This window comes from Aquarana catesbeiana, linkage group LG06 (genome assembly GCF_042186555.1).
Source record: "Aquarana catesbeiana isolate 2022-GZ linkage group LG06, ASM4218655v1, whole genome shotgun sequence".
NCBI lineage: Eukaryota > Metazoa > Chordata > Amphibia > Anura > Ranidae > Aquarana > Aquarana catesbeiana.
Window position 1 is genome coordinate 265255124 of NC_133329.1, and position 207476 is coordinate 265462599.

Consider the following 207476-nt stretch of genomic DNA (forward strand, 5'->3'; position numbering starts at 1 on the left):
TGTGTGTGTGTGTGTGTGTGTGTGTGTGTGTGTGTGTGTATATATATATATATATATTATAGGCGAGTTGAATGGGTGCTGTTCTCCCAGCGATCGCCCCGGGGAAAAGAGCATGGAGGAAGAGAGGAGCCGGCCAGAGTGGAGTACAGAGTGGGGATAACCCACTGTAACAGCTTACATTAGAATTGCCGTCCGCTCGCTGTCGCACACAAACCTGCCTCCTGACCGAGCATCTGTGCCAGGACGTGTTCTGTCTGTCACAGGCACCAGGTCAGGAGGCGGGGCTGTGTATGACCGCGAGTGTATGGCAATTCTAACGTAAGCTGTTACAGCGGACAATTCTCACTCTGATGATCCGGCCACCCTCTCTCTTCCTCTGCACTGGTCACACTGCAATCATGGGCACAGGCGAGGCTGCATTGGTGAGAACTGGTCACTCAGCAAAGATGGGCACAGGTGAGGCTGCAATGATGGGCACAGGTGAGGCTGCACTAAAGGTTGTTGTTAATATTTTTAGAACTTAATTCTGCATAAAACATTTAAGTGTAATTTCATGAGATAATTTATGAGGGTGTGTTTAGGGGTGGGGAAACTGGTGGTGAGTAACCCTTAAGGCCTGGCTAGTGGCTCAGGACTTGAAATTTTGAGCCGTGTGATATAATTTACCAAAACCATGTAGTGCAAGGGCCTGCCTGATTTGCATACAAATTGAAACTCTTAAGGTTTGACCTCATATTATATGATTTTGGTAATTCTGAAGGAGAAAATCTACAGAAAATTGTATAGTGTGTCCAGCTTTACACTGTGTTGGGAGAGTCGGTAAAATCACTTAGCCAGGTAAGTTCCGACCCCAGAGTGAAGCCATGCAGTGGGGAAGGAGCATAGATTAGTGAATGTAGTGGGTTTCTAGCTATTAGTGCCTGATTCAATTAAAGCCTTGCAAAAGTTTCATACACCTTTCCGATATATGTGCCAGATTCAGGTACTTCTTATTATTGCCGGTTTTAGAATCTTTTACCATGGCTGCAACAGATTCATAAAATAATTACTACCAGTTAGCAGATTAGCGGTATTCAAGACCAACTCTGATTTGGTGAACAGAGAGACAGCAGTGTTCAGATGGGGGCATTTTGTGCTGGGAAGTGGTCATGATGCTGTCTGATGTCATTACCCCAAAAAAGCAAATGGCACATTTGGGTAAGGGGTTTACTTTCAGCTGTCACCTTGGGAATCTCTTGGGTGGCAGTGAATGGGGCCAGGAATGATTCATCGATTGCTATGTGTCCCAACTAGCAAGTGGCTGAACACACACACTGGGAATGGAGCATCTGCAGTATGGACACTTCAGCCTCAGTGTTATCCATTCTATGTGATCAATTCAGATACCTGTTTTTGAGATTTGTTGTGTAAAGGAGTGACTGAGTTTTATGACACTCTTCTGAATTACATAGACTTTACATTGTGAGAAAGAACAGCGTAGCTCAACTGTAAAAAAAAAAAAACATATACAGGATTTAGAGCATTGGCTTGTAATGAGGAAACATAGCTACCTCTGTGTATAATACATATCTATGTAAACATTGCAGAGTATGACCAAGTATTCCCATGCAATTGTATTTATATGAAATGTTCATGATCTGTGACTTGGTGCATATTGTGGCTGGGAATTTACAGAGCACAACTTTTTAAAAAAAAACAAAAAAACATTATAGTCCTTGTCCATGTATACATAAATATGTCTATATTTTCTCTTTTCCCAAAATGTTTGTTTGAATGCATTGTCTGTATAAATATATTGGACTTTTAGCAAACCAAAAAAAAAAAAAATGTGGTCACCCACTGCATTTCAATACTCCATATGAAACTGGGATAAAATTATACATCTATTGATTTGAACAACTTAAAGCTCATTTCCATGATGACCTCCAACCTCTCCAGTGCTAGAAAAAAAAGTAAACTGAAAGACCTGATTTCCTACCTAAACTTGCTTCTTGGCGACTTAAGACTCTTATCATTGACTGTAGGAGGAGTCCATCTCAGGGGTCCTCACAAGGTATTGAGATGCATAAATGCATGTATATATAATATATATATATATATATATATATATATATATATATATATATATATATATATATATATACACACATGTATACAGGGAAAAAGTATTGAACACATGAAGAAACGGAAGTGCAAAAAGGCACGGAAAGCCAAGACACCAGCGTAACTATATTGGTAATTAGAAAGCAATCCTGCCCCTTGTCAGTGCAAATTAATATCAGCTGGTTCAGTTTCAACAGATGGCCTATAAAAAGGTGTCTTATTACCAAGGTGTTACAGATGAAACATCTCATGATGGGTAAAAGCAAAGAGCTCTCTCAAGATCTTTGCAACCTTATTGTTGCAAAACATACTGATGGCATTGGTTACAAAAGGATTTTTAAACTTCTGAATGTTCCAGTGAACACTGTTGGGGCCATAATCTGGAAGTGGAAAGAACCTCATTTCCCCATAAACCGGCCATTAGCGGGTGCTCCTCGCAAGATTTCTGCCATGGCCTGTATGCACACTCAGCATGCAAGACTCCATTACTGAAGAAAAAGTATGTTGAAACTCGTTTAAAGTTAGCTGTACAACATTTAGACAAGCCTGTGAAATACTGGGAGAATATAGTCTGGTCAGATGAGACCAAAATTGAACTCTCTGGATGAAATAATACACACCATGTTTGGAGGTCAAATGGCACTGCACATCACTCCAAAAACACCCCCATAATAACAGTGAAGTTTGGAGGTGGGAACTTCATGGTGTGGGGCTGTTTTTCAGCCTACTGTACTGGCAAACGTCATATCATTGAAGGAAGGATGAATGGAAAAACTTACCAAGATATTCTTGATAAAAATCTGCTGCCATCTACCAGGATGATGAAGATGAAACGAGGGTGGACATTTTAGCAACATAATGATCTCAAACACAAAACCAAGGGAACTCTCAATTGGTTTCAAAGAAAGGAAAATAAAGCTGCTAGAATAGCCCAGCCAATCACCTGACTTGAATACAATAGAAAATCTATGGAAAGAACTAAAGATCAGATTTCATAGAAGAGGGCCACGGAACCTTTAAGATTGGAAGAATGGGCCAAAATCACACCCGATCAATGCGTGCGACTAGTTTCTCCATACAGGAGGCATCTTGAAGCGGTCATTACCAACAAAGGATTTTGTACAAAGTTCGCTTGTTCAATACTTTTCCCTGTGTCATTCCATTTTATTACACATAACTTCATTTCTGAACTTATCTGAGGCATAGTTCACATACAATAAAAGCCTAAGGACATAATATCAAATGAATGTATATAACAATACAGTTACAGCTTGTAATTAACTATTTGATGTTATAAACCTGCTTAGTTACTTCAGAAAAAAATGTTTTTGTTCTATTATGCCCCACACATCTACATACAGGGCATTTCCTACAAGGATGAAAGCTTGTCAATCTTTTTATCTGTTCTTGTTTATAACATATAAGAGGCCTATTTGTATGTGATATGTACGCTTCCAGTTTCAAACTACTTTCAGTCGCTGGCCTTGGCGTCTGTTCATTGGTTTGTATGTTTGCCTTTCTTTTACTCAATAAAAACACTGTGAAAGAAAGCCAGTCAACCCTCCAAAAATAAAAACACACTTGGGTTGATCTACCAAGTTGGGATCTGTTCCTCAGAGCTGGAGCCCTTTTGAAAAATAACAGTAGGATTCACCAGTAGGACTGGACCCCAAATTTTGTAATTTTTCAAAATATTTCAGTGTTTTCCAAAAAGTTTTTTCACAACCCGTTGTTGGTCAGAAAGCATGATGGTGATGGACCATTCGGATTTGTTGTCCACTTGAGCTCTATTGTGAGGTCATAATAAAACCTCACAGTCCATACGTTAAATTTCTTGAATATTTTTCTCCAATAGCCAATTCATCAATAGCCATTTCGATCTGAGGAAGAAGCGGATGCTTTAAAACGTTAGCGCCATGTTCTGACGTCACTTCCAATGCGACTCCGAGTGTGTTCGAAGCAGGTTCTGAGACGACAAGACGGATTTCCGGCTGGTTGTTCCTCTTCTCTCGTGTTGACATCTACGTACCACCATCCACCGGGGACCCGCTGATTGACTACAGTATTATACTGTTATATGCCTATTGATCTTTATAAAAGTGTGAGTAGCCATTTGGCTGATTGTAGTTAAATATACCATTCTTTGCATCCCCTGCTGCACGTTTTTGGTGCACCTTGTTTTTCTCCCATAATACTTGGTGAAGGGCCCAAGGTGTTTCATCATCCCACACCAAAGTGCATTTGTTTCCCGGTGGATGGTTGGAGAAGGATTTGGAAGATGCTTAATATATATGATTTTTAATTATTCAATCACTAGACACAATACGTGGGCACTTCATATGGTGTATGTTTTTTTTTTTTTTTCTTTTTTTCCCCACAAGGACATTTGTTTGTACATTTATCTGTTTGGATATCTATAAATTTATAGTCAGAAAAGTTGCAACCTCTTTGCCTGGAACCCTGAAACAGTGCGTAGGAAGTTTATAGCATATTTCTTGTGTTTTGGAGACTATCGAAGTATTGTGGGTCAGCTGGACCATTTGTGGTGCGGATAGGTTAAGTGCCAGGGATCTAGTAAGAAGCTGCTCAAACTGGGACAAGGATGACATGGACCATATTGAGGACTAGAGAGAAAAGTGTTGTAACTGTCCTTCCAGTGATCCATGGGAAAGCTCCCAAATTTCCCCCCCTTAATCTCCCAATTAGAACAGTCATCCCTCCTCAAGAAAATTATATCATCCAGCGTCCCTATCATCTGCCTATGTCCTAAAGAACCCAGGGTGGTTGCCTGAAGGAAGCCAGTAGAACCCTCCAACTGAGGGTGTTTTTTTTTTTTTTTTCCTGTTTTGAAGGATATTCCACTACAGTTTTTCAGTCCTTTCTGCCACAACTTTTTTTGAAATTTAATTTTGTTACTTATCTCTTAATGGATAGATGATATGGGGTTTCATTTTAGAAAAACCATGCCTGATGGAGGGGGGTTTGTTTATACTAGAAAACAGATACTGGAGCCTGCATTTTCCCCATCCTTAAAATGAAAACCAGTGTACTTCACTTTTCTTGAGCTAGTCCAATACCTTTCACAGGTCACATGATCAGGTTCTCCTCCCAACTTTTGTAGAGCATAATGTACATTTATAAAGCTTGTCACTGTGCTTTGTGAATGTGCAGTGATCTTTTTTTTTTAAGTTTTTACAACTATGCTTATTAGTGTTGTGACCAGGATAGAAAGTGGTGACCACTGTAGCCAAAACTGAAAGAGAGTTTTATAGGGAATGGTGTTCAAATACAAAACAATGGAGAGTATCTGAATGCCTATGTCTCATTACTAAAGAGTTAAAGAATTACATAAGATGCCAAAACTGTTGCTCTTTCGCTGGCATAAGCTTAAAATATAGAGGCTGTCACACTGATACAATGATTTCAATACCCTGAGTCACTGACCTGGACTGACCCCACATCAGGAAAGTCAGAACTGATTTGTTTCTTTGTTCAAGGTAAGTGACTAAAACTACTGAAGCCATTAGACCAGTATGCTAGCCAGGCAACTAATTTCAGAAAATGAATTCAATGGCAGCCCCCCGCGCTTCCTCAATACAGAATGTGTACCCTGCTTCAATATATTCCAAAGTTATGTGACCATGCCTTGTAGCTGTTTCGGTTTAACATCCTAAGAGCTATGGTGACTGGATATACAGTGGGGATGGAAAGTATTCAGACCCCCTTAAATTTTTCACTTGTTATATTGCAGCCATTTGCTAAAATAATTTAAGTTCATTTTTTTTTCCTCATTAATGTACACACAGCACCCCATATTGTCAGAAAAACACAGAATTGTTGACATTTTTGCAGAATTATTAAAAAAGAAAAACTGAAATATCACATGGACCTAAGTATTCAGACCCTTTGCTCAGTATTTAGTAGAAGCACCCTTTTGATCTAATACAGCCATGAGTCTTTGGGAAAGATGCAACAAGTTTTTCACACCTGGATTTGGTGATCCTCTGCCATTCCTCCTAGCAGATCCTCTCCAGTTCTGTCAGGTTGGATGGTAAACGTTGGTGGACAGCCATTTTTAGGTCTCTTCAGAGATGCTCAATTGGGTTTAAGTCAGGGCTCCGGCTGGGCCATTCAAGAACAGTCACGGAGTTGTTGTGAAGCCACTCCTTTGTTATTTTAGTTGTGTGCTTAGGGTAATTGTCTTGTTGGAAGGTAAACCTTCGGCCCAGTCTGAGGTCCTGAGCACTCTGGAGAAGGTTTTCGTCCAGGATATCCCTGTACTTGGCCGCATTCATCTTTCCTTTGATTGCAACCAGTCATCCTGTCCCTGCAGCAGAAAAACACCCACACAGCATGATGCTTCCACCACCATGCTTTACTGTTGGGACTGTATTGGACAGGTGATGAGCAGTGCCTGGTTTTCTCCACACATATCGCTTAGAATTAAGAATTAAGGCCAAAAAATTCTATCTTGGTCTCATCAGACCAGAGAATCTTATTTTTCACCATCTTTGGTGTCCCTCAGGTTTTTTTTTTAGAAAACTCCATGCGGGCTTTCATGTGTCTTGCACTGAGGAGAGGCTTCCGTCGGGCCACTTGATGCAGTGATGGTTGACCTTCTACAACTTTCTCCTGACTGCATCTCTGGAGCTCAGTCACAGTGATCTTTGGGTTCTTCTTTACCTCTCTCACCAAGGCTCTTCTCCCCCGATAGCTCAGTTTGGCAAGACGGCCAGCTCTAGGAAGGGTTCTGGTCGTCCCAAACATCTTCCATTTAAGGATTATAGAGGCCACTGTGCTCTTAGGAACCTTAAGTGCAGCAGAATTTTTTTTTGTAACCTTGGCCAGATCTGTGCCTTACCATAATTCTGTCTCTGAGCTCTTCAGGCAGTTCCTTTGACCTCATGATTCTCATTTGCTCTGACATGCACTGTGAGCTGTAAGGTCTTATATAGACAGGTGTGTGGCTTTCCTAATCAAGTCCAATCAGTATAATCAAACACAGCTGGACTCAAATGAAGGTGTAGAACCATCTCAAGGATGATCAGAAGAAATGGACAGCATCCAAGTTAAATATATGAGTGTCACAGCAAAGGATCTGAATACTTAGGACCATGTGATATTTCAATTTTTCTTTTTTAATACATCTGCAAAAATGTAAACAATTCTGTGTTTTTCTGTCAATATGGGGTGCTGGGTGTACATTAATAAGGGAAAAAAATTAACGTAAATGAATTTAGCAAATGGCTGCAATATAACAAATAGTGAAAAATTTAAGGGGGTCTGAATACTTTCTGTTCCCACTGTACCAGTAATAAAATGGCAGCTTTGTTGACATCATTCTTATCCCCACTGTGTCTGATGAATATAAAATATACATTTTTACCCTGCGGGCACAGGAGGCTGTAAGGGCTGCCAGTGGGGCATCAGTTCTTTAGGAAAAGAAGATGAATGTGTAAATGACCTTTTCAGAGAATTACACCTACTACGCTTCTGCCATAAGCTGGCTGGCCTTTTAAAAATGTGGCACTGGGGCTTTAAACAAAGCTGATTAAGTCTTCCCTGCATAGTTCTTGGTAGAAGAGGATGTGATGGGATTAGCCAGGTTGCTGCTGCTGCTAACACGTTTTACAAAGGTCTGTATGAAGATGGAGTGACACGCTGCTTCATCTTGCTGTACATCGAGGTGAGAATATAAACAATGATCAATTATTTACAGCATAGAAGGCCTAAATGTGCTAGTCTGCAATGCCCACAAATACAGTAAATTGCTGTAAGTAGAGACTCATCAGAAGTCACTGAATCTTTAACTTGGTATACACAGACGGCAGTAGCGCAACATATTTCTGTTGTAGGCAGGAGAGCTTAATTAGCACCTATCAAAATGTCATTGACAGCAGTGTGAAACCTCAAAATGTTCTTTTGGAAAACCTATTCGCATGCACAATGGGAAATGTGTGTCTTAACATGAATTTATCATTTATGGCTTATATAATTTGTACAGTTTCATGCATTACTAAGTGTGGACAGCCACAATGGTGACATCTAAACGAACAATATCAGCGAAATAAATTGTAAATATCAAACTGTTCTAAATTTCTATTTTTTTATCTGTTAATGTATAATGTAGTAAATGTCCCAATAAGTCACAGCAATACACAGTTGGTAGATCTAATAGAGATTGTACGATCAGATTATGGATGGCTTTTCATTTACCATCTATGTAGTGCATGGGCTTCCCTGACTGAATATAAATTTAATGGGGTCTAGCATTGTTGTTACATTTAACTGCGACTATAAAGAGACAATACAATCAGACTGTAATGCCAGCTTAATTATTATCTAAAGCATTTTATAAAATTATATATTGTTGTTGTTATTGTTACATAGTAGCTGATGTGAACCAATTATTTGTATTTGGACTGTTCTCATATTCCATACCCATTTTTGTTCCTAATATGGTTAATGGTAACTTAAGGGTCACTTTTTTCTTGGGCCCGATGAAATACTTAATAACTGCCACAATATTTTTTTATTTTCTTGGCAAAAACATAGGAAGTGCTGTGTTTTCAAAGTCAAATAATTGTCTCTCTTTTATAACATAGGTGGACCAAGGACATGTTTGTATCCTTGACCAGGGCGGGGACAAGGGGTGGACGGGAGGGCCTGCTGCCCTGGGTGCAATGGTTTACTGTAGGAATGGGGGCTTCTTTCTTCTGTTGCAAGGCTGAAAGAATTAGTGACAGGGTTATCTTTGCCCTGGGCGCTGGATGACCGTGCCCCATCACTGCACTTGACTTATTAGTAAAGAGCAAATCTCTCCTGGTTCAGTTCCCCCAGAGTTTATCAAATCCTGTTAGAAATTCAGGGAATCTAAATTTTGCCACAAATTGCACAAATCCTGTTCGTACGTTTTGGCGATTTGTAAGGCTAATAGGCAAGTTTTCGTCAAAAAAGCATATGAAGCTGAGCACTGGCGTGAGGGAAGGTTACAAATGCCAAAAATATTTTTAAAAAAGTATTGTACAGCAGGGAGAACATGAAAATACACAAATTCTCTATATTATAAGTGCCCTAAAGCTGTACATGGTTTTACAGAACACCATAATTTTCACAGACCCTCTCAGTGACTGCACTTTGGCAGTGCATATTTGGCTACTTCATTTTTGTTTAAATAAAGGCTTTTTCTTAGGTAGTGTTAGCAGCCAAGCCTGCTTTCCCATAAAGCGGTAATACATCTGCTTTGACCGGTGGATAGAAATAGGCCAGTAGTTTCCGAAGGCTGACCCTGTTCTCCTGATACAAAACTGTCTTGCTGCTAGACAATTTCTTTCAAACTCTCTAATACAGCTGCATAAAAAATGGCCAGTGGCAGGACAGTTTTAATCAGCAAGAATAGACCAAAATGTACAGAAATTAGGTACAGGAAAGTGTTTTCATACACAAATTAAAAGCTTCAGCCCACAGATGTTACAACTGTGTAAAATTGGTCAGGGACAGAACCGTTTAAGAATAGGTAAAAACCAAAGCACACGCAAGTGTTCTCATACCATAATTAAGAGTGTCAGCCCACAGATGACACCACTGTGCAAAATATGGCAAACAGCAGCAACACATACTTTTTTTTATCAAACAGTAATAGGCCTGCTTTTATCAGTGTATAGAAATTGGCCAGCAGTTTGCTCTCCCTTTTCTCTTGATCAGTGCTGCCAACCCCTACCCCCCCCCCCCCCCCCCCCCAGTGAAATTTACTGGCGGGATTCCAACATTTACAAACGGCACCAATGTTTTTCCCCCAGGCAAAAATCATGAAATATACAGACAGAACCACGTTTTTTACTGCTACTGCCAAAAAGTACCTAAAATGAAAGTTTTCAGTGTCAAACCGTGCAAATATCAATATTTAAGCTATAAACATATAGCTAGTGCTATTAGCAATATGTTTAACCACCTCAATACAGGGCACGTACACCCCCTTTCTGCCCAAGCCATTTTTCAGTTTTCAGCGCTGTCGCACTTTGAATGACAATTGCGCGGTCGTGTTACACTGCACCTTAATTAAATTTTTATCATTTTTTTCCCACAAATAGAGCTTTCTTTTGGTGGTATTTGATCACCTCTGCGGTTTTTATTTCTTGCGCTATAAACAAAAGAAGAGGGACAATTTTGAAAAAACACAATATTTTTTACTTTTTGCTATAATAAATATCCAATTTTTTTTTTTTTTTTAACAAATTTTTTCCTCAGTTTAGGCCAATACGTATTCTTCTACATATTTTTGGTAAAAAAAAATTGCGATAAGCGTATATTGATTGGTTTGCGCAAAAGTTATAGCGTCTACAAAATACGGGATAGATTTATAGCATTTTTATTATTTATTTATTTTTTACTAGTAATGGCGGCGATCTGCAATTTTTATTGTGACTGCGATATTGCGGCGGACACATCGGACACTTTTGACACTTTTGGGACCATTCACATTTATACAGCGATCAATGCTATAAAATTGCATTGATTACTGTGTAAATGTGACTGGCAGGGAAGGGGTTAACACTAGGGGGCGCTCGAGGGGTTAATGTATTACCTAAGGAGGTGATTCTAACTGTGGGGGGAGGGGACTGACTGGAGGAGGTGACCGATCGCTGTCCCTATGTACAAGGGACACGCCATCGGTCTCCTCTCCTCTCTGACAGGACGTGGATCTGTGTTTACATGCACAGATCCACGCTCCTGCTGTGTTACCCGGCAATCGCGGGTGCCCGGCGGACATCGCGGCCGCCGGGCACGCGCACCGGGTCCCGAGTGACACGGCGGCGCGCGCGCCCCCTAGTGGCTCGGGAAGGCGAGGACGTCATATGACGTCCTCCCAGAATAACAGAAGCCTCGTCCAGCCGTCATATGACGGTGGGCAGTGGCTTAGTGGTTAAGTGAATCAAAAGTCAAAATTTCTCCATTGACATGCAGTTCAGGTTACTATTGCCGCGTATACATGACCGGCTTAGCCGTCGGAATAAACTCCGAAGGTTACTCCGACGGAATTCCATTCAAACGGTCTTGCCTACACACAGTCAATCCAAAGTCTGACCGTCTAGAACGCGGTGACGTACAGCACGTACAACGGGAATAGAAGAAGGAAGTTCAATAGCCAATAGCTTCCGTCTCGTACTTGCTTCAGAGCAAGCTGCAAGCGTCGTTTTTGGGCCGTTGGAACAGCATACAGACTAGCGGTTTTCCCGATAGGAATTGGTTCCGTCAGAAATATTTAAAGCATGTTCTATTTCTAGGTCCGTCAGAATTTTCAAAAAAAAGAGTCCGATGAGGCACACACACGATCGGAATAGACGATGAAAAGCTTCCGTCTGACTTTTTCTGTCGGACATTCCACTCATGTGTATGCGGCATAAAACCCAGCCAGCACTGAGTTCCCCCTTACATCAGAGTCTGCAGGATCCCCCCCTTACAGTAAAAGGGAACTCTTATATAAAGGGGAATGCTGCAGGTCATGATCTAAGTGGGAACCTTGATGTAGAGGGGGCTCTGGGGCTCTCCACTGCTTTCTCTTTACATTAGAGTTCCCACTTACATCAGGGTCCGCAGACTGAGTTCCCCCTTGCACTGTAGGGGGGAATCCTGCAGACTCTGATGTAAAGGGGAATGCCAGGAACTCTGATGTGGGGGGGCACTCTGACCAGAGACCACCTTCCGTAGAGTAAATACACTCAGTGCCCCACTCATATCAGTGCCCCCTTACATAAGCAACCCCCTCAGACTGGCCTGGCGGCGCTGTCACTGACCTCTCAGGTGCACTGTGCAGGGCTCAGTCAGATAGCTCCAGCTTGGCGGCTCTGGTTTTATCCCATAGTCTCCTCTCCACAGTCAACACATGTCTGACTTCCCCCCTGACCCCCATCCCGGCGGCGCTCCCACTTTTGACTCCTCTCCAGACTCCGCCTCGGTGGCTGTAGACATGATACAGGAGATGGTCAGAGGTTGCGGACAAGATACAGGAGATGGTCAGAGGCTGCGGGCAAGATACAGGAGATGGTCAGAGGCTGCGGACATGATACAGGAGATAGTCAGAGACTGCGAACATGATACAGGAGATGGTCAGAGGCTGCGGACATGATACAGGAGATGGGTGGAGGCTGCGGACATGATACAGGAGATGGTCAGAGGCTGCGGACATGGTAGTTTCCTCCTTTGTGCCTCTTCATGTTACCAGACTTCTCTACATCAGTGTCCTTCCTTCTGTGCCCCTTTCACTGTGCTGCTGCAGTGCACCATCCATACAGTCCACCTCCACCATCAGAGTGCCCTGGGAAGGGATTGTTGGCTGCGGCCTGCCTGACACTCTGTGTCTGTACTGGCCGGTGGCTGGGCAGGTTACAGGCTCACGGCAGCCAGCAGTGCTGCTGTTTGCTCTGTCCACTCCACCACGAGTCACTCTGTTCTGTCCATCTGCCCTCAGCTCCTGCTTTTATAAGTCTGGCGGGCGCTGTGGCTGACATCATCATCGCGCGGCAACGGCAGGCAGAGGCAGCACTCGTGGAGGATCGGAACTTCTCTGCGATTTCCACAAACTGCACATGCGCAGTTCTGACCCGCCGGTCACCACCATTTTTTACTGGCACTTTTCTCCTGCTACAAACATTTACGGGGAGGAGAAAAGTGCCCTGTGTTTTACGGGCTGCCCGTAAATCTACGGGCGGTTGGCAACACTTAACCAACTTCTATCAAACTCCCTAACATAGCTGCTTAAAAATTGGCAAGTGGCAGGACCGCATAAGGCCTCATTCCCATGGACGTACCGATCTGTACACAGTCTGATACATCATATCTGCACAGATGTATGCTCTGAGATGCACATGGAAAATCCATTCAGGTCAGTGCAGCTAGCCACCTGTCATTGATTTGAGCAGGTTGCCTGCATGGGTCTGCACAGAACACCTGTACATCCCACACGGGGGGAGACAGCCCCTCACGCAGGTCAGTGCACCTGAGTGAATAAGGCCTTATTCAGCATGAATAGGCCAAAATGTAGAGACACAAGACAGGTGTTTTCCTACAAGAATTGAGACTGTCAGCCTACAGATGTTTCAGCTGTGTAAAATTGGCCAGAGGCAAGACTGTTTTAATCAGGGAGAACAGGCCTAGCTTGTCCATATTAACTTTTATTTTTACTATGAGGATATAATCTGAGTGGATTTAGGTGCATGCTGTTTTTGCTTGTTACTTATTTCATTCCAAACCATGCAAAGGTGTGCTGTAAACAAAAGGCAGCTCCAAAAACAGATGGTCAGCAGCAAACAAATGCTTAGCTTTGAGCACCTCAAACTTAAATAGGACCTTACAATATAAAATAAAATAAAAATATCCCACAATAAATTAATCTCCAAAATGCCACCCACCTGAAACTAAGCCTACTGTTTTTTTAATGGAGAGTCTTGCTGTTGACAGGGCAGCATCTAAAATAACTGCTGCCCTCAAGCTAACCATAAACTAAAATTGAAGGAAAAAAGCCCCTAATAATAAAGACAATAAAAGCTGCAAAGTGGATGTTTGCCTATGAGCTAGCACTCAAACTTGATGATGACACAGATAGTAAACCTAATAAGGATTTTTGGGGCAAATTTATAACTGTGAACCCAAAGGGGGGGGGGGATTGGCAAACATGACCCACCAATGCAAATCACAAAAGTAAAGCGGAGCTTGCTAACAGACTCTAATTTTTCCCAATGGAGCTTGGCCGCTCTAAATATCCTCTTCCTGCAGCATCTTCAATACACTGGTGCTATGGCTGCTCTGAACCCTCCTTTTATAGTGAGGGTGCTGACTTATCAAAATCCCTTGTCAGTTGGTCCTTCTGAGTCTGCTGCCCATGGTTTAAGGTTTTTAAACTGTCCTGGTGAATTTGGACAATAATTCACTGAGCCCCTCAACCTTGAACCAACTGGACTTGCCAAAAATCCAAGTCTCATTCTCATCCTATTACTCTTTTACGTTATTCTTACATTTAAATGTTTATACATTAATTATAATACATACTGCAGAAGACAGTGATATAACAGAATAAGTATGATAGAATAGAAACACAATCTTTTTAAGTCAAGCCATAAAGGTAATGATAATCACTTGCTACTGGGCCAGGTATTTGTAGCAATATGGTGGAGGGCTTTAATGCCGGGCTGCCACATATGAGTACAGTTAGCAGTGCATGGTTGTGCTGGGGGCATGCTCATCCAGCATCCTCAGCACAGTGACCTCCAACAGCTACCAGTCATTGTTTACGATTGGGAGCTGGGGAAGGGTCCACTCATGTGATCACTGTGACAGCACATGATCATGAAGCCCACTCTACCTCCCAGCATTAAGAGAAACTTAAAGGGTGGGTGGAACCAGCAGCAATGATGTTAAAGTACATCTAAACACAAAAATAAAAGATGTATTATTGCATCCAACACCTCTAAGGCCTCGTACACACGGTACGAAAATCAGAAGGGAAAAGTCTGAAAACGAGCTGTCTGCAGATTTTCGGATCATTAGTACAGTGCATTCGACAGATGATTTGACTTTTACGAAAAAATATAAGAATATGGTGGCAATGGCGCTGCCAAAGGTTAATGTATTTGTTTACAGTGACGTGCTGTCCAATTCTCAATGTGCAAATCCCAAAGCAATAAATAAGTAAACCTGCTGTGTAAATGTGATGCGTGCTATGGATTAGTAATGTCCTCCAATAAAAAAATCAAGTGTTCCTTATAAGGATATACAGTGCCTTCTAAAAGTATTCACCCCCTTGGCTTTTTACCTATTTCATTACATTACAGTCTTTAGTTCAATGTTTTTTTTAATCTGAATTAGATGTGATTGATCAGAACACAATAGTCTAAGTTGGTGAAGTAAAATTAGAAAAATATATACATAAAACTATTTTTCAGAAATAAAAAACTGATAATTGGCATGTGCGTATGTATTCACCCCTTTTGTTATGAAGCCAATAAAAAAGCCTTGGTGCAACCAATTACCTTCAGAAGTCACATAATTAGTGAAATGACACCTAAGCAAGAGGCGCCACTAACCAAAGACCAAGAAACTCTCCAAACAAGTAAGGGACAATGTTGTTGAGAAGTACAAGTCAGGGTTAGGTTATAAAAAAAATATCCAAATCTTTGATGATCCCTAGGAGCACCATCAAATCTATCATAACCAAATGGAAAGAACATGGCACAACAGCAAACCTGCCAAGAGACGGCCACACACCAAAACTCACGGACTGGGCAAGGAGGGCATTAATCAGAGAGGCAGCACAGAGACCTAAGGTAACCCTGGAGGAGCTTCAGAGTTCCACAGCAGAGACTGGAGTATCTGTATCTGTGCAAAAGGTGGCTCTACAAAGTATTGACTTTTGGGGGGGGGGGTGAATAGTTATGCACATTGATTTTTTTTTGTTATTTTGTCCTATATGTTGTCTGCTTCACAAAAAAAAAAAAAAAAAAAATCTTCAAAGTTGTGGGCATGTTCTGTAAATTAAATGATGCAAATTCTCAAACAAGCCATGTTAATTCCAAGGTGGTGAGGCAACAAAACAGGAAAAATGGCAAGGGGGGTTGAATACTTTTGCAAGGCACTGTATATGGTGCAAACTGTCCTATAAATTGCTATTCAAATAATGTAAATATCATACAATCAAGTGTCCACAAACTGAAAAAGTTAATTGATAATAGGGAATAATATATAAAAATACAAATGTAGATGAAAAATTCAAATTAAAAAATAAAAATATATGACGGTGTCTATAGTAAAAATCAAAAACAGTCTTTCACAATAAAACAAGTGACGTGACTTTGTTCTCTCCTTGTGCCTGGTGATTACATATATATAAGTGCAGGTGCTCCAAACCGTGATCTTCTCATATACACTCTTACCAGAGAGTTCACCACTAGGGGTGTTACAGCTTCACTGCTGTATTAGCTGGAACAGACCTTAAATGCTTGTGCCTCCTTGCAGGCCATTCTCCTCGGTTTTTGACTCAGTGTATGTGGGAAGAATTTAGAACCTCCATAGTGCAATAACGTTTTAACTATTTTATTTGTATAAAGTAAAGATATGCACTTACAGTGTGTAAAAATCAATAGCGCAGTTTAAAATAGGAAGTGCTGTCTCCTCTGCGTTCCATACACGTATACCGGAAGTGACGCAATGACGCTGTGGCTCCGCCCTACGCGTTTCATCATCAAGACATCTACTGGAGCAGCGCCATATTGCTACACTTCTTGGTTTAAATAAGACGTGGTAATCTAGCAACCCCATACCACCTGACTTTGTCAGACATATAATATACATTCCAACCTCTATCATGGTGTATGCTTTCAACGGCCATGTTTAGTTAGTTTGTTACGTTCTAATATAACAATTTAAATCCCCAATCGGTATTTCAATTAGGAAAACCAGCTTGGACAGCTCAAACAAAGCTTTAATCAAATTGCCTTGAGGAAAAAACACCTATATATGCGAATTCTTCGGCCGTGTCACCCGTACCTGGGTGCGCGTCGAAATACTGCCTAGGAGACGCCACGTGATATTTGCCCACATAGTACATAATATTATTTAAGATAAATTATAAATTATAATAAACTAAATCCATTAAATGTTTTATTAATAAAACTACTAATAAAAAGAGGAGTCTAAATAATTGAACAATAAGTTGACTTTTAAGTGACCATGGACAATGTTAATAAAGTAAAAAAAAATTAAATTAAGTTTAAACCTAAGAGTGTTAAAAAACGTTATTTAAAAATATTATTTAAAAACTGAGCTAGAGTCAGTCTATGAGGGTTGTCATAAAAATTACCTGAAAGCGCATTTGAATATACATGGGGTTAAAATGTAGAGAAGGGGAGATAATTAGGAGTTGGTTATACATAATCAACCTAAATGTGATTATTAAAGTAAGTTCAAACTAATTGGATGGTCCAGGACCATAACTTATCAAGTTACCTTTAGAAGGTAATATACGGTAAAAAGGACCAAATATGTAACTTTGAAAGTTTCTGCTTACTGTTTGAGAGGTAATAAGTTGTTAACGGAACCGTATGTATGAGGTTAGAAATTGGTGATAAAGCAATTTAAGTCAATGTCAATGTTCATTGCTTTATCACCAATTTCTAACCTCATACATATGGTTCCTTTAACCTCGCAGTAAGTTCGGTCTTGTAAACTTGTTCATGATCTAGAATTAACATTCGTGATGCGGCAATGTCTAAATTCTCATCTTTAATGGGATAATAATGAAGCTGCTTTACATGTAGTTATGCCAAACGTATTTTAAAAGGCATTTGTTTTGTACGATCTGAAAATCGGGAATCAACGCTCACCAAACTTCTACTAACATGAAATTAGCAGAAGGGGCCCAAAGGGTGGCACTTGAGAAATGAACTTCCTCTTTATACTCTCATAGTATGTCACTACGCTCGTGTTTGTCAACGACAATTTGCAGATAGTTAGTATGCTAGACAAAATCCTGCACATGCCCTTTTGACAAAAATCAGACGCTTGGTCGTCCAATAATCAGACTGTGTGTATAAGGCTTTAGAACTAAGAACATTTCTGCAAGTACAGAAAATACCTATCGATCCTGCAAGAAATCTTGTGTCCTTGTAACTTCCAGTACACTAAACCAAAATCGCACACAATGTTATCATCCTGCCCAGCAATATTCTTTGAGCTAAAAAACACCTCCCTCTAAGCAATGAGACGAGGGAAGGGTAAGGGGTTTGTAGTCCAACTCAGGAGAGCAGTCTAAGGTGACAATGTGCTTCATCATAGATACATCTCAGGCAGTGAGCATTGTTATCTTAGGACAAGAAGTGTTGTGCTGGCAGGATCACAAGGTAAGAAAAAATGAAACAAATGCAGCCACCACATCTAAGGACTGTCTTTGCAATTAAATTTTTGAAAGGATAAATGATGACAGAAGGGTTGTTTTGTTACATCTAAGTCCAGCCTGGGGTTGCAAAGGTCAGTAGTGTTCTGGTGTAACTTGTGGATAACATTAAATGTTAAGAAGATTACCCTTTCTTACAGAAGAGAAGGATCAGTGATTAACAGTTCCAGTGTTGAGGGTGGCTGCAGAGTATTCCAAATGTCAAGTTTATGTATCTCCTAACTTCTGTTTATTTCAAAATGTATTTGTCACCCAATGAATTAAACAGGTGGATGATAAGGCCAGCATATTAAATCATTGACCTTTTTTGGCACTTTTGTGTGTTCTTAATTTGAGATATTTTATTTCACGCATGGCTTTTTAGGATTTGTCTGTAAAAAATAAGCTAACATGTTTATGTTTGCAGTGTTCTTTATGGTATTATTTAAATTCCAGCTTACAGTTTTTTTTTAAGTTTAAATAGAGTAAGGAAGAACTTATGTCAGTTTGCATTGCTGTTTGCAGCTCAATTTAAAAGATTTCCCCTCACTTTTTTTATTTCTGTGAAATGAAGACCGTGAGAGGACCAGAATTCACCAGAAGAGATGACCACACTTTCCCAACTCTGCTAAAACCTGTTTTTTGTTGTTGTTTCATTCTCCATTGAAGAGATTTTCCTTAGTCTTACTATACCTTTTTTTATCTTAATGCATTGTTTGTATTAAGGTGAAAAAACATTTTTACTTCCTCTGTGACCCCCCCACCATGTAAATGGGATGAGAGGGCAGAAGAGATCAGCGCTGTGCAGAGCTGCATCTTTTCTCCCCTTCCTCTTTACACAGGAATTCGAGCAGCAGCAGGAGCCATTGGCTCTTGCTGCTATCAATCATATGCAGTGAGTAGGAAGTGGGGATCTTGCCTAAGTCCCACTGTGTAAATCTATGGAGCGCAGCTCCGTAGATACACAGGTCGGGAGTGCGGGGACTATGCTCTCCCCATAGCCAGCGGTTGGCTATGGTGGTCCCTCAAAAGGAGAGGAGGAACCAAGATTGCTGCCGGGGACTCCAGAAGAGGAGGATCGGGGCCATTCTGTGCAATACCACTGCACAGAGCAGGTAAGTATACAATGTTTGTTATTTTAATTTAATAAAAAAAATTTGAGTTTAGTAACACTTTAATTTCCTATTCTTTTAATCTCCTGTAACCATCAGGAGGAATTTCTACAATAGAGACAAGGACAACACTAAAATCTGACAGGATTTAATCCTTTCTCAATTGAACTAAAATAACAAAAAAAAAAAAACAAATTGCACTGTATGTAGTATTGCACTGTGAAAGAGTAATATCTACTTTATACAAGCCTTAGAATGAACCTGAACTGGACAAAAATGTCCTGAAGTGTAGTCATTTTTGGGGCGCCTGCAGGTACTTGTGATGTATTTAAATTTGTCCCTGTGTTCCTATGGATTCTAGGCAAAGGATGTACATGGATCCTTCAACTCTTTCCAAGGTGATAATAAACCTTCCCCCTTCCCCGTGCTAAACTCCAACCCTGCACTTCAATGTCAAATGCCACAACTTTTACTCCTTACTGAGCTTCGCCCTTTCCTCACCTCCTATTGCAAAAGTGAACATTTTATGCAATTTGTGCATTTACACAAACACTAAAATTATTTATTTTTCTGCTACAAAGCACAGTCAATATTTAGAACTTTAAAAAAGTATTTTTTTCATTTTTTAGAATGCAGCTTCATAAAAATGTCCCTTAATAGGCATTAAAGTAAAGTGCTAGTAAAATTAATAAACATATGGGCGCACATACAATATATGTAAATTACATTTTAAATTCACTGTCAAAGGTCGTAACCAAGAAACTGATGCAAGTTTTAGAAAAAGGTAGCATAAAACTGCATTACAGTGCATGTGCATAATTCTTTGAAAATGTAAGCAGTGAGAATAACTCCTTTATTGTATGTGTAAACCCTAATAATGAGCTTCTCTTTTAGTCTGTAAAATGGAGCATAAATATCAAGTACACTTGTAAGCAGGTAGAGGTCACTGCTGCTCCAGCAGGAAGTTAGAGGTTAACTGCACCTCCAGGTTTTTCTTGGCGGGTTTTCTTTGGTCTGACCCCCTGGGCCTGTGTGCTATACGGATGAGGGCCTGGATCCTGAGAGCCCTGGAGGGGGAAATTACACACAGGCAAGGAGAGAAGCTCTGCCTGGTACTGTCGCTGGAATCTGGATGGCCAGTGTCAAGCCCGAGCTAAACTCCAGACATGGACTCAACCAATATTGGATCTTTGCTTGAACAGGGTATGCTGGGGCAGCCCAGGGCCAGATTAAGAGCATCATAGGCCTGGTGCTGAGAATTTCGGTGGGCCTTTTTATGGAAACAAAATGAAAATGCAAACAATTTTTCGCTAAAACGAATTAAATATACTCTCACCAGTAATACCAGCCTTGCAGCCTCTGAGCAGCAGCAACACCACCAATACCACCTGCTATGCGGTCTCTCACCAGCAGCAACATAGGGAGACCACATTTCCAAACTGTCATTTAGGGACATCCCCCTTTTCCCAAAAAAAAGATGAGGGTGGAGGATGTAGTCTCGGGGTTGGCAGGGAAATCGGCAGTGGAGGTGATTTGTCAGGCAAATGGCTGGTGTTAGTACTTAAAATCAATCATCCTGACACCATGCTTGATATGGTGTCAGGATGATCAAATTCCATTATTTCAGTTACTACATTGTAATATATAGTGAAATAGTTCAACTCACCATCGTGCAGAATTAGTGGGACCTGAGCTTGTCACTTGCCACCAGATGCAGCTTGTCACTTGCCACCCATAGCCTGCCACCAGATGTAGTGTATCACTTTCCACAGTTGCCTGCCGCTAGATGCAGCATGTCACTTGCCACCAGCAGCCTGCCACCAGATACAGTGTGCCACTTGCCTCCAGATACAGTGTGCCACTTGCCACCAGATACAGTGTGCCACTTGGTACCCACAGCCTGCCACCAGATACAATGTGCCAATTGCCACCAGCAGCCTGCCACCAGATACAGTGTGCCACTTGCCACTAGCAGCCAGCCACCAGATACAGTGTGCCACTTGCCAACAGCAGCCTTTCACCAGATACACTGCGCCACTTGCCAACCACAGCCTGTCACCAGATACAGTGTACCACTTGCTACCGACAGCCTGTCACCAGATACAGTGTGCCACTTGCCACCAGCAGCCTGCCACTAGATACAGTGTGCCACTTGCCACCAGATACATTGTGCCACTTGCCACCAGATACAGTGTGCCACTTGCCACCAGCAGCCTGCCACCAGATACAGTGTGTCACTTGCCACCAGCAGCCTGTCACCAGATACATTGTGCCACTTGCCACCAGATACATTGTGCCAATTGCCACCAGATACAGTGTGCCACTTGCCACCAGCAGCCTGCCACCAGATACAGTGTGTCACTTGCCACCAGCAGCCTGTCACCAGATACATTGTGCCACTTGCCACCAGATACAGTGTACCACTTGCCACCAGCAGCCTGCCACCAGATACATTGTGCCACTTGCCACCAGATACAGTGTGCCACTTGCCACCAGCTCCCTGCCACCAGATACAGTGTGCCACTTGCCACCAGCAGCCTTCCATCAGATACAGTGTGCCACTTGCCAACCACAGCCTACCACCAGATACAGTGTGTCACTTACCACCAGCAGCCTTCCACCAGATAGTGTGCCACTTGCCACCAGCAGCCTGCCATCAGATACAGTGTGCCACTTGCCACCAGCAGCCTACCACCAGATACATTGTGCCACTTGCCAGCCACAGCCTACCACCAGATACAGTGTGCCACTTGCCACCGGCAGCCTGCCACCAGATACAGTGTGCCACTTGCCACCAGCAGCCTGCCACCAGATACAGTGTGCCACTTGCCAACCACAGCCTACCACCAGATACAGTGTGTCACTTACCACCAGCAGCCTTCCACCAGATAGTGTGCCACTTGCCACCAGCAGCCTGCCACCAGATACAGTGTGCCACTTGCCAACCACAGCCTACCACCAGATACAGTGTGTCACTTACCACCAGCAGCCTTCCACCAGATAGTGTGCCACTTGCCACCAGCAGCTTGCCACCAGATACAGTGTGCCACTTGCCACCAGCAGCCTGCCACCAGATACAGTGTGCCACTTGCCACCAGATACAGTGTGCTACTTGCCACCAGCAGCCTGCCACCAGATAGTGTGCCACTTGCCAACCACAGCCTACCACCAGATACAGTGTGCCACCAGCAGCCTGCCACCAGATACAGTGTGCCACTTGCCACCAGCAGCCTGCCACCAGATACAGTGTGCCACTTGCCACTAGAAGCCTGCCACCAGATACAGTGTGCCACTTGCCACCAGCAGCCTGCCACCAGATACAGTGTGCCACTTGCCAACCACAGCCTACCACCAGATACAGTGTGCCACTTGCCACCAGCAGCCTGCCACCAGATACAGTGTGCCACTTGCCACCAGCAGCCTGCCACCAGATACAGTGTGCCACTTGCCAACCACAGCCTACCACCAGATACAGTGTGTCACTTACCACCAGCAGCCTTCCACCAGATAGTGTGCCACTTGCAACCAGCAGCTTGCCACCAGATACAGTGTGCCACTTGCCACCAGCAGCCTGCCACCAGATACAGTGTGCCACTTGCCACCAGATACAGTGTGCTACTTGCCACCAGCAGCCTGCCACCAGATAGTGTGCCACTTGCCAACCACAGCCTACCACCAGATACAGTGTGCCACCAGCAGCCTGCCACCAGATACAGTGTGCCACTTGCCACCAGCAGCCTGCCACCAGATACAGTGTGCCACTTGCCACTAGAAGCCTGCCACCAGATACAGTGTGCCACTTGCCACCAGCAGCCTGCCACCAGATACAGTGTGCCACTTGCCACCAGCAGCCTGTCACCAGATACAGTGTGCCACTTGCCAACCACAGCCTACCACCAGATACAGTGTGTCACTTACCACCAGCAGCCTTCAACCAGATAGTGTGCCACTTGCCACCAGCAGCTTGCCACCAGATACAGTGTGCCACTTGCCACCAGCAGCCTGCCACCAGATACAGTGTGCCACTTACCACCAGCAGCCTTCCACCAGATAGTGTGCCACTTGCCACCAGCAGCTTGCCACCAGATACAGTGTGCCACTTGCCACCAGCAGCCTGCCACCAGATACAGTGTGCCACTTGCCACCAGCAGCCTGCCACCAGATACAGTGTGCCACTTGCCACCAGCAGCCTGCCACCAGATACAGTGTGCCACTTGCCACCAGATACAGTGTGCCACTTGCCACCAGCAGCCTGCCACCAGATACAGTGTGCCACTTGCCACCAGCAGCCTTTCACCAGATACAGTGTGCCACTTGCCACCAGATACAGTGTGCCACTTGCCACCAGCAGCCTGCCACCAGATACAGTGTGCCACTTGCCACCAGCAGCCTTTCACCAGATACAGTGTGCCACTTGCCACCAGCAGCCTGCCACCAGATACAGTGTGCCACTTGCCACCAGCAGCCTGCCACTTCCTCCAGGACTCTTCCAGGATGGGTAGAAGGGACAGGGCCTGCATAGTCAAACAAATCCCTGAAGCCCCCACCCCTCCTCATCTGGGATGGTATGGTTGTGTGTAAAATGAATGCCAGGAGTATTGATCAGACCAAGTTCTATAGAGGGTTGTGTGTACAGCCTTTGGGCTCACACTGGTTTGCTGCAGTTTGGGCGCACTGCTTGTGTATCTGCAGTTTTAGCTTGCAGTCCTATTGATTTTGGTGCGCTTTCAGAAAAAACATGCAACCTAATAGAAATCAATAGGACTGTGGGTAAAACGCAGGAAAACTGCGGATACACCAGCAATGGGCCAAAACACAGCAAACCAGTGTGAACCCACCTAAAAGCACAAGGAGCCGAGTCTACATATTGACTGCAGTTATAACAGCCATTGCTGAAGATAAAGGTAAAAGAGGGGGAGAGAAGGGAGATAAGAGTCCAGTCACTGAGCTCACACTTGGATGGGAAGCTTATCACTCACATATCTGTTCACCTTCTATCTGCCGGCTGCTCTGTTCATAATTTCCCAGCCCACACGGCTCCTTCACTGCACACAGAGAGAAAGGGGAGAGGGGAGGGGGAAGGCAGAGCCATTTGTGTAGGGGGGGGGAACTGTGCACTTTGACACTGTAATAAACACAGTGAGCCAACACAGATGCAGCCAGACACCCCTCCATTTACACACAGCTTCTCCTGTCCCATAGAAGTTTATGGACAGGAGAAATCAGGCTTATACTGCTGACTGGGAGGGCCGATTTTAAGGCAGGGGCCTGGAGCTGCAGCTCCATCAGCCCCTATGTTAATCCGGCCCTGGGGCAGCCCCAAGCCTGTAATCGGGGATATTGGGTAATGTTTGCACTGTATCTTGGACTATCGTTTGTCTCTGTCATCATGTTACCTTATTCTTCAAGTAAAATGTTTAAAACTTTGCCTTGGCCTGCTCTGAAGTTAGTAAAGGGGTGCAATGTAAGTAACCAGCACATAGTCTAGAGCTTGGGTCACTAAAACATATTGGGTATGAAGACATTAGTATAAGGAGTTCATACAGTGTGAAGACACAAGTAGTTACCAAAGGTAACAAAGGTTTCTCTAGTAGACTGTCGTTAAAGCAAAGTTCCACCCAAAAATGGAACTTCCGCTCATTTTGTCTCCTCTCCCCCTCTGGTGCCACAATTGGCACCTTTCAGGTGTGAGGGGGGACAGGATAGCTGTCTTTGACAGCTATTCTGTTCCCACTTCTGGGAGTCCGGGCCGCGGCCTGTGACATCGCCCGCGGGTCTCCCTCCTCGACCCACCTCCTCTCAATGTCGCCGGGCCAGTAGGAGAGAGGATCGGGGCCTCGCACATGCGCAGTAGGAATCCCGGCGTGAAGCCGTAAGGCTACACTGCCGGGTTCCCTTACCCGCAATGGCGGCGGCAGCACCCGACAGCTGATGGAAACATCAGCTGCGGTGCAGACATCGCTGGGCTCCAGGACAGGTAAGTGTCCTATTGTTAAAAGCCAGCAGCTGCAGTATGCATAGCTGCTGGTTTTTAATTTTTATTTTTTGGGCGGAACACCGCTTTAAGCGTGTAGATATGGCAGGTGAGAGCCTCTTGCAGCAAGGAAGATGTTGTCGGCACTCCTTTGATCCATCTCCCATAGCAACGGGAGCAGATCTGCACCACCGCGGCGCTCAGCCTGTACACAGGTACGGAAGAGAAGAAGTGAAGTGCACGCATAGAGTCAGCACTAGGTGCATGGCTGGACCCCAGAGAGTTTACTAGAGTTCGTTCATGTTGTCATCTGCTGGATTGGGAGTGTGGCTCAAGTAAATGTACCCCATGTGTATGGCAGTGACCTTGTACAAAGTGCCTAGCATAGCCCAGAAGAACCTGCTCGGGTTAGGCCTCCTATCTGACCCACACTTAGCGCCCAATGAGGAAGGAAACATGGAGAAAATGTCACCCTACTGCCCTACACTAATGGGCTAGGTTTGTTCCCAATTCTCTATATAAACTACAGACTCTCCCCATGTTATGGAGATACAGTAAGTAGATGTTTCTTTCCTAGGGTGACAACACTGCTCCTCCATAGATACTGTACAGTGAATGAATGTTGTCATTCTTGCACACTGTTACAGGCAGGATCACCAATTGAAAATAAAGGGGTCTGAAATATTTTTTGTCATTAGATTTATATTTACTTTAAGATTCATTAATTCTCCTTTGTGTTTTAGTACCATTTTTGCTGACTGGTTTGGTTGGATGGTTCATCCACAGAAGGCTGGAGAAACGTCCAGAATGAGGGAGACCATGGAAATGAATCCTGGCTGCCTTCAAGAGAATGGTAAGATGCTGAAAAGCATGCAGAGAGATAAGGAAAAATAGATGCAGATAAAGGCAAAGGAAGCAAAATACTAAGTTATTGGTTGTCATTATAGTATAATTTTTTTAAGGGGTTAAAGTGGATATAAACCCACTCTCATCCTTTGTAAACTACTGCTACTGCCATAGTTTTTATCTATAAGGATATACATGCCTCCTGCATGTATCCTTACCTGTCAAATGTCTCCCCTCTGTTATAAGACCGAAAAACTGCATATTCTGTGGGTGGGTGGAGTGATGTCAGTAGACTCCCTGCCCACCTCTACACTCCCCTTGGCCAGGCATCAATATTTCGTACACTGAACTGGTCTTGTGGATTATGCCCCATGATCACTAACATCCAGTCAAAACCCAGGAAAGTCACCACATGACTTCAGCATGCCCAATCATGCTGAGTTATGGAGCAGCCAATCCTGGCAGACTTGGAGATGAAAGGAGGAGGGGATCTGAAGTACACAGAATGTAAACAGAATGCCTCTCTCACACTAGTGCATGAGATATGTAAATCACCTGTCGCCCACAGCAAGGGGAGAGAAACGGACATCTATTTCTCTGTCTGACCATTTTTATCTCACTGAAAAAAGATAAGAGGACTGCTCAGAGCTGGATTGATTCTTTGTGGCAAGACTGGGCACAGATGACATGAAATCCTATACTGTACAAGGTGTAAGCCTTAATTTAAAAATAAAAAATTGGGTTTACATCCACTTTAACCACTTGCCACCCGCCGTATAGCAAAATGACGGCGGCAAAGTGGTTTAGTTATCCTGATCGGACGTTATATGAGGTGATCAGGATTACAGAGCCGGCACGTGCCCGCAACTTCGATCGTGGTATGTAGCCTCTGACAGATTAGCTGTGCCCAATCACAGCTGATCATCGCATGAACCAGTAAGGGCCGGTAAATGTCTTTCCTTGGTTCACACTGACCGAGAGAGCTGATCAGCGACTCTCCCTGTCGGGGGGGGGGGGGTCTGTGCTGATAATCAGCACATTGATTATCAGCACAGCCCCCATCAAAAGGTGCACATATCAGCTGCCAATGAGTTCCCATTACCTGCCAGCCTGTCCCCCTCTATAAAGCCGGTCAGTGCCCATAAAAGTGCAGATCAGTGCCCAACAAAGTGGCTATCAGTGCCCCATCAGTAATGCCTGTCAGTGCCCCATCAAAGTGACAATCAGTGCCACTCAGTAAAGCCCTCATCAGTGCCACCTATCAGTGCCCACCATCAGTGCTGCCTATCAGTGCCCATCAATTTTTTTCAAAATTGTCGGTCTTTTTTCGTTTATAGCACAAAAATTAAAACCCGCAGAGGTGATCAAATACCACCAAAAGAAAGCTCTATTTGTGGGAAGAAAATTATAAACGTTTAGTTTGGCTACAGTGTTGCATGACCGTGCAATTGTCATTCAAAGTGTGACAGCCCTGAAAGCTAAAAAATTGTCCTGGGCAGGAAGGGGGGGGATTGTGCGCGGTATTGAAGTGGTTAAGTACGGTTTGCTGAGCAAAGATGTTTTGCTGAGTATCACTTTCTTCGCAAACCAAATAAAAATAATTCTGATCATAGCAATGGCTGTATTTATTCTAGGTTGGACTGAGTAGGGTTGCAGTATCATTGGAAACACCCCTTTAGGGAGATGTGACAGTAAATTCAAATGTAGACTGCTTAGTACAGGGACACATTTTTCAATAATAAAACCAGTATACCCATCTACTCCATTTCCTAAAACAGACCACTTCTCTTCTACTAACACTTTTGGTGGAAATTCAGTCAGCCAGCTAAATAAAGTGGAAATACACACATATTAACTATTTTAACTGTCAAAGAATTTCTAATTCTGTGTGACTTGTCTTGTGATCTAAGCAACCATGCTAGACAGAACAGCCCCCTCACTGCAGCAGTTCAGCTTAGTCACGAGCATTGAGGAAAGCACTGTCCTAGCCCATTGTTGTACATTCCCGCAGATCAGTGTGAGGGTGAATGATCTGGTTACTGGAAGGGTGAGTTTTTCAGGGAGGTCTACTATCAAGGGGGCCTTTAGTGTAAGCCACCCATGACTCTTGGTGCCCAGAATCCATCACCAAACCTTGAATCCTGCTGATTGGACAATAACGAGCAGCAGCACTTGATGAGGTAATTCCTGCACTTTTATACACTCTGCTCTTTTCTCATGTCAGCATGTATATTGCCATGCATTGCAGCAGAGCTTGATTGGCTCCTAATGCTGACCTTCCAGTCTGCTGTACAGAGGATAAAGAAAGCTGATAAATTGAAAAAGATCATCAGGTACTTACAGTTAACATATTTAAAATATTAATTTATCAATACATAATTGGATTTATGATGTCTTTATATCTGCCTGGAGTTCAGCTTTAGTATATCAAAGAAGCTTAAAGTGAAACTATATGTAACTAGAGGCTCCAGAGTTCTTGCCAATGAGTTCTTAATGTGCATAACATAATATAACATTACGACAGATTTGCTTTTTTAGTGCAACCTCCTGCAGGGATGCAAAGTCTGTGCCCACCCTCATTGCTCCTTTGATACCAATATAAACTCAATCTTCTTTCTAGTCTAGAGTCTTCTGTCTTCAGCTACTGGTGGGCCATGGATGGTGTAACCCATGCTCAAGGGAGTTGCATCTCTCCTGCAACTGGTTCTTCCTTCCATCATCCTTCAGATGCTAGGATTTTACTCTGAACTATGCAGCCACTGCAGTCAGTGTAGAATTCAAAAACATTGTTAGCATCAAGTGCTAAAAGGTTTGAAGGCAGAAGAGACATGAAAGTCTATAATCTAAACTATACCTGCTAATATTTTTTTTAATCCTATTTTAGTTCTGCTTTAAAGATTTTAAATGTTTCCTTAATAAAACGTACTTTGCCTAAAACCACCAAGGTCCTATCTGTAAAGCATTATTATTAGTTGTAATTCTGCCAATGGAGATTAGAATAACTAGACATATGGTCTAATTTAGCAGCTACAATCAGATAAATACCTGAGAATGAAATTTTACATTTGTAGTTTGAGATCTAGATGTAGGGGTATTATTTAATTGCATAGATACGTGAAATATTAAGATTGTGTTTCTGCAATCGGTAAAATATACTAACCACTTGCATTCTATCCTCAAGGACTGTCACAGATCCTCACGCTTGTCCTTGATGAGTTGGGTCTGTTCTACCACAGAGATGTCAATGGAATTGGAGTACTGTACAGTTTACTACAGGCTCCATGGCTGCAGTCTCTACTAAAGGTATAAGCTCTCTTTTCAACAGATATATACAGATGCATTTAAAATATTAAAAATGTCCAAGCCGTGGACAAGGGTTGCCGTGAAGCATTGTGGTTACTTTCACTAAAAAAAAGGCTGATTTTACATAAAACATTTTGTGTCCACCCATATTTCAACTTAACCTTTTTTGAAGGAAAGAAAACAATTCTCTCCTGCTCTGTTAAATACTCTGCAAGGATTTGGGGTTTCCCATTGCAGCATCCTACCCCTTAACTTTGATGTATAGACACATAAATGGATTCCACTCACAATATACTTCCTGAGTGCAGATTGGATAGGTTTTTAGGCCATAGTCGCATGATCAGTGCCAAGGTAGTAATCAAAAACAGGAATGGGATAAAGAGATGAGCAGGGAATGACATTTCCTATGGAAATTCTAAATGGAAACAATGTACAAAATGCACCCATTATTCTGGCTGCCAAAGCTAGAAGGAAGCCACGTTTACATTTTTAGTAGCTGTATACAGATTGATGTGGAAAGGTCATTGGTATAGCCCATCTCGTAGTGTGTCTTTTTGTCCTAAACCTTCCTCCCTCTAGAGAATCCCCATTATTTTTTATTTTAATTGCGTAGCTCCCGTAGGACAAAATCTTCTTTTAAGTCTAAGTGAAGTCATCTCCCTGCTTCAAGAGTCTTTTTCCTGCAGACCAGAGAGGAGGAGTTGGTAGGGCATTCTACATCACATAGGCACACCTCTGCAGATCGTAGATAGTTGGGGGGGTTGAAGGGACCTTTCACCCAGGACACAGATAGCCAGCTAGGTTGACTGGTCAACCTAGAAGCCATGCAACAGCATGGGACTTAGAAGCTAGTGGAGATCACTGTGGTATCAGTGTGTACTACAGTGATTTCCAGCTTCCAGGGGAATCCCACAGGTATAAATCCCAATAGGTTCCACATTACAAAGCCTGCTGTATAAAATCCAACAGGTTTTATATCTTTTATCCTTTTTTGCTGTGTTTTTACTGTGTTTGCAGTACATAATGTCACTTGTTCTTTCCTGCAGGTTCATGACTGCCTACATCAATACATAAGAAAAAGGCCTATGCCTGTTGTACCCAAAGTCCGAACCCTATCCAGTGAGGTTAGTTGAAAAAAGCTGAACAAACGTCTGTCATCCAAACCAACATTTTTTCAGTGTTATTTGCCTTTTCACTTTATTCAGTTATTCAAGTGCACAAGTAAAACATTATTAGATGTGCCAAAAAAGTACAAAACAGATTTAAGCCATACTTGTCAAGACAGGTTTATTTCAGTTTGTAACCTGGGGCCGAGCTCAGCAGTATTGACTGAAAAGGAGGTATTTTGAAATGTTTATGTATTGTATGTATGCCACTGCTGGTAATCTCTAGTGGGTCTTAGACTTCCTACTGTTAACTAATTTTACAGCACAGTATATTTAGGACTACTGTATTACAGTATCTTCACAAGTCAACAATATACAGTTGCAGGTTCCAGTGTTTGTCATAGCACAAAACCATATTCAGTACATCCTTGCAGTACCTGAACATTTTCCCATGCTTTATCCCTTTAAAGCAAAACTACTGCATCTGATTACCACAAACCAAAAATACTATTTAAAGCAGAGCTCCATCCAAAAGGGGAAGCTCCGCTTGTTTGCTTCCTCCCCCTCTGCTGCCACATTTGGCACCTTTTGGGGGGGGGGGAGCGGGTGGGGAGAGGTCCCCCGGAAGTCTGGCCCCCTCCTCCTCCCTACGCCACCAGGCCATTCACAAAGCGCAGCGCACTTCACACATGCGCAGTAGGGAACTGGCTGTGAAGTCACAAGGCTTCAGTGCCAGTTTCCCTTACAAGGAATGGCGGTGGCAGCACCAGAGAATTGGTTGAAAAATCACAGGATCCCTGGATAGGTAGGTGTTCTAATAATAACCTCACTGGTGGTAATCCAAAGTGTGGCTCTGGGTTAATTTTCAGTACCAAAAGCGGTAACTCCCGAGCCACACTTGGGATTACACTGTAGTATCCCTGTACTGTTACTTACCTTGTCCCTATGATCCCCCGGTGTCCTCCCGCTGTGTCCTCCGGCCGATGCATCCGTCTTCCCTTCTCTGCGAGTGCTGCGACGCAGGGGGGCAGAAAATTCAAAACGTAACATACACACAATACATTGTAATCTGTTAGGATTAGAATTACTGTATCAAACCATTTCACCTCCGTTTTTTTATCCCTAGTACTTTGTCCAGTGCCCTGCCTGCACTTTTACCATTCTTTCTGCTTGAAAACTTGAGAATGTCCATGGCATCCAAAAAGCGTCCCTTTAGGTCAAAAGCGGTTTTAGACCAGCAAGAAAACAGCGATAGTGATTTAGAATCGCTAGCAGAATTCACTGATAGTGATTTGTGGGGAAATTCATCATCAGACACTGAAAGTGACGACAGCAACGATTCTGCGACTGAGCTCAGTGATGTACGAACTTGGTGCTCTATTGACTGTGGTACGGATCAGGCAGCGCCCTCAAGATTCACATTTACTGGAGCATCTGGTATGAAAGTAGACGTTGAACACGACATTCCCTTGGCATACCTAAATTATTTCTGACCGATGAGGTTATTGAAAAGATAGTTACTAAGAGAAACCAATACGAAGAGCAACAATTAGCTACTACGCATCGGAAGTTTCCAAGAAGCAGAAAGTGGGAACCAGTGAACAAAGATGACATTTGGAAATTTCTGGGCCTAATAATACTTCAGGGAGTGGTGGGGACAACCAATAAATTACTTGCGTCTCCATTCTTTGGCATGGTCATTTCAGAGTACAGATTTTCTCTGATCATGAAATATTTACACTTCGAAAACAACAAAGAATTTGATGAAACTACTCATCCTGCACCAAAACTAAAGAAAACTTTGTAAGTATCTCAAATTATTCTAAAGAATTTCCAACAGAGCTATGTGCCAGAAAGAGATATCAGCATAGATGAAAGTCTAATGGCCTACAAGGGATGGCTAAGCTGGGTACAATACATTGCATCAAAGAGAGCAGGATTTGGCATAAAATCCTACATGCTATGCGAATCATCAACTGGCTACATTTAGAATTCAGTCAAATACACTGGAAAAGGAACAAAATTCAATCCAAAATGGAGCAACTATGGAATGGCAACATCTTCCGTTTTTTCACTCATTGAGCCATTGCTAAACCAGGGCTATTGCGTAACAACCGTCAACTTTTATACGTCTCCTGAACTTTGAGTTTCTTCTGTAAAACAAAACAGATGCTGATGCCTATGGAACCGTTAGGGCTAACCGGCGCGACATGCCACCAATGTTTGACAATAAGACGCTGAAGACTGTAGAAATGGTTGCCTGGCAGAAAGGCAAAATGATGGCACTGTGATGGCGTGAGAAGAAAGATGTGTGCCTAATGAGTACAGTTCATAATACCTCCACTATTATTATTATGGATTTACTTCAATTTGCGGCATCCAGGAGTTATTTCTGGTTTGGGGGTCAGTTTTATAGGCAAGATCGTGGGGTTGCTATGGGGGCTAAATATGCCCCTAGTTTGGCAAACCTCTTCATGGCCCTTTGGGAGGAGGATGTCGTCTATGCCCACAATAAGCCTCAGGTGGTGTTGTGGGCTAGATATATAGATGACATCCTCCTCCTGTGGGATGGTAGTCGAGCTGATCTTGATTTGTTTATGGGCAATTTAAATATTAACTCCAGGGGTATCTCCCTTAAATACGAAGCCAGTCAGACCGAGATTAATTTTTTGGACCTCAATATTGGGATATCCCACAATCGTTTTATAACATCCACTCACTTTAAAAGTACTGACCGTGACTCATATATTCCTACTGATAGTTGCCACCATGAAGCGTGGCTAAAATCGGTGCCCAAAAGCCAATACATAAGATTGAGGAGAAACTGCTCCGAATTTGGCGAGTTTCCCCTACAGGCCAATGTTTTAACTAAAAGATTTCTTGAAAAGGGCTATTCTGAGGCCTCCTTAGTTAAAACCTTGGAAGAGTTGTCCTCACTGGATAGGGCTGACCTACTTAGAGAGAGACCACTCATTAGAGACAGGACACCTTCTGTCCCTTTTATCATCACTTATTCCATCCAACACAGGAATGTAGGGAGACTTATTAAAAAACAATGGCGTATTTTAACTAATAATATTGTTTTTAATACGGTTCTTCCCAATAAGCCACAGGTCATTTACAAGGGAGCCTCTTCCCTTAGGGGTAGATTAGCTCCTAATGTTCTTGACCCCTCTCCTATCATAAGGGGTTTCTTTAAAAACCTCACTGGGTTTTATCAATGTAGGAGATGTAGGGTCTGTTCTGTAAGTGGCTGTCCACATAGAAGAACCCAGAGGTTTGTTTCATCCAGCACTCTTAGAGAGTTTGTGATTAAGCCTTTTATTACATGCTCTACTAAGGGTGTTGTATACCAGCTTCAATGCCCATGTGGGCTGCAGTATGTGGGCAGGACCAAGCAAGCACTTTCGGTCAGGCTCAATGAGCACGTAACCAACATTATCTGTGGTTTTCCTAAGCACCCAGTCTCGCGACACTACTTGGAGGTTCACAACGAAAATCCTGCTAAAACTATCTTCCTTGGGATTGATAGGCATATTCCCCATTGGAGAGGTGGTTCCCTGGTACGTGGTGTCTCGAGACTGGAGATGGCCTGGATCCATAAAATTAAATGCTATGCTCCCTTTGGACTCAATGTGGATGTTGACTTGAATGCTTTTATTGACAATTCTTAATTTCCTCTTTTAACTTTATTTGTAAACTTGCTGTGAACCCTCAGTGGCTTATTTTTTACCTATTTGGCTTACTGCCTATGTTTAATGACTCCTATGGATAAATTGTGGTGGGGTTATCTCTATTGACTTATCTGTCCCTATGGCTCTTTACCCCTTAAAGACTATTGCCTTTGAGATTAGTGTGCTCTAGACCAATGTTGGTTGGGAGGTCAACTCCAACCACTTTTTTGGTCTTTTTTCCACACACACCTCAACTTACACCACCATAGAAATTTATTTTTATTTTTATTCCATTTTAATTTTATATACTAAATAATACATAATTTAGTTTGGCCTATACATTTCCTAGTTTCAGTTGTCATATTAATATATTATTTATTATTTTTGACAGATTTTATTTCAGTTTAGTTTATTTTTATTCATTTAATATATTTTGTTGGCCTTTGTGACATTCCGCTGACAGATCACACACACATGGTGTGCTCTTCTCTATGGTGTGTTGCTAGTGTGCACACATTTGCTCCACTAGAGGTCAGTGTTGGACTGTTCTACATACATGACATGTGTCTTTGATTCACATGGAGTGTTTTTTATGCTTTTTATACAAAATTTTTTTTTTTTTGTTCTGTTAGTATTTTTTAATTATTATTAATTGTACCTTAATATACCTTCTTAATATTTGCCATCTTTTTAGGCATTAATATCATTATGTGTCCTCAGGCAATTCAGTTTAGCTGCTTAGGATTCACAGCGAGGCTTGGTTATTTATAGCGATGAGCCAGCGCATCGCCCGTTCCCTATGACTAAGTTAATCTTTGACGAAACGTACGTCGGGTGGTAGGCGTGCTGACGTCATTACGGTGTATTGTGTACTGGTGGACGGGTGTCTGCGAGCCGGCCGGCATTCTCCTATGAGCATTTTATTCTCCTGTTTGATGTAAGTGCAATACTTCCTTTTGTAATAAATGATGTATACAGAGTTACACTAAGGAGAGTTTTTCTTTTTGTCCCTGTAATGCTGATCGTTGGTCCTTTCTGTGAGTTCCAATCCTCATTATCATCAAGCGATCCACTGCTGGTGCTGGTCTGATGTCAGGACATTGATTTCGTTGCTATTGCTTGCCTTTTGGTAAGCGTGCATTTTTTAAGGTGGAGGTTCACTGTCACTGGTGTTTTCAGTTATCATTTGCACTATAGGGATCGTCTATCAAGATTCACTTCACAGAACGTTTTTTTGTACCTAGGGGACCTTTTCACTTTACTTTTTGATGATATCACCTTCCATGTGGGGATTCATTATCTTACTTCACGGCTTATAGACTGTCACATTACTGTCACATGTTTGTTCAATTTTATTATTATTATTATCATTTTATATCCTGCAGTGCAGCTTCCTATTTCTTTTTCCATTAAATATTTACACTTCGAAAACAACGAAGAATTTGATGAAACTACTCATCCTGCTCCAAAACTAAAGAAAACTTTGTAAGTATCTCAAATTATTCCAAATAATTTCCAACGGAGCTATGTGCCAGAAAGAGATATCAGCATAGATGAAAGTCTAATGGCCTACAAGGGATATCTAAGCTGGGTACAATACATTGCATCAAAGAGAGCAGGATTTGGCATAAAATCCTACATGCTATGCGAATCATCAACTGGCTACATTTAGAATTCAGTCAAATACACTGGAAAAGGAACAAAATTCAATCCAAAATGGAGCAACTATTGAATGGCAACATCTTCCGTTCTTTCACTCATTGAGCCATTGCTAAATCAGGACTATTGCGTAACAACCGCCAACTTTTATACGTCTCCTGAACTTTGAGTTTCTTCTGCAAAACAAAACAGATGCCGATGCCTATGGAACCGTTAGGGCTAACCAGCGCGACATGCCGCCAATGTTTGACAATAAGACGCTGAAGACTGTAGAAATGGTTGCCTGGCAGAAAGGCAAAATGATGGCACTGTGATGGCGTGAGAATAAAGATGTGTGCCTAATGAGTACAGTTCATAATACCTCCACTATTATGGTACACATGAAAGGTGGGAAAAAAATCATGAAGCCACAAGTGGTGATAGACTACAATAACACCATGGGAGGTGTCAACAGAGCTGACCAAGCAATGACATTCTACCCAGCAATGAGGAAACAGCAAAAGTACTACAAGAAGAACTTCAGGCATCTTCTTGAGCAATGCTTGTGGAATGCCTACATTATGATCAAAACAAGTGACAAGCCTGTGATTCTTTCTGACTTCATTAAAACACCATCAATGGCTGTGAATAGAGCTGGACTTCGTACTGTTGGCATTGTCAACCCAGAACGCCTGACTGGTCATTACTTCATGGACTACATCCCACCAACCGAGAAAAAGTCAGCACCTACAAGGATATACGTGGTTTGTTGCTCGAAGAGAGATGACAGGTTCCATTGTCCTGATTGTGACATCGGACTTTGTGCAGTCCCATATTTAAAAAATTTTCATACCTGGGATGTTTACGAAATCAATATGCAGTGTCTAGTATTATAGTGACTAGTAATACTGCACCCTTGTTTGGACAAATTTCAGTGTTTTTAGTTTAATTACATTATTTAATAAAATGTATTATTATATTATTATTTTTTTATAATTATTTATTATAATATAATGTATGATTTCGTGTTTCAAACTTTATCATACCTGGGATGTCTACTAGACTCTTGTTTGGACAGATTTAAGTGAGTTATTCCTAAGAATTACAGGCCTACAATATAAAACAACAAATTTCCATGCAAAACAATGTACCACTTTGACATTCAAAAATACTGACATAATCATACCGCCAGGGAGGTTAAAAGTCAGTAGCTACAGTATTTGTAGCTGCTGACTTTGAATTTTTTGGTGGGGGGGGGGGGGGGGCTGGATCTCCTTTTTTCCTTTTTTTTTTTCTTTTATTGAATTGAAAGTTTAACATTACAGCAGGTAGAAATAACTGCAGTGTAATGCCCCGTACACACGGTCGGACATTGATCGGACATTCCGACAACAAAATCCTAGGATTTTTTCCGACGGATGTTGGCTCAAACTTGTTTTGCGTACACACGTCGCACAAAGTTGTCGGAATTTCCGATCGCCAAGAACGCGGTGACGTCAACCATGTACAACGAGACTAGAAAAGACCATTTCAGAACCAAACCTCAGAGTCCGGGGGTGGAACCAAATGTTCAGCTGATCTGAACGGGGGAGGAGGTCTCCTGTGCGTGAACTGTGAGCCACAGCCTGTAGGATACCCCATTCTCCTGATCCTGGGACTGGTAACAACCGTGACACCGACTACCATCTGCTGCCTGACATGTGAAGTGAGCTGGAAAGAAGTGCTCTAAGCCTAGGATCCAGAATCGCCCCTAGCAAGAAGTGGCCAAAGTATCTATCCACCAAGAGCCATCAACCAGTGGACACCACCAGATTACTTCTAAACCATCACCCTACATCTATACTAAGGCTTTATCTTAAGCCCTTTAAGGTAAGGGCAATGGGAGACCTGATATAGAGGGAAGGAGTTTATTTGACCATTATGTTATGTTTGGAAGTCTATCACACAGTTGATTGAATACTCCATTCCCTAACTGGAAGCTATAGGCCTGTTATTTCATCACCATTGGACACTTTTTATTGTTTTTATTAATTGTACACAAGTCACTTTATATATTAGACAACACTTATTAATTGTTATGTGTTTGCGCGAAATCCTACCTACAATATTTGCGCTGGGGGACCATCTTATGCGGCCATTCCCGATGAGGACCCTCACCCTGGAACAGAGGGTTTTTAATTACCGGCTGGCCAGAGCCAGAAGAGTGGTGGAGAACACATTTGGAATCATGGCCAGCCGGTTCCGCCTATTTCTTACACCCATCCATATGGCGGAGTATAAACTGAATCATATAATCCTGGCGTGCTGTGTTCTACATAACTTTTTACGGCAACATTCTGCCAACTTTGCTGGCTCAGTTGGGCCTGAGGCCAGAATTATAAATGAAACAACCATGACGGCGCTTGAAAGTGGCCGTCCTGGCTTGCCCTCCCTGAGTGCCCGTGATGTCCGACTAAGATACCTTGAGTTCTTTGCGGGTAGGGGGGGCCATCAATATGCCAGACAATTTGTGAAACCTTGATCAAATAAAAAAAATTAAGCAAATATTTGGTGACATTTACTGCTTGTGTTTGTTTAGCTGACCCTGACCGAAATGTGGTGAGTCCTGAAATGGCGTGATTGAGTAACCTTATACAAAGCACTGTTGGGTGTTATTTACTAAAGGCAAATACACTTTGCACTACAAGTGCACTTGAAAATGCACTGAAACTGCACTTGTAGTGCAAAGTGGATTTGCACCCCCAAAACGCGTCCATTGATCTCCCGTGATGGCAGATAGCACATGTTGTCACACTGTGTGCATCCTCAAAATTTGGCTTTTCTAAAAATCGCTAAAACATTTTTAACATTGTAGCACACAAAAAACAAAGGGATTTGGAGGGGTTTTAAACTCTCCCCAAAACATCAATGATGTTATTATTTTTTTTAATAACATCATTGATGTTTTTCTTGATGTTTTCCAAAGCTAAATTACACCCCATGATCTCCCCGATCAGGATCTGGGCACTTTCCGAGGTGAAATGCCCTGGATCCACAACATCACGATCACCTAAAAAGAGAGAAAACCAAAAAAAAAACAGGTATTATAAATATGCCGGCATCCATCTCTTACCTGAGCCTGTGGTCGCAGACACTCACCTGTGGTGGTGCCAATTTCCACCACGTCTTCTTCCTCCTCCTGCTCTTCTTGGGTTGGGGGTATTTCCCCTTCTTCCCGAGGTGGGGGGTCTCTGGTCTCCTCGGATGAGGGATGTCCTCCGAGTCTTTTCTCCCCTATGTAAAACAAAAATGGTATAATTAGCACACAGATATTTGATGGCTGAAATATAAAGATGAAACATTGCTTGGAAGTGGTGTACAATTGTCTATTTTTGCAGAGTTCCAAGATGTAGAATTTTTATTGTCCGTTGTCAAGCTTCAAGACTTTACCTGTTTTGTACAAGCTTCACAGATGGAGACCCCCCTATAGTATACACTGGAGCACCTGTGTGGGCCCCCTAATAAAAATGGTGTTCTGGTGTCCCACACTAGTGCTCCAGCGTCCAGATGTGAAAACAGCTGCTGAGTGTCCTCTCCTTACACAGAATTTAGTTTGCATTTCATTCTAGTAACAAACCCATCTACACAACCAAATATTTTTCATACAAGTAGGCCCTAAAAAACGTGGGCATATGGCCTAAACAATGGTGTTTTATAGGCCGAAAGAAAAATGTTTGATACGAACGAATAATGTGCCCATGAACATGAAAGTTGCCATTTTAAACTGTACAACACTTAGGAAAAGCACATGGAGCACCACGAACGTAATAAAGACAAAAAGAATAGGAACACAGCACAACTACTTACTTTTTTGCAGCACTCTCCGGATCTTTCTGTACTGCTCGGGCTCTCTTAATTTCAGGTCCGACCACCGCTTCCTGAGCTGATCTTTCGATCGTCGTACCCCGAAATTCCGGTGCAGACTTTTGACCACTTTCTCGATGATCTTGGCCTTTCTGATATTGGGGTTGGGGTAAGGTCCATACTTTCCATCATAGTCGGCCTTCTTCAGGATATCGACCATCTCCAACATCTCACCAAAGGACATATTTGATGCCTTAAATCGTCTCCTTCTGGATCGGGACGTTTCCGGATCCGGGCTTTCCTCCTCCTCCTCCTCCTTGTTGCTATAATTAGCACCCACCTGCTCTGACTCCGCCTACTGCGCCGAACGAAAAGGGGCGGGGAATAGACTAGAAAGAACGTCAGGGGCGGGCGGAGTTACACGCATGCGCAGTGTGTATAAAGTGTAACACGTGTGCGTAGTACGTACGATCTGTGAGCGGAGGAAGGATTATCGGAGGCGCCGATCGTGATAACGAAGGTAAGAGCCAAACTTGGGCCTATACTGCGTCTAGATTGAGGCCTATATTGTAACTAGATTAGGAGAGTTTTGCCTGACATTAGGGTTTGTCTTGTGTTGTGTCTTGCAGTGAAAATGGATATCTTGAAAGATACCGACTTTATGGCAATCTTTATAGATATGTTCAGGGAGCTGCCTTGTCTTTGGGAGATAAACCACCCATATTATAAGAACCAAACAAAGAGGAAGGCAGCACTGGATCAATTGCTGGAATTTGTGAAGACGGTGATCCCCACGGCAGACATGACCTATTTGAAGATCCTAATTGGTGGCCTGAGGAGCACTTATCTAAGGGAGCACAAGAAGGTCCAGGATTCCCAGAGATCCGGAGCAGCAGATGACATCTATCTCCCCAGGCTGTGGTACTATGACAGACTGCATTTTCTGGCAGGCCAGACTGAACCCAGGTCATCACTCTCCAGTCTTCCTTCCCCCCCAGCTGAGGCTTCTGACGCCCAACCTGGGCCTTCCAGGCAGCAACATGTGGAGGAGCCCAGCTTGAGCCAGGTATAGCATTCCTCTAAATAGTTCAGGTTGTCCAATCAATGATGTTAACTAGATGTTAGTTTGGAGTACTCATTTATGATTGTGATTGATGATGCAGAAACTAAAACCATGTCCCTTTTTCATACACAGGGAAGTCTCAGCCAGGAGGTGGCCGGGCCGAGCAGGCTGCCTGATATCCAGGTCCCTCCCCTACACCCGCAAAGAGAAAGTGGCAGGAAGAGGAGTACCCTGGAAGAGGCTGCCATAGGCCTCTTTTGGAAGGCTACAGAGGCCCTGACAGCCCCCCACACTGTGGATGAGGCATAATTGCCTGTAAAATGCAGCGGATGGAGGAGGGCCAACAACTCATGTGTGAGTCATTAATTTTGGAAGTTCTCAATAAGGGGTTGAGGGGCCAAATAACATCTGCTACCCACATTTGTGACCTCACACATGGTCCTCCTCCTCCTCCTCCAGGTCCTTCTACTTCTCCTCTTCCTCCTCCTCCTCCTCCAGGTCCTACTAGTCCTCCTCCTCCTCCTCCAGGTCCTACTCCTCCTCCTGCCACATCTCCAACAGCAGAGCCACAGCCGGGAAGGAAGCGTGGAAAGAAGACCAAAAAGTGATGACCTGGGTTCAGTCTGGTCTGGCAAAAGATGCAGCCTCTTGTGGTACCACAGCCTGGGGACACAGATGTCATCTGCTGCTTTCCGGATCTCTGGGACTTCTGGACCAGAGTGCACTCCCTTACATATGGACTCCTTAGGCCACCAATTTTGATATTAAAGAATTGATGTCTGTCCTGGGGGTCCAAGGCTTCGCCAATTTCTGCTGTTTCTCCAGCGTTGCCTCCCTCTTTGTTTGGTTCTGAGCCCTTAATAAAGGATTTTTGGTTTCAGTTATACTCTCCTAGGTGTGTTTTCCTTCAAAAAGGACAGTTTGTTTGTGAGGATTCAGGTACATTTCTAAAGTACAATGTGAAATTAACAAGGGACACCAACACCAAACAATCTCCTTGAGATGAAATAATATAAGATATCAATGGTGTTGTGGTAACTTGACACACAAAACACACACAAATATTCTGGAGTAAAACTAAAAATAAAGTAAAACAAAGATCAGCCTTAAAATACAAACCTAAAAAAAAAAAAAAAATCTGCCTTTAAAAAAAAAAAAAAAAAAACAACACAAAAATATTTTTGTCAGATGTGACAAATCAAAATATATTAAGGGAATCCCGATAAATAAAGAAAGAAGTTTGTGAGAAGTCTGTGTGAATATGAGCAGCAAAACTACTTAATTCTTCTCACATTATAAAGAAGAAGAGAGTGCGCTGTATTAAATCATTTTTAACATTGCACCGTGACGAAAGTGTTGTATCCATTGCGAACGCTAAGTTTACCAGACCGAGCTGTTCCGTCTCGGAATTTCTTCTGAGCATGCGTGGCACTTTGTGCGTCGGAACAGGCCACACACGGTCGGAATTGACGCGATCGGATTTTGCTGTCGGAAAATTTTATAGCCTGCTCTCAAACTTTGTGTGTCGGAAAATCCGATGGAAAATGTCCGATGGAGCCCACACACGGTCGGAATTTCCGACAACACGCTCCGATCGGACATTTTCCATCGGAAAATCCGACTGTGTGTACGGGGCATTACAGTCATTAAATTCAAACATAAATGGGGAAAAAAATATATATATATATATATATATATATATATATATATATATATATATATATATATATATATATACAGGGCTTTTTTTCAGGGGGAACTTGGTGGAACTCAGTTCCACCACCTCTGGCTCAGACCCTTTGGTGCCTGCTCACCACAATCACTTGTAAACACAGAAGTGCGGTTTCTGTGTTTACAAGTGACAGCTCTTCACTCTGTATGTAATGCAATCCTGGTACTTAATGCCCCTTTAAGACCCTCCTTCTGTTTTTGTAAAATTTGACTGAACACACCCACTATTTAATGTGATTTGGAGGGTGTTTGTAGGGGGAGGGGTTTTGTGGGGCCTTGGTTAAGTTCCAGCACCTATTGTTTGAGAAAAAAGCCCTGTATCATCATATGCCAGTGTTAGGGTCAACCCACAAGGTGAGAGCCCCGTGACCAGGGAAATGCTGTCTCCCTCATAACAATTATATTTATTTCATTTTTAATTTCTTGATCATACATCACGGGACACAGAGTATTCATTACATAGTGGGTTAGATAGGCATCATCGGTGATTGGACACTGGTTAACCCCAATTAAGGAGAATTCCTTCCCTATATAACCCCTCCCATACGGGGAGGACCTCAGTTTTTTAACCAGTGTCTAAAGTGGTTGGTCATGTTAAACATGTGCTGTGAAGAAAGCTCCAGTCTGGTCCCTGCAGGGGCTTAAGGGGCTATGCTGACCGGATCCATATCTCGGGCCAATATTTTGACTCCCAAGATGGTACGGTACTCGGGCCTCATCATCCGAAGAAGCAAGATTTTGCCTGTAAGTCTCTCCTGGAGGACTGGGCTCTTAGAAAACCAGGCTTGGTGTACTATTAAAACAGTGGCACAAAAGTTTCTGGCAGAGTCTTTTACAGGTCCAGGTAAGAGGTTTCTCTGAGTAGGAACCCAAAAAACCCTGAAGGTTGGCACAACGCTACCCGCCGTGATGGGTGAAGGCTGGAAACTGTCTGTTCTCAGCAGTTCCTGCGGCGGGGACAGGTAAGAGAAGTTAATCCTATATATATATTTATATTACAAATGGATTTTCTTCAATGAGTAGTTGCATGTCTTACCTGATTTCCACCACTAGAGGGAGTAAGGTGCAAACTTACGTGCTTTTCAGATACACACTCAGTGAAGCTGGTGTCCAATCTGCTCACTTCCTTCACTGCAGGTGTGCAGACGCCAGGTGGCTAATTTAAAAGCCCAGAGCATTCAGAGCTCTGTAAACAGATGGACATAGAGTGTGGGCAGTGAGCATTCTAAAGTGGTCGGATCCAGGCTAAACCTAAGACACCTACTCGGCATCAGGTTGTGCAGTATTAAGCATATATATATATATATTGTTAGACTTTTAGCACAACAGTGATTGCATATGTACTAGTACCTCTGCTTTGTAGGTTGGGACTATGTCTCCTTGTAAGAGGGTCTCGGGGGGGAGGTAACAAAGGCACAAGAAAATCACCACCTGTGTCTAGGGGTCCTAAAGATGCCTACAGATTACCATTCCCCCCTGCAAGACTGGAGCCAGCCTCACAGGATGAGTCAGTGCCCCTGTCAGGTTTTGCAGCCTCTCCTAATGTTACAGCCCCAGCGTATGTCACAGAGGATTCCCTTAGGGCTACATTGGAGGGTTTTGAGGGAAGAATTATGAATTTTATTTCAGCTTCCTTAAAAGATAGCAGAAAAAGGGGTAGATCCCCTTCCTCTGCTGCACTTTCTCTTTCAGATGATTCTTCGGACAATGAGGAGAGATCCCTAAAAAATGCCCTCTGCTGAGGCTGCTACATCCTCTGTTTCTTCCCTGGGGGTCAGAAGGATCCCACAGACTGCCTTTTCCTTTCCAATTCATCCTTTTAATGGATAAATTGTTGTATGAGGACTGGGGACATCCCGATAAACTGTTTACTCCTCCTAAAAGGTTTTCTATGCTTTATCCTCTGGAGGAAAGCTTCACCAAGAAGTGGGAGGTCCCATCCGTGGATGCGGCTGGCTCTTGTGTGAATAAAAACCTGACCTGTCCCTTGGACAATGCTCAGGTGTTTAAAGATCCAACTGACAAAAAGCTGGAAAATGTATTAAAAGCCTCCTTCTCCATGGCTGGCGCTGTAGTCCAACCTATAGTCGCAACTGTGGGTTTGTGTCAATTCCTCAAGGAACAGGTTAAGCAGATGCTTGGCCTCCTTCCCAGTGAGGAAGTGGAGAACTATGCAGACCTTCCACAGGTGCTGTGTTTTATGATTGATGCCATTCTGGATTCTGCCCAGCAAGCATCTCGTTTGTCTCTCCTGTTGGTACACATGCGCAGGTCCCTTTGGTTTAAAAGTTGGGCAGCAGAGCTTTCATGCAAAAGATATTTAGCTGGCTTCCCATTCAAAGGGGGAACGCCTATTTGGGGATGACCTAGATAATTTTATCCCAAAAATTACAGGTGGTACATCTACACTCCTACCAGTTAAGAGAAGTAAACTTCCACCATTCAAATGGTCTCTTTCCCCTTCCCCTGGAAATTAAGGCTCTAAGCAGTGGCGACGGCCTTCCCAATATACTTTCAGAGGAAGGGCCCAGGGTCACACCAAAGGGCAGAAAAAGGCTTGGGGACGAAAGACTGCCAAGCAAAGCCACAAAACATCCCTGTGAAGGGGCGCCCCCACTCGGCCTAGTGGGGGGAAGGCTCCTACAGTTTTCAGGAGCCTGGCGGGAAGAGATTCAAGACAAGTGGGTGGTCTCTTCAGTATCTCTAGGTTACAAAATAGAGTTCCTAGAGCTTCCACCAGCTTGTTTCCTAAGGTCAAGAGTTCCCAAAGATCCAGTAAAGCGAGAAAAGATCAGGGTTCTACTCGAATCTCTTCACTGTTCCAAAGCCAAATGGAGATGTCAGACCCGAGGAGGAAGATAGAGGGGGCGTGACCGGATGGGCGGGTGCGTGCTGGGCTGCGGCATGGTGTGAGTGTGAGTGAGGACGCTGTGTGCTCTTTCCCACCTCCGCTCCCTTCTCTCCCTCGGATACATGGGTAACATACCCGGTGGTGTGGGATCTCTGTTGCGGTACCCGCGTGGTGGATGGACGCGGTGGAAGAGCGTGGAGGGGGGCCCGGGAACCTGGTCTCTCACTGCTTCCTCCGTTAATCTCCTTCAATCTATCTGGGCTGAGAATGCCGAAGAAACTCCCCGGAGTGACGTCACTCCCTGCAAGCTATTGAGAGGTACACGGCAAGCGGCTCTCGTCTACATGCACATAGCCAGAGAATCGAAGGCTTCATAAGCAGGTACAGTAAGTGGACATCAGTATGCAAAACCAAATGCTGCTTAGGAAACACAGTTGTCCGCTGGACTAGAAACAACTCCTGGTAATGTGTCATTTAAAAAAAAAAAAAAAAAAAGCATAAGTTTACTATTTATAACAGTGCCCTGCTTTGTTAGCTCTGATCGTTCTATAAAGTCTGGGAACAGAAAGAACCAAGATAGAAAGTAAATATTTCTCTCCCTGTGCAGTGACTGGCTTTGGGACCTGGGGCCGTGGGGAGTATCCCTGGGTGCCCTTAAGTACCTATTAATCCCCCTATCCTTAGGTGGTGTTACCCCCAAATCACTGATCATAAACTTGCCAAAGCCCGGTCACTCTCGGTAGCCGTAAGGACTGCAGGTTTAGGTGAGTGTCGGGACACTTTGTGTATATACCCCACCTGCCATAGACTACCGGTGATTACCTTGTTGGTCTTAATCACTCCTTGTAATTCGGAGGGTACCTCAGTCAGTGGCGCCTTGATAATAGTATGCTATACATTGTGGACCTGTATCCTGAACCATAACCTGGGTTAACGGTGAAGTTCGCTGGGGGGGCAGCACTAACTACTGTATCAGTTGGGGTGCATATGAGTGGAGGGAGCTGACCCACGCCAGGTCATCCTAAAGTGCTGTGGTGCCGCCTCTGCATAGCGTGCGGACAGGTGTTTAGTTTTTTTTTTTTTGTATTGAAACACTGACAGGAACCAATTTACTGCTAAAGAGTACACGATGCAAAATCTACGTTCTTCTAAAGATAAAAATCCGCAGCTCACAGCAGCAGCGGCGAAACTGGAGCAATATGCTCATACCCCCGCTCTGACCCCTCCAAAGAAAGGGTCACAGTTGAAAACACAACAGGGGGGGCACTGGATAGGAAAAGCCAGGGCCAGGGCCAGCCTCACTCAGTTTTCCGGTGCCGCTTCGGCTACTCAGCCAACTAAAACGCATAGTAATAAAGGACCGGGGCCAAGTGATCAAAACATAGATGGAAACATGGAGGTAATAAATGTTTCAAATCTGCCCCCAGAGAAAGAGCCAACTTTAAAGGATGTATTTTTGGCAGTAGGGGTGTGTAACAGCTCGCTTAAAGAACTCTGTGAACAGATGAAGGGAGTTAAAGCAGACCTGCTATTGGTTAGGCAAGACCTACAGAAAACCGCAGAGAGAACAACAGCCCTGGAAGAAAGAGTCAGCGGGCTAGAAGACGGCATGTCCCCACTAATTATAGAAATAAAATGGATGAAGGAACAGATATCCAAGCAAGCCTCCAAACTGGACAAAATGGAAAATAGGAGTCGAAGAGACAATGTGAGGCTGGTGGGGTTACCTGAAAAAAGTGAGGACGCCAACCCGATCGAGTTCCTAGAAAAATGGTTGGAGAAACTGTTTGGGAAAGAATCATTTTCAACCTTGTTCGCTATTATAAGAGCCCACAGGATCCCCTTCAGGGCACCGTCGGCGGGGGGACATCCTGGACCCCTGCTTTTGAGGTTTCTTAACTACAAGGACAAAGTGACGTTGCTTCGGAAGATAAGGGAGGCAGGGGACGTTTTCTTCAAGGGTGCTAAAATATAATTTTACTCCTATTTTTCACCAGACCTGCAGAGGCGCAGGGCGGAGTTTATCCAGGCAAAGCGCAACTTGCAATAATTTAAGTTGTCATATGCCCTTCTCTACCCGGCATGGCTACGTGTAACAGCTTTGGGGGAACCCTGTTTTTTGACTCTCCAGCTGGGGTTGAGAAGTGGCTTGAAGATAATAAAGAGAAATTTTTAAGCTCCACGTAGAGGGATAGGGGAGGTGTAACAGGTTTGGGATATACTAGGTCATTGGGTGGTATATGTGGTTTATGTGTATTCAATTTTTTTTTCTTTCCTTTTTCTTCCCTGCCCCCTATCAGTCCTTTTGCTATTTGGGGTGTGTGTGTGTGGGGGGGGGGTAGGTGCACACAGATGTCTGTATGAGGGGTGGTGAATGGGAAGGGAATTCAGGAGTAAAAGAGTGGTTTTGATAGATGGGTTAATGGTCACGGTAAACCCCCAGGGGGTTCACCTAGTTAGGTGGGGGGGGGGCTGCGAGGAGGGGTGGCAGGGGGGTGGGCAAGGGGAGGGGTTAGAGGGGGGGAGGGAGGGGAGGTATTGTGGGCAAAGTATTTATTGTAAGCATTTACACTATTGGAAATCACCCTGGATGGATCCAGGTTTTCACTTATAGATTTGTTTTTAGGAAACTAGCTCCTAAACTTGCACAGGAAAGCACATTTCTTAGCAAATTTTTACTTAAGGCTGTGTTGACATGGCCATGTTGAGCACGTTGTTTAGAGATTCTAATGTTTATGCAGGTAGAAGAGGCACAGAATTCACTAGGGTAAAATTATTTTTGAGTAGAGGGGTGCAAAAACTTCATTTTGTAAAGAAATTAGTTTCACTTAGTGGTACTAGTCAGGGCAGTTTATGTGTCAGAGAGGTTACCTTAATGGGCGCCGGTGCGCGTCGGGGTGCGTTGGCGCTCGTGTCTCTGTGCGTGCCGGGGCGCGTGTTCCTGGGGGCACCGGAGTGTCTGGCCTGACCAGCCGTGGCGTGCAGGGTGGCGTCCGGGCGTGCGTGCGTACGTACGTGCGTCCGTCTATGGGCGTTACCGCGAGCGTGCCCGGTGGTGTGGGCGTGCACGCCGGTGTCGGGGGTGCGCTCTGGCGAATCGGCGCGTGCACGAGTGCGGCGTTTGGCGCCAATTAGCCTACTTAAGCCTGCCTCTACCCTGATTCGGTGCTGCCTGATCAAACAGCTCTGTACCTTGTTCCGTGATCTTCCTGTGTTCCTGTATCTCCGTAGTTTGACCCGTTGTGACCCGGCTTGCCTTTGGACCTCCCTTGATTGCTGCCTGAACCCGACCCCGGCTTGTTTGACCTTGTTTCTGTCTACTCCCTTGTACCGTTGCCGCCAGCCCGTTGCCAACCTCTGCCTGTGTGTGACCAGCCTGATTAGCTCCTGCTCAGCATCTGCTCCATCAGTCTTGAAGCTCTACCGGTTGCTTGCCAGACCACCTTGCTCCAGGACCCTAACATCAGGCCCTCATACCATTCCGCATTCGTGGGCCTCCTGTCAACTCTACCAGGGGCCCCGAATCGGATACGTAAGGGAGCCTACCCTCTGCCCAAGCGGACTCTCCTGTCTGGTAAGTGTGGGACCTGACAGTATCAGGCAGCCATGACTGAGTCCGGGCAGGGGGCCTCCCCCATGGATGAACTTTGCAGGCACCTAGCGGGCCTTACCCAAGCCGTCAAAAGCCTACAGGAGGGCTATACCAAACTGGAAGGACAGGTCCAGGCCCTCTCAGCCTCCCCTCCGGGAGCAGCATCTGCTAATCCTGCCTCAGCACCCTCTGTAGTTATGCTCCCACCGGAGCCCAGGGTGCCTACACCTGAAAAGTTCTCCGGAGAACGTTGCAAGTTCCGGGCGTTCCGCAACGCATGCGAACTTTACTTTGCCTTACAACCCCTGTACGTTTTCCTTGGAAGCTACCAAAGTGGGGTTCGTCATTTCTTTGTTGACCGGCGAGCCTCAGACCTGGGCCCACCATCTGCTGGAGCAAAAGGCCAGATCTCTGGATTCTTTGAGTGACTTTTTCTTAGCCATGTCTCAGCTGTACGAGGACCCTCAGTTAACAGCCACGGCAGAAGCCGCCTTGCACTCCCTTCAACAAGGCCGCAGAGTGGCCGAAGATTACGCTGTGGAGTTCAGGCGTTGGAGCTCAGATACGGAGTGGAACGACGCGGCCTTGCTTCACCAATATCGGCTGGGGTTGTCGGACCCCTTGAAGGACGAATTAGCACGGGTGGGGGTATCTCAGACACTAGAGGAGCTAATCAACTTATCAATCCAGATTGACCGCCGCCTCAGAGAAAGACGCTCTGAGAGATCTGTTGGCCACCCACGCCTCACCTGGATGTTACCCAGGGCCCCTAGTGCCCCGAACCAAGCTCCACTTGTCTCATCTATTCCAACCCAGGAAGCTCCTGAACCCATGCAGTTGGGTCTGCTCCGTCCCTATCTGACCCCAGAGGAGAAGACACGCAGACGCACACTTAACCTGTGCCTGTACTGTGGAGAGCCTGAACACTTTGCAAGAGCATGCCCAAATAAAAGACGTAAGTGCCTGCCGTCCTCCTTGTTGTGTGCACCTGTCTTACCTAGTTCCAGTAACCACCTAACATTTTCCATTGTATTACAGTTACCTGGAAGGAACATCCCAGTACCGGTCATCATTGACTCGGGAGCATGTAGCGGATTCATTGACCGGACCTTTGTCGAAGACCATCATATCCCTACTCAAACTAAGGCCCAGGGACTGGCAGTTTTCCTAGCGGATGGCTCCACCCTCCGCTCCGGTCCTGTTACCCAGGAAACAGTTCCTCTACTGGCCACCATTGGCCCGGAACATCAGGAACTTTTACGCCTAGATGTCATCTCCTCTCCCCTCTTCCCAATTATCCTAGGAATACCTTGGCTACAGGCTCACAATCCTAGCATCGACTGGTCTACGGGCAAGATCCAGTTTTCTTCGGAATATTGCAAACAACACTGTTTACGGGAGACCCCTTTAACATCCTCCCAATGCCTGTGCCTAGATTCAGAAATTAAGTCTTACCAAAATCTTCCCGAACCTTACCGGGATTTCCTGGACGTGTTCAGTAAAAAGGGAGCAGAAACTCTTCCAGTACATAGACCCTACGATTGCCAATAGAACTCCTACCTGGTACTGAAGTTCCTTTCGGGAGGATTTTCCCTTTAACTGAGCAGGAGCTGGGCACCTTGAAGGTCTATATAGACGAAAACCTGAAAAAAGGGTTCATGGTCCCTCCACATCTCCAGCGGGGGCAGGTATCTTCTTTGTAGAAAAAAAGGATCACTCCTTACGTCCCTGCATTGATTACCGGGAGCTTAATAAAATCACTATAAAGAACAGATACCCACTACCTTTGGTTCCCGAATTATTCCAGAGATTAGGATCTGCCACCGTCTTCACCAAGCTGGACCTCCATGGAGCCTACAATCTGATCCGCATAAGAGAGGGGGACGAATGGAAGACGGCCTTTCGTACTCGATTCGGGCACTACGAGTACCTTGTCATGCCCTTTGGTCTGTGCAACGCACCGGCTACATTCCAGCACTTCGTCAACGATGTTTTTCGTGACTTCTTGGACTTATGTCATCGTTTACTTGGACGATATCCTGGTTTTCTCTGCTTCCCTGACTGAGCACCGCAAACACGTACGAAACGTACTCACCCGGCTTAGACAACATGGGCTTTACGCCAAACTTGAAAAATGCGAGTTTGAGCTCCAATTCATCCAGTTCCTAGGCTTGATCATTTCCCCTGACGGCATCAAAATGGATCCGCAAAAAGTATCTACTATCCTGGATTGGCCTGCACCTTTAGACAAGAAAGGAGTACAGCGTTTTATTGGCTTTGCCAATTTCTATAGGACATTTATTAAGGGATTCTCTTCGATTATAACTCCCATTACGGAACTCATTAAACAAGGAAGCCGGTTCTGCTGGACTCCTAAGGCTCAAGAGGCCTTTGAAATACTCAAAGCGCTGTTCACGTCAGCCACTATTCTCAAGCATCCCAACCCTGCCTTGCCCTTCGTCTTAGAAGTGGATGCTTCCGAAGTCGCGGTTGGAGCCGTGCTCTCACAAAGACAAGGTGCCAAAGCACTCTTGTACCCTGTGGGATTCTTCTCACGCAAACTCTCCCCTTCCGAGAAGAATTACGACGTGGGAGATCGGGAACTTCTAGCCATTAAAGCAGCCCTGGAGGAATGGCGTTATCTCTTGGAAGGTGCAGCTCATCCCATTTTGGTCTACACGGACCACAAGAACTTAGAATACCTAAGAACGGCCAAGAGATTGAACCCCCCGGCAGGCAAGATGGGCACTTTTTTTTTCCCGATTTTATTTTTCACATAACCTACCGACCCGGATCCAAGAATGTCAAATCCGACGCCCTTTGCCGAATGTTTCTGGATTCTGAGAAGGCCCTGTCTCCAGACACCATTCTCCCCTCCGGAAATTTCCTGATCCTACAGGAGGATCTAATCTCCCAAATCAGACGATCCTCTATGGGAATGTCTCCACCCGCTGAAGCTTGTACCAAGGATGGGCTGTTCTGGTTCAAGAATAAAATTGTGGTCCCTGAGGAGCTAAAAGTGCGGGTGTTAAGCTTGTGCCATGATCACAAACTGGCCGGTCATTTCGGCACACGGAAGACAACTGATCTTGTCCAACGCACCTTTTGGTGGCCTCACCTTTCTAAAGACTGCAAGGAATATGTGGAGTCCTGTAACACATGTGCCAGAAACAAGAGTAGCCGGACAAGAGCATGGGGTCTGTTGAGACCATTACCAGTCCCAGAGAGACCATGGGCCATGATTTCAATGGACTTTATCATTGAACTCCCCCCATCAGAAGGTTTTTCGTCCATTTTTGTTGTGGTAGACAGGCTGTCTAAAATGGCCCATTTTCTCCCCATGAAGGGCACCCCTTCGGCCATGGAGACCGCTTCCATCTTTATTAAGGAGATCGTCAGACTGCATGGAGTACCGACCAATATAGTTTCGGACAGAGGCGTCCAGTTCACCTCCAGATTCTGGAGAGCCCTTTGTGGCGCCCTTGAAATCGAATTGTCATTTTCTTTGGCCTACCACCCTCAGTCAAATGGACAAACCGAGAGGACGAACCAAACCTTGGAGCAATACCTCCGCTGTTTCTCTGCATTTTCCCAGGATGACTGGGCCTCCCTGCTTCCCATCGCGGAGTTCTCCTACAACAACCCACTACACTCAGCTACCAATCAGTCACCGTTTTATGCCAACTATGGTTTCCACCCATCCTTCTTGCCTGGACCTATGCCCGAGTGCCCTGTTCCTGCTGTATCCGAAACTTTGGATTTTTTTTCAAACAACAACAAATTGCTGCAGGAAACCATGACCAAGGCTCAGGAAGATTACAAGAGAATCTTTGACAGGAAGAGACGGGGAGAACTTGTTCTGGAACCTGGCAATTCTGTCTGGTTATCTACCGCTAACCTCAAGTTGGCCTGTCCATCCAGGAAACTGGGCCCCAAATACTTGGGTCCTTTCTTGATTAAAAGAAAAATCAATAACGTGGCTTACGAACTTGACCTTCCTAACTCCCTGAGAATACATCCAGTCTTTGATGTGTCCCTCCTGAAGCCGGTCACCCCCAACTTCTTTTCCGGTCATAGCATTGGCCCACCCAAACCTATTGTGGTTGATGGCGAAGAGGAGTTCGAAGTGGAGGCGATTCTAGATTGCAGAAGAAGACGCAATCAGGTTCAATACCTTGTAAAATGGAGGGGCTATGGACCCGAAGATAATTCGTGGGAGCCGGAAAGTAACTTACATGCCAGAGAACTTCTGCAGTCTTTTAAAACCTCTCATGCCGCAAAGATGGCCCAGCTGGGCATCCGGAGTCTGCCCTTGAGGAGGGGGCACTGTCAGAGAGGTTAGCTGATTGGGCGCCGGTGCGCGCCGGGGCGCGTTGGCGCTCGTGTCTCTGTGCGTGCCGGGGCGCGTGTTCCTGGGGGCACCGGAGTGTCTGGCCTGACCAGCCGTGGCGTGCAGGGTGGCGTCCGGGCGTGCGTGCGTTCGCGCTAACGCGCGTCCATCTCTGGGCGTTACCGCGAGCGTGCCCGGTGGTGTGAGCGTGCACGCCGGTGTCGGGGGTGCGCTCGGGCGCGTGCGGGGGCGCCTTGGCGAATCGGCGCATGCACGAGTGCGGCGTTTGGCGCCAATTAGCCTACTTAAGCCTGCCTCTACCCTGATTCGGTGCTGCCTGATCAAACAGCTCTGTACCTTGTTCCGTGATCTTCCTGTGTTCCTGTATCTCCGTAGTTTGACCCGTTGTGACCCGGCTTGCCTTTGGACCTCCCTTGATTGCTGCCTGAACCCGACCCCGGCTTGTTTGACCTTGTTTCTGCCTACTCCCTTGTACCGTTGCCGCCAGCCCGTTGCCGACCTCTGCCTGTGTGTGACCAGCCTGATTAGCTCCTGCTCAGCATCTGCTCCATCAGTCTTGAAGCTCTACCGGTTGCTTGCCAGACCACCTTGCTCCAGGACCCTAACATCAGGCCCTCATACCATTCCGCATTCGTGGGCCTCCTGTCTATTCTACCAGGGGCCCCGAATCGGATACGTAAGGGAGCCTACCCTCTGCCCAAGCGGACTCTCCTGTCTGGTAAGTGTGGGACCTGACATTATGTTTCTTAGTATCCCGATGCAAGCTAAAACTTTGAAAATAGGATCCTGGAATGTTAGGGGTCTGGGGACACCGCTCAAAAAGTTGTCAGTGTTCTCTATGATGGAGAGGTGTGGGGCAGACCTGGTCTGCCTGCAGGAAACTCACCTAACCAAAGATACAATTCAGCATCTACAGATGCGAAAATTTCAATATCAATTCCATGCGGTCCACTCCTCCTTTAGCGGGGGGTGAGCATCTTGGTGAAATCTGGGGTGAAAATTTTCCTGCAGGCAGTCCAGTATAGATGAATCGGGTAGATATATTTTTCTATTCTGCTCTATTGATAGTGTTATGTATGTGGTGGCAAACATATATATTCCTCTGCCTTTCAGTCTGGATGTTATGCTCAAATTGAATGAATTTCTGTTAGATAAAAAAGAGGTGCCGATTATAGCCATAGGGGACTTTAATGAGATCCTAGACAGAAGGCTGGATAGATTCCTGGTTCGAACCTGCTCAGAGGGTACAGAGAAGAGTCGTTTAAGTCTATTCTTGGATGAAGTGGGGTTAGTGGATTTGTGGAGGGTGCGGAACCCGGGTGTGCTACAATATACCTGTCGTTCAGCGTCAAATTCTACTCTTTCAAGGATAGACCTAGTCCTGGGGAATGACAGAGCGCTCCAGATACTAGAAAAAATCTTATATTGGCCAAGAGGTATCTCAGACCACTCCCCCGTGGTGGTTACACTGAATCTAGGAGAGTTTAGACCTCGGAAAGAGTGGAGTATAAGCCCGTACTGGTTCGAAGTAATCAAAAAGTCGGATGGGATTCTCAAAAAAAAAAAAGGAGATGTCAGACCCATCTTAGATCTAAAGGATCTGAATCAGTTTCTACACATTCTATCCTTCCGAATGCAGTCAATTTGTTCGGTGGTCTCCACCCTGCAGGGGGAGAATTTATGGCATCAATAGATATCAAGGATGCATATCTTCATGTGCCGATTTTTCCCGCTCACCAAAGATATCTAAGGTTCGCGGTAGACCAGCGCCATTTCCAGTTTTTGGCCCTTCCTTTCAGTCTTCGCTACAGCTCCTCGAATTTTTACAAAAATTCTAGACCCTCTCTTAGCAAATCTACTTGCTACTCATAGAGCAATCGGTGGCACACCTGAACCGCGCTGTCTTCAAGACAGTAAGACATTTGGAAAGACTAGGCTGGATAATCAACCTAGAAAAGTCTTATTTGCAACCTTCAACAAGTTTGGAGTATCTAGGCATGATCATAGACACCGCTCAAGGCAGGGTGTTTCTACCAGAGCCAAAGGTCAAGGCCGTAAGAGCTCTAGTCCGCTTAGTATTAAGCAAAAAAAGTCCATCCATTCGGCTATGTATGAGACTGTTAGGAAAGATGGTTGCCACTTTCGAGGCTGTTCCATTTGCCCAGTTTCACTCAAGGCCCCTGCAGAGAAGCATTCTTGCAGCTTGGAACAAAAAGACTCATGCCTTGGATCTTCCGATGTGCCTATCCCCAAGGATACGCAAAAGCCTCAATTGGTGGTTACGAACCAAAAATCTTTTGAAAGGCAAAGCCTTTCTTCCACTACAATGGAAGATCGTAACCACAGATGCCAGTCTAACAGGCTGGGGAGCAGTTCTGGAAGAAACATGCACGCAGGGAAGATGGTCTGCAACCGAGAGATGCTTGCCCATCAATATTCTAGAAATTCGGCAATTTACTTGGCCCTCATGGACTGGTCTTACAGGCTACAGGGTCATCCTATTCGGATACAATCCGACAATGCCACGGCTGTGGCTTACATCAATCACCAAGGAGGCACCAGAAGTCTGGATGCCGAAAGGGAGGTGAATCGCATTCTTGCATCGGCTGAAAGCCATGTTCCCTGCCTGTCTGCGGTATTCATCCCAGGAGTGGAAAATTGGCAAGCGGATTTCTTAAGCCGCCGGCAATTTATGCCCAGGAGAATGGTCCCTACACCCCGACATATTCCAAACCATATGTCAAAGGTGGGGAACACCAGATGTGGATCTATTCGCGTCCAGATTCAACAGAAAGCTGGATAAATTTGTGCCCAGAACAAGGGATGTACTTGCTCAGGGGTCAGATGCTCTGACAATCCCGTGGGATCAGTACAATCTAATGTATGCCTTCCCTCCGAACCCACTTCTTCCGCAGGTCCTGGGAAGGGTCAAAAGGGAAGCAAAGTCGGTCCTTTTAGTAGCCCCGGCTTGGCCCAGACGACCTTGGTATGCAGAGATCGTAAAGATGGCAGTGGGCAGGCCGTGAGTCCTCCCATTCCGGCCAGATCTGCTCACACAGGGTCCGATTTGCCACCCTGCTTTACGAAGTCTAAATTTGACGGCTTGGCTGCTGAAACCCACATTTTAAAAGACCGTGGGCTCTCGGAGTCAGTCCTTTCCACTCTGGTCAATGCCAGAAAGCCGGCCTCCAGGCTTATTTACTACAAAATCTGGAAGGCATATGTTTCCTGGTGTGAACCCAGGGGATGGCATCCTAGAAGGTATATGATTAGCAGAATCTTGACCTTTCTTCAGTCAGGCCTAGAAATGAGATTGGCTTTGAGCACTATCAAAGTTCAAATTTCGGCTTTGTTGTATTTTTTCAGAAGCCAATTGCTTCACATTCCCTGGTCCGGGCCTTTATTCAGGGGGCACTGCGGTTGAATCCGCCAGTCAAACCTCCAGTATGCGCATGGGATTTGAATTTGGTGTTGTCGGCTTTACAGGGACAACCCTTTGAGCCACTGCACCTGGCTCCTTTAGCGCTTTTGACTAAAAAATTTGTCTTCTTGATAGCCATATCCTCTGCTAGGAGAGTATCAGAATTGGCAGCTTTTTCTTGTAAAGAGCCATATTTAATTATTCACAAGGACAGGATTGTTATGCGTTCTAATCGTTCCTTCTTACCTAAGGTGGTTTCAGGATTCCATTTGAATCAAGATGTAATCCTACCATCCTTTTTTCCAGATCCGCAGTCCACGGAGGAAGAATCTTTGCACACTCTTGATGTGGTTGGAGCAGTCAGTGTCTATCTGCAGGTAACCGCTCAGATACGGAAAACTGATTGTTTGTTTATTCTGCCAGATGGCCATAAGAAAGGCCAAGCAGCGTCGAAATCCACTCTTTCTAGATGGATTAGACAGGTTATTTTTCAGGCTTATGATATAAAGAGGAAGACTCCTCCTTTTCATGTGAAAGCGCACTCAACTAGGGCTGTTAGTGCTTCTTAGGCAGTGCATCACCAGGCCTCCATGGCTCAGATCTGTAAGGCTGCGACTTGGTCTTCAGTCCATACATTCACCAGATTCTATCAGGTGGTTGTAAGAGGGCAAGAGGATACCGCCTTCGGGCGCAGTGTACTGCAGGCTGCAGTTTAGTCCCTCTGGTCCGTTTGCGGTCTATATTTTCTGATCTGTGTCTCCCTCCCCTCTAATGAACATTGCTTTGGGACATTCCACTATATAATGAATACTCTGTGTCCCGTGATGTATGATCAAGAAAATAGGATTTTTAAATACAGCTTACCTGTAAAATCCTTTTCTTGAGAGTACATCACGGGACACAGAGCTCCCGCCCTTCTATGGGTTTTATGTGGTTACCTATTGCTTTGCTACAAAACTTAGGTCCTCCCCATATGGGAGGGGTTATATAGGGGAGGAATTCTCCTTAATTGGGGTTAACCAGTGTCCAATCACTGATGGTGCCTATCTGACCCACTATGTAATGAATACTCTGTGTCCCGTGATGTACTCTCAAGAAAAAGATTTTACAGGTAAGCTGTATTTAAAAATCCTATTATTTAAAACAACCTCACCTATTCACCCATGTCTCCATGATTAATTTGACTGAGAAATTGCTTTGAAAAATAGAGGACAAGGGGGCACTCTTTACATCTAGAGGAAAAGAGATTTCATCTTCAAATACAGAAATGTTTCTTCACAGTAAGAGCTATGAAAATGTGGAATAGACTCCCTCCAGATGTGGTTCTGGCCAGCTTAGTAGATTGCTTTAAAAAAGGCCTGGATCCTTTCCTAAATGTACATAATATAACTGGGTACTAACATTTATGGGTAAAGTTTTTCTAGGGAATATCCGATTGCCTCACAGGGGATCAGAAAGGAATTTTTTCCCCTGCTGGAGCAAGTTGGATCATGCTTTGCTGGGGTTTTTCGCCTTCCTCTGGATCAACTGTGGGTATAGGATTGTGTTTATGGGATGGTATCATATATATATATATATTTTTTTTTTTAATTGGTTGAACTAGATGGAATTTTTTCAACCTGACTAACTATGTAAAACAACTAAACACAATATATATTTTTTGTTTACTAATGCTAGCACATGTGTCAAACACAAGGCTTGCGGGCCTAATCTGGCCCTCCAGGCCATTTAATTTGGCCCTCACACTCAGGGCTTTTCTTCAGCCAGAATTTAGCTTTCATCGTCCTTTTCTCACTCGCCAACATCACGGTCGTGGTTGGGTTTCTGCACCTATTCTCTGACGTACAAAAAACACTGAATACATTTATATAGTCTTACAGATACAACCGGCCCATTGAGGGCAACCATAATGCTGATGTGGCCCGTGATGAAGTTGAGTTTGACAGCAGCATAAGGATTAAACATGGCCCATGTTGATTTCAGTTCCACTTTAACCACCCTGCATGTACAGTAAAATACTTATTTATCTACCAGAAATGCACTCAGCATTTAAGCCCTGTATTAGGTGACAACACATGGCATTTTTGTGAACTCTGTGGTGTTAGCCCTGCCTGGTATCTTTTGCTAAATTACTTAACCACTCCCACTCTCAGATCTCTAAAATATAAAAGTTAATCCAATTTATAACTAGGAGAGTTAGGCAAAATAGGAGAGCTTTTTAAAATAACACAGGAAGTGTGCAGAGGACACAAGATCAACAGATTACATAACAGCCCATCTAGTTCAAACAACAGAAAAAAATAAATAGAAAACCTCTATATAAAGAATAGTATACCCACAGTTGATCCAGATGAAGGCAAAAAAACGCCCCAAAAACTATAAAGTATGGCCCAATTTGCTCCAGCGGGTAAAATAAATTACCCGAAAGGGAGCAAATAAGATCTGTTCATAGTAAGGCTTTACATACACCTTGTACGAGTACCCTGGGGAAAACACAAATCCTTATAGCTGCCTACCCTGGTCTTTTTTTTAAGGTAAATAATAAACTGGAATGCTCCACAGTTTTTGCCTTGTAGTAGATAAACATTGCAGACAATAATATTGCACACAGTATAACTTTACTTAAAGTGGCCCTTATCCATAGTACACAAAGCTTTGCCTCCAAACCCAATTGTTTCTGTTGGGAACTGAAGTGTAGCCATCAGTAAAAATACCACTGGAACTCAGTCAGAGAGGTATCTCCAAGTATACACGACCTTAAGTTTTACTAATAAATTATCTTAACTGTTCTACTCCTTCAATGATTATTCTTAATACACATCTTTATTTTACACTGATTCTCTTCAAATAGGTAACAATGTATCCTGCTTTCCTGATTTAGGAACATTGGATGCCTATAAGGTCCTTAAAGTGAGGCTTCACTCTTTAAATCAACAATCAACTATTTTTAATCTTTATGCTGCTACCATTAGTATATAGATAGAAAGTTATCTTATATTTACTTGTTTCAAACTTTTTTTTTTTTTTACTTACTTCCTGGTTTCCATGCCTAAGGAGGCAAAGGGGGTCCTCAGCTAAGCACATCCTCCTGCATGCATGCCTGAGTTAAAGCAGAGTTCCAGCCGAAATATGACTTTAAAGATAAATACCCCTAGAATACTCATGCCTCGAGCAATGTAACAAAGGTACGCTGTAAACTATGCCCAGTTTTCTATTTGTGCAGCATCATTTTCTTCCTAAAGGAGGAGGTGAAATTACATATAGGCATAAATCAGGTAAGTGAACAGAAAAAAAAAATTGCTAATTCATTTTAAGGATGCATATTAGTGCTGCAGGGTGAAGAGTGAAAAATATGGGTGGAACTCCGCTTTAAGGGCAGATGGATCCCAGGAAGTAAATGCTACACGAATCATTTGCCCCTACTCAAGATGGCCACAGACACCCCCAGTGCTAGAGGGTGTTTTTAAAGTGATTTCTCAGCAAAATAAAGCATAAAGACATGGGTAAATTGGTGAGTTTGCTTTGAATATTAAAAATGGATTAAATAGCGTTCAATGCTATAAAAACATAATTGTTTTAGGTATTATTTTTTATTATACTTTATATTGATTCCTATACTACATGTACTTTTTATGACTCTACTTAATAGTTAGTAATTTTTATTTGGCAGGTAGTAGATGTATTGCGTGAGGCTCCACATTCTTCTGATTCTCGTGAATTAAGACGTCTTCTGCGAGGCCCGCACTTTAAGGCAAGCCATATTCTAGAGAAAAAAAGTAACATAATGCATATAGCAAAGCAAATATATACTACTGTATATGACATTTTATGTTGCACTGTAGGAACTTGCAATTTACTCCTTTATTACCTCAGGCTCTCTTGTCGGCACATGATATTGTGGCACAGAAAGATTTTGAACCCATTCTTCCCCCACTGCCAGATAACATTCCTGAAAATGAGGAGGCTATGCGGATTGTGTGCCTGGTGAAAAACAAACAACCGTTGGTAAGGTGTTATAGTTATGAATTTTGATGGTCGTTTTGTTTGGTGAGCCTTTAAAACATGTAGTTAAGGTATAGAAAAACACTCATATATCATATTTTATAGAAGATCTTAAACTACAGAAGCTGACATAAAGCACAAGTATCCTTAAATATGTTTCTTGGTAGAGTATCCTTAACAGACCCCAAAGTCTACATGTCATAATTGAAATATATATTTCGAGGTGTAAGTAGAGATCACAGGACCCACTAAGTACCCATTGGCCTATAATGCTGCCCTATTTTGCAACCTCTTAACATATCCCTGTTTATAAACTGATAGTTGGATTGTCCACAGTGCACATGTTACCGTCAGCAAATAGGCTGCAGGTACAGGCAAGACTATTGAGAGATTCCATATCCTCTTCATTAGGCCCTGCTTTGCTGAGCCTGTACTGCATACTTAAAAAGATTGTTTCCTGTGATTAATGAAACACCAGTAATATCCCAATAGCCCCAAAAAAGCTCTGACTTTGGCCACATTCATTGGGGGCCTCCATTCCTGTATGGCCTTTACTTTCTCATGATTCAGAAGTAAGCCTTTTCTAGAAATAAAGTCTTAGGAACTAAATACCGAAACAGATAGCACATACTGGGTTTATCCTCTGGAAGAGGAGCATTGTTCAGCCCAAAAACTGGCACAACCAAATGGGAATATTAAAAGCAGTTTACAGCCAGTCTGTTATGCTGACAGGAATCTGCCAATCCCCACCTTGGCCTGTCCTACAGCAGAAAGGGATTCCTCAGTCTATGGAGGAGGATAGGAGTCCCTCAGGTTTACACATTCAGGTGCCTATGGTCCACAAAAAAGAGAAAGGTATCATCCTTTTTCCTTACCAAGACATCCGTTGTTGCATTATCTGTTCTAGAATCTGCTTCACATGATGGTAGAGGTGTGGAAGTTTGCTCTAATATCTCTCCTGGATAGGAAGGCTCTTTCCTATGGGTATCTCATGTTCAATCCAAATTATACAATCTAGGTCATTGCCCCCATTTACAAACACCTCTGACCACTTATCTGTTAGTTGCTTTACTGCTTCTAACTGAGTGGGTTTCAGTTTTTCAGTGGTCAGTTGTAGGAGTGATAGTATTGGCACTCCTGCCCACTCTCAGTTCATTCCAACCAACCACTGGCTCATATTCACTCTTACCACCTTGGGAACAATCATATCAGTGATTATTGCCAGTTCCGACACTGATGTCCTGGGGATCAAGTGGAGTGGAAAAGTTTAAGTGGTACCAGTTATAAGGTAGAGGACATGTCATAAAATCCAATCTCAAGTTCACATTGGCATCATCCCATTGATGAATATGGTATTTTTGAAAACAAAAGTAGTGGAACTTTAAATATGCCAAATGAGAACAAAGTCAGAATAAAAATCTTTATAACATTTTATTACACATAAAACATTGTCATAAACACAATATTAAAAACATAGATATGCATAAATAAACTTTGCGATAAATACAAAAATATCCAAATCTGATGGATACATGTACTTGTAACTGGTCTACGCTTTATGCGGGATTCCCCGCTTCTTCAGGACCATACATATATCACAAGTGTGTTATATACAGAGTTTATTACGATAACTAGTACCATACCTTGCTGGACCACTGTGAGGGTCCTGGCAACGAAAAAATTGAGCCACTTCTAAGGGAAGGGTTCCTGAATGACAGTGATCCATGACGAGAGCCAGCAATAAATAGGGAGTATAAGCTCTTGATTAGGTGATACCGCAACCTCTGTTCCAAAGGAAACACAGATGAAGCCAGCTTTTTCCCAGATGTTTACAGAGCAAGGGTCAGGGCCCTCAATGCCTCCAGAACATGAAACAGTTGCCTGGCCTCTTGTGGGCCAAAGTGTGCAGGGCACCCCTTCAGTATCTCAGTTTTCAGTCCCTGGATGATATTCTTGCCCAATTTCACTTGCAGCCACCCTTCCCTTGAGGTGCATGTGATCACTATCTCCTCTTGGCCTAGGTCATGCCCCCATACCTCAACTTTCTTTTTTGTCAGATTTGTTTGATAAAAATTTAAAGAATAACATACAAGAATTTGCTCGGGTACAGTACATTATCCGAGGTCCCATTAAACAACATAATCTGTCGCACACACTCTCTTGGCCGTCAAAGCTTCAATGAACAACAAGTCAATTACCACTTCTTTGGTTCTTGAATGGCTGGCTTCCTCTGGGTACAGTTAAGGCAGTCTCTCTGGTGATGGCCCAACTCTTGGCAGCCCCATTGTCCGTAATCAGCAGCAAGAATGGCCAAATCTGCTTAGCTACACTAGGAAACTGGGACCAGACTATATATATATATAAATATATATATATATATATATATATATACACACACAAAATAAGGCAGCGCTACATAAAAATAACCATTACATCAATGCATGTATCGGTGCAAAAATGACAGTGGTAGTGATATTAGTGATATTAAAGTGAAGAGCAGGTGATAAATTCCTCAGTCCATATACAGTGAAAAAGTCCCGTCTGGATAAAGATCCCAATCACTTATGTTCAACGGTAATCTACCACCATCACCTCCACTCGTGAGTAAAGTCGGGGGACAGATCACCCCTTTAGGAAATACTCTTACCAGACTAAGCTGAATAATAGGCATCAATCAATAGTCACAGGTGTCACTTAATGAATGGGTATCTCCCTCCCATACTGCAGCTCAGAAGTTGGATCTTACACTGATACACTCATGCAAATGCAAAAAGAAATATCCATAGCATAATTCCATTTAAAATGCTTTAATCTCAACATCCAAAACCCCTCTTAAGAATTGCACTTACAATGTAGACAATAAATGAATCACACTGACATCATCCTCGTCCGGGAAGGATCAGATACCAGGCGGCGTCTCCTACCTCACTCTGCGATGCTCACTAGTGAGCGCCCGTCCCGATCAGCATGATGACGTCACTATTGGCAGTCGCTGGGCCCAACCCTGATGCGTTTCGTCATCAACGACATCATCTGAGGGTGTGGCCAAATGACGCGACGTACCAGGTAATATACCGCCCTCATCCCAGCCAATTGACTCTGTCTGAGCCTCGTTAGTGGACAGTCGCCATGGTAACTCCCACTCCGCTCACACTTCCTGGCTAGCTGTGAGCGGACATCTCTAAATCTGTCAGTGCCCTAAAAGACACCGACCAAAGTTATCTGTGCTATAGAGTCCGTAAACTACAACATTAAAGGGTGTCATTTGTGTCATTAAAGTGGACGGTTGCCAGATGACTGCCTTGCTGGATTCTGGCAGTCTAGTAACTCTAGTGCATGCCAGTCTCGTGATCCAAAAAGTTGCAGCAACAGCTAATGGGCGTTGTTTGTATTCATGGGGATACCAAGTCCTACCCCACGGCCATTGTGTCTATCGAATCTCCCTGTGGCACCATGGACCATGAGGTTGGAGTAGTCCCAAATCTCATGTATAACACTGTCCTCGGACGAGACTTCCCTTTTATCTGGGACTTATGGGGAAAGGCCCAGGGAGCAGGGCCCCCAGCTGGAATGGATTCCTACTGCCCGGAACCGCTGGAGGGGCAGAATAAAGAGAAGAGTCTGCAAATTTTCCCTTGGAGGTCCTTGCAGGTGACACAGAGGACCCCCCTCTGGAGTTAGACCTACTGGACCTGCCCACGACCCGAGAAAAGTTTGGCATGGCCCAGCTTAGGGACCCCATTTTAGCTAGGGCAAGGGAACATGTAAAAGTGGTAAATGGGGTACCCCAAGACCCTGGGGAGAAAGCTCTATTCCCCTATTTTGTTATGGAACATGACCTGTTATACCGAGTCGATGAAATACGAGGAGAGAGACTGGAACAGTTGCTAGTACCTCCACCTCATAGAAGCATGGTGCTAGACCTGGCACATTCTCATGTTCTTGGGGGACATCTGGGGGTGGATAAAACTAAGAAGAGAATATTGAAATGTTTTTATTGGCCAGGCTTACACAAAGAGGTAAAATTGTACTGTGAATGTTGCCCAGTTTGTCAGCTCACCGCTCCGCTCTCACATTTCCGGAGTCCATTGGTACTTTTATCCATCATTGACAGGATTGCCATGGACATCGTAGGTCCCATGGTTAAGTCCGCCAGGGGGCACCAGTATATCCTGGTTGTCTTGGACTATGCCACCTGGTACCCAGAGACAATCCCGTTAAGGAACCCCTCAGCTAAGAGTATTGCTAAAGAGCTTTTTCTTATGTTTTCACGTGTTGGTATTCCTCGGAAGCTGTTAACTGACCAGGGCACGCCCTTCATTTCGAAGGTTACTAAAGAATTGTGTAAATTGTTTAAAATGAATCATTTACGCACTTCTGTGTACCACCCACAAACAGATGGTCTAGTGGAAAGGTTCAACATAACACTGAAAGGAATGTTAAAACAAGTGGTAGCGGCAGATGGTAGGGACTGGGACTGCCTCTTGCCCTATCTCATGTTTGCTATATGGGAGGTACCCCAAGCCTCCACCGGCTTTTCCCCTTTCGAGTTGCTGTATGGCCGACATCCGAGAGGCCTATTAGATATAGCAAAAGAGACCTGGGAACAAGAGGCAACCCCACTCAAAAGAGTAGTGGAACATATTGCTCAAATGCAATACCGGATTGGAAAAGTCATGCCCATTGTTAAAACCCATTTGCAACAGGCTCAGCAGGCTCAGGCTAGAGTCTATAACCGTTCAGCCAAGATCCGAACCTTTAACCTCGGTGACAGAGTTCTTGTGCTGGTACCTACATTGGAGAACAAATTTCTGGTGAAATGGCAAGGGCCATACGAGGTTGTAGAACAGGTGGGGGAAGTTAACTATAGAGTACATCAGCCTGGCAAAAGGAAGCCCTACCAAATCTATCATGTTAATCTATTGAAGCCCTGGAAAGACAGAGAATCCCTTGTGGTCCACGCACCCTTGGAGATGACTACCGCAGGTCCTTTTACCGTGCCTGGGGTAGAGATCGCGGAGGCCCTGTCTGTAAGCCAGAAACAAGAGACCAAGAAATTTCTACTAAGAAATAGGGAATTCTCTCATCTTCCAGGGGTAACTTCAGTAATAAGGCATGATATTGTGACCGAGCCTGGGGTGAAAGTTAATTTAAAACCTTATCGCATCCCAGAAGCTCGTCGCCAAGTAGTCTCAGAGGAAATAAGGAGGATGTTGGAACTTAATGTAATATAAGAATCTCATAGTGAGTGGTGTAGTCCAATCGTCCTTATTCCCAAGCCGGATGGAAGCATCCAATTTTGTAATGACTTCCGAAAGCTGAATAAGGTGTCAAAATTTGATGCTTATCCAATGCCCAGGGTGGATGAGCTAATTGAGCGTTTAGGACATGCTCAATATATCACCACCCTGGACCTTACGAAGGGGTATTGGCAAATACCACTTACAGAACGTGCGAAAGAGAAGACATCCTTTTCCACTCCTGAAGGGCACTGGCAGTATAAGAGGATGCCATTTGGCCTACATGGGGCCCCGGCCACTTTTCAGCGGATGATGGATCGCATCCTTAAACCCCACCAAGCCTATGCATCTGCATATTTAGATGACGTGGTAATTTTTAGTGCAGACTGGGAGAGCCACTTACCTAAAGTGCAGGCTGTTGTTAATGCCCTCCGTTGTGAGGGTCTGACAGCCAATCCTAAGAAGTGTGCTGTAGGATTAGAGGAGGCCCAGTATTTAGGGTACATTATTGGCAGGTGGGTAGTAAAACCCCAAGTCACAAAAGTCCAGGCAATCCAAAGTTGGCCAAGACCCCTTAATAAAAAACAGGTCAGGGCTTTTTTGGGGTTAGTAGGCTACTACAGAAGGTTTGTCCCCAATTTTGCTACGTTGGCCGCTCCCCTTACAGATCTTACCAAGGGGGGGAAGTCCACAGGGGTAACTTGGTCCCCAGAAGCTGAGAAAGCTTTCCAGAACCTAAAGACATCCCTGTGTAATAGCCCTGTCTTAAACACCCCAAATTTTACACAGGAATTTGTAGTGCAGATGGATACTTCAGAAGTGGGATTAGGTGCAGTGTTGTCCCAAGTGGTGAATGGGGAGGAACACCCCATCGCATTCTTAAGCAGAAAATTGACCTCTGCTGAAAAAAGATATGCCATTGTAGAAAGGGAATGTCTAGCCATCAAATGGGCTCTTGAAAGTTTAAAATATTATCTGTTAGGGCGACAGGTTAAGTTCCTAACTGACCATGCCTCTCACAAATGGATGGCCCAAAATAAGGAGAAAAATGCAAGAGTTACTAGATGGTTCTTGGCTCTACAGAATTTTTAATTTTTAGTAGAACATATACCAGGTAGCCAACAAGCTAATGTGGATGCTCTCTCCAAAGTTTACAGTCTGTTTGCCCAAGTTGCTCAACCCCCCGAGTTTGAGCGGGGGGGGGGGGGGGAGGGGGGTCGGCTATGTAGCCGGGTACCTGTGAAACTGGTTAAAATTTCAAGAAAAATGGTTGATGAGATATATGTTACTCCACGGATTCTTATATTTGCAATCTAAGATAATACCAACAAAGACTTCAGGGTAAAGAAGGATAGTTCTTTACCCTGTATTGGTAAAGTCTGTTCCGGGGCTGGTTTTATTGGGAGTCTGATATAGATCTGGGTGGGACAGACTCCTAAGTCCATGGACCGCAGTTTAATGTCTTCTTTTTAGGTCTTGATTAAGGCAGCTTGTCCTAGCTCTCAGAGAGAGTGTGTGTCTCCATGTGAGGAGGCAACTAGGAGCATGGCTGCTTATTCCCTGACTTTGGATACAAAGTATTTACGTTTGTAAGGACACTTACTAAAAAACCAAGGACTGGTCAGACTACGGGCACAATATGGCTCGGTAGAGCAGAAGTTTATTTTTGTTTGATTAATGGCAAGATGCCCTTTTTCTTCTGTTTGGGAATACCCTGTGGATTAAACATGATGTTTTCCTAAAGAAACTGTGAGTTTGTCCCTGCATTGAGTCTGCTCCCATATATATATATATATATATATATATATATATATATATATATTAGCTCATGGGGATCACCTTTTCTGGAAATTAGGGTCAGCGTGCAGGCAGTTTCTTTAAAATCTGGCTGGTATTTAGAAGAGGTTTGCAAAGTCATGAAAACAAACAAAAAAACAGTAAAGTAAATCCTTGCCATCCGGCGCTAAACTAAACAGTAGACTCCTCTCTATACGGTGTGGGGCTGGTCCCCGTCATCCACAAAACATGTGATAAAGCAAACCTTTTTAAATCCAAGCAGCGCTTCTCTCTCTGATTCCCTTCTGAGTCTCAGGCCAGAGCTCTGCTGTGCTCTCTTCCTGCTCATTTAAAGTCCACCTGAGCGTTGACTCAAGTGGACCACAACAACCGGACCGTAACGAAGCCTGCCACAGAGGCTGGAAAAACCTGGGCCGGATTCCGGTTCAGTCTCTTACATAGAACGCATGCGAGGTGAAATATTCTGATTATCCATTACCTTACCTCTCATACTGTCACATATTCTCCCCCTCTGCTCAAGCCCCTGTGGCTGAGCAATAGTCCCAAGCATACAGTGCATGCAGGAGAGGGCATCCGCATTGTTTTGGAGCTTGCCCGGCCTATGCTCTACTGTAAACTTAAAGGGTTGTGAAGCCAGAAACCATCTTGTCACACAGCCATTTTTCTGAATGTTGTCACACATCCACTTTAGGGGAGCATGGTCGGTGACCAGCTTAAATGACCTACCCAACAAGTAATACTAAAGGAAGTCTAAGGCCCATTTAATAGCGGGACGCTCTTTTTCGACAATGGCCTAGTTTTTTTTCATGCTTGTTCAGTTTCCGGCTCAGGTATACAACCGGGTGCTCCTCACCATCTCTGTTCTGGGATAGTACAGCCCGTAGGCCCACCTCAGAAGCGTTCGTCTGTTCCACAAACCCCTTTGTGAAGTCCAGGGTCATTAGCACCGGTAGTACACAAAGGGCCTGCTTTAATTTCTGAGCCTCCCCGGCTTCAGGATTTCATTTGACCATGACCAACCCTCTACCCTTCGTCGGGTTGGTCAGAGGGGCGGCAATGGTGGCAAAGTTGGGTATAAAATGTCTGTAATACCCTGTAATGCCCAGGAAGGCCGAACTTGTTTTTTGTTTACCAGTTGGGGCCATTTTTGAATTGTCTCAATCTTATTGGTCTGAGGCTTGACCAGTCCCCAGCCAATAAGGTACCCAAGGTATTTGGCCTCCTCCAGGCCTATGGCACACTTTTTTTGGTTGGCCGTGAGACCTGCTTCCCTAAGGGAATCCTACCACTGCTTGTAATTGGGGCAGGTGCGATTCCCAATCTGGGCTGGATGACCACATTGTCCAAATAAGCGGCTGCATACGGGCGATGTGGTCTCAAAGTTTTGTCCATCATTCGCTGGAACGATGCAGAGGCCCCATGCAGACCAAAAGGCACCCGCTTGTACTGAAATGAGCCCTCAGGAGTGGAAAAGGCAGTCTTCTCCTTGGCCGTTTCAGTTAGCGGTATTTGCCGGTAGCTTTTCATTAGGTCTAGGGTTGTTATGTAGCGGGCCTGTCTCAACCTGTCCACATGTTTGTCGACCCAAGGCATCGGGTATGCATCGAACTTGGACACACTGTTGACTTCCCTAAAGTCATTACAAAACCTAATAGTGCCATTGGGTTTTGGGACCAGCACTATGGGGCTGGACCAATCACTGTGGGACTCTACTATCACGTCCAACTCTAACATATTTTTGACTTCTTTCGCGACTGCCTTTCACCTGGCCTCTGGGATTCTATATGGCTTTACATTTACGCAAACCCCAGGTTCCGTCACTATATCATGCTGGATCATCTTGATCAGTCCGGGTAAGGGGGAGAAAAGGTCTCTATTTTCACACACACGCCCTAACGTCACTTTGTTGTGCGATGGACAGGGAATCCGATATGGGGACGTCAGGTGTCACCGGTACCTGGTCTGTTGGAGGCAGGGATGCAGCCAGTAAAGTCTCACTGTCCTTCCATGGCTTTAAGAGATCCACATGAAAACTGTTGTGGTTTCATTTTTCCTGGTTGTAGTTTACTTCCCCTACCCTTTCGACAACCTCAAAGTGACCCTGCCACTTGGCTAGGAACTTACATTCTACCGTGGGCACAAGTACCAACACTCTGTCCCCGGGGCTAAAAGTATGGCCCTTGGCATCCCAATCATAGACCCTCCTCTGGGCCCCCTGGGCTCGCTCCATATGTTCCCGTACCAGGGGCAGGACAACTGCGATTCAATCCTGCATCAAGGAGACATGATCTATGATGCTTCTATATGTGGTGGCCTCTCCTTCCCACATTTCTTTGGCGACATCTAGCAGCCCCCTGGGATGTCTACCATACAAGAGCTCAAAGGGCTCTCCAGCTTCCTCGATCCCCCCCCAACAACGTCCCCTTCCCTTTGGCAAAAAGGGTCTGGTGAGAGTTCCTGTGCTTCCCCAGCAGGGGGAGCTCTATCTACCAGACTCCCTTTGCTCTCCCATAAACTCCAAAAATGGGGAAAATCTCTCCCCACTAAAGCTTCATGAAGAAGTGAAGGTACCACCCCTACTGAATGTGTTACACTGCCCCATGGGGTATCAACCTCAACCACCACTGTCTGGTAGTCCTGAGTGTCCCCATGGATGTAAATGACCCCAATAGTACTGGGGTGTAGTTTTGTGGGGTTTACACAATCATTTCTGATTAAGGTCACCACACTACCAGAGTCTAGCAGCGCTGTGAGTGGCTTTCCATCCACTGAAATAACACACTTTTGTTTTTCAATGCGACTCTGACATGATGCAGTATATGCGACCTGTGCAAACAGAGATATGCTTCTTTTCATATAAGCATAATCGTATTGCATAGGTTCATCATTAATAGGACAGTTTTCAGCAATATGCCCTAATGCATGGCAACGAAAACACTGTATGTGCTCTACCCCCAGTCCTCCTAACGGTCCCAAACACCTTCCTGGATTCTTTGGCCAGTCTCCAAGTCTAGGACCCACAGTCTCATTAGCTGTAACAGTCTAACTTCCCCATGCTCTTGAACCCCAGAACAGTCTTACCAGAACCACTAGGCAATCTTGCACCCCTAGACACACCGAAGTGGGGCGTAGACAGGTTCACCAAGTCCTCAGTAGCAATGTACCTCTCCATTAGGTCCACCAATTGGGTTGCAGTTTTGGGGTCCTCCTGTCTGACCCACTTCCTCAGAGCAGCAGGGAGCGTACGCAGGTAGTGGTTCATTACCACACGCTCCACGATCTGAGGGCCTGTCAGGGTCTCTGGCTGTAACCACTTCCCGGTGAGGTGGACCAGGTCGAACATTTGACAACGGGGTGGCTTGTTGCTGGAGTAGGTCCATGCTGGGCCAGTACTGCCATGGTGACACCCAAGCGTGCAAATATTCCTGTCTTCAGAGTCTCATAGTCCTGGGCCTTATCCAGTTCCAGATCAAAATAGGCCTTTTGAGGTTCTCCTGTCAGAAATGGGGCCAACAGACCCGCCCACTGTTCTTTTGGCCATCCTTCGTGGACAGCGATTCTCTCAAAAGTCGCAAGGTATGCCTCAACATCATCGGCAGGTGTCATCTTCTGTAGGTGGTATGTGGCACGTACCAATTTTGGTTCCACTGGCACAGGAAGTGTGAACCCTTTTTTCAATTCCACCAGAGCCTCTGTGAACTGCCGGTTCATCTCCTGCTGGGCCGCATTGGCCTGTAGCAGGGCCTTTAACATTTCCTTCATCTTTAGAAATTGCCCGCCGAGTCCACCACGCGTGGGAGATAAGCTTGTGGTAAAGCAAACCTTCTTTTTAAATCCAAACAGAGCTCCTTTCTCTCTCAGATTCCCTTCTGAGTCTCAGGCCAGAGCTCTGCTGTGCTCTCTTCCTGCTCATTTAAGTCCACCAGAGCGTGGACTGAAGTGGACCACAAGATCCGGACCGGAACCAAGCCTGCCACAGAAGCTGGAAAAACCCGGGCCGGATTCCGGTTCAGTCTCTTAAAATAGAACGCATGCGAGGTGCAATGTACTGATTATCCATTATCTCACCTTGCATACCGTCACCAAAAAAAAAAAAAATATATATATATATATATATATATATATATATATATATATATATATATATATATATATCGCTTACCCCCGAAGGAGCGGCTGATTATTTGCTATATCTGTAATTCACATTTACTACTCAACCCTCGCAGCCCATAGATTTAAAAGTCACAGTCCTTAATGCTTTTTCTTAATGCTTTATTCATCAACATAAACTGGGATAGGAGAAGGACTTCCTTTGAGATGCTCTTCTATTACATTGTCATCTTTCAGTGAATCATACAGGAAAATCTGAGTACAATTGCGGACAGTCAAGAAATCATTTTTCTCTTCAATCAGGGACGATGGAAGTAAATTTAATAGAGAATGATTTGATAAAGAGTCACTCTGAATAACTTCTTCATCTGGATAACTTTAAAAGAACGATCCACATCTCTACATGTGTGCTTGCAGCTTCACCGTTACCTCTTTACCACTACTTCCCACCGACACGGTACTTCCAAGTTAAGCTAAAGGAGAGCCAACTCTGAATAACTCCTTCCGCTTGACTGATTGGAATCCCGGGGCAATGCTGAACTCAAAGTCATAGGCCGTTACAGCCCATCTCACTGACTTGTGCACCAACAACCCTCAGTCTCTGGCAGTACCTTTACCTTGGGCTTTCACTCACGTGATCAATAGTCCATGTGCCACTCATAAACGATCGATTGCCCAGTTTCCTTCCGCTTTGCTGCTACTTCATCCGCAATGATCCTCAGCTTTCTCTATCTTTTTGTGGCCCGTTCCCCTCCCCGCAGGGGCGGCCTACGACATCCACGACTACACGCAGCAAGATGTCGTCTGTTCCTCCATGAGGACTGGATCTCCACCGTTCTCGCTAAGGTGAAGCTCCGTTGGCTCCCCGGAGGGGAAAACCTCCAACTTCCCCTCCGGGAGCCAGGCTGGCTCTCTTGCTCCTCAGAGCAGGACTGGACTTGGACGCGAGCTCCCGTGGCACCATGTGACTTTTTATATGAGAGTCCCGGGATTACCAAGCAAATTAATGATTGGCCAAGACCAACACATAACCCACCTGTCACTCAAACATGGAAATCAAACAAAACAGGCCTGCTGCAAATAGAATCAGCCTGTCTAAATTTACCTGTAACAGAAGCTAACAATAAAGGTCACCTGCTTAAAAGTAGGTGCCCGCTACATATATATATACAGTGGGGACGGAAAGTATTCAGACCCCTTAAATTTTTCACTCTTTGTTATATTGCAGCCAATCATTTAAGTTCATTTTTTTTCCTCATTAATGTACACACAGCACCCCATAATGACAGAAAAACACAGAATTGTTGACATTTTTGCAGATTTATTAAAAAAGAAAAACTGAAATATCACATGGTCCTAAGTATTCAGACCCTTTGTTGTGACACTTATATATTTAACTCAGGTGCTGTCCATTTCTTCTGATCATCCTTGAGATGGTTCTACACTTTCATTTGAGTCCATCTGTGCTTGATTATACTGATTGGACTTGATTAGGAAAGCCACACACCTGTCTATATAAGACCTTACAGCTCACAGTGCATGTCAGAGCAAATGAAAATCATGAGGTCAAAGGAACTGCCTGAAGAGCTCAGTGACAGAATTGTGGCAAGGCACAGATCTGACCAAGGTTACAAAAAATTTCTGCTGCATTTAAGGTTCCTAAGAGCACAGTGGCCTCCATAATCCTTAAATGGAAGACGTTTGGGACGACCAGAACCCTTCCTAGAGCTGTCCGTCCGGCCAAACTGAGCTATCGGGGGGAGAAGAGCCTTGGTGAGAGAGGAAAAGAAGAACCCAAAGATCACTATGGCTGAGCTCCAGAGATGCAGTCGGGAGATGGGAGAAAGTTGTAGAAAGTCAACCATCACTGCAGCCCTCCACCAGTCAGGGCTTTATGGCAGAGTGGCCCGACGGAAGCCTCTCCTCAGTGCAAGATACATGAAAGCCCGCATGGAGTTTGCTAAAAAAACACCCAAAGGACTCCAAGATGGTGAGAAATAAGATTCTCTGGTCTGATGAGACCAAGATAGAACTTTTTGGCCTTAATTCTAAGCGGTATGTGTGGAGAAAACCAGACACTGCTCATCACCTGTCCAATACAGTCCCAACAGTGAAGCATGGTGGTGGCAGCATCATGCTGTGGGGGTGTTTTTAAGCTGCAGGGACAGGATGACTGGTTGCAATCGAGGGAAAGATGAAAGCGGCCAAGTACAGGGATATCCTGGACAAAAACCTTCTCCAGAGTGCTCATGACCTCAGACTGGGCCAAAGGTTTACCTTCCAACAAGACAATGACCCTAAGCACACAGCTAAAATAACGAAGGAGTGGCTTCACAACAACTCCATGACTGTTCTTGAATGGCCCAGCCAGAGCCCTGACTTAAACCCAATTGAGCATCTCTGGAGAGACCTAAAAATGGCTGTCCACCAACGTTTACCATCCAACCTGACAGAACTGGAGAGGATCTGCAAGGAGGAATGGCAGAGGATCCCCAAATCCAGGTGTGAAAAACTTGTTGCAGAGCAGACATGCATTGTTAGAGCTCCACACCGCTGAGGAGAGAAGAGAAGGACAAAGCGGAGCCTGCAGGCTCAAAAGGTATCCATTTGAACCTTTTTGCCCCAGGGAACAAACTGTGAAAGTTTGGGCAGGAAATATGGTACTGGGAGGAAACCGTGGCAGAAATAAAAATCACCTCACAAAGAGCTCACAGGCACTCACTGCAGCTGAAGCAGCTCCAGTCACCTCACAAGATACAGCATCAGGGCGCTCTCACAGACAGAAAATGTCACAGCAAGACTCTCCATTTGAGTCAGATACAGAACAAATCCTCTCACAAACTTCTCCACAAGCCTCCTCAACATCCCCAGTAATATTATTACAATTTGAAAAGATGCTTCATAAGGCTTTAAAACAAACCTCAGACCAAATAACAAAAAACCTAACCAAAGAAATAAGAGAGCTGGGAAACCGCACCGCAGCCTTAGAAATAAAAATGGATGAAATTGAAATTACAACCCAAGAAAATATAACAGAATTGGAACAATTAAAAAAAGAGAATTTAATACTTCAAACTAAGCTCGAAGATTATGAAAATAGAGCCAGACGTTCAAACTTGCGCATAAGGGGAATACCTGAAACTGTGACAGACCTGCAATCTACTATTACTGCTCTATTACAAGAACTAAAGCCAGATATCCCTATTGAACGTTTAGAACTGGACAGAGTACACAGAGCCCTCACAGCCAAAAAGAAAGATGGACCCCCACGTGATATAATCACAAAATTTCATTATTACAGAACGAAAGAACAAATACTAATTGCTGCAAGAGAAAAAAAGGAACTTAATTTTCAAGGACACAATTATCAAATTTTTGCTGACCTATCCCAACTTACTATTACTAAAAGACGATCCATGAAACCCCAACTAATGGAACTGCAACGTCACAACATTATGTATCAATGGGGCTTCCCCTTTTCAGTCAGATTTAACCACCAAGGTACAATTTACAGAAGCAGATCAGCAGATGAACTACAACAAACCCTTTTAAAATTAAATCTGACAGAACCCACAAGCAGCAACACTCCCACACGCAGAAGAATGGCATCATCTTCACCTTCAGGCAGCACCCAGAAAATTCCAGAACAAAATGGGAATCATCATTCTCACAAAAGAGGCCGTTATGCCACATCATCCTTGGACCAAGAAGATTCAATGGACTGACATTAAAATTCCTGATATCTCTTCATTTATTATACTAAGAGATGGTTCTCTATAAAAAACCTGTATTTATAACTGAATGTAACTGCATTCTGATAGTCACACACTGTGTGGGATCAAGTTACATTCCAGTTATATTTCTTATTACTTCTGATTCATATAGCCTTAGAATATATAAGTGAAATAAGGAAATTCTTGTTCAGTTATATATTATCAGGTAATAACAATAGATTTATTACTTTTTAGGACAAATATGTTCAATAATCCAGAAGTAATGGAAGCTTTTTCTTTCTTTTCTTAAAACAAATATATTATTACCTAACTAGTTCCTAGACTTATGTTTTTGTTTATTCTAATCTGAAGCAATACAACCTCAATTTTATGAGTTAACATATCTAAACAGTTACATATGAATAAAATATGTAATTGTTTACTCTGGAGGGGTTAAAGTCCCAAAATAATTCAAACTATCTTCATCAATACCAAAGTTATTAACAGTACCTTTCTAACTGAATTATTTAGCCTAGGGCAAGACTAACCATATACAACCACCCTGGAATAAATAATTTCAACAAAAACTATATTCTGCACTCCAATTAATGAAACATCATTTTGATGTCTTTTGACATAGCACTTCTCTCCTGTAAGCGGAAGATCCGTGTACCCCCATTAGCCCTCCTCATTCTCCCAACCATATTATGTGGGAGTGTGACGAAGGCACTTATTCCCCTGAGAGAGATATTTATTCTCTTTCACGGGTAAATTGTGATTACTTGCAAAAAATAATTTATACAATGTATCATCTAATCTCATATGTTTTTTGTTTACTCTTTACTCCAGAATTCACTGGTTTCTTTTCTATCTATTCATCTCTTCAGTCCACACAGGTTGATCTGCGCAGTCAGCTCTGCATAACAAAAAGTAAGTCAAAACTATTTGATCTATTGCCATGGCACCACTAAATATACTTTCCCTGAATGTTCAGGGAATAAATGTCCCTCAAAAAAGGACCAAAGCCTTCCGTACTTTCCATAACAAGAAGGCTCACATAGTATGCCTCCAAGAAACACACTTCACCAAAGATTCTACTCCAAAATATATTTCTCCTTTTTATCAACAAATTTACACGGCTTCTGCCTGTACCAAGCAAAGGGGAACTCTAATTGCATTTCACCAATCCACACCATTCACCTTATCATCAGAAATTAAAGACCCAGAAGGTAGATACCTGATACTCATGGGTTATATAATGGATACAGCAATCACGGTGATTTCCTACTACGCTCCTAACAAACAACCTACACCATTCCTCTCACATATATTACAAGTGATTAATACACACAAAATAGGAACAGTGATAATGTGTGGGGATTCGAACCAGGTCCTCCTCCCATTTCTAGATAAATCACCTTTTACACCATCCATAATAACCTCTAGATTACCTTTTTCTCAACTTCTTTCCAAATACAATCTGGTAGATTCATGGAGAGAAAGTAACCCAATGAAAAGGAAATTCACTTATTTCTCGCACCCTCATCAAACCTTCACCAGAATAGATCATATTTTTCTAACAATAGGAATGATACCAGAAATTATTGCATCAGATATAATTCCGATTCCGTGGTCTGACCATAATGCAGTATACACTACTATAGCCTCAGCCATACCAAAAGCGCATGACCCAACGTGGTACTTACCGGACATAATGCTCAAACACCCACTACATCAGATGGCCATTGAACAAGCTTTAAAGGAATACATATCAATTAATAATACAACAGACATCTCCCCAATAACACTGTGGGAAGCTCATAAGCCTGTCTTGTGTGGTACAATACAAAGACAAATGGCACTATTTAAACGGGAACGCAAAAATCTAGCAAAAAAACTAGAACTCAATTTTAATGCAGCCTACATATCATTTCAAGATAATCCATCTCAGAGTACAAAATCTCATCTGGAAAAATCTAGATTGGAATATGATCTATTTCTCACTGAGTCAGTTGATAAATCCCTCAAACGCTCCAAACACAATTTCTACATGAATACAAACAAACCAGGTACATATTTGGCTCGGGCATTAAATTCAACTAACAAATCTTTCAAACCAATACGTTTGAAATTATCAAAAAATGTTTACACTTGTAATCCAGTTAAAATAGTCCATAAATTTCACTCACATCTCGCAACTTTATACAAGACAAACAATGAATTTAATCCTACAGAGGCTGAATCCTTCTTCTCAAAAATAACCTTACCTGAATTATCTCAGAATCAAAAAAGCAGTTTGGATGAGCCTATAACTATAGATGAAGTTGCTAACGCCATAAAAGACCTAAAACTTAACAAAAGACCAGGCCCAGACGGCTACTCGGCTTTATACTATAAAACATTCTCAGAAATACTCTCTCCCATTCTCACTGAAACTTTTAACAATCTTCTAGATGGACATTCTTTTCGGCAAGAAACACTAATGGCAATTGTTTGTATGATCCCAAAACCCCTTTCTGATGATACTTCCTGTGTGAATTATCGGCCTATCTCTCTGTTAAACCTCGATATTAAATTATTAGCAAAAATAATAGCAAAACGCCTCAATAGCATTATAGGAAAATTAATACATAGAGATCAAGTAGGCTTCATGCCAAATAGACAGGCAGGCGATAATATACGCAGGGCAGTGTTATTGGCACATATTGCTAAAAAACGGAAAATCCCTTTATGTTTTCTATCTCTCGATATTAAGAGGGCATTTGACACAGTATCCTGGCAATATATGCAATATTCATTACAAAAATGGGGTTTTGGACCCCACTTTTTAACATGGATCAAAGCATTATATAATAAACCCAAAGCCTATATAAAATATGCTGGATACAAATCTGAAGCCTTTAATATCGAAAGAGGTACCCGACAGGGTTGCCCATTATCTCCCTTATTATTTGCCCTTATACTCGAACCCATGGCCCAATACATCAGAACAAACCAAACTATAACTGGCATTGAAGTAGGAGGTATTACACACAAATTATGTATATTTGCAGACGATATATTACTTTTTCTATCATCACCACAGGTCTCTGGTCCTAACTTAATACCAGCTCTTGATGGATTTGCAGCCCTATCCGGCCTTATGATTAATCCTAAGAAATGCCTAGTGCTTAATATTTTACTCACAAACATGGAATTGATCCCGGCTAGAGCTGCACTCCCATTCACATGGGCAGAAAAATCAATCCCATATCTTGGAATTCATTTAACAGCATCTCATTCTGACTTATTCTCAACCAATTATCCTCCTGTATTAAGACAGATCACAAATCTAATAAAACAATGGTCGCAACTTCCTTTATCCTGGATAGGGAAGATTAATGCAATCAAAATGACTATTCTACCCAAATTGCTTTATCTATTCAGAGTCCTCCCTATTCCAATTCCTTCCTATTTTTTGAGAATAGTACAAAAAAGAGCAACTTCGTTTATATGGGGCTCTTCTAAACCACGTATACCTATACACACACTACATCTTCCCAAAAATAAAGGAGGCCTGGGATACCCTAATTTTACTAACTACTACAGAGCAGCACATTTGGCCAGTTTGTCCAAATACCATGCAAAACAGGAAATCCCATTATGGGTATTTATAGAGGCTTCAGAAAATGACCCTCTATTAATATCAAATTTATTATGGCTTGATCCTAAAGACCGCTTTAAAATTCATAATCCCATAACTAAACACTTCTTATCTCTCTGGGATAAACTAAAAACCAAATATCAGTTACAATCTCCACACAATCCTCTCCTTTCTTTTATCAGAAATCCGGCCTTTTATCCGGCATGGATCTACCCAAATTCTTTTAAAGCTTGGACAACATCAGGCATTCAGACACTAAATGACTTCATAGCATCTAAATCATTCCTTTCATTCCCATCGCTTAGAGAAAAATATGATCTAACAAACTCTGAGATATTTAGATATCTCCAAATCAAAAATTTCTATACACCATTCCTAAAGGGGGATACACCATTATCCCAATTATCCATTTTTGAATCAATCTATACAAAAGATCCATTTGCTAAAGGTACAATTTCATCACTTTATAATCAATTATATGGAGTAGCAAATCTTAATAGACCCTCTTACTTTCAGAGGTGGGAGGAGGACCTGGGACGAACTTTAGAAGACACGGACTGGTTTAACATATGGCTCACATCTAAGTCATCTTCACCCAACATCTTAGCACTGGAGACAAATTATAAAGTCCTAACTCGCTGGTACCTTGTACCCGCTAGAGTGGCAAAATATTCACCTAATACCTCAGCTCTTTGTTTTCGAGGATGCCCAGAAATAGGCACATATTTACACATATGGTGGACGTGCCCAGTAATCCAAACCTTCTGGAAGGAAGTCTTCGTGATTGCATCTAAAATATTTAAAAAAATAATACAACCAGATCCATATTTAACTTTACTTAATCTAAAACCGGAATGGTTAACACTCTCTCAATTCAAACTTATGATCCAACTAATAACGGCTGCAAAACAAACAGTGGCCAAGGCATGGAAATCTCCTACATTGGTACTAGCAGAAACAATTCACAGAATGAATAATACAATGTCCCATGCTAAGATGGTAGCCATCGATCAAAACCAAATTCCAAAATTCGAAAAACTTTGGCATCCTTGGATAAAACAACAGTTCCTGTCAAACTTCAATGACTCTGTCCTGTTGCCATGGTAACAGATTAAATGACTTACAGAGACACCCATTCTAAGGCTTCAAAGAGAACTAAAAAGAATAATAAACTGACGAGCGGGACAACCTTGTGGACCATACCTCTACCTTTCAACCCTTTTTCTTCTTTCTCTTTCCTTTTCTCCACCTTACGATTAAAGCTCATTATCAGAATTTATTTGACCTATATACACTCTACTTGTAAACAATATGTATAGTAGGTATAAATCATTTAAATACCTACAAAAGTAACTAAGGAAATGATATATATCTTTAATTTAGGTTTACGTGAACCCAATGTTTAATATTTGAAATTTCATATTTACCTATATAAACCCTACTGTAAAACAATGAGCTTACTTTATAGATCCTTGTAAACTTACTTTATGTATCTTTATAACATTGTATACTCAATAAACTTCTTTTGACAAGGAAAAACTTGTTGCATCTTTCCCAAAAAGACTCATGGCTGTATAAGATCAAAAGGGTGCTTCTACTAAATACTGAGAAAAGGGTCTGAATACTTAGGACCATATGATATTTCAGTTTTTCTTTTTTAATAAATCTGCAAAAATGTCAATAATTCTGTGTTTTTCTGTCAATATGGGGTGCTGTGTGTACATTAATGAGGAAAAAATTAACTTAAATGATTTTAGCAAATATGGCTGCAATATAACAAACAAAGACAAAGAGTGAAAAATTTAAGGGGGTCTGAATACTTTCCTTCCCCACTGTGTGTGTGTATGTATGTGTGTGTGTATATATATATGAACCAAAAACCCAGTGACAATATACTTAACTAAATGACCTAACAGAATAAAAGAAATCTTAACTATTGAACTACTATATATACAATATATACAGATGGGTAATACAGGAAAGAAAGGTAAAACGGAAGGTGCAGGGAACATAAGAGAAGAGGGAGCCAAAACTAAGACCAAGAACAAGGAGGAGAAGAAATAAAACAGCAGGGTTCAGGGTAAAGGTACTAGGTAGAGGGCATGATCAAAGAGCAGGAACAAGATAACAGCTAGCAGTGTCTGACAGCAAGCAAAACACTAGAGCAAAGTGTAACAGCAGAAGAGGGACTAAATACCCTCCCAGCAGCAAGCACCAGGTAGGGCTGATTATTGGGATCTGCTGACTGACACCCACTGGTGGACACTGGAACTACAAACTTCCCCTCTAAAAAGCACAGTGCCACCAGCAGGTGATCCAGGCCCTGACACACATGGTGACCTGGCAGCTGGGCCACACAGTGTCATTGGTTGCTGGGACACTGTTTGGCTATACATTTCTTCTAAGCAATTAACTATCTTGCCAAGGAAATCCTGGTCTTCTGCAGGGAAAAGCATTACCTTGATTCCCCCTCCAAGGGATTAATGGTCAGTTCTGCCTGCTGAGTGGGCTGTATTCCATATAATAGGATCAGTCAGGCCTCAAAATGTCTTGGCTAAATCACTGGAGTCCCTGGCTACCTAAATAATGGTTGCAGCCCTCTAGAGTAGGAGCCGCTGTCATGCCACTCCCATTACCAATGTCTGGCATGGCCGGTCTTGTTTGTAGATGCCAAATGCTGTGTAATCGTTACAATGATCAGACAGATAGTAACTGTAAACTGCAGTTTAGAAAACAGTTGCAAAGTTAATATCAATAATGCAAAACAGGGTCAGAATGACAGACTATGCATGCACTGCAGAATATTTTAAAACAGATTATGAAAGTTGCACATACATGGACTCTTTACAGCAATATCTCTGTGTCTCAGACATAGGAACATGTAGCTGTATAGCATAGTTTTTAAAACACTCTAATAAAACAGAGAGTCTAGCTGAGAAACACTACTTTAGTAAAATAGTTCAGAACACAAACAGCTACTTGCGCTTATCTTCATAAACAGTAGACATGTGCATTCATTTTCGTCCGAATGCATTTTCGTCCGAATTTCGGGTATTTTCGTTATTGTTTTAACAAACGATAACGAACGTGCAGAATCCGAAAACCAAAAGATCCGACATAAACAAATGCTTTATTTTCGTTTTGTTGCATCCACAATTCGATATGGATAGAAGATTCGACATGACGCTGACAATAATGATCTGTGTCCATCGAACCTGTGGTCGAATGTGCCTAACCTTAGCTCTATTAGTCCAAGATTATTCTACATAGAGAGAAAAGATTCGACATAGAGAGAAAAGATTCAACATTATTGAGACAATAGCAAAAAAGGTTGAATGTGTCGAACCTAACTCTATTAGTCCAAGATTATTCGACATAGAGAGAAAAGATTTGACGTTATAGAGACAATAGCAAAAAAGGTCGAATGTGCTTAACCTAACTCTATTAGTCCCGCCATAGGCTATAGAAGAATTCTAATGTTGGTTGACTAGTAATAATAATTAATTAATATAATTATTACTAGTTTTATACAACATTAGAATTCTACTATAGCTTGTAGGCGGAACATTCAACCGGAAATGTACGATTGCCGCATTGTACATTTTAGCTGGTCCGTCGAATCTTCTTAGAACATTCGACAGACACCATAAGCCTTCAATGACAGATTTGACCCTAATTATTTTGGATTTTCAGACGAATGCATTTAACGAAATGAAATAAATAAAAACGAATTTCGGGAGTAACTAAATACATTTATTTTTCGGACGAAAACTAAATATTTCAGTGTGCACATGTCTAATAAACAGTATCCCTCTAAATGAAGTCTAGGGTAGCTCTAGTAACACAGGCAAACAGCTGACGTGATTCAAGGCCTGAGGCCTGAGCCACCCTATTGGAACTGGAGCATTCAGGAAACAACTGGAGAGGTGCTCCCCACAGTAACCTGGTTTTCTGGAGAAGCTGCATGCTATTAAGGTAATTTTAAAGGAAAGAATAAAAAAAAAAAAAAACATGTTCTACTTACCTGCTCTGTGCAATGATTTTGCACAGAGCCGCCCTTATCCTCTTCTTTTTGAGTCCCCCCCAGGTGGTCCTGGCTCCTCCCCCATGCCGAGTTCTCCCAATAGCAAGCTGCTTGCTACAGGGGCACTCAAGCAGGGTCGCTCTCAAGCCTGCTCTGTGTGTCCATTCACACACACAGCGTAGCTTGGACCCACCCCCGCTCTCTCCTCATTGGGTCACTGGCTGTGATTGACAGCAACCGGAGCCAATGGCTTCTGCTGCTGTGTGAGCCAATGAGGAGAGAGAGACCTGGGAGAGTCGCTGCTCTCATGCACATTGCTGGGTCGGGATGGGGCTCAGGTAAGTATAAGGGGGGTTGGGGGGGGGTCTGCACCCAGAAGGTTTTTTTACCTTAATGCAAATAATGTATTACAGTAAAAAAAAAAAAAAAAATCTTGAGCTTTTAGAACCACTCTAAGCTCTTTCTCAGCTGCCTGCACCTGACAGTGGAGAGCCTCTAACCTGGCTGCAGATCACTTGCCCAGCTACCTCTGGGCAGGTGATCTGTAGCCGGGTTACCCAGCTACCTCATCAAGTGTGGCCTATCTGAGTTGATATTAAAGGAAAACAGAGAAACTTATCTTACCCAGGAACCAAGGGAGTTATAGAAAAGGAGTTAAAGGTGCCTACGTCTGCATCTAAGCATGGTAAATAAATGGGCACTCTGCTACATAGGTGCCTGCATCTACCTTAATGTCAGCTTTCTGTGACCCTCTACACAGCTTTTTTTTTCAATTCTAACTCAGCTGTCCCTCTAACTACTAGCATAACACTACTAAGCTCTCCAAGAGAAATACAAATTAACAACTGTAAATGAGAAACATCTTTTTTTCTTTTTTTAAGGGAGCTACAATTAAACGTCATGAAATAACTGGAGACATAATTGTTGCCAGAGTGATCCATGGTGGCCTTGCTGATAGAAGTGGTAAGAAATATGTCTTTATAGATCTACATATTTATGTATTTGAATGCATACAGCTATGATATTTGTACCCTATAATCTATGCATTTTGAGCAGCAACACTATTTAAAAAAAAACATTATGTACTGGCTTTTAAAATAACTATAGTCTTGTTGTAAGACATGTTGTTTTATTGCTTAAAAAACCCTGTATCATTTTGTCAAACAAAATATAAGATATACTGAGATATAATAATGTGTATTACTTTTTTTCACAAATGATACCTCAATTTCAGGTTTATTGTATGCTGGGGATAAACTGGTGGAAGTAAATGGTGTTCCTGTAGAAGGGTTGGAACCGGAACAAGTAATTCAGATTTTGGTAAGGTTCTAACCTCTTTGTACCATGCAGAAATAGCTAAATCTAATTGTGTGACTTTTTTGTTATTTAATTGATGACCAGTGCGAATACAGTTCCTAATGACTTAGCAAAACTTTTAAAGGCTGACTGTAGCCAGAATGTTTAGCACAAAGTGCGGAGGAGTTAACCAACACCCAGCTGTCTGATGCTGACCATACATGGATCAAAACTCCTCTGGTTCAGCAGGAACTGGATGAATTTCGATACATCTTTGGCTATTCCTGTTCATGAAAAGTCAATCTATCGATCGACTTTTCATGAACGGCGCTGCTAAAAAATTACCATTCAATTAGCTGCAGTGCTGATCAGTGTATTCTAACAGCGGGTGGGACAAAGTGGGAAGGTTTCCCGTATCCACATTGAATGTGTGAATGGGGGAATCGGTACAGTTTTTTTCATTTAGCCCTTTGGCTGAGCAAAAAAAAAAAACAGCCGTTTATGGCCAGCTTAAGAATAATCATTCCCTCTATGCTGCCCTGAGATGGATGTGTGTTCTGATATTTAGTTGTATTCTCTACCTGTTAAAGCAGAACTGTCATCCAAGTGTCAGAATGTGGGCCCCAGTAGAGGCTGACCTATCCACTTCTTGGGCTCAATGCAGATAACCAACACTCTGTATGAATGTAAATGTGCACTGTATGAATGTAAACTTGTAAATTAAATTAAAAAAAAAAAAAAAAAAAAAGAACTTAATTTTCCTTAAGATGCCTTTGTTATATGTCAGTTTTTGAAATGTCTGCTGTCAGCATTGAGGTCAGGTTGTGCATAATATGGTTTTACATCTTGACAGTCAGCCTGGCCCTATGACAGGGAGAGGATACAAGTAAATAAAAATTGAGTAGTTTCTGAAATGTAAGGCTGCATTATTATAACAATTCTGGGATGGAGATATTAGCTCAGAGGCCTATTTCTCATCTGTTTTCTTTAAACACCAGTTATTGTGTTTTTTTTTGTCAGTTTGATAAACTGTAACTGCAATAAATAGTGTGTGTCATTTACAGGTGCATTCTGAAGGAACAATTGTATTTAAACTCATTCCTGTTGGTGATCGTACTGTGAGCAGTCACACAATGGTAAGAATGTGATATCAACTTCCTTTGGTGTAAATGTAATATATGTTATAAAGCAGTGTTACCAGAAGTACTATGAGCAGATACATTTAGTTTTTTTGTCGATATTACAACATAATGGCATTTAATAATATCTAGGAAAATTTGAAAAACTCAATAAAACATGTTTTTTTAAGGCGTTACAGTTAAGGCTTATCTTGTCATATACTTTCAGGATATAATATATTTTGGGAATTACACTAAGGGCATTTTTAGACACGACAAAGAACAGTAATGTGGCAACCAATCAAAAGTCAGATTATAACAATTTATCTACAAATAAACTGAAAACATTTTATTTCTGATACTATTACCTTGTTCTTCTAGTGTTTTTATATACAATTAGCTGATGGTGCAATCACTAAAGATTATTCTAAATTTAAATGATATGCTATGCCTGGATTATTGACCTGTAAGTGTTAATGGTCAGATAATGGATGGAACAGCTGCTTTGAGGGTAGAACATTTTATATGTTTACTTCATTCAATATTAGCAAATCAGCTAGATTAATATAGAATGCTTGTATTCTATCAGGATTAAAATAAAACTCAATTCAACCCTAGATTCATATCCAGGGTCTTTTTTATACTGAGGTACTCTTTTTAACATTTTTATTTTCTTGTTTTCCTTGAATTCCCTTTTATTTTGGAATCCTAGACACTGTTGATACATCCAGACCTATGGAAGGAGTATATGGGATGCTGAGAGTAGTTACATTATAAGACTCCCTGTGCTTCAGTGAATTTATAGTTATTTGGTCATTTTCTCTTTCTCTGCAGGCTCTTATTTAATGGACTGTATAGGCAAGTGGTCCATTTAAAACAAGTAAACAAGTACGAAAGCTACCACCAAAATTGCTTTCTAGTTTAGTCTTTGGAGTAATGTCTGACGGGGTGGTGACAAAAGTTACTTGTACAGAAGGATGTCATTATTTCCATGTGTCTAGGTCAGGGGTCCCCAAACTTTATCAACGCTCACTAAATAAACCCTTCCACAGCTCAGTAACCCCCCCCCCCCCCCCCCAGGCCAGCCAATTACTTATGATCGTTCCAGGTCAGAGGCTTCCTCCTTTGTTTACAGTATGTTCTGACAAGAAACCCTGCAATGCTGGCTGGTCAATATCATGACTGTAGATCTTTGGTACATGGCTCTACTGAAGTCAAGGGAAGATCTGCGTGCAGGCTCAGTCAGCACCACAGAGACTTTCGCCACAAAAGGCTGCACACCAGAGGAGGCCTCAGATCTGGAGCCAAAGTAAGTAAGCAGCTGGGAAGGTAGGGAATGGGGGCAAGAGGGAAGATTTTGTAAAAGTTGTTATGAAGGTACAGCTATCGTCTAAGAAAAAAAAAAGATGTTGTTATAAATTTTAGATTTATGTTTTACTTGTATTGCCTTTTCTTGATTTCAGCTATTTGTCCGAGCCATGGCAGATTACTGGCCTCAGCAGGACCCAGCTATTCCCTGTGCTGATGCTGGTTTACCTTTCAAAAGAGGGGAAATCTTGCAAATAGTTGACCAGAGTGACTCCATGTGGTGGCAAGCTAGAAAATCTTCGGATCTTAGTAGGTGTGCTGGCCTCATCCCATCTAACCACCTTCTCAAAAGGTAATTGTTGCCATGTTTACTGCTAGGAAAGTATAAAATATCTGTCACTGCCTTTTAATTTTTCTTGAAGCATTATTTAATAGTATTTAAATAGCATAGTAAGGAAGGCAGCCATTTTGAGTATTTAAAATATACTTTATTCATGTTCCAGGAAACAACGAGAATTTTGGTGGTCTCAGCCCTTCATGTCTCAGACTTGTCTTAAAGCATCACAATGTAAGTATCTCCCTGTCTCTTGGCTGCCACTTTCCAACATACATAAATTCTTGCTATACTCAAAGGTAGAGCTGCCTGGGGCCCCAGATTATGGGTATGCTAAAATGTTCTGCAATTTAGTGCTCAATAAAGTACGTCAATTTTATCTTTGCAACACTTTAGGCTGGGTTCACACTATTGCGAATTGGAGTTGGTTTTCTCCGCATCCAATTCGCATAGCAGAAGATTGTGACCAGCTCTGTATGGAGCCAGTTCACACATCTCTGCAGTGGCTCTGGTGCAAATTGCACAGGAGCCCTGTGCGTCTTTTGGTTCCTTTCATGTCCAAATTAAGCCCAATATTTGGGCTGAAATCAGACCTGAAATGGTGAATGGAGACGCACCGAACTCCTACTGTGAGCCGGAGCATGCTGCATTGTGAACCCAGCCTCAGACTTTATTTTAAAGCAGTGGCAAACTTATATTGCTCTCAGTAAAGTTTTCCTTTAATATTATCGGTTTATACATATACAGTACGTACTCCCTGTATCATTGTTTCATTTTATGTCACTATTTGGAAAGGGTGTGTAAGGAGCCCCTTGCTCGCTCGGTTCCACTCTCCCGACACTACTCTGCTGATATAGAATCAGATTGCAGATCGCAACATCTGATTGTTCGGTCATCCAATGCTCCGGGATTAGAACTACAGCTCTGTGTCGTTCTAATCCAGTTGTGATAGCTCAGAACAAACACCAGGCAGGCTGTATGTAAGTTCAACCAGCAAATATCACTTTATTGACAGGAATACAGTCTTATTTATACAATAAAAGAGGAGGTGCAGACCTCCTGCTCATATTACTCTAACAATACAGCTGTAACCTAATTAACCTAATTAACATGAGCTAATTAACTAATCCCTTTAGACAGCCTAGATGACTCAGACATGACATTTAGGCCAGACTGGCCGTCTTGTAGTTCAGAAAATCCAATAAACATTATCACAATAGCAGAGTTAATTAATTAAACACAAACAACAATGGGATCTAATGACTCTTAGGTCCCATACTAGAGACTTATTTACAATACACATTTTAGCAGACAACAGACAGGTAGCTGGAATTGATGACATTAGCATTTAACAGTAGGAGTCCCAATGGTATGAATCAGTCACTATTCCAATATGGCAAATCCAGGGTCCCCAGAGTCTGTGTGTCCTGGGGGACCAGGACCCGAATCCACAGTAATACCACCTCAAGGGTCCCCAGGCATACAGCTCACAAAGAGCACCGTTCCCCCAAATGCCAGGGCCCGCGATCAATCGGCAAGAGGCTAGCATACAGTCCCCTCCAAAAGTCTCTCTCCCAGCTAGGTCTGTCACAGGGTGTATCACCCTTTTTCAGTGTATCAATGATGAAATTCCTCACAAACCCATTTCAAAAGGAAGATAAATATAGCTGTGTAAACTTACCCTTATGCATGACCCAGTTAAAATGGCGCAGGCCGATGGACAGAAAACAGTGCGGGGTTGAAGATAGTTATTCCACCACTGCATAGAATCATAATGGTAAAAATCCACGCTTCTCTGAAAGTAGGTTGTGAAAACTTGAGGGTTGTTTAATTCAAATGTAGTGCTTACCAGTGAGTTCAGTCCACACCAGATATGCCTTTTCAGTGATTTTTCCACCCATTTTTATTCAAGAAAAAGTTCACTGCAGTCAGTATCCCTCACAGGGGTTTCCACCATAATACAAGAAGAACATATTCAGCCACCTGGCTCTCTTTGATAACACTGTTTCTCAGGCCTTGTGCCTCAGTCCTTCTGACAATGTAACACAAATTCTGGACTTTAAACTGATGTAGAAGAGAGAGTGCTGCAGATAAACAGGTACAGCTTAAGTAGGAGCATGTTTCATCTCTGTGTAGCATCTGAGGCCAGTCATTTCACTGTGGATATGTAGGGATTTACAACCACTTTAAGTTCTGATTCCTGTGCTCCACTACTGTTCATGTAGCCCCTTGGCTATTGGACCTCCAAATCATAATCTTTGGCTAAACCCTAGCTATATTTCTGCTCTACACCTTGGTATCTGACCATCTAAGTAGAGAAAAAACAGATATAAAAAGTGTCAATGTGTTCTGTCCATGGGCTGTTTTAATAAAGGGCAAAAGGGACCCATCAGTGCAGTATGTTCACCAAGATCATTTCTGAATTAATGAGAATGTAAAAGAAATGTTAATGTCAGCCCCTTGATGCTCTTCACAAGGGAGCCTGTTGTAAAGAGAACAGAAACTTTCATGAGCTTATGTCTTTCTAGCATATAAAGACAAAGCTTCAGCCAAAACTGCTTTTTTGTTGCTCTATCCATACAAAACAAAAAAGTTTTGGCTGGTGATGAGCTTTAAATATTAGCCCAGTAAACCTAAATAAAACCAGGTAAGTGAAAAATGATATTCCTACTTCAACATCCATGTAAAAGTGTTAGGGGCCCACAAGTTTCACCTTTCACTGTCCGTATTTAAAGCAATAGTAAACCACTGGGTGATTTAAAAAAAAAAAAAATTACTTGAAAGGAAAAGGCATAATTTGATAGTATGCATCCCATATTATGTGAAACTTTCCTGAAAATGAACAGCGATGTGCTATCACTGCTGGAGGCTGTTTCAATCTTCACCCGTCTTCCTTCCAGGTCCGCGGACTCCAGCTGTGTGACTGCCTGGTACCGTGATGACGTCACTCCTGCGCATGCCATTTACGACATAAGATTTTGAAGGAACGGCCCGGGTGGCCGTTCCTTCAGAGAGCATGTGCCGATGATGTCATTGGCTGCATATACAGTAAACATCTCCTAAACGGTGCACATTTAGGAGATATTTACAATACCTATAGGTAAGCCTTATTATAGGCTTACCCAAAGGTACAAGTCAGAGATGGGAGTTTACTCCCCCTTTAAGAAAACCAGTGCTTTCTCAATGCACAACAAGCTAAAGCAGCCAAAGGGTGTTCTAATAGCACTGTGACTGACATGAACAAAGAGTTCTGGAGCAATTAGAACATTGAAAATTCCAGGTCAGAACATCTACCTCTTTCATGCATGAGGATCAGCCTGCACGTGCCATAGTGTGAAAACATAAATAACCATTTATAGGTCTGTTTGCCCTTATTGATGAAGACTGAAGCCAGTTGGTATATCATTACTCCTTGCCATCTCACATTTATTAAGCCTTTTAGGTTGCTTTGAAGAGGAAGGTAATTTTTTGATCCGTAGTAGTTCTTTCCTTTATTCTATGTATATTAATAAAACATAAAAAAGAGATCGCGCTGAAAAAGCATTACAATAAGCTGGCACACCAATCAATATAAATTGTGTAACAAATACAAATCAAAAGTGCAGCGCTATTTAGAACAATATACTTCAAGTGACATAAATTAAGATATACGTGAGTCCTTGCACAAGAGCACAAATAATATAAATAATAGTCCCAGAAAAGTGAAAATAACATGAACAGTCCCAAATAATGCATAAATGACTAGATGAAGATCTGCATCTGCAAAATTAGTTGGTTCTCCAAACACAAGCAAAATAGGTGAGTAGGAAGCTTTGGTGCATGAAGAGAACTATGATTAAATTGGTATTGCTGAATCTTGGCTTCATTATTCACATGGCTGGGCTATTACTATTCCTGGCAATGCTCTCTTTTGGAGAGACAAGGTAAAAAGGAAAGATGGTGATGTTAGTCTGTATGTGAGAAGTGATCTTAAAACGAGTGTGAAACATAAAAAGGGCTGGGACAGTGATAATGGGGATTTTAACTACTCTGGAATTGTCTGGAGTAATGACACTGCAGGAACAATTAAAGGGCAAACATTTATAAACCTATTATAAGACAATTTTATGGTACAGTTCATAGAGGCCTCAACTAGGAATGATGCTGTGCTGGACCTGGTAATCCCAAACCATGCAGAGCTTATTTTTATAGTTATATAAAAGAAAATCTGGGTAGCAGTGAGCATAACATGATTTAATTTAATGTTAGCTGTAAACAACAAGCGCATACTGGATTCCTTTAAATTTCGTAGCTGGGGGGTGTCTATAGTATGCCTGTAAAGGGGCGCATGTTTCCTGTGATTAGAACAGTCTGACAGCAAAATTACATTTCGAAGGAAAAAACCCATTTAAAACTACTCGCGGCTATTGCATTGCCGACAATACACATAGAAGTTCATTGATAAAAACGGCATGGGAATTCCCCACAGGGGAACCCCGAACCAAAATTAAAAAAAAAAAATGACGTGGGAGTCCCCCTAAATTCCATACCAGGCCCTTCAGGTCTGGTATGGATATTAAGGGGAACCCTGCCAAAATTTTTTTTAAAAATGACGTGGGGTTCCCCCTAAATTCCATACCAGACCCTTCAGGTCTGGTATGGATTTTAAGGGGAGCCCCGCGCCAAAAAAAAAAAAAAAAAAACGGCGTGGGGTCCCCCCAAAAATCCATATCAGACCCTTATCTGAGCACGCAACCTGGCAGGCCGCAGGAAAAGAGGGGAGGACGAGAGTGCGGCACCCCCCTCCTGAACCATACCAGGCCACATGCCCTCAACATTGGGAGGGTGCTTTGGGGTCCCCCCAAAACACCTTGTCCCCATGTTGATGAGGACAAGGGCCTCCTCCCCACAACCCTGGCCGGTGGTTGTGGGGGTCTGCGGGCGGGGGGCTTATCGGAATCTGGAAGCCCCCTTTAACAAGGGGACCCCCAGATCCCGGCCCCCTCCTGTGTGAAATGGTAAGGGGGTACTTACCCCTACCATTTCACTAAAAAACTGTCAAAAATGTTAAAAATGACAAGAGACAGTTTTTGACAATTCCTTTATTTAAATGCTTCTTCTTTCTTCTATCTTCCTTCATCTTCTTCTTCTGGTTCTTCCTCCGGCGTTCTCGTCCAGCATCTCCTCCGCGGCGTCTTCTATCTTCTTCTCCTCGGGCCGCTCTGCACCCATGGCATGGGGGGAGGCTCCCGCTCTTCTCTTCATCTTCTTCTTCATGTTCTTCTCTTCTTCCTTCTTCTCTTCTTCTCTTCTTCATTTTCTTCTCCGGGCCGCTCCGCATCCATGCTGGTATGGAGGGTGGCTCCCACTGTGTGATGGCGTCTCCTCGTATGACGGTTCTTAAATAACGAAGGAAGAACCAGAAGAAGAAGATGAAGGAAGATAGAAGAAAGAAGAAGCATTTAAATAAAGGAATTGTCAAAAACTGTCTCTTGTCATTTTTAACATTTTTGACAGTTTTTTAGTGAAATGGTAGGGGTAAGTACCCCCTTACCATTTCACACAGGACGGGGCCGGGATCTGGGGGTCCCCTTGTTAAAGGGGGCTTCCAGATTCCGATAAGCCCCCCGCCCGCAGACCCCCACAACCACCGGCCAGGGTTGTGGGGAGGAGGCCCTTGTCCTCATCAACATGGGGACAAGGTGTTTTGGGGGGACCCCAAAGCACCCTCCCAATGTTGAGGGCATGTGGCCTGGTATGGTTCAGGAGGGGGGTGCCGCACTCTCGTCCTCCCCTCTTTTCCTGCGGCCTGCCAGGTTGCGTGCTCAGATAAGGGTCTGATATGGATTTTTGGGGGGACCCCACGCCATTTTTTTTTTTTTTTTTTGGCGCGGGGCTCCCCTTAAAATCCATACCAGACCTGAAGGGTCTGGTATGGAATTTAGGGGGAACCCCACGTCATTTTTAAAAAAAATTTTGGCAGGGTTCCCCTTAATATCCATACCAGACCTGAAGGGCCTGGTATGAAATTTAGGGGGACTCCCACGTCATTTTTTTTTTTAAATTTTGGTTCGGGGTTCCCCTGTGGGGAATTCCCATGCCGTTTTTATCAATGAACTTCTATGTGTATTGTCGGCAATGGAATAGCCGCGAGTAGTTTTAAATGGGTTTTTTCCTTCGAAATGTCATTTTGCTGTCAGACTGTTCTAAACACGGGAAACATGCGCCCCTTATCAGGCATACTATAGACACCCCCCAGCTATGAAATTTAAAGGCATATTACACTTTTATTGTTTGACTTTAAGCATTATTAAAATCGCTGCTCCTGAAAAAACTGACGTTTTTAAAACTTTTTTTTGCATTGATCCATGTCCCCTGGGGCAGGACCCAGGTCCCCAAACACTTTGTATGACAATAACTTGCATATAAGCCTTTAAAATTAGCACTTTTGATTATTCATGTTCGTGTCCCATAGACTTTAATGGTGTTTGCGTGTTCGAACAAACTTTTTTCCTGTTCGCATGTTCTGGTGCGAACCGAACAGGGGGGTGTTCGGCTCATCAATAGTCCAGAGCACAACAAGTTCCAGCTCCCAATGGCCTCAACTAAGATATCCATGGGATGCAGATGTAGACCAATGGTCGTGCTGTGCTTCAGCTCTCAGCAAAAGATCCGGGAAGAGCCAAAACACTCAAACAACAAAAAGGAGCATCAGCACGGGATCCTCACTAGCAAGTTAAAAGTAATTTATTGCACAAACAAAAATAGCATACTTACATGTTAGGTTCTTGACAAACAGCACGGGATTAGGTGGAAAAACCATAGGAAAGCTTGCGAATGTCAGCAGCTGTGGTATCATGCCGGTTCTATTACAACAGCTGCTGACGCTCGCAAGCTTTCCTATGGTGTTTCTACCTAATCCCATGCTTATTGTCATGAACCTAACATGTAAGTGTGCTATTTTTGTTTGTGCAATAAATTACCTTTAACCTGCTAATGAGGATACTGCACTGCTGTTCCTTTTTGTTGACAAAGGAGTGGCTGTGGATGTGGTATACTTGGATTTTGCAAAAGCGTTTGACACAGTTCCCCACTTATGGCTAATGTGTAAGGTAAAGTATACAGGCTTGGAAAAATCAGTTTGTAAATGGATAGAAAACTGTCTAAAAGACCGTATTCAGCGAGTAGTGGTTAATGATTCATACTCTAAATGGTCTAGGGTTGTTAGTGGTGTACCCCAAGGTTCAGTGTTAGGACCTATACTTTTTAATATAGTTATAAATGATATAGGGTCTGGGATTAAAAGTACCATTTCAGGCTTTGCAGATGACACCAAGCTATGCAGTGGAATAATGTACTTACAATTTCCTTACAAAGACTCCCATTTACAAGCTGACCTCAATGCACTGTTTAATTGGGCAACTATTTGGCAAATGAGGTTTAATGTTGACAAATGTAAAGTTATGCACTTGGGGGCTAAGAATACACAACTGGGTAGAGCTGCACGATTAATCATTAAAGAATCTATTTCGACTCTACAACCCTCCCGATCTTAAAAAAGCATTTCCCCTGAACTTGTAACAAGTGCAGAGTTCTGTGCCCACTTCTGACAGCTGACGAAAAAAAAAATCCATGCAGTCTGCCAAGTTAAGCTCAACATCGGAGATGAGGAGAAACATTGTAATACTCTGTACTTTTAAGTGGGGTACACACTATAAGAAAATCAGGCGAACAGTCGTCAGATTTTTCTCGCTGTCCTTTAACAAATCGGAACCAATGAAAGAAAATTCGTACGAAAATCCTTACGAATATTCTAGTACAAGGGCTTTTTATGTTGTTTATTGTTTTTAATCATGCGCAGTCTTTCTTTTTTGATTTTTCTTGTACGTAAGTTGTACGAAATTGGTACACATCAAGCAAAAATCGTTTGTTCTGTTCCTGTACAAGAAAAATTTTGGAATTAGTCCCTTCGTTAATTTTTTGTAGAAAAATTCGGAATCGGCTGTCAAAAGTTGTGCACACACTATACGAAAATCGTACGAAAATTCTTTGGACGAAAAATGCTTGCCTGATTTTCTTATAGTGTATACGAGCCTTTAGATCAAAGGAATGAACTTCGGTCTGTAAATGAGATTTAACCACTTAAAGACTAAACCTTTTTCTGACATTTGTTGCTTACAAGTTAAAGTGGTTGTATACCCTTTACAACCACTTTAAACTACAGGCAAGCCTATAATTAGGCTTACCTGTAGCTGCACTGGATATCTCCTAAACCTGCACGGTTTAGAAGATATCCCTCTATTTGCATGTGCCGATGTCATCGGCACATGCACACTTAAGCCAACTAAAGCAATGGCATGTACGTGCCTTGCTTCAGTTGTACTGTGCCGTTCCAGGCGGCTCCCACGCGCATGTGCAGGAGTGACGTCATTGCGGCTCCGGCCAATCACAGTGACGGAGCCGCAATACCCAGAAGTAACCTGCGGGGGAGATGTCGCCGGCCGGAGGGGGAGACGAGGATGGCTGCGGGGGCTTCGTTCTCGGGTAAGTAATTCATAATGAGCTAGTATGCTATGCATACTAGCTCATTATGCCTTTGTCTTGCAGGGTTACTTAGAACCCCCAAACATTATATATATATTTTTAGCAGAGACCTTAGAGACTAAAATGGTGGTTCTTGCAATATTTTTTATGTCAGCGGTCTTTCAACATGATTCTTTGGGAAAAAATACACTTTGATTAATTTTAAAAACCCCTAAATAGTAAAGTTAGCCCAATTTTTTTGTGTAATGTGAAAGATGATGTTACGCCACGAGAATCGTGAAAGAATCGTGATCTTTATTTTAAGAAAAAAAATTGTTATTCTCATTTTAGCCAGAATCGTGCAGCTCTACAACTGGGGGGAATCAATGGTGGGGAAGGATCTGGGTGTTATGGTAGATCATAAGTTTGATAATGGCATGCAATGTCAAGCTGCAGTTTGCAAAGTAAGCAAAATCCTTTCTTGTATTGGGAGAGGTATAGATACCTATATAGGAGTATAGAGAGAGATATCATTTTACCCCTGTACAAATCATTAGTAAGACTTCATCTGGAATATGCAGTTCAGTTTTGGGCACCAGTTCACAAAAAAGGATATTGTGAAACAGGGGACAGCGCAGAGAAGGACAACCAAACTGATAAGAGGCATGGAGGGCTATGAGGAGAGATTAGAGGAACTGAATTTATTCTTTCTTGAGAAGAGGAGATTAAGGGGGGATATTATTAATATGTATTAATACATAAGTGGTCCATAGAGTTAACTTGGTGTTGAGTTATTCACTTTAAGGTCAGCACAGAGGACAAGGGGGCACTCTTTACAGCTAGAGGAAAAAAGATTTAATCTCCAAATACGGAAACGTTTCTTCACAGTAAGAGCTGTGAAAATGTGAAATAGACTCCCTCAAGAGCTGGTTCTGTCCAGCTCAGTAGATTGCTTTTAAAAGGGTCTGGATTCTTTCCTAAATGTACATAATATAACTGGATACTAACATTTATAGGTAAAGTTGATCCAGGGAATATCCAGGGAATGCCTCTCGGGGGATCAGGAAGGAATTATTTCCCCGCTGGAGCAAATTGGTTCATGTTCTGACGGTTTTTTTTCTTCTTTTTTCCCTTTTATTGGTTGAATTAGATGGACTTGTGCGTTTTTTTCAACCAGATGTAACCACGACACCTAAAGTGCTCAATCACCTTGTGCACAATGAAACTCTTACCGGAGCGAGTGAACTCTAACAAAAAAGTGTCAAATGCACTTGTGTATCCATATGGTCCCCGCTTGAGATAGTGTGCCTCCTCTGGGTTCCACTACATCCTCATGGGTGCCTAATCCAACGAGGTATTCAACCATAACATAGGAAGAGAGCCTGCCCGTGTTTGTACAATCGCTTTACTGAAGACTTGCAGCAGTACAATCCATAATGCACAGTCTCACACAGAACATAGAATACAGTCCTCACACTAACTAACTCAGGCTGCCCAGATTCATACCTTGCCCAAAGGAAAGTCCATTTAGCTTAAGACCAGTAATGGCAGGTTCCTAGTTTCAGGGAGAATCCCAGCAGGGTGACCAGAAGGGGGCCATGTTCTCCAGCAAGACTACATGGTGCAGCAGTCCTTCCTCTGTAATCTCATGTGGAAGAGAACCCAGACCCTGAGTCCTCTCCTTGTATTTATGTGGCTTACAATAGATGGCAGAACCCAAGAAAACCAGAGGAAAGATCTGAGACATAGTCAACCCCTTCCCATCCCAGGCAGCCTAAACTAACTATATACAGTTACACAGTGCAATTAATACAAACAGCAGCAATGGTACCCCATATACACCTGCTTACAAATCCATCCTAGGATATTTTAAAAAAAGAATGCAGAGGAGCAGAATCATATGACATTATCTTAGAACACATTTTGTGGTAATTTCATCATTTCTGAATGTCTAGTGAATATGTTCATCTTTAAATCACAGCACAGAAGTGAAAGGTATCTGTATTTTTAAATCAAAGATGGCTTACCGTAGTAACTGAGAAATTTAATTATATTATTTGTTATCTTGTACATTTTTTAAATAAAAAAAAAAAACTCAGTCCAGTCAATTAAATCAATTAATATCACATTATATGTCAAGAATCATATTCCCTCTGCACACTGGAATTTCCAGCTTAAGCCCTGGTTCACATTGGTACAATTTGACATGCGATTTGACATGTCAAATCGCATGTCAAATCAGCGGCAATTGCCGGCAATGGCACCGTCCTAATCAGTGCGACGTTGCATTTGCAGCGCCGCACCGATTTCAAAAAGAAGTTTCTGTACTAACCTGCACAGATATCTCTGAATTCGTGGCTGAAATAAGGACTGACATGCAGGAGTGAAATTGTGCGAGTTCAGCTGAACTGGCACGGCTTAATTCCCGCAGCTCAGTGTGAACCTGGGCTTAAAGTGGAAATCTAGGAATTACAGCCCTTTTAAAATGATGCTGGTTTATAAGGGGTTACATCCAAAAAGCTGCAGGTTACCTCATGGACTTATCTGTTTTATTTACTATTTACATTTTTATGAAGCACTGGAAGTCAAGCTATCAATATACTCCTGGAGCACTGACAGGAGAGATGAACTACACAGCAGCCTCACTGTCCACTCCTTACCTCCACTGTTCATTTACAGTATACTTTGGATGCTTTCACATTATACAAAGTCTTTCATGAGAGGAGAGGAGGGGGAGGTAGAGGGGCTGCGAATGACTCTGCAGCTGCAGGATGAGAGATCCCAAGGTTCAGCATTGGAAGTTTAGCTATAGCTGTACTTCCTGCGCTCAGTAAAATGTAATTGGTGAATAAAAGGGACATGTCCACGTGGTGGACTACACCTCATTGAACTTAAATACTTATAAAAGAGCACATTTTTTAAAAAATGCTGTAAATTCCTAGAGTTATACCTTAAAGTTTGACCATTGGAAGAAAAATAACATATACAGTAAAGTCTGTCACTAAGATTAACAGCAGTTTTTGTTTTTCTGAGCCTTGATGCAACCTGCCTGTAGGTTTATCGGCTGTTGACTCTGTCAGTAGATGTTATTTTTCCACTTTCAATAACAAGTCAAGCTGTGCAGCAAAAGTGACAGTTACAGGACGAGCACAAACCATATAACAAAGGGTGCTTACATTGGTCAGCTTTTTTTCCTATGGTTTTAGCCTTGTATCCAATAGAAAAAAAAAGCCTGTCGCTGTAACTGCTAAGCGCTACCTCAAATTGGGCTTTAATTTGTTTTTCTATCTGAGACTGCCCTGTGCATAGGTTGACAACACTGCTTTGTGATTTCACTGATGAGTAAACTGCATTGTCACCCTGTTACAGGAAGTGGAAAAATAACATCTAATGGCTGACCAGGTAATAAAACTATGTTACAGAGGGGAGTCAGAAAAAATGAATCCTTCTGTGTGAACTCAAATGACAGACTGCATCATACATGTTGCCACTGATTTTGCCACTTTAACTATATACAATGTCCACATATGTATGGAAATGTATATAGCCATTTTTTTCTGCTTGTACATATAATTTAGCTTCTTCAATCATAACACTCTTCCGCTTCTCTTTTTACTATTTCTTTGCTTGAAAAGTGAGCACTATAGGGGAAGGTAAGGGAATGAAAGATTTTGTTTGTTTTTGTTTAAATTACAATAATAGTTTTAGAGTGGTTTATTTTAATTTATTGCAGATTTCTAAAAATATTTCACTTGTATTTATGTCTTTTGTTGCTTTCAATTATAGAGGAAGATATGAAGATAGATGAGAAGTTTGTTGAAGCTGGTAAGGACAAAACTAGTGTAACCCATGTTTTGTATAATATGCCTACATGCTTTTAAATTTAGAAATTTGCAAATGTAGCGCTCACCCCTGTAGGGGGCGCTAGTATGCCTCAGGTTCTTTTCCCGATTGTGTGCAACAGCCAGGCACACAGCAACATCCTCTCTTCTGGCTCAATGAATAGTCTATGGGTTGCCTTTTATTGGTAAATAACCTTGGTAGGGTGTAGGGAGCTGTGGGATACTCCAGGAACACAGAACAGCAATCAGAGAACACCCCCCACTTTATCACTACTGCTTAGAACAGTCCTTATAATAGCAATAGCCCAGAAGTAATGGACAATACTGGGGCAACCACAGAAATGTCCCAGGCCAGGCAAGCACTAGTTTGGGTGCACAAGTGATAGCAGCTGCAACAGTCATCAGGATCCTACACTCAGGTCTGTACTCCATAATGCCCCTGGATACTTGGATGCCTCCTTCCAATACCAGCCAGAAATGTATCCAGTGAACTCTCCAGACTGGATCCTCAGTGAAATCCCTTTCTCAGCTTCAGGAATTCTTAGCAGAATAGGCCCCCCAGCTCTGTCACAGCTGGGACCGCGATAAACACATGATAAACTTCAGCTGGGGCTGCCTAGAAGGACAGCAGCCCTTCAAGCTGGGAACTTCTCCTCCTGGACAAGAACCAGGCTGCCTAAGACCCCAGACTATTTGTGCACTCCCCAGCCACCTACTAGGATTGGCTGTGACAGCATAAATATTCAAGCTGATTATTTGCCTCCTCCCAGCCCACTATATTCTGGAATCTTCCAGAAGATGAGAACACAATCAAACCTGCAGCCTGCAGAGCCTAAAATAACCCAAAGCAATCACAAAAAACTATTCTACTAACTTTCCTAGCAACCTATCTAGGAGAAAAAAAAGTGTGTGTGTGCATATATATATGTGTGTGTGTGTGTGTGTGTGTGTGTGTGTGTGTGTGTGTGTATATATATATATATATATATATATATATATATATATATATATATATATATATATATATATATGCACAGTGGGGCAAAAAAGTATTTAGTCAGCCACCAATTGTGCAAGTTCTCACACTTAAAAAGATGAGAGAGGCCTGTAATTGTCATCATAGGTATACCTCAACTATGAGAGACGAAATGTGGAAACAAATCCAGATAATCACATTGTCTGACTTTTGAAAGAATCTATTTGCAAATTATGGTGGAAAATAAGTATTTGATTAATATCAAAAGTTCATCTCAATACTTTGTTATATATCCTTTGTTGGCAATGACAGAGGTCAAACGTTTTCTGTAAGTCTTCACAACGTTGTCACACACTGTTGCTGGTATGTTAGCCCATTCCTCCATGCAGATCTCCTCTAGAGCAGTGATGTTTTGTGGCTGTCGCTGGGCAACACAGACTTTCAACTCCCTCCAAAGGTTTTCTATGGGGTTGAGATCTGAAGACTGGCTAGGCCACTCCAGGACCTTGAAATACTTCTAACGAAGGCACTCCTTCTTGCCCGGGCGATGTGTTTGGGATCATTGTCATGCTGAAAGACCCAGCCACGTTTCATCTTCAATGCCCTTGCTGATGGGAGGAGGTTTGCACTCAAAATCTCACGATACATTGCCCCATTCATTCTTTCATGTACACGGATCAGTCATCCTGTTCCCTTTGCAGAGAAACAGCCCCAAAGCATAATGTTGCCACCCCCATGCTTCACAGTAGGTATGGTGGTGTTTGGTTGCAGCTCAGCATTCTATCTCCTCCAAACACGACGAGTTGTGTTTCTACCAAACAGTTCTACTTTGGCTTCATCTGACCATGTGACATTCTCTCAATCCTCTTCTGGATCATCCAAATGCTCTCTAGCAAACCTTAGACGGGGCCAGACATGTACTGGCTTAAGCAGGGGGAAATGTCTGGCACTGCAGGATCTGAGTCCCTGGCCGCGTAGTGTGTTACTGATGGTAGCCTTTGTTACGTTGGTCCCAGCTCTCTGCAGGTCATTTACTAGGTCCCCCTGTGTGGTTCTGGGATTTTTGCTCACTGTTCTTGTGATCATTTTGACCCCACGATGTGAGATCTTGCGTGGTACCCCAGATTGAGGGAGATAATCAGTGGCCTTGTTTGTCTTCCATTTTCTAATTATTGCTCCCACAGTTGCTTTCTTCACACCAAGCTGCTTACCTATTGCAGATTCAGTCTTCCCAGTCTGGTGCAGGTCTACAATTTTGTTTCTGGTGTCCTTCGACAGCTCTTTGGTCTTCACCATAGTGGAGGTAATGAGTGGAGGACAGAGGAGCCTCTTAAAGAAGAAGATACAGGTCTGTGAGCCAGAAATCTTGCTTGTTTGTTTGTAGGTGACCAAATACTTATTTTCCACCATAATTTGCAAATAAATTCTTTCAAAAATCAGACAATGTGATTGTCTGGATTTGTTTCCACATTTTGTCTCTCATAGTTGAGGTATACCTATGATGACAATTACAGGCCTCTCTCATCTTTTTAAGTGGGAGAACCTGCACAATTGGTGGCTGACTAAATACTTTTTTGCCCCACTGTGTGTGTGTGTGTGTGTGTGTATATATGTGTGTGTGTGTGTGTATATATATATATATATATATATATATATATGTATATGTATATGCTCCCATTGAGCATCATGTGTGGTGGCAACCAGGTGAGGAGTACAAAAACAAGTGTGTCTTGCCCAGGGCTTTTTTTCTCAGAGAATAGGCGCAGGAACTCCCCCTGTCTAAGTCACTCCTTTTTTCCGTCCCTACCCACCTCCGGGCACCATTCCTTGGTTCCACCCCCTACCCACCTCCCAGTATTGCCCTACAGAACCAAGTATCATTTTGTGGTGCTAAATAATTTGTAAGGAATTTGATAATTATAACAAGAAAGGCAGTAAAATAGAACCCTTGCAGCCAGTAACAATAGAGCCCCCGCCAGCAACAATAGATCTCCATAACAACAATGGACCACCTGAGACAAAATCCACCCCCCCCAGCAACAATAGGCTGCCGGCAGCAACAACAGATCTCCCCACAGCCACCATCAATAGACTGTCTGGCAGCCAACAACAATAGACCTCTCCTTCAACAGTAGTTCTCTCCCAGAAACAACTGACCCCCCAGCAATATAAGACCCACCCCCACCAACAATAGGTCCCCCACCAGCAACAATAGACTTCCTCAGCAACAAAAGACCCCCTGCAAAAATGGATCCCCTCCAGCTAGAACAGATCCCCTAGCAGTGAGCATCAATAGACCCTGCAGCACAACCCAGCACCCCTTGCCATTACATACAGTCAGTGGTGAAGGTCCTGGAACTGCGTTCCCCCGCGTTCCCACTGAAAAATAGCCCTGGTTTTGCCTAAAGTCAAGCATGATGGTGGGAGTGTCATGGTCTGGGGCTGCATGAGTGCTGCCGGCACTGGGAAGCTACAGTTAATTGAGGGAACCATGAATGCCAATATGTACTGTGACACACTGAAGCAGAACATGATCCCCTCCCTTTGGAGACTGCGCCACAGGGTAGTATTCTTACATAACAACCCCAAACACACCTCCAAGACGACCACTGACTTGCTAAAGAAGCTGAGGGTAAAGGTGATGGACTACAGTTATTTCCAGCTTCTATGGGGATTAGCCAGGTATCGCACATGCATACTTACATTAGTCCAAGCTGGTCCAATGTAACTATGCAAAAGTATGTATATATAAACTTTGCCTATAATGTAAGAAATACGTTATAGCAAATCATAAATTTTCTCCATACACAAAGCATCACATCTTAAAATTTCCAATTTGGTTTTTAGAACATCAAGTGACATTTAAGCTTGAAAAAAGCTTAAAGGCTAACTCCACTTTTGTGGGGGGAAAAAAATAGCAAATAAAGAAAAAATAATATAGTGCGTACCAGTGTTAATTTTGGCAGCAAACTTCGATTCAGTTTTAGTCTTAGGACTAAAATGGAATTTTAGTTTTAGTGCCATTTTAGTCTTCTGTAATTGTTTTAGTTTTAGTCGTATTTAGTCGACTAAATCTCCAATACATTTTAGTCGACTAATATGTCCTACCTTTTAGTCGACTAAAATCTCCAGTACATTTTAGTCGACTAAAACTCATTTTAGTCATCTGAAATTGAATGGGTGTAATTAAATTGTAATGCATTAGTTAACATTTCTCTCCAATTTCCGAACTCATTATATAGAGCTGAAGTGAAAAATCTCATATGTTATTATTTAAGGTATTGACGTATGAACATTCACTAAAGGCCAGTGTTAATTTTGAAGTCGAATTTCAATTTAGTTTTAGTCTTAGTCTTTTGACTAAAATGCCATTTTAATTTTAGTCCCATTTTAGGCTTTTGACTAAAATGCCATTTTAGTTTTAGTCGTATTTTAGTCATCTCAATTGTTTTAGTTTTAGTCGTATTTTAGTCAACCAAAATAGTATTCATTTAGTCAACTAAAATGTTTTAGTCATTTTAGTCAACGAAATTAACACTGGCGCATACAATTGTGATACAAGTCATATTGTAATTGAATGTTATTAGAAATTACCTTTCCTTTTCAATCTGCAGCGCTGTAATTTTCTGAAAATCCAATGCAATATGGCTACCTGGAGGTGTTCTGTACACAGAATGTGTACAAAACGCCCCCCAGGAACATCATTTCCTGCTTGTGTGATTGCACATCAATTTTCCCAGAAGTCTGCCCTAAGATACAAGTTAGATTTTAGGCATCCCCTGCAACAAAACTTTCATTTTTGGTGAGATCCTTCCAAAAATAATGGGATGCAGATCCAGCAGCTTTCCTCATTAGAGCCCTGCAGATGCACAGCTGATTGATAATTATGAAATCACTCCCATTAGACTCACTTTTCCACATGGATACAGACAGACACACATGGATTTCTTCAGAATAACAAAAGGTAGAAAACTGCAACAACGTTTGTTAAAACCCTTGTAATATACAGTACATAGGTCACTTAAAATGCACAAAATCCTTGTAATGTACAGTACATAGGTCACTTGAAATGTACAAAATCCTTGTAATGTACATAGGGAAATGTTTTTTTTTCTTCTCAACAACAGTGGAGTCACGCTTTAAAAGAACAAAAAATTGATAACTGGCAGATGATTGGCCTGTACAGTGACAGCTTACTGGTTTCCTGAAAAAACACAGCTAAATATGATATGTAAAAAATTTTTAAAAATGCATAAAAATGTACGTAAAAACAGGTAACTGCATATGAGTTTTTAACTGCATTTTTTATGCACACAAGTTTGAACCTGCCCTAAAAATGAAAAAATCGGATGTGTTTGTTTGACTATGAAGAGGAAATTGATTACATTTCTAGTTAAAAGGCAGAATGATCATAGGAACATTACACACATATTTGAGGTGTGAGATAACAGAACTTAAAAATATGGCCAAAGAAATGTTGTTTTTGTCGCCTTGTGTAAGGGGATATTCGCACCAGGTAGGACTGTGTTGGGCAGCTATTCCAGCGCAGTCTCACCGCAAGACAGCATGCAGTGCTTTTTTTCAGTGCAGTACAGTGCGAGGCAATCTACCTCCTCGCACCGCGCTGAGGCCAATAGAACTTGATGAAATGTCACTGTGTAACATTTCAATAAAGTTTGTTTAAGAAAAAAGTATGCGGTGCGTTATGCCATGATTGGCGCATTAACACTGCTGTTATTCAACTGTACATCAGCAGCTGCGTTCCAACGTAGTGGCTGGTGTGAACCAGGCGTAACCTGTATGTGATGGTGTTACATATACCAAATGAAAAGTAAGCATGTTACAATTTTGAGTTGTGGTATGCTGCTATGCTAATGTATTTATTTATTTTGCATACTGCTGAATAAAACATCAGATGAGGAAACATTTGAGTCAGGTAATACTGTATATCTCACTGTACATATTTAGCTTTTGTTTCATATATTTTTGATGCAGCATTTCAATATTCAGTGCCAATATTATTATTATCATTAATAATAATATCTGTTTTATAGAACATTCACATGTCCAAGTGAAATTAGAATCTAATGTATACATTGCAGTCACAAAAAAATCATACGGACGATGGCGCTGATGAACTAAACAGTAAAGGATTGATTTGTATATTGGTCTGTAATAACCTGTGATGCACATAGGAGTTTGCATCACAGATCAGAGATCGCCATGCTCTTTTGGACATTAGAGATATCCAGCACTGAGTGGAAAATATGACAAAGTATGGCAGTGCAGTTTTAGGAAATGGAAAAATAGTGCCTCTTCTTGCTCTGACTCTAGTTTTTATTGTTAATTTTGCCTTTGCACAATGGCCCCAAAATTGCGGCCCACTAGCTGGATGCAGCACTTTTCTTGCATTAACTAGCCCTTAGTGTGCTATATCTCCCACTGACACCATTCATGTGGACACATTTTATCCCAATGATGTGGCATTACTCCTGCCACATTACTCCTCTCACACTGACACCAACAATGGGGCATAATTTCTCCCACTGACAACCATCAAAGGGCACAATTCCTCCCAATAACACCATTGATGGCGTACTATTATCTATATATCCCACATACAGCAATGGTGGGATACTATTACTATAACTGATACCAGACATGGGTCACTATTGTAATGGAATGGCTTCCCACACTCCTCTTCAGTGCTTCCGTCATATACCACTTCCTCCAGTCTGGAGATATCAGATATTATAGCCGCATGTTGCAACCAAGAACTAGGCATGACTCTTTTGGCTGCAAAGCTGGAACAAATTTATTTGAACAAACTAACACAGGATATATACACCACAGGAGGACATCCCCCTCCTGATCATATTACCCTAACAATACAAACTGCACACATGATAATAATTGGAACAACAGACATATACTATAAACATTACATTACGTTTGTAAGGAGGGGTTTGGGTTCCTGGAGGACTGGGCTGACTTCTGTCGTCACCAGTACTATAGAAGGGATGGACTGCACCTAAATGAGGAGGGTGCAGATCTGCTGGGAGTAAAGATGGCCAAAAAGTTAGAGGGTTTTTTTAAACTAGGCGAGGGGGGGTCCAGAGGTAGAGATAGTCAGCGCAGAACATATTCCAGAGGGTAGTATTGGGGGCATTAGTGGTAGGTTGACTAAAGCACATAAACCCAAGGTAAGTATAGTAACAAGTCCTAGTTGCAATCTCAAAACACACAATACGAGGATAGTATGCGACCAGTCTAAACTACATGTGGCATGTTCACCAATGCCAGGAGTCTGGCGGACAAGATGGGTGAACTAGAGATACTGTTGTACGAGGAAGATTTGAATTTTTGGGGAATTTCAGAGACCTGGTTCAACAGCTCTCATGATTGGCTGGCAACCATTCAAGGGTATACCCTTTATCGCAGGGATAGAGAGGGTAAAAAAAGGGGGAGGGGTATGTCTATATATCAAGAATAATGTACAAGTGAATGTGAGAGATGAAATCACTAAGGGAGCTAGGGAGGAGATGGAATCTTTATGGGTAGAGCTCCAAAGGGATGAAGCTAAGGTGAAAATAATACTGGGAGTATGCTATAGGGCCCCTAACCTGAGGGAGGAGGGGGAAGTAGACCTCCTATCACAATTTGGATTAGTAGCAAGGATGGGAAGTGTTATCATAATGGGGGATTTTAATTATCCAGACATAGACTGGGCGGAGGGAACTGCTCATTCGTCTAAGGCTCGCCAGTTTCTAAATGTCTTGCAGGACAATTTCATGGGTCAGATGGTAGACGCACCAACTAGAAATAAAGCGTTACTAGATCTACTGATTACCAACAATACAGACCTGATCACGGATGTGGAAATACGGGGTAATTTAGGAAACAGCGATCACAGGTCAATTGGCTTCAGTATAAATCACACAAATAATAAACATACAGGGAATACAAAGACACTGAATTTCAAAAGAGCCAACTTCCCTAAACCTACGAACCTTGCTAGAAGATATAAATTGAGATAAAATCTTAGGAACAAAGAACACGGAGGAGAGATTGGTCGCTTTAAGAACATAATAGTAGCTTCAGTAACCAAAACTGCAGTGTTTATCCTCATGACACATCACAGGAAGCGCCTCCATGATTAACAGAGGACAGAATTAAAATTAGACTTAGGAAACTTAACATTAATAAATCACCGGGACCAGATGGCTTTCACCCGAGGGTACTTAGGGAACTCAATCAAGTAATTGCCAGACCATTGTTCCTAATTTTTACTGACAGTCTACTGACTGGAATGGTACCAGAGAAAAGCCAATGTAGCACCAATATTTAAAAAGGACCCAAAATACATCCCTGGAAATTACAGATCAGTTAGCCTAACGTCAATAGTATGCAAGCTCTTAGAGGGGGTGATAAGGGACTATATACACGATTTTAGTAATGAGAACGGTATCATTAGCAGTAATCAGCATGGATTCATGAAGAATCGTTCTTGCCAAACCAATCTATTAACCTTCTATGAGGAGGTGAGTTGCCATCTAGATAAAGGAAGGCCGTAGACGTGCTGTATCTGGATTTTGCAAAAGCATTTGACACAGTTCCCCATAAACATTTACTGTACAATATAAGGTCTGTTGGCATGAACCATAGGGTGAGTACATGGATTGAAAACTGGCTACAAGGGCGAATTCAGAGGGTGGTGATAAATGGGGAGTACTCGGAATGGTCAGGGGTGGGTAGTGGGGTACCCCATGGTTCTGTGCTGCGACCAATCCTATTTAATTTGTTCATAAACGACCTGGAGGATGGGGTAAACAGTTCAATCTCTGTATTTGCAGATGATACTAAGCTAAGCAGGACAATAACTTCTCTGCAGGATGTGGAAACCTTGCAAAAAGATCAGAACAAATTAATGGGGTGGGCAACGACATGGCAAATGAAGTTTAATGTAGAAAAATTTAAAATAATGCATTTGGGTGGCAAAAATATGAATGCAATCTATACACTGGGGGGAGAACCTCTGAGGGGAATCTAGGATGGAAAAGGACCTGGGGGTCCTAGTAGATGATAGGCTCAGCAATGGCATGCAGAAGCTGCTGCTAACAAAGCAAACAGAATATTGGCATGCATTAAAAAGGGGATCAACTCCAGAGATAAAATGATAAATTTTCCCACTCTACAAGACTCTGGTCCGGTCGCACCTAGAGTATGCTGTCCAGTTCTGGGCACTAGTTCTCAGGAAGGATGTACTAGAAATGGAGCGAGTACAAAGAAGGGCAACAAAGCTAATAAAGGGTCTGGAGGATGTTAGTTATGAGAAAAGGTTGTGAGCACTGAACTTATTCTCTCTGGAGAAGAGACGCTTGAGAGGGGATAGGGATATAGGGATAAAACTTTTTTGCGGAAGGGAGTTTAACAAGACACGTGGTCACTCATTAAAATTAGAAAAAAAGAGGTTAAGCCTTAAACTACATAGAGGGTTCTTTATTGTAAGAGCAGCAAGGATGTGGAATTCCCTCCCACAGGCGGTTTCAAAAAACTATTAGATAATCACCTGAACGACCACAACATACAGGGATATACAAGGTAATACTGACATAATCACACACATAGATTGGACTTGATGGACTTGTGTCTTTTTTCAACCTCACCTACTATGCAACTATGTAATTAGCCACCTGGATGGCTCAGTGCCCATCCAGACAGAAACAATAGGGGAATGGGAGTTCACACCTAGACAATGCTTTGATTAATCAGGATTTCACTACAGGTCAGACTTGCTGTGACCAAGCTTCACATAGTGCAATACACATTATCATAAGTATAAAGAGAACACCTTCAGGCTCGGTTCACACCTATGCGAATTGGATGCGGCTTACAATGCATCCCATTCGCAAGACATTTTAAAATGCATATATTTGTATGAGGCTGGTTCACATATCTGCGGGGAATTCGCACTGCGCTGTGCTTAAAAAACGTATGTGTTTTCTCGGAGTTGCGTTCCGGCTCAGGTGCGAATTCAGGCCCATTATCTTCTATGGGCACGCATTTGATTCGTGGATGTATTGCGGTGTGAACGGAAGTTCTCTCCCCTCTTCCACCACCTCCCCCTTCTCCCAGTTCCTCCCTTGTCTGTCTGATGCTGATGATGCTGAGTGAGCAGGCATGTCGAAAAGATGGCCAAAAAAAATGCCTGCAAAGTGAAGGAATGTGTGGATTGTGAGGAGCTGATCCGACTTGTCAGGGATAAACCTATGATCTACGACATCCGGCATCCTAAATATAAAGACAACGTGCTGAAAAAATGAGCATGGCTTGAAATTGCCCAAATCATATTGCCAGAGTGGAGCATGTGCTCATCCCAAGTTCAGGCTGACAAATGTAAGTTTATATTTCTCATTCTCTACCTGTAGATGCTGTCCTATTTTTTTAGTTATGTTGTTAACTTTTTAGAGTTAAAATAATACAAAAATAAACAGTGTGTGGTCCTCCACAAATCCATACCAGGCCCTTATCCAAGCATGCAGCCTGTCAAGCCAGGAAAAGGGGGCTAGCGAGCCCTCCCCCCTGAACCATACCAGGCCACATGCTCTCAACATGGGGAGGGTGCTTTGGGCTCCCTCCCAAAGCACCTTGTCCCCATGCTGATGGTGACAAGGGCCTTATCCCCACATCCCTGGCCATTGGTTATAGGTGTCGGCGTGCGTGGGACTTTAATGAATCTGGAAGCTCCTTTTAACAAGGTGGTTCCCAGATCCTAGGGGGAGTGACCATCTGTTGTCGTCAGCCCCTTGTTACACTATGACCCATGATGCCCAGACAAAGACGTCATAAGGAGGCGGCCTTGACAAGTGACCTTGAAAGTTGCCCACGCCCCTTGTGTTTTTTTAAAGGGCCCACAACAGAACACACATAACAGCATCAGACAGCGACGGAGGAGGACATGAATTAAGCACAATTATGAAGCTAAGCTTAGCTTAGGTGTGCCAAATAATATAAACCACAAAAAGTGCAAAAAAATGTCAAACAATTACATTATTTGGAATATCCCACTTTCCACTTTGTAAAGGCACGGATAATTATTTAGGATCCCAAAAAAGGGAAGTGTCAGATTATATTGAATCCATCTGCCAAGGTACCTCACCAGCTGGCGACATAAAGAATGTTTGGAATTGCTCATGAATAATTTTCCCACTGGTAGTGCCCCTAGTAATATTCCACTGTGCTGCCTCCATGTTATGGCTCAGGGAATCATCAAAAACATAGCCGTCACAATCTTGCACATAGTTGTGCAGTCCACAGGCTGTTTTAACAGCAGAGACAGCATGATCAAGACTCAGGTTTATGGCAGTATTCATGAATTGCCACTTATTGCGGAGAATCCCAAATGCACATTTCACTACTCGGTGTGCCCTAGTGAGCCGATAATTGAAGACTCTTTTTTCGATGGTCAGAGATCGACTTGAAAAAGGTCTGAGCATGTGTTCTCCAAGGGCAAAAGCTTAATCGCCTACAAAAATATGTTGGAGGGAAGGCTCAGTTGTCCAGGCAAGGAAGAATCATTTGGCAAGTCAAGTGTATTCTCCCTCAGCATTCGCCCAAATGAGGAATGTGCAAATACACTTGAATCGGAGCTGCTGCCATAAGCACCGACATCTATATAAATAAATTTATAATTGGCGTCTGCCACTGCCATTAAGACCAGAGAGAAATATTTTTTATAATTAAAAAATTGTCTCCCACTAGCAAATGGCTTGAGGATGTGGATGTGCTTCCCATCGATGGCTCCCAGACAGTTTGGAAAGTTGCAATGCAACGCTCCCAGAATAGCTCGGCTACCTTCAACCAATCTTGTTTGGCTTTTTCATCATCAAATTTTTCAGTTCTTCCCATATGAATATGCACGTTTCATGAATAATGCCACTTATAGTTGATTTCCCAATAGATTCCCAATTTATAGTGCAGACTTCCAAACGAATTTCCTGTACCAGGTACCTTAAAGAAAACATAAATACCATTAGTATTTATTTGTCTGTTTTTCAGTGCACTACTTAAAGACAAGGTGGCGCAGCATGTGGGATGCCTTCAGAAAATATAATCGCCACGTCAAAGAAGTGAAGAGTGGCTCGGGGGCACCCGCTAGGGTACCCTATATGTTTGCCGGGGGCTTAGAATTTCTTAAACCCATTATAGAGATGAGGGAGTAAGTTTTCAGCTATATCATTAATGTATTGGGTAAACTCTTAACTTTGTTTCTGCTTAGTTAACTTACACTCTTTTTTTTTTTTTCAATAGGACACAAGCTAGTTGGGAGGAACAAGATGTTTTAGAGGACCAACCGGAGGGCCATTCTGCGGCACAATCGGAGGCCCAAGAACAGATTGTTTTACAGGAAAGCACTGATGATATAGCACAAATCCGAATAGCCTCAAATATGTGGCCATCAAACACAGAAGAGGAAGCTGCAGTGGCAGAGGCTATCCCTGGGCCTTCCTCTGCTCCTGCAAACATTGGTCGGCCAGCCAAAGTGCCGCGTAGGCGAGCACCTGTATCGCAACCTGACATATGTGAGCGTCTACTTGAAATGTTGAAAATCATGTCTGAAAAGGTGGATGCTTTTTTATGTCCGGATACTATACTTGCGCTCAGTTTTGTCCCTCTTATCAAAAATGTCAGACCAGAGCGATACTTTGAAATGCAAAGCACAGTCGAACAAGTGCTGCAATCCTTCTCACAGCCACGTGAGGAAGCTTTATTTTAAAGGCCATATGTGCCACCAGCAAGACCTCACCTTCACTATCCCAGGTCCGACCAGTACCCTGAACCACAACGCCAACCTTACCCCTATATTCCCCCATCCTATCCTTCTAGCTTTGAACAGGCAGCTTCTATATATGATGAACCTCACAGTCGCATGCCCTATCCCATATCATCCCCAATTCCTTCAATCAGGCCCCCCCCCCCCCCCCAAAATCCGGGGATGTAGGGGCCAAATCAACATGACGAGCCTAGGCGTGCTCCCAGCACTGCCAGTGATAAACCAGCTTCCGCCAGTTACTACTCCAATGATGCCCCTTTACAAAGAACATATCACAATCTGTGATTTTTGAGGTCTGTCCAACATTGAGGAGAATGCGGGCACATTTTTGTTAACGTTTGTTCAAGAGGTCTACTTGAGAGCCATGTTTATAGTTTTTATATTAAAAATGTTATTTTATGTTGGCTAAATGAGCAATTCTTTTTGGAATTTAAGCTTTGATGACACTTGAATAAATCATGATGTTATCATTTTTTGTGTTTCCAAATTTTTAATTACACAAGTTTGAACAGTTCAACACAGTTAATATTGCATGCTCCCAATTAACAATGACAAAAGACATCAGTGGTGAAAAGTACCTTAATGTGATAAGTAATCTTTCTGCAGGCTGTATACTTGGTCTGTAGAATGTGTTCTGTCGCTCCAAATGAGGGTAGATTAGTCCAAGCAATTCGTCAAAACAGAATTTAAAAAAAGTCTTTTAGTAGATACATGTCTGAAAGCCATTTTGACATACATAAAAATAATTAGGAAGGGCGGTGGTTCATAACATTAGTATTTTGTAACAAGAGAAGGCGTTTGCCTGCATCCTTAAAGCGGGGGTCCACCTATCTATCGTTTTTTTTTTTTGGAGTTCATTCACAAACTTTTCTTCTCATGATTATCTACTCACATGTTCTGTGTAATAAGTCCGCCTGTGTCCGATTTCGTTGTAAAGAATAACTTATAAAATTCACTGAAGGCGGTTTCCATCTTCATTGTGGGCATTTGAAGCCCACAAGCATGTATTTCCTGGATGCGGTGAATGCTGTGCTCCCAGCATTCACCGAGATGTTGTGATGATGCTGTTGCACAATGCATGCTAGGAAGCCTGAGACTAGCTCCCAAGGGACTGTGGGAGGTCTGGGAGAGGCTAGAAACACGCCTACTCCCATGGGAGGAAAACCAGGAAGTGCTAAGAAGATTAGAAAAAAAAGGTAATTACGGCGATTTAAATTTTTTTACACAGCATGTCAGCATCTAGGCAAGGAAGAGAATACATAGAGATAATGTTCAAAATTTGGGTGGAACCCCGCTTTAAGCCAAAAAAACAAAAATAGGGTAAAGGAATGGCTTCCAAAAAAAAATATGCCATGTCATTTCCACTTGTGACATAATTTGGACATGTATTTACCCACAGACAGCTGAATTTACAATAACAATTTTCCGGCCCCTAACTTGACCCCAAAATGGCGTGGGGTCCCCTCCCCAAAAGCACCTTGTTCCCTTCAACTTGGGGACAAGGTGCTTTGGGGGGGAACCCAAAGCACACACCCCATGTTAAAGAGGAAGTAAACTCTAAAGAGGAAGTAAAAAACGAGAAAAAAAACCCTGCAAGAAAAAGGCATAATGAGCTAGCTACTTACCTCAGATCGAAGCCCCCGCAGCGGTCCTCGTCTCCCCCTCCGGCCACCGACATTTCGTCCCGGAGTTACTTCCGGGTATCGCGGCTCCAGCGCTGTGATTGGCCGTAGCCGCGATGACGTTACTCCCGCGCATGCACCTTGGAGCCGCCGGTAACGGCACGGAGACTGCAGCAACTACACATAGGTGCCATTGCTTCAGTTTTCCCCAGTGCATCATCGGCACATGCAGGGGATATCTCCTAAACCGTGCAGGTTTAGGAGATATCCTGAGTAGCTACAAGTAAGCCTTAATATAGGCTTACCTGTAGCATAAGTTTGTAAAATAGGGTTTACAACCACTTTAAGGGCATACGGCCTGGTATGGTCCAGGAGGGATAAGGGACTGGTATGGATTTTGGTGGGGCACCCCACACCGTTTTAAAAACGATTTTATAATGACATATAATCACACACATAGATTGGACTTGTGTCTTTTTCCAACCTCACCTACTATGTAACTATGGAACAATGGATGAAAAATACGTATTACAAAGCACCAAAAAAAATGACCTATTTATTGACATGTACGTGTAGTTGAAAAATTTCTCTTCATGCCCACGGAGGTCTTCATACAGTATCATGAACTGCCCTCTCTCCTCCCTATTTGCGATTATGGGATGAACCCAGTATCTTCTTCTTCTCCTCCTCCTTCCCCTCCTCTCAACTCGCCGCACACATTTTTCAAAAAGTCCAAATCCACACAATACAGATTGCTGGGCAACCAGGAAGTGTCCAGACAGGTCACTCCCTTTTATTAGCAGCATCACAAACACAGCTAACAACGATTGGCCTGCATAAAAAAATGCAGCTCTGAGTATACCCCTGACATGATACCTCGAATTCGCAGCTGATCCGCACCTAAAATGCTGAGGAACCGCTGAACAACTGATTGTTATCTTGGCAAGGAAACCAGAGCTCAAAAACGCAACGCACAAGTGTGAACCCAGCCTCAGACAATAGCAGGAGACCTACTTTCAATAAACACATTATGGCAGGGGCCCCAAACAAGAGATTTGCTGATGACATCAGCATCTGCTATGAGTCCTACAGTGTGGAGCAGTCCTTGATTGAAATGTGGCATCTAGGCCCTTAACATGGACCCCGGGCTTAGAGTCCCAGAGTCTGTGTGTCTTGGGGAGACATGGACTTTAATCCAAAGTAACAAGACCACTCCACATATCCCACCCGGTATACAACTTCCAAAGAGTAGAGTTCCCTTAAATACCAGGGCCCATAGTCAGTGGGTAAGAGGCTTGCTCCCAGTCATCTCCAAAAGCCCCTGTCCTGGCTAGGTCTGTCACAACTATAACCTCCACTGATACCAACAATCTGGCACTATTCCTCCCTCTGGTTGCAAAGACTGGGTACTATTCCTCCCACTGACACTAACAATGGGATCAGTTTTCCTCTCACTGATGCCCACAAAGGGGCAATATTCCTTCCACGGATACCAACCATGGGGCACTATTCCTTGCACTTACATCAACAATAGGGTATTATTACCCCAACCCCCACGAACCACAGGTGCTAGGTCAATTTTTGCTCCCATTGACCACCAATTCTGGGGCATTTTGTTACTCCCACTAAGCCTGAGTTATTGTTTATTCCCACATTTTCCACTCCCACTGGCCAAAGTTAGGCCACCCTAAAGTCCTATGAACTTTGAACTCACCCTTTAGAAAATTTGGGGACCCCTTCCACTGCATTCAAACTTATTTATCCCAGGATCTAAAGCCCTACTGGTAATATAACTAGAACTATGATTAAATAGTTGGTGTACAATATATATTCTTGTGCTAACAATTGTATATTTGGTTCTTTACCTTGCAGAGGAGCTAAAAGGAGGTAAGATGAATAATTTCCAGTTTTGGTGAGATCTTTATTAAAGGTTTTTAGGTTGCCACAGGTACATCAACTGATACATCACATATCATGTCACAATTCGGGGTCTAGTAGCGAACCACTCTGAACTCTTATTATGGCCAAGTGACCATTGCCATATTAACCGCTTGCTGACCAGTTTTGTTTATAGCGCAAACAATAAAAACTGCAGAGATTATCAAATACCACCAAAAGAAAGCTCTATTTGTGGGGAAAAAAAGGACATCGATTTTGTTTGGATACAGCGTTGCATGACCGCGCAATTGTCAGTTAAATGGACGCAGTGCCGTATCACAAAAAATGGCCTGGTCACTGAGCAGCCAAATCTTCCGGGGCTGAAGTGGTTAAGGGTACAAAGTAATTTAAGAATGACAATAGAGGGTGGAAAAGGGAATTTTCAGCCCTGATTTTTATGTTTACAATAATGTCAGATATTTTATTTGTTTAAACACTTAAGATTAGAAGGCCGAAGTAATGTTTTCATGCATTTTCTGGTCTTGGCCCTGACTGAGATTATTTTAGATTACCTCTAGTGTCATGTTGAAAAAAGCGAACAACAGAGCCAGTTTTATCATAACTTTTTCTCCAAAGTCATAAAAAGAATTCTTTCCATTAGCCAAGATTAAAATTCTTTCCAGAAGATGAGACTAAATATTCTGAATGAACCCTTTGCACCCATACATATTTTTAGCCAATGTTTGCATTAAAAAGGGATTTTTGGCTTGCATATATTGCAATACATGTTCAGGCCATCAGACTGTGTCAAAGTGATTTCTCTCTCTGGCCAGTGCCTACTATACTTTGCAAAATTCTAAATATTTACTTGCTCATAGCATACTTTAATCAAGATATAGTGCCGATATGGGGCACAGTTGGGGGAGAGCTACCGACCCAGGTCTGCTCACTGACCTGCACTAGACCGGAACTGGAAAAAAATTGTCTGAGAATCAACCCTATAGCTCTCAAATCAGCAGGGGGTGTTTCAGACCTCTGCAGAGGGACCACTGCTGCAATACACAAAGCAAGGGTCCTTTTCTGTAGCGTGCTGGCAGGAGACAGACTTTGCCATTCAGCCTGTGGCTGCTTCCTAAAGAAAAATAAACTGCAACACTTTGCACCTCTTTTGCTTCATGTTATATTAACATTTACCTAACTGTCACTTTTTTACATGGCTCTCCACATTAAGAAGAGGAAGAATTTGGTTATGGGTCAGGATATGTTATTGGTATGTATGAAACGTATTGCAATGGAATGTGGCTCAACTATCCATAGAAAAATGAACAGCTAAAGCATATTTTTCTGAGAAAATACACCTAACATACATGTAGGTTCTTAAAGAAAATAAGCTTTGACCTAAAATGGTATTTTATTTTAAAACTGAACTCCAGTCTTGCACAGCGAACTTCAGTTAGAGTTTTTAATTATGAAATCTCAGCATCACATGTGGGCATTACCTAGGGCAGTCAGCATGCAAATCCTGCCCAGGAATGACATCTACCCATCAGGGCATTTTGATATCTGCATATCTCCTCCCAAGAGCCAACCCACCAGAATACTGAGGTAGGGTGCTATGTTTTCAGCAAACTATATACAGTATCCTGCTGACCCTCCCACCAGCCATGATCTGTGTGCATTGCATAGAGAAGCACAAATACCTAGTGATGAGTCTAAAATAAGGTATGTAATGAAAATGGAAAATGTTTATTTCAAAGTTTTTTATGTTATTAGCATTTTCATGAGGGTTGAAAGCAGGAACAAGGTAAGGCATTTTAATGTATGCTAGATAATAAACCCATCTGATCATTTCTTTTATCTCCCAGAGACTCCATTCGTAAGGTATCTGCACTTGCGTTTCTGGGTCTGTAATTCTGTGATGTTTATGAGAGATTCCACTTTTAGGGGTCTGCCTATTAATATTTTCACAGAGTCATACAAATTTACACATTTTTTTTATATGACATTTAAAAAAATGTGTGAATCTTGGGTGAAAACAGTGATAAGCAGACCCCTTAGTATAGAATACTTCAATTAATATTATAGAGAATAGAACAAGGGATGAAGGAACTCCAAAGGTGGGCAGGAACTTCCACAACTTCCAAAAGAACAGGAATTGGAATTAGCAATCATGGCAAAAGCCAGAGGCTGGCTCAGTCCACCTATACCACCTATAAATCTCTCTAATGGAACCCCTGATGGCAGTAATAATATGTCTAAATAAAGGGGTTCTAATCCATTATTCCATCTCCGCTCTATCAAAAACAACAAAAACTTTGTCTTGACATACATTTAACTAAAGTCTGCTAATACTCTTCTCCGCTTTGGTGATGTGACATCCACAAGCTCTCTAACCGATGCTGACATCTTCTCCCCAGCTTCTTGCAAAAGTTGTGTTCTTAGACACCCCCAAAATGGCCAATACGAGAGGACATAACTCCCGTGTAGGAGTTCATTCATCTAGGCACCATGGCTTACCAAGAGTGCCTGCTCACAATTATTCTAAAGAGGATTACAAGCAAGAACGTAAGTGTGTGAGGAGACCAAGCATGCAATAAAGAGTCTGCTTGCTCACAATGTTCTACTTTTAACTTGAATCCTCCTTTCAACTGAGTTCATTCTGAGACTGTCAGCATACAACCTTTTATGGATTTGTTATAAGCCAACATCCATAAAATAAAGAGAACTATTGATACAGTGGGTATAGAAAAGAATCACCCCCCTTTTTAAAATAATCACATGTTGTTGCTTTGCAGCCTGAAATGAAGACAGACACAGTTTTTTGTTTTATCCAGCAGTATTTACTCAGTGCAACTTATAACATCCAAGTGGAAGATATAACACCATGTCAGAAAAAAATTCAAAATTAAAAAAAAAAGAATTCATGAATTGGTAAAATAATCACCCCCACACTCTTATCACCCCTTAAGGTCTGGTATGGATTTTAAGGGGAACCCTGCGCCAAAATTAGGGTGAAGGGTCTGGTATGGATTTTTTGGGGGGTGGGGGAGCCCTACGTCATTTTTTTTTCAATTTGGCGCAGGGTTCCCCTTAATATCCATACCAGACCTGAAGGGCCTGGTATATATTTTGGGGGACCCCCACGCAATTAAAAAAAAAAAAATTGATTCGGGATTCCCCTTAACCACTTGCCGACCGCCTCACGCATATATACGTGAACAGAGCGGCACGGGCAGGCAAAATCACGTACCTGGTACGTGATTGCCTTCCCGCGGGCGGGGGGTCCGATTGGACACCCCCCCCCCCCGGTGCCAGCGGCGGTCGGCATTTGTCTAGGAGCGATCAGAGATGAGGGGGAGGCCATCCGATCGTGGCCCCCCCTCGCGATCGCTCCCAGCCAATGAGAAACATCCCCTGCCTGTGTATAGTACACACAGGCAGAGGATGTGATGTCATCTCTCCTCGGCTTGGCAGTTTCCGTTCCGACGCCGAGGAGAGAAGACATCCGAGTAAGTGTAAAACACTACACAACACAGTAGAACATGCCAGGCACACTAAACACCCCCGATCCCCCCCCAATCACCCCCCCCCCCCCCCGTCACAAACTGACACCAAGCTGTTTTTTTTTTTTTTTCCTGATTACTGATTGGTGTCAGTTTGTGACAGTGTGGTAGGGCAGTGAGTATTAGCCCCCTGCAGGTCTAGGGTACCCCCCTAACCCCCCCCTAATAAAGTTTTAACCCCTTGATCACCCCCCGTCACCAGTGTCGCTAAGCGATCATTTTTCTGATCGCTGTATTAGTGTCGCTGGTGACGCTAGTTAGGGACGTAAATATTTAGGTTCGCCGTCAGCATTTTATAGCGACAGGGACCCCCATATACTACCGAATAAATGTTTTAACCCCTTGATTGCCCCCTAGTTAACCCTTTCACCACTGATCACCGTATAACCGTTACGGGTGACACTGGTTAGTTTGTTTATTTTTTATAGTGTCAGGGCACCCGCCATTTATTACCGAATAAAGGTTTAGCCCCCTGATCGCCCGGCGGTGATATGCGTCGCCCCAGGCAGCGTCAGATTAGCGCCAGTACCGTTAACACCCACGCACGCAGCATACGCCTCCCTTAGTGGTATAGTATCTGTACGGATCAATATCTGATCCGATCAGATCTATACTAGCTTCCCCAGCAGTTTAGGGTTCCCAAAAACGCAGTGTTAGCGGGATCAGCCCAGATACCTGCTAGCACCTGCGTTTTGCCCCTCCGCCCGGCTCGGCCCAGCCCACCCAAGTGCAGTATCGATCGATCACTGTCACTTACAAACACTAAATGCATAACTGCAGCGTTCGCAGAGTCAGGCCTGATCCCTGCGATCGCTAACAGTTTTTTGGTAGCGTTTTGGTGAAATGGCAAGCACCAGCCCCAGGCAGCGTCAGGTTAGTGCCAGTACCGCTAACACCCATGCACGCACCATACACCTCCCTTAGTGGTATAGTATCTGAACGCATCAATATCTGATCCGATCTATACTAGCGTCCCCAGCAGTTTAGGATTCCCAAAAACGCAGTGTTAGCAGGATCAGCCCAGATACCTGCTAGCACTGCGTTTTGCCCCTCCGCCCGGCCCAGCCCAGCCCACCTAAGTGCAGTATCGATCGATCACTGTCACTTACAAAACACTAAACGCATAACTGCAGCGTTCGCAGAGTCAGGCCTGATCCCTGCGATCGCTAACAGTTTTTTTGGTAGCGTTTTGGTGAACTGGCAAGCGCCAGCGGCCTAGTACACCCCGGTCGTAGTCAAACCAGCACTGCAGTAACACTTGGTGACGTGGCGAGTCCCATAAGTGCAGTTCAAGCTGGTGAGGTGGCAAGCACAAGTAGTGTCCCGCTGCCACCAAAAAGACAAACACAGGCCCGTCGTGCCCATAGTGCCCTTCCTGCTGCATTCGCCAATCCTAATTGGGAACCCACCGCTTCTGCAGCGCCCGTACTTCCCCCATTCACATCCCCAACCAAATGCAGTCGGCTGCATGAGAGGCATTTTCTTTATGTCCTCCCGAGTACCCCTACCCAACGAACCCCCCCAAAAAAGATGTTGTGTCTGCAGCAAGCGCGGATATAGGCGTGACACCCGCTATTATTGTCCCTCCTGTCCTGACAATCCTGGTCTTTGCATTGGTGAATGTTTTGAACGCTACCATGCACTAGTTGAGTATTAGCGTAGGGTACAGCATTGCACAGACTAGGCACACTTTCACAGGGTCTCCCAAGATTCCATCGCATTTTGAGAGACCCGAACCTGGAACCGGTTACAGTTATAAAAGTTACAGTTACAAAAAAAAGTGTAAAAAAAAAAAAAAACACAAACAAAAATAAAAAAAAATAAATAGTTGTCGTTTTATTGTTCTCTCTCTCTCTATTCTCTCTCTCTATTGTTCTGCTCTTTTTTACTGTATTCTATTCTGCAATGTTTTATTGTTATTATGTTTTATCATGTTTGCTTTTCAGGTATGCAATTTTTTATACTTTACTGTTCACTGTGCTTTATTGTTAACCATTTTTTTTGTCTTCAGGTACGCCATTCACGACTTTGAGTGGTTATACCAGAATGATGCCTGCAGGTTTAGGTATCATCTTGGTATCATTCTTTTCAGCCAGCGGTCGGCTTTCATGTAAAAGCAATCCTAGCGGCTAATTAGCCTCTAGACTGCTTTTACAAGCAGTGGGAGGGAATGCCCCCCCCCCCACCGTCTTCAGTGTTTTTCTCTGGCTCTCCTGTCTCAACAGGGAACCTGAGAATGCAGCCGGTGATTCAGCCAGCTGACCATAGAGCTGATCAGAGACCAGAGTGGCTCCAAACATCTCTATGGCCTAAGAAACCGGAAGCTACGAGCATTTTATGACTTAGATTTCGCCAGATGTAAACAGCGCCATTGGGAAATTGGGGAAGCATTTTTTCACACCGATCTTGGTGTGGTCAGATGCTTTGAGGGCAGAGGAGAGATCTAGGGTCTAATAGACCCCAATTTTTTCAAAAAAGAGTACCTGTCACTACCTATTGCTATCATAGGGGATATTTACATTCCCTGAGATAACAATAAAAATGATTAAAAAAAAAAAAATGAAAGGAACAGTTTAAAAATAAGATAAAAAAGTAAAAAAATAATAAAGAAAAAAAAAAAAAAAAAAAAAAAAAGCACCCCTGTCCCCCCTGCTCTCGCGCTAAGGCGAACGCAAGCGTCGGTCTGGCGTCAAATGTAAACAGCAATTGCACCATGCATGTGAGGTGTCACCGCGAACGTCAGATCGAGGGCAGTAATTTTAGCAGTAGACCTCCTCTGTAAATCTAAAGTGGTAACCTGTAAAGGCTTTTAAAGGCTTTTAAAAATGTATTAATTTTGTTGCCACTGCACGTTTGTGCGCAATTTTAAAGCATGTCATGTTTGGTATCCATGTACTCGACCTAAGATCATCTTTTTTATTTCATCAAACATTTGGGCAATATAGTGTGTTTTAGTGCATTAAAATTAAAAAAAGTGTGTTTTTTCCACAAAAAATGCGTTTGAAAAATCGCTGCGCAAATACTGTGTGAAAATATTGCCCACTCTTTTTAATCTGTAGGGCATTTGCTTTAAAAAAATATATAATGTTTGGGGGTTCAAAGTAATTTTCTTGCAAAAAAAAATAATTTTTTCATGTAATCAAAAAGTGTCAGAAAGGGCTTTGTATTCAAGTGGTTAGAAGAGTGGGTGATGTGTGACATAAGCTTCTAAATGTTGTGCATAAAATGCCAAGACAGTTCAAAACCCCCCCAAATGACCCCATTTTGGAAAGTAGACACCCCAAGCTATTTGCTGAGAGGCATGTTGAGTCCATGGAATATTTTATATTGTGACACAAGTTGCAGAAAAGAGACAAATTTTTTTTTTTTTTTTTTGCACAAAGTTGTCACTAAATGATATATTGCTCAAACATGCCATGGGGATATGTGAAATTACACCCCAAAATAAATTCTGTTGCTTCTCCTGAGTATGGGAATACCACATGTGTGGGACTTTTTGGGAGCCTAGCCGCGCACGGGACCCCGAAAACCAAGCACCGCCTACAGGCTTTCTAAGGGCGTAAATTTTTGAATTCACTCTTCACTGCCTATCACAGTTTCGGAGGCCATGGAATGCCCAGGTGGCACAAAACCCCCCCAAATGACCCCATTTTGGAAAGTAGACAACCCAAGCTATTTGCTGAGAGGTATAGTGAGTATTTTGCAGACCTCACTTTTTGTCACAAAGTTTTGAAAATTGAAAAAAGAAAAAAAAAAAAAATTTTTCTGGTCTTTCTTCATTTTCAAAAACAAATGAGAGCTGCAAAATACTCACCATGCCTCTTAGCAAATAGCTTGGGGTGTCTACTTTCCAAAATGGGGTCATTTGGGGGGGGTTTGTGCCATCATGGCATTTTATGGCCTTCAAAACTGTGATAGGCAGCGAGGAGTGAAATCAAAAATTTATGCCCTTAGAAATCATGAAGGCGGTGCTTGGTTTTTGGGGCCCCGTACGCGGCTAGGCTCCCAAAAAGTCCCACACATGTGGTATCCCCGTACTCAGGAGAAGCAGCTGAATGTATTTTGGGGTGCAATTCCACATATGCCCATGGCCTGTGTGAGCAATATATCATTTAGTGACAACTTTTTGTAAATTTTTTTTTTTTTTTTGTCATTATTCAATCACTTGGGACAAAAAAAATAAATATTCAATGGGCTCAACATGCCTCTCAGCAATTTCCTTGGGGTGTCTACTTTCCAAAATGGGGTAATTTGGGGAGGTTTTGTACTGCCCTGCCATTTTAGCACCTCAAGAAATGACATAGGCAGTCATAAACTAAAAGCTGTGCAAATTCCAGAAAATGTACCCTAGTTTGTAGACGCTATAACTTTTGCGCAAACCAATAAATATACGCTTATTGACATTTTTTTTACCAAAGACATGTGGCCGAATACATTTTGGCCTAAATGTATGACTAAAATTGAGTTTATTGGATTTTTTTTATAACAAAAAGTAGAAAATATCATTTTTTTTCAAAATTTTCGGTCTTTTTCCGTTTATAGCGCAAAAAATAAAAACGGCAGAGGTGATCAAATACCATCAAAAGAAAGCTCTATTTGTGGGAAGAAAAGGACGCAAATTTCGTTTGGGTACAGCATTGCATGACCGCGCAATTTGCAGTTAAAGTGATGCAGTGCCGAATTGTAAAAAGTGCTCTGGTCAGGAAGGGGGTAAAACCTTCCGGGGCTGAAGTGGTTAATATTCATACCAGACCCAAAGGGCCTGGTAATGGACTGGGGGGAACCCATGCCATTTTTTTTTCTATCCATTTATTTTTTTCTAGTTTTATCTATATGGCCAAGGCCCAACAATTCATTACAGCCGCGATCAGTTTTAAAGGATTTTTTTTCCTTTAGAAATGTCATTTTGCTGTGGTATTGTCCTAAACATGGGAAAACTGTGCCACTTTACAGGCATACTATAGACACCCCCCAGGCACGATATTTAAAGGAAATATTTCATTTTTATTGTTTCACTTTAATCATTATTAAAATCACTGCTCCAGAAAAAACTGACGTTTTTAAAACTTTTTTTTTTTGCATTGATACATGTCCCCTGGGGCAGGACCCAGGTCCCCAAATACTTTTTATGACAATAACTTGCATATAAGCCTTTAAAATGAGCGCTTTTGATTTTTCATTTTTGTGTCCCATAGACTTTAACGGAGTTCATGGGTCCGTCCAAATTTTTTGCCTGTTCACAAGTTCTGGTGCGAACTGAACCGGGGAGTGTTCGGGCCTTCTCCTTACTGACAAGTGCTGCAGTCCCTGCTGCAGAGAAGCACCCCCATAACAGGATATTACCACCTCCATGCTTTACTGTAGGAATGGTGTAATTTGGATGCTGCGCTGTATTGGATTTCTGCCAGATGTATCATTTGGTGTTGAGACCAAATAATTACATTTTAGTCTCATCTGATCATAATGCCTTTTTCCAGGTGGCATCAGAATCTCCAAGGTGTGTTTAAGGTGGTCATATGAGACTAAAATGTAATAGTGTGGCGTACATTTGTATTCAGCCCCCCTGAGTCAATACTTTGTAGAACCACCTTTCGCTGCAATTACAGCTGCAAGTCTTTTTGGGGATGTCTCTACCAGCTTTGCACATCTAGAGAGTGAAAATATTGCCCACTCTTTTTTGAAAAATAGCTTAAGCTCTGTCAGATTGGATGGAGAGCGTCTGTGAACAGCAATTTTGAAGTCTTGCCACAGATTCTCAATTGGATTTAGGTCTGGACTTTCACTGGGCCATTCTAACACATGAATATGCCTTGATCTAAACCATTCCATTGTAGCTCTGGCTGTATGTTTAGGATCGTTGTCCTGCTGGAAGGTGAACCTCCACCCAGTCTCAAGTCATTTGCATACTCAAACAGGTTTGAGGTTTTCTTCTTAGAGTGCCCTGTATTTGGCTCCATCTATCTTCCCATCAAATCTGACCAGCTTCCCTGTCCCTGCTGAAGAAAAGCATCCCCGCAACATGATGCTGCCACCACCATGTTTCACGGTGGGGATGGTGTGTTCAGGGTGATGTGCCGTGTTGGTTTTCTGCCACACATAGTGTTCAATTTTGGTCTCTTTTGACCAGAGCACCTTCTTCCACACGTTTGCTGTGTCCCCCAAATGGCTTCTCACAAACGGGACTTCTTATGGCTTTCTTTCAACAATGGCTTTCTTCTTGCCACTCTTCCATAAAGGCCAGATTTGATGAGTGCGCAACTAATAGTTGTATGTGGACAGATTCTCCCACCTGCGCTGTGGATCTCTGCTGCTTCTCCAGTTACCATAGCCTTTTGGCTGCTTCTCTAATTAATGCTCTCCCTTCCCAGCCTGTCAGTTTAGGTGGACAGCCATGTCTTGGTAGGTTTGCAGTCGTGCCATACTCTTTCCATTTTCGGATGATGGATTGAACAGTGCTCTGTAAGATGTTCAAAGCTTGGGATATTTTTTTTATAACCTAACCCTGCTTTAAACTACTTCTCCACAACTTTATCCCTGACCTGCCTGGTGTGTTCCTTGGCCTTAATGATGCTGTTTGTTCACTAAGGTTCTCTAACAAATCTCTGAGGGCTTCACAGAACAGCCGTATTTATACCGAGATTAAATAATTATCTATTTACTAATTAGGTGACTTCTGAAGGTAATTGGTTCCACTAGATTTTAGTTAGGGGTATCAGAGTAAAGGGGTCTGAATACAAATGCATGCCACACTTTTCAAATATATATTTGTAAAAAAAATTGAAAACCATTTATAATTTTCCTTCCACTTCACAATTATGTGCCACTTTGTGTTGGTCTATCGCATAAAAGCCCAATAAAATACATTAAGTTTTTGGTTGTAACATGACAAAATGTGGAAAATTTTAAGGGGTATGAATACTTTTTTTTTAAGGCACTGTATCTTTCACTTGGATGTTATACGTTGCATTAGTAAATACAGTCTGTCTTCATTTCAGGCCGCAAAGCAACAAAATGTGATTATTTTAAAGGGTGGTGATTTTTTTCTATACCCACTGTATCTTTCTAGGTAATTTAAGGACTCATTATGCAGCAACAATCAAATCTGGATTTGGTAATGGAGGCCGTGACTTTAAAACTGTGTCTGTTTTTGTACTGCAGTTGAAAAACCAATATACTGTAACTATTGCTTTTATATTGTATTATTATATTGAGATTTCTAGAGTGCATTGTTCTAACACTGGACATTGATCTTTACAGCTGGTTTTCGGAGAAGTATGAGGCTCTGCCGCAGAAAGTCCCACAACACTCATATCTCCTGTTACTCCCGCTGCCCCAACAGTTGTTACCACACTGTGGCTGCACCCTATGAGGAAGTTGTGAGATATCAGAGAAGGCCTTGTGATCGCCACAGACTCATCATACTTCTAGGTTAGTTAAGATTTCCTTTCACTACAAGTATGCAGTACCTAATTCACCTGTGTCATTCTTCCCCACTGAAAACTGTATACTTGAAAAGAGAAGAGCTTTATTTAAATGGTAACTAAACCCAAGAACAAAAAAAAAAGTTTGTTTGCTTTCAACACAGCTCAACATGAATTTTCTGTGCTTGCTGAAAATGTTCTTAACCTGAAAAAGAAAACTAATGCAGCCGCCACATCTAAAGATTGGTAAGCAGCCATATATTACAATATTTCTTCCATGAACTACTAATCTCCCCACCCCCTATGTAGCGGGCACCTACTTTTAGGTAGGTGACCCTTCCTGGTAGTTTCTATGTCAGGTAAATTTAGACAGGCTTGTGCTATTACAGCAGGCCTGGCTGTTGTTAATTTCCCTTTGAGTGGCAGGTAGTTTGTACGCTAATCTCGGCCAATCATTAATTTGCTTGGTAACACCCGGGACTCTCATATAAAAGGGGAGTCACGTGGTTCCGGGAGGAGTTCGAGTTGGAGTCCTGCTCTGAGGACTGAGAGAAGCCAGCCTGGTTCCCGGAGGGGGGTGGTGGAGGTTTTCCCCTCCGGGGAACCGACGGAGCTTCACCCCTGCAATAAGGGTGAAGAACCGGTCCTCATGGAGCAACAGATGACATCTTGCAGCATGTAGTCGCTGGTGTTGTTGGCCGCCCCTGCGGGGAGGGAAGCGGACCATAAAGGAGAAAGGGAACTAAGAATCATTGCGGAAGAATTAGCAACAAAGCGGAAACTGGGTGATCGATCGTTTATGAGTGGCACATGGACTATTGATCACGTAAGTGAAAGCCCAAGGGAAGAGTACTACCAGAGGCTGAGGGTTGTTATTACGCAAGTCAGTGAGATGGGCAGTGATGGCCTATGACTTTGGGTTCAGCAATGCCCCGGGATTCCAATTAGTCAAGCGGGAGGAGTTATTCAGAGTGACTTTTCTTTAGCTCAACTTGGAAGTACCATGCAGATGGGAAGTAGTGGTAAAAAGGTAGCGGTGAAGCTGCAAGCACACATATAGAGATACGGACTGTTCTTTAAAAGTCATGCAGATTAAGAAGTTATTCAGAGTGACTCTTTATCAATTATTCTCTATCAAATCTACTTCCATCTTCCCTGATTGAAGAAATCACACAAAGTGATTTCCCAACTATCCACAATTGATTATAGTTTTCCTGTAAGAGCCATTGAAAGATGATAAAAGGAAGGAAGGAAGTCCTTCTCCCATCCCAATTCATGTTAATGAATAAAGCAAGTGAAAAAGCATTAAGGACTGTGAGTTATGAATCTATGGGCTGCGAGGGTTGGGTGGTAAACGTGAATTACGGATATAATGTTTTAATCAGCCGCTCCTGCGGGAGTAAGTGCTACACCTATATAATAGAGCGGAACAAAAGCGGGCATATTTGTAGTCTAGGTTGGGCAGCTACCATAGCTTCCTCTATAGATACACTGAAGGAGCAAATATAGCCACCCCAGGACATGAAGTGTGTTATTACTAGGATTTCCTAGATGCCAATAAAGGAAAAAAGCCTGGGAAAAAAAGATAACAATTGCAACCATCTCCTCTAAGGACTGGTAAAATATACTCAATATTTGTTCTTGGGTTTAGAAACACTTTAATTATCCTGGTATCCAAACCGAACATGTAAACCTCCAACTCTTTTCAGCATTTTTAGCCTCATGCTAGTTTCACATGAGCATTCCAATCTGGTCTGCCTGTCAGTTTTTCAGGCGGACCTGATCGGACCATCCACTGTTCTCTGCCGACTGCCGACATCCGATCTTGTCCGCTTAAAACAGACACATCGTTGTCCTGCTGTAAGATCGGATGACACTCAGATGGAAACGGACAGGCGGTTTATTGCCGTCCGACCACCCCATAGAGAACAGCAGGGCTGTGTCCATGTCCCCTCTGCTATCGCACACCTGTCATCCGTCTGCTCAGCGGGGATCAGTGCAGAGATCCCCCGCTGAGCAGCTGGATGCGGAGACCGCCCTGTATGAAAGGGGCCTTACTGTCTCTGACAGACCCAACTGGGACAGAGGCTTTTGGAGGAGACTACAGGATAGCCTCTTGCCTACTGACAATGGGCCCTGGCATTTGGGGAGGCTCTGCTCTTTGAGAGGTGTGTGCCAGGGGGACCTTTTGGAGTAATTTTACTTAGGATTTAAGTCCATTTCTCCCCAAAACACACAGAGTCTGGGAACTGAAGGACCCAGCTACATATTTGGGCCTTTATGTCCAAACCAGCAATGACTGCTTTAGACTGTGAGACTCAGAGCATATGTTAATATAATCAGGTCAAGCAACCTGATACTGAGTTCTCCTGCTATAGTCTGGTTATTAAGTGTGTCTCTCACATTGTGTGCCTCCTAGGTGTGCATTTCCATTGTTAATTGAGTCACCTATTGTTTCTGTCTGTTGGCTCTTGGAGGTTCCTACATGATGGGATTAGCCTTATTAAGCCCCACCTCATTATCTAAACCATTGTGTGATGTTTTGGGGAAATATTTGGTTTTATTGTTCATGTGGTGCCTGACCTACTTTTGAAGTGTATAAAAACCTGTATTTCTGTTTAATAAACAGTCATTCCTTTGGTTTTACCTCAACATCTTATCGGTGTACGATGCTTGGGGTAAAAGGGCTGGTATTACTGTAGCTCTCAGTCTGCTGGAAGGGTTTGGAGGGCAGGAGGTTCTGTTTGGCGGAAGCACCTAAGCGAGGGTGCCGTCACACTCATTCTTCATCTCTTTTCTGTGTGCATGGCTGCTTTAAGTTAAATGCTGGTTCCCACTAACTCTGTCCTTAAAGTTGCATTCGGGGCACAATAACCTATAGCACTATATTGCCAAAAGTATTGGGACGCCTGCCTTTCCACGCATATGAACTTTAACCACTTGAGGTCCGGGCTACAGCGCGGACCTCAATTTCCGGGAGGCAGTCATGGGACGTCCTCCCCTGTGCACACGCACTGCGCGCACCCTGCAGGGCGCGCGGTGTGTGTGCTGTGATCACCGAGTCACGGAGACTCGGATGATCACAGATCCGAGTAAGGGGCCGGTCCCGGCCCCTTACCATGTGATCAGCTGTCAGCCAATGACAGCTGATCACATGATATAAACAAAACCTCGGTGATCGGTTTCGTTTTCTCCTCACGCTGACAGCGTGAGGAGGAAAAACAAGCCGATCACCGGCTTATGTCAAAGGGACATCGGTCCCGAAGAGAAAGGAGGCACATATGCCTCATCTGTGCCAACAGGTGCCATCTATTATTGCCACCTGCCAGTGCCCACAGTGCCCACAAGTGCCACCTGTCAATGCCCACAAGTGCCACCTATCAATGCCCTCCAGTGGTGCCAATCAGTGCCACCTAGCAGTGCTGCCATCAATCAGTGCCCATCACCGCCACACATCAGTGCCCATCAGTGCCGCCTCATCAGCGTACATCAACGAAGGAGAAAAATTACCTGTTTGCAAAATTTTATTACAAAATATTAAAAAAAAAAATTTTTTTTTTTTTAAATTCTGTCTTTTTAATTTTTTTTAACAAAACCTAAAAACCGCAGAGGTGATCAAATACCATCAAAAGAAAGCTCTATTTGTAGGAAAAAAATGATAAAAATTTCATTTGGGTACAGTGTTGTATGACCGCGCAATTGTCATCCAAAGTGCGACAGCGCCAAAAGCTGAAAATTGGTCTGGACAGGAGGGGGGTTTAAGTGCCCAGTAAGCAAGTGGTTAATGGCATCCCAGTCTAAGTCCGTAGGGTTCAATATTGAGTTGGCCCACCCACTGCAACTATAACAGAATCAACTCTTCTTAGAAGACTGTCCGCGAGGTTTAGAAGTGTGTCTATGGGAATGTTTGACCATTCTTCTTGTGAGGTCAGGCACTGATATTGGAGGAGAAGGCCTGCCTCGCAGTCTCCGCACTAATTCATCCCAGGTTGAGGTCAGGACTCTGTGCAGGCCAGTCAAGTTCCTCCACCCCAAACTCCCTCATCTATGTATTTATGGACCTTACTTTGTGCACTGGTGCACAGTCATGTTGGAACAGGAAGGGGCCATCCCCAAACTGTTCTCACAAAGTTGGGAGCATGATATTCTCCAAAATGTCTTGGTATGCTGACGCCTTAAGAGTTCCCTTCACTGGAACTAAGGGGCCAACCCCTGAAAAACAATCCCCCACCATAATCCTCCCTCCACCAAATGATTTGGACCAGTGCACAAAGCAAGGTCCATGAAGACATGGATGAGCGAGTTTGGGGTGGAGGAACTTGACTGGCCTGCACAGAGTCCTGACTGCAACCCAATAGAACACCATTGGGAAGAATTAGTGCGGAAACTGCAATCCAGGCCTTCTCGTCCAACATCAGTGCCTGACCTCACAAATCCGCTTCTGGAAGAATGGTCAAACAATCAGATAGACACACTCCTAAACCTTCTGGACAGCCTTCCCAGAAGAGTTGAAGCTGATATAGCTGCAAAGGATGGGCCAACTCAATATTGAACCCTATGGACTAGGAATGGGATGCCATTAAAGTTCTTGTTCATGTAAAGACAGACGTCCCAACACTTTTGCCAATATAGTTTATTTCTATATAGCCACAGAGGATATTAATTCACTTTGTGTGCACTAAACACATTGCAAACCCAGATAGTACCATATAAAAGTAGCAGTGACGTCATCATTGTGCTGCAAAGGCTCTGCAGATGGCAGAGCTGTAGGAGGGGCCCAGCAGAACCACCCACTACAGGCTGCCTGAAGATAATTATAAAGGGGATAGGAAATTCCTGTACAGAGGCAGTTTCACACTGGATTACTGCACTGGTATGGAATAAATACACAAAGCACACCAAGGTTGAAGAAAGAATACACATGCCTCTTGTATTTCAGCAAAAATTTTCATATCACGGAGTTCAGCTTTTGTATGTGCAGTACAGTTTTGCCATATTGCATGAGCATGTCCACATGGCTGCATGTTCCCATTTTGTTTATAGATGTGTAATTGTGTTGTAATATTCTCAAATGAACAAAATGAAAATGCATCTGAGTCTTAATTCCAACACTACAGATGAAGAACAGTTTTGCAATAAATTGAGTTTAAATATATATTTTTTTACATGTAGGGCCTTCAGGAGTTGGAGTTAATGAACTAAGAAAGCAGCTTATTCGTTCAAATCCCAGTTTATTTCAAAGTCCAGTGCCACGTAAGTGATGTTTTCATTCCAAATCTAAAGCTATTGATGTTTTTTTTTTTAAATCGTGAAGAAAGTTTAATGAACAAAAAATAGAAACATATATTGTACACACTAAGATAAGTACAGCAAAAGAAAAAACAATCCAGAGTCATTGCATCATAAAAGTATGCAGAACTAGGATACCTCCTAACCACACAAATAGTAGGTGTTGCAGAGTAGCGGAACTCTGACAAAAGAAGTGGAGATAAGCAATACAGTGTAGTAAACACCCTATCAAAAATGTTGTTAATATCAAGGTCAAGGGGTGATAAACCTGGCACAGCTAGCCACTCCCCCCGTAGTTTGTCAAATTTACCAGGGCAACCTCTGTGCTGGTAAATACGTTTTTCTAATCAAAGTCTATCCCCTCCTAATTCTCTATGGGTTGGGGCCTGATCAGATTTCCAATATGGCAATATAAGCCTTCTAGCCTGAAATAATGCTCTATGTATCGTTACCTGTTGGGATTCCTTAGAACTATAATGATCCAGAATCCCCAGCACACAGCACTTGGGGTCCAAGGATATAGTTGTTTGAAACACCATGGCAAAACTATTTCAACGGGGTATAGTGAGCCTTAAGAATAATGTAGAGCTGGGAGAGTCATTCTGTTGAGTTTTTAAGGAGCTAGCTGGCACAGATTCTAAGACACTTTCCCATTGGTCTTCCTCAAAAGCTCCTACATCCCATCCCGTTCCCATTTTTCTTTAGCTGTACAAGGGTATTACTCTAAGAAAGAAGTAGCATTGTGTAGCAGCGGGAGATGAATCCTTTGGTCACCACAACAGACTGAACAAAATTAAACACTGTGGTAGGGGAAAGATGCCAATCTGTTGTAAACCTTGAGCCCTAATAGCATGTTGGAGTTGAAGGTAATAAAGTTGCATAAAAGTGAAACAAATTTTAATGCAAGAAATAAAATGAAAATATATAATGTATAGTCCAAAGCATTGGCACCACAGTGATTATCTGAGAGTTCTCTTCAATATGAGAATCACCATATATCAGTCCATAAAGCACCCACTTCTCTCATGAACCACCACCATGGAAAGAGGGCAGACGTGCTTACCGGATTGATTGGACTCCCATACCGTAGGTACGGAGTCAATCACGCTTGTATGGATGTGATATCCAAATTAGCAAAAAAGAAACCTCTCCTCTGAGAATGGTCAAGTAAGTAGCATATCATCAATGGCACTCCAATCGGGTTACACGTATAGAACTTATAATCGCTCACAGCTCAGCATCCAGACCCACAGCGGGATCAGCTGGACTGGACCGGCTTGTTGCAGCGATGTTACATGGATAGATTGCCACTTTTATCTCCATTACGATGTAGCAACACATACAACTTTAAAGCAATGTTGAAATAAAACAGCCAATGTAATATTAGGATAAGACTGATGCAGGTTTGTATTCACTTTACTTACAATGTATAGTTGCATTGATACAGTTGGTGATACTAAGCTGTGACTGATTACAAGTTCTATACATGTCACCCAATTAGCGTGCCATTGATGATATGCTACTAACTTGACCATTCTAAGAGGAGAGGTATCATTTTTGTTGATTTGGATAGAACATCCATACAAGCTTGATTGACTACGGTATGATAGTCCTCTCAGTCTGGTAAGCCCATTTGCCCTCTTTCCCTGGTGGTGCTTCACGAGAGAAGTAGGTGCTTTATTGACTGATATGCAGTGATTCTCATATTGAAGAGGACTCTTGGATAATTAGTGTGGTGCTAACACTTTGGACTTTACATTCTATATTTTCATTTTATTTCTTGCATTCATATTTGTTTCACTTTTATTCACTTTAAGTGCTGCACTAATTTTATATTCCAGTTATGTCAATTGATGTGCTAGCTGCTACAAAGACTTCTGAGTGCAATTTCCCTTTTGATTGTATAATAAAATTACATGCCTGGCAAGTTATATCTGGAGCACAACTCAAAGAAGAGTTCCAGTGTGAAATACTGTATATGACTGAGATGGGTCATTCCTCATTTCTGCCACAGCCCTGTATAAGCAAATGTCTGCAGTTCAGGGTAGACAGTGTTATTCCACATAGGACTGTAACTGGTGAAACCAGTGACCCTTTGTAAATATTTAACCTTGAGCCAGACCTTCTGCATCAGAGAATATGTAGGATATAGTCTGTTTGATGTGCTAAAGGTAAGGGAATCCAGGCTGCCAGGTACAGTGGATATAAAAAGTCCACACACCCCTGTTAAAATGTCAGGTTTCTGTGATGTAAAAAAATGTAACAAAGATAAATCATTTCAGAACTTTTTCCACCTTTTAATGCGATCTATAAACTGTACAACTCAGTTGAACAACAAACTGAAATCTTTTAGGTGGAGGTAAGTAAAACTAAAAACCTAAAATAATATGGTTGCATAAGTGTGCACACCCTTAAACTAATACTTTGTTGAAGCACCTTTTGATTTTATTACAGCACTCAGTCTTTTTGGGTATGCGTCTATCAGCATGGCACATCATGACTTGGCAATATTTGCCCACTCTTTGCAAAAACACTCCAAATCTGTCAGAATGTGAGGGCATCTCCTATGCACAACCCTCAGATCCCCTCACAGATTTTCAATCTGATTCAGGTCTGGGCTCTGACTGGGCCATTCCAAAACTTTAATCTTCTTCTGGTGAAGCCATTCCTTTGTTGATTTGGATGTATGCTTTGGGTCATTGTCATGCTGAAAGATGAAGTTCCTCTTCATGTTCAGCTTTTTTAGCAGAAGCCTGAAGGTTTTGTGCCAATATTGACTGGTATTTGGAACTGTTCATAATTCCCTCTACCTTTATTAAGGGTCCTGTTCCAGCTGAAAAAAACATCCCCAAAGCATGATGCTGCCACCACTATGCTTCACTGTGGGTATGGTGTTCTTTTGGTGTTGTGCAGTGTTGTTTTTGCGCCAAACATATCTTTTGGAATTATGGCTAAAAAATTCAACCTTGGTTTCATCAGGCCATAACACATTATTATTATTATTATTATACAGGATTTATATAGCGCCAACAGTTTACGTAGCGCTTTACAACTTGAGGGTAGACAGTACAAATACAATACACTTTGATACAGTAGGAATCAGAGGGCCCTGCTCCTTAGAGCTTACAATCTAAGAGGGAAGGTCAAAAGATACAAGAGGTAATAACTGTGGGTGATGTGCTGATTGAGAAGATAAATGTACAGTTGTTAGGTGGGGGCCAGATAGGCTTCTCTGAAGAGATGAGTTTTCAGGGATCGTCTGAAAGTGGATAAAGTAGGAGAAAAACGGATGGATTGGGGTAGAGCATTCCAGAGGATGGGGGAGGCTCTGGAGAAGTCCTGAAGGCGAGCATGGGATGAGGTGACAAGGGAGTTTGAGAGCAGGAGGTCTTGGGAGGAGCGAAGAGAACGATTAGGTTGGTATTTTGTGACTAGGTTAGAGATGTAGCTGGGGGCCAGGTTGTGGATGGCTTTGTAAGTTATGCTTTTGGGAGACTTTTTACATGTGTTTTTGCAAAATTTAGCCGGGCTTGGATGTTTTTCATCAGAAAAGGCTTCCATCTTGCCACTCTACCCCATAGCCCAGACATGAAGCATACGGGAGATTGTTGTCACATGTATCACACAGCCAGTACTTGCCAGGTATTCCAGCAGCTCCTTAAATGTTGCTGTAGGCCTCTTGGCAGCCTCCCTGACAAGTTTTCTTCTAGTCTTTTCATCAATGTTGGAGGGACGTCCAGTTCTTGATAATGTCACTGTTGTGCCATACTTTCTCCACTTGATGATGACTGTCTTCACGGTGTGATTATAATTATACTCAAGCGCTGGTGGACTAAAATATTTTGTGTGGTATTTAGAAAAGCTGCAACCAAAATTCAGTGATCACTCACTCAAAAATATTTTTTAAATGTAAAAATAAGGTGCGCTAATCCTCTTGTGCAAACGTACTGTGCATTTATATGGTCTCTCTGATTCTAGACCACTACTTCCAAGTGCAAAGTGCTATAATAGCTGAACCGCAAACATGTGCGAAAAAATAGATATATAAATGTGAATTGATTACGTCCAAACAGTGAATATTAAAACCTTTGCTTGATATGAAGTGCTTACGGTTAAAAAAACTGTCATGAAAAAGGGGAAATGTTTTTGTCCTAATAAAGATGAAGTGTAGCCAAATACAATCACATGAACATATAGTAGCAAGCTGAAGAAATAATACCCGATTTTAAAATCAGTAACTCTTGTATGCAATGGTAAATGTGCCCAGGTGTTTGGATCACTTATTCCTGATATTTGCCATGTCCTCCAATAATCCGACATTTAAAAATGGAAATCACAATAGTATTGTGTTGGACAGACTATGAGACAGCCGTCTCAAGCTGCTGCACTCACATGTGTTCGCTCTCACAGCAGCGTGTGTATCGTATTCAGCAGTCGGGTAATCACTCCTCCTCTCAGCAAGATCGAGTGTTTCCACACTCGTGGCTGACGTCACTGGCTCCTCTTTCTTGTGACTCCAACACAATTATTTCTGGCACAACATGGAATATTATCGTCAGCTGAATGGGAGCAAAGTATGCCCCCAGTATTGCCAATATTTTTATGGCTAAGTGGGAGGAAGAAGTTATGTATTCAAACCCACCAGAGGAGCTGGTCTTGTTCAAAAGATTTATAGATGACTGTATCCTTATTTGGAAAGGAGATAGAAATAGCCTAATCCAATATTTTGAAAAACGAAATGACAACCGAAAAAATATTAAACTAACTTACGAGATTAATGTCACATAACATTTCTGAGTCTAGTAGTAAGTTTTGAAAATGAAGGCCTATCCACTAAGACTTTTTTCAAACCGGTTGAACGCAATAGCTATATCCCAAAAGACAGCTGCCATTATGAACCATGGCTCATCAATATTCCTAAGGGACAAATAATAAGAATTAGAAGAAATTGCAGCAATATAAACACATTAGTGGAACAAGCAAACGCTATAGGTAACAAATTTGTAGAAAAGGGGTATAATGAAGATTTTATAAAAGAAAAAAATCCAGGAGGTTTTGGAAACACCCAGAGAGTCCCTCATAATGGATAAAGAAAAAAATAAGAGGAATCAAAAAGATATCCCTATAATACTTTACTACAATGTTCAACATAAAAAAATTGAACAGATATTCAAGAAGCACTGGTCACTTTTAAAAGCAGACGAAAAATTGAAGAAAATCTTACCAGAAAAAACACATTTTACATACAGAAGAGCCCCTACCCTCAGAGACATGATTGTAAAAAATGTACCAGATCCTCCAAAAAGAAATCATGGTTTTACTTTCTTTCAAGGAAAAGGTTTTTATCCTTGTAAAAAATGTTTCGCTTTTCGCAATACAAATTTTAATGGACAAAAGTGCAATAAATTCATATCTAACGCCACAAAAAAAGAATATGACATTAAGGACTTTATCTCATGCCGCACAGAAGGAGTTGTGTTGGAAAGTTCCTGTTCTCTACAGTACATAGGGAGAACCAAACGCCCTCTATGGAAAAGATTACGTGAACACATAAAGAACATCAAATCAGGATTCCCAAAGCATAGTGTATCCTGACACTTTGAAGTACACAATAAAAATGCTACGGAATTAAAATTTTGGCCGATCGAGAAATTCAAACCCCATTGGAGGGGCAGCCACAAAATTAGGGAATTGAGATCAAGATGGATATATGAAACTAAATGTTTTTTCCTCACCACTAGATGCAGGTGACATGCATTTAGTTTTTCTATATTTTTCTATATTTTTCTATATGTATCTCTTTTTTTACCACAATATTAAATGATTCCTTTAAGGCTTTTTTTAAGTTCAGCTCAGTCTAGGCTCAGCTCAGTCTCAATGGCATTGAGAGGATTTGTTTACATAAATGTATCATTTTGGAACCTTTAAGTAGCAAAAGAGGCTGTTCAATGATGCAGTATGATGATACAAACGAATCCGAAGTCACCATGGCAACCTGTAAACAGAGGGCGGTTTAAAAACCCACACGTTCATCACTAGGCTTCATTCCCTTGAGAATGTCGCGTGACTTGTGACGCAACGCGTCGGGAGGAGGCGCCAGTGACGTCAGCCACGAGTGTGGAAACACTCGATCTTGCTGAGAGGAGGAGTGATTACCTGACTGCTGAATACGATACACACGCTGCTGTGAGAGCGAACTCATGTGAGTGCAGCAGCTTGAGATGGCTGTCTCATAGTCTGTCCAACACAATACTATTGTGATTTCCATTTTTAAATGTCGGATTATGGGAGGACATGGCGAATATCAGGAATAAGTGATCCAAACACCTGGGCACATTTACCATCGCATACAAGAGTTACTGATTTTAAAATCGGGTATTATTTCTTCAGCTTGCTACTATATGTTCATGTGATTGCATTTGGCTACACTTCATCTTTATTAGGACAAAAACATTTCCCCTTTTTCATGACAGTTTTTTTAACCGTAAGCACTTCATATCAAGCAAAGGTTTTAAAATTCACTGTTTGGATGTAATCAATTCACATTTATATATCTATTTATTTTTTCGCACATGTTTGCGGTTCAGCTATTATAGCACTTTGCACTTTAAAGTAGTGGTCTAGACTCACAGAGAGACCATATAAATGTACAGTACGTTTGCACAAGAGGATTTGCGCACCTTATTTTTACATTTTAAAAATGTCTTCACGGTGTACCATGGTATATCTAATGGAAAAAATATAATACTGCGTTAACAATCAAAAAATGTATAAGCAGCGACAATAGTGTTATACAGCACAATCAGATAAATAATATAAAAAAGTTGCGCTGATAGTGTGATGAAGGCAACAACTGAATGCCTCAAGACCTCATGAAAGATAAATTATAAATTATAAACGATAAAGTGATGTTCAATGTGCAAAAATATAAACAAGTGATGTTCAATGTGCAAAAACCAATCTAAAAGACGCAAATAATGTCCATATATCTGTGCACAATATGCAGAAAATAATTATAAACGTAATAGTCCCAAAACAAGGAAGTCCATATATTGAAAGTGTATTAAGCAAAAAGCAAAAAGCAATATCCCCAAGTGACAGGTGAAAAAAAACTTTTGCTGAAGTGAATGGGGTGCGTAGATGAAACCTCCTCCTTCAAAAATGCTGCCGCTTACCAGAGGATGTTGGTCCCTTAATTATAGGGGACCTCACTAGGCAGACGGCTGTAACACCAGCCCGGGATCTCAGAGACAGGCACTGGATAACGTCATGTCCACAGGAACCCTCTCCACAGACCGCAACAGGATGGTGTGTCAGCGTGAAAAACATAAATTGCTCCACATAGCATAAAATCTTCACATTTATTGAATTAAAGCAAGCCAAATATACACTTACAAACAGCAGACGTAAATCGGCAGAAGAAAAAAAGCCGGCCGGCTCCAGAACAGCTCGTAACTCCCGGGACTAGATGAATGGCGGTGTCGTCAGGACGTAGCTCCTCCTCCCTACGTCGTTTCGTCGCTACAGGACGTGGTCTAATGGATTGGAAATTCTTTTGTACCCTTCTCCTGACCGATACCTTTTAACAATGAGATCCCCATGATGCTTTGGAAGCTCTCTGTGGACCATGGCTTTTGCTGTAGGATGCGACTAAGAAAATGTCAGGAAAGACCTACTAGAACAGCTGAACTTTATTTGGGGTTAATCAGAGGAACTTTAAATGATGGCAGGTGTGTACTGACTCCTATTTAACATCAGTTTGAATGTGATTGCTTAATTCTGAACACAGCTACATCCCCACTTATAAGAGGTTGTGCACACTTATGCAACCACATTATTTTAGTTTTTTATTTTTACTTATCCCCCTAAAAGATTTTAATTTGTTTTTCAACTGAGTTGTACAGTTTATAGGTCACATTAAAGGTGGAAAAAGTTCTGAAATGATTTATCTTTGTCTCATTTTTTTATGTAGCCATGGTGTTAGCACTACTGACAAATGATCCGCCAAATCATCCCACTGCCAGACTTCATGCATCCTTTCTAGAGACAATGGACAGTCTTTTGCAAGCTTTGTTTTTGTTGTTTTATTGGGGGGTACAACTTGGATAGGGATTAGGATATGGAATGCCCATGGAATTAATCATTGCCATCATATTTACAGAATTCAACATACTTTGAGCAAAGTTAGAGCCTGAAGATTGAATGTGCATATTTGACTAAGTATAAATCTTCTCCTGCAGCTCCCTGCAGACTTTTACTCCCTCTGCATCTCCATGCAGACTGTTGCTCCCTGCATCTCCATGCAGACTACAGTTCCTAAGAATTCTCCACTTGGTGACCGTGTGAGGGACAGAAACATCACTTTTGACTGTGTAAAAGCAATGGTCTTAGATCTCTTCACCTCCTGCCCAAACTTGTTTCCTCTTGTACCAACTTGATTCCTCCTGCACAATTGTGTAACTGCTAATTAAAGTATGACACATCCTCTTCTATTGGGTAGTATGCTCACTCTGAATAAGCCCCTCTACTAGCTCTGGTGACTCGCTGCTACTAAGCCTGAGGCCTGCAGAACCTCTCCCCGGAGGCCTAGTAGGTTAAAGTCTATCTTCTAGGAAATGGACTACTGCTCCCAGCCAGTCCAACTTGCAAACCATGTGCCAGCTGGCCACACTGATTTGACACACATTCCCACAGTCTCTTCTCTGATCCAGGACTCTTCACCATCCACCGTGTGCATGATAAAGACTCTGCTAGTGACTGTTTAGAAGCAGAGTTCCCTCACAGATTCCCTGGCATTTCCAGCCATCCACTATGGTAACACGCACCGACCTTCAAGCCCTGAGTCCTTGATGAGGATTTTGTCCAGACCATGTGTTCCGTCAGCTTCTCCTGCCCCTCTGCTCCAGGAGTTCCCTGCCACCGACCATGTGGTGACAGAGACATTGCCAATGACCATGTAGAGGCAATGTTCCCTCACAGTTTTTCCCTGGGCCTCCTCCTGCAATCACTACACCCCCTCCCCCCAGATGGGGGTGTACTCCTGCGGCTGTCTAGCACTCCATTCCTCACGTCACCCAGCCGACTACTCCTCCCCAGCAGCATGTGACCTCAACTTATATAGGAGGCCCGCCCCCTGCCAACACCAGTTAGGGATTGGTCAGGGCTCCCACGTGAGTTGCCTGCCACTCCAGCTCTAGGCCCAGCCTCCTCTTCCAGAACATTCTCCTTGGAAGCAGTGGAGGTGCCTCAGAACTGGAGCTCTGGTGATCACACCCACTGCTACTCTGACCACTCCCAGCCCCCAGATCAAAACAGACAGGCCTAGCTTGCAGCATAGGCCTGCCTAAATTTACCTGTGCTGAACAACCTAGTAAAATAACCCTTACTAGCACCTACCTTCTGGTAGAGGGTGCTACATATACATCACAGAAACCTGACGTTTTAATAGGGGTGTATAGACTTTTTATATCCACTGTATATCTGGGGATTTCATATGGTAATGAATGATAGACTATTTATTTATTTATTTTTCTCTTTATTGAAAATTTTCCTTGGCAGTACAAAACAGGGCCATTGGGGCATACCCCGGCCAACCGGTGCACATAGTCATGTGCATAACATAGTACTTCTAACAGATTATCTAAAAGCTACATATTCTTAACTAAACACAACACAATCACTGCTCAGGTAAAGCATGGTAGGATTTTGATATGAAATAATGTTTATTGAAGGACTGTCTTTCGTTTTTAGTTATTGGCCCTGGACCCTATAGGGACATTTGAGAATAAATGTAGTTGTTTTGATTTTCAGGCTAGCACCTCTGACTAGCCATCTGGGGTCTGGGCCTCAGCTCTCAGCAAAGCTAGACAGAGATAGAGGAGATCTATCTGGGTTGATCCCCTGAGGGCTGATCATCTGTTGTGGAATCCGAGTCTGTTCACAAATGCCAGACCTTGTCATATTTTTTGGGGCATCCTCGAGACAGATATGTTGCTGTATAGAGGGGTATCATTGTGTTAACTAATTGCTTCCATGAGGACAGGGTTGGGGGGAGTGGTTGACTTCCACTTTAGTACTATGGCTTTTCTCGCATAGAAAGGAAGGATACCTATTAAGGTGACTGTTGCTTTTGCAAATGCCAGTTGTTCCACTAGGCCAAGGAGGCAGACACTAATTGTCAGGGGAATAGGAATAGTAGTCAAACTATGAATGAATTCATTTACCTCCCACCAATAGTCCTGAATTTGTGGGCAATCCCAGAATATATGCGTGAAATCTGCAGGAGTACCAGAGCATCTCCAGCAGCTGGCCGACATGGCTGGGTATATGCGGTGGAGGTTCCGGGGTGTATAGTAGATCCTGTGCAGGATTTTGAATTGGATCAGTTTATCCCTAGTAGCAACCAGCGGCTGGAGTGGATAATCCCACATGTCTTCCCAGTCCTCGCTGTCCAGTCCCTGCACTTCCTCCCGCCACAGACCACGCAGACCATCCAGTCTGACCTGGATGGATGGTAGAAGTGCTCTGTAAATTTGGGATAATGGTTTTAAGAGATCAGCATCTTCTAGAAAGGTCTCGATGTCATCATATTCCAGCTGAAGCTGAACTGTTTTGAATTGTGAGTCAAAGGCATGGCGGAGCTGCAGGAACCTGAAAAAGAAAGAATTTGGAAGTTGGAATTTGTTTTTCAGCCTATTAAATGTAAATATCCCTGACCCATCACAGATATCCCTCAAGTACTTGATGCTCTTACTGGCCCACAAACCCAGGTCTTGCAGAGAGTGGAATTCTTTCAACCTTGGGTTACACCAAAGCGGTGTATTAGGGGACCTTTTGGCCTTTACCAAATTAGGTTTAATCACTACCGTGTGCCATGCCTTAATAATTGCTTTCATCGTCAGTGTTAAAGGTACTGGAGAATCCCCCAACCCCCTATAAAAGGGCATTGCAAAGGGCCTCAAAGGATCCCAGTTGAGCTGCCTCTAGGACGACTGACGCATTGGTGTCATTCGAGACCAACCAGTTATGTGCATGAGTGAGCATTGCCGCTAAATAGTAGGTGTGAAAGTCTGGGCAGGCAAGTCCCCCCTGTGTCCAGGGGCCTACCCAAGATTTTCCTACTGAATCTAGCTGGGCGTGATTGCCATAAAAAGGAGGCCACTTTGGAATCCAATTGCTCGAAAAGAGTCTTAGGTATCCAGACCGGGGAGTGTCGTAAAATATACAGCAAGACCGGGTGTAATTTCATTTTAATTAAGTTAATTTTCCCTATAAGTGATAATGGGAGGTTCGACCAGGCCTTCAGTTTACACCACTGCAGCACTGGGGATAAGTTAAGATTGCTAAAGTCCTGGGTATTGGAAGAGATATTGATTCCTAGATATTTAATGGTACTTGCCCATTGTAGGGGTGAAGCAGGATCACTCAGCTTCTTTGCCCCAGGATGTATGGGTAGAATAAGTGATTTGCTCCAGTTGGTTTGGAGGCCAGAGAGAGTCGCAAAGCGGTCCAGAAGCCGGAGCGCCCCAGAAAGCGAGGGACCAGGGTCCCAGAGGAAGAGGATTAAATCATCCGCGTACAATGCTAGTTTCTCGACCACTGAACCAACCTGGATTCCAGACACCTTGCTCAATATCCATAAGGCCTCAGCCAAAGGCTCCATCACCAGGGCAAACAGCACAGGGGAAAGAGGACACCCCTGTCTTGCCCCCCTCTTAATTGGAAAAGATGGCAAAAGCCTACCATTTAGTTTAATTTGGGCCTTGGGAGTCTTGTATAATAAGCCAATCCATTTCCGGAAAGTTGGGCCAAAGCCTTCCAGAACCTGCATCATATAGGACCATCTAATGGTATCGAAAGCCTTTTCAATGTCAAGGGATACCAGGACCCGGGAGGCATTCTCCTCAGGTGGGAGCTGGAGATGCGTAAAGACTTGTCTAAGGTTTATGTCCGTGGACGTGCCAGGCATGAAGCCGGTCTGATCTATGTTGGCAAGGGATGGTAGGACCTTCATGAGTCTATTGGCTAGCACTTTGGTTAGTATCTTCAGGTCGTAATTCAGCAGTGAAATGGGTCGGTAGGATGAGCAGCAAGTGGGGTCCTTCCCTGGTTTGGGCAGCAGCACTATGTGTGCCTGATACATACTATCTGGCAACCTCTCGGATTCCAAGCAATCTGCAAACAACTGAGTTAGTTTGGGGACCAGTATGGCAGCGTGTGTTTTGTACCATTCCCCGGGTAAACCATCGGGGCCTAGGGATTTGTTGTTGGGCAAGGAGTAGATTGCGTCTTCTATCCCTTGTCGTGTTAAGTGTTTATCTAGTGTATCCCTGTCCTCCTCGGATAGGAGAGGTAAGGGGAATCCCCCTAAATGCTCCAACATGGCGTCTACCGAGTTAGAGAATGGATCATCATACAGTTTATTGTAAAAGAGATGAAATTCCCTTAGTATGCTTTTGGGGTCTGTAACCTGGCAGCCAGTGGAAGTCTGTATTCTAGGGATCTGCCACCAACCTGGGTTCTGCCACCAGGTTGGCCAGTAGTTTGCCATTTTTGTCCCCTTATTCGAAAAGCTTGGCTGCAAACTTCCGTGCATCAGAGTGCACCAGCAAGGTGTAATTGGAGCATCAAATCTCTTCTCGCTTGGGCTAGTGTCAAATAATTTTCGGGTGTTGGACTCCCCTTAAAAAGTTCCAGTGCCGTCCCTTCACACTGTTCCAATTGTGCGGTCCGTGACGCAAAGCAGGATCTCACTGCCTTAATAGAGGAGACATACTCTCCTCGGGCATGAGCCTTACCCGCCTCCCAGACCACATCAAGGGAAGATGACCCCTCATTAAGCGTTCAGTATTCTGGGAGTTTGGGCTCTACTAACTTCTGGATTTGAGGATTATCTATCCAATGGGATGCTAGCCTCCAGCATCCTGGCTCACGGGAGGTACCAAGAGTCAAGCCCAGCTCCAGCAGTGAGTGGTCTGAAAGACCTGCCGGGAGATAGGAGACCGCCCCAACCTGAGATAGAGCAGAAGCAGACCCAAACATTAAGTCTATGCGAGACCCTGATCTATGCAATGCTGAGATATGTGAATAAGTCCTATCCTCCGGGTGTCTCCACCGCCAAACCTCCTGGAGACCAAAAGTCTTGGCCCAAAGGGTCAAATCAGGGGGGGAAGATCTAAGGGGGTTAGTAGTGTCCTTGGTATGATCTAGGATGGCGTTGAAGTCCCCTCCAACTATTAGTTTGCGGACTTGGAGAGGGGCTATTTTTGTAAGGATGGTGTACAGGATGGTGGAGTCTAACAGGAAGAAGGATATATACATTGATTATCGCCCAGCGCTGGGCATACATTTCAAGAATTAAGATGAGGTAACTTCCCCCCCGGATCAGTGAAAACCTGTTCTACCGAGCAAGGGAGTGACTTGTTCAGCAGAACAGTCACGCCTCTCGCATAGGAGGCGCAGGTGGCATGAAACCCTTGTTTTACCCATGCCCGCTTAAGCGATAGGATTTTACTGCCCAGTAGGTGAGTTTCTTGGAGAAGCAAAATGTGAGGTTTATGAGACTGCAGAATGATAGACAATTTAGATGGAAAAGTGGGAGCATTGTCACCCACGGCATCCGAGAAGGCTCTTAAAAAGTGCTGTGATTTTGCAGCAAAGTAGTATAACCATTAGTTGGGGAAAGACACTCCCCCCCCCCATCCTTAAAGCACTGAAGTTGCTCCAGTTTAATTCTAGGAGGCTTACCCTTCCAGAGCAGAGTATGAAAAATTGTTTTACAGAGCTAACAATACGAAATATACGTGAGGGTATAACCACCAGAGAGTTGTGTAGGAAATACAACAATTGGGGCATGACAATAATTTTAATAATATTGGCTCTGTCAATTGGGGAGAGCCACAGTTTATTCCAGATTCTTGTTTTTGCTTTAAATCTTACAAGTAACAGCATAATATTGAGGGTACAATAATCATATAAAGCAAGGGAAATTAACAATGCCACATATTTAAATGTTGTGGTAACTGAGACAGGGTAAAAAAGGGGACAGATCAGGAGAAACTGAGCCATCTAGGGGCACAGGGGCAGATTTGGATCCGTTGATTGTGAGCCCAGAGTAGACCCCAAATTTAGAAATGGCTACCATTACCTCTCTGAGGGAGGGACCTGTGTCCCCCAAAAATAGAAGCATGTCTTTAGCACATACTGTATAAGAACTCTGATCCATGGGCGACTTTCCCGGCTTTAATAGTAGAACTATATTGGCTGTGGACATGGAAGGGGAAAGGCTATGCCTCATAAACTTTCAGCAAATGCGGCGAGATAGTTTCCTCATATAATTTATATACCTGTACAGGTAGGCCGTCCTCCCCAGGGTCTTGCAATTAGGGAAGGAAACAGAAAGGATTTCCTCCACTATTATTGAGGAATCTAGGGATTTCTTGTGAATCTGAGAAGTGCGCAGTGGCGGAAGGTGTTTTTTTTTTTTGTTTGTTTTTTTGAGGGGGGGGCAGCAAACAACCACTCCCCCGGTTGGCCAGCGGCACTTAACCAGCACCCCTGCTCACCTGCTCGCTGTCTGCCCAGCTCTTATCCCATTTAGGTGGCGCGGCGGGCCAGGCAGCAGGTTACGCGCAGCGAGCTGTGGGTCAGGCAGCGGCTCCTGTGTCCTCTCCTGGATGACGGCAGCTTCTGCTGTGCATCTCTTCTCTCCTCCTGCTAGGCATCCAAGAGGAGCGCTTGTCCTTTCAGCCAATGGGGTGATGGATCTCAGACCCGATTTGCCCGGGAGGAGGATCAGTGTGGCGATAACGAATATTCATTTGCTGCCGCCACACAACTCTGGCTCAAATCACATGCTTCAAAAAAACACCCCCTCCATTGGAATCCATGTGTCTGGCATCCCTGTATGTAGATCAGGGGGCCGGATGCATGGATGGGGGGGCGGCACCCATGCGCCCGTAATGCAGGGGCCGCCACTGGAGGTGCGGCAGGGTAATTTGCTCCAAGAAAATTAGTGAGGGAAGGCAGAAAGGCCCTGACCTGTGGTTGATAAAGATCAGAGTAGAAACAAACTAGTTTCACCATAATTCCTTCCAGTAAATCAGTCAAGGTGCTATCTGGAGTGCTAATAGAAGAGATAGGTGGCATTGTTTGGTCAGATGCTACAATCTTAGCCACAATCTGGCCCGTCTGCTCCCTCTCCTCATAATAAGCCTGTGTGCGAAAAAGTCTTACGCTTCGCTGCAGACGTGAGTAATTGGTTTAAGACTTTTAGGACTGCCAACCAGGTCTTTCTATAAGAGGGAGTAGGGTCTGCTATATACGTTCTCTCCAACTCCTCTACCTGCAAGGTTACTTGTGTCTTTTGTTCCCTTCTGGAGTTTTGCACCATTTTAATTTGAGATATAAAGAGACCTCTAAGGAAGCATTTAAACGCCTCACACCTGCTCAATGGATCATTAATCAGGAACCGTGGTAAATGTGCCAAACATGAACAGTACTTTTAGGAGACCAACCAGTTCAGTAACTAGCCAGGTCAGAGCCCAGAAGGACAAAGCACCAGGTCCAACCCATACAGTTCTGGGGTGCAAGGAAAGCATTTATGTAAACAGGAATCCAAACAAAAATTATCCAATAAAGACTAAGGATAAACGCCTGATAGTAGTTGGAGCCAAAAAAAAAAAGGTGGTATAAAGAAAGCCTTCAGGACATAAAGTATGATTCAAAAGACAATCATAAAGGATAGTCACACTCCCGCAGCTCTACGTGCCCACAGAGAAGGCTCAGGGACATCAAGCCAGGGGGATGCACCCTGAGCTGAGTCGAAGAAGTGAGTCTGGCTCATCGCAGTGACGCGTAGGCGTGCAAGATATAGCATGGGGTAGGAGAGTTTTAGAATCTGGAACTGCTTTTTAACATTAAAAGAAGTTTGCATGCTTCCGCTGCACCTCCACCAAAAGATCATCATAGAAAGAGACTTTTGCCCCATTAAATGTGGTGCCCTAGCATTCTCTCGCCAGGCAAAGCATGATCTCTCTGTCTCGGTAATTGAACAGCCTTACCAGGAACGGTCCGGGAGGAAGACCAGTGTGTGTAGAGGGTGGTTGGGGTTCTGTATGCCCGCTCCACTACAAAGAGCGATGTGAAAGCTTTTTTGCCTAACAGCTGCAGGAGCCATTGCTCTATAAAATCTGTAGGGTCTTTATCCTCCACACGCTCAGGGATTCCCACTATATGGATGTTATTTTGGCATAAGCGGTTCTCAAAATCTTCGATGCACAGGTTATGAACTTTGGTAAGCTGAGGTGTAGACAGACTCCACAATGAGTGGGGGAAGCCTATCCTCAAGATCGCTGACTCTACTCTCCACTGCAGTGGTGCGTTCACGGCTCTTTTGCAGATCTTGCCATAACAGGGAGGCTTCTACCTTCAGCCCGAATGTCACTCAAAGTGGGTTGTGGAGTGTCAGCAGTAGAATCCTGTTCAGAAAGATCATCCTCTGTCTCCTGCTCTGTGTCAAAAACAGGGTCTGCCACCGAAGGATCATCATGTTACAGTAGATTAATGGTAGATTCATTCCCTCTTGTTCTAAAACACAGACTGGAGGGGCGTGACACTGCCTGTGACTGGCAGAAATCTGCCCTACACAAAATAATAAAGATTTGATTTCAAATATATATTTTTATGACAATTTTAAACTGTTTATTGATATTTATTTAGTGTTTCAAAGGCTATTTTTTTTGTTTATTTTAATATGTGACCAGCAGCAGAGAACTAGAAGCTCCTCCTGCTTATGTTTCCCTGCAGACAGCCTGGGAAAAATCTGGGTCATGTGACAGCTGTATATCGATTAAGCATACCTCCCAACTTTTTGAGATGGAAATGAGAGACACCTATTAGCAAAAGTATGTAGGCATAGGACACACCCCCTGCCATGCCCCCTTAAAGGATAATTATACAAAAAAAAAAAAAAGATTAGTTAAACCCACTTTTTTTACCACTATTATTGCTATATACTGACTTTTGACATTTACAAATGCAGCAATTTAGAATTTAGATGAAAGTTTTATCACTGTGAAACACTTTAAAAAGGTAAATAGTGCATTTTATATACAACTATATAGATCAGACCAAAATGAGGGACAAATGAGGAGGAAAGAGGGACAGAGGGACATTGTACCAAATCAGGGACAGGCCCTCAAAATCAGGGACAGTTGGGAGCTATGCGATTTATAAAAAAGGTACTTAAACGTTTGTTTGTTTTTTTTGTTTTTTTTTTTTTATATTTACAGTGCCATCATCCACATACAGAAATAGAAGGGACAATGTAAATTAAACAGTGTGTGTTTAGTATCACTAAGTAGTAATCATATTCAAAGAAATGTTGAATGGCATATTGCTATACATTTGGTATATCATGGAAAACAGTTTTGCAAACCGCCTGTTCTTTTTCATACCTGTTTGTTAACCTTTAGAAATAAATAAGACATTTATTTGATGTAAAGGTAATAATGGGATAGTACCCTGTACCTTTCTTCTTCTTGTTGTTTTTAAAGTGGATGTAAACCCTAACTAAATGACATTTAGTTTGCTAAAGCACTGTGTATCATAAAGAATTGCCATTTAAAAATACTTTGGTGTATCTGAGTGCTGACCTCCCCCAGCCTCTTTTCAGCTACTTCCTGTCCACATGCATGTACTCCAGCAGTGACTGCATGGCATTTCTCAGGGTGGATTTTCTGATGGTGACAGAAGCGTGCCTGAATAGTCTCTTAAAACAGCCGCTTGTAGTGTTCATCATAAGCCCCTGTGACAGGGTGACCATGCATGGCAGTTTAACTAGGCTTCATTTTAAAGAACGTTCCATATTTAACCGCTTGCCAACCAGCGCACAACGATGTACGTCAGCACAATGGCACTGCTGCGCAAATGGGAGTACCTGTACGTCCCCTTTAAATCGTGGGCTAGTGGGTGCGCGCCCACTGCGTGAGCGTGCCCGCGGGTCCCACGGACTCTATGTCCGCCGGCGGCCCGCGATCGTGACACGGAGAAGCAGAACGGGGAAAAGCCTATGTAAACAAGGCATTTCCTTGTTCTGCCCAGCAACATGACAGGGATCTACTGCTCCCAGCGATCGGGAGCAGTGATCTCTGTCATGTTCTAGTGAGCCCATACCCCTACAGTTAGAACACAGTGAGGGAACACAGTTAACCCCTTGATCGCCCCCTAATGTTTAACCCTTTTCCTGCCAGTGTCATTTACACAGTAATCAGTGCATCTTTATAGCACTGATCGCTGTATAAATGTCACTGGTCCCAAAATAGTGTCAAAAGTGTCCGATGTGTCCGCTGCAATGTCGCAGTCACGATAAAAATCGCAGATCACCGCCATTACTAATACCAAAAAATAATTAATATTAAAAATACCATAAATCTATCACCTATTTTGTAGACAATATAACTTTTGCGCAAACCAATCAATATACACTTATTGCGATTTTTTTTTTTTACCAAAAATATGTCGAAGAATACATATCGGTCTCAAATGAAGAAGACATTTGTTTTTTTATATTTTTTTGGGACATTTATTATAGCAAAAAGTAAAAAATATTGCTTTTTTTTTCCAAAATTGTCGCTCTTTTTTTGTTTATAGCGCAAAAAATAAAAACCGCAGAGGTAATCAAATACCACCAAAAGAAAGCTCTATTTGTGGGGAAAAAAGGATATCAATTTTGTTTGGCTGCAACATTGCACGACCGTGCAATTGTCAGTTAAAACGTGGCAGTGCCATATCGCAAAAAGTGTTCTGGTCAGGAAGGGGGTAAATCCTTCTGGGGCTGAAGTGGTTAAAAACTAAATTACTTTTGAAATAACATGTTAAAACTTAAATGAAATTTCACAGATTGGGTTTACATACACTTTAAGTCAGTGTGAAAATATCCATGTTCCAACAGATACTACACGTCCTAAGAAGAGTTATGAAGAGGACGGGCGTGAATATTTCTTTGTATCTAAAGAGATGTTTGAAAGTATGGTATATAGTCACAGGTATAGTATTTGTTTATGATATTTAAATACCCAAATTTCTATTGTTATACAGTATGGAAAAAAATTATTTGATCCCCTGCAGATTTTGTAAGTTTGCCCACTGACAAAGAAATTAAGGGTCTATCATTGTTATTATAGGTGTATTTTAAAAGATAGAGATAGAATATCAACCAAGAATCAAAAAAATGTTATAAATTGAGTTGCAGTTCAGTGAGTAAAATAAGTATTTGATCCCCTACCAACCAACAATAATTCTGGCTCCCACAGATGTGCTCATGTAGAACAAAGATTAGTCCTGTTAATTTAAGAAGGTGCTCCTGACGACAACTCATTATGTGTATAAAAGACGCCTGTCCACGGAATCTCTTTCTTTTATTCAAACCTCACAGTCATGGGCAAGACCAAAGGACATCAGGGACAAGATTGTAGACCTGCACAAGGCTGGAATGGGCTACAAGACCATCAGCAAAAAGCTTGGTGAGAAGGAGACAACTGTTGGAGTGATTATTTGCAAATGGAAGAAATACAACATAACCATCAATCTCCCTCAGTGTGTAGCTCCATGCAAGATTTCCCCTCATGGGATAAGAATGATCATAGGAAAAGTGAGGGATCAGCCCAGAACTACATGGGAGGAGCTTGTGAATGATCTCAAGGCAGTTGGGACCACAGTTGCCAAACAAACCATTGGTAACACAATATGCTGCCATGAATTGAAATTCTGCTGCGCCTGCAAGGTCCCCCTTCTCAAGAAGGCACATGTACAGGGCTGTTTGAAGTTTGCCAATGAACATCTAAATGATTCAGAACAGGATTGGGAGAAATTGCTGTGGTCAGATGAGACCAAAATTGAGCTCTTTGGTATAAACTCGACTCGCCGTGTTTGGAGGAAGAGAAACGCTGACTATGACCCTAAGAACATCCTCCCTAGAGTCAAATACAGAGTTGGAAACATTATACTTTGGCGCCGTTTCTCTGCTAATGTTACAGGCCAACTTTGCTGCATTGAGGGGCCAATGGACGGGGCCATGTATTGTAAAATGTTGTATGATAACCTTCTTCCCTCAGCCAGAGCACTGAAGATGGGTCTTCCAGCATGACAATGACCCAAAACATACAACCAAGGCAACAAATGAGTGGCTCAAGAAGCAACATAGTCTAGCCTAACTAGTCACCAGATCTTAATCCTATAGAAAATGTATGGAGGGAGCTGAAACCTCGAGTTGCCAAGCAACAGCCAAGAAACCTTAAGATTTAGAGAAGATTTGTAAAGCAGAGTGGACCAAAATCTCTCCTGAGATGTGTGAAAATCTAGTAACCAACTACAAGAAACATCTTATCTCTGTGTTTGCCAACAAGGGTTTCTTCACCAAGTACTAAGTTATGTTTTGCTTGGGGATCAAATAATTATTTTACTCCCTGAATTGCAACTCCATTGATAACATTTGTATGGTGATTTTTTTTCTGAATTTTTGGTTGATATTCCGTCTCTATCATGTAAAATACACCTATGATAACAATTATAGACCCTTCATTTCTTTGTAAGTGAGCAAACTTACAAAATCTGCAGGGGATCAAATATTTTTTTTTCCTCACTGTATACTATTGCAGCAAATGCATTTGAAAATATATGTTTGACATCAGTGCTTTTTGATATTCCTAAATGCACAATCATTTCATCTAAAAAATAGTGGGGTTATTGTTCAGGGAGTTCTTTAGTTTAAAAATATTCAGACATTCCAATTCTCTATTGGATCTTCTGTGTTTGTTAACAGAGGAAGTTATAAAATCAAACAGAAATCAGGTTTAGAGGTTTTTGTTATAATACTTTTTTTGGTTTTGCGGGGAACCATATATAGAATTGTCTGAATCCTAGAGTGCATATGGAACTAATATGCAGGCATGTATTTTGAGCTGTGACATATTCCTTTTGACATTTATTTCAGAAAATCTTATGATTATATGAACTGTCAGTATTAAGGGGAACTCCCGCTAAAAATATCAAGGTAATAATTACCAGCCCAATAAAAGATGAACAATAAAAAACAGCTTCCCCCTTCCCCCCCTTGATATAAAAATATCAAGGTAATAATTACCAGCCCAATAAAAGATGAACAATAAAAAACAGCTTCCCCCACAGTAATATTTTGCTACCGCTAGATGTCTTCAGTCTGATGGCCAGCATTATTTAACCATTTGCCTACTGTCCACTTTTACCCCCAGGCCAATTTTCAGCTTTCCACGCTGTCACACTTTGAATGACAATTGTGCAGTTATGCAACACTGTAGCAAAAAAATAAAAAACCCAGTGGAGAAAAAATGATAAAAAATTTGTTTGGGTAAACAAATGAAAAAAGGCCTACATTTTTTCCAGCAGGTGTATATGCATGGGGTCCAGATATGTGCAACTTATAAAGAGTCAGATCCCACACCTTAGTAGCTAGTTTCAGACCATTTTGCATCTTACATCTGGGTGGTATCTTTTTAGCTATTCTAACTACCATGAGAAGAGGGTCTGTAACCAAAGTAACTGAAATTCTCTGAATCAGAGTAGAAAGATGAACCTGTTCTCCCTTGACCCAATTATAGAAATATGAAATGTTGACTAACAATGTGGATGCAAACTATAATGACATCACTATGGAGAAGAGAGGGAGGGGCTTGTCAATTTATTGATGTCTATACACCCAGATACTGTAGATGGCTCATATTCACGAGGGGACTAGACTCAGACAAGTGTAGAAGTGAACAGATTGGCTGTTTACTGAAAGAGGAGCATGCGCAATACTGGTAGCAATAGTGCTTCAATAGGATCCGATGTTGCAGTGGGAACACAGACCACAATGAAGCGCAAGCGAATAACAGAATCAAGACAGGTGTTTTTACTGTATATGAAACGAATGTGAAAGTAAATAAGGCAACATGTATGCAATTAAATATCATATGGAAATACATTTAAAGAACTTTTGGGAGAAATACAGTTGTGCTCATAAGTTTACATACCCTGGCAGAATTTATGACGACTTTGCCATTTTTCAGAGTATATGAATAACACAAACACTTTTCTTTCACTCCTGGTTAGTGTTTGGCTGAAGCCATTTATTATCAATCAACTGTGTTTACTCTTTTTAAATCATAATGACAACAGAAACTACCCAAATTACCCTGATCAAAAGTTTACATACCCTAGTTCTTAATACCATGTATTGCCCCCCTTTAACATCAATGACAGATTGAAGTCTTTTGTGGTATTTGTGGATGATATGATATGGTATAAAAATACAGCGCTGTCTAAAAAATTTGCAGACAGGGTGAAAATTGTTCACCAGCCTGATGCAATAGATGTAAATAAAAAGATCATGCAGCAGTTAGAAATGTGAGATACCCACAATAAACAAGATATTAAAACAAAGAAACTGCGCTAAATGAGATCAAGACAAAATAATGTAATTAACCGGTGATTATTGCTGTGACTCAAATGGGGGCAGCAATAAATAAAGATTGCTGTGCTCATCAATGTTCACTCCTATCAATATGTTATTGGTCACATCATACAGAAGAAACACAACTCAGAAAGTCTATATGGGTGAAGAGTGATAGACAGGTGTTGCTGTTCTTCAGTAAAAGGTCACTATATGGAAAAGTTTCTCCTTCATAAGCAGAGGTGACATCACACATGAAAAACACCGGAGAAAATAGTGATACGGATAGGATAGTCCTTCACCTAAAAAACCACAGTCTCTTACCAGCTGCCCTGATCTCTTGTCAGGAGATCAAATGCGCCTTTTGGCTTATGACCCAGCCACAGTCTCTAGATAAGCCGATAGGAAATCACCTCTCCTTTTCTCCAAACTCTTCAATTAGCCCACAGACAGCATCTTACTGACAGCCACCAGTCACATAGGAAAAGAGAAGGACTCCCATAGTGTAAAACTGTATAAGGCTTTAATAGTTATAAAAGAAATGCACTTACATAAATGCGAATAGGAATAGCATCCAAAACTGTTCGAGCCGGCCGGCTCTCTCAAACGCCCGTTGCTTCCGGGACTGCACGTTGTGTTCGGTGGCGTCAGCACGCCGCTCTCCCTATGCCGTTTTGTCAAACCTGACGTCATCCAGGGATGAGGATGAGGCTCTTTTACTTCTCGGATGGTAAAGCTGCGCATTCCTCTTGGCAAAAAGCCTCCAGTTCCTGTAAATTCTTGGGCTGTCTTGCATGAACTGCACATTTGAGATCTCCCCAGAGTGGATCAATGATATTGAGGTCAGGAGACTGAGATGGCCACTCCAAAACCTTCACTTTATTCTGCTGTAGCCAATGACAGGTCGACTTGGCCTTGTCTTTTGGATCATTGTCATGTTGGAATGTCCAAGTACGTCCTATGCGCAGCTTCCTGGCCGATGAATGCAAATGTTCCTCCAGTATTTTTTGATAACATACTGCATTCATCTTGCCATCAATTTCAACCAAATTTCCTGTGCCTTTGTAGCTCACACATCCCCAAAACATCAGCGAACCACCTCCGTGTTTCACAGTAGGAATGGTTTACCTTTCATCATAGGCCTTGTTGATTCCTCTCCAAATGTAGTGTTTATGGTTGTGGCCAAAAAGCTACATTTTGGGCTCATCACTTCAAATTACTTTGTGCCAGAAGTTGTGAGGCTTGTCTCTGTGCTTTTTGGTGTATTGTAAGCAGGATACTTGGTGGCATTTGCGTAGTAATGGCTTTCTTGTGGCAAATCGACCATGCACCCATCTTTCTTCAAGTGCCTCCTTATTGTGCATCTTGAAAATAGCCACACCACATGTTTTCAGAGAGTCCTGTATTTCACCTGAAGTTATTTGTGGGTTTTTATTTGCATTCCGAACAATTTTCCTGACAGTTGTGGCTGAAATTTTAGCTGGTCTACCTGACCGTGGTTTGGTTTCAACAGAACCCCTCATTTTCCACTTCTTGATTAGAGTTTGAACACTGCTGATTGGCATTCTGAATTCCTTGGATATCTTTTTATATCCCTTTCCCGTTTTATACAGTTCAACTACCTTTTTCCCCAGATACTTTGACAATTCTTTTGCTTTCCCCATAACTCAGAATCTAGAAACGTCAGTGCAGCACTGGATGAAAGATGCAAGGGTCTGTCAGGAGTCCAGACACTCATTGACCTTTTATACACACACACTAATTACAAACAAACAGATCACAGGTGAGGATGGTTACCTTTTAATAGCCATTCAAACCCCTTTGTGTCAACTTTTGATAAGGGTCATTTGGGTAATTTCTGCTGTCATTATGATTTAAAAAGAGTAAACACAGTCGATTGGTAATAAATGGCTTCAGCCAAACAAACACTAACCATGAGTGAAAGAAAATGTTTTGTGTTATCATTCATATTCTCTGAAAAATGGCCAAGAAATCATAAATTCTGCCAGGGTATGTAAACTTATGAGCACAACTGTGTGTGTGTGATATATATATATAGATATATAGAGAGAGAGAGAGAGATCAGGGGGTGACAAGCCGGCTCAGACAGTTCAGTCAACTTAAAAGGCTTTATTCAGCAAAAAGCAACAGAAAATTGACAAGCTTTGTCTTTATAGGCAGTTCAAACAGCACAAAAACTCTTCTTAGCAGTATAAGACAGTCATTTTAAATAATGCTCAGCATCCCAGCCACAGCATATAACGTAGCAAAGTTCCAGTTCAGGCAAGCTCACCCAGCAGGATCAAGTCATAGGTAACAGGGGTTCTTCCAGCTTCAAGCTCCTGTCAGCTTTTGATAGCTCAACAGCCATCTCTCTCCAAACACACTTCTCCTCTCTGACATTTTCACCTCAGCTGGCAATAAGCAGGTCTGAAGAAGAAGTACCTGCCCTCTTCAATTAACCCCTTCTTTACCCTCCCCCAGGCTGACTCTCCACAATATATATATATACATATATATACACACACACACACACACACACACACACATATATATATATATATACACATACACTATAATTTGTTCTCTTCCCTTTTAGTTTTCTGGAGTATGGAGACTACAAAGGACATATGTATGGTACAAGTGCAGATACGGTGAAAGATGTTCTTGATAAAGGAAAAATATGCATCATTGATCTGGAACAACAGGTCAGAATAACACTCTTCCATATGTGTTAAACTACACAATATTATGAAATAAACTAAAATTTAAATGAGTCATGAATGATTTCTAAGAAAAATGTTACAGTTCATTTTAAACTTATGATAAGCATAAATCCACACTCTGCAAATTGTAACAAGTATATGTTATGTTTTCTGCTTTGTCACAGGGTATCACTGGAGCCAGAACGCATGAACTTAAACCATATGTCATATTTATTAAACCACCAAGCAGAAATTGCATGAGGCATACTCGGAGAAATGCCAGCATGATCACAGACTATTTTGTCAATATGAAGTTCAAGGTAACCTTGCAGCTGCCATGTTGACTCTAATAGGTTATTTTAAAGTGGCAATTAGCCCAAAAACAAAAATGTTTTATATTGCCGTTTACCAATCCTTAAGGCTTAGTTTACAGTGTGGTTAGGAAGCATTAAAAATGTGTGGTTGAGATGCATTCCCCTCATCCCCTCCAACTGCTCTTCAGGGGGACATGCAAGTGTATAAGAGGCGTAGATGCGGTGGCTGCCTTGGTTTCCTTTTTTTTTTCCCCCTCTTCATTTTCCATTGGTAATCCAGCTGGTAACACACTTCCTGACTTAGGGTGGCTGTATTCTGTGAAGGAGCAATGGAGACAAATTTGGACATCAGTATCAGGGCCGCCATCAGGGGGGGTACAACCCATACACTTGTAAGGGGCCCAAGTGTCTAGAAGGGCACGGCTGTCTGGCGGGAATGAGAGAAGGCAGGGGCAGGTGCAGGGGAGCTCAGTGGCTGCTCTGGCTTTTGGAATGTGTGTGTGAGTCGGCAGCTGCTGCTCTGTGTCATTGAGGTCATATCGGGCTCTTTGCTGCCACCTCTGGTAAATTCCTGCATGTGCACTCCTCGTGTGTGCTGCACAAGAGCTGGGACCAGGAACACCACCTTACAAGTAAGGGCTGTTGTACAAGTAAGGGGGGGGGTGTGTGTGCCTGTGTGTGTCTGTCTGTGTGTGTCTGTCTGTGTATGCCTGTGTACATGTGTATATGTTTGTTTGTATGTGTGTGTCTGTGTCCATGTGTGTGTGGGGGGGGCTGAGAGTATACAGGTGTGAGGGGGCTGAGACCATATAGGTGTGAGGGGGGCTGGGAGCATACAGGTGTGAGGAGGGGCTGAGAGCATACAGGTGTGAGGGGGGCTGAGAGCATACAGGCGTGGGGCCTGAGAGCTTACAGGTGTGGGGGGGGGGCTGAGAGCATACAGGGGTGAGGGGGGGCTGGGAGCATACAGGTGTGAGGGGGGCTGAGAGCGTACAGGTGTGGGGAGGCTGAGAGCGTACAGGTGTGAGGGGGGCTGGGCGCATACAGGTGTGAGGGGGGCTGAGAGCGTACAGTTGTGAGGGGGGGCTGAGAGCGTACAGGTGTGAGGGGGGCTGAGAGCGTACAGGTGAGAGGGGGGGCTGAGAGCGTACAGGTGTGAGGGGGGGCTGGGAGCGTACAGGTGTGAGGGGGGGCTGGGAGCGTACAGGTGTGGGGGGGCTGAGAGCGTACAGGTGTGAGGGGGGCTGAGAGCGTACAGGTGTGAGGGAGGCTGAGAGCGTACAGGTGTGATGGGGGGACTGAGAGCGTACAGGTGTGATGGGGGGCTGAGAGCGTACAGGTGTGATGGGGGGCTGAGAGCGTACAGGTGTGGGGGGGCTGAGAGCGTACAGGTGTGAGGGGGGCTGGGAGCGTACAGGTGTGAGAGCGTACAGGTGTGAGGGGGGCTGGGAGCGTACAGGTGTGAGGGGGGCTGGGAGCGTACAGGTGTGAGGGGGGGCTGAGAGCATACAGGTGTGAGGGGGGCTGAGAGCATACAGGTGTGAGGGGGCTGAGAGCATACAGGTGTGAGGGGGGCTTGGAGCGTACAGGTGTGAGGGGGGCTGAGAGCGTACAGGTGTGGGGGGGCTGAGAGCGTACAGGTGTGAGGGGGGGCTGAGAGCGTACAGGTGTGAGGGGGGGCTGAGAGCGTACAGGTGTGAGGGGGGGCTGAGAGCGTACAGGTGTGAGGGGGGGCTGAGAGCGTACAGGTGTGAGGGGGGGGCTGAGAGCGTACAGGTGTGAGGGGGGGCTGGGAGCGTACAGGTGTGAGGGGGGGCTGGGAGCGTACAGGTGTGGGGGGGCTGGGAGCGTACAGGTGTGAGGGGGGCTGAGAGCATACAGGTGTGGGGGGCTGAGAGCGTACAGGTGTGAGGGAGGCTGAGAGCGTACAGGTGTGAGGGAGGCTGAGAGCGTACAGGTGTGATGGGGGGCTGAGAGCGTACAGGTGTGGGGGGGCTGAGAGCGTACAGGTGTGAGGGGGGCTGGGAGCGTACAGGTGTGAGAGCGTACAGGTGTGAGGGGGGGCTGGGAGCGTACAGGTGTGAGGGGGGGGCTGGGAGCGTACAGGTGTGGGGGGGCTGGGAGCGTACAGGTGTGAGGGGGGCTGAGAGCATACAGGTGTGGGGGGGGCTGAGAGCGTACAGGTGTGAGGGAGGCTGAGAGCGTACAGGTGTGAGGGAGGCTGAGAGCGTACAGGTGTGATGGGGGGCTGAGAGCGTACAGGTGTGAGGGGGGCTGGGAGCGTACAGGTGTGAGAGCGTACAGGTGTGAGGGGGGCTGGGAGCGTACAGGTGTGAGGGGGGCTGAGAGCGTACTGGTGTGAGGGGGGGCTGAGAGCGTACAGGTGTGAGGGGGGCTGAGAGCGTACTGGTGTGAGGGGGGCTGAGAGCGTACTGGTGTGAGGGGGGCTGAGAGCGTACTGGTGTGAGGGGGGCTGAGAGCGTACTGGTGTGAGGGGGGGCTGAGAGCGTACAGGTGTGAGGGGGGGCTGAGAGCGTACAGGTGTGAGGGGGGCTGGGAGCATACAGGTGTGAGGGGGGCTGGGAGCATACAGGTGTGAGGGGGGCTGAGAGTGTACAGCTGCTGGTTTGGGATGTCTCTTTTGGCCAAAACATAATTTCCTACTGTTAAACCTTGAAAGCACTGATGACTTATAATACAATGTTCATTTTCATATATGACTTTGTAAGAGTGTTAAAACAAAAGTGTGTGCACTGAAGGACTTGGTTGGATGGCTAGTGGGTGGATTCAGTGGGATGGCCAGTGGGCAGGCCCTGGGGGGCCCAGGCCTGTAGCTGTCTAAGGGGTCCCACAATTTCTGATGGCTACCCTGAGCAGCATTGTCAATCTGGGGAGAGAATGGTGTTAGATGCACCTGCAGATTTAGAAGGACTTGACTAACAAATTAAAGCTGAACTTCAGCTAACACTTTTAAAGCAGTTATAGCAACAGCTATTTAACGATTTACATATAAGCTTACCATTGTACATGCCCCTGTCCATGCATTGTTGATAAGAAAATGCAAATTTATGACATAACTGTGCTAAAAAGCAATTATTATGTGTCTATGGGCATTTTAACAAACATTGAGAAAAAAATCTTTAGCTTGAGGCAAGCACAGTTATAAGATGTGCACCCCTCAACAGCCTATGTCCTTGTGCTGAAAAGTTTTTTTTTTTTTTTGTTTTTTTTTTTTAAGATTTTGCCCTGGGAATCCACTGCACACTCTGTAATGGCCAGGGCATCCAACTGAGTAAACTGGTTCATGTAAATCACAGGTTGGCCAGTTTACTCACAATTGTGTTCAGTGTGAACCAGCCTGATTTGTCGTAACTTCTGACATAGATGCAGCAGTTTAGTCTTTGTCACGTCTTTCATTACTTCATTCTGAGTGATAGCAGAGCCTATGTAGACCATATAGGGCTAACTCCCATTGTATCCCAGTTGCAGAGTTTTTGTTTTTCCTATGAGGAAGATTAGTGGCCTACTTTTACCTTCTTTTGGAGACCAGAATGGGTGGATAGGCAATTCAATGCCTACTCAAAGGACTTCACCTTTTTTCTTGAGTCAAACTGATGCAGTGTTCACCTCTCCAAATACAAAAAGAACACAATACAAGAAAACAAAAAACGAACTTGTGAGTCAGTAGCCTTCCCTAAATTTGTTTGTGCATATACCTGACCAATTTGGATCCCTGTATTTTCATAGATTGTTTTGATAGATAAATACGTCTGGGATGGATCTTTGCTGAGGCATTATGTCTTGATTCCCCACTTTGTGTCATGCAGCCTTGAGTGGTCTAGGGGTCCCTGCTTTGACTTCTCTCTAAATTCAAATATTTTATTATATCCTTTGATGAGTAAAATCAGTGTGTAAAATTTAGCAGAAACCTCCTTTTAGGATTTTCAAAAACACGGAATTGCTACAACATTTAGGTCTACAATAACTTATATTAGCACTAAGAATTTCTGTACTTCTGTGTTTCTAAGGTAACATTCCATTAATTTGAAATTAACCAATTTGGATTAATCTTGTTTACTCAAAAAATATGCCTTTTCAGGAAGAAGATTTCCAGGAGATTGAAGAGTCAGCAAAGAAAATGGAGGCGCAGTTCGGACAATATTTTGACCAAGTGTTGATTAATGATGATCTGCAGTCAGCTTGTGTCCAACTCCTATCCATAGTCCGTCGTGCTCAGGATGAGCCACAGTGGATTCCAGCATCTTGGATCTGCTCTGATTCTTGAAACCCCATAAATGGACACTTAGGCTGGGTTTGCAATAGCAGGAGATTTTGACGGGATCTCTATGGAGCCGGTTCCCATATCTTCACAGCGGGTCTGGTGCAATTTGCGTATTTTGGTCCGTTCCAGGTCCGAATTTAGCCCAAAATTTGTGCTGAAACAATGAACCAGGACGCACCGGACCGCTGCTGTGAGCCGCATGCGGCTCATATGTGAACTTGGCCTAATATAGTTATCAATAGCAATTGTATACTTAGTATCAATTTGTTAAAGCCCAACTCTAGGAATTACCAAACAACTACCTTTGCAGTGGAGCTTTACCTTTGTTTTTGCTCCAATGCTCTCCTCAGCACCAGCTCTTGGGTGACCCTTGCCTTCCTCATGTACAATGCAGGGCTATTGGCCCCGGATTGTACTTGATGACATCATCATTTGACCACAGCTCAGAGCCTTTTATAGAAGAGGCTTCAGGGGACAAGTCACAAGGGTAATTTTTGTGTAATTCCCTGGGTTGGGCTTTAAATCGTTAGGTAGGGCATTTTAAAAACAGAATAAATCAGTTTACATAGAGATAAACCTCTTTTCTTTCACAAAAGTATTTTGGTAATTTTTTGCAATAGAGGTCACTCTAAAACAATATATTGTATTATCTTAAATAAAGTTGGTCTGGGGATTTTAACTGGTAACAACTCCATAGCAGCAGTCAGCCTGACTTGCAGAAATGTATGATTCAGAAAAAAAAAATCCAAATTGTCGACTTGATAACTGCTAATCATAGTTGTTAAAGGATAGTAGGGAGTTTCTGAACAATATTTTCCTTCTATTAGACTGTGACATTCATGTTTGCATCACTCTTCTTGATGCAGCAGGAGAGGGAGCACAGCAGCAGCGGTGCACCTAGCCTATTTGATACCGAGGCAAATTATTTTAACACCTACCTCCTGTATATACCAGAATTCTGTTTAATCATAATTATGAAATAAATACTAATAGCGGATTAAGGTATTATGTTTATTTGAATATTGTATTACTAGCCATGCCAGGGAAAAAATGTAAACAATAAAGGGTTTAACTTCCATTTTTGCTCACTTTAAAATGCACATTTTTGGCCTGAAGATTACTTAAAACATTCTATATTTTCCGAAAGCAGAGGATCTGAAAAACTAAGGCCAGTAGTTGCAAAAATGTAGTGCACATAAACACAATTATCAATTTTTTTGTAAAATTTAAAGGATAAGTTTATCGTTTATAACATGTTACATGTATGTATGTTGTGTATTCAGGGATTAACATGTAACATATTTCTGCTGCAGCTGACCTCCCCCCAGTCCTCGCTGAGGATCTTCTCCCCGAGCCTGCTGTCACAATTTTAAAAAGACAAGGCCATGTGAGGCTCCGCCCAACTGGCCTTGTCATTTATTTACAGAGTTCTGTAAATGTGAGAACTACTAGTCGGTTGTCAGCTTGTAGTTCTCCATGAAATACAAGGGCGCTGTTGAGCGCTCTAGATAGTTCATTGATGTTTTCTGTCAGTGTGTAACTGCCTTACACAGACAGTCTGCAAAAACTCTGCATTGCACCCGTGATCTGCTGATCACAGGTGCAATGCTTTACAGGCTCCCAATAAAAAAATAAGTAAATGCACATTTTTTTACCTGCCAAAAAAAATAAAATGCATTTTTAATTTTTTTAGCAGGTGAACTTATCCTTTAAAAGATGAACTTTTATTGAGTAAATAGATACTGAACATATCAAGCCATAAAACTATGCCTGGTAGGAGGCAGAAAAATATGATACCCAATATTGTTTCAAGATGACACTTTAAAAACCTTTACAGCTCACCTGTTTAGAGTTAACCATAAATAGTGTCCCTAGAATTATTCCTTTTACTATGACATCCATGACAGTACCTAATGTGTTGCACAAATGTTGTTTATGCATGCAGGTGCACTTATGTATGTGGGGAGGCTTTTAAATTTTGAGGTTTTATTTTAATTTTGTTATATTTTGTGTTTTTAAACACTTTTTAATTTATTTTTCTAGCAAGCCCCTATGTGATAAGATTGGACAGGTGACAGTTCTTGTTTATGGAGACAGCAGGGGTCTAAAAGACCCCTGCTGTCTCCTGTGATTGAAGCTGACGTAGCACAAATTATGCTAGATCTGCTGTTAACAGCATAATACTGTTTGGGATTTGAAAACACTGAATTGGATCGTGCTAGGCACACCAGCCTAGTGCATTATCCTTATATACCTTTGATTTATAAAAGCAGAGTACATATTATACTCACAAAACAACATGTGTACAAGCTTATGAAAATACATCCAGGAACAGAATGCCGGAGCTGCTGCTCATCTCATCTGTACAAGGTGCCATGCAGGTCTGAAAGGCTGACGTATTTCGAGAGACATACCCTCTTCCTCGGAGCCACTCTAAAGGCTTCCAGATACCTTTTACCAAACATTCAGGAGCCTGCTTAAAAAGAAAAAAATGAAACAAGCTGCAATAGCTTATGTAAACGCTTTGACTGCGGGGCATGTCATTGGTTGTCAAAGGGGTAATAGCAGCGCACATAGTGCCAACCACCAATACAAAGGCCAGTTCTTGCATTTAGTAATCAGTAGGAAAACTCAGAAGCAAATAAAAAGTGCATTACTTCTTAACATGTCCTATTCCAGACCTTCCTCGGAGTGGGGTCCACAAATGAAAAGCATTCTTTTGCTTATGTAGACTTTAGGGGTACAACCGGAGACAACAAGTTTAAAAAAAAAAAAAAAGTATCTAAATGATTATTAACATAATTAAAAATGAATGGATCAAAAACTATCCTTAAATATTACACAATGCAATAGCATATACAGTACATACATGTGAAATTAAACGTCCTTTCCAAAAAGGGAGGGGTGCTTAATGCCATTGACAACCTAATACATTTTCATGATTTTTTTGTTGCTCCCAGTATATTACTAAAATTAAAGAAGAGTTCATGGCCAATGGCAGCTCATCCTTCCATGTTCGACGCTTTTCACAAATTGTATCTGCTTCCTCAGGACAGAACGGTATCACACTTAATGTAATGGAGGAACTCTATTAGGAACACAATATTTTTTTGAGCAATTAAATATACAAGAATACCATAATCAACAATACATTTAACTCTTGCTCACTACATATACGTGAAAGATTAATATGTACTTGTCCCTGTGTAGTCGGTAACCAGAAAGGGGACAAAGCTACTCCTTAAGGGGGCATGAGGACAGTGGCCACAAATGCTCTGTCTGACTACACCCAGTTTCGGGCATCTGTCCCAAACCACATATAACTGCTTGGTGTGTGGCTACATGTAAACAAAGGTGGCTGCTGTCAGTCTTTCATTACTTTGTACAGGCTGAGGGACAGTGACTATTTGCATACATCTGTCATTCCAACCACAAGAATCCGCTAATTCTTGTTGCTGGAATTTCGTGCATGCAGGTAATTGACCATGTATAAGAGACCTGATAGCAGCAGACAAAGCACTCTCACAGCAGTGCATCACTACACATATGCTATATATTTTGGTGTGCTGTATTTACAAAAACAAGTCATGTTGTCACACAGCTGGTCAGGGGCAATATGATGAGAGGGCTTCCTTTGCGGCAAAGCGGCAAGCACCACTGGAAGGTGATAACAGGAGATGCTAGGCTCAAAGAAGCAGTAGTGCCATTTAGGTTGATGTGCTGGAAGCTGCTTGTAGTGCAGACCACGGGGTAGCTGTCAGCAGGACTAACTGCAGGAACTCTGTTGTCCCTGCAATCGTAGCAGGACCATGGCGGCGACCATAAACAAGGGGACACTGGAGGATGAAGCAAAGTTAGGATTGCAGGATCAGACTGAAGAAGCATAGTCGGAATGGCAGCCAAGGTCATACATGGAAAGATAAGCCAGAGAGTAGACAGAAGCACGATAAAGGACGGAGCCGAGGTCATGAACAGGAATCCAGAGGAGCAAGCAGGAGAGTAGTCAGAGGAGCAAACCAGAGTCATGCATGGTTGGATAAGTGAAGCAGAGTCCTTAGAGCATGCAGGGGTCAAAACCAGGAATCAGATAGTAGGAAGGTCCAGAGGCAAGCCAGGTCAGTAACAGGTGGTCCAAAGAATAAAGGAACAAAGAGCACTGATAGCTGTAGATCATCCAGCAATCTCTGAGTGCAGCCCCTGACCATATATAGGGCATTTGGTGCCAGTTCCAGCAGCAAATGTATGCCAGCGTGTGCCAATGCACACATCCATGTACAGTATTGCCAATTATGCCAGGTCTTTTCCTTAGCACATGCATATCTTTGTTCTGCTGTCTCATTAAGCTATAGCTAGTAAGCAGAATTTTAGTAGCTTAGTCATCCTACTATACTAGCTTGGAGAAGCAACTGATTGGCAAAAAGAACAAACCACTCCTTATGCAGTAAGCTGCACAAGTACTATGTAGTAGAATGCAGCAGATACAAGATGCTAGTGCATGCTGCTTGTGTAGTTTACGCCATAGGGAGCGATTTGTTCCATCTGTTGAGCAATTACCGTAAGTGCTATTCCTGGCAATCAACCACAAGGGATTGAGGGCAAATTCACACTTGTCAGCCATGAAATCACAGAGAAGCAAGAGCGATTCAGTACTCTGGCCACTCTGCACTGTCAGCTAGGGGGCAGTGTGGTGCGCAATTCAACGAACCGCAACAGCCTTTTTTTTTGTTTTGTGTTAGCTTTATTTGAAGTGTACAAAATGTACACTTTATTCATTGCAATGTCGGGCAGCGCGATTCAGGGCGGTGTGCTGCGATAAAATGCAGCTTGTGTGCATTTTATTGCAGCGCTAGACTGTGTTGCAGTGTGAATAGGACACATAGGAAACAATTGTTTCCTGTGCGTCCCTGCGTTGACAGACGTTTCTTGATACAACGCTGATTCTCATTCCAGATTGGCTACAGCCTAAGCCAGAACGACTTCCAGGATATCAGTCTGCCGAACCAAACTGAAGACCTCCCAACAGTACCCACAAACAGAATCCTCTCTAAAACAAACCCTAGAGCTGCCTTACTGACCTCTACAACCTATAGATAGGAGGAACCATCTGAATACAACCTCAATGTTACTCTCACACTAGGCATGCCATAGTTGGCTAAATCTGTGTCCTGCCTCACACAGGGACCACTACACATCTAACCAATCAGTATGACTTTCCAGACTTACTCGAACAAACTCTCCCCTCAATGCTAGTATTCTAATTCCACATTTCAGAAAAAAACATTCATTCTTATACCTTTGGGCTTTAAGGATCACATGTGCTTGATGAAGAATCTGATTCCCAGAATACTTTCAGCATTGAATAGCCACCATGATGTTTCGCTTCTATGACAGAAAAGACCTTGGTGTACTGACTCAAGACAAAGTTCAATCCTCCTATTCCCTCATCTGCCATGACTGGCCTTCATTGGCAGTCTGATTGATCTGAACTCATACTTTGCTCTCCTATCTTGGGTACTACAGAAACGTTCTTCTGGATAAGAATTTTCTTACGAGTATCGTGGGTGAACATCGATAGTTAAGCATATAATTCTCCCTTTTATTGTTTGATGCATACTCTGGAGTGTTGCTCTTGCAGACCCCAGTTGCCTTCTGCTATATAGCTACTTTACATGGGCTCTCACAAAATGGCTGCACCAGTTAGTCAATCCTCTTCTGCTTTAGAAATGAGAATAATGTGAGACCAGAAACCTGACACTGACCCATTTCTTTAGCTTGAAGAGGCAGATTCATGACGCTCTCTACGTCACTGTTAATCTTATTCAATGCGTACATGGAGGGAATCCTTAATAAATTGTTCCCACCTAATTTTCTTGTTAATGTTGGAGACTGCAACTTGCTCTGTGCACATGTTTGATATCACCCTATGTTTTCATATTCACTCTCAATTATGGTTGCCAAAGAGGAACAGGATCCTAAACCTTTGACCCGAGACTCTGAATCCCTTAAATAAAATTTAAAAAATTACTTCACCTGCTCCATTTATATGGCACTAGTATGGAGATTTTCTGTTTTGCCTAATCCCCATCAAATGTCTATGCATCCTTCAGCAAAATACATACCGTACAATATACAGCATGTATAGCCCTACTCCGATGGGTCTGCAGTTGTTAGACTCCTTGGGGCCTCACTATCTTTTAAAGATCCTGTCCCTCCCCTCATGTGGTGTATTTATCATTGCTTTCAGTTAAAGCTTCTCTATTTTTATCTCAGATTATGTATAAGTAGCTTTACTGAGCTGAGTCGTGGTTTTCTATTCAAGACTTAACATGTTTTTCGCCCCATTCTAATGCCTAAATTTCCTCTTGAACAGGCAATACTCCATACCCTGTCTAAAGAATTCCCCTCCTATAACTAACCATGAAAATTCTGCATCAATAATTTCAAACTTAATCCTTGAGATGGAGCCTGGACATGCTGGACCACCTTGATTTTCTGAAATGTCTACCTCCCCCACAAGGACCATATCCTTGTGGATCTTCTATTTAGATCCACTGGGCTGTCACGTAAGCTAACACCTTGTTAGCACCCTAATATCTTTTTCTTATATCCCCTGCCTTATCCTTTCCTTACATTTTTTTACCAACCCTCACACCTCTCTCATATTCACTGAGCCACTGAGAGATAGCCTGAGCCTTATCTTCTTCCATCCTTCACAACCACTCTCTCCTCCTCTGACCCCTTCTAAATAATCATATCATAGCTACCAACATGTCCCAATCTTCCATCCATATCCTATCTCTGAATGGTAAAGGCTTAAAGTGGCTGTTAGGCCACAGAGTGCCATTTCTACAATCCCCTCTATTACATTAACTGATGTGCAAAGTGTATGTGGTTTTGTAAAAATAAGTCGTTCTATACTGTATTTCCGAGTGCCGCTTGGCACTCATGTGACTGGCCGCCTCTCTCCTCTCCCAGTATGACAGCTACAGCAGGAGGGGCCACTGCTGACGTGAGCTGGGAGGAGAGAGGCGGCAGGTCACATGAGTTTCGAGCGTTGCTGGGGAAATACAGTATAGAACTTGTTATTTTTACAAAACCACATACACTGGGCACATCAGTTAATGTAATAGAAGGGATTGTAGAAATGACACTCAGAAATGATAGCAGCAGTTGGAGCTGACAGACAGGGAGGGAACAGGGAAGGAGGACAGAGGAGAGCTGCAGATAGCTGCGGATGACGGAGGCACGTAAAACTGACCACGGTGTCAGGGCTCATGTAAAACTGACCACGGTGTCAGGGCAAACATTGCACATAATCATTTAAAATATTTTTCTGTTCTGATTCTCTAAAATACTCGTTACATTTTCAAGTTAGAAGTTGGCTTTAACATAAACCTATCAAGAAAGAAATGTGTCTCTGCCACTGCTGAGCACAATCCTAAAAAAATAGTTACCTGGTTTATCAAGCTGACCCTCGGGAGTTGATACTTTATGATATAAACAAAAATCCGGGAAAGGGAAAAAGGCACGAAAGAAGCCCAAAGGATTGGAAAAGGTTTCTTCAGAGAGGAACACCCATGTAATATTATAAACAAAATTCTTTATTTAGAAAAAACAAAAAATTACACCCACAATAAATATAATAGGATATCTCAATACCTCCACCACAAATTTAAAATAATGATAACGTTATCAAAAACAGGTGATCACCACGGACAAACACCCCTCAATCACACAATCATTCACCCGCACCCCCTATTTCACCGGCAAGTATGTGCTTCAGCCATGATTTGAAATAAGCTCCTATTCCAGCCTCACATAGACTGACGCAAGGGAAGGATTTTTACCCCCTATTCACCTGCTCTCCTCATCAGTTAAACTCACTTATTCAATAGTGCTGCTACGCTATGTTTTTCCACCCTTTACAACTGATTGTACATTAGGGGATTGCTATCCTTATCATCTTGGATCGCTTCTACAGCCCGCTGCTCATATTTCCATCTGCTCCCCTTGAGGTACTGTATCAGGGCAGGCCCTGCACTATTTGGTGTACAAACCAAAATTGCTCTCCATGATCTGAAGATTTTTTCTCTGTTTAGCTTATCATAGCTTATTATTGCATTATTATTTTTCTTCAGTTTGGAGTATCAGCTGCCACTAGTGGGTGAATGATTGTATGATTGAGGGGTGTTTGTCCATGGTGATCACCTGTTTTTGATAACGTTATCATTAATTTTATATTTGTGGTGGAGGTATTGAAATATCCTATTATATTTATTCTGGGTGTAATTTTTTTTTTTCTAAATAAAGAATTTTGTTTATAATATTACATGGGTGTTCCTCTCTGAAGAATCCTTTCCCAGCCCTTTGGGCTTTTTTCCTGCTTTCTTCCCTTTCCCAGATTTTTGTTTATATTGTTGGTTTGATTCAGAGGAACTTGTTTTTATAGCCTCACAATTATTCAATTACCCGGGCTATAAGCAATAGACCCCTTTCACCTGGGTGGGTAGAGTGTCTATACTATTATTACTTTTGTTTAGATATTGGTACACTCCCCTCCCATTGTATTATCGTTATAGACGGTTTCTCCTTGACTACCTGTTTTTTCTATATGTTGATACTTTCTGAGTCACCAGCCTGAAACAAATAAGCAGATCAGAAAAGTCAGAAGCCCTTATCTGGAAACTTGTCCTAGAACATCAACTAGCAAAATGAGGTCAGTAGTAGCAGCTCCCATGTTTATCTAGGACAAGTTTCCTTAAAATGATTATTAAGCAGTTGCTTTGGTTAACAATGCACTGCATACCACGCTTTCCATTCTTTAGCGCCTAAATTAAGTCAGCTACTGCTGGATATGTCCAACTTACTAAGCATACATTTAAGCTTCAATCACAGTGACACTGTTGAATAGGGTTGTACCGATACTAGTATCGGTGCTGATACCGAGCATTTTCACAAGTACTTGTACTCGTGTAAATGCTCCAATGCTTAATCCGATACCTGGGGAGTCAAGGGTGATCGGTGCGGCGGTGGGGGGAGTTACAACACCAATATCCCTGTATAGATTTCAATAAAGCAGGCGAAAGCCGCTTCTCCTCCTATCCCCCCTGCGGCTTTCAGCTTCTTTATTGAAATCTATACAGGGAGATTGGTGCTTGTAACTCCCCCCACCGCTGCACCGATCACCCCCGACTGTCTCCTGTGTCCTCCTCCGCGTGCACCTCTGTGTGCACCTCCGGTCCCCCTCCATGTGCTCCTCCGGTCCCCCTCCGTGGGCTCCTCCATGTGCACCTCCGGTCCCCCTCCATGGGCTCCTCCGGTCCCCCTCCGTGGGCTCCTCCATGTGCACCTCCGGTCCCCCTCCATGGGCTCCTCCTTCTGTCCCCTCCGGTCCCCCTCTGTGCTCCTCCGGTCCCTCCTGTCAGGATGGAGAGCGAAGGAAGGAGCCAGTAAGTATGTCATTTAATGGCTCCTTCCTTTTCTGAATAAACAGAGGCAGTGACCACTGCCTCTGTCCATTCATACCTGAGCATTGTAAACTGTGTTCATCATACTTCAGTTTATTAATGAACAGGAGCCCCTGTCTCCAGTGCAGCTGAGGCTGCCGAGAAAGGGACTGGGGAATCTGTGTCCTCAGTCCTTTTCTCTGTCTCAAAGGGGAGATGTCAGGGGTCTGTTCAGACCCCTGATATCTCACCAAAGACCCCAAACCGGAATAATAAAAAATGATGATGAATGATTGATGATTGATGATGGATGATGAAGATGATGATTGTTGATGATAAATGATTGATGATTGATGATGGATGATGAAGATGATGATTGTTTATGATGAATGATGGATGATGATTGTTGTTGATGATGGAGGAGGATGATGATGAGGAGGTGGTGAAGGAGGAATATGGAGAGGATAAATAGGAGGAGGAAGATAAATAGTTGGAGGAAGATGATAAATAGTTGAAGGAGGTGAAGGAAAAGAAGAAGATAAATAGGAGGAGGAGGATAAATAGGAGGTGGAAAAAATGGATAAATAAGAGGAGGAGGAAGAGGTGGAAAGGTGGATAAATAGGAGGAGGTGTAGAAGAGGAGTAGGAGTAGAAGAGAAGGATTAGGAGTAGAAGAGGAGGAGGAGGAGGATGAATAAGAGAAGGATGTCTTAATATTCTTTACACAAAATGAAAACGTACATATTTATTTTTCAATGTGTATACGTTATCTTGAACCACTTATTTGTGTAATATGTTTTCAAAAAAAGCCATATACAATTGTGCCTTGTATGAGATAATAATTTTACTAAATGTCATACACGTATGTTCAAATCTTGACATTGTTTTGTCTTATAACTCTTTTGCATTGGAATTTTGCTCTTCTCCTCCCCTACCTCTAGTTTGCTCTTCCCCTCCCCTACCTCTAGTTTGCTCTTCTCCTCCCTTACCTCTAGTTTGCTCTTCTCATCCCCATCTCTATTCTACTCCTCTTCCACTCCTCCCCTACCCCTCGCCCTCTCCCTTTTTTTTAAATATTACATTTTTTTTCATTTATTTAACTAATTTTATTTTTTATTACTATTTTCCTACTCTAGGCTAAGCCTACTCTAGTCTGCTCTGCTCTACCATAATCTATTCCAAGTTTGCCTCTACTTTACTCCTCTCCTACTCCCACTCTTACTCCTTTTCTATGCCTCTCCTACTCCTAATCTTCTTCTACTCCTACTCCTCTTCTACACCTACTCTGATTTCTAATCCTAGTCTACTCCGACTTCTCTTCTACACCTACCCCTTCTCCTCTTCGTCTCCTCCTTCTCCCCTTCTACTCCTATTCCTACTCTTCTCTTATACTACTCCTCCTCCTTTTCTGCTCCTTCTCCTTCTTCTACTCCTACTCCTTCTCTTCTACTCCTCTTCTTCTCCTACTCCTCTTCTACTGTGCTACTCTTCAATTCCTACTGCTCTTCTCCTCCTACTACTACTTCTTCTCCTCTTCTACTCCTACTCCTACTACCTCTACTCCCATTCTACACCTACTCCTACTACCTCTACTCCTCTTCTACTCCTACTCCTATCCCTCTTCTTCTCCTCTTCTACCCCTATGCCTCCACTTCTACTACTCCTACCCCTTTCTACTCCTCCTACTCCTCTTCTAATCCTACTCCTCTCCTTCTCCTACTCTTCTGCTCCTTCTCCTACTCCTCTTCTTCTTCTCCTTCTTCTACTCCTCTTCTTCTCCTCTTCTTCTCCTTCTCCTCTTCTTCTCCTACTCCAACTCCTTTTCTTCTCTACTCCTCCCTCCCTCCTCCTCCTTCCTCCTCCTCTTCTTCCTCCTTCTCCTATTCCTCCTTTTCAACTTTCTCCTTTTCTTCCTCCTCCGCATCTTCATCCACCTCCTAAACATCATCCTCCTAATTATCCTCATCCTCCTATTCATCCTCATCCTCCTATTCATCCTCATCCATCTCCTTCCACCTTCTCCTATTCATCCTCCTCCTTCTCTTCCTCCTCCTATTTATCCTCATCCTTATTTTTTTTTCAATAAAGATTTCTATTGGCAAAATGCAGATGCAGGCATCATCCCAGTATAACCATTTAAAGTCCATCGATGTAGGGGTACGTTGCTGGTCGGCAAGTGGTTAAATTGCCCCTCCCCTTCCAGGAACACTGCATGAAAGTACCTCTGGAGGGAGCAAAAGATCTCACCTTTCCCCAACTTGGGTTTTTTTTTTTTCGGTCTTTTTTTGTTTATAGCGCAAAAAATAAAAACCACACAGGTGATTAAATACCACCAACTGAAATCTCTATTTGTGGGGAAAAAAAGGACATCAATTTTGTTTGGGTGCAGCGTCACACAACTGCGCAATTGTCAGTTAAAATAACGCAGTGCCGTATCGCAAAAAAATGGCTTGGTCATGAAGGGGGTAAACCTTCCGGAGCTGAAGTGGTTAAAAGTAACAAAAGCAATGAATAAGGGTAAACACCACACAGTACAGACACTATAAAATAAAACGACATTCTTGGTTCTTTAATGAATACTATAAGGTTGCATGTAAACCTTGCTCTTTTGAAACCTTTGGGTGTTAGGCTATCCATAATAAAAAAAAGATTTCCCTTCTACAGAACTTTATACATTTCTCACTATGAAGGAAATGGGTTTCAGACTTCAAAGTGGGATAAAACCCTTTTGTTGCTGACTTTGGCCTGGCTGGAGAGATTCCCCATCTCTATGTGTCCTGGTGGCCATTATTAACCAGAAGGGAGACTGAGAAAGTCTAAAATGTAACATTTTCACCAGAGCAGGTAGAAAAATTTCCCATGGGGATACTGTTCTGCTGACAACTATCTGGCTATTTCCTTAACCTTGGAGAGATTTTCTTTAGCGGTCAGCTGTGACTATAGGACAGGAAGTGAAGGGGGATGGGATACATAAAAAAACAAAGTAATAAACCCAAAACCAGAAATGTTATATATTGCAGCTTACCAATCAGTCGATGCGGTGGCTGCATTAGTTCTCTTTTTTAGGCTTTTTCCCATCAGTTTTCACCTGGTGATCTGGTCATCCTCCACTCTGGATGAAGGAGCACAGGGGGTACCTTTTGGACAGCAGAATTGTCACTCTTAGGGGACAAACAATAACAAACAATAACAAAAGTGCAGAATCCAAAAACGAAAGATCCGACATAAACAAATGCTTTATTTTAGTTTTTGTTGCTACAACAGTTCGATATAGATAGGAGATTCGACATGATGATGACAATAACAATCTGTGTCCATCAAACCTGTGGTCCAATGTGCCTAACCTTAACTCTATTAGTCCAAGATTATTCTACATAGAGAGAAAAGATTCGACGTAGGGGAGAACAGATAGATAAAAATGATGATGAATGTTATTGGCTGATTGTAACCAAAGAGGAGGAGCAGTAAAATAGCTAGAACTAAGTACACACGTACTTTGGCTTATTGTGTCTGTTGAAAGTTCTAAGAAGATTCGACGGAGCAGGTAAACTATACGGCGTCGTACAGTTTAGCTGCTACGTTGAATCTTCTTTGAACATTCGACAGACACCATAAGCCTTCAATGACAGATTCAACCTTAATTTGGATTTTCGGACAAATGCAATTTTTAACGAAAAACGAAATAAATAAAAACGAATTTCGGGAGTAACTAAATAAATTTATTTTTCGGACGAAAACGAAATTCCGAAATGAAATATTTCAGTGTGCACATGTCTAGTGTTAGATACATGAGCAGATTTAGATGCACTAAACAAATTAAAGACGAACCCCAGCTAACACTTTATAAGTAGTTACAGCAAACATTTTTTTTAATTTTTGGGATAAAGGTTTTACATAGCATCTAGCAGGGATCAGGACGCATCTGTGATAATACCTCTCTCCCGGTCCTTGCCGGCTCTTCCTTCCCTCCCGTCCACCCCAGGTGCTTGTACATGAGATCACCTGGGACGGACGAGAAGAGAGGAGGGGCGGGCGAGGAGCAGTGTCCCCCTGTGTCCTCCACCCACCCACTGTGTCCCCCTGTGTCCTCCACCCACCCATGGTATCCCCCTGTGTCCTCCACTCACGGTGTCCCCCTGTGTCCTCTACCCACAGTGTCCCCCTGTGTCCTCTACCCACCCACAGTGTCCCCCTGTGTTCTCAACCCACTGACAGTGTCCCCCTGTGTCCTCCACCCACGCACGGTGTCCTCCACCCACAATGTCCCCCTGTGTTCTCCATCCACTAACAGTGTCCCCCTGTGTCCTACACCCACCCACGATGTCCCCCTGTGTCCTTCACCCACCCACGGTGTTCCCCTGTGTCCTCCACCCCCTCCACAGTGTCCCCCCACAGTGTCCTCCACCCACCCACAGTGTCCCCCTGTGTCCTCCACCCACCCACGGTGTCCCCCTGTGTCCTCCACCCACCCATGGTGTCCCCCTGTGTCCTCCACCCACCCATGGTGTCCCCCTGTGTCCTCCACTCACCCACGGTGTCCCCCGGTGTCCACCACCAACCCACAATGTCCCCCTGTGTTCTCCACCCACGGTGTCCCCCTGTGTCCTTCACCCACGGTGTTCCCCTGTGTCCTCCATCCACCCACGGTGTCCCCCTGCGTCCTCCACCCACGGTGCTCACTGTGTTCTCCACTCACCCACGGTGTCCCTCTGTTCTCCACCCACCCACGGTGTCCCCCAGTGTTCTCCACCCACCGACAGTGTCCCCCTGTGTTCTCCACCCACCGACAGTGTCCCCCTGTGTCCTCCACCCACTCATGGTGTCCCCCTGTGTCCTCCACCCACCCACGGTGTCCCCCTGTGTCCTCCACCCACGGTGTCCCCCTGTGTCCTCCACCCACCCATGGTAGCCCCCTGTGTCCTCCACCCACAGTGTCCCCCTGTGTCCTCCACCCACAGTGTCCCCCTGTGTCCTCTACCCACCCACAGTGTCCCCCTGTGTTCTCAACCCACTGACAGTGTCCCCCTGTGTCCTCCACCCACGCACGGTGTCCCCCTGTGTCCTCCACCCACAGTGTCCCCCTGTGTTCTCCACCCACCGACAGTGTCCCCCTGTGTCCTCCACCCACCCATGATGTCCCCCTGTGTCCTTCACCCACCCACGGTGTTCCCCTGTGTCCTCCACCCACCCACGGTGTCCCCCTGTGTCCTCCATCCACCCACGGTGTCCCCCTGTGTCCTCTACCCACGGTGCCCACTGTGTTCTCCACCCACCCACGGTGTCCCCCTGTGTTCTCCACCCACCCACGGTGTCCCCCTGTGTTCTCCACCCACCCACAATGTCCCCCTGTGTCCTCCACCCACCCACGATGTCCCCCTGTGTCCTTCACCCACCCACCCACTGTGTCCTCCACCCACCCACATTGTCCCCCCACAGTGTCCTCCACCCACCGACAGTGTCCCCCTGTGTCCTCCACCCACCCACGGTGTCCCCCTGTGTCCTCCACACACCCACGGTGTCCCCCTGTGTCCTCCACACACCCACGGTGTCCCCCTGTGTCCTCCACCCACCCACGGTGTCCCCCTGTGTCCTCCACCCACCCACGGTGTCCCCCTGTGTCCTCCACCCACCCACGGTGTCCCCCTGTGTCCTCCACCCACGGTGTCCCCCTGTGTCCTCCACCCACGGTGTCCCCCTGTGTCCTCTACCCACCCTCAGTGACCCCCTGTGTTCTCAACCCACTGACAGTGTCCTCCACCCACCCACAGTGTCCCCCTGTGTTCTCCACCCACCCACATTGTCCCCCTGTGTCCTCCACCCACCCACAGAGTCCCCCTGTGTCCTCCACCCACTGTCCCCCTGTGCCTTCCACCCCCCCCACAGTGTCCCCGTTTTGTCCACCCACCCACATTGTCCCCCCACAGTGTCCTCCACCCACCCACGGTGTCCCCCTGTGTTCTCCACCCACCCACAGTGTCCCCCCACAGTGTCCTCCACCCACCCACGGTGTCCCCCTGTGTCCTCCACCCACCCACGAAGTCCCCCTGTGTCCTTCACCCACCCACCCACTGTGTCCTCCACCCACCCACGGTGTCCCCCTGTGTCCTCCACTCACCCACGGTGTCCCCCAGTGTCCTCCACCCACCCACAATGTCCCCCTGTGTTCTCCACCCACAATGTCCCCCTGTGTTCCCCTGTGTCCTTCACCCACCCACGGTGTTCCCATGTGTCCACCCACGGTGTCCCCCTGTGTCCTCCATCCACCCACGGTGTCCCCCTGTGTCCTCCACCCACGGTGCCCACTGTGTTCTCCACCCACCCACGGTGTCCCCCTATGTTCTCCACCCACCCACGGTGTCCCCCTGTGTCCTTCACACACCCACAGTGTCCCCCTGTGTCCTCCACCCACCGACAGTGTCCCCCTGTGTCCTCCACCCACCCACGGTGTCCCCCTGTGTCCTCCACCCACCCACGGTGTCCCCCTGTGTCCTCCACACACCCACAGTGTCCCCCTGTGTCCTCCACACACCCACAGTGTCCCCCTGTGTCCTCCACCCACCGACAGTGTCCCCCTGCGTCCTCCACCCACCCACAGAGTCCCCCTGTGTCCTCCACCCACTGTCCCCCTGTGCCTTCCACCCCCCCCCCACAGTGTCCCCCTGTTTTGTCCACCCACCCACATTGTCCCCCCACAGTGTCCTCCACCCACCGACAGTGTCCCCCTGTGTCCTCCACCCACCCACGGTGTCCCCCTGTGTCCTCCACCCACCCACGGTGTCCCCCTGTGTCCTCCACACACCCACAGTGTCCCCCTGTGTCCTCCACACACCCACAGTGTCCCCCTGTGTCCTCCACCCACCGACAGTGTCCCCCTGCGTCCTCCACCCACCCACAGAGTCCCCCTGTGTCCTCCACCCACTGTCCCCCTGTGCCTTCCACCCCCCCCCACAGTGTCCCCCTGTTTTGTCCACCCACCCACATTGTCCCCCCACAGTGTCCTCCACCCACCGACAGTGTCCCCCTGTGTCCTCCACCCGCCCACGGTGTCCCCCTGTGTCCTCCACCCACCCACGGTGTCCCCCTGTGTCCTCCACCCACCCACGGTGTCCCCCTGTGTCCTCCACCCACCCACGGTGTCCCCCTGTGTCCTCCACCCACGGTGTCCCCCTGTGTCCTCCACCCACGGTGTCCCCCTGTGTCCTCTACCCACCCTCAGTGACCCCCTGTGTTCTCAACCCACTGACAGTGTCCTCCACCCACCCACAGTGTCCCCCTGTGTTCTCCACCCACCCACATTGTCCCCCTGTGTCCTCCACCCACCCACAGAGTCCCCCTGTGTCCTCCACCCACTGTCCCCCTGTGCCTTCCACCCCCCCCACAGTGTCCCCGTTTTGTCCCCCCACCCACATTGTCCCCCCACAGTGTCCTCCACCCACCCACGGTGTCCCCCTGTGTTCTCCACCCACCCACAGTGTCCCCCCACAGTGTCCTCCACCCACCCACGGTGTCCCCCTGTGTCCTCCACCCACAGTGTCCCCTGTGCCTTCCACCCCCCTCTCACAGTGTCCCCCTGTTTTTCCACCCCCCGCAGTGTCCCCCTGTTTTGTCCACCCCCCACAGTGTCCCCCTGTTTTGTCCACCCACAGTGTCCCCGTGTCCTCCACCCACCCACAGTGCCCCCCTGTGTCCTCCACAGGGGGACACTGCTGTGCCCTGCTGTGTAACGCCTCATGTGACCTACTGTGTGCCCTGTGATGTGCTCTACTGTGTGCCCCATGCCCTGTGATGTGCTGTGTACTCCCTGATGTGCCCTACTATGTGCCCCATGCCCTGTGATGTGCACTGTGCCCTGCTGTGTACTCCCTGATGTGCCCTGTTATGTGCCCCATGCTTTGCTGTGTATCCCCTGATGTACCCTACTGTGTGCCCCATGCTCTGTGATGTGCCCTGCTGTGTACCGCCAAATGTGCCCTGTTTCCAGTGATGTGCCCTACTGTGTGCCCTGTGCTCTGCTGTGTGCTCTACTATGTGCCACATGCCCTGTGATATGCCGCTTGCCCTGCTGTGTACCTCCTGATGTGCCTTGTGATGCGCTGTATACCCCATAATGTGCCTACTATATGCCCCATGCCCTGCTGTGTACCCCCTGATGTTCCCTGTGCCCCCTGTGATGCGCCATGCTTTGCTCAATAATGTGCCCTGCTGTGTACAGCATAATAAACCCTGCTGTGTGCCCCGTGATGTGTCCTGCTGTGTGACCCATGCCCTGCTGTGTACCCCCTGATGTGCCCTACTGTGTGTCCTGTGATGTGCCCCATGCCCTGTGATGTTCTCAGGGCCCTGCTGTGCACCCCCTGATGTGCCCTGTGATGTGCCCTACTGTGTGTCATGTGATTTGCCCCATGCCCTGTGATGTTCTCAGTGCCCTGCTGTGTACCCCCTGATGTGCCCTTTACCCCATGATGTGCCTTCCTGTGTGCCCTGTGATGTGCCCTACTGTGTGCCCCATGCCCTGTGTTGTTCTCTGCTGTGTATCCCTTGATGTGCCCTGTGCCCCATGATGTGCCCTGCTGTGCGCCTCATGCCCTGTGATGTGCTTGTGCCCTGCTGTATGCCTTACTGTGTGCCCCAATGATTTATGTAGGTGGGGCTTTGTGTAGGTGGGGCTTGCATGTGGGTGGGGACACAGGGGGCTCCATGAGTTGTCAGTCCGCCCCTGTAAGTGCACCCTTGTCCTCAGAAGCTGGTACTGCCCTCTTTAAGGCTCGATTCACACAAGCCTACAGTCTGCGGGCTGGTTGCGGGTGTAGTAATCGCACCTGTTCCCGCAACCAAATCGCACTGCTCTTATGAGATGAGCGTGGCTGAACAGCACCCCCATGCATGTCAGCCCGCAGCGTGTTTGCAGATGCGGGAATTGCAAGGAAATCACATGGGTCAAAAAGACCATGCGGTTTCCCTACCTACAATCACATTTTAAAAAAAGGTGCATTCACCTTTTTCCTTTGGGAAAAGTGGCCACAGCAGCCCATTAAAATGAATAAGTTGCCGTGTCCGATTAAACACAGGCTGCACGGCCCGTACTAGTGTGAACTGAGCCTAACAGAACTTCTTGTGATCCAAGATGGAGCATAGGCAGGAGGAGGTTCAGTAAGCCGTATCTTTACCTATCTATATAGTGGCTGGGCTCTCTTGTGCTGTGTTTTCGCCCTCTGTTTTAAGCATTTTTTTCTTTTTAGCATTTTTCATAACTGCCCACCAGTCTCTGACATTCACAATATCACAAAGTCGCCACTCCTTTATGAAAAATTTCTTTCATTGTAAGATGTTTGCAATTTCCTTCCAGAAACTGCCCATTTCAAGCCCCCACAACATTTCAGTTTTATTGCATCAGAGCTTTGTCTAGGTCTGTCCATATACCTTAATTTCTTTTCTTTCAGCCATTCTTTTATATTTGTTAGTGTGCTGTGGATCATTATTTTGTTGAAAGATCCAATTGTGGTCTCACTTCAACTTTTTGGATAGATGACCTCACATTCAGTCGATTAGATCAGTTGTACTCAACCTACCAGGCCACCAGTAAGCTGCAGATCCCCAAACCTCCCACAATGATTTCCCACTCCCATAGTGCTCCTCAACCACCTACAGTGTCTCCAGACTTACTAAAAGCCCTCAACTCCCATAGTGCCAGCCAGATATAGAGCCTCATTCTGCCCCCAACAGTGACTCTTAGCACCTGCACTCTCCCGCAATGCTCCTGCAAAGCCCCCTGCCTCCTCAGGAGACCCCAACCTGCACAGTTGTCCCAGATCCCTCCAGAACCTTCATATTCTACACGGCTACCAAGTGTGCTGCAGAGTCCCCAAACTCCCTCCAGGCCCCCATCCCCCCACAGTGACACCAAGCCCCATCCAAGGGCATTTACAATACATATTCCTTATTCCTGTAATTTAATGTTTGAATTAAAAATATGTTTTTATATTGGGGCAGTGGGGGTTTTGGAAGAATTAGGCCCTGGTCTCAAAAAAGGGAGGGGACTACTGGACTGGATTATTTAACCACTTTCCGTCATTATACCGATGAAGAAATTGATTTTCTTTGGGATATTTATTTTAGCAAAATTTAAAAATATTTTTTTTCCCAAAATTGTCGCTCCTTTTTTGTTTATAGCGCAAAAAATAAAAACCACAGAGGTGGTCAAATACCGCCAAAAGAAAGCTCTATTTGTGGGAAAAAAAGGATGTAAATTTTGTTTGGGTACAGCGTTGCACGTCCACGCAAGTGTCAGTTAAAGCAACGCAGTACCATATCAGAAGCAATGAGAAAACTGGGCCCTAGATAACTGTAGATATCTGAGGTTTAAGTTAGCCAAGTTCCACCTGCATTACTCCCCAAGAAGAGGTTCTAATCATTGGTAACTAATGTGAAACACTGCATTCTAATGTCATGGATCTGAGCTGGTGGTAAATGTAGGGGTGTACTTACTTTTCCCATTACACAAATCTGATTTTGCAAAGTCAACAACTTCTTTGGGGTTTACTTGCATTTTCACATGACTATATATGATATGTGTAATTTTTAAGCTGTACAAAAGAGGCCAAACCAAAGGGCTTAATGTTGTGGCTTACATCTGATAGACCTCAATTAACCACATGCCAACCAGCCGCCATTATTATACTGCGGCAGGTCAGCACACTCTCATGAATCACCGAAGTTGTACATCGGCACCTTTAAGGGCGATAGTGGGCGTGCGCACTGAACAGCAGGGGACCTAATGCGTGTGTCCAGCGGTCGCGATGACCGCCAGCCGATCGCAGGCACGAGAGCCAGAACGGGGATGTGTGTGTAAACACACAAATCCACATTCTGACAGGAGAGGAGAGACAGATCATCCGTTCCTAGTAATTAGGAACATCGCTCGGTCTTCTCGTCCCAGTGAGACCCACCCCCCACAATTATAAACACTCACGAGGGAACACATTTAACCCCTTGATTGCCCCCTAGTGTTATCCCCTTACCTGCCAGTGACATTTATACAGTAATCAGTGCATTTTTTTAGCACTGATCGCTGTATAAATGTCAATGGTCCCAAAAAAAAAAAAACTGTCAAAAGTGTCCGATCTGTCCGCCGCAATGTTGCAGTCCCTCTAAAAATCGCTGATCACTGTCATTACTAGTGAGTACACCCCTCACATTTTTGTAAATATTTTATTATATCTTTTCATGTGACAGCACTGAAGAAATGACATTTTGCTACAATGTAAAGTAGTGAGTGTACAGCTTGTATAACAGTGTAAATCTGTGGTCCCCTCAAAATAACTCAGCCATTAATGTCTAAACCATTGGCAACAAAAGTGAGTACACCCCTAAGTGAAAATGTCCAAATTGGGCCCAATTAGCCATTTTCCCTCCCCAGTGTCATGTGACTCGTTAGTGTTACAAGGTCTCCGGTGTGAATGGGGAGCAGGTGTGTTAAAGTTGGTGTTTTCAATCTCACGCTCTCATACTGGTCACTGGAAGTGCAACATGCCACCTCATGGCAAAGAACTCTCTGAGGATTTGAAAAAAAAGAATTGTTGCTCTATATAGATGGCCTAGGCCAGTGATGGCGAACCTTGGCACCCCAGATGTTTTGGAACTACATTTCCCATGATGCTCCACTACACTGCAGAGTGCCAGAGCATCATGGGAAATGTAGTTCTAAAACATCTGGGGTGCCAAGGTTCGCCATCACTGGCCTAGGCTATAAGAAGATTGCCAAGACCCTGAAACTGAGCTGCAGCACAGTGGCCAAGACCATACAGCGGTTTAACAGGGCAGGTTTCACTCAGAACGGGCCTCGCCATGGTCGACCAAAGAAGTTGAGTGCATGTGCTCAGCATCATATCCAGAGGTTGTCTTTGGGAAATAGACATATGAGTGCTGCCAACATTGCTGCAGAGGTTGAAGGTAGGGGGGTCAGCCTGTCAGTGCTCAGACCATATGTCGCACACTTCAAATTGGTCTGCATGACTGTCATCCCAAAAGGAAGCTTCTTCTAAAGATGATGCACAGGAAAGCCTGCAAACAGTTTGCTGAAGACAAGCGGACTAAGGACATGGATTATTGGAACCATGCCCTGTGGTCTGATGAGACCAAGATAAACTTATTTGGTTCAGATGGTGTCAAGCGTGTGTTGTGGCAACCAGGTGAGGAGTACAAAGACAAGTGTGTCTTGCCTACAGTCAAGCATGGTGGTGGAAGTGTCATGGTCTGGGGCTGCATTAGTGCTACAGGCCCTGGGGAGCTACAATTCATTGAGGGAACCATGAATGCCGACAAGTACTGTGAAATACTGAAGCAGAGCATGAACCCCTCCCTTCATAGACTGGGCCACGGGGCAGTATTTCAACATGATAACGACCCCAAACACACCTCCAAGACGATCACTGCTTTGCTAAAGAAGCTGAGGGTAAAGGTGATAGACTGGCCAAGCATGTCTTCAAACCTAAACCCTATTAAGCATCTGTGGGGCATCCTCAAATGGAAGGTGGAGGAGTGCAAGGTCTCTAACATCCACAAGCTCCGTGATGTCGTCATGGAGGAGTGGAAGAGGACTCCAGTGGCAACCTGTGAAGCTCTAGTGAACTCGATGACCAAGAGGGTTAAGGCAGTGCTGGAAAATAATGGTGGCCACACAAAATATTGACACTTTGGGCCCAATTTGGACATTTTCACTTAGGGGTGTACTCACTTTTGTTGCCAGTAGTTTGCACATTAATGGCTGTGTGTTGAGTTATTTTGAGGGGACAGCAAATTTACACTGTTATACAAGCTGTACACTCACTAATTTACATTGTAGAAAAGAGTTATTTATTTAGTGTTGTCACATGAAAAGATAAAATAAACTATTTACAAAAATGTGAGGGGTGTATATATATATATCGGCGTAAACTGATGATTTTGTATATTTTTTGGGAGGATATTTATTATAGCAAAAAATAAAAAAATGTTTTTTTTCCTCAAAATTGTCGCTTTTTGTTGATAGTGCAAAACCCACCCCCAAAAAAGCAGAGGTGATTAAATACCACCAAAAGAAAGCTCTATTTGTGGGGGAAAAAAAGGAGGTAAATTTTGTTTGGGTACAGCATCGCACGACCGCGCAAATTGTCAGTTAAAGCGACGCAGTGCCGTATCCTAAAAAATTGCCTGGTCATTAAGGGGTCAAATCTTCCGGTCCGCAAGTGGTTAACCAGTTGCCGACTGCCGCACGACAATGTACGTCGGCAGAATGGCACGGGCAGGCAAAAGGACTTACAGGTACGTCCGATTGGACCCCCCCTCCCGGTGCCTGCGGCGGTCGGCAAATCCTCCCCGGCGATCGGTGGTGAGGAGGCCATCCATTCGTGGCCCCCCCCTCGCGATCGCTCCTGGCCAATGGGATCATTTCCCTGCCTCTGTATTGTACATACACAGAGGCAGAGGAAATGATGTCATCTCTCCTCGGCTCTGCATTTTCCGTTCCGGCGCCGAGGAGAGAAGACTGGAATGTGAGTTACACAAACACACACATACAGTAGAACACGCCAGGCGTACATTACACCCCTGATCCCCCCCCGATTAACCCCCGATCACCCCCCCCCCCGTCACACTGACACCAAGCAGTTTTTTTTTTTTTTTTCTGATTACAGCATGGTGTCAGTTTGTGACAGTTAGTGTGGTGGGACAGTTACTGTTAGCCCCCTTTAGGTCTAGGGTACCCCCCTAACCCCCCCAATAAAGTTTTAACCCCTTGATCACCCCCCGTCGCCAGTGTCGCTAAGCGATCATTTTTCTGATCGCTGTATTAGTGTCACTGGTGACGCTAGTTAGGGAGGTAAATATTTAGGTTCGCCGTCAGCGTTTTATAGCGTCAGGGACCCCCATATACTTCCTAATAAAGGTTTTAACCCCTTGATTGTCCCCAGTTAACCCTTTCACCACTGATCACCGTATAACTGTTACGGGTGACGCTGGTTAGTTCGTTTATTTTTTATAGTGTCAGGGCACCCGCCGTTTTTAGCCCCCTGATCGCCCGGCGGTGATATGCGTCGCCCCAGGCAGCGTCAGATTAGCGCCAGTACCGTTAACACCCACGCACGCAGCATACACCTCTCTTAGTGGTATAGTATCTGAACGGATCAATATCTGATCCGATCAGATCTATACTAGCGTCCCCATCAGTTTAGGGTTCCCAAAAACGCAGTTTTAGCGGGATCAGCCCAGATACCTGCTAGCACCTGCGTTTTGCCCCTCCACCCGGCCCAGCCCACCCAAGTACAGTATCGATCGATCACTGTCACTTACAAAACACTAAATGCATAACTGCAGCTTTCGCAGAGTTAGGCCTGATCCCTGCGATCGCTAACAGTTTTTTTGGTAGCGTTTTGGTGAACTGGCAAGCATCAGCCCCAGGCAACGTCAGATTAGCGCCAGTACCGCTAACACCCACGCACGCACCATACACCTCCCTTAGTGGTGTAGTATCTGAACGGATCAATATCTGATCCGATCAGATCTATACTAGCGTTCCCAGCAGTTTAGGGTTCCCAAAAACGCAGTGTTAGCGGGATCAGCCCAGATACCTGCTAGCACCTGCGTTTTGCCCCTCCGCCCCGGCCCAGCCCAGCCCACCCAAGTGCAGTATCGATCGATCACTGTCACTTACAAAACACTAAACGCATAACTGCAGTGTTCGCAGAGTCAGGCCTGATCCCTGCGATCGCTAACAGTTTTTTTGGTAGCGTTTTGGTGAACTGGCAAGCACCAGCAGCCTAGTACACCCCAGTCGTAATCAAACCAGCACTGCAGTAACACTTGGTGACGTGGCGAGTCCCATAAGTGCAGTTCAAGCTGGTGAGGTGGCAAGCACAAGTAGTGTCCCGCTGCCACCAAGAAGAAGACAAACAGAGGCCCGTCGTGCCCATAATGCCCTTCCTGCTGCATTCGCCAATCCTAATTGGGAACCCACCACTTCTGCAGCGCCCGTACTTCCCCCATTCACATCCCCAACCAAATGCAGTCGGCTGCATGAGAGGCATTTTCTTTATGTCCTCCCGAGTACCCCTACCCAACGAACCCCCCAAAAAAGATGTCGTGTCTGCAGCAAGCGCAAATATAGGCGTGACACCCGCTATTATTGTCCCTCCTGTCCTGACAATCCCGGTCTTTGCATTGGTGAATGTTTTGAACGCTACCATACACTAGTTGAGTATTAGCGTAGGGTACAGCATTGCACAGACTAGTCACACTTTCACAGGGTCTCCCAAGATGCAATCACATTTTGAGAGACCCGAACCTGGAACCGGTTACAGTTATAAAAGTTAGTTACAAAAAAAAGTGTAAAAAAAAAAAAAAAAATAGTTGTCGTTTTATTGTTCTCTCTCTTTCTATTGTTCTGCTCTTTTTTACTGTATTCTATTCTGCAATGTTTTATTGTTATGTTTTATCATGTTTGCTTTTCAGGTATGCAATTTTTTATACTTTACAGTTTACTGTGTTTTCTTGCTAACCATTTTTACGTCTTCAGGTACGCCATTCACGACTTTGAGTGGTTATACCAGAATGATGCCTGCAGGTTTAGGTATCATCTTGGTATCATTCTTTTCAGCCAGCGGTCGGCTTTCATGTAAAAGCAATCCTAGCGGCTAATTAGCCTGTAGACTGCTTTTACAAGCAGTAGGAGGGAATGCCCCCCCCACCATCTTCCGTGTTTTTCTCTGGCTCTCCTATCTCAACAGGGAACCTGAGAATGCAGCCGGTGATTCAGCCAGCTGACCATAGAGCTGATCAGAGACCAGAGTGGCTCCAAACATCTCTATGGCCTAAGAAACCGGAAGCTACGAGCATTTCATGACTTAGATTTCGCCGGATGTAAACAGCGCCATTGGGAAATTGGGAAAGCATTTTATCACACCGATCTTGGTGTGGTCAGATGCTTTGAGGGCAGAGGAGAGATCTAAGGTCTAATAGACCCCAATATTTTCAAAAAAGAGTACCTGTCACTACCTATTGCTATCATAGGGGATATTTACATTCCCTGAGATAACAATAAAAAAAAAAAAAATGAAGGGAACAGTTTAAAAATAAGATAAAAAAGCAAAAAAATAATAAAGGAAAAAAAAAAAAAAAAAAAAGAAAAGAAAAAAGCACCCCTGTCCCCCCCTGCTCTCACGCTTAAGGCGAACGCAAGCGTTGGTTTGACATCAAATGTAAACAGCAATTGCACCATGCATATGAGGTATCACCACGAAGGTCAGATCGAGGGCAGTAATTTTAGCAGTAGACCTCTTCTGTAAATCTAAAGTGGTAACCTGTAAAGGCCTTTAAAGGCTTTTAAAAATGTATCTATTTTGTTTCCACTGCACGTTTGTGCGCAATTTTAAAGCATGTCATGTTTGGTATCCATGTACTCGGCCTAAGATCATCTTTTTTATTTCATCAAACATTTGGGCAATATAGTGTGTTTTAGTGCATTAAAATTTTAAAAAGTGTGTTTTTTCCCCAAAAATGCGTTTGAAAAATCGCTGCGCAAATACTGTGTGAAAAAAAAAAAATGAAACACCCACCATTTTAATCTGTAGGGCATTTGCTTTAAAAAAATATATAATGTTTGGGGGTTCAAAGTAATTTTCTTGCAAAAAAAAAATAATTTTTTCATGTAAACAAAAAGTGTCAGAAAGGGCTTTGTCTTCAAGTGGTTAGAAGAGTGGGTGATGTGTGACATAAGCTTCTAAATGTTGTGCATAAAATGCCAGGACAGTTCAAAACCCCCCCAAATGACCCCATTTTGAAAAGTAGACACCCCAAGCTATTTGCTGAGAGGCATGTCGAGTCCATAGAATATTTTATATTATGACACAAGTTGCGGGAAAGAGACACATTTTTTTTTTTGCACAAAGTTGTCACTAAATGATATATTGCTCAAACATGCCATGGGAATATGTGAAATTACACCCCAAAATACATTCTGTTGCTTCTCCTGAGTACAGGGATACCAGATGTGTGAGACTTTTTGGGAGCCTAGCTGCGTACGGGACCCCGAAAACCAAGCACTGCCTTCAGGCTTTCTAAGGGCGTAAATTTTTGATTTCACTCTTCACTGCTTATCACAGTTTCAGAGGCAATGGAATGCCCAGGTGGCACAAACCCCCCCCCCCCAAATGACCCTATTTTGGAAAGTAGACACCCCAAGCTATTTGCTGAGAGGTATAGTGAGTATTTTGCAAACCTCACTTTTTGTCACAAAGTTTTGAAAATTGAAAAAAGAAAAAAAAAAATGTTTTTTCTTGTCTTTCTTCATTTTCAAAAACAAATGAGAGCTGAAAAATACTCACCATGCCTCTCAGCAAATAGCTTGGGGTGTCTACTTTCCAAAATGGGGTCATTTGGGGGGGGGGGGTTGTGCCACCTGGGCATTCCATGGCCTCCAAAACTGTGATAGGCAGTGAAGAGTGAAATCAAAAATGTACACCCTTCGAGATTGGTTTTCGGGGCCCCGTACGCGGCTAGGCTCCCAAAAAGTCCCACACATGTGGTATCCCCATACTCAGGAGAAGCAGCTAAATGTATTTTGGGGTGCAATTCCACATATGCCCATGGCCTGTGTGAGAAATATATCATTTAGTGACAACTTTGTGCAAAAAAAAAAATTTGTCACTTTCCTGCAACTTGTGTCAAAATATAAAATATTCCATGGACTCAACATGCCTCTCAGCAAATAGCTTGGGGTGTCTACTTTCCAAAATGGGGTCATTTGGGGGGGGGGGGGGGGGGTTGTGCCATCTGGGCATTTTATGGCCTTCAAAACTGTGATAGGTAGTGAGGAGTGAAATCAAAAATTTACGCTCTTAGAAATCCTGAAGGCGGTGATTGGTTTTCGGGGCCCCGTACGCGGCTAGGCTCCCAAAAAGTCCCACACATGTGGTATCCCCGTACTCAGGAGAAGCAGCTGAATGTATTTTGGAGTGCAATTCCACATATGCCCATGACCTGTGTGAGCAATATATCATTTAGTGACAACTTTTTGTAATTTTTTTTTTTTTGTTGTCATTATTCAATCACTTGGGACAAAAAAAATTAATATTCAATGAGCTCAACATGCCTCTCAGCAATTTCCTTGGGGTGTCTACTTTCCAAAATGGGGTCATTTGGGGGGGGGGGTTGTACTGCCCTGCCATTTTAGCACCTCAAGAAATGACATAGGCAGTCATAAACTAAAAGCTGTGTAAATTCCAGAAAATGTACCCTAGCTTGTAGACGCTATAACTTTTGCGCAAACCAATAAATATACACTTATTGACATTTTTTTTTACCAAAGACATGTGGCCGAATACATTTTGGCCTAAATGTATGACTAAAATTGAGTTTATTGGATTTTTTTATAACAAAAAGTAGAAAATATCATTTTTTTTCAAAATTTTCGGTCTTTTTCCGTTTATAGCGCAAAAAATAAAAACGGCAGAGGTGATCAAATACCATCAAAAGAAAGCTCTATTTGTGGGAAGAAAAGGACGCAAATTTCGTTTGGGTACAGCATTGCATGACCGCGCAATTAGCCGTTAAAGCGACGCAGTGCCAAATTGTAAAAAGTGCTCTGGTCAGGAAGGGGGTAAATCCTTCCGGGGCTGAAGTGGTTAAAGTGGTTCTAAAGGCAGAGCATTTTTTACTTGAATGCATTCCCTGCATTGACGTAAGAGATGTCCCTGTGGTAGTACCCCCCCTTTCACCCCCCTTATAGTGCAGTGGCACTGGGCTCTCTCTCTCTCCCCTCACAGGACAGATGAGACAGCTGTGGGAGCCATTGACTCTTGCTACTATCAAATCCTGTGAAGAGGGAGTGGTGGATGGAGCCAAGCTATGCTGTGTCTCTATAGAAGCCACACAGCCTGGCACGGGAGCGAGCCTACATGTGCCGCCATAGCAAGTAGCTTGCTATGGCGGCACACGCAGAAAAGCATGAGCCTAAGACAGAGGAAAAGGTTTGGGGCCACTCTGTACAATACTATTGCACTGAGCAGGCAAGTATAATGTGCTTGTTATTAAGGGAAAAAAGGAAGTCTTTACAACTGCCTTAAAGTGGAACTCCACCCTCCTATCTGTTGAGGATGACGACATCTTAGCCGACACAAGCACACTGGCAACTGTGAAAATTATCATCAGAGACTTGCCTTTAACACACTGGACATGCGATGTAGGCAGAAAGCAGAATGTATATAAAAAAATGCAGAAACCTAAATTTGTATGTTTGATGAAGGATTTATTAACATTTATAAATTGAGCTTTTGTTTTTTTTTCTGTTTTGATAAAGCTTTATTAATAAATTACACACCATATTAGTTGTATGGTATAGATAGATAAGAATTCTTTTTAATTAGGAGAGATTTCTGCTCAATTTCTGTTGCATTTTGAGAACAGGAAGAAAAGCAAAAAGTCTCCCCAGTAGGCTGCAGGTAGCAAAAAAAAAAAATCTGTTTTACCTTTAACTACTCATTCAAAACTGTAAAAAACAATAAGTTATGGCTTCATATACACTTTAATAAAATTACAGATCGCAAGTCCTGGCCCCTTAATGACTATACTGTTCTATTAGAGCCACTGTCCATCAGCTTTGGGCTTGTGTCGATGGCACCAACTTAAATTGTTTAAAAGATCATTCAGAATTCACTGACTGGTGCATTTGACTTGCAGTTGCCCTTCTTCAAGTTGGCTTTGCATCTCCACAGACATGTATTGGAAAGCAAAACCCACATGAAGCAGACAAAAGCCCACAGACTCTTAAGAATCCCAAGGGATGAAGTGGCCACTGAAAGCTATAAAGCGGTACAATTTTGCTAGACATGTGTAACATCCTCACTGTCACCCTTCATACTGTCCCAAAATGTAGCAAATACTGCACAATTCTAAATAAGTAAAACTGAATATATAAAACACAAATGAAGGCCAATGTGAAACCCCAAATTTACACTAGCGCTTGGGCATTGTAGTTTAACAACAAGGTGTCAGTCCAATACCATAATCTGTATACATACCTGTCCATGATTAGATTAGAATACAAATACGTTTTGTTTTACCTGTCAAAAGGATTTGTAATGCTCTTCAGTCTTGTGATGAACACACTTGTGCCAGATTTTATCGTCGTCTGCATTTCCAGGAAGATCTCTACATGCCTCACATGGAAGGTGGTAGACTATTATCAGATGTTCCAATTCTTTCCCCAAGATGTCTTAAAATAAAGCTTGTTTTATTGGACATGGTATGCCCCTATGAACTAAAAAAAAAGGGGTCCCTGAGGTTGAACATTGTTCTGTATGCATTATCCCGGTTTTCTGGTGACGCGCTTCTCACTATAACTGGTGACAATATAAAACGCAATTGCCCTGTAAAAAAGAAGTTTAAAAGAGGAAACTCCATGGATTGTTTGTACCTATAGGCAAGCCTATAATAAAGCTTACTTATAGGTACTGTAAATCTCTCTTAAGCTTGCACCATCTAGGAGATATTTACTGTATATGCCACCAATCACGTCATCGGCGCATGCGCTCTGAATAAAAAAACACCCGTGCCGTTTCTTCAGAGCCGTGACTGGCGGCTCCTACACTTATGCGCATGAGTGACGTCACGCAACCCCCAGCCTGTCACACAGCCGGAGTCCGCTGACCCAGAAGGAATATGGGCAAAGATGGATGTGGCCTCCAGCAGTGACAAGGAAGGCTTCTTTGCAGGTAAGTTTTACATAATGTGCTAGTATGCTGGGCATACTAAGACATTATGCCATTACTTTGCAGGTCAAGAAAAAAAAAAAAAAAAAAGAGGCAGCATTTACTTCCTCTTTAACTATTTCAGCCCCGGAAGATTTTACCCCCTTCCTGACCAGAACACTTTTCACGCTTCAGCACTGCGTCACTTTAACTGACAATGGCGCGGTCGTGCGACGTTGTACCCAAACAAAATTGACGTCCTTTTTTCCCCACAAATAGAGCTTTCTTTTGGTGGTATTTGATCACCTCTGAGGTTTTTATTTTTTGTGCTAAAAACAAGAAAAGAGCGACAATTTTGAAAAAAAAAAAAACGCAATATTTTTTACTTTTTGCTATAATAAATATCCCCCAAAATGATATAAAAAAAACTTTTTTTTCCCCTCAGTTTAGGCCGATATGTATTCTTCTACATATTTTTGATAAAAAAAAAAATAAATAAATAAATCGCAATAAGCTTATATTGATTGGTTTGCGCAAATGTTATAGCGTCTACAAAATAGGGGATAGTTTTATGGCATTTTTATTATTAATTTTTTTTTTACTAGCAATGGCAGCGATCTGAGATTTTTATTGGGACTGCGACATTATGGCGGACACGTCGGACAATTTTGACACATTTTTGGGACCATTGGCGTTTTTACAGCGATCAGTGCTACAAAAATGCATTGATTACTGTAACAATGTCACTGGCAGTGAAGGGGTTAACCACTAGGGGGGCCTAGTGTGTTCTTACTGATGGGCGGGGGGGGGGGGGGACTGTGTAGGGGAAGAGATAGATCGCTGTTCATACTCTGTATGAACAGACGATCTGTCACTTCTCCCCTCAGAGAACTGGAAACTGTGTGTTTACACACACAGATCCCGGTTTTCCATGTGTCCCAAGTGATTGCGGGAGCCCGGCGGTGATCGCGACCGCCGGGCACTCGCATCGGCTCCGTGGGCGAGCAGGGGGCACGCGCGCACACCCCTAGTGGCCAAAGAAGGAAGCAACGTAAGATAACAGCAATTTGCGTAGCCGAGCCATGTTGCTGCAATACAACTGCGGCGGCTGGTCGGCAAGCTGTTAAAGCTTTCCATTCCAGCTATGGGTGCTGCTGTCCAACATTATTCTAAAATAAGTTAGATATGGAGTCCCTTGCTGACTGCTATGTGACTACACTGCTCTGTGGTGTTGCAGCAGTCAGTGGGATAAACCACAAAACCCATCGGGGTACCAGATATCCCTCACACCTGTAAGTACACTGGATACCAGAAGCCCCCAGAGCTTTTCCTTGTCAAAATATTTTATTTTATAATTCAGTAGAGAAGTAACAATGCACAAATTACATGTTGCAATAGTAATACAATCAAAAAGGAAGCTCAATTGTTTTTTTTTATATATAGAATCTAATGGCTTTTCCTTAAAAAATGATAAAACAATGTCAAGCAGCAACATAAATTATCAAAATGTAGATTATACATAAAAACTATTGAGTAAGAAAAACTGAGAGCTTCGAAATCATAGTTTAAATCATGAGAAAAATACAGGAAAGGAGATAGAGAGAAGAAAGGAGGAAGAAAGGAAAAGTCCGCGAAGTGAGGCCATATACCTTTACTACTATGATGAAATATATATTGTACAATTCAACATTCAAACTACCACGGTAGTAGTACTTGATTGTCAAAGGTTTGTGGTATAGTATAATCAATCCAGGGTTGCCACGTTATTTCAAATTTTTGGATTGTGTCCTTTTCAATAGCTATCATTTTAGCGTGGGACATGGTGTTATTCATTTTAATTAGCACTCCCCAGAGCTTTTCAAATGGAGAAAAGGTTTGACTCATCGCTCTCTGGAAGGGTATCAAACCTCTTCTTTTACAGGGTAATTGTGCTTTATTTTGTTTAATGTGGCGACAGGGTTGCCTTAGGACCTCAAGGGCATTTATATATTACTTGTAAAATGATCTGCATTTTGTTAAAGAGAACCTGTCACCATGCAGCATTTCTTCTTTTTAAAGATTTGATCAGTAAACTTACAATAGTATTTACATTTTCCCCTTTGTTTCTCTAATCTGCTCTTTTTTCCCCCTGTTGTAATGCACATTGTAGTTTTCATTGTAATCCAAACTTCCAGAAATGTTGGATTCTAGGAGCGTTACAGCTCCCTCTCTCCAGCCACTGTGTGATCTCATCCAGTGAGCAGCACCAGCGCAACATTGTATAACAGTGCCGAGGCTGATTGCAGGAGCGCTCTGGCACACAGCTAGTAGAAATGATGTATAGGGTGGAAAAGTTCTGTCTGCTGGGGGTGCTAGACATCTCCAAGATGGCGGTGCCTCACAGGGCTCTGTAACCTAATGCACCCAGGAAGGATATTCAGATATTTCAATAAAGTAAATGCATAGGGTGGAATATTTAAACATACTCTGTAAAGCCAAAAGTATGTGGACACCCTAATGCCCCGTACACACGGTCGGACATTGATCGGACATTCCGACAACAAAATCCTAGTTTTTTTTCCGACGGATGTTGGCTCAAACTTGTTTTGCGTACACACGGTCGCACAAAGTTGTCGGAATTTCCGATCGCCAACAAAGCGGTGACGTCAACCACATCTGACGAGACTAGAAAAGGCCAGTTCAGAACCAAGCGCGGCACCCTTTGGGCTCCTTTTGCTAATCTCGTGTTAGTAAAAGTTTGGTGAGAGACGATTCGCGCTTTTTCAGACTCGTGGCTTTCAGATCGTTTTCTGCGGTTCAGTTTGTGCTTGTGGGTTTGTATCTGCTCTTCAGTGCGTGCAGTCAGTTCGTATCTGAGTTTTACTGTGCGATCTTGCCCGCTCGTTGCTGTTTTTCAGGTCGCTCTTCACAGGCCTTGCTGTTCTTCAGTGCGTTCTGTTACTTCGTTCTGAGCAGCCGACCGTTTTCTAGCCATGTTGCGTATACGTACTCCTCGTAAAGTTCGTGCTGTGCGGGGGCTTGGTGTTGGGGTCCTGACCTTGACACAAGTCCAGTCCATGAACAGGGTAGGGAGGAGTTCATGGACCAAGAATTGGTTGCTTCAGCGTGACCAGTTCTCTCATAAGCCTTTGCTCCGTGAGATCCATGAGAATAATCATGATGATTTCAGGAACTTTCTCAGGATGACGGACCCCGTATTTCACCGTTTGTTGGCTTTGCTGACCCCCTATATCAGCAGGCAGGATACCTACATGAGGCAAGCCATCACTGCGGAGCAGAGGCTCGTCGCTACCCTGCGGTACTTGGCGACAGGGAGAAGCCTGCAGGACTTGAAGTTCTCGACAGGCATCTCCCCACAGGCTCTGGGGATCATTATCCCGGAGACCTGTTCTGCCATCATCCAGGTCCTGCAGAAGGATTATATGAAGGTAAGATTTTTATCCTTTAATATCACATTTTATTGTATTGAATGTTTGCTAATATATTGTATTTCTTTCCTCATTCCCAAATTACCATGATTGTAATATGCTGTGAATGTCCCCTTTGTTCTCATGCATGCTGGATTTTTATGTAATTATTTTTTTAGTCCTTCATACATATTTGCCTTCACTAACCTCCCCAGCATGGTCTCCTGGCCCTATATTCACCTCATGTAGTTACTTAACAATGTATTTTATCAGCTCCATAGTAGTGCTTTACCCCAAACACCCCCTAAAATGTTTTGAAATGTGATTGGTGCTTCAAGTTCAGGCAGAGTGCCAAAGGCTTTTTTTTGTGGTGTCCCCAAATCATTTTTATTAACCCTCCGTCCCCCCAACTGCTAAGTCAGCTGATCCCAATTCTCTATCTATCCTCAATCATCTATTTGCTGACTTTTCCAAACCCATACACACTATACCCATCTCTTTTGTGCTCAGATGTATGGATGAATTCCCCAAAGCATGTAGTGCAAGGGCCTGCCGGTATACTTTCAAATGGTACTGTTTCAAGTTTTTGGATACTTTTATTATCTTGATAGGTAATAGCAGAATGTCCGAATGTGCTCAAATGTGTACAGTGTGTATTTATATCTTTGTATTATGACACTTCTTACCTGTCCAGTGGGCTGCCAATAGTGTAACTAAGGAGGGGCTGTTCCAAGTAATACCCTGTATTTAGGGATTCATCTCTCAATGAAGTGGAGAGGGTTACCTGTCCAAGATCCCCCCCCCCCCCAATAATGTTAGAAATGGCCCATGGGGGGGGGATATGATAGGTGTACCTTATACTTTGGTGTTGTAAAATTCCCCTTAATAAATGTTATCTGGAGGTTGGCCAAGAATGTTTGTGTCTAATCTGCTTGCCATGTTTATGTGCAAAAATAGTAATTTTTTTTGTTTTCCTCAACAGTTTCCTTCCACGCCACAGGAATGGCAGACTGTGGCCTCCCACTTTGCCCAGCGGTGGGACTTTCCTAACTGCGGAGGGGCAATTGATGAGAAACACGTCCACATCGTCCCACCACCCAACTCGGGGTCATACTATTATTATTACAAGGGGTTCAATAGTATTGTGATGTTGGCGGTGGTGTCGGCTAATTACGACTTCCTGTATGTGGACGTGGGGAAGAATGGCCGGATGTCGGATGGTGGAGTCATCGCCCAGATGGAGTTTTACAGGCGTCTCCAGAATGGCAGCTTGGACTTGCCACCTCCAGAAGACAATGTGGAAGGACTCCCATTCGTCTTCGTTGCGGATGAAGCATTTGCGCTGGGGGACCATCTTATGCGGCCATTCCCAATGAGGACCCTCACCCCGGAACAGAGGGTTTTTAATTACCGGCTGGCCAGAGCCAGAAGAGTGGTGGAGAACACATTTGGAATCATGGCCAGCCGGTTCCACCTATTTCTGACATCCATCCATATGGCGGAGTATAAACTTAATCATATAATCCTGGCGTGCTGTGTTCTACATAACTTTTTACGCCAACATTCTGCCAACTATGGTGGCTCAGTTGGGCCTGAGGCTGGAATTCTACATGAACCAACCCTGACGGCGAAAGTGGCCGTCCTGGCTTGCCCTCCCTGAGTGCCCGTGATGTCCGTTTAAGATACCTTGAGTTCTTTGCAGGTGGGGGGCCATCAATATGCCAGACAATTTGTGAAGCCTTTATCAAATAAAAAAAAAAAGCTAATCTTTGGTGACATTTACTGCTTGTGTTTGTTTTAGCTGACCCTGACAGCAATGTGGGTAGTCCTGAAAATGACGTGATTGTGTAACCTTATACAAAGCACTGTTGGGTGTTATTTACTAAAGATGTAGACACTTTGCACTACAAGTGCACTTGAAACTGCACTTGTAGTGCAAAGAGGATTTGCCCTTAGGAAATAAACCCAATTTCACAGAAAACAGCAATTACACCACCACAAAAGTGTTGTAGCGTTGAGACAATAATCCACACATTCTTGATAACAATATTTTTAATACCTGCACAATCACATGTGCATTTAGAAAAGGTTTTTAAAACAAACCAACATGTTTGTTGTATAACAATTTTTGGGGTGGCATTATCAAAAATAGAAATGCCCATTTAAGTTAAAACAGGCATGTGTAAAACCAACAAGAAACACACAAATCTTGAACTTACAAAGTTCACATATGGTAAAACTTGAAGGCAATATCAGACATGAGTATTTAGGAACTGTGTTTGATATTGCGTTCAGATGGGGTGAAGTCACCCCTTGAAAAGCCAAATTTGGAAGATGCACACCAATTTACGAATGTCAACATGTGCTAGCTGCCATCACGGGGGATCAAGGGACGTGTTTTGGGGGAGCAACCCCTTCCTCACAGCTACTTTATTATTGAGGAAGGGGTTGCACCCCCAAAACGCGTCCATTGATCTCCCGTGATGGCAGATAGCACATGTTGGCACACTGTGTGCATCCTCCAAATTTGGCTTTTCAAAACATCGCTAAAACATTTTTAAGATTGTAGCACACAAAAAAACAAAGTGATTTTGATTGGTTTTAAATTTGCCCCAAAACATCAATGATGTTATTATTTTTTTGAACAACATCATTGATTTTTTTCTTGAGGTTTTCCAATTCGAAATTACACCCCATGATCTCCCCGATCAGGATCTGGGCACTTTCTGATGTGAAAGGATCTGGATCCACAACATGACGATCACCTAAAAAGAGAGAAACCAAACAAAAACAGGTATCAAAAATCTGCCAGCATCCATCTCTTACCTGAGTTTGTGGTCGCAGACACTCACCTGTTGTGGTGTCAATTTCTACCACGTCTTCTTCCTCCTCCTGCTCAGCTTGGGTTGGGGGTATTTCCCCTTCTTCCAGAGTTGGGGGGTCTCTGGTCTCCTCGGATGAGGGGTGTCCTCCGAGTCTTTTCTCCCCTATGTAAAACAAAAATGGTATAATTAGCACACAGATATTTGATGGCAGAACTATAAATAGGAAACATTGCTTGGAAGTGGGGTACAATTGTCTATTTGGGCAGAGTTCCAAGATGTAGCATTTTTATTGTCCTTTGTCAAGCTTCAAGACTTTACCTGTTTTGTACAAGCTTCACAGATGGAGACCCCCCCTATAGTATACACTGGAGCACCTGTGTGGGCCCCCTAATAAAAAGGGTGTTCTGGTGTCCCACACTAGTGCTCCAGCGTCCAGATGTGAAAACGGCTGCTGAGTGTCCTCTCCTTACACAGAATCTAGTTTGCATTTCATTCTAGTAACAAACCCATCTACACAACCAAATATTTTTCATACATGTAGGCCCTAAAAAATGTAGGAAAATGCGTATGGCCTAAACAATGGTGTTTTATAGGCAGAAAGAAAAATGTTTGAAACGAACGAATAATGGGCCCATGAACATTAAAGTTGCCATTTTAAACTGTACAACACTTAAGAAAAGCATATGGAGCAACACGAACGTAATAAAGACAAAAAGAATAGGAACACAGCACAACTACTTACTTTTTTGCAGCACTCTCCGGATCTTTCTGTACTGCTCGGGCTCTCTTAATTTCAGGTCCGGCCACCGCTTCCTGAGCTGATCTTTCGATCGTCGTACCCCGAAATTCCGGTGCAGACTTTTGACCACTTTCACCATGATCTTGGCCGTTTTGATATTGGGGTTGGGGTAAGGTTCATACTTACCGTCATAGTCGGCCTTCTTCAGGATGTCGACCATCTCCAACATCTCCCCAAAGGACATATTTGTGGCCTTAAATCGTCTCCTTCTGGATCGGGACATTTCCGGATCCGGGCTTTCCTCCTCCTCGTTGCTATAATTAGTACGCACCTGCTCTGACTCCGCCATGTGCTCTTCGCCCACTGCGCCGAACGAAAAGGGGCGGAGAATAGACTAGAAAGAATGTCAGGGGTGGGCGGAGTTACACGCATGCGCAGGGTGTATAAAGCGTAACACGTGTGCGTAGTACGTACGATCTGTGAGCGGATGAAGGAGTATCAGAGGCGCCGATCGTGATAACGAAGGTAAGAGCCAAACTTGGGCCTATACTGCTTCTACATTGAGGCCTATATTGTAACAAGATTAGGAGAGTTTTGGCTGACATTAGGGTTTGTCTTGTGTCTTGCAGTGAAAATGGATATCTTGAACGATACTGACTTCATGGCAATCTTAATTGACATGTTCAGGACCTGCCTTGTCTGTGGGAGATCAACCACCCACATTATAAGAACCAAACAAAGAGGAAGGCAGCACTGGATCAATTGTTGGAAATTGTGAAGCAGGTGATCCGCACGGTAGACATCACCTATTTGAGGATCCTAATTGGTGGCCTGAGGAGTACATATGTAAGGGAGCACCAGAAAGTCCAGGATTCGCAGAGATCCCGAGCAGCAGATGACATCTATGTCCCCAGGATGTGGTACTATGACAGGCTGCATTTTCTGGCAGGTCAGACTGAACCCAGGTCATCACTCTCCAGTCTTCCTTCCCCCCCAGCTGAGGCTTCTGAAGCCCAACCTGGGCCTTCCAGGCAGCAACATGTGGAGGAGCCCAGCTTGAGCCAGGTATAGCATTCCTCTAAATAGTTCAGGTTGTCCAATCAATGATTACAAAAAAGAAACCAGAGAATACTCTGTAAAGCAGTTCTTCAACAAGGACCCACTAACATATTTAATTATAAATCTTTAATTAGTTATCAAAAATCAAACAATTTAGAAAAAACAACAAATATATTGCAAATAACTCTTCCACATCAAATTGCAGCTACTAATAACATATAGTTAAAATAAGACTGACGTCTTAAGGGACTTGGGTGGCCACCATACCTATTAAACACCTCTCACACTAACATCAGCCATACACATACAGACAAAAATCTCTAAGACCCGGGTCCAATGTGCTTTCAGTAGTCCAAAAGGGCTCTAACTAAAACAAGCATTGTTGCGGCATCCATTGGGTATATAATAGAAGCATTTGCCTGTATGGGTTATGTTAAGGGGAATGGATTAATCGTCCACTTTACAAATACAGTTCCCGGCTGGGATTGTTTGCAGTGCGGTGCCGAAATCAGCACTTATTGGTCTGAACTTCCATATGTCCCCAGCGTGATTTAAAAGTCACTGATTACAATGTATTCATTCCCCAAATAATGGGATATATTTAGAGCTCACCCGCCAAGGATCCCAGGATAGTTGGTTCTCTCTCCTGCTTCAGACTCCCGTCCGTACGCGGTCTCCTCGCTCACTGAGAAACACTGCATTCACGTCTGAGTTGTTTGGTTCAGCTTCACAGCCTACGGTGAGCCGCAGAGTTCACATCCTAAGACCAGGCAGTGTTCAGGGGCTGAGATGGAGCATACTGTGGAGAGCAATATCCAGGTTCAAGGGTGATCAGTGAATGGGGAAAATCCTTTCAGGACTGCTTCAGGCTATGCAGCTGCCGGCAAAGACGCAGCGCTAGATTAAAGTGGAGAGGGTTTTAGGTGCATGTGCACAGCCAGAGGTCCCTGTCACCACAGACACGGTGGCACAATGCTTGTCCAATCAATGATGTTAACTAGATGTTAGTTTGGAGTACTAATTTCTGATTGTGATTGATGATGCAAAAACTAAAACCATGTCCCTTTTTCATACACAGGGAAGTCTCAGCCAGGAGGTGGCCGGGCCGAGCAGGCTGCCTGATATGCCGGTCCCTCCCCTACACCTGCAAAGAGAAAGTGGCAGGAAGAGGAGTACCCTAGAAGAGGCTGCCATAGGCCTCTTTTGGAAGGCTACAGAGGCCCTGGGAACACCACACACTGTGGAGGAGGACTTTGCTGCCATAATTGCCTGTAAAATGCAGCGGATGGAGGAGGGCCAACAACTTGTGTGAGTCATTAATGTTGGAAGCTCTCAATAAGGGGTTGAGGGCCCAACTAACATCTGATACCCACATTTGTGACCTCACACATGGTCCTCCTCCAGGTCCTTCTACTTCTCCTCCTGCCACATCTCCAACAGCAGAGCCACAGCCGGGAATGAAGCGTGGAAGGAAGACCAGAAAGTGATGACCCTGGATCCAGTCTGGTCTGGCAAAAGATGCAGCCTCTTGTGGTACCACAGCCTGGGGACACAGATGTCATCTGCTGCTTTCCGGATCTCTGGGACTTCTGGACCAGACTGCACTTCCTTACATATGGACTCCTCAGGCCACCAATTTTGATGTTAAAGAATTGATGTCTGCCCTGGGGGTCCAAGGCTTCGCTAATTTCTGCTGTTTATCCAGTGTTGCCTCCCTCTTTGGTTATGAGCCCTTAATAAAGGATTTTTGTTTTCAATTATACTCGCCTATGTGTTTTTTCCTTCAAAAAGGACAGTTTGTTGGTGAGGATTCAGGTACATTTCAAAAATACAATGTGAAATTAACAAGAGACACCAAACAATCTCCTTGAGATTAAATAATACAAGATAATAATGGTGTTGTGGTAACTTGACACACAAAAAACACACAAAAATATTCTGGAGTTAAACTAAAAATAAAATAAAACAAAGATCAGCCTTGGAAAAAATACAAACCTAAAATCTAAAAAAAAATGCCTTTAAAAAAAAAAAAAAAAATTTTTGTCAGATGTGACAAATCCAAATATATTGAGGGAATCCTGATAAATAGTAAAGAAATAAGTTTGTGAGTAGTCTGTGTGAATATGAGCAGCAAAACTACTTCATTCTTCTCACATTATAAAGAAGAAGAGAGTGCGCTGTATTAAACCATTTTTAACATTGCAGCGTGACGAAAGTGCTGTATCCATTCCGAACGCTAAGTTTACCCGACCGAGCTGTTCCATCTCGGAATTTCTTCTGAGAATGCGTGGCACTTTGTGCATCGGAACAGGCCACACACGGTCAGAATTGACGCGATTGGATTTTGTTGTCAGAAAATTTTATAGCCTGCTCTCAAACTTTGTGTGCGGAAAATCCAATGGAAAATGTCCGATGGAGCCCACACACGGTCGGAATGTCCGACAACACGCTCCGATCGGACACTGTCCATCGGAAAATCCGACCGTGTGTACGGAGCATAAGAGTGAGAGTAATAATTTTAGGGCCATCATTTTGGGTATCAAATTTTGCAGCCATTTGAATTATAATGGCTTGACATGTTGGCCATCTAAATGGATGAAACTAATTTTTATTTTTTAACAGTCAGCAGCTCTCTGCTTGGGGAGGTTAGAGAACCGAGCCATCGGCAATGTTCGGTGGCTCAGTTCTCAGTGAAGAGGCAGCGGGGGACAGATAAAAAAAAACATAAGGGTGATCAATGTGAACTGAGCTCATGGGCAGTTTTTAAGGAGGAATATCAGAAGGAGCATTACAGAGGATTGATTATTCTCAAAGTTGAATTTACAAAGCCTATAAGATGAGAACACAACCGGTGGGAGGGAGCACGAGGATTTTGAGAATATACACAGAGGTGGATGAGTGTGGAGAGACGGTTTTCATTTAACTGTTTTTTTTTCCATTTAACTGTTCACAAAATTGATTGGCACGCTGTCTTCACTATCGTTTAATTCATATAAAGGACACTGTGGGGAAAATTGTGCACATTGCACTTCATTGTAAACCATTTTGTTTGATTCATAGAAGGACACTGGGTGGAGAACTTTTGCACATTACACTTTAATTTATAAAGGTTTATACCACTGCACTTTATATCACAATTGGATATACTTATGTTTTATTCAGCGCTGCACTCATTTTGATATACAGTGGTACCTTGGATTACAAGCATAATTTGTTCCAGAAGAATGCTTGTAATTCAAAGCACTCGTATATCAAAGAGAGTTTCCCCATAGGAAATAATGGAAACTCAGATAATCTGTTCCAGTGGCACTGCTAGTGTATGCAGTACCGCATGTAATCAGACGTGGGGGGGGGGGGGGGGGGGCGCCAGAGATATTTGGAAACACTCGGAGCTGCCCGGATGCACTCAAAGACACTCGGAAACGGAGTGTTTTCTGAGTAGCTCCGAACGTCACTGGCACCCCCGCACCTCGGGCCAAATGCAGTACCAAGCTCCTATAGCAAAATGCTTGTAAACCGCGTTACTCGCAATCCAAGGTATTACCTTATTTTGTGCTCTTACATGTTTAGAAAGTGTGGGTAGTGCCAGCAGCTTCTCTGGATTAGCATAGCAGCTCACAAAGTTTTACATATTAATGAAAAATATATAGGTCAGGGAAAATATAAAGGGGGGGAGACAACAACCTCCTGACATAAATATGCCCCTAGGACATATATATATATATATATATATATATATATATATATATATATATATATATATTATCCCAGGCTCCCCATTATTCCAAGTGACCCTAAACAAATCGTGTATGGTGCACAGCTATTGAAGAGGAATGGACCAACATTCCACAGGCCACAAACAACAACCTGATCAACTCTATGGGAAGGAGATGTGTTGCACAAGTGCCATCTTTAAGACTCATTTAGCAGCATCAAGCGCCGCCTTTTCTGCCTGTTTTGTCACTTCCTGTTTCACTCACATGCAGCAGTTTACTTCATTCAAGTTGACATTATTAATGGATACTGGGAGATCTTTGGCGACACATTTCCCCATCCCAGCCATGTCTGTCCCCCGTTTGTGCTCTGTTGGGTTGTTTTTTTCCTCTGCCTCCCCCGAGCCGGACACTCATTATTGCCGCCTCTGGGTATCAATCAACTGGTAGTCTGATCCAGCCTTTGATGTACTGCACATGCATCTACCCCTGATGAAGCGAGCATGGTCCTGCGAAACACGTTGGGATACTTTTTATGCATGTTTACTCTGCAATTTACATTTTATACCTTGATACGTGTAATGACATTTTCTACCGTATGTATCATTTCAGTGGCTTGGCTAAGATTCATGTTTGCATGACTATTTTAATAAAATTTTGAGACTGCATTTACTCTGTCAATTGTTGGCTAAACGCATTCACCTCATTTAAAGTCCCGGGGCGATTTCCTGTTTTGTACCGGACATGTCACCGATTGAGCATGTTTGGGATGCTCTGGATCGGCGTATACGACAGCGTGTTCCAATTCCTGCCAATATCCAGCAACTTCGCACAGCCAAGAGGAATGGACCAACATTCCACAATCAACAACCTGATCAACTCTATGCAAAGGAGATGTGCTGCACAAGTGCCATCTTTTAGGCTCCTTTAGCAGCATCAAGCGTTTTTTCTGCCCAAACTCTACTGCTCTTGGATGCACTGACAGTTGGAGTTTTTTTCCGGTCACTAAATGCTGCTAAAAAGCCTATGTGTGCATTGACACACAGGCTAGCATGCAGGGGCGTTTAGAGAGGCAGGAAAAACAAAACAAACACCACACCCCACACACCTAACGCCCTTGGGAGCAGCTGTAAAAATGTCCAATGTGCATGAGGCCCAAGGCTTGCGGGCCAAGAAAATAGGGAAAGCTTTTGCTTTCCCCCCACCAGAGGTACTTTAATGGTATATTGGTACAGAGGGAAGCTTGAGTTTAAAGAAAATAGAGAGGGAAAAAAAAAAAAAAAAAAAAAAAAAAAAAAAGGGGGAAGGAGGAAGGTGAACTTCGCCTTTAAAAAAAAAAACAAAAAAACAAAAACTTAAAGATGGGGTAGCGCTTACACGTCAATATGCGAGTGTAGCTTAGTGAAGGGAGACCACCACTGCCAGGGAACAGGAGAAATATAAGTCAAAGGGAGGCTTCAGGAGGGAGCTGGCATTCCATTTTAAATGAAAAACATTTCTAATATTACATGTACATTATTTATATTCTGTTTACTGTAGTATTTTATGGCAACAGTTTTTGCTTTACCCTAATTGACGTTTTATTTTGTATATTCTCTTTTTATTGGTATAGGTTATTCAGGTTAAACAGCCTTGTTAATTATTACATTTTTACAAAAGTTGGTATCCCCACCTTACATTTTCAATACATTAATCTATATTAGACATACCATCCCTCATCACATAACCTGAAAAGAAAATTTCAAAGTTTAGTAGATAATTAAATAAATCCCATAACCACCCCTCCCTCTGCCCTTCTCTCTCTCTCCCTCCCACCCCCCCATGCATCCACCCTCATGACTCCTAACACTCCACCATCATCATATATTCTGATGATTTTTTAAACTCTAGCCACCTCTCCTATACACCGTTATATGTTTCCATGGAGTCTTCACTTTTATGTATGGTTTCTTCTATTGATCTCAACCAATCTATTTTTACTATCCATTCTTTCATTGAGGGGGGATCAGGAGTTCTCCACACTCTTGGGATCAGGCTTTTGGCTGCATTCAGAAGGTGGGGTACCAAGGTGTTCTTGTATTGAGCTACTGTTTTATCCGTATCATGGAACGGACATATCCACGGCTCTTTCCGAACATGCTCTCCTGTTATTTGGTAAATGTTATCTATGATCCTTTCCCAATAAGGCTGTATCTTCACACAGTCCCACCATAAGTGTGCAAAGGTCCCCAGGGCGCCACATCCCCTCCAGCATGTTGGTGAGGTCTCTACACTATACTTCTGTACTATTTGCGGGACAACATACCATCTCGTCATCAGTTTAGAACACATTTCTATTGTCTTAATATCCCTAGAGGTAGAGCACGCTACCCTAAGAATCTTACACCTATGTTCCTCATCCCACAGGTCACCTATTTCCTCTTCCCATTTCCCCAAATAGGGTGGGTATTTCGGTTCTGTTTCTTCTACCAATATTTTAGACGTACTCTGGCCCAAGCACCCCGGGGAAGAGAGTAGCCTCTCCATAGGCCTTATATCACCTCTTCCCCGTAGTGGCTGGGGGAGTGTCTGTGAAAAGTGCAGTATTTGTGCATATCTCCATCTATCTAGTGGTCAGTTTCCCCATTTTTGTGCATAATCTATTTCCCGTCATTACATCTTGTAAAGTTATGTCATCCTTCTTTGCCCATCTAATTAAATACATGTGCTCATCTTTCCCAGGTTTAAAATAATTTGTGTCTAGTAAAGAAATTAAAGGGGAGTTATATTGCCAGTGATATAAATCTACTCAAACCGTCCCATATCCTAAAAGTGTTTTTTGTTAGTGGATTTGGGCTATTTGATAATCGCGATATTGATGTGGGATCCATACCCTTTTCCCTAAGTCTACTTTGCTTTGGGCTTTTTCAATATTCACCCACCTTTTCCCGTCTTTATTATGTATTCAACCTGTTATCCATGAGATAATTGCCTGATAATATTTTTTAAAATCCGGTGCTGATAATCCCCCTAATTGTTTCCCCTTTACAAGTGTTGCATATGAGATTCTAGGGCGTTTGTGCCGCCATATATAAAATTTTATTACTAGAGTTCTTAATTTCGCGAAGAAATCTTGTGGGACTCTTATTGGGATCATTTGGAATATGTATGTTAATTTTGGCAGGATGAACATTGAAAAAAGCATTGATCCTCCCTAACCACGAGAGGGGTTTGTGTCTCAGATAGTTTAGTTGGTCTTTGACCTTATTCAGTATAGGGATATAGTTATTCGCATAGAGAGTTGACAATGATGCTGTAAGTTTAACGCCTAAATAGCCAAGCTCTTCTCTACACCAAACGAAGGGAAATGTAGGTTGAATTGCCTGCTGTTCCTCTTAGTTATGTTTCGAATCTCTGACTTTGATGTATTTATTTTAAAATTTGTCATCTTCCCATATCTACTCAGTTCCTTTATTACAATTGGTATTGTTGTCCTGGGGTTTGTGATATAAAATAGTATATCATCTGCGTATGCAGCTACCTTATATTCCTCATCACCTACTCTTACTCCTCTTATATCTGTATTTTACCGGATCGCGGCTAGCAGGGGTTCCAATGCCAGTACAAATAGCATTGGTGAAAGGGGGCAGCCCTGTCTTGTACCGTTAAACAGTTCCAGGGAGGGAGAGAGACTTCCATTTATTTTTATTTTAGCTGTTGGGTGATAGTAAAATGCGGATATCCATCGCATCATCCTTTCCTTTATTCCCAAATGCCTCAG

The 207476-nt window shown here is 43.4% G+C and overlaps 1 protein-coding gene across 1 annotated transcript; it reads left to right on the top strand.

The window, feature by feature from the left end:
• The first annotated feature begins 7400 nt into the window (after positions 1 to 7400).
• On the top strand, positions 7401 to 162801 carry MPP4 (MAGUK p55 scaffold protein 4). Its single transcript, XM_073633302.1, has 22 exons — positions 7401 to 7789; positions 25855 to 25964; positions 29139 to 29260; positions 30307 to 30384; positions 60201 to 60281; positions 60404 to 60535; positions 83941 to 84022; positions 84294 to 84379; positions 85420 to 85491; positions 86937 to 87133; positions 87285 to 87349; positions 99253 to 99270; positions 99404 to 99442; positions 105351 to 105371; positions 115763 to 115777; positions 117000 to 117038; positions 126589 to 126759; positions 131925 to 132005; positions 150994 to 151087; positions 157109 to 157217; positions 157400 to 157534; positions 161628 to 162801. Exons 2-22 carry the CDS (start codon positions 25883 to 25885, stop codon positions 161811 to 161813), a joined length of 1905 nt encoding a protein of 634 aa, XP_073489403.1. The 5' UTR covers positions 7401 to 7789; positions 25855 to 25882; the 3' UTR covers positions 161814 to 162801.
• The last annotated feature ends 44675 nt before the right edge of the window (positions 162802 to 207476 follow it).

What these genes read in the sequence shown, in the direction of transcription:
- MPP4 (XM_073633302.1), top strand. Translation starts at nt 25,883, where the DNA reads ATGGTTCATCCACAGAAGGCTGGAGAAACGTCCAGAATGAGGGAGACC. An exon ending in AGTATGGTATATAGTCACAG is followed by an intron (nt 151,088 to 157,108) that starts GTATAGTATTTG and finishes CTTCCCTTTTAG; the next exon opens with TTTTCTGGAGTATGGAGACT. An exon ending in TTGTCAATATGAAGTTCAAG is followed by an intron (nt 157,535 to 161,627) that starts GTAACCTTGCAG and finishes ATGCCTTTTCAG; the next exon opens with GAAGAAGATTTCCAGGAGAT.